General features: G+C 40.8%; 9 protein-coding genes across 14 annotated transcripts; 6 read left to right on the forward strand and 3 right to left on the reverse strand.

Annotated features, from left to right (window-relative positions):
• Window positions 1-645: 645 nt before the first annotated feature.
• Window positions 646-25,181, reverse strand: xirp1 (xin actin binding repeat containing 1). Of its 3 annotated transcripts, none has more exons than XR_008569630.1 (5): window positions 25,037-25,181; window positions 16,320-16,456; window positions 16,087-16,128; window positions 4,571-13,585; window positions 647-4,426 (listed from the first exon to the last, which is right to left on the reverse strand). XR_008569630.1 is itself a non-coding variant. In XM_054768688.1 (5 exons), the coding sequence occupies exons 3-5, from the start codon at window positions 16,087-16,089 to the stop codon at window positions 8,755-8,757; spliced, it is 4,419 nt and encodes a 1,472-aa protein (XP_054624663.1). In that variant the 5' UTR covers window positions 16,090-16,128; window positions 16,320-16,456; window positions 25,037-25,181; the 3' UTR covers window positions 8,610-8,754. The 3 variants fall into 3 exon arrangements, 2 of the variants coding, with proteins under 2 accessions (XP_054624662.1, XP_054624663.1); XM_054768688.1 differs by lacking the exon at window positions 647-4,426 and having other exon boundaries at window positions 8,610-8,757; window positions 9,173-13,585; XM_054768687.1 differs by having other exon boundaries at window positions 646-13,585.
• A 1,597-nt stretch (window positions 25,182-26,778) lies between these two features.
• LOC129177219 (uncharacterized) lies at window positions 26,779-31,001 on the reverse strand. Its single transcript, XM_054768101.1, has 5 exons — window positions 30,877-31,001; window positions 30,347-30,401; window positions 29,986-30,279; window positions 27,066-27,144; window positions 26,779-26,831 (listed from the first exon to the last, which is right to left on the reverse strand). Exons 1-5 carry the CDS (start codon window positions 30,999-31,001, stop codon window positions 26,779-26,781), a joined length of 606 nt encoding a protein of 201 aa, XP_054624076.1.
• An 18,730-nt stretch (window positions 31,002-49,731) lies between these two features.
• Window positions 49,732-64,987, forward strand: LOC129177716 (cysteine/serine-rich nuclear protein 1-like). 2 transcript variants are annotated; one of them, XM_054769120.1, is made up of 6 exons: window positions 49,732-49,805; window positions 53,962-54,079; window positions 58,864-59,045; window positions 62,226-62,482; window positions 62,555-62,818; window positions 63,637-64,987. In XM_054769120.1, the coding sequence occupies exons 3-6, from the start codon at window positions 58,874-58,876 to the stop codon at window positions 64,594-64,596; spliced, it is 1,653 nt and encodes a 550-aa protein (XP_054625095.1). In that variant the 5' UTR covers window positions 49,732-49,805; window positions 53,962-54,079; window positions 58,864-58,873; the 3' UTR covers window positions 64,597-64,987. The 2 variants fall into 2 exon arrangements, with proteins under 2 accessions (XP_054625095.1, XP_054625096.1); XM_054769121.1 differs by having other exon boundaries at window positions 62,558-62,818.
• Window positions 64,988-65,402: 415 nt separating this feature from the next.
• On the forward strand, window positions 65,403-80,858 carry LOC129177140 (Golgi reassembly-stacking protein 1-like). 2 transcript variants are annotated; one of them, XR_008569580.1, is made up of 10 exons: window positions 65,403-65,550; window positions 66,552-66,632; window positions 66,710-66,913; window positions 66,995-67,081; window positions 67,188-67,318; window positions 67,456-67,597; window positions 67,784-67,892; window positions 69,783-69,926; window positions 70,201-77,468; window positions 80,307-80,858. XR_008569580.1 is itself a non-coding variant. In XM_054767937.1 (9 exons), exons 1-9 carry the CDS (start codon window positions 65,488-65,490, stop codon window positions 70,596-70,598), a joined length of 1,359 nt encoding a protein of 452 aa, XP_054623912.1. In that variant the 5' UTR covers window positions 65,403-65,487; the 3' UTR covers window positions 70,599-77,861. The 2 variants fall into 2 exon arrangements, 1 of the variants encoding a protein (XP_054623912.1); XM_054767937.1 differs by lacking the exon at window positions 80,307-80,858 and having other exon boundaries at window positions 70,201-77,861.
• On the reverse strand, window positions 75,724-86,812 carry LOC129177139 (WD repeat-containing protein 48). Its single transcript, XM_054767936.1, has 18 exons — window positions 86,756-86,812; window positions 86,004-86,144; window positions 85,847-85,925; window positions 85,566-85,778; window positions 85,395-85,483; window positions 83,894-83,995; window positions 83,580-83,804; window positions 83,314-83,388; window positions 83,041-83,143; window positions 82,862-82,959; window positions 82,681-82,788; window positions 81,119-81,215; window positions 80,943-81,038; window positions 80,613-80,718; window positions 80,333-80,420; window positions 77,360-77,436; window positions 77,088-77,280; window positions 75,724-77,010 (listed from the first exon to the last, which is right to left on the reverse strand). Exons 1-18 carry the CDS (start codon window positions 86,801-86,803, stop codon window positions 76,915-76,917), a joined length of 2,034 nt encoding a protein of 677 aa, XP_054623911.1. The 5' UTR covers window positions 86,804-86,812; the 3' UTR covers window positions 75,724-76,914.
• Window positions 86,813-88,331: 1,519 nt separating this feature from the next.
• On the forward strand, window positions 88,332-156,089 carry LOC129172048 (sodium channel protein type 4 subunit alpha-like). The gene is made up of 27 exons (XM_054761388.1): window positions 88,332-88,700; window positions 96,972-97,278; window positions 100,808-100,925; window positions 102,855-102,945; window positions 103,707-103,835; window positions 106,043-106,134; window positions 106,212-106,454; window positions 106,540-106,603; window positions 115,280-115,421; window positions 118,234-118,431; window positions 118,494-118,676; window positions 120,607-120,978; window positions 121,048-121,177; window positions 121,264-121,502; window positions 123,279-123,452; window positions 123,569-123,925; window positions 129,873-130,280; window positions 137,360-137,477; window positions 137,590-137,744; window positions 140,505-140,678; window positions 144,570-144,692; window positions 145,959-146,231; window positions 146,310-146,363; window positions 146,447-146,588; window positions 147,836-147,936; window positions 150,540-150,810; window positions 150,890-156,089. Exons 2-27 carry the CDS (start codon window positions 97,012-97,014, stop codon window positions 152,119-152,121), a joined length of 5,850 nt encoding a protein of 1,949 aa, XP_054617363.1. The 5' UTR covers window positions 88,332-88,700; window positions 96,972-97,011; the 3' UTR covers window positions 152,122-156,089.
• A 6,039-nt stretch (window positions 156,090-162,128) lies between these two features.
• LOC129172041 (zinc finger protein ZFMSA12A-like) lies at window positions 162,129-164,874 on the forward strand. The gene is given in 2 exon segments (XM_054761376.1): window positions 162,129-163,205; window positions 163,207-164,874. Coding segments are annotated over 2 exon segments (1,401 nt in total). The 5' UTR covers window positions 162,129-162,138; the 3' UTR covers window positions 163,541-164,874.
• Window positions 164,875-165,559: 685 nt separating this feature from the next.
• On the forward strand, window positions 165,560-177,359 carry LOC129176567 (zinc finger protein 345-like). 2 transcript variants are annotated; one of them, XM_054766737.1, is made up of 7 exons: window positions 165,560-165,826; window positions 166,344-166,546; window positions 169,852-169,944; window positions 170,030-170,125; window positions 172,472-172,582; window positions 172,671-172,800; window positions 172,877-177,359. In XM_054766737.1, the coding sequence occupies exons 1-7, from the start codon at window positions 165,814-165,816 to the stop codon at window positions 174,748-174,750; spliced, it is 2,520 nt and encodes an 839-aa protein (XP_054622712.1). In that variant the 5' UTR covers window positions 165,560-165,813; the 3' UTR covers window positions 174,751-177,359. The 2 variants fall into 2 exon arrangements, with proteins under 2 accessions (XP_054622712.1, XP_054622713.1); XM_054766738.1 differs by lacking the exon at window positions 165,560-165,826 and adding an exon at window positions 168,208-168,332 and having other exon boundaries at window positions 166,403-166,546.
• Window positions 177,360-177,539: 180 nt separating this feature from the next.
• Window positions 177,540-222,366, forward strand: col6a1 (collagen, type VI, alpha 1). The gene is made up of 35 exons (XM_054766739.1): window positions 177,540-177,770; window positions 181,392-181,521; window positions 181,620-181,820; window positions 181,899-182,058; window positions 184,552-184,665; window positions 184,768-184,788; window positions 187,407-187,427; window positions 187,511-187,555; window positions 187,670-187,723; window positions 187,807-187,851; window positions 188,056-188,082; window positions 188,174-188,200; window positions 188,913-188,957; window positions 190,189-190,242; window positions 191,911-191,973; window positions 192,058-192,120; window positions 192,193-192,246; window positions 192,328-192,363; window positions 192,435-192,497; window positions 198,751-198,813; window positions 202,121-202,183; window positions 204,002-204,064; window positions 204,149-204,199; window positions 204,266-204,301; window positions 204,407-204,469; window positions 208,946-209,011; window positions 212,026-212,061; window positions 212,425-212,461; window positions 212,715-212,723; window positions 214,971-215,104; window positions 215,407-215,513; window positions 218,192-218,378; window positions 218,458-218,629; window positions 218,722-218,751; window positions 220,099-222,366. Exons 1-35 carry the CDS (start codon window positions 177,686-177,688, stop codon window positions 220,701-220,703), a joined length of 3,030 nt encoding a protein of 1,009 aa, XP_054622714.1. The 5' UTR covers window positions 177,540-177,685; the 3' UTR covers window positions 220,704-222,366.
• The last annotated feature ends 639 nt before the right edge of the window (window positions 222,367-223,005 follow it).

Consider the following 223,005-nt stretch of genomic DNA (forward strand, 5'->3'; position numbering starts at 1 on the left):
TTCTGATACTTTGTTGTAAAAGTCTGATCACCTCCTGGAGAATTTGGGTATATAATGTCCCACTGGATCAGTCAAATTCATTCATACATTCTGCAGAGCATAAAAATATCTTCAATGCATTTGACTTGCTGCACTCCAGCTGGTGCTGCTGCTGTGCGTACATACAGTATGACATTTCTGTGTATTTTCTTGTCCGATTAGCAAGAACAATGATGTCACATGATGTACATGAAAGACATTACACAGGCTGTAGAAAGTCATGGTGTGTATAATATAATAATATATAATAAAATAATAATATAATTGAACAAGAAAACAAAAAAATAAAGAAAAAAATGAAAAAAAAAACTTAAAACTTATGAAAAAGTAATATTTACATTTTTTTTCAAGTTTTACGTGAATAAACCTGTACGAATATAAGGAAAATAATGCCATTTTGTTAACATTGAGTTGAAATATTAAAGAAAAATATGATATTTTTTTTAAAGTCATAATTTATGCGAGATAAAACAAAATAAAGTTTGGCTGGTAAAATTTGGTTGAGAAAAAAGTTACAATATTATGGGAATACAATCAAAATATTAGGGGAACAAAGTCATAATATTACGAAAATAAAAATTTACAAAGATTATTTAAGACGAAAGTTTAAAACTTGTAAAATTTACAAAAAAAACCCCAGCAAAAATGGGGAAAAAAGAGCAAGGCCTGAAGTTCATACTAATAATCTAAGCTTTTCCACCTACAGTATACCACAAAGCTGAGATGCAGTTTCTTCTTGAAATATGTACTGTATAACTTCTTAGCATATCTACATGTGTGGCCCTTTTATCCTTCTATTTCTCAGTGTGTGGCCCTCGGTGGAAAAAGTTTGGACACCAATTTATAGTAAAGAAGAGGTTTTACGCAAACATTTCAAATCACAAGTTAAGGTCTTTATTTGTGAACCAGATACAATGAAGCAATATTGATGTACTTATTGGCTTCACCAACAGTGGCAACTAATTCTCAGTTACAGCCATCTTGTCCAGCAGATCATTATGTCATTTTGTGCAGTTACCACCAGTTGCCATCTTGTACCAACATTTTTTAGAAACTCTTAAAATAAAAAGTGCTTAATTGACGTAAACAGTTTCATGAAGGGATGGGCTTAAAATGCATTCATCATAAACATGGATTTGCACATTGACTCAGTTTCAGGCTGTTTCATTGATATCATGCAACATCAATCACAGCATCAATTAAAACAATAAACAACACACTTTTCCGTCTTTACTTTCCTTCATCGCTGCATAAGCTATCAGTCTATAGTGACACAATCTCTATTTTGCCATGGAAAGCATGTCCAAGACAAATACACTATACCATACCATAATGGTATTGAGCCAAAGTGTAAAATTATAATTGAATACAAAAAAACACAACAACATTTCCTTGTATTTGTCATTACTTGTATACTAATCATATTACTTTTTTATGGGTTTGTGGTAGCCTGTGGTAACCTGCCCATCACCTTACATCTTTTTATCCGAGCAAATCATCCATCCAGGTACTCTGTGTGTCAGTGTTTTCTGTTGCTTGCCCTTTACTGTTGTTGTCCGACTCTGTCAGACAGTCCAAAGGTGAGGATGCATTACTTAACTCAGCCTTTGGCAGCAACTCTGTTGCAAAAATGTCAAGAGAGAAAATATCTCCCTGAGCTGAAGTAGCTACAGAGGATGTTGCCTGTGAACCGTTCAGTGGACTAGCACTAAGAACATCTACACTAGTTGACATTTCACCAACTGCGAAGATATCACCGGGGAAAGTGGGTGGCTGGTTTGTGTGTAATAAACTGCTATTTGGGCTGAATATGTCAAAATCTGGCTCCTGCATGTCTGTCAAGCTGTTTGTAGTCTGACAACTTAGCAGGCTTTGATTATCAGCCTGGTTGACAAATTCTGGGGAGATCAGTTGGTCTGTCAAGCCAAGCCCATCATTTTGCATTGATGCTGGTTGAGGGTCAAGCAGGCTAAAACTTTCAGTAGCAACTGAAACCATCAAATCGACAGGGTTATCCCCAGAAAGCTCCTGAGAAACAATCTGGTCGATGGTGTTATCTTGCAGGGGCTCTTGGTTGAGATCAACCATTGTGTTTGGGTCAATATTTCTTTGTTTTGGCTTAGCTGCATCATCTGGCTCATCTTTATTGATAATAATGATGGGTGGATCAACCAGGACCTGAAAAACTTCACTTGTTTCAATTAACAGCTCATCGGTCGACTCTTGCAAGCCATGATCATCAGTAGAAGGAAAGTCTCCACAGTCAGCTATTCTAGAATCAGCTGATGCTATGCTAGTACTCTCACGGTTCTTATCATCAGTTTGATCTGTTTGAAGAGGTTCTGTTAGGATATGACTGGTAGATTCACTGTTCTTACCATCTGTTTGATCTGTTACAACGGGTTCTGTTAGGCTATAACAGGTAACCTCACTGTTCTTATCATTCATTTGATCTGTTTGAAGAGGTTTTATTAGGCTATCACTGGTAGATTCGCTGTTCTTATCATTCGTTTGATCTGTTTGAAGAGGTTCTGTTAGGCTATCACTGGTGGAGTTGCTGTTCTTATCATCCGTTTGATCTATTTGAACAGGGTCTGTTAGGCTATAACTGGTAACCTCACTGTTCTTATCATCAATTTGATCTGTTTGAACAGGTCTTATGAGGCTATCACTGGTAGATTCACTGTTCTTATCATCCGTTTGATCTGTTTGAAGAGGTCTTATTAGGCTATCACTGGTAGATTCACTGTTCTTATCATCCGTTTTATCTGTTCGCACAGGTTCTGTCAGGCTATCACTGGTACCCTCGTTGTTCTTGTCATCTGTTTGATCTGCTTGGGCAGGTTTTGTTAGGATATCAGTTGTTTCATTAGTTAATATGTGGTGCAGGACCAATGGGTCTGTGATCACAGCTTCCTCTTTGTTGTTCTGCAGTGAGTTTGGGTCAGAAGAAAGTGCCCTGTCTTGAATGTCATCCTCAACTTCCTGTTTGAGAGGTTTGACTTGAACTGCATCCCCCTCATTAATGTCCTCTCTATTCATTTTGTCATCTGCATGTATTTTGTCTTTAAGGTTCTCATGGGCTACCGGTTTTGTGGCGTCTTCATTCTTTTCCAAGGATTTCTGAAAGAGTCTTGCCATGAGTCCTCCGCCAGGCTTCTCATCTGCTTTCCTGACATTTTTCGCTTCAACCTTGTTTGTTTTCTCCGTCCCGCTTGCTGGGAAAAGCTTTGACAAAGGACTCTTTCCTTTGGACCAAGATCCCAGCCTGACTTTGGACCTGTCAGCCTGTTTTGCAAAACCCTTGAGGGAATTTGTTTTTGCAAGAACCTGTTCTTTTTCTTGTGGTGAATTTATCTCATCAGCCCTACATTTGTTGCTATCAGAGGTCATGTCAGGTTTCGTAGGAGGATGTACAATTTCTAACTTGATATCTCGTTTCTCTGACGGCTCTTGTCTCATAATAACTTGATTTGAATGGTCTTTGAGGAAACTGGAATTATCAGTAAGCGTGGCGTTGTCATCGGTTTGTAGGATTTCTTGCCTTTTCTCCATCTCAACACCAGATTGTGTAGTGCTTGTATCTCTTCTGGGTTTATGTTCAGGGTGCATTTTCTGATCTAAGTCGTTTTGTTCACATTTATCATTTGGATTATTGAATGCATTATCATCGAGTTTCTGCGTTTGGCCCACTGAAGACACCACCCGAGTGGGATCCACCTCTGTCGCACCTGAGGTCTGTTGAGGAGGCTGTACATCAACAATTGGTGCAAAATGTACAGACTTCCTTGTTTTTTTTGAACTAGCATTTTGTTTCTCAGAAGCTATATCCCAGTTTGTTTTCATGATGGGTACAACTGTTTCACTTTGTTGTCTCACTGTTGGAGATATGTTGACTTGGGAATGTTTAAATTTTGTAGGAGAATTTGTGGGTTTTGGCTTCTCTTGTGCGTTATGGTGTTTTGTCGGCGCTTTCTCCCTGACTTCGGAGACCATGGCATGTGTAAACTGTTTGACTTTATCAATTAGGTTCAAACCTGTTGAATTTACAGGCAGAAGTGACTTCTTCTTCTCTGGTGGCCATTTCACTTTCAGTTTGCCCCTGACGTCAGCATTACTGCCATGCCTCATCTCGGTCACATGCGACTTTGTGACGTATGCTTCAGTGGACAACTCTCTGGGGGCTGCAGGAGTGCTTAAGCTGCTTTTTGTCGATTTGGGGGTGGCCGTAGCGTCTGGTTCATCTGTTCCTTTATCTTTCCTAAGCCAGCGGTCTTTATGCTGCATGTGCCCAAATCCCTCATCATAATTTCCCTTTCTTTTGAAAAGCTGCTGGTAGTGAGACATGCAGTAGAACTCGCCATAAAGACAGGAGTAGTTGTGAATGCTGCAATAAAAAGGTAGTGTTTTTTTTAATCATAAGAAACGCAACATGATACATTGTTAGATTTGTTTTTTGATCGACACTTTTTAATCAATGGAGATAGATTTTGTTGAAACATAGTATCTAAATAGTCATCAAACATCTCACCTGAGCTTCTTTTGACAGTGTTTACAGCAGAAACACTTGCTGTGCAGGGTAAGTTTATTGGCCACCATTTTTTCCATTGGATACACCGGCGTCATACAGGCTGAACACATTTCCTTGACAGGTGACAAAAACTATAACAATAGAGACAAATGAATGTCACAAAGTAATAAACTGAAAATGTTTTTGTAATATACGGTATATTCTGTATGTACAGTCGTTCCACGCCACATCGTGGTTCGAATTTCACGGCTTCACTCTATCAAGGTTTTTCAAACATATATTAATCAATAAATCATGCTCTCTCCTGGTTGAATACGGCTTTAAAAAAAAAGCATATTGAAGCAAATTGTACGTATTTTTTGCCTAAATTAATCATTTTGAAGCGTAAAATTGGCTAAATAAACTAAAATACAAATATAAACCATTAAGAAAACAATTTAAATTGTTAATGTAGTATTCTATATGGCCACTAGGTTCAGAAATTGTTCGGTAAGATAAGCACCAGACCTGATCACCGGAACAAGAGACGTTTATTGCAGGTTTAAATGATCTCACAACAAGCACTATAGTAATAATAATGATAAAAAATATATTTTCTCTGATTATATATACTATATTAGGTAATACAAATGCACAGGTTACTATATGCTTGTTATTTCAAATCTAGAGAGCTCTAATAATGTTAAAAAACATATTTAGAAGCTTGTAAAGAGGTTTTCTATGCCATAATTACAGAAATATTCATTTATAAAAAAGGAATCCTACTTAGTGGAAATTCACTTATCACTGTGGAGTCTGGAACCACTGTATGTGAGTATCAAATTGAATCTCCTCTTGAGAAGCATTAAATAATAATTCTAAATAACCAAAATTTCCCCATGTTCACCCTTAAATTGCAGGCTACTAATTTGATTTAACATTACAAAAGAATTGCCCTATGAAAATAACTTAATTTAACAACAACTTCTGGTTTTTCAAAGCCTGAAGCAATGAATTGTTTTATCTCTGAGCTGGCCTAGGAACGCCTGGTCGAAGTAGCCAGGGAGAGGGAAGTATGGGCTTCCCTGTTTGGGCTGCTGCCCCTACGACCCGACCTCGGATAAGTGGAAGAAGATGAATGGAGCCCAGTAACACACCCCACAGTATGGGTAAGAGTTTTTTTTTTATTTTCGGTTATGTAAGCTATTTTTAATGTTATCAGATTTATCTGTATGATGTCAATTCCCATGCACGTCGGATAATTATCGTGCACTCCTAATTATTCATATTCATTGTCAGGTCATTTGTCAACAAAACTTGTGTGAATACCCATCCATACTGTGAATCCCATAGAACACATATTAAGAATATAGACTTTTTTTTCTTAAACTGTAATTTATTAAACAATTTACACAACACTTTACAGCTATTTTGTTTACTTAAAAGAATTTTACACTTTATATAATAGAGTACAGTATAAAATTTCTAGGACAAATGTTTCTTGAATAAAAACTTAACATTTTCATCCCTACATGACTTGAGATTTTTGAATGAACAAAACTTAACACAAATGCAGTATGTGGTTTCTTAAAGAAAAACTACACTTTTTTTTATTTTGCCCATCATCCGCAATCCTTATGTGAGACATGGACACATATGTTTTTCTCTTTTCTGTGCGTTCGAATGATGTGAAAACAGACAAAAAGACAGAGCTAAGAATGCCGGTAATGGGAAACACATATTCCGCCTATAATGCCTTCTGAAAAGAACTCACTACATACATAACTACATATAATGTGACATGCATATTACCCAAGCTACAGCAACATTATTATTATTATTATTAACGTTATTACCACAATCGAACTATATTACTGATGTATTGACACCTTGCCACGCCACACCTGCTAGCTACTAGCCAGCTAGCGACTAGCTTCACCACAAACACGCGCTCACCACGCCTCAGGCAACTACGAAAGGGTAACGCTACATAAAGGAGCTGCTGCTGTGTTTCTATTTTTGAGTTTGGAAAAGTTAACTAGGTGTAGGCGTTTGTTTCTATGTTGCTATATGAAATCAATGCGGCCAGGAAGGAAATTCAGGTAATGCTTAAAAGGACCAAAATACAACAAAATGCTGTAAGTATTACATGTTATCATGAATGTACCTGTTACTACATGGTTACATAGGTGTGTCCCATCAAGTGCAGTAATGACCTGTCTCTTTTTATCTGTTTTTATAGTTTTAGAATCACAGAAAAGAGAAAGACATGTGTGTTCATGTCTCACATAAGGACTGTGGACGATAGGCAATATTGCCCCCAAAATTGCAGTTTTCCTTTAAAGACTGCTAAGGAGATGGGTTTGTTCAGTGTTCTTCGTTGGGTGGTTGGCTAAATGTTACAAACATCTGTGTCTTGCCAGTCTTACGCAGCTTCTCATCCTCAGGGGCGAAACTAGATCTTTGTGGTAATGGGGATGTCATGACTTCGTATCTGCTTGGGCTCCCGACCACCTCAAACAGAGCAGCTGTTTGACTGTCAGACTGTGTGGTGACAAATGTAGACTTCACAGAGGAGACAAAACTGTTTCCAAAACCATCTGTCTCTTCGTAGGTTTCACTGACAGTCTTTGTACCAACGATTCCTGCAGGTTCCTTGGGAAGCGTTTGCACCTCAAGCACGCTGACCTTGCGCTTTGCTGGGCTGTTAGCAGACCCTTGGTCCAGATCACCTTGACAGTTCTGACCTTTCTCCTCCAGTGCTGGTTTAAATGTGGACATGATGGGCTTCTGTTGTTCAGCAGGCCTTCTGGCAGCGGAATGAATGGAGATAAAGGAAGGGGATGACTGGGAAGAGGACTGTCTAATGAGCTTGTTGTTGAATTGCCTGGGCGCTTCTTTATTTGGAGGACTTAAGTCGCTGGGGAGATTTGTTCCTTCTTTGCTTTGACCTGATTTGGCCTTGGTTGTCACAATGCTGATTTTCTTGATTTTGTTGGCAGGTTGAATATGGTGCTCCGATTTTAAGGATTCATCAAACAGTCCTGACAACCCTGCAATGTCTGCCTCAGATTTCAGGTTAGAGACCGAGTAGAGAGCCTTTTTAATCGCCTCCTCGATGTCAAGGAGCTTGGCTAAAGTCTGTTCCTTCAGATTCAAGATCTCCTTACTTGCCTTTTCCAAATCTTCAAACACAGTTTCAACTGAAGAAACACTCTCTAGGTCGTCATCCTGTGTTTCAACTTCAACTTTCTTCTCCATTTGTTTGCTTTGTTTTGGATTTTCACTTGGTGGCACCATCCAAGCGGGGACAGTATTATAAAATGTCTTCACTGAGCTCATGTCCACATTGCTGCTTTCTCCCTCTATCTCTTGCATCTGAGATAAGATTCCCTTGAGTTCCTCTCGCTTTCTCATGTTTTCAAAGATTTCCATGGCTGCCTTCACATTGCCCTTCATGATCTCGTCCTTGTGCACAGAGAGCCTCTGTCGTCGCTCATCCTCTGTCTCTTTAACCTTCTTCTCTCTTAAAACAACTTTATTTTTGTTGTCATCAGTCGTGTTTGTTGCTTGAATTTGGCATAGACTTGCTGGGTTACTTGTCTCTGATGCATCACTGTTGCTGAGTTGCTTTCCACCAACTGAGGGCTTTGGTCTGGAGTTTTGAGCGGAGTCTGTGTTTGGGGTCGGTTTCTTCACATCATCTTTAAGAATTTTCTTTGTGGGCAAGAAATTGGCTTTTTTATTCAGGGTCTCACTGCCCGTTCTTTCAAAGTTCTTTAAAGCAGCCTGCAAGCTCATGTTCATTTCATGCTTTGCATTGTCTTCGTAATCCCTCATGCACTTTTGTATCTCCTCTGCTGCATTAATTTTCTGTATGACATTTCTCTCCATCTCCAATTCAGTGGTGTTTGATTTTGTCACTTGGCAATCCGAATGCCTTGTGTCCTCAATTAACCCATTAGTGGGATGTTGTGCGTATTTTTTTGCATTCTGATGAGTCACTGAATTGTTTTTATTTGTTGGTGACATGTTCGGATCCTCTACAATCGCAGGTTTAGTCCATTGTGGCTTTGGTGGCAACGCTGGCTTCAGCTCTTGTGGTGTCTTTTGTAGGGGTAGCGGAGCGGTTCCAACCTCAGAACCATTTTTTACTGGGTGGCGTGTCGGTTTCTGTGCTGTGACGTATGGTTTCCCTTCACAGGTTACTGAAATTGAAGGAGACAATGTTGTGTCAGATGGAGGCAAAGGCACCACAACACTCCTCTCTGAACAAGCTCTTCCTGACTTCCTGTACAGCATTGCAGATTTAAAGTCTCCCTTGGAGACATTTACACTAGACCTCTCAAGCGATTGCAGTGCTAGGTGAATGTTACCCCCTACAATGTCTTCTTTATCTGGGAGCCTATGCTCTGTTGCTGCACTTTGCAGAGATCTAATGGCAGCCTTTATATCTCCTTTAATAACATCTTCTGGCTCATCATGTGTTGATGTCAGACCATTGCATTCATAGCTTAAAAAAGGTACACTATTACTGACTATAACTGCGCTGCACTGGGATATGTTTCCCTGTTGGCAGGCCTCTAAGGAAACATTTTCCAAATCTTTCACTGCATCACTGACCTTTGGATAAGTCTTGACCTGTTGGCTTCTGGAGGAAGACGATTGCGTAACCACTGAAGAGCTTCCTTCCTGTGCAGAGACTTCCAAGTTGTATATTTTCCCAGGAACAATGACTTCCCGCTCCAGATGCATGCTTTGCTGCTTTGCCAGTTCCAAGGACTTTTTAGCTGCCTTCACATCTCCACATATGATCACCTCTTTTTGGACTTGGACTTCTTCTGTTTCAGGACATTTACTGGACAAGTCCATATCATAAATAGTTCCGGGTGTAATGACCTCCCGGTCTACACACATGCTCTGTTGCTTTGCACGTTCTAAAGACTGCATTGTTGCCTTAACGTCACCAGCTACAATTTCCTCTTTTTCCACCATGACTGCTTGCTTTGCTGCAAGTTGTTGCTTGGCTATTGAAACATCGCCAGGAATGATTTCATCTCTAGGAATAGAGTTTTCAGCAATGAAGGCACATTCTGATGAAAATACCTTCTTGGTGTTCTTCACATCCCCTGGCAGAACATCAGAAATAGTTCGCTCCACCAGCTCCTTGTGCTGGCAAAGATTCCTCTTTGCTTCCCTCACATCGCCCTGTATGATTTCAATTTGCTCCTTGCTAAGAGTATTGTTATCAACTTCATCTTCTGATATCTCACTATGGAGACTTTTCAGGTAGTGCAGATCTCCTTTCTCAATGCAACTTTTGTACAGGTTCACATTCCCCTTTTCAATTTCATCGATTCTACATGATGCTGCTGTTTTTGTACTGTTGGCAGTGGCTAACAAATTTCCAATCGTAGACTTCACGTCTCCTCTTTCAATGGCAGGACTCTGAGCTTTAGTTTCATTGTGGCCAATGAGCGAATAGACAAACATCTCTGCTTGTCCCCCAGTAGTCTCTTGCATGAGGATCCCTTTCTTGAAGTTCTTATCTTGAACAAGCAGCTCATCGATCATATGAACGATGTTTTGTATTATTTGATCTCGCTCCAGGGTAATAGCTGTAGATGAATGATAGACTGGAAGTTCAACTATGGTGGTATTCACTTTACCTTTCTCCGCTTCTCGGAGAAGAGTAACTTCTGGGTTGGTTGGTTTGAGTAAGAGCTGTAGAATGATGTTCCTGAGGTTGCCCTCAACAACCTCCTCCTTCTGAATTTGGACTTCATGTGTGCTTCCAAGATGGAATTTTGCCATGGTAACGTTTCGACCTTCATTTGCTTCAATTATGATACCACCTGAGTGAACCAAACTCAGTTCACTTAAGTATACCACCGTGTCAGTGACACTACTGGATGTGATTTTGTCCAGTGGAGTTGTCTCAAAGAGCCAGGTTGTGCACTTCACATCAGCTTTTGGTATTGTCTCCTCTGTGGCTTGGAATGAAGTTTCTTCTTGCTGCTTGATTTTGTCTAGTGGCTGTGATTCAAACAACCAAGTACAACGTTTCACATCTCCTTTCTGGCTGTCTTCTCTGCAGACCGTTTTGACTGGACCTTGCTCTTGAGGTTCTCCCCCGAGACTGTCAATAGTTTGATTCTCAAAGAGCCAGGTGGAGGTCCTGACATCACCACGTTGAACGTCGGTGACACTAACCATCCTTACAAACTTGTTGGACTCCTCTGATTCAAACTTCTTTTTATTGAGCTGCACATTACAGCTCCCAAAGTCTTCAATGACCTTGACAGAAGGTTCCTCTCGGCAGGTAAGGGAGTCCAGTGGTTGTGTCTCAAACTTCCATCTGGCTGATTTGACATCTCCCTTCTCGACATCCTCTTGAGTGACAGCTCTGATCACGTAAACTTCGTTCTCTGCCTTGATGGCCTCAAGAGGCTTAGTCTCAAACATCCATCTGGCTCCTCTCACATCACCACTCAATATTTCTTCCTTTTTCACAGTTGTCACCTCATGGAACTGTCCCTCTTTGTCCCTAATGGCATACAGTGGCAGGGACTCGAACATCATGGTGCTAGACTTGACATCAATATCACTGATAGGCTCTTCCACACACACTGACTTCTGTTCAAGTGGTTGCTGGTGGATTTTGTCCAGTGAGGAGGTTTCAAAAATAAACTTTTTGTTCTTCACATCCCCACTCCCATCTTCGGTAACTCTCTGCGTGTTTGCATCATCGTCGTCCTTATTGATCATGCTCATGGAACAGTTCTCAAACAACCATGTGAATTTGTGTACTGATCCCTTTTGGATGGTATCATCATCATCCTGTTCATTGCATGCCATCTCTGATCCGATTTCATCAAGGGACTGGGATTCAAAAAGTTCTTTGACTCTTGAGACATCTCCTGACTGAAAGTTAACTTGACTCACACATCTTACATCTTGGTCTGAGTGTGTGTCATTTCTAACTCTGTCCACGGTCTCCGTTTCTATCAGATGTTTGACTGTTTGAACTCCCATCTCATATTTGACTGGATTCTGTATGGTGTCGCAGAGCCTTAGATTGTACTCCTCACCTTCTCTGATGGTGTCTAATGGCTGCGATTCAAAAAGCCATGTAATGGACTTGACATTGGCGTTGTTGATGGCCTCCGTGTCTTTAACTCTCTCTGATTTGTCATACAAAATGTCCATTGGTTGTGTCTCAAAAAGCCATTTGCATGTCTTGACATTGCCTTTACAAGACTCGGTTTCAAGAGAATAGTTTGGCTCCGTCTGGTTGAACTTGGAATGAATCCCATCTATTGTCTGGGTTTCGAAAAGCCACTTTGCCAACTTGACATCACCCATTGTGTCCTCCTGTCTAGTGATGCCTTTGAGTACCTCGACATTTTCTTTTCCTTTTGTTAGCTCATTTAAAGGCTTGGTCTCAAACATCCACTTGTAGTTCTGGACCTTGCCCTTGATTAATTCCTCACGGTTGACGGTTGTTATCTTGTGGAAGTTTCCAGAGCTGTCTTTTATGGCATACAACGGAGCATCCTCATGCGTTACATCTTCTGATGGGAGGTTTTCTTTCTCACAGTTCTCCTCATCAAAATGAGCAATCTTATTCAGAGGGATTGTTTCAAAAAGATGCTTGAATCCTCTAACATCACCCTTTTCAATCTCTTGTTCGTTTGTCGAGATGCTCGTTCCAGTGCTGCAGCTCTCGAAGATGATCTTTTTGTCTTTTACCGCTCCCTTTTCATCAGCTGAAAGGGTAACTTTTTTCAAACAGCCAACTTCATAGCTATCATTTAGAGTCTCCATTGGCTGAGTTTCAAACAGCCACATGGAGGTCTTTACATCTCCTCCAATTATGTTTTCTTTGTCCAAACTCTTTTCCTCTGCATTTCCTCTTAGCGTTGCCAAGGGTTGCATCTCAAAGAGCTTTGTCTTGTTGGTGACATCAACCTCTCCTGTGCACTCAGCCATTGTGCCCTTAAACTCGTCCACTGCAACCTCTTGTATGTCATCAAAGGACTGAGTTTCAAACATCCATCTTTTTCTCTCCGTTCCACCTCTGTGCCCCTCCTCCAGAGATATACCCCGAATTATTTTCACTCCATCAGTTCCCTTGTTAATCAGGTCCAAAGGCTGAGTTTCAAATAACCAACGGGCAGTGCTCGTGTTGCCATTTTTGATCTCCTCCCTGCAGATGGATTTAACTGAATGGATATTGCCACTATTGTCTCTGATGGCACAGCGAGGTTCTGCCTGGAACAGTTTCACAGTCTTCTGGACATCTCCTTTTTCTTCCTGGAGCTCTGACCTCAGTTTCAAAAAGTTATGGTCTTCTATTGAGTTGCAGCGTCCCAGGTCACTTAGGGGTTTAGTCTCAAAAAGCATTCGAGTCCCACTTACAACTCCTGGCTGGACGGCCTCTTTCAGCACGGCTTCAACCAGCTCACCGTCTTCTTTTTTATTAAGAGAATCTAAGGGCTGGGTTTCAAACAGCCAGGTAGACGTTCTCACGTCCCCTCTGACAGAGGTCTGCCTTTGTGCACATGTCTGCTGTCTGCTAGCACTCTGCTCAAACATGGAGGACGTCCCTCGGACATTTCCCCCGGTTACGTCCTGCTCATCCAGCAGCTTCTTGGTTGCATGAGGATCCCCAATACTATCCAGATTCCAGTTTTCAAATATCCACCTCATTGACTGAACTTCACCCTGGTTAGCTGCGTCTGCCAGCTCTGTGTCGTCTAGCTGCACCGCCTTCATGATGTCATCATCCACAGCATCACCAAGATCTCCCAGGATGTCTGGGTGGATGTGTTTGAAGAGTCTCTTCAGTTCAGTCTTCTGCCGTTGCTGGTAGTATGTGGAGAAGGTTTCTTTAGGTGGAGGCACGGGGAGGCTATTGGGCCCTTCATAGTGAAGGGGCCTGACTGACAAGGGAGGGGGAGGAGGTGGGAGAGGTAGGTCATCTTCATCCTGAGATGATTGCGAAACTGTGACTTTCCTGGCTGTCTCAGCCATCTTTAAATGGAAAAAACAGAACATGCAACAATGTCAGTAATCAGTCAGTAGAACCCAAATTAGCTTCCATGCATATGCTTAGATGGCATGCATTTAGTATGTATGTAAAGCCATACGTTACCTTTTTCTATGCTCACTTGATGTTTTTCACTGCAAACCATCCTCCGCCACACCAAGGTTAAGAAAAACACTACACACAGCTGTTAGTGGAGCATGGGTGTTCTTCAAAAGCGCCTTGTCGCATCATCATGAACGAATAGTATGCGTCTACTGCCATCCCCTAACTTACGGTATCTCACAAAAGTGAGGACACATTTCAGTAGATCTTCTCAAGGGACAATAATATAGAAATGAAGCTTGGATCTACCCTTCTACTGTCCACTAAAAAATGATTCAACACACAGCTATTCTTGGATAGATAGCCGACAACACAAGTTAGTACCAAGGTAATTGTGTCAAACGTGGTGGTAGTGTCAACGTCTTGGGGTGCACGAGTGCTGCTAGCAGGCCTGTCACGATAATCAATAAACCGATGAATCGCATTCTGCCGCCTTCGATATATTAGCATGCGTGTTTGTTGGCGCTAGCCAGGCGTCAGCAAGTGAAACAAACAGAGTGCTGCAAAATTCAGACAATAACAAAGCTGTTGGCAGCGGGGAGTTGCAGTTCACGAAGGTAAATATGAATACCAGCTTGTATTGTGACAATCTGAAGCAGAGCACAATCCCTTCCCTTGGGGAAAAAGCACCGCACGGCTGTTTTCCAACATGAGAACGAGTCGAAAAAAGTTCCTTGCTGATGAAGGTGAACGTGGCTAAATAGACCTGAACCCGACTGAGCACCTGTAAGGCATCATCAAGCGGAAGGTGGACAACTACAAGGTGTCTCTGTGATCATGGAGGAGCAGAAAGGGACTTTGTGCAGGTGGATTCCATGCCCAAGAGCATTAAGGCAGTGCTAGATAACAGTGGTGCTCCTTGGGCCAAATGAGTTCACTGTGTTGTGTTGCCAGCTTTTTAGACAATAATGGCTGTGTGTTGACTTATTTTCAAGCTATGGTTGCTGAAATGTGATGGGTGTTGTCACGTGCGATACAGTGGGTCAGGGCACATGTCACGTATCCCTTAGTTATATTACAACTTTGTCTATGCTACTCTTTTAGCTGTAAGATTTCTACTTCTTCACATCTCTGTACAGTCATTGCACAAAGATAATATATATATTACATAAATAATTAGTATTTTTAATCATTTTACACAAAGAACCTGAAATGACTAAACTATACCAGGTACAGTGGCACCTCGGTTAGCGTACATTTTCTGGTTGCCGTATTGTCGTGTTATGAATACATTGTGAGTCCAACGGTGTTCTGAATGTATTTTTTCACAAAACAAAGCAACCTATTAGCTTGCTAATACATGGAAAAGGGAATGGGAAGTCGGTTCCGTCGCTCGTCTATGATGTCATCAGCGGCTGACTCTGTAGTTCGTTGCAAACTTACACAGTTACGTCACAAGTCTTTGCTTTTGTTTTGATCACGGCTGCAAAATAACCCACAATGAAGCCAAAAGAACCATCATTTTGATACAGAAGGTGAGAGACGCTATTCATTTCAAGAATTAACTCGTGGCAAAACAGGAAGGTGGTGGTCGTGTTGATCTCGCTGTCACATCATGTCTTTGTCAACAATCACATCTTCAGTGAAGATAAAAGTAACCTGAAATGTTAATTTATCCCTTTCATTTGGCGTCTACAGCGGTGCCAAAAAGTGTTTGCCCCCTTCCTGATTTCTTATTTTTTTGTATGTTTGTCACACTTAAATGTTTCAGATCACCAAACAAATGTAAATATTAGCCAATGACAACACAACTGAACACATAATGCAGTTTTTAAATGAAACTTTTCTTATTAAGGGAGAACCTACATGGCCCTGTGCCAAAAAATAAGAAATCAGTAAGGGGGCAAACACTATTTGACACCAATGTATATGCATTTAGAATTACTTTATACATGTAAAACTATAAAGCTCATGTCTGGTTTCGGTTGCCATTTTGTAAGCGAGCTAATAGGATGCTAGCAAGGAAGGATGTTTTGTGATAAAACGAATACATTAAGAACACAGTTGGACTCACGCAGTGTATTAGCAACACAACTAGACGTGCGCCAGAGAATGCACGCAAACCAAGGCAAAACTGCGGCATACATTTTTGCAGTTAACTGAAAAATGGAGCAGATGCTAGCCGAGGTTCTAATGTGTTCTTTCAGTTAGAGTCAGACCGTCCGGAACAGAACATTTGGATGCCGCTGTCTACTTGCGTGATATTTCAAAATGCTGCCCACTTTAAGCATGATAGTCCTGTGATATTGATGTTTTTAATTGCTAATACTCTTATGTGGTATGCAACACGTGAAGTGAAATGCGTTTGTCATCGGGCAAGCAAAGAGTCAGTTACACTGCACACTCAAAAGCAAACAGAGATAGTAAATAAAAAGTACATTACCATATTGCGTTTAGTCCTTGTAACTGAAGTGCCAGTCACACCCTGTCAAACAACAAAGCGACATTTAGATTAGCTGCTAAATACACGCTTCATTTGTGTCTGTTTTGAAAAAGAATGTTGACTTGGTTTTCAAATGCCACGCAGCTCCCTTTGAAAGATAATAGCGGTCATTTCCTATTGAAGCCCCAGGACCCAAAGTGTGCTGAGGAATGAGAAGCATTTCAGGAACTTACTGGTTGTGTCCAACCTCCAATGGAGTCAGTGGACGCTGCTCTTGACAGATAGAGAGCTGACCTTTCTCTAACAGAGGAGCAAGTCAATTGTGTTGATAGGATAGCCCCCTTGGTCAGTGATGAGCGATACCTGACATCTGCAAAAAAAGAGAGAATAAAAAAAAAATGCAGTTAACACGCCAGACAGGAGGACCGCCGCTCTTCCTGTGGTCCAAAATAAACAAAGCAGGATGTGTCTGGAGCAGGCGTGCCCAGACCTTTTCCAGCGACGGCCACATAGTGAAAAACGAAAGGATGCGACTTTTAATTTCAACTTTCTACTTAAATAATCTTTGTAAATTGTGTCTCAGCACTTAAACTTTATTCTTGTTGAATTAGAGCAGTTTTTTTTTCATTTTTGCTGTTTTTTTGTTTGGTTTTTTTTACATTTTCCAACTGTTTTAACTTGATTATTTACATTTTCTTCTCGTAATTATGACTTTATTCCCATAATATTATGACTTTTTCCCCAACCTAACCTTCCAAAAAATGCAACTGTTGTTTGTTACTAATATTGTAATATATCATAATTAAAAATAAACTTAAAAAATGTTAATACAAATTTTAAAAATAATCTTTCTTTTTTAATATTTATGCTACATTACTTTTTTATCTTAATATTTTTTATTTTATTCTTGTAGAATTACATCTGTTTTTTCCATTTCTGCTGTTGTTTTTTTTTGTTTTCGAACTATTTCAACTTTCTTCTCGTAATTATGACTTTATTCCCATAATATTTTTACCTTATTCCCATAAAATTATAACTTTTCCCCAACCTAATTTTCCAAAAGTTACAACTTTATTTTGTTTTGTTTGTTTCTCATAATATTATGTCTTACATTTTTTTTTATATTTCAACTTTATGGCACTAAAAATACTTTTTTTTTTCTCATAATATTACAAGTGTATTCTTGTAAAATTGCAACTTTTTCTCCTTAAAAAATGTCTCCTAATATTTGGACTTTCTTCTTGTAGAATTACAGCTGTTTTTTCCATTTCTGCTGCTGTTGTTTTTTTAGATTTCCAACTATTTTAATTTCTTCTGTTCTCGTAATGATGACTTTATTCTCATAATATTTTGACTTTATTTTCGTAACATTATAACTTTTTTCCCCAACCTAATTTTCCAAAACTTAACACTTGATTTAGTTTTGTTTGTGTCTCATAATTTGTTTGTTTTAAAAACAAAGTTGTTTTTCTTTCATATAACTTTTTCTTTGACTTGTTGCTATTTTCTTCCTGACTATTGAAACTTTCTTCTTGTAAATGTCCATCTCCTAATCATGACTTTATTCCCATCAGATTTTGACATTATAACTTTTCCCGCAAGCTACATTTCCAAAAATGACAACTTGTTTTGCTTGCTTCTCAAAATACTACGACTTTTTTTTAAAGATAGTTTTTTTCCTCATAATATTACAAAATTACTATTTTTTCATGTTAGATTAGATTATTTTATTCTCTTCATATGGTGACTTTATTCTTATAAAAATTTCTGCTCATTTTTCCATTTGTGCTGTTGTTTTTTATGTTTTCTTCTTAAATTAGATTTTTAAAATGTGTTGCAGGCCAAATGAAAATAAATGGCCCCTGGCCCGCACTTTGGACACCCCACTTTTCTGGGTGTATTGATGGTGATGCCATAGCGCAGGCATCTGTGGAGACGTATGCTGCAGTCACGTGAGATGAGAGGGCGTCACTTCCATTGAGGTTTGAGAAGCTTTGTGCCAACCAGGATCGCTGCGTTTGTACCAGCTGACACGATGAAACGGCCCACACATGTCGGCCCGAGCGACAATCGACTGACGCCCGAGAAGGAGAAGAAAAAAACAAAAAACAGCAGCAACTGCTAGCTCAGCTGGGGTGACGCAGATTGTTTGCACATTGTTCATGTGAGCGCCCTGCCATTAAACCATCAACACCTGACTTGAAAGAATGCCACCACCTGACCTCATGAACAACTAAACGCTGAATTTAACCCTGCAACACTTGCGTGGATTGGGTATTAAAATTCATATCCAGATGCATATATAGCTGCAAAGTGGACACGATGTGCGGGGTCAACAGCTCTCGCTGTGATTTACAGCCTTTGCAGCTGTAAGTCACATTGGAACACACCTCCCCTTTTCACACAGTAAGCCCCGCCAGGACAATAGGGCCGAGCAGCAAGCTGGCGCCGCTCACTAGTCCGGACTTAAAACATTTTCATAGATGGGTGAGCAGACAGAATGAGGCACGGAGTGTAGCTGAGAGGTCAGCTTCGTCTCTTATTACGATTATACACCAAGGGTGTCCAAAGTGCAGCCCGGGGGCTTAAAAATAGAATAAAAAATATAATTTAACAAGAAAACTAAAAACAACACCAACAAAGGAAAAATCTGCAGTCATTTCTCAAAAGTAAAGACAAATATAAAAAGTGTGCTCTAACGGTGTGATGTTATGAGGAAAAATAATGTTGTTTTAGTAGCATTAAGTTGAAGTATTAGGGAAAAAATCAGTGTTCCCTCGTTTATTGCGGCGGATAGGTTCCCAAAATAGCCCGCAATAAGTGAAATCCGCGAAGTGGGCAACTTTATTTGGTTGCAGTTATTATGTCAGTTTTAAGGCTGTGAAACTCCATACACTTTATACACTTTTCTCACACGGGAGGTAACATTTGGTCACATTTTAAACACTCTCAAAGTTCAAATTTCGTTTGAATTTTAATGATCAATCTCCTAGGTTGGACACAAGAAATTATGAAGTGACTCGTGTGTATTTCACTCCTCCGACCGTGCCTCTTCATCTTGGCGCCGTTCGGCTGTAGCGTTTTTGTATCCTTGTGAAAACGTGTTCCTCCTGCCGTCGTCCTCCTCCTCGTCCTACCCCTTCAACCGAAGATTCATTTATCCGTTCAGCTTCTTCTTCTATTGTGTATTGGCGGTTAGCAGGTAGCTCACACAGTTTGCCAGCGACGGCACAGAGGAGATTGATTGACAATAGTCTACAGCCAATCAGGACGCAGAACACAATTGGGCGGGTTCTCCCTGAGCCAATAAGGACTGTTGTGGCTCTATAGTTAGCCGGCTATTGTCTACTGCGGGTTCCTAACACACTGAGACGAGGTGGAGCCGCACACGTCTTCAACCCTCTACTGCATACAATAACAGACACGTGCAACAGAGCACCGATAGATCGCTGTAAGACACCACAAGGATGCACAACACAATGCGTTCATATGCTGTTAAAAAAATGATAGTGTTATGACAGTCAAGTCAAAATATTATGAGTATTAAGTCATAACTATGAGATTGATGGAAAAGTTGATTAAAAAATAAACAAACAAACAAACACCAGGACAAGTAGAAAAAAACTGCTGGAATTTTACGAGAATAAAGTCAAAATATAATGAGGAAAAATAATGCCATTTTAGTCACACAGAGTTGAAATATTAAAGAAAAAATATATTATTTTTTTAAAAGTCATAATACTATGAGAAACGAACAAAATAAAATAAAGAAAAGTTATTATTATTATTTCCCATAATAAAATGTTGTAATATTATGGGAATAAAATCAGAATATTAGGAAAACAAAAATTAACAAAGAGAAGAAAAAACAAATGGAAAACAATTTTACGAGAAGAGAGTTGAAACATAAAAAACAAAGTGGCATTCTAACGAGAAAAAAAGTTGCAATTTTGAGTTAAAAAGTTGCAAAACTCGTAATATTATGAGGAAAAATAATGTCATTTTAGTAGCATGGAGCTGAAATATTTAAAAATATATGTATTATTATAATATTATGAGGAACAAACAACACCAAATAAAGTTTTAATTTGGGGAAAATTTGGTTGAGGAAAAATGTATAATATTATGGGACTAACATAAAAATATTATGGGAATAAAGTCATAAATCATAATATTACAGAAAGAAAATGTACAAAGATTATTTAAAAAGAAAGTTCAAATATTCTAAAAAAAACAACCCAACAGCAATAATGGCTGTAATTTTACGAGAATAAAGTAAAAATATTAAAAGAAAAAAGTAGCGTTCTAACAAACAAAAATAGTTATGATTTCACAAGAATAAATTCATAATATTATGAGGAAAAATCAGGTCATTTTAGAAGCATGGAGCTAAAATAGTAAAGAAAAAATGTTTTTTTTTTTAAAAGTCATAATATTATAAGAAACAAACAAAACAAAATAACCTTTTTGGGAAATTAGGCTCGGGGGGGGAAGTTATAATATTATGGGAGTAAAGTAGACATATTACGGGAATAAAGTGCTAATATTATGAAAACAATTACAAATACTTAAGAAGAATGTTGAAGTAGTAGGAAAATCTTCAAAAAACAACAGCAACAAAGAAGGAAAAGAGCAAAAAGAGTGATGTTGATATTAATAACAGGTGTTTCACCTACATCACAAAGCTGAGATGCTGTTTTTTTAATTTTATTTTACATAACTTCTTATCATATCTACGTGTTGCCATCCTTTGCTTTCTCACAGTTGGTTGTACGTGCGTATGAAGCGTGTTATGTTGCCATCGTGAGTTGTAGCGACAAGCTACGCAGGCGGTCCTATTATGATGCGAACAGGTAAAAAAGGTATCTGTGCCGGTCCAAATGTACTCTAGGCGGGCCACCACACGTAAATGAACTTGACTATGACGGATTGACGAAACACATTTATAAAACATGATCAAAAGTTCGAAAGAGACAAAAAAATAAGACAACCCTCTTGCTACTTGACCGAAATGTGAACGATCCATACATTCAGAGGCCTTTTCTTCAGACATCTCTTTGATCAGCGTTAATTCTCCAGGAATGAGGAGGCGCTATTAACGGTGCAGTAACGTGAGGGCGTTGTGGCCCACAAACAGCTGTACAAACGACGGTGAAATGCGCTTGGTATTTGCTCCGTGCCACCACGGCCGTCGCCGCCGCCTCCTCCTTCCCCAGCATCAGCTGTCGCTGATTGTTTCCACATTCACAGACTGTAATGAAAACCGCTTGGGACCCAACCCTAAAACAGAGTAGGCTACGCCAGACACCTGAAGGAACCTTTGGCGTGATTTGTTTTTGCACTCATTTTAGGGATGATGCAAACTGTCACTTCATAATCGCAACAGTTGTGGCGTTGTGTTACTCCAGTGGTACAAATTCATACTTTATAACATAGTAATGCTCTGTTTGCATTGATCGACACCCAGATATTCAGTTATTAATTGGTTAAGTGTGCAGTAGTACCACACTGCTTCCAATACAGTCAATCCCCAGATCGTCACAATTCACATGCCTGCAAATTTGTGGTCCAAAAATGATTTTTTTCCTCAGAAAATACACCTCATTCACTATCATAATAGTTTATAAATGTGTTAACACGGGTAAAATGTACAGCATGCGTGTACCACTGTTAGAAAGCCCCCAGTCTTTACATGTTTATGTCTTTATTCTTTGTTTGGCGGTCCTTGAACGCACCATAGTTGTGGAAAAGGCTTCTTGAGACGTCATCTGTACTTCTGTGTAGAAGGTGTCGGACGTTTCGCTCCTCATCCGAAGAGCTTCGTCAGCAAACTAATAAGTGCTGGTAGCTTAGGCCTTAAATACAGTAAGAGTGGGCGGAATTGGTGTGCCAACACCCTCCTCCTATTGGTTCGTTACACTAAGCCTGGGCGGAGCACTGAGCCTTATTGTATATAGTGTATATAGTGTATATAGTGTATATAGTGTAACGAACCAATAGGAGGAGGGTGTTGGCACACCAATTCCGCCCACTCTTACTGTATTTAAGGCCTAAGCTACCAGCACTTATTAGTTTGCTGACGAAGCTCTTCGGATGAGGAGCGAAACGTCCGACACCTTCTACACAGAAGTACAGATGACGTCTCAAGAAGCCTTTTCCTCGATGGACAACTCCTGTACGACTGAGAGCCTACACAGACGCACCATAGTTGTGTTTGGCTACGCAAGCACTACTAGCTTCGACAGTCAGTTGGGCCTCAAAACTGAGGTTAACACAAGTTAACTAATTCAACAGCAAAGATGTAGCTACAGTGTTCCCTCGTTTATCGCGGGGGGTAGGTCCCCGAAATAGCGCGCAATAAGTGAACTCCGTGAAGTAGCCAACTATATTTTTGTACAATGATTACATGTGTTGTCAGGCTGTAAAACCCCTCACAGGCATTAACGTTTTAACATTGTTCTCTTGTTTGAACACGATCAAAGTTCAAATTTCCTTTGAATTTTAATGATTAACTTACGAGATTGGACACAAGAAATTAAGTGACTCACGCATATTTCACTCTGACCGTGGCTTGTCCTGGCGCCGTTAGGCTGTAGCGTCTTCGTATCCTTGTTAAAAAACATTCCTCCTCCTCGTCCTCCGTGAACCGAAAATTCTTTTACAGTATTCCAGGCTTCTGCCGAACTTCTGCCTTTCCTCAGCATGTATGATTGCTAGCTGCTAGCGCAACAGGAAACAGGCAGTCCTGCACGAACGACATTGATTGACAATCGTCTCCAGCCAATCAGAACGCAGAAGACAATGAGCGGGTTCTCCATACTGAGACGAACTGGACACATCTTCAACTCTCACAGGAGTATGCAACACCTGCTACTGGTAGCAGTCGTAAATACAGTAACAGACGCTAATGTACCACAAGGACGCAGAACGATCCATGTTCACACTGTTAAAAAACAAAACACGCAAAATTGCACAAAAAAGAGCAAGTCCGCAAAATGTGAACCACGATGTAGCGAGGGAACGCTCAACAACGTATTTATACGTCTTTTACCTTTTTTTGCGCAAGAGGCTAAAAAATGCATTTCACTTCAGAGCAATTTTAAGCCATAAAAACGGCCACAAGGTGGCAGAAGTGCATTTGATAAGAGCTTGGCGGAGATCATGTGGATGGAACAATCACACATGACAGGAAGGAGGAAGCGGGACAGGTGGGAGGAGCGTAGTGTGCACACGCATGTACGTGCACACACACACAGTTCAGTTCCAAATGTGAAAATTGTAAATAGTTTATGGTGTTATATTTGTAAATAAATTATTTTTATGTAAAACAACCCCTTTTTGTGTTGTTTATGCTGGTGTAGTTGTTTAGATATTTGAGCTGTCACAAAAGTGTCAAAGTGAAAGTTCTGCTTGATCTGTATCTTTTCATAAAAAGCTGTTTTTGTAGTTGGGAACTGATATTTTCCTGAAACTCACCTAGGTTCTACTGCTGATTACTAAAGAACAGAAAAAGGTAGAAACAAACTTTTTTTTTCTGATGAAAGACGGGAGTCTAATCTTTCTTTTGGTAGGTTCTATGTTTATATAGCCATAGAACACATAGAACATTCTGTGTGCCTTGAACGATCAGTCAAAATCATCTACAATGGCCGGTGCGGAAGGGGTTGACTTCTGAAAAATGGCTGGGATTGAATGAGTTCATAAATGGAATATTTTTTGTCAGTTAGAGCATAGAAAACCTGTTTCTGACATTCTCCACGAGTTATAAGTTATAAGTCAACTGTAGTGTGGATTACATAAGAGAAGCGTCTTCTCTAGCCTGCTAGCCTCTAGTGCTAGCCTGACCACCAGGCTGAAGGCTACACCGTGACGCGATTCCGTCTGTTCATCAATCAGCCTACGTTATCATTTATTAGTGGTGAGTACTTGTATATTTTATACTTTAAATGTTTTTAATAAGTATGTGTGAGGCATATTTAGGGTTTAAACCCGAGCGAACGATGACATTAAAGAGAGAAGCTATGCTAGTATAATGAGAAAGGAAAAATAAGATGTTAAAATAAGATAATATTGAATTTAAATAATTATAAAAATGTAAACGTAATAACAAGAGTAAATAAAATTGAATAAATAGAATAAATAAAAATAGAAATAATAATAAATAGGAAATAAAAAATGTTATAATAAATAAGTTAGAATAAATCTGAAGTAAATAAAGACATGAAGGATAAATGAATAAATAAATAGATACTGGAGAAAAATGCATAAATATATGCTGGATTTAGATTAAGCAGTGACAGAAAAGTAAAAAAAAAAAGGTACACATTTGAACAGGAGTCCCCAAACTTTTTCCACAGAGAAATTCAAAGAATGCCGGGGGCCACTTTGATGTTTTATATTTTGTAAATCAACCCATGTCGATATGCTATGAAGATGAATATGTTTAGAGAAAAAGCAGCCTCCATCTGAAGCTTCAAATGGACTTTTTCTCCTCACAATACACTTTATTTCTCGCATTTCTGAATTTTTATTTTATTTTATTTTTTTTTTTTACAAATCTTTCAACTTTGTTCTTGTGAATCTTTTTTTTTTCTTGTAATATGATGACTTTATCCCAAAATATTTTGTTTTACGCTGGCAATGTTATTTTTTCCCAACCTAAGTGCACATCGATTCTTTGTTTTGTGTTTTTCTCATGATGTCGCAACCTTTGAAAAAAATACTGTCCACTTCATGCTTCGTAGATCATTTTTTTCCTCCTAATATTACGACTTTATTCTTGTAATATGATGACTTTTTTCCCCTCACAGGATTACCACTTTTATCTCTTATTATTCAAACTTGTAACATTTTCTTTCATATTCGCTATAATATCTGCTTTGGAAAAAATAAAAACAAAAAAATACTTTCGTGTTGTCAATATCATACAAATCATACAAAAAATACTCACTAAAGTTCTGTCCCGTGGTGGTTCTCTGTTGGAATTTGTGCTGTGTAGGTGCGCTTGCTCCGGAGGCCTCCGTGATACCGCCTGCCTCCTATCTGTCTTTCACTCCACTCTGACGCTCGGCACTCCACTGGCCTCGGCCCGTGACAGCTGATTTTTATCAGAGCCTCCGCCCCCTCACCCGTGTTAGAGGGGCTATTTTGGGAGGGTGGCTGGCGGCTGCTATTCGACTGAGTCAATCACCTCCGTTAGTCACTAAACGCCGGGGGCACCCCTCCTGCTCCCATTCCCACTGATACTTTGTCATCCTCTATAACAGTCAGTACGTGTGTGGCAGGAAATACAGGAAGTCACTTTGAACATTGGGTGGTAAAACGGTTCCAAGACAGCACAGCTTGCTAATGAATCGCTTTCGATCGGAGACGCAAACGCCTGATCAAAATGTTAAGACCAGTTGAAAAACTGCAATCATTTACATTTTGCACTGTTGGATCTTAAGGAGGTTCTAAGTAGAGCTTCAAAATGCAAAAAGTGGGCTAGAGAAAAAAATACAAATTTTGAGTAAACAAGCTGATCAAAACTTAAGACCATAGTTTAAAAAAAAAAGAAATAAAATGTAACGAGTAGCTGAGATATTGTTGTTAATCACCTCAAAATTGGGTTTGGGCATGCTTGATGCCAGTGTTTCCAGGAGGATCACGCAGGATGTGAGCTTATTCCTCTGGAAGAAGTCCTTTGTGAGGTGCAGCGTTGTCTTGTTGAAAAAGCCAGTCATTCCCACGCAGACGAGGGCCTTCAGTCATGAGGGATGCCCCCTGCAACATCTCCACATAGCAAGCTGCCGTTTGACGCCCCTGCACGATCTGAAGCTCGATTGTTCCATTGAAGGATCATGATGGCGCCCCCTCGACTGTGCCGTGTGGAAAACATCTCAGGAGGGATCTCCTTGTCATGCCGCTAACACTGGAAGCCATCAGGACCGTCAAGATTAATTTTTTTCTCATCAGAGAATAAAACTTTCTTCCACTTTTCAACGTCCCATGTTTAGTGCTCACCTGCAAATTCCAAAAGGGTCATTTTGTGGCGTTAAAGGAGACGAGGCCCTAGAAGACATTTTTTCTTTTTTAAACCCTTCTCTTGCACATGGCGTCTGATGGTTATTGGACTGCACTCGGCACCAGTAACAACCTTCATTCGGGCCGAGGATGGTCCTGTGTCTTGACGGACAGCCAATGGCATCCTCTGGCTCTTTTTTTGGACATCTACCACGAGGCTTTTTTCTTCCATAACCATCAGGATCTTTGAAGAAGTTTGAAAGGACCGTTTTACTGCTTCCAACCTCAGCAGCAATGGCGTGCTGCGAGAGGCCTTGCTTATGCAGCTCAACAATCCAACCGTGGTCAAAGAGAGAAAGCTTCATGACAGCGTGAATACCTGACAGAAAATCACGCTGAATACACATATTTGGCTTTTAAAGGCTTCTATGGTTTAAAAACGTTTGATCAGTTGATGAACAGCCTATTTCACTTGAATGCTTGTTTGCAATAAACTGCCTGCTTTTCTTTCTTTTTGCATTTTGAAGCTCTCCATCAGACCCAACAGTGCAAAATGCTTGCAGCTTTTCAACTGGTGTTGTGTGTGTTGGGGCTTCTGTTGTCGCCCAGACACAAGTCGTTGTTCAGTCTTTGTTTTGCTCGCTCAAAGCGTCAAAGCAACAAGAGTGCAATGATATCAGCTCCAGTGGGTCACAGGGCCACGGTGCGCGTCACAGTCACAACCGTCAGCGCCAGTGTCACTCCTATCTTAAGCAGGTGTGCCGTACGCATAGTTATGCGTTTACGCCGATGCATCCTGGTCTTTTTTTAGTCGGGCCAAGGGCGACACAACACTGCTGAGCCATTGGTGACGTGCACTTTCAACTTTGAGATGGATTTGTTGAATATAGAAACATCTGATACACCTTTGTGTCAGAGGACAGCTCGTGTCTGATGAGTGTGATGACAAATTTGTGTAACTATAAACCACAACTCACCATATGAGTATCTGGAAAGTCTGTTGGAAGACGCAGGGAGTCCATTCGAGGTCCTTCCCCCCTCCGCCTGGGTCACCCTCTGTCAGTGGAAGGGATAGTAACATGAGTAATAAGAAATAAGCCCTTTTCTTGTCTTAGAAACAGGATGATTAGATAACATGTCCTCGGTTTAGGATGTTCCGTCTTACGGTGTTTCGTCATTACAAACGCGCACCAATAAATTAATCAAAAACGTAATTTTGGTCCATAAACTCAAGAACTCATCACAGTACGCACGGCGGAAGAGTACAGTGTGTGCCGAGGATAACGTCCCTTATTAGTTCACTCTTTGCATTTCATGATGTCTCCCATGTGCGTCAAAGAAAAGGAAAGCCGTGACCATTAGTACATGATTACAACATTGCATTCAGTCGTCATACAACAAGGATCAGATTGATTAAAAATATTCAGAACACCTCTCAGTATTATGGTGACCAAACATCCTGTTTCCTGTTTTCACCTGTCCTGGTCGTCCTGGGTTTTTATTTTTTCTAAAGGTGATGAAAATGTCCTGGTTTTCATTGGGCCATTAAATTCAAATCTGGGGCTCTTTTTGCAGGATGGCTTTTTGAATTAGTTTTGCAAAAAAGCTAAAGAAGAAGCGAAAAGAAGAGTTCATCTTCTGACGATTGCCGAGTTGAAGACTCGTAAAACTGGGGATGTCATGCATGACAGAGGTTCAAATTCCGAAGTTCTTACGACTTGAGAGGGCACATTTTTCCTAAAAAAAAAATGCTCTTGATATTTTTTATTAATTTTCCAACTATTTCAATGTTCTTCTTGTACATTTTTTTCTCGTAGTTATGACTCTTCACCCGTAATGTTTTTACTTTATTTTGATTTTTTTCATAAATTAATTTTCCAAAAATGGCTTACTTTCAAAATACTTTGAAAAAGACTTAATTCACCCTTTATCAACTATGTTCTGCTATGTCTATTTCATACATTGGATTTATTATGATTGTCATAAGAAGTAGTTACTATTTTACCACATTATTACATTACCTTCTCATTTTCCGATGTATTCAGCCAGTAGAGAGTGCATTTCGAATACAGGACGTAAACAAACGTATTGCAGTTGTAAAACGGATGGGGGGTAGGATTAAGCTTTGCTTCTTCATGCTCGTTTTGGACATGCGGAACTGTGAATTGTAATATGTGGTGTGTTCCCATGTACCTTGTATGCATGTTCAAATCAATTCAACCATAACCAGAAATGTGTTTGGTTTGCTTCTCATATTATTGTTACGTTAAAAAAATAACATTGTTTCTTTAATATTTCTGCTCTATGTGACTAAAACGGCATTATTTTTGCTGATAATATTACAACGTTGAACCTCGGCTACAGGAGGTGCAATGTGGTTTTCATCCCGGTCACGGAACACTGGACCAGCTCTACACCCTTGCAAGGGTACTGGGGGGTACTTGGGAGTTTGCCCAACCGGTCTACATGTGCTTTGTGGATTTGGAAAAGGCATGACCGTGTCCCTCGCGGTGCCCTGTGGGGGGTGCTCCGTGAGTACGGGATTGGTGGCGCGCTACTACGTGCCAGTCGGTCCTTGTACAACCGGAGCAGGAGTCTGGTTCGCATTGCCAGCGGTAATTCCAGCCTGTTTCCGGTGAAGGTTGGCCTCCGCCAAGGCTGCCTTTTGTTACCGATTCTGTTCATAATTTTCATGGACGGAATTTCTAGGCGCAGACAAGGTGTCAAGGGAGTCCAGTTCGGGGGCCTTTGGATCTTGTCTCTGCTATTTGCGGATGATGTGGTCCTGATGGCATCATCGGGCTGTGACCTTCAGCGTTTACTGGGACTGGGATTGGGAATGAGGTCCTGCCCCAGGTGGAGGAGTTCAAGTATCTCGGGGTCTTGTTCACGAGTGAGGGAAGGTTGGAGTGTGAGGTCGATAGGCGGATCGGCGCAGCGTCTGCAGTAATGCGGTCGCTGTACCGGACCGTCGTGGTGAAGAGAGAGCTGAGCCGGAAGGCAAAGCTCTCAATTTACCGTCGATTGATATTCCCACCCTCACCTATGGTCATGAGCTTTGGGTCGTGACCGAAAGAACGAGATCGTGGATACAAGCGGCTGAAATGAGTTTTCTTCGTAGGGTGGCTGAGCTCACCCTAAGAGAGGGTGAGCAACTCAGTCACCCGGGAGGAGCTCAGAGTGGAGCCGCTGCTCCTTCACATCGAGAGGAGCCAGCTGAGGTGGCTCGGGTATCTAGTCCGGATGCCTTCCGGACACCTCCCTGGTGAAGTGTTTCGGGCATGCCCAGCCGGGAGAAGGCCCCGGGGAAGACCTAGGACACGCTGGAGGGATTATGTCTCACAGCTGGCCTGGGAACGCCTTGGTGTCCTCCCAGTGGAGCTGGAGGAGGTGGTCGGGGACCGGGAAGTCTGGACTTCCCTATTGAGACTGCTGCCTCCACGACCCGGACCTGGATAAGCGGAGGATGGATGGATGGATATTACAACGTTATTCTCGCAAAATGATGAGTTGCTCTCTTTAAAGTGCAACTTTTTTCTCGTAATATTTTGACTTTAGTTTTGTAAAATTATCGCTGATTTTGCAATTGTTGTTTATTTTTTTAGTTGTCTTGTCAATTTATATTTTTAGAATGTACCACGGGCCAATAAAAATACAGCTGCGGGCCAACAAATCTTTGTTGTAGCGTATCTGCAAAGATATGCGCGACCAACTACAAGAAAAGTCTGACCTCCACCGAGTACTGAGTCACATTGAGTACACACTGAGTCAATCGCTTATTTCACTCAATCGAATCAAATTAATGTCTAATCTTTATTTCAATTTTTATTTCTTTGTTGATATTCCGCCAGACTACCAAGGAGTGATTATTTTAGCAATGAACAGAACTGGCACAACCTGAGAGCTGGTGTCATGACTTCTCCCGTCCTGCAGAGGGCAGTCTCTTCCTCTCTTTGCATTGCTTGCAGACGCTGGTGATGAGCTGAGCAGGGCGCCGCTGCTGAGCTTCTGCTGCTTGCACTTGGACTCGAACAGTGCACACAGAGTCCTGGTTGCCGAGGTCTCCTTCTGAGGGAGGTAGTCCATGGAGTGACTTCTTGACAGGCTTAAGGCTCTTGAAAATCCCCCTAAGAACGCCTTTTCTCTGCCCTCGGGTCCTCTCCATCCTTCTTCTGAAAGTCTGTCTGATGTCTGAAAGGGAATCCACTGTAGCCTTCATCACATCAGTATTGATAATTCATGTTTAAATTTGTTATACCTGGAATTTATGCTCCTCTTTTTCCACACTCCTTAAGTCGCCACAGCTTTGGTAACTATTCAAAATTAATAGGAATGATCACATTTATGAATTGTGACATTGTTAATTTACAGAGCAGGTTTTTACAAACTATTTAGGTGTGACTGAAACCGCAGTGATTCTCAACTGGTGGGTCGGGACCCAAAGGTGGGTTGCAGGTCGCAAAAAAAAAATTCATGACCCGATGTCTGTGAATGCACCTCGCATTCTCGTCTGTGCTATTCGCTTTCTAGACCGCCGCGGGGTGCGTGCCAAGTTTATGGTCGACTTTGTTAAGCTTGACATGCCGTCCATCCGACACACAGCTGCAGAAATCTGCTGGAGAAGAGTTCACCATAAAACCAGGACAGCATCTCACTGCTGCAGCTGACGTTGTGCAGCAAACAAACCCTTGGAAAAAATCCGCAATTTGGGTCTCCGCTTGTCATAGAGGGTGATGCTGCGTCCCGCAGCCAAACCAGCAGAGAACCACTCACCTACTGGATACCTACTGTTGCACCAGCTGAGACACAGACTTTCTGTCCCAGTGTGTGGGACCTGGCGTGCCCCATGACCTTTCCTGAACCCAGGAGAGGCTCCTCAGGGACTGGGTCCTCCTTAGGCCGATCACTTCCATGACTTGAGCCTCCAGCTGCAGCTAGAATGAAGACAGTCATATGTCTGTGACGACAGTACCAAGTAGCAAGGATAAACTACAGCAGGGGTGTCCAAACCTTTTCCAACGAGGGCCATATAGTGAAAAATGAAAGGATGCAACATTGCCATTTTGATATTTTGTAAAGCAACACATGTAGATATGCATGATAGATAGAATTTCAAGAAAAAAGTTTGTGAAAAAGGTGAAAAAGAGTTATATTAGCATGAACTGCAATGTTTATTTTCCCATTTTTGCTGTTGTTTTTTTTTTTATTTTGTAAATATTTCATCTTTTTACTAATATAATCTTTGTAAAAAAATTTTTTTATAACATTCAGACTTTATTCCCATTTTACTTCTTACCCACCAAATTGTTTTGTTCTGTTTCTCATAATATTCCAACTTAAAAAACGTCTTTTTCTGTAATATTTCATCGTCTCTATGCGACTAAAATGACATTATTTTTCATGTTTTTTTCCATATTACAAGTTTATTCTTGTAAAATTGCAACTTTTTTCTTTTAATATTTTGACTTTATTCTCATAAAATGACACCTGTTTTTTCCATTTCTGCTGTTGTTGTTTTTTTTTGTATTTTCCAACTATTTCAACTTTTCTTCCTGTAAATGTTAAATAATTAATTTAGAATTGTAACATTACAACTTTTTTCGCTACCTAATTTTAAAATTTTTTTTTCATAATGTTACAACTGTAAACAACTTTATGCAACTAAAATCAAGCTATTTTTCCTCACAATATTACGACGTTATTCTCTTAAATAACAGCTTTTTCTTGTTAGATTACAACTTTTTCCTCTTCATGTTTTGACTTTTTACATTTTTTCTTATTTGACTTTATTTTATATAAAAAAGCAGCAGCGGGCCACAACTTGCCCCCGGGCCGCACTTTGGACATCCCTGAACTACAGTAGCAGTACAGGACATGGTTCTTTTCTCTCTTTTCTATCTATCAATACTATGAATATTGTGCAAATAATAGTGCTGCAATCAGCACAGGTTAATGATTATATACCAGGCTGTCACACTGACTGTCATGTGACTCTGTTAATGTTTGTAGTGCCTCCAAATACATCAAAAATATAAAAAAGTGAGGCATTATGTTACAACAAAGAGATGTTGCTAAGTAAATGAAAAGATATTTTGATATATTCAATATTTACATTTCAAACAGTAAAAGTTCTGTAAAAGTTCTGTAAAAGTTCTGTAAAATCACGGCAGTGACAAGCGGTTGCCAGACACCAAAGTGCAGCGAAGCACAATACACATGATAGGGATTTTACTAATAAGGTTACGCTATATATAGATAATAATAATAAACCACGTACCCAACGAGAAGACAAGGTCACCTGTGCATGGGTGTCTTGGAGGCAGACGTATGCTTCAAGAGCATCTCTCCCAAGATAGTCACGTTCTTGTGTCCAAAGTCCTCAAAAACCTTGTGATTCCAGGTGTCCGGAAATGACACCTGCCGTCGTAACATCACCTAATAAATCTCTGCAACAGTCCCATAAAACAAAAAAAACCCACCAAGCTACGTTCCGTATACCGGCTCACTTACGTGATTTCCCGTGTCTTCATGATGATTAAAAGCAGTGAAACCAGAGACGTGCGTGCGCCATGGCAGCTGCTCCAGTTGGACATCAGACTTCAAATTCCTGGCACGGCCCGCCGTGTTACTATATCGCACGACAAAACTCCATTTTATCTGCACTTCACATGCTCAGCATAGCTGTTTTAGGACGGCAGCAGCACCTCCGTTCATCCGCTGGATGCAAGGGGGGGTTCCTAAGCGTTCCTAGCCTAAATGGATGTTAATGTGGGTTAAATTGGCCGTGCTGCTAGTCAATCTGTCACATGCCACCCGGTCAAGAAAAGCTGACGCTGCGCATTTAATTTATGGTCATTGCATTCATCTGTTGCTGCTTAAAAGGTGGCATTTTTCTGGAAATGTAGAGGATGCTGGATAGCGGGGGTTGTCCACACTTTTCCCAGCCTGAACAATGAAAGGATGCGAGGGCCACTTTGATTTGTTGTAAAACAACACATGTAGTTATGCTAGGAAGTGACATGCGGTATATTTCAAGGTAAAACTGCATCTCACATTTGTGATAGACGTGAAAACGCATATTATTGGTGTCAACTTCGGTCTTTGCCCAATTTTTGTCATTTTTGCTGATTTTATAATTTTCCAAATATTTTAGATTTAGACTTAGACAGACTTTATTGATCCACAAGCGAAATTGCTTGGTTACAGTAGCTCAACTGCAGAAGAAGAAGAAAAACGCTCTTAAATAAAATGCAATGCAATATGAATAAAGTATAAGAAAATAAAAATAAAATAAAATAAAATAAACAAGATTAAACTTGTTTGAAACTTACACTTTATACAAAGGTAGGGCAATCAGTACAGCGCAACAATGTTGTGAATTATCTTTTGCGGAGAGGTGAGGTATAGTAGAGCTGGATGCCGTGTGGAATGAATGAAGTCCTGTAGCGTTCACTGTGGGAATGGAACTGGAGGAGTTTGTTGGAGAATGAGCTCCACGGCCTCTCTATTGTCCGATGGAGTGAGTGGGTGGGGTTGTCCATGCAGTTTGTCCAGTGTCCTCCTGTCTCTCGCTGTTACAAACACCTCCAACTGAGTGACGATGACTTGTTCGGCTTTCAGGATCACTTTTTCCGCCCTGTTTGTGTCCTTTTTGCAGTTCAGAGTACCCAGCCTTCTTGGGGTCCATCAGAGGTGTGCTGGAGAGAACCCAAACTGGTGACTCTGTCGTTCTACAGGGAGACTTCAACGCCCATGAAGGCAATGACAGTGTGACCTGGAGGGACGTGATTGGGAGGATCTGAACCCGCAGGTCTATGATCGACTTTGTAGTCGTGTCGGAGGAGGAAGAAGGTCGGAGGAAAATGGATGGATGGATGGATGGATGGATGGATGGATGGTATGAAAGTGAATGTGAATGGTTGTTTGTCTATATGTGTTCTGTGATTGGCTGAATGAATTTCTACTTTATGCTACTTAAATGACATTATTTTTCTTCATAATATTACGAGTTTATTCTCGTAATATTGCAGATTTTTTTCTAATAATATTTAATAATCTAATAATCTTAATCTTTTGATTTATTCTCATAAAAAATGTTTGCTGTGGATTTAAAAAAAAAAATTCAAACACTTTCAATTTTCGTTTTGTACATTTTATATTATATATAATATTATAAATTATTATACATTTTTTTCAACTATGATGTTATTCTCATAAAATTACTACTTTTGGTCATAAGAGTACAACTTTTTTCTTTTAATATTTTGACTAAATTTTTTGAAAATCATTTCTAATTTTTCCTTTTTTTTTTTGTTTTCTTGTTAAATTATATTTTTGGAATGTGAAGGGAGTTGACCCTTCCAGTTGCCAAGTGAAAGCCTAAAAACCATCAAGATTTGGAGTGTAAATTTTTTCCTGGATTTCCCAAAGTAGTAAGATTCATTCCTATACAGCAGGGGTGTCCAAAGTGTGGGATCATTTTCGGCCCACTGCTGTTTTTTCACTGGCCTGCGGAACATTGAAACAAATAATATTTTACAAGACAAATTTAAAAAACAACAGCAACAACGGAAAAAATCAGCAGTAATTTTACAAGACTAAAGTCAAAATATGAAGAGAAAATAGTCCTACTCTAACGAAAAAGAGTTGCAATTTTACGAGAATAACGTAATATTATGAGGAAAAATAATGTCGTTTTAGTTGCACAGAGTTGAAATATTGAAGATTAAAGATATGTTATTTTTTTTTTAAGTTTGTAATATTATGAGAAACAAACAAAACAAAATAAAGTCGTTTTGGGAAAATTACATTGCAGAAAAAGTTATAGTATTACGAGAATAAAGTCAAAATTTTATGGGCATAAAGTCATAACTACAAGAAGAAAATTTACAAGAAGAAAACTGAAGTAGTTGGAAAATTAAAAAAAACCCAACAGCAGCTGAAATGGAACAAAAACAGCTGGAATTTTATGAGAATAAAGTCAAAATATTAAGAAAAAAAGTTGTATTCTCAAGAGAAATAATTGTAATAAAAAAATTCACAAGAACACATTTGGAATATTATGAGGAAAAATAATGTCATTTTAGTAGCATAGAGTTGAAATGTTAAAGAAAAATAAATTTTTTACATTTTTAATATGAGAAACAGACAAACCAAAATAAAGTTGTCATTTTTGGAAAAAAAAATGGTTGTGGAACACGTTATAAAATCATGGGATCAAATTTAAATATTCTGGTAATAAAGTCATAATATTGCAAAAAGAAAATTTACAAAGATAATTTAACAAGAAAGTTGAAATATTTGGAAAATGTAAAAAAAAAAACTGCAAAAATGGGGAGTAATAAATAGGCTTTTTGACCTGTACGACAAAGCTGAGATGCATTTTTTTCTTGAAATACATACAACTTCTTAGCATATCTTAATGTGTTGATTTACAAAATATAAAAGTGTCCCTCGCACCCTTTCATTTCTCACTATGTGGCCATGGGTGGGAAAAAGGTTTTGACACCCCTGCACAAGATCATGAACATCTCTTCCTGTGTGATTCGGAGCTGAAACCTCACCTTTCCCGGAACCACGTTGACCTCTAGTGGAGAAAAGGGTGCGATGCTGAAGAGGCCCAGTCAGTCAGTACCATTTTACAACAGTAAAAGTATCATGTGTAAACGGTATCATCTCTTAGCCGGTCGATAACGCCAGAGAAAGATTTCTTTTCCATTTGTTTTATGAGCCTGTTCTTCATGATAAACTAGCAGGGTGTCTTTTATTTTCTTGCTTTTAAAAGCTCTCTGATAAATGTTCATTATGTCTCTTGAAAACACATTTTAACAGTAATAACAATGACTAGAAAAGCACTTAGAGAGTGCAGACCTCCCCCATCGCAGTAGTTCCCCCCATATTGTGATTTACAACATAAACATTACTGCTACATTTATTTTATCTACATATTTAGATTGCTAATGTTAAACACCTAGCATAATCGTGGTGTTTATTTAAGTGTCTAGCTATGAAAATTGATAAAAATGCTACTATGCTAACATATAGCACGATAGTGCTAAGTGTTTATATATGCGTCTAGCCATGAAAAATGCTACAATGCTAATGTTAACGTGTTAATGTTCGCATGCTAACACCTAGCATGATAATGCTAAGTCTTTATTGAAGTGTCTACCTATGAAAATGGTTAAAAATGCTAATGTTAATTAACATCCTGGCATTGCTAACATGTTAACATTAGCATGCTAACACCTAGCATGATAGTGCTAAGTCTTTATATAACCTACAAAAATGACTAAAAACGTTACTATGCTAATGCTAGCAACGCTAACAATGCTAATGATTAGTGCCATCCTTTCAGTTCAGCCTTTTGCAGTCACTGGTATGTTTTCCCAATATCGGCCACTTCTTCAATTTGTCGGTGGTCGCAGTCATCTTGTTTATGCATTTGTTACATACGACGTCAGAAAAAAATGTAAAAAAAAGTAAAAGTAAAAAAAAAAAAAAGTAAAGCCGAGCAATTTGTGAGGTCTGATTTTTTTCGAGGAGGCATTTTTGTCATCTTTACTTAAGAAACCCCAGCAACTAACCAGAACTACGTTTCTCATCACCGAAATCCGACCAGAACTGGGCTCACGGGACCAAGTGGGGGATGAGTCTACGTCTACGTCGCATCTCTTCCAGTGGTATTGCACCAGTGCCTAACAGGGCCTGGATCTTATTCTTTTACATTGTGTCTTGTCCCAAGTAGTTTGGTCTGTGCTTTTTTTTTGGTCTGCAGCAGGTTTCAAACTGCCAACCCTGTGGGGCCTGAGCCAAGCCCTTACAGACTGAGCTGCTTCTGCCCTGTACGGCCTAACCCTAATCCCAGAACCTTAACGGCGGACAAAATCAAGTCACAATATTCAGTGAAGTATGTCTGCAACATACAGCGGGCCCCAACACGTGGCACGTTCTGATCACATTGCAGTCCAGTGTGACGCTGGTACGGCGCTCAGCGTTAATGCTTGTTGAGCATAAGAAGCAGTGATGCACGTGTTTTGCCAGCTGCAGAGGAAGGAGTGAGAGTATCTGGAGGCACCGAGCCACAGAGCAGTCAGTGCTGATGTGAACAGCTGAGCAGGTTAAGTCCTCCTTCCTGCTGCCTGCGCCGACTCACATGGAGCCGCATGTGACAGCCGACACCAACAGCAGAAGACACTGGGCCGAAATTCCAAGAACACGCAAGCAAGCTGAGCTGACACAACGCACACATTTGCCAGTGTGTAATTGCCAACTTGAAATATGTCTCGTCTCTGCGACACATTTTACTACATTCTTTCAGTGAACACTCCTCTCGCACTACAGAAAGTGGAAAGCTTAGCTAGGTCAAGGTCAAAAGTGCTTATTTTTGACAAAAAATGCTGTTTTGCTACCAGTCCATGTTAGACTAATTGGCTTATCTCAAGTAATACAGACTGTCTGCTGAGATATATTACTTAAAATAAGCAAACCGCTACGCCGACAGAGCAAGTCAAGTGTTCTGTGACCACAGCGGCTCTTTTTTTTGTCTATGGGACAAAGTAAAAAAGCCACACAGCTGCTTTTCTGTTACACATGCAGCAACAGATAAGATCCCTTGTGTTGTAAACCGTGTCACCTACTTTACACCCTGCTGGGCTGCAGCTTGTCTCGCTTTCAGTCTGAGTGATGGATGATGTTGCGAAAGAAAACCAAAGTCAATGTTTCCCTTTGTCACAAGAAACGGTATGACAGATTTTGAAAAAAAAAATAAAATAAAATACGACAACAAAGGTGCGTCCTTCAGTGAGTAAATGCAGAATATGAAGTTCGGAAATTAGCTTTGCACATGCAATTTTGAGGTTAAACCTTTCTGGAATATTTACAGGATATCTAACTTTCTTCTTTCAGTTTTCGGTTTCGGTGGAGTTGACGGCAGTCAGCCGGTCCACTGAGATCCACTGTCATAAATAAATGTGGTACATATACTGTGTATTAATATGCATAAATACAGTTGGTTGTACAAAAGTAAAATACATGACATTTACAATAAGAAAGCTGATATGGATTTTTTGGGCCTTTGCCGATTCTGATATTAGGGAATAAAAAAAATTCTGATATAACGGTCGATTCAATTTTTACATTTTTAAATTTTAAAGAAAGAATAAATACCTGCTTTTAATGGCTTAGATAGTTCGAAAAACTTGTTACAAATATATAAATTGAAGAAAGAACATTTTACTATTTTCAAATACTTTTATGATCAGAAATTGTATTGAATTGTATTGAATTGTATTGAATAATCATGCAAAGTCTACACATGAATGAAGACATTTACCTTCACATGTCCCCCCCAGCCGGGGCGCCGCCAGGAATTCTGGGCCACATGAAAAAAAAGCAGGTCACATATTGACACCCTTTTTGTTTGACTTTCTTCTCTCACCTTTTTCACTCCCGGACGTTATTTTACTACGCACTGGCAGCAGAGTTTCACCCTGCTCTGCCACAACTGCCAACTGACAGGCAACACGCAACTAAGCTATGAAGCTGTGAAGCTATGAAGCTATGAAGCTATGAAGCTATGAAGCTACGAAGCTACGAAGCTATGAAGCTATGAAGCTATGAAGCTATGAAGCTACGAAGCTACAAAGCTACTAAGCTATGAAGCTATGAAGCTACGAAGCTATGAAGCTACAAAGCTACGAAGCTACGAAGCTATGAAGCTACTAAGCCATGAAGCTATGAAGCTATGAAGCTACTAAGCCATGAAGCTACGAAGCTATGAAGCTATGAAGCTATGAAGCTATGAAGCTATGAAGCTACGAAGCTACGAAGCTATGAAGCTATGAAGCTATGAAGCTATGAAGCTATGAAGCTACTAAGCCATGAAGCTACGAAGCTATGAAGCTACGAAGCTATGAAGCTATGAAGCTATGAAGCTATGAAGCTACGAAGCTACGAAGCTACGAAGCTATGAAGCTATGAAGCTACGAAGCTGTGAAGCTATGAAGCTATGAAGCTATGAAGCTACTAAGCCATGAAGCTACGAAGCTATGAAGCTATGAAGCTACGAAGCTATGAAGCTACTAAGCTATGGAGCTATAAAGGTACGAAGCTACGAAGCTATGAAGCTACGAAGCTATGAAGCTACGAAGCTACGAAGCTATGAAGCTACGAAGCTACGAAGCTATGAAGCTATGAAGCTATGAAGCTATGAAGCTATGAAGCTATGACGCTACTAAGCCATGAAGCTACGAAGCTATGAAGCTACAAAGTTATGAAGTTACGAAGCTATGAAGCTATGAAGCTATGAAGCTACGAAGCTACGAAGCTATGAAGCTACGAAGCTATGAAGCTACTAAGCTATGGAGCTATAAAGGTACGAAGCTACGAAGCTATGAAGCTACGAAGCTATGAAGCTACGAAGCTACGAAGCTATGAAGCTATGAAGCTACGAAGCTATGAAGCTATGAAGCTACGAAGCTATGAAGCTATGAAGCTACAAAGCTACGAAGCTATGAAGCTATGAAGCTACTAAGCTACGAAGCTATGAAGCTACTAAGCTATGGAGCTATAAAGGTACGAAGCTACGAAGCTATGAAGCTACGAAGCTATGAAGCTACGAAGCTACGAAGCTATGAAGCTACGAAGCTACGAAGCTATGAAGCTATGAAGCTATGAAGCTATGAAGCTATGAAGCTATGACGCTACTAAGCCATGAAGCTACGAAGCTATGAAGCTACAAAGTTATGAAGTTACGAAGCTATGAAGCTATGAAGCTATGAAGCTACGAAGCTACGAAGCTATGAAGCTACGAAGCTATGAAGCTACTAAGCTATGGAGCTATAAAGGTACGAAGCTACGAAGCTATGAAGCTACGAAGCTATGAAGCTACGAAGCTACGAAGCTATGAAGCTATGAAGCTACGAAGCTATGAAGCTATGAAGCTACGAAGCTATGAAGCTATGAAGCTACAAAGCTACGAAGCTATGAAGCTATGAAGCTACTAAGCTATGAAGCTATGAAGCTACGAAGCTACGAAGCTATGAAGCTACGAAGCTATGAAGCGATGAAGCTATGAAGCTATGAAGCTACTAAGCCATGAAGCTATGAAGTTACGAAGCTAAGAAGCTATGAAGCTACGAAGCTACGAAGCTACTAAGCTATGAAGCTATGAAGCTACGAAGCTGTGAAGCTATGAAGCTATGAAGCTATGAAGCTACGAAGCTATGAAGCTACGAAGCTATGAAGCTACTAAGCTATGAAGCTACTAAGCTATGGAGCTATAAAGGTACGAAGCTACGAAGCTATGAAGCTATGAAGCTACAAAGCTATGAAGCTACGAAGCTACGAAGCTATGAAGCTATGAAGCTATGAAGCTATGAAGCTACTAAGCCATGAAGCTACGAAGCTATGAAGCTACAAAGTTATGAAGCTACGAAGCTATGAAGCTATGAAGCTACGAAGTTATGAAGCTATGAAGCTATGAAGCTACGAAGCTACGAAGCTATGAAGCTATGACGCTACTAAGCCATGAAGCTACGAAGCTATGAAGCTACAAAGTTATGAAGTTACGAAGCTATGAAGCTATGAAGCTACGAAGCTATGAAGCTATGAAGCTACGAAGCTACGAAGCTATGAAGCTATGAAGCTACTAAGCTATGAAGCTATGAAGCTACGAAGCTATGAAGCTATGAAGCTACGAAGCTACGAAGCTATGAAGCTATGAAGCTACTAAGCTATGAAGCTACTAAGCTATGGAGCTATAAAGGTACGAAGCTACGAAGCTATGAAGCTACAAAGCTATGAAGCTACGAAGCTACGAAGCTATGAAGCTATGAAGCTATGAAGCTATGAAGCTACTAAGCCATGAAGCTACGAAGCTATGAAGCTACTAAGCTATGGAGCTATAAAAGTACGAAGCTACAAAGCTATGAAGCTACGAAGCTATGAAGCTACGAAGCTACGAAGCTATGAAGCTATGAAGCTATGAAGCTATGAAGCTATGACGCTACTAAGCCATGAAGCTACGAAGCTATGAAGCTACAAAGTTATGAAGTTACGAAGCTATGAAGCTATGAAGCTACGAAGCTATGAAGCTATGAAGCTACGAAGCTACGAAGCTATGAAGCTATGAAGCTACTAAGCTATGAAGCTATGAAGCTACGAAGCTATGAAGCTATGAAGCTACGAAGCTACGAAGCTATGAAGCTATGAAGCTACGAAGCTACGAAACCTATGAAGCTATGAAGCTACGAAGCTACGAAGCTATGAAGCTATGAAGCTACTAAGCTATGAAGCTACGAAGCTACGAAGCTATGAAGCTATGAAGCTACGAAGCTACGAAGCTATGATGCTATGAAGCTACGAAGCTACGAAGCTATGAAGCTACGAAGCTATGAAGCTATGAAGCTATGAAGCTATGAAGCTACTAAGCTATGAAGCTACTAAGCTATGAAGCTATAAAGGTACGAAGCTACGAAGCTACGAAGCTACGAAGCTATGAAGCTACGAAGCTACGAAGCTATGAAGCTATGAAGCTATGAAGCTATGAAGCTACTAAGCCATGAAGCTACGAAGCTATGAAGCTACAAAGTTATGAAGCTACGAAGCTATGAAGCTACGAAGCTACGAAGCTACGAAGCTATGAAGCTATGAAGCTACTAAGCCATGAAGCTACGAAGCTACGAAGCTATGAAGCTATGAAGCTACGAAGCTACGAAGCTATGAAGCTACGAAGCTATGAAGCGATGAAGCTATGAAGCTACTAAGCCATGAAGCTATGAAGTTACGAAGCTAAGAAGCTATGAAGCTACGAAGCTACGAAGCTACTAAGCTATGAAGTTACGAAGCTAAGAAGCTATGAAGCTACGAAGCTACGAAGCTACTAAGCTATGAAGCTATGAAGCTACGAAGCTGTGAAGCTATGAAGCTATGAAGCTATGAAGCTATGAAGCTACGAAGCTACGAAGCTATGAAGCTACGAAGCTATGAAGCTACTAAGCTATGGAGCTATAAAGGTACGAAGCTACGAAGCTATGAAGCTACGAAGCTATGAAGCTACGAAGCTACAAAGCTATGAAGCTATGAAGCTATGAAGCTATGAAGCTATGAAGCTATGACGCTACTAAGCCATGAAGCTACGAAGCTATGAAGCTACAAAGTTATGAAGTTACGAAGCTATGAAGCTATGAAGCTATGAAGCTACGAAGCTATGAAGCTACGAAGCTATGAAGCTACTAAGCTATGGAGCTATAAAGGTACGAAGCTACGAAGCTATGAAGCTACGAAGCTATGAAGCTACGAAGCTACGAAGCTATGAAGCTATGAAGCTACGAAGCTATGAAGCTATGAAGCTACAAAGCTCCGAAGCTATGAAGCTATGAAGCTACTAAGCTATGAAGCTATGAAGCTACGAAGCTACGAAGCTATGAAGCTACGAAGCTATGAAGCGATGAAGCTATGAAGCTATGAAGCTACTAAGCCATGAAGCTATGAAGTTACGAAGCTAAGAAGCTATGAAGCTACGAAGCTACGAAGCTACTAAGCTATGAAGCTATGAAGCTACGAAGCTGTGAAGCTATGAAGCTATGAAGCTATGAAGCTATGAAGCTACGAAGCTATGAAGCTACGAAGCTATGAAGCTACTAAGCTATGAAGCTACGAAGCTATGACGCTACTAAGCCATGAAGCTACGAAGCTATGAAGCTATGAAGCTACGAAGCTACGAAGCTATGAAGCTATGAAGCTACTAAGCTATGAAGCTATGAAGCTACGAAGCTATGAAGCTATGAAGCTACGAAGCTACGAAGCTATGAAGCTATGAAGCTACTAAGCTATGAAGCTACTAAGCTATGGAGCTATAAAGGTACGAAGCTACGAAGCTATGAAGCTACAAAGCTATGAAGCTACGAAGCTACGAAGCTATGAAGCTATGAAGCTATGAAGCTATGAAGCTACTAAGCCATGAAGCTACGAAGCTATGAAGCTACTAAGCTGTGGAGCTATAAAAGTACGAAGCTACAAAGCTATGAAGCTACGAAGCTATGAAGCTACGAAGCTACGAAGCTATGAAGCTATGAAGCTATGAAGCTATGACGCTACTAAGCCATGAAGCTACGAAGCTATGAAGCTACAAAGTTATGAAGTTACGAAGCTATGAAGCTATGAAGCTACGAAGCTATGAAGCTATGAAGCTACGAAGCTACGAAGCTATGAAGCTATGAAGCTACTAAGCTATGAAGCTATGAAGCTACGAAGCTATGAAGCTATGAAGCTACAAAGCTACGAAGCTATGAAGCTATGAAGCTACGAAGCTACGAAGCTATGAAGCTACGAAGCTATGAAGCTATGAAGCTATGAAGCTATGAAGCTACGAAACCTATGAAGCTATGAAGCTACGAAGCTACGAAGCTATGAAGCTACGAAGCTACGAAGCTACGAAGCTACGAAGCTATGAAGCTATGAAGCTACGAAGCTATGAAGCTATGAAGCTACGAAGCTACGAAGCTATGAAGCTATGAAGCTACGAAGCTACGAAGCTATGAAGCTACGAAGCTATGAAGCTATGAAGCTATGAAGCTATGAAGCTACGAAACCTATGAAGCTATGAAGCTACGAAGCTACGAAGCTATGAAGCTACGAAGCTACGAAGCTACGAAGCTACGAAGCTATGAAGCTACGAAGCTACGAAGCTACGAAGCTACGAAGCTACGAAGCTATGAAGCTACGAAGCTATGAAGCGATGAAGCTATGAAGCTACGAAGCTATGAAGCTATGAAGCTACGAAGCTACGAAGCTATGAAGCGATGAAGCTACGAAGCTACGAAGCTATGAAGCTACGAAGCTATGAAGCTATGAAGCTATGAAGCTATGAAGCTACGAAACCTATGAAGCTATGAAGCTACGAAGCTACGAAGCTATGAAGCTACGAAGCTACGAAGCTACGAAGCTACGAAGCTACGAAGCCACGAAGCTACGAAGCTACGAAGCTATGAAGCTACGAAGCTACGAAGCTATGAAGCTACGAAGCTATGAAGCGATGAAGCTATGAAGCTACTAAGCCATGAAGCTATGAAGTTACGAAGCTAAGAAGCTATGAAGCTACGAAGCTACGAAGCTACTAAGCTATGAAGCTATGAAGCTACGAAGCTGTGAAGCTATGAAGCTATGAAGCTATGAAGCTATGAAGCTATGAAGCTACGAAGCTACGAAGCTATGAAGCTACGAAGCTATGAAGCTACTAAGCTATGAAGCTACTAAGCTATGGAGCTATAAAGGTACGAAGCTACGAAGCTATGAAGCTACAAAGCTATGAAGCTACGAAGCTACGAAGCTATGAAGCTATGAAGCTATGAAGCTATGAAGCTACTAAGCCATGAAGCTACGAAGCTATGAAGCTACAAAGTTATGAAGTTACGAAGCTATGAAGCTATGAAGCTACGAAGCTATGAAGCTATGAAGCTATGAAGCTACGAAGCTACGAAGCTATGAAGCTATGAAGCTACTAAGCTATGAAGCTATGAAGCTACGAAGCTATGAAGCTATGAAGCTACGAAGCTACGAAGCTACGAAGCTATGAAGCTACGAAGCTACGAAGCTATGAAGCTACGAAGCTATGACGCTATGAAGCTATGAAGCTATGAAGCTCTGAAGCTACGAAGCTACGAAGCTATGAAGCTATGAAGCTATGAAGCTATGACGCTATGAAGCTACGAAGCTATGAAGCTATGAAGCTACGAAGCTACGAAGCTATGAAGCTACGAAGCTATGAAGCTACGAAGCTACGAAGCTATGAAGCTACGACGCTACGAAGCTATGAAGCTACGAAGCTATGAAGCTATGAAGTTATGAAGCTATGAAGCTACGAAACCTATGAAGCTATGAAGCTACGAAGCTACGAAGCTATGAAGCTATGAAGCTACGAAGCTACGAAGCTACGAAGCTATGAAGCTATGAAGCTACGAAGCTACGAAGCTATGAAGCTACGAAGCTATGAAGCTATGAAGCTATGAAGCTATGAAGCTCTGAAGCTACGAAGCTACGAAGCTATGAAGCTATGAAGCTACGAAGCTACGAAGCTATGAAGCTATGAAGCTATGAAGCTACGAAGCTACGAAGCTATGAAGCTACGAAGCTACGAAGCTATGAAGCTACCAAGCTACGAAGCTATGAAGCTATGAAGCTACGAAGCTATGAAGCTACGAAGCTATGAAGCTATGAAGCTATGAAGCTACGAAGCACGGTGAAGGTAGTAGTGAACCAAAACATATGTACATGTAGCTATGGGGGGTGGTCAGTCAATATGGATATTTAACTGTTACTGACAAATGCAACAGATTGTTTTCATAGTTTTCTGACTGTATTACTTGGTTTTTATCAGTGAAAAATAAGTGTTAACATCTGCGTCAATCGGCCAGCTTTATGCCGATTGCCCATTATTCTCTCATGGCTATAATCAGTGGCTTACATTGGTGGACCAGTTTACACTATACCGTTTTAACAGAATATTGATTAAGAAGTGTGTAATTTCTGTCAAAACATCAAAGTGCAACTTTTGGAAAAGAAGTCGTGTGCGTATCAGTGTGCATACTTGTTCACCGTTCCGTCTGGGCGCCTGTGTGTCACAGTCAAAACAACAATGGCAAAACACAACACTTTTGCTTCACTTTGACTTGCGCTTCTCCAGCAAAGTGTATGTTTACTAAAGCCAATGTGTCCACATTTTTGACCTGGCATATGCATTAGTAGCTGCATTTCATGAGCGAAAAATAAGTCTTATCATCTGCGTCAACTGGCCAACGTTTGTCCAATTGCGGTTACGTATTCTGTAATGGCTGTCATTGGCCGATTAATCACTCGGGCCCTATCGTTCATTTCTATGAGAAACAACATATTACCTGCATTTTATTAGTGAAAAATACGTGTTAACATCTGCGTCCATCGTTCCACTTTTGGCCAAGTACTGATTATTCTCTAGTGGCTATAATCAGTCGGGCCCTATCATTCATTTCTAAGAAACACCATATTACTTGCGTTTCATTATTCAAAACTAAGCGTTAACGGTGTCAATAGGCCAATTTTTGGCTGTTTACTCTCTAAAGGCTATAATTGGCCGATTAAATCAGATAATTTGCCTGTTCCACAGTATGCATTATACTGTTTTAACAGAATATTGACTAAGAAGTGTGTAATTTCTGTCAAAACAAGTATATTAGCTGCACTTTCAGTGAAAAATAAGTCACTCAACATTTGGCCAAGTACCAATTATTCTCTAATGGCTGTAATCGGCCAATTAATCGGTAGGGTTCTATCATTCATTTCTAAGAAAAACACAATATTATCTGCATTTTATTTGTGAAAAATAAGTGTTAACATCGGTGTCTCTCGGTGAACTTTTGGCCAATCACACATTGTTCTGTACTGGCTGTAATCGGCCGATTAAATCGTCGAATCAGCCGGGCCGTAGTACACACTGTACCATTTTATCAGAGTATTGTTTAAGAAGTGTGTAATTTCTGTCAAACCATGCAAGCTTTTAAAAACAACAGTGTTGTGTGCAAATTTATGTGCATACTTCTTCACTGTTCCGTCTGGGCGCCTGCGTCTCACAGCCAAAACAACAAGGTCAAAACATAACACTTTTGTTTCACTTTTACTTCTAAGACTTCTCCAGCAAAATGTATTTTCACATATGCTAACGTGTCCACATTTTGGACCTGACACATGTTACAGCGTTTCATCTACCTGTGGTCACACAGACAACAACACACCACTGATATTTCTTGCAATACTTCCAGGGTAAGAGACGAAGAGTGGCACATTCAAAGCAATCAATCCCTGATTGCAATTTGTGGGAAGAACTACATCAGGCTTTTCATGCCTGAAGCTTTGTCAGACTTCATCAAGATATCGCTGTATGTGGGCCATCAGCGGCGGAGCCTGACTGAGTCTGAAATGGGGCCACAAGAGCGAGCACCAGCAACCTGAGAGGCCACCAGAATGTAGGTTAACTATAAATTACATAACATGCTGAACTGAAACAACCCTCACTGTCTGCGACAGGAAGAGCAGGTACGACTGAAGAGCGCCTGTCCAGATGAATGATAACCTTGAGGCGTTCATTTGACACGTGAATGGAAATCAGGGTTGACTGTGACTGCGGTGAGAAGTGAGCAGTAACAATGACTGGAAACTTCACTGCCTCGTTCACTGTGTTGATTGCAGGCCGGGGATGGGGGATACTGCAAATTTTGATGTCGATCTGATACCAAGTAAATACAATACACACCATTGCTGATGCCTGTATCGATACCGAGAAATTTTACATGAATTTTTCCGAGCTGAGACACCAGGTTTGATACACAGCCTTGCATGTTCTCATGAAAACAAATAAAAAACAAACAAATGTGGGTTAGTCTGTATGCTCTGTCAGTGAAAGCGTCTTCCCCTCCAGCCAAAGTGGGTCAAGCAGAACACACACCCTTCTCTCAGCCAGTGCACTTGACCCAGCAGGTATTAGTGCTGTATTTTAGTGAGAATCATCAAATCAAAGTACCGCATCAACATGGAGTCAAAGCTCCAGCTCGAGGGTATTTTGTCTGCCTTTCCATCTGTTAATCTGCCACGCACTCTGAGCAATGAGCTTCATTTTCCTCCCAGTCAGGGACAGCGAGTCGCCTGTGATTATCTTTAAAAGCGGGACACTGGAATGTTTGCTAATCCAGTCTACATTTGACCACCAACCTATAAGTTACTTTAATTAAAAAAGAAAAATTCCAAAAACCGAATGGTTCATAGACTACTTCAAAACATTATTATGAAAATTATTTCAAAAAATATTATAAACATATTTGACTCATAAGAAAACAATGGAGATTTACAAGAGTAAGCAAACTAGCCAGATAGGCTTAAACCCCCCCCCAATAATAAATAAATGAGTTGGGTTTTTTGGGGGGGCATTTTTCTGTACAAAGTGACATAAGTGTGAGTTCTTTTTCACAACATTGATGCTGATATGAAAATAATGGAGATTTAAAAGAGGAAGTAAACCAGCCAAATGGGGTTCAAAAAAACAAAAAAACTAGTAAAAATAAATGATTTTTTTTCTGAATTTTTTTTCAAAGTGAAATAAGTATGAATTATTTTTAATTAATAATAAAAACATTAATACTGATAAGAAAATAATGGAGATTTACAAGAGTAAGTAAGCTAGCCAAACGGGCTGGAAAAATAAACATAAAACTAAATAAAAATAAAGTAGCTGTTGTTTTTGGCATTTTTTCTCACAAAGTGACACGAGTGTGAATTATTTTTCAAAACACTGGTAGTTGTAAAAAAAAATAAAATAAAAAAAGGAGATTTACAAGAGTATGTAAACTGGCCAAACAGGCTTGAACGAAACAAAAAAAAACTAATAAAAATAAATTTGTTGGGTTTTTTTGGCATTTTTTTCTTACAAGGCGACATGAGTGTGAATTATTTTTCAAAACACTGATACTGATAAGAAAATGATGGAGATTTACAAGCATAAATAAACTCGCCAAATGGGCTTGAAAGAAACAACAAATGAATACAAACAAATTTGTTGGGTTTTTTTTTGGTATTTTTTGACATGAGTGTGAATTCTTTTTCAAAACACTGCTACAAATAAGACATTAATGGAGATTGACAAGAGTATGTAAACTAGCCAGATAGGCTCGAAAAAAACCCAAAACAAAACAAAGCAATGAAATAAAGTAGTTGTTTTTTTACAGAGTGACAGGAGTGTGAATTATTTTTCAAAAACATTGATCTTGTTATGCAAAGCATACATTATTGGCTTAAAAAAATGTGAAAGCTCGTTAGATTGTGCAGGCATTCCTAATATTGTGTCCGTATAATGTTTATATTGCCTTCAGCGGGTCTACGTACATATAATCAATATCATGTTGAACAGCAATTTAAAAGACTGACTTTTGGATAGCAGAACATGTTATAACATTTGAGCACCTCATGTCAGTTGAGTTGAGTTGAGTGTGTTTAGTTAGATGATTCGGTTTGCACCGAAGCATCGGGAAGGTACCATAAAGTGCATGTTCAGCTGGAGGTTTAAAGTTTATTTAGCTCCCTGTTACGTCACTGTGCTGTGGCTGAGCACAACAGACAGAAATCGAAGAGCAACGGCGCTAATAGAAAAGCAAGATAGATCCCTTTGAGCGACGCTTGCTTTCCTTTGTCATACAGGTTATCTGCTGCTAAAGCGTGTAAAATGGAGGAGTTGGGGCTCACATAACTTTATTATTCGTGTGGTGGTTTTTTGGTCTGTTTTGTTTCTTAATTACAACAGTTGGCTTTTTAGACGAATTTAGACAGCCATGATAGCATTTAGCTAAGGTGACTTCTTTGTCATGAAATGCCTTGTGTACGACATGTATTATCATGTCTATGTGGCTGACTGTGTTGTAGTCAGCAGGTCGTGTCACATTTTTTCTTTTTTTTAATCACAGTAAAATATAAGAAAGGATAGCTAACCTGCTTTGCTAGCTTGTTATTGGTTTGCTAGCCGGAACTGAACTCGGAGCAGGGAGTTATCTCGCTGCTACGCGTATAGTCTTTGTTAGGTGCCAGCAGAGTCCTGAGGCGTTCAAGCAGCTACTACAGTGTAACATTAGCTCCTCACACGTACGCTGACTGCAGAGCCACAACTTCATCTTCATCAATATGCTGCTGCGGGAGCCGTGGTGAGTAATTTCACATGAACTGCAACACCCCGTGGTTTTGACATGCATTTTATCTGTTTACTTTTTGACCTTTTCGCCGTTATCGCTTCATTGGTGACGTCACTACCACTCCATAGCCAGTCCCGTGCAGTTTGGATTGTTGCACAGCTGTTAGAATATTCAGCGCTCATCCGTACTTGAGAGTGAATTGATTGCTGTGAGTGTTTATGTAGCACAGCAAGCGAGAACAGTGTTGTAATTGTAGCTGACATGTCTCTGCAAGGGGTGAAGAGGTCAGCAGCATAATGACTGTTATTATAGCAAAGCAGGAAAGGACTCCTTCAGTGAAAACTCATAGCGTTGCACAGTGGCGTTGTATGCATGCTGTCGTGGCCGCAGTTAGTTACCTTTAATAAACAAGTCTATCATTTCCAAGTGTGCTGCCTCCTCCAGCTCCACACGAGCTTGCCTGGGCTGAGACCTTTTAAATAAATGATGTGCACCCAGCGGAGAGCCACATGTAACATCTAGCTGAAGCCAGATGCAGCACTAAGAACATTGAATGCGATGTTTAGGGAATAGAGAGCCGCTGCCGGTTCGTGTATGTGCATGGTGGTCGACAGCAAACACAGGAATCGTCCAGAAACACCAGGAATGTCCAAACTTGTTCCACATACTGAAAAACGAAAAGATGCAATGGCCACTCTGATATTTTGTAAAGCATAAGAAGTTGTATATATTTCAAGAAAAATGTGCATCTCAGCTTTGTGATATACTGTAGATGAAAAACCATATTATTAGTATCAACTTTGATATTTGCTCCCCCCTCTCCCCCCATTTTTGCTATTTTTTTCAATTTTTAAAATTGTTAAACTTGGTTCTTAATCTTTGTAAAATTTTTTTTGTAATATTATGACTTCATTCCCATAATAGTATCGCTTTTTCCCCCAAAATTTGCAAAAATTACAAAAATTACGTGCTTTGTTTGTTTCTCATAATATTAGACCTTTTACAATTATTAATATTTAACCTCTATGCTACTAAAATGTCAATATTTTTCCTCAGAATATTACAAGTTTGTTTTTGCAAAATTGTGACTTTTTTTCTTGTTAGAAGACGCCTTTTTTCTCCTAATGTTTTTACTTTATTCTCATAAAATTGCAAGCGTTTTTTTTTTTTCCATTTTTGCTGTTTTTTCTCCCACCTATTTCCAGCTTTCTTCATGTAAATTGTCTTCTTGTAATTATGACTTTATTTATGCAATATTTTGACTTTATTCTTATGATGTTATGACTTTTATTTTATTTTTTATTCATTGTTTTGTTTGTTTCGCATAATACTACAGCTTTGATAAAATGAGGTCTTTTTTTTCTTTAACAATTCAAGTTCATGCTAAAAAAAAGATGTTATTCTCCCTCATAATATTACAACGTTATTCTCGTAAAATTACTGCTTTTTCTCGTTAGATTACAACTTTTGCTCTTAATATTTTGACTTTATTCATGTAAAATTACTGCAGATTTTTCCATTTTTGCTGGGTTTTTTCCCCCTTTTTTAGTTTTCTTGTTAAATTATATTTTACAATGTGCTGCGGGCAGATTTAATAAAAAAAACAACAAAAAAAACAGCCGTGGGCCTCCAATGGCCCCCGGGCCGCACTTTGTACACCCCTGCCATAAAACAACGGGGGGAAATGCTGCTGAAAATTAAAAATGCTGCAATTACATAAGCAAGGGGTGTCCAAACTTCTTCTATTCTCTTTACATTTTGACTTTTTTTAAACTATTTTTTCAATTTTTGCTGGGTTTTTTGGTTTCATTTTATTTCTACAGTGTGCCGCGGCCCGCAAATGGCCTGCGGCCCGTACTTTGGACACCCGTGACAAACGGTCCAGGATCAAAAACGTAAACGCAAAAGAAAAATGCTGCAAATTCCAAAAATGCACACAAAACCCCCAAAACAAACTGCATGAGTGAAATGCTGCAAGTTTCACTGAACCATTCTTCTGGGCATCTCCCTCATGCCTTCAAAGACGGATATCCCTCAGGTCTGGCGCCCCTGGTAGCTTGGCTAGCAGTTTTGTTCCGTGAAATTGCAGCATTTCTCTCATGCAGTTGTGGACGCATTAAGTTTTGATCCTGCAGCGTTTATTGGTTTGCAGCATTTTCCCGTTGCATGTGTTTTATGGCGTTTATGTGTTTTTGGTTTTGGATCGTTTGGGCATCGCTGCTGCCCCGTTGGCCACCATGTATGAGGTATCTGCATACCGGGGGTGTCCAGACCGAAAAACCAAAGGCTGCGTATTGAAAAAACACTTCGGCAAAGCTTTGTGTGACTATGAATTATTAGTATCAACATTTCAGCTTTTTCTCTTGACATTTTTTGCTCTATTTTTCCTCATTTTTGCTGGGTTTTTTTTGTTAGTTTTATGGAAAACAAACCGTATGCCGCAAATAGCCCTCAAGCCCCACTTTGGACACCCCTGGTCTAAACGGTGCCTCTTGTTGTATTGCATATTTGTTGCTGGGTGCACACGCACACGCACACGCACACGCACACACACACACACACACACACACACACACACACACACACACACCTTGAATATGGTTGTGTTAACTTAAGACAGTGCAGGAAAGCAACCTGTCAGTGCAGATCAACCAGAAGCGTTGCCACTGTTTACCTGCTGTATTTTATTGCTACTGGGGGGTTGAAGGCTTGCTTTGAGCCATACAGAAATGCAATCATTTCCACGTTGGGTTGTTTTACACCATTCCCACTATAAAGTCCAGAATTGTAATGATTAACTGGCTTGCTGTAAATGACTCAGCATGTGTTTTGACACGGATCATGTTCCTCGAGTGAATTTTTTATTAAATTTTTTTTACATTCTTTAACTAGCAGAAATGATCCTTTAATCTTGCTCGCCTTCACTCACGCCTTTCATCCAAAAGCACCGCTTGTGTAATAAACTGTGACAGATATCTCAAGATTAAGAGTCCACTTTCCTTGAAAGCCCTCCTGATATGGCTTTAACCCTCAGCGTTTGGATTCATCTTCCACGTTCACGTCCCAAAAATTGCTTCTTTAAGCCCTCCTCAGGCCTCACAGCCGTCACCAAAAACACGAGGAATCACTGGAATGTTAATTACCCTGCTGGGAGAAGAAAAAGCTGTTAATTTTTTCTTTTTTTTTTTGTTTTTTTGCTGAACTGACTCAAGTTGAGCACAAAAAAAGCATCAACGTTAAGGATACGTACTATCAATATGCAATTAGCTTAAACAAACTAGTTGCCAAAAACCGGCTTGGCCAGCACAGATGCAGCGCCTCGCTCTTTAATGCGATGCCTTCGAGCGTTAGGAAAGTTATGTAGATGCAGTATATGTTACTGTGCAATGTTCTATCACTATAATGCCACTCAGGCGATACAGTACTCCGCCAAGGCCTAACTGTGAGCAAAAATGGTGGAGAGATGTACTTTTTGTTTGTTTATCCGTCTTAAAGGGTCCCTGACATAATTCATCAACTTTGCTGAAATACCGTATTTTACGGACGGTAAATCGCTCCGGAGTGTAAGTCGCACCAGCCAAAAATGCACAATGTAGAAGACACAAACATATATAAGTTGCACTGGACTATAAGTCACATTTTTGGGGAGGAATTAATTTTATAAAACCAGCGACCAAGAACAGACGTTTCATCTTGAACGGCAAGTTATAGTATAAACAATAAAATGGAGACCAACAGGCTAAATGGTCGTCTGTTAACGTAACGTGAATAGGTGGTATGTTAGCCTAACTTATTAGCAGTTATTCAGATTTATATACTACAGCCTAAACAACATAACATAACTAGTTTACTTGCAGCTTGTATTCTGCCCAGTATCATTTTCTTTTTGGGGGCGTTTGTGTTCCGTCTTTCTCAGTTGTCAGTTGTACATTTTCAGTGGTACAGGATGATAGGGGTAACAGATACTGGCACGCAGGCCTAGAGCGCCCTCTCGCGGCTGTCAGTGTGGAAAAAAAAACATATAAGTCGCTCCGGAGTATAAGTCACAGGACCAGCCAAACCATGAAAAAAGTGCGACTAACGGTATGTTATATATTGTTAGTAATTATGTTTTACATTGTTCAATTTTTGCAAGCGAACGGTAAATTCACAAACATTACATTTATAGCACTTCCAGATGGCGCCACCCGTGACGAACTAGCGCTCGCAGTCCAGGCTCATTCCGGAAGTGATGTCATCGGGGTGACGCCTCTCAGCTAAAGCAGAGTAAACAAACGCTTCTCGAGGTAGATGGCTCAGTATATTTTCTATCAAAATAGTAGTCATGCCAAAATGTTGTGTTGCTGCTGCATGTTGACAGTTTCCGAGTAATGCTGTAGGTTTGTTTTCTTTTCCAAAAGAGGAAGGATTAAGATAAAAATGGACGAAGCAAGTGCAGAGAACGAGAGACAGATGGAAGCCCACCTCGAGTTCTTTTTTTTTTTTTGCAGTGTTCATTTCACTGATGACTACTTCAAAGGAACACCTTTACGAGAAGCATTTGACTTAGTACATTATACAAGTACATTATATAAACACATTTTGAAAAAGGATCCTAGTCTGCCCGTACACAAGACAAAAACAAGAACGACCACTACGTTAAAGTTGGCACAGAACAGAGTAACTTGTGTCTTGTTTACATAATGCATTGTAAACACTATTCCACGATAGCGACACGGCTGCGAAGCATAAAACATGTTATATAAAGATCTTTTCACAGCCATATGTTGACGGTGGGTAGCGGGGACAGCAGCGGTGGCTGCGAAGACGGCGAAATATACAATAAAAAGGGTTATAAAGACCTGTTTACGCTCATTAAGAAGCTGGTTTAAAACAATAATTGAAGGATAGGCAATTCCAGAGTGTGTCTTAAGTCTTAAGTCCATGTTCTGCAATTTGTCTATATTATCGGTAAATGTTTCTTCCTTCTTTTCTCCGCGAAAACTATGAACACATCGCTCAAATCTTTGCTATAATCACTGTAAACATCCTCTGTCTCGTAAACCGCTATGTTTGTTTGAGCGATAGTACTCGGATGGCGTCAGTTACGGAAATGAGACATGAGCTACAGTAGCTCGTCATGGCTGGCGCTGTGAACTATAAACGGAATTATTGCAAATTTACTGTTCGCTTTAAAATATCGAACAATGTAGAACATAATTACAAACAATATATAACATATTTAAGCAAAATTGATCAATCATGTCAGGAACCCTTTAAGCGTAGGTCACAGCAGGTCGTACGGGCTTCTACGACCAGTCTATGTTAAAAAAAAGCAAGAAACGCACGGAGGGCATGCGTGTGATGTGCTGATGTTCGAGCCACAGATCGGCCGCAGAGGTTCTTTGTCATGTCAAACAAACTCTACAGGCGCTTACATTTTTTTTCAGATTACAAGACAGATATACGCACTTTGTACGTCTTCGTGCATCGTCCGTACGGCCAACGAGTGTCTTTCGCATGTTTTGCTGGTGTCAGGTTTGGGCAAAATGTCAATTTTTTTTGTACATCACACTTGCAGACGTCGTACGTGTGTACATAATTAGACCAACGCACGTTCAGATATTTTGTACGTCCTCCATGAGTGTGTCGAGATCTTACTCCTTCATTGTCACCACAACTACGCTCTCCACGAACAGAAAAACGTAGGCGTTGTGACGTAGGCTTTAGTTAGCAAGCTACATCCTGTTTCTCCTCGCTTGGGTAGTTGCACTTTTACCCCACTCTCAACCTCTCTTGGTGTCCTGGCCTATTTCCTGGTGTCTCCTCCATACTCTTGACACTGTGCAAACTTTGTGGCCAGAGCGCGTATGGATTGGCTGCACCATCCGTTCGGCTTCGTTCTACTGGTAAAAATACAAAACTAGCCAGGAATCAGTCAGGAAGGACGAGAAGCGAGGCCAACGCCTGCTCATTTCTTTGCAAAACATCGGTAGAATTGAGATCACGGTCCTCTAGGACGATGTTTTTCAGGGCCAATCACGCTGTTTTACCATTATTATTAGCAAAATGGTTAGACTCTTCATTGTCTTGTTTAACTAATTATTATTTTCGTAGTCGATTAATCTGAAGTTTTGTTGTTTGGATTAATCGAGTGATCGGTTCGGCCCTAGTTGGGCCAAATCAATATGAACCAAACACAAACAGTTAGTGGTTTGGATGACTAAAGAACTTAAAAAATATTCACATTATTGAGGATATTTACATTTTCAAATAAAAAACCATGAATTGAATACCAAAGTCGTTGTCGATTAATCATCAGTTGCTTGTTGCAGCTCTAGTCTTGTTCTGCTTCCAGTGGCCGTTTTGGTCATTCTGCATGGGAGGTCCTGGAAGGAGAGCTGGCACGGGACGTTTTTTAAAATAGAAATGAAGACAAGGACTGAAAATAATCGATCAAGTCAAAAACATGGCACTCGACAGTAAATTCATGTGTATATTAGAGACAGGGCAAAAGAAAAGTCAATTCATTAACATGATCCAGGTTTCCTACACAAGTATGGAACTTGATACATTTTCTGAACATGGTGATTGCTCCTGCCGCCTCGCTGGCCGGGGCCGCGGGGCTAACTCGCCCTGGCCGGCGATGGGGAGTGAGTCGGGAGTGTCGGCCACCATGCCAACGACAGTGAGGTGTGAGTCCTTCAGTAAAATGGCAGCGTTTGTTTGTGATGCAGCGAGACCTGCAAAAATGAATCGATAAATCAATGATTCATCGATTATCCAATTATTCGACATCTATGTTGGTATTCCAATAATAGTTTTTTGATTAAAAAAATGTAAATATCCTCTGATTTCAGCCTCTCAAATGTGAATATTTTTGAATTTCGTAGTCATTCATGAAAGCAGACCTGTTATCTTCGCGCTTTAGACAAAGCAAGACATTCACACACGTCAGCTTTGACTTTGGAAAACAGTCATCAACGTTTTTGCCTCGTTCCTGATATGTTGTGGACCAAATCACTAACTGTGTGTGTTTGATTCATATTGTTTTGGTCCGTCAAGGGCAGGGACGTCAAACTGGTTTTCACCTTGAGCCACATCGCAGTTATGGTTACCCTGTAAAACTATATTAATGTATAATGGCCTCATGATAGTATGACACATTTGATTATTATTTGTCTTGTTTTAACAACAAACTTTCATTGAAAGAAGTCAAGGCAACAAGCGCAGGTATGAATGTGATTAAATGATTAAACTATAATTATTATTCTTGTGTTTTAATTATTATATCATTATTATAATATACAGTAATTCTAATCTTACTAATGTATTAATAATACATGATCATTAGTTATTGTAGTAATTATTCATTAATAAATACAAATAAAATCATTTAATTGTATTTGACAACAAAAGATAAGAACTTTTCTGTCAAAATTGACAACAAATACATTTAGCAAGAAAGATTATGTATCTTTTTGATTTTTTTTACTTAATATAATAATCAATATTTTTAAATACAAACATAAAAAAATCAATAATATTGAAATTAATAAGTAAAATGATAAAAATATAATTAACTATATTGAAAAAGTAAAAAAAATACAAATAAAAATATAGATTTTTAAAAAAATAAGATTAAAATAATAAAATAAAATAAGTGTCTTTTTGACATGCATTATTTCCAGGCTTTTGCGGGGCACATGAAATGATGCGGCCGGGCCTTGAGTTTGACACGTGTGGTCTCGGCAGGGGTCGGCAACCTTTACCATCACAAGAGCCATTTTCCCTCCTCTTCCTGTAAAAAAATAAAATAAATAGTCTGAAGCTGCAAAACATGACACGGGGTATAAACTTGTAAAAATTGTAATCTTTTTTAAAATGTTACCTGTTATAACCCCAAAATTCAACAAACAGAACAGCGCCTACATGCGTGGGCCTACTCTGAAATAAATTCAACACGTAACTCTGTAAGTCTTTCTGAGCGGTTCCCATATTTGTGTCAAATTAAAACAAAATGTTGCCAACTTTAACATTAAAAAGTCCGTGAGAGTTCACATATTTGCACATCAGTGTTGTTTGCTCAATACCGTTTACGCCCGCGCTGAATTCATTTTCGGAATAATTTCCAGTTTATTTTTTAATTGGGAGAATGGATGCTCTGGTATTTTTACAAACGATTCTTTCCTGTATTCTCCATCTGTGAATGGCTTCCCCCTCCTTCCCATCTCCGTATTGCACACTTGGCCATTTTCTCGCTGAATCTGGCGACTTTCCAAACCTTCTTGGTGATTTATTTTCTCGAAAGCGACTAGCGACAAATGTTGGGACTTTTCCTGACGTCGGTGTTTGGGGACGTAAAAGTGAAAGCACATGTTTTTCTGAGCGGTGAGCGCACAGTCGGCTCCCACGGCTCCTGAAGTCCCCACCTCGGAGATTATCGTTTGACGGGCTAGGAGCCCTTCTCGTTATATTGCTATGATCTCGATCCTGCGCAGTAAATTGCTTCAGGCTCATCTCAAAACGCCCTCACCTTTTTTTCCTCTCCTGCACGGTGAAACTCACTGCCTACCGCCCCCTCCCTTGCTCATTCAATCAGCACTCAGGACGCAGGCTAGATGCATTCACGGACTTGCGGCGAGTCGGATATTTCATATTCTTTTCAAAAATGTCCGTCGCCTACTTCAGTGTTTAAAAAAAAAAAAAAGCATCACGGTGCTCGGCGAAGGGAGCCGCAGGTTGCCTTACCAATTCATTGAAACTTCAGATGAATCAACAAAGAAAATAATTGTTATTTGCATCCCTGATGTCCAGGCCGGATATCAAGTATCTTATTCTATACGTTTCTGTGCACGGCCAGGGCTCGAACCAGGGTCCACCCAATGAGAGTCGAGAGCGCTATAGCCTTTGAGCTAAAAGCCCGAGCCGTCGACTCGATGTCCGGCGCGACGAGTAAGGCTTCAGGGAGTGAGGTTTACCTACGCACTTTTGCGTCCGTTACATGTATACATGCAGGAATGAGTGCTCCATGTTTGTAAATGTTGTCATGTGTACTTACTACGGTGAATGTTTTATTGTTTTCACGCAGAGTGACGACAATGGCAGGTGTCCTCAAAAGGAAGTTCGCTGAGGTAGAAGACAACGACTCTTCCTCTTCCCTGTCGTCCTCTTCGCCCACGTCCTCCGAGTGGGAGTCGGGCGGGGAGGGCAGTTCCTCTGACACGCAGGATTTTGCACCCCACAGCCCCCCCGCGCCCACCAGCTTACCCAGTGAGTCTCCAAGCCAACAACCAAGCTACCTTTTCTTTCAAATAATGCAAACCCGCTTCTTATCTGGCCACTTCCTATTAATGTTTTATAGGAGTGTCTCTTATCGCGCTGCAGCAGCCCTATTATGACTTACTGATATGAAAATGCTAACCTCAAGGCTGTTGTGATAATGCTCACCTCGTTACTGTCTGTCCGGTTGTGCAGAAGATCATTTGCCTGCGCAATAGGATGCTGTGGAGTCCATTTGAATGTCGAATGCTCCATTTTTATCGCGTTGGCTTCACCCGATGTGCGCGCATCGACAAGTTTGAACATAATTAATTTAGCAAGCCGGTGTGTTACTGTTTCAGGCCCGGCTGTTTTTTAAAGCTGTCACAACGGAGTCGTGATGCAAACAGAGGCGCAGTGTGGAGCATGCTTTTTAGACATGCAGACACAGGCTGAGATAAGCTTAGTCAGCTGGCTTCGCTTGTTTACTGTCTGTCGGGGCAAGAATTCATCCTCAGTGATGTGCGAAGGTCAGACAACCTTTTTTTTTGTTTAAACCAAACTGTTAAACTAAACAGTAACCTGGCGCGTTACCTCACTGCAAAAAGATTCCCAACATTGTTATTATTTTTCCCCTCTCTCTCTCTGCTCTTGCATTTGGTAGCAACACAGCTTTTCGCAGGAATTTTTTCTCCTCTTTTTCAACTTTCAAACCATATGGTGTTCATTTGGCCACCCAGAGACCGCCTGTCGCCTCCATTCACGACCTCAGAATTATTTATGACTTTTTCACTGGTGCTGTTGATATCGTACATATACTGTACAGTTGGACTCCAAATGATTTAAACCCTAGAGCAGGGGTGTCCAAAGTGCGGCCCGCTGCACATTCTAAAAATAGAGTTTAACAAGAACACTAGTATCTGTTAGGGGTGCTTCGTTATGCACGGTATTGATTTTAAACGCCGATCCCCTTCGCCGATCAACTCCGCCCCCGTTTGCTGCAGCCAGCCTATAGCGACCATCTCCCGCCCACTTTCCCTTCACAAAGCCAAAACAAGCATGTCTGCCGTGTGGGACTTGCTGTCGTTGTGAGAGTGACATAAGTGTTTAAGTGACATAAGGCTTTAGTTTGGTGCGGCACTTGGCAGGGTGTGGTGAGTTTTCACGCCTCGCGATGTGATCGTCGGCCGGGCGGCTGCTAATTAGAAAAAAAACGCGGGACACGCGCCCGTTATACCCAAACAGTGGTCGGATTCGTTGGACTGGATGGCCGGACGTCGCAGGGCAATGCAATAAAATAAGAATATAAAATAAGAACATGAAAGTTATCAATAAAAATAATAATCAGCAAATTCATATATTTTAAACAGTACCCCCTTTACCAAAAAAATAAATAAAATCTTTCCAAAAATAACATAAATCTCAGCACAAGAAACACAAATGTGTTGTTGTATAAAATATGTAATACATGAATTATCTACTCAGAGATGGGTGGAGTAGCCAACAAAACGACTTTAATCTTACTTTACAACAATTTTACTCAAGAAAAAGATATGTGATATCCACATATTGGTATCGGTTGATATCGGAATAGGAAATTGAGAGTTGGACAATATCGGTTATCGGCAAAAAAGCCAATATCAGGCATCCCTAGTTGAAATAGTTGGAAAAAAACGCAGAAATGGAAAAACAGTTGTAATTTTATCAAGTAAAAATATAAACAGAAAAAAAGTCATATTCTAGCTAGAAAAAAAGTCTCAGTTTTACAAAAATAAACGTGTAATATTATGAGGAAGAATAGTGTCATTTTAGTAGAATATAGTTGAAATATTAAAGAAAAAAATCTGTTTTTTTAAGTAATTGTAATCTGGGAAACAAAATAAATGCTGTAATTTTTGGAAGATTATGTTGGGGAAAAAGTTATAATACTGTGGAAATGAAGTGATAATATTATGGGGAAAAAAAAGATTCTTTAAGAAGAAAGTTGAAATATTTGGAAAATTGGAAATTGGAAAAACAGCAAAAATGGGGAAAAAAGCGCAAAGACCGAAGTTGATACTAATAATAGGCTTTTTCACTTACAGTATATGACAAAGCCGAGATGCAGTTTCTTGAAATATATATATAAATCTATATATATAACTTCTTAGCATATCTACATGTGTTGCTTTACAAAATATCAAAGTGGCAAAGTTGCATCCTAGTTCTTCCCTATGTGGCCCTCTCTGGAAAAAGTTTGGACACCCCTGCCCTCGAGTTTGTTTTTTTTCTCTAAATGCAATGCAAGGCTGCTGGATGTGGTAGAGTCTAGGTGAGGCTGTCCCACATCATGTATTCCCCAAAATACAACTGAGACCTGGCAGCGCTTCCCCTCACACAGTGTCGCTGGGAGTGTTTCTGGCTTCCCAGCATGCCTTGCGGCACTTGAGTTGTTAATATACGTGGTTAGAGTTAATTACAGCTGCAACAATTAATCGATGATTTTGGTGTTCAATGTATAGTTTTTTTTAATGTAAATATCCTCTGATTTCAGCCTTTCAAATGTCACTTTGACGTTGGAAAATAGTGACATTTTTGCCTCTTTTCTGATATTTTGCAGACCAAGCCACCAACTGTGTTTGGTTCATATTGATTTGGTCCATCTAAGGCACCGGTGTCGAAAAATACTTCCTTTAAAAGTCGTAATATTATGAGAAACAAACAAAATAAAGTTGTACTTTTTTGGAAAATTAGTTCGGGGAAAAGGTTATACAATATTATGGGAATAAATTCAAAATATTATGGGAATAAAGTCATAATATTCCGTAAATAAAATGTACGAAGACTATTTAAGATAAAGTTGAAATGTTTGGTAAATTTAAAGAAAGCCAACAGCAAAAAGGGGGACAAAAAGAGCAATGAGCAAAGGTCATACTAATAATATACCTTTTCACCTACACCACAAGTGTGTTGTTGATATATACCAGGGGTCACCTACCTGGTGCCCGCGGTGCCCCCCCCCCCAACTGATACAGTATATACTGTACATTTTTTTCGAACATAAACTGACAGACTATTTTGCAACAGGGAAAAAGTTGCTTGATAATCCTTGATGATTAATAAAGAATCGGGCTGTTCACGCCTCAGTAACCAATTCAAAAGTCATTTTTAAAAAGCAGATTAACTCTCACCCTCCCTCCCCCTTCTTCACAGCTGGCTCCATTGTGAAAAAGCCCAAGCTGGTAAAAAGGCAATGTCATGTGCGCTTCGACCAGGTGATGGTGTTCAGTTTCCCTCGCTGCCAGGGCTTCACCAGTGTGCCCAGCCGTGGAGGAGCCACTCTGGGTATGATGCGGCGGCACAGCGCCCTCCGCAGGTACACAGTGGCGGAGCATGAACTGGAGCGCCGGTGCAGGCAGAGGCACCTGCTCAGACTGAGACAGGAGGGATTTGATGCGCTGAAACACAAAGTTTGTGCACTTCATTTTATAAAGTGTTTAGTTCATTGGCTTTCTTCTTACTTCAGTCTTCTCCTCTTATAGCAGATCACCAATGAGGAAGGCCAGCTTCTAAATGAGGACGTCCACATCAGCGATGCTGAGCTGGAGGATGGGGGTTCCCTGCAGCCGCACTCCTCCAGGCAGCGGCAGGCTCTGCTTCTGGCAGCTGGGGTGAAGCGCATCGACAGGGAGGAGAAGAAGCAGCTTCACGCTCTGCGTCTGTCCAGAGAAGCTTGCGGATGCGACTGTCAGGGCTTTTGCGAGCCCGAGACATGTGCCTGCAGCTTGGCAGGTATCAAGTGCCAGGTAAGATGCGTAAGTGTACAATTTGTCATTACTAAGCAAATCAGTTAAAGGAAAACTGCACTATTTTTAAAAAATGTTGCACATCCTTCGTAATCCTTGAACGCACGTCTTTCTCTTTTCTGTGTGTTCTTAACAGAGAAAAGCTGCTAGCTCGAGGCAGCTAACAATGCATGTAATGGGATTCACCTAGTCCGCCAATAGAGCTCTCTGTTAAGACACCTCCAACAATGTTTTATCGTTTTACAGTGGTGTGAAAAGTGTTTGCCCTCATCCTGATTTCTTATTTTTGTGCATTTTTCAGATCATCGAACAAATTGAACTATTAGTCAATGACAACACAACTGAACACAAAATGCAGCTTTTAAATGAAACTATATTATTATTAAACTATTATTAATTAAAATTAAATAATTATTAATTAAACTGTATTATATTAGCAGTTGTTGCTGCTAAGGGTGGCCCAACCAGTTATTAGGTTTAGGGGACAATCACTTTTTCACACAGGGCCATGTAGCTTTGGATGTTCTTTCCGCCCATAATAATAAAGTTTCCTTTGAAAACTGCATTTTGTGTTCAGTTGTGTTGTCATTGACTAATATTTACATTTGTTTGATGATCTGAAACAATCAAGTGTGACAAACATGCAAAAAAAAAAGAAATCAGGAAGAGGGCAAGCACTTTTCCACACCACTGTATATACTGTATATAATTAGCTTTATTTGCCAAAAGATGAGATAATCCCAACAATGACGAGAAGCACAGAGAGAGACAATCCAGAGTGCCAACAGTCCTTAAAGTTTTCTCATCCTCCCCCCCAGGTGGACCGCTTCAACTTCCCATGCGGCTGCACTAAGGACAGCTGTGGAAACACAGAGGGACACGTGGAGTTTGACTCAAAGCGTGTGCACACACATTACATTCACACTGTCATGCGACTCGAATTAGAACGCCGACTGCAAGATGAAGCGATGAGCCGAGAGGACCCGCCAGGACTTTCAGAAGACCACGTAGGGTCTGAAAAGCCGAGTGAGGCCCGCGCGGTGACGAGTGAGCCGTACGACAGGTGCCCCTTTGGCTTCACCTTGGAAGAAGAAGACGACGTCGCTCTTACCATTCCCACCAGTCCTTCCTTTATTTTGCTCCCAGAGCGATCGGTGGTGGAAGAGAACAGCTGCAGCAGCGACACGACTGAGTCCTCTTTTTCTTCCTCCGATTGCGATGGCGGGCGTCTTCGCGCCAGTCATGAAGGAGCGCCTTGTACCCTCAGCATCTGTGACTCTGAAAATAACAACTACTCTATGTGTGACCAACTGAGACTCATGGCAGCACCACTGACCCCGGACAGAAGCAACTCTACAAGCACGACTCCCGACAGTGCGGGACCCCATCCAGCAAACACATTCACAGACAATCAAAGCACAACAGCGACGGATTATCAGGATGAAAATGCAAACCAAGCCAGGGACCCCTTTGAGGATGAGGATTCTCTCGAAGGCTTTCCAAACACCCCTTCCCCTACTCTGGACTATCCCTCCTCCAGGTATATGGACCCCAGCCTGTCCTCGGACTCCGACCTGGAGTTCTTTGACAGCGACTATCCTCCCGGGCCGCTCCACAGCTCGTTCAAAGAGCACAGACACTCAGACAGCTTTCACCATCTCCAGCTGATTAGCTCTGTTTATTTGCCTCCGTGTGAATCGAGCGCCTACCTCCTGGAATCTCTGATTGGCCTGACTGAACCGAGCGCAGAGCAGCCTTTTGATAATCAGCTTTTATAGCAAAATATTGGGGAAAAAAATTGTTTTTTATATGCCAAGAAATTGTTTTCAAGAATATTAAACAGAGAACTGCTGGTGATTTTGTGGTATCAAAATGTAATTAGTTCTCTTCTGCTTTTTAAATAATATGTTTCAGAGAACTGCCACTTGTTTATCTATTTCTAATCTATACCATGTTTGTATTTATAAACTTCTGTGCTAAGCTTTGATTTGTTATTTAATTTTATTCCTTGGCCACAAAAAAAGATTGGACTCCCAATAGATGTTACTTGCCTCACAAAATATCAACAAATATTGTATATATATATATTAATATTTTACTGTTGTGTCAGATTATAGGTTATTCATTGTCATTGCTAGTAATTTTTTGGATGCCTTCAAATATATTTATGTACTGTAATAATAAATTAAACGTTTTTATTTATTAAGTGACTGCTTCAAGTGTCTTCAGTGAGTTTAAATTGCATCCTAATAATAGCTTTATTATTTTTTATAGCTTTTATATCCCCTCTAGCTACAGGTGCAAACCACATTGGATTTCGTACATTAAATTCAGTTTAATGTACATTGCCTTCAGTCAAAGGCCACTAAATCCTATTAGTTTACAAAAAAAGACAGATATAAACAATTATATAAAGCCATGAATGATTAACAAAATAATACAATAATATAATTTTAACACCAAAAATATTTTAAAATAATTTTGTATTACTGGATTTATTTTTTAGTACTATGTACAGTATTTAAACGCCGGACAATGCACGGTTGATCGATAGCAGTACCGCTCGATTATTCTTGTCTGCAGACAAGATGGCGGCGGGCTGTCAGATGTAATCATCGCTGGGTTTATTATTTTCTGTTCATATTTATGTTAAGGAGCCCCTTCCTGAGATGGGTTTAACGCAGAGTTCGGATGTTTCCGAAGGCGGAACGTATGGATATCATGTCCATGGTGTAAGACTTGATTTATGTGGAGTTATTCAGTGTTCGGATTTGGCAACAGAACGACGGCTTATCTGCGCTAACAGCTAAGCAGTTTGTCCAGACACACCGGTCGAACATGTCGATGTGGCGCTTCTGAAGTGGTCGTATTTTATTATACCGTCATTTTAGAGGCTGTTCATTTTGTAGCTACGGAAACATAACGTTAGTTTGATGCGGGTAGATGCAATAGATGTTTATGGATGTTTATGCTTGTTTATCTTCGCGAAAGTACCAGTGCAAACTAGAACTGCAGTATAGCAATACATATACAGTTGTCCCTAGCCACTTCCCACTTCGTATTTTGCGGTTTCACTCTATCATTCTACTCTAAAATACGACTATTTTAGCAAATATTACGTATGTTTTTGTTTAAATTAAGCATTATCAGGCATAAAAATGGCTAAACGAACTGAAATACAAATATAAGGCATTCAAAGACAGTGTAAATTATGTAGTGTTCTGAACTGGTCACGAGGTGTTAGTAATGTTACCGTAATGTACGGTGAGACACTTATTACAGGTGTGAATGATCTTGCAACAGGCACAGTAATTCCTGATAAAAACACAGGCTTTTGTTGGGGCTGTTACACATGCAAAGCTGAAACTCAACTCCGAACCCCCGACGTCACTTCCCTCACTCAGGTCTCTGAGGGAACACATTTATATTAACACACATGAGCAAGAGGGTTATTTATGTCTTATTTTGTCTACTATATTGGGTAATGGGAGTGTAAATGTGACTATGGGGTGTTGCTCTAATGTTGTCAAAAATCGTATTTAGAAGGGTGTAAACAGGTTTTCTAGGCTGTAACTGTGAAACTATTCCATTTATAAATAAGGAACCAATTAACCGCGATAAACGAGGGCTTACTGTATTGTTAACTGCCGATTCAACGTAAAGAAGCGTCCACTGAGTGCACGATTGAACACATTTTATGTCGAGAAAAAGCTTTTTCTTTGGATTTTGACAGGTGCAACCAAATTCGCCTGCAGAAAAATGTGGACTGCAACCCTTCTTTGACTTCATTCTGTCGCTGGACCACAAACGACTTGTAAGTTTACTGACAGCATTATGACATAATATGAGACCGTGGCCGTAGGGAATGAGATTGTCATTGTTGTGTACCAGAATGAGGAAAATGATCAGCTGAAGGAGCTCTTGAAAGCCAACATGGAGAAAGCGGTGTGCATGGAGGTGTACAGCACCAAGAGCATGAAGGTTCGGGAGCTGGAGGTGGTGCCCAGCAATATGTGGGGAGGACAAGGCTTGCTGGGTGCGAGTGTTCGCTTCTGCAGCTACCAAGGAGCCAATGAGAATGTCTGGCACGTTCTGGTGAGGATGAGAACATGCTGCGGCGCCATTACAGTTTCAGCTTCTGTTTGTTTTTGTTAATATTGAGTTTATTCCCGTCAGGATGTGGAAGCCAGCTCACCCGCTGCCCTTGCAGGCCTCCATCCCCATACTGACTACATTGTTGGAGCGGATCAGGTGCTGCAAGATGTAAGAATTTTTGCACATCGTCATCACGCAAGATGCTAATTGATCATAAGCAGGTGAGCATCGCAGGAGTATTATGATGTGTTGACTCAAACTTGCCGATTTCCAGTCAGAAGACTTCTTCTCGCTGATTGAAACCCATGAAGGGAAGCAACTGAAACTGATGGTGTACAACACACAAATGGACGCCTGCAGAGAGGTGACAGTCACCCCAAATGGAGCTTGGGGAGGCGAGGGCAGGTATGGGTTTAACCTGCTGTTTTTCAGGTTATAAAGTTTTATTCATTATGTCTCCATGTCGGCGACGTTAGTTTTTTCTTCTTGATAAGGACTACATTAGAACTATCTTTGTTGCCGTGACCCATTCTCACATTTAGTTTAGGTTGCGGCATTGGGTATGGCTACCTGCACCGAATCCCCGCACCTCCTGATATGTCCATGCCAACGCCCGCCGTCGTCCCTCCTCCTCCTCCTGAGGAAAGACCACCTCCAGAGCTGACTAACCATGGATTCACCGAGGTACCTGGGGCATTTGTAACTGTAGATCCACCAACCAGCATCCTGCCCTCTGTTGACAATTTGATTGAGCCTGCATTCACTGACATGAGATGTTAAATTTAGTCCTGCGTAATACTCATAAAGCCGTAATATAAACAATTGTCTATTCCACTCAAGCTGATTCCTTAAATGCTACCCCGATTTCAGGCACCGTTGGTGGCACCTTCAAACCAAAGTGAGGATGTGTTAGACTTAGGGCAGGTCACCCTGCAGGATGCTTCTCCGCCTCCACCTATCCACAGTGTCACAGATCCTGGTGAGTTGAATCAAGACATTTGACTTCTGTCATCATCTCACCCTGTAAAGTAGGGGGGTTTACCATGGGTGTTCAAACGTTTTCCAGCAAGGGCCACTAGCTATGATAAGAAGTTAGACATATTTTTTCATATCAGCGTTGTGATTATAGATGAAAAAGCCTATTATTTGTATGAATTTCTCTCTTTGCTCTCTCTTCCCCATTTTTGCTTTTTTTTTTTTTTTTTTTTTTTTTTTTTTTTTTTTTTTAGATTTTCAAAATCTTTTAGGTTTCTTCTCAAACAATCTTCTGACTTTATTCCCCGACTTAATTTTCCAAAAGTGACAACTTTATTTTCTTAGTTAATATTCCCACGTAAGAATATTATTTTTAATAATAAATCATATTTGTTCTTTAATAGTTCAACTCTATCCTTCTAAAATGACATTATTTATATTTATATTAAGTGTATTCTCATAAATTTGCAACATTTTTTTCTTGTTAGAATATTACTTTTTTCTGTTAATATTTTGATTTTTTTTTTTAAACTTAAAGCTGTTTTTTTTATTTTCCAACTATTTCTTCTTATACATTTTCTTCTCATAGTTATGACTGTACTCCCACAATATTTTTACCTTATACTCATAACTTTTTTCCCCAATCTAATTTTCCAAAAATTACAACTTAATTTGTTTTGTTTGTTATTATAGTAAGACTTAAAAAAATGTTATCAGTATTCATAATATACTATTTTTCTTTAATATTTCCACTCAACCCTACTAAAATGACATTGTTTTGTTTTGTTTATTACAAATGAATTCTCATAAAATTGCAACATTTTTCTTCTTAAAGTACAACTCTTTACTCTTACTTTGACTTTTTTTTCATAAACTTTAAGTAGTTTTTTTTCCCCCATTTCTGCTTTTTTTTTGTTTTTAATTTTCCAACTATTTCAACTTTTTTCTTAGTAGTAGATATGAGTAGAGTAGATATGCTAACGAATTATACAGTATATATTTTAAAAACTGCATCATCATAGGTGAAAAAGCCTATTATTAGTATCAACTTTGCTCTTTTTGCTCTGTTGTTTTTTTAGAAATAAAATCCTGATATTTAAACTTCCTTCTTAAATATTGATAATTTTTTTTGTAATATTCTGACTCTATTTCCATAATATTTTGACTTTATTCTCATGATTATAATTTTTCCGCAACCTAATAACTTTTATTTGTAATATGACAACTTTAAAATATATTTATTTCAACAACTCAAAATATAATATTTCGACATTATGTTACGACGTTATTTTTTGTCGTAATATTCTGATGTTGTTGTCGTAAAATTTCTGCTGATTTTTAAATTTTTGATTTTTTTTTGTTTATTTATTTATTTATTTTTGTTGAATTACATTCTTACAATGTGCCACGGTCCAATAAAAAAAAAACAGCCATGGGCCGGATATGTCCCCGGGCCGCACTTTGGACACCCCTGACCTATAACATAAAGCTAAGATGTTGCATATTGGGAAAGCGAGGCCAAGTTTTTTATTTTTGCTGTAGACTGAAAACATTTGGGTTTGGCATTAAAAGACCAGAAAGCACCATCTAAACTTTTATTAGCAGATATTCACGACTGGATGGGAGGATGCACGAGTGATGTGTCACCAGGTGGGTTCTGTTGCACTGCGTATTCAATCAGTAAATAGCACTGAATGCCAATGCTCAGTTTCAGGTTGGGTAAGACAGGGTGTTGCTTATTCAGACTGCATTTAGAGGTCAAAACAACATGAAAACCAGAGAGGCGTCTGTAGGTGAATAGCGGGGATCCACTGTGTATTGACCTGCATTGGATTGACTTTAGCATTTTAATGTACAAAGACTGAACTGCACATGTCTACTGTTATCTTTACAGGCTTGTCTGACTCTGAAGTACTCGTGACAAGCCCAGATCCCGTCGATCCGTTGGACAGGCTGGACGCATCCGTGTCGTCGATCGACATGAACGACACCTCCCTCGCAATAAATGACGAGCGAGACAACGAGATCTCTGGCATCGGTAAGTTAGGTCGCAGTGCGTCTCGAGTGGAACGTGTTGGAACACGTTTAAAAATATTGAGTTGTGACTGAGTTCAAGTTAGTAATCCAAGGGTATCTCTGGAGCTATTTGGAAAATTTGAAGGGAAACCAGATGAGGAACGTCAAACGGAGACCCACAAAAAAAAAACATGGTTTTTATTTTCTTAGACAATGCATGCAAATTTTGTTGGAGGATGTCAGGTTGGATGCATTGTCATTATTTACAAGACTGTGTTTGACTTCCTGTTCTGCAGAGGAGCTTGATGGAAGTGAACTGCATCCTCCCAAACAGACTGACCCACAAGAGCTGAGCCCCTCGGCATCCATGGATCTCACCTCCACGATGAGTCAGCGATCCGATTCAGGTCACCTCCATTCTACGCACTTACAAGACTCTCTCTGCGAGTCGAGTTCTAGCCCCAGTCCACCTCTAGGTGCACCCTGTCCCTTTTTAGACCCACTGGAGCCCTCCAATCAACAACCTCCTCCGTGTTCACATGCTACTGATGATCTTCCACCCTGGCTACCAGGTGAGCCGCAGGTCGATGATTCGCCCTCTCAGGGAATTGAGGATGCTCAGCCCAAAGATGAGAGTCCTGCTCATCACTGTGAGCATGAGGACAATGAGGACGAACCGCAAGAGTCCGAATAAGACTGCATCAGGCCACATGGACAGAATGAAGAAGAAAATTTTAACCAGCTTCAAGTCGAAGGGTACTGTCTGTTCTTTTTTTAAAGGAAAACTGCACTTTTTAAAAATGTATTTTGCCCATCATCCACAATCCTCATGTGAAACATGAACAGATATTTCTTTTCCTTTTCTGTGCGTTCCAAAGAGAGAAAACGAGTTAGCATGAGGGAGCTAACAATGGAGGTCATGGGACCCACCTATTTCGACGATAAAGCCTTCTAAAACCCTCCCCAAAAACCAAACCCTAACAACATTTTATTGTTTTATATACATGCTGTGATCATGCATGAAAGGGTCACTGACATGATTTTTCAACTGTGCTTATTGCTTAAATATGTTCTGTATTGTTTGTAATTATGTTGTACGTTGTTTTGTTGTTTTTTTTTTAAGCGGACATTTTGGGTCTCAACTTCTTAGACAAGGAGCGTTTCCCAAGTGATGTCGGCGAAGGTGCAGCTCAACATATCGCTGTGAAAGTACGTTTTATAACACGTATGGTGGCGTAGTGTTTACTGTACTATATGATAATATATATGCAAATAAGACACGACTTACTGTGTTCTGTGGCAACTTTAACGCCTTTCCCCTCCTTTTGTCCTGTGTAGCATGGGAATACCATCCAAAATGCCTTTATACCGTCCTTTCAAGCCAAATGCTTCTTGTAAAGGTGTTTCTTCATAGCAGTCTTCAGTGAAATGAACGCGAGGCCGTGGCCCATATCACATACAACGAAATTAGTACTTGCTTTGTTCTCCTGACATCCATAGCTCCACCTGGGGCTGCTCACAGCATGTGTCCGCTTACAATGCACCGTCCTCGGCCACGGCGGGTGGCTCACTCCGCGCTATACTGTGGTTCTCCTGACATCCCCAGCTCCACCCGGGGCTGCTCACAGCATGTGTCCGCTTCCAACAATGCGCCTTCGTCGGCCACAGCGGGTGGTTATCGTACTTGCTTCGTTCAGACCTTTGTCTTTTGGAAAAGAAACCAAACTTACGGTATCACTCGGGACACTGAAAAGCCAGCGGGCAACACAAGGTTTTCGCATGGCAAGTATTTGATGAAAAATATACCGAACGACGTCGACGAGCTAACTCTAGTGTTTGTTTACCCTGCTTAAGATGAGAGCTGTCCCTACGCCGACGTCACTTGGGAAACGATGCTTTTCTGACAACTGCCGAACAACATTGTCGCCGGCACATACAAGAATGGCATTTTTACTAATTTAATGTTCGCTTTAAAAAAAAACAAAAAACAATGTGAAACATATTACAAACAATATAGAACATATTTAAGCAAAGTTGAAATACCATGTCAGTGACCCTTTAACAGGTGCATTCATGATAACATGTAATCCTTGCAGTATTTTGCTTTATTTTGATCATTTTAAACATCTTTCCTAGGCGCATTGATTTCACATAGCCAAGAGGCGCTAACGCTACTTCTGTCAGCGACAGCAGCATAGAAGGAGCGTGTCTTTGCTTTTACTAATCATGGCAGACTTCACAAGAGCCGCCGCCACTACTTTTGGACAAATGAGGAACCAGAAAATATCTTTTAAGCCTGACTATATGGAGGATGAGCTACAGGTTCAGGTAAGACGCCTCCTTACCCCCCCGTAGCGCTCTTGCTAAATGTGTCACGGATAACAGTATAATGAAAACAGTCACTTCCAAGTCCGCTCTCATTGAGTTGGTAAATGCAACATACTTGTAGTCCTCGGGTGAAACACGCTGACAGCAAACGAGCATCTTGTCGAGTCTTCGTAGCGAAGTTGAGAGCCAGTAGTATCCACTCTTCAGTCTGGGATGATATACTGTATAACGTAGGGTTACCTTTTCAAAACTCATAAACAAAACAGCAGCACCTGCAGCAGGTAGTGTAGCGCTCAGCACACCATCAGCAGCTTGTACAATAAAGATATCACTGTAGCTTGGTTAATATACAGGTCAGTTATGGAAATGAAACATTGTTGCTGTTTTTTTTAGGGCTTTATCGCCGAAATAGGTGGTTCTCATGACGCCCATTTTTAGTTCCCTCATGCCAACTCGTTTTCTCTCTTTAGAACGCACAGGAAAGGGAAAGAAAGTGTTCATGTGTCACATAAGGATTGTGGATGATGGGCAACATAAAAAAAAAAATGTTTTCCTTTTAATGTGAGGCGATGAAGTTATTTTAATTTATAAGCTATAAGGCCCGCTTCGATGTATTGTCACCTAATGCAAGAGGATGCAAGTCATGAAACCTGATTGTGAGACCCCAATTGTATAAGTCAGGGGGTGTCCATAGTGTGGCCCACGGCACATTCTAACAATCACATTTAACAAGAAAGCCTTAAAAAAAAAACAAAAAAAAAACAGCAAAAATGGAAAAATCTGCAGTAATTTTACAAAAATGAAGTCAAAATATTAAGACAATAAAGTTCCGATCTTATAGGAAAAAGTCGTAATTTTACGAGAATAGTGTAATTTGATGAGGAAAAATAACATCATTTTAGTAGCATAAAGTTTAAATATTAAAAGAAAAACTTTTTTTTTTAAATCTTATATATTTTGAGAGACAAACAAAACAACAAAATTGGAATTTTTGGAAAATTACATTACAAGAATAAAGTCTAAATATTATGGGAATAAAGTAATAATTACAGAAGAAAATTTACAAGAAGAAAGTAAAAAAAAACCCCAGCAGAAATGGAAAAAAAAGCTTTAATTTTCATGAGGAAAAAAAAGTTGTATTATAATTTCAAGAAATGCCACAATTTTCCAAGAATAAACGTGTGATACTATGCAGAAAGATTATGTCATTTTAGTAGCACGGAGTTGAAATATTAAAGAAAAATTGTTTTTTTTGTTTGTTTTTTTTTTAAAGTCATAATATGAAAAACAAGAAATATACTTGCAATTTTTGGAAAATTAGGTTGGGCAATACGCTATAATGTTATGGGAATAAAGTCATAACATTACGAGAAGAAGATTTACAAAGATTATTTTAGAAGCAAGTTGAAGTACCGGTACTTAAAAAAAAAAATAAAATAAAATAAATTTAGAAACAGTAAAAATGGGGGGGGAAATAGAACAAAGTTGATACTAATAATAGTCTTTTTCACCTATATCATAAAGCTGAGATGCAGTTTTTTATATTTATGTACCGTATATATATAATAATAATAATAATAAATGTATATAACTTTTTTTTGCATAACTACGTATATGTGTTGCTTGACAAAATATCAAAGTGGCCCTTGCATACTTTCATTTTTCAGTATGTGGCCCTCGCTGGAAAAGGTTTGGACACCCCTGGTGATGCTGCACAACAGCACAAAGCATCACAGTGGATCCCCGCACATTCGCCATTCTGCATTCATGCCGCTGCAAATTTTTGGTGGAAAAAAATAATTTTAAAACGTTTTTTTTTTCCTCTCCAAAAATAAGCATTTATTTCCCGGCGTGTGTAATAATAAAACATATAATAATAAAAAATCTGTAAAAATATAAAAAATATATGCTAATACAGGTCAAATGTACAGCGCGTTAGAAAGCCCACAATTGTCACACGTTTGTCTTTATGCTTCACTGTTTTTTTTCCATCTGGTGTTGAAATGTCACACTTCGTTCGTCGGTCCTTGAACACACCATAGCTGTGTGCTCTTGACTGGCTACAACGTGACTCCAATTCATCCATTAGTGGTGATTACCTACACATTTTATACTTTAAATGCGTCTCATAAGTGTGTGATGCTTACACCTGGATTGTTTGTTTAGCTTGTTAGCTTTTTGTCTGGAGCCGAATCTAAACTAATAACAGTCACTTGTATTGGAAATGTTTTTCCGAAAACAGAGATCAATTACTTGCGGATTTTTGCCATTCACTGCTAGGCGTGGGGATCTACTGTCTACTATCACTTGATTGAACTGTTAGTCGGGCTTTATCTCTTTGATGCAACAGCGTATTACCCCATTCTACTGCAATTTTGTCATCTATGCAACATTAGACAACAATTGTCCCATATACTGGAACTGACACTTTTTCATGTGTAATTACATTAGATAGTCATGGTGCTGTTTAGTAATTGTATTTTTAAGGGGGAGTATTTATCATTCTAAATAGCTGCTTTTAGTAAAAGGGAGTATTTTTGCAGATATTCATTCAATGAATTGTATGTTGTTTTTTTTAATGAGGAATGACTCTAATGGGCTAACTGTCAAATGGGGTGAGAATTTTGATAGTAAAACAACTGGAACACTAAAACTTGTTTGTTGTTTCAAACTTAAAATGGAGAACACTTTCAATTCAAGGCATATCCTAGCATAATTTGTGGGGGTGTCACGAGACAAGACGATACTACGAGAATGCGACGGGATTTTAACATTACTTTTAAGAAAAGTACAATAAAAATAAAAAAAAAAACATATTGCAATCTACTAATATAATTTCTACGTTATACTGTTCTGTACTCTGTGTGTATGTTGGCGGCCCCGCCTCCACCCACTGAGACAGAGACTGTACGACTGACAAAAAGGGTTCACTCCATTCAGGCTGTTGTTCTGTGGAACAAACGCGTTAAGATGCTGAAATCCATGCACAGAGAGAACCCTCTTCATGCCCGTTTGGAGGCGAGAGACTAGGAAAACAGACACGCATTGCGTGCACATGGCAATATATTCAACCAGAAAAATGATCCAGTTCATGTTGGGCATTTCTGCGTGGAGTTTTCATGTTCTCCCTGTGCGTGCGTGGGTTTTCTCTGGGTACTCCGGTTTCCTCCCACATTCCACAAACATCCATGTTAGGTTAATTGGAGACTCTAAATTGTCCATAGGTATGAATGTGAGTGTGAATGGTTGTTTGTCTATATGTGCCCTGCAATTGGCTGGCGATCAGTCCAGGGTGTACGCCGTCTCTCACCCGAAGTCAGCTGAGATAGGCTCCAGCATACCCCCGCAACCCTAATGAGGAAAAGCAGCATAGAAGATGGATGGATGGATGGATGGATGTTCATTTAGTGTGTGATTGATGTATTTATTCTTGCACCAGGCCTCGTGTGGCTCACGACAGGAGAAATCTTCACGTTTTAATCTCGCGAGATCTTGTGACACCCCTAATAATTTCCATAAATGTGTCATTGTTAAACCATTCCAATTTATTTCTTTGGAAGCCTAAAATATACATATTTCACAAATTATTACAACAGTGGAAATTACAGTTTCATGACTAATTGGGGTGCCCTGTTTCGGCCAACTGGAGCTCACTTGGCTTGTTCCCACTACATGAACACCATCACTTATAGAATAAAAATATGGCCTGCTTGGTGACACACCAAGACAGAAACAAACAAACATACCAGTTTGCTTTGGTGAATAATTATATATTACTATTCATGTTTTATTAAGCTATTTAAATGAAATATACATTAGGAACAGCCCTCACTTGGACCATTGCTAATAATGACCCAAGCATAAAGCGAGCTTTATAGATTTTTATCATTTCAAATTGCTTAGATGATTTAAACAACTACACACATTCTTAAGACTAAACTGCAATTTCAAGGTTGTAGTGAATACAACAAATGCCATTTGTGTCATCCATGTCAAGTTAGCGCCATGAATGTGTTGTAAGGAATTGGAAAAATAACCGTTTGGTATTAACTGTACAACAAAACGCGTGCGCGCGCACTCCTCCCCCCCACCCCAAAAAGTCACTTAAATCCAAATTGTTGTACATATATTTACAAGAAAACAGAACATTCAGTCGACTTGATAACAGCACAGCTAGAAGACAAAGATGAGTGAAGTGATGGCGTTCAGGTTTGTCGTAAGAAGTTGAGGGTATGTTCAAGTGAGGATGGGCGATGCCTCCCAGAGAGCGGGTGTCGTCCTTAACTGGAGATACTGTTGACACGGTGCAGTGTTTGTAGAACAAGAGCAGGTCTGGAATGTACTAGAACATTCTGCACACGCACTCACACAAACATGTACAGCACTTCATAAGAAACAAACATAGCAGTCAAAGATGTAAAAAAAAAAAAAAAAAAAGAAAACATTTTAGTCCTGCAGAATAAATTGGAGTTAATTCTTCAAACAGTTGGGGGGTGGGTGATCCATTTTGTCTGTTGGCTGCTCCGCCCTGGGAAATGCTCCCTATGACGCAACCCTGGAAAAATCTTACTGGATTCTCGTTGACACTACAACCATTGACCGTGAATGGAGTTCAGGGTACTACATGTCAGAAGAGAGGCGATTGGCAAATGAAGAGTTCTTGCTTTCCAAAAATCGAACTTTCACGTTGACTTCTGCCTATAGTGAAGCGTCAAATCCCCGCCGCTCTTCCAGATAAAATGTTTAACTGTTCGCAGGTCCATGTTGGGATCCAGAACCTAGTGGTGAGATGAGAGGACGATACGGTTCTTAGCATGAAGCACAAGTGAGGATGTAGAGGAGGGGTACACTGTACCTGGTCTTGACACATGAGTTCTATCTTCTCCTCAGCTAGCATGGCCATGTCCTCCTCCTTTTCCTGCTCCCCAGGCTTATCATTGGCAGAGGAACTTGTGGTCTGAGACTCGTTGTCCAGGTTGATGATCTTCTCGTACACGTGCTCCATCACCTTCCTCACCTGGAGCATGTCACTAGCTGAAAGACGGTCCCTGTGTAGCATAAAAAAAAAGCTGTGGCAGTTGACCGTTCTATGCAACCCAGGTAAACCGGAGGGGGGGTAAAACTCACTTCTTCAGCGTTTTTGCACCAGAGGATGAATGAGGCTGGAGGTAGAATGGGATTTTGTTGAACTTGGGCATATTTTTCTGGCCAAACGAAAGAGAAGGTGATAACATACGTAAGTAAAACGCTATAACTTCACACACACTTAAAGGGATAGTTCGGGTTTTTTGACATGAATTTGCATGACATCCCCATCAGCAGTGTAGTACATCAATAGCGACTTACCCCCCACTTGGTCCCCTAAGTCCAGCTCAGGTCGGATTTCTGTGATGAATAACGTAGTAGTCGTCATCGTTGGGGTTACAAGAGTTTGGCTTCTTAAAACAAGAGGCGCTCAAAAGAGTAATACATTTGCATCACAAAAATGTCTCTTGTTTTACGTGTGTGTTCCACAGGGGAAGAAGATGTGAGCGTCTTCATCACACACACAAGAAAGGACAGGCAACAGTGCGCAGGGATACGGCGGGAGACAAATATATCACCGAGCGAGCTGTGGTCTGTTTTTTTTTTTTTTGAGGAGGCATTTTTGTGATGCAAATGTATGACTCTTTTGAACGCATATTGTTTTGAGAAGTCAGGCTCCTTACTTGTCTAACCCCAGCGAATACCTGGAACCATGTTCTTCCGTCACCGAAATCCCACCAGAGCTGGGCTTAGGGGACCAAGTGGGGGTAAGTCCCTGTTGATGGACTACACTGCTGCTTGCTGGGGAAGTCATACAACTTCATGTCAAAAAATGCAAACCAAACCCTTTAAAGATGATGACAGATATATTTTGCCACAAACTATGGTAAAAATACATCAATATATTTCGATTGCTCTACCGTGTTATTTACTAATACTAATCATGTCATTATGTTGAGAGACAATCTTTGGCAACCAAATACATGTACAGTATCTGACAAAACTCAGCAACCATTGTATTATGTTCTCAAGGAACAATGCTACAGGATTAAGTAGTCAGTGTGCAGCTTCTGTACCAATATAGATCTTTTCTCAAAATAACTCAGCACACAGCCATTATTGTCTAAATAGCTGGCAACATGACTGCATACACCTGTCCAAGCTGTGCACAAGGTGTCTATATTTAGTGTGAGTGCCATTGTCTAGCACTCCCTGGGATGGAATTCACCAGAACCGTTGTGTTACTGGAATCCTCTTCCATGAGGACACCTCCACAGGTGCTCAATTGGGTTCCAGGCTGGAGACCACAGGTGTCATCTTAGAAGAGGGTTTTTACGGTCATTATGACGTTGGAAAACATCGTACTTTGCTTCAGAATGTCACAGGACCTGTTGGAATTCACGCTTTAGCATTGACCCGCATCTACAAATTGCAGGCAGCACTCATGCAGTCCCAGATCATGACGCGACCAGCCTGCTTGACTCGAGGGAAGACCCAATTACCATGTAGCTATCCAAGCTGCACACATACTACTCTAAAGTACGGCCAAGTTTACTTAATACAAAGTATCGTCCCTTAACATATGCGGGAATAAAAATGGTTGCTGAAAGGTGAAGGGTGACCTAATTGGTCACAGAGTACAGTCGTGTGTGTTTTGTCACACAGTTTCTCCTGTTTGTCACACTTAAAATGTTTCAGATCATCAAATAAATTTAAATATTACTCAATGACAACACAACTCAACGCAGAATGCAGTTTTTAAATGAAACTTTTGATTATTAAGGGAGAAAAAAATCTAAACCTACATGGCCCTATGTGAAAAAGTGATGCCCCCCCCCCCCAAAAAAACCAACAGATTAATTGAGATCTATCATTCTGTAAAAGGTTATCAAGTCATTTCTAAAGCTTTGGGACTCCAGCGAACCACAGTGAGAGCCATTATCCAGAAATAGCCGAAACATGGAACAGCAAACCTTCCCAGGAGTGCCCGGCCGACCAAAATGAACCCAAGAGTGCAGCAACGACTCATCCAAGAGGTCACAAAAAAAAAAAAAACACAACATCCAAAGAACTGCAGGCCTCTCCTCCCTCAGTTAAGGTCAGTGTTCATGACTCCACCATAAGAAAGACACTGGGCAAAAACGGCCTTCATGGCCTAGAGTTCCAAGACCAAAACCACTGCTGACCAAAAAGAACATTAAGGCTCGTCTCAATTTTGCCAGAAAACATCTTGATGATCCCCAAGACCTTTAGGAAAATACTCTGGTCTGAGGAGACAAAATTTGAACTTTTTGTAAGGTGTGTGTCCCATTACATCTGGTGTAAAAGTAACACTATATTTCAGAAAAAGAACATCATAGCAACAGTAAAATATGGTGATGGTAGTGTGATGGTCTGGGGCTGTTTTGCTGATTCGGGACCTGGAAGACTTGCTGTGATAAACGGAACCATGAACCAAAAATCCTGAAGGAGAATGTCCGGACATCCGTTCTGAAAACCAACTTGGGTTCTGCAGCAGGACAATGATCCAAAACACACCAGCGAGTCCACCTCTGAATGGCCAAAGAAAAACAGAATAAAGACTTTGGAGTGGCCTAGTCAAAGTCCTGACCTGCATCCTATTGAGATGCTGTGGTATGACCTTCAAAAGGCGTTTCATGCTGGAAAAGCCTGTAATGTGGCTGAATGACAACAATTCTGCAAAATTCCTCCACAGCGCTGTAAGAGACTCATTGCAACGCTTGATTGCAGTTGTTGCTGCTAAGGGTGGCCCAACCAGTTTTTAGGTTTAGGTGGTAATCGCTTTTTCACACAGGGTTTTGTAGGTTTGGATTGTTTTTCTCCCTTAATTATATAAAGTTTCATTTAAAAACTGCATTTTGTGTTCAGTTGTGTTGTCATTGACTCATATTTAAATTTGTTTGATGATCTGAAACATTTCAGTGTGACAAAAATAAGAAATCGGCAAGGGGGCAGACACTTTTTCACACTACTGTATGTACACATATGCTCTGTGAAGTTACATTTCAATGTTTATGACCTTATTCAGCAGGTGAAAATGAGCACCATACTCACATCTACAGTTATATCAATGACCCACTGAGGAACAGTCTCATTCAGCAACATAGACTCCGTCTCTCCCCCTGAGTCTCGACATAGCAACCTGCCGCATAACCACACAGGACATCAATGAAATGCACTCAAACTATTCCACTTTTATACGGTATGTACTATATGTACAGGTTCTATTACACTACATCTGGGTGTGTACAGGATTACACACGCTGTATATCTTTGGGCCCTTTATTATATTTACTGTAAGTCAGACAATTGTCAAACCTCAAAAACAACATACCTGAAAAGAGTTCTGCCACCTGCTTCCCCAAAGATAACCGGCGTGTGTGGCGGCACCTGGAAGTATCCGTTTCCTTTCTGGACACGGTTTTCCGGCTCTCCATTCACTGTGGGTAGGTATTCATCTTAAATATTTACACAATTAATTTCTTCTTCACAAGAACGTTCATGACAGCAGCAAAATTATACCCAGGAGCCTCTCCGGCACAATTTATGAGAGATCAAAGTTTGCATGATGTAAAGTCAGATAAACTTATGACAATTAATTTAACACATTCACAATGACAAAGTCATAATTAATGACTTGAAACAAATTTCCCCAGCGCCTCACCATGATTCACTTCGTTCTCTTCCTCATCCATGGGATTAATGCGAGTTCTGGGCCAGAACTCCAGCAGAGCCTGAAGCAGCAGTCCGCCCAGGTTTACTGCAGAGACAAAAATGTATTTTTCATAAATATCAGCTACTTTTACTGCAGCTCAAATGGCTTTTGGTCAGGTATCCTACATTTGGGGTCAGATCCATCGGAGCTTGAAAAACCCGCATCCTTTGCAGACACCCATGCAGCGAAGCAGTCGCTCTCGTCCAGCGTGATGGTGAGCATCTATTGAGCAGCGCATCACAGAGAGACAACACTTTTTTTCCCACTCATACAAAGCCTTCAGTTCTCATCCTGATTCAATATATGACTCTTGGGGGGAAAAAAAAAAAAAAAAAAAGTGTGATGACTGTATGGTGTTAAAAGAGACATACACATTTTGCATAGATTGTAAGTGTCTAGCTGTCTGGGACATGCTTCGGATGAAGAATTACAGCACCTTAAAGGAAAACTGCACTTTTTAAAAAAATGTTGCCCATCAACCGCAATCCTTATGTAAGACATGAGCTCAAGTCTCTTTTCTGTGCGTTGTAAAGATATAAAAACAGAGGCTGAACTAGAAAAGCCGCTATTAAAACACCTCCAAAAACTTCCAACAAGGTTTTCTGGTTTTATATACATACTGTGACCATGTAGTAACAGGTATATTCATGATATCATGTAATACTTACAGTATTTTGCCGTACGTTTTGTGTACTTTGCACACCTAGGGTTAACTTTTCCAAAGTCAAAAACACAGCAGCGGTAGCAGTAGCGCTACCTTTTGGTAGTGGCCTGAGGCACTGTGAGCACGGCGCTGACACGCTGCGGGTGAGTGTGTGGTGAAAGTATTCGCTAGCCGGGGTGTGGCGTGGCGACGTGTCAATGTGCCAGTAACGTACAGTAGTTCTTCTGCATAGCAACAACGACAATGTCGCTGTAGCTTGGTTAATATGCACGTCACATTACATGTAAATGGGGCGTTGTTGCCGCTTTTGGGAGGTTTTTTCAGAAGGCTTTATAAACCGAATAGGTGCTTCCCCATTACGTGCATTCTTAGGTGCGTCTTTTCAGCTGTTTTTAGATCTTTAGAACGCACAAAAAAAGAGAGACATGTTCATGTCTCACTTAAGGATTGTGGATGATTGACAAAATTCCAACAAAAGTGCAGTTTTCAACTGGGGGGGGGCAGTTCCTGTCTTACGCAAATGAGCCACTGCTCACTTTGCCGAGCAGCTTGGCGCATATCACATGTTGCAATCAACGTTTCACCAACAAAAAGACAAGAGTCTGTGCACTCTTATTTCTACACTGCAAGAGAATAAGTTGATTAGCAGACTTCATCTTGGGAGCAGCAGACAAAGCTCCCTCCAACCATGGTCTGGAGGTCTGATGTAGTTTTATGTGACAGTCTGTGCATTCACCAACACTGAAGCTCCTCTTTGCTTTTGGTTTAGACATGGTAGTGACTTCCCATAATTTGTTTGAGAAAAAAGACAAATGGTAGATTCCCCACCCAAGGAGCTTCCAAGGCATGGGTGTCACTTGAAGGGTTGGGCAGGAACTCCGCAAACCCAAGCATGTGTGTACACAAGCAATTGAAAAGTCACTTTCTCATCAATCAATATTACTTTCCATGCACAACCTTGGTTCTTATACTAAATGTTAATGCTAACACAAATGAAATGCTTTCTCACTGTTGAGGACTCACCCCAGTTTTCAAATCAACCGAGAACCAGTTTGGCACGTAAACCATCTTGAACCGCTTTTTAATCTCTTCGTCAAACTCCACTTTGCCAAGGTCTTCACCCTTGCAAGCCTGAAGATCACAAAAGGATGGATTTTTAACACATTACTGCATGGATTTATCACTATTTTCTACCATCGGTTACCTTCAGGACATCCCAGAAAGCCACGTTGTTGTTGGTATCTTTGGTGAGTATGTGTCTCTTGTCGTTCAAAATGTGGCACTGTATAATACTGGCACCGCCTGCAAAGGCCATGCGGAATTTTCAGCCACAAATGGAGAAAGAGAGCTTTAGAAAATATCTAGTTTCACATAAATGTTTACCTTTAATAACTTGTTCTGGCTGTGTACACAGTGGCGTTAAAGGGGTGCTGCAGTCGTTGTCGTACTCCCCTGACGATCTGAAGTTGTGCATTCCCTTTAGAGACTGGACAGAAACAAATAGAAACAATCAAACCAAGAGGGCACTCCCTGCGTATGAGGTTACTGAATACATTGTCACAAAAGGCAGTTTATCACATCCTTTACACTGTGTTCTCGTGTCATTATGCTCACATCAGCCAGTGATCTCATAGGTGTGATATCACGCATGCCTACCCATTTATTAACAGATGACTTGGTGGTGGAGACCCAAATAGCAGGAGGTGGGTCAGCAGATCTGTCCAGTTCCATCTGCGCAAGGCAGAGACACAGAGTACAATGAAAGCAGGCATACAGACATTTTTTTTACTTAAAAAAAAAAAAAAAAAAAAATCAGCAAGATGTTCAAAAGACCATAAAACCAAAAACAATAATGTGTTTATTTAAACCAAATGACATGATGCACAGAATGTATTTGAAGTTTGAGTGTATGGGCGTCTTACTTTCAACACCGGGGCCTTCTCCTCACAGATGAGGACTCGGATGTCTGGGTTGCGCAGGTCTGTGCAATAAATCTTTTTGTCTCGCCCGCCAGAATAGACGTGTGTGAAAGCCTCGTTGACCTGCAGGGCCCAAACGCCTTCGTCGTGCACGCGGTATGTGGCAATGCACCTCTGCTGACCGAGGGACCACAGGCGGATCGTTCCATCTGAACTGCCTGACAGACACTGGCAGGGGGAAGGACGGCACATTATGGTAATAAAAAAATGACAATTCTCTACAGTACCAGCCGATGAACATGAACATCTGAACTCACTTGAGTACCGTCGCGATTCAAAAGCAGCGACTTGACGTTGTCCGTGTGGCCTTTTAGCTTCATCAGCTTTGCGCACGTTCGTGGATCCCACACTCTCAGCACCTGGACAAAAATGAGGGAAGTAAGGAATAACCTAAAACGTTTCCCCGAATAGCCACGAAACCTTGTCAGCCTCCTTACGAAACCTCGTCAGCCTCCTTGTTGTGGCTCCCTTCCCAGTGCTCAATTTTTTTAAATTTTTTTTTTAAACACCCAAGCGGGAAAAATGCACATTTTTGAAAAGAGTTCAAAAATATCTGACTTTAAGGCCGTAAATACATCCTGGCTGAGTTCTGACTGGTACTAGGATGAGCGTGAAAAGGAGGGGGAGCCTTTTCCCTATGCGATAAGCTACCCATGAATGACCCCCCCCGCACCGACAGATTCCTTTGTCTTCTCTGCCAACGATGCTGGCTTACCTGTGCACTCAATATGTGCTGAAAAGTTAGCCAACAACAAAAAGCATTTTCAAAACAAGCAGTGAAAATTTGTATACCCTTTGCAGTCCCTTCATATCTGAACAATTACTTCATGAATTATGCCCCTCCCCAAATGTTACAACATGAACTTAAAGCACTATTCCACATAGAGTGGAACCTCGCTAAGCCAGGTTTTTCATAAACTGCAAAAATGTATGCCACCGTTTTGCGGCCCGTGTCTTGTCACGTTGCTAACACACCGCGTGAGTCCATCTGTATTTACAGTGGTGTCACGAGACACCCGACTTTAACATTACCTTAAGAAAGGTACAATGAAAAAATATGATTGGACAAACAAACTTTTATTCAACTGTGTCACAAAACACTGCAGGTGCGTTTTGAAATGTTTATTGTCCCACAAATTAATGCTAAATGATATTGTCGTCGCCATTTTTGAAGACCAAATAAACCACTAATGTTATAATATATAATAATGCACTATTTCCTTTGACATGTCATCTTTCACTGTTGTAAAGTTGTGGACTTGCCATTTGTGACATGTATTTCCTCACACGCAATTCTTACTGTAACATTTTCAGCATTTCTTGAAACGCTGGCTTTTCAACTGTATTAAAGAGCAGCATTTCTTTTGCAATGACTTTCTGTGAACACACACAATTTTGTGCTGTTCCGTTTGTATTTATATTGTAAACCATACGTCTCAGTGAGTGTTGACCATTGGGACGAAAGCTCTGCATCTTGATGGGTACTTTTTTCCCCCAGATGGGAAAACTGGGTCGGGTGGATGTGTTTGAGGTGGCCAAGTTCGTTTTCATTTATTATTATTTATTATATGATTACTATTTGATTATTTAGCAGAAAAGCCGTCAGACTTAACAGAGCATTTGACTTCACAGGTCAGACATTACAAGTGGTATGAGGGGGTAAACTATTTTGAGAAAAACACTGCACATTCTATACCTGTAAATCACTTTTGCATGGTGCATTCAACCACACAGGGTGTCAATGACGCAACGCCTCACCTTTTCTGTCGATCCAGACACGATCACTGTGCCCATCTGGTTCATAGCCAGGCTGTAGATTGAATCCTTGTTACCACTGAGTGACGACGCTGTTGCACAAGGAATGTATTTAGTCATGCCACGTAGAGGCAAAGATGAAAAATTAAATCCAACGGTAAAAGCGTGACTTACTGGTGACAGTGTTGTTGGAAGCAGTGAGTGCCGTCAGTGTGTTCACGTCCCAGAGAAATATCTGACGGTCAAGACCCGCTGAAGCGACCAGCTCCTTGTCCTTAGCGTAGGCTAAAGCTTTCACATAGTCTTTGTGTGTTCGTAACGTCGACATGCAGAACCCTTTGTGTGCATTCCATACTTTCACTGTCGTATCCGAGGAAGCAGATATTACTGCAGAAAAACAACAAAAGAAAATTAGACCAATCTGGCCGTGTTGAAGTGAAAACGTTCAAACTTACGAGTTTTCCCATTGCAGCAAAGAACTATGTCATTGACCCAGTCCGTATGATGCTCCATTGAAGCGATATATGGGTCTTGCTGCAACAATACAGGGGACAAGTTACGGCATGAATGATGTCAGCTTTCACAAGATCAGAGCATCCTTTACAATCCTACTTTATGCTGGTAGACACTCCATATCCGGATGATAGAGTCCCTTCCAGCAGTGAAGAGGCGGTTCAATGCAGGGTCCAACTGGAGAGCATTCACCCCATTTCTGTTGTACTTCTCCACCTCATCTCTAATGACGTAAGACACCTGAAGCAAGGAGGGAGGTGACCATTGAGATCAGGCTGTTAGCTTGGACACCTCTGATTTTCCAACACCACCTTATTATATACAGCAGCCTTCACATCACCCGCCTACACTTAGCACAGAAAAATGTCGGTTATTTGAACGACGTATAAAATGGCAAATAATGATTTTTCAATTTATGATCTGTACCACACTTTGACTTGATGCAACTATGCTAGTATACTGACCGACTTCATGGACATCAGCCCAGCCTACGTCCGTTCTCCCAGCAATTAGACCGAGCCCATTAGCAATGACGCTAAACTGTTAAAGCCATGCAAAACCGCGCACCCATCGCAGCGGATAGTTGACAAAGGCTCGTGTGTATTCACGCGCACACTCGACACCCGCCTGATAAAGGCATGTGAGCGAAAGAAAGCATTTACCGTTTTCGCGCCGACGTTAGCACAAATTGCTGAGTACTAAGCTAAGCTAGCTCAATTAGCCGGCTGGAGTCCGAACAGTAACGTTTCTCACTCGTGTCCGTCCACTGTCCGCAAAGCACCCATTTCAACTGACAACCGCAGTGTCGCCGCTGCCAAGTGCTAAGTAACAAAGCAACTATTACAATTTACCTGCACTTTTCTCCGCCCAGCTGCATTTTGCCTGTGATGCGTGGCCATCTTGCATGTTGACAGTCAATTCATGTGATGCTACATCCGGGACACAAAAAAAGAAAACACGTGCAGCTAAGAACTATGGGTAATGTGTCCGGTCCACTACCACGCTATTGCGTGACCGTTGACGTCAAAATGACTTAATCAAACATTTGACTCCTTTACTACAACGTATGCAGTACGTTGTACAAAATATAGCTCACTGATAAGCACAACATAAGCACAACATGTTTACCTTGAACGTCAAATTTGAAATAAAATCATAATATTTGTTTTAATGAATAGTATGGTAATTGTGTGATACTTGACGATCACTTTTTGCTGCAGTTTTCAATACTGCCACTAGAGAGCGCATCAAGTCTGCATCATGCATTGCTGACCGGGATGAGCGATACTGCAAATTTTGGTGTCAATGCCAGATACAGACAGGTGCAGTAATGCCGATACCGATCCTTTTTACTTGAAAATTTTCAAGCTCATTGAATTATTTGGGGATTTTTCCTTTAAGTTCTTGATCATTGTTATAATCAGGACAAAAAATATTTTTATTAAAAGTTGTATTTGTGAGTAATTTAACAATACAGTATAGTGTATAAATACAACAATATAAAACATTTTTCCCTTCATGCTCGACTTTTCCCTTTGCCACAGCAAGTCTCATTGTAAAACAGCACAACAATAGCGACAAAATAACTCAATTATTCCCTTATTCTATCTTGTTGCATACAGTAGATAAGCAAAATTAAGATGGAATCTGAGATTTTGAGAATAAAGTTGTAAATTTACAATAAAAAAGTTGTAATATTACAATAATACTACTACAAATAATAATAATTTTGAGAGTAAAGTCCAACTTCCAACTTTGTTCTTGTAACATTGTGACTTTTTTTCCTCATAAATTTACTTTTTATTTTATTCTCGAAATCTCAGATTCTTATTTTTTCCTCAATGTGTCCCTAATACTCTGTCGTACGAAATAAAGTCAAGATGGCAAAAATAACTAAACTGCTGTTGGCGCTCATTCAATTTCTGTCTGTGTAAACAACATATCAATACAGCAAATAAATACAGCAATATGTGACAATGTGCGCAACTAAACAAGAAAAAACAGATATTTATGAAAATAGAACTGAAAAATATTGCTGGTATCGATCCGATACTGATGCCCCCTTTGTATTGTATCATCGATATTTGGATCGATTGTCTCCCCCCTTAATGCTGACAGTTTTGGTAATCACTGTGCTTTTAGGGTTCACTTAAGTACAACCGTGATATTTTTTATGACGTCACTGGGAACTATTCCTCTGGCGTCTTAATATCATCTGAAGTCTCACTCAAGTTCCCACAAAGCGATGCCACGTTTGAGCCAAGTTGAGCGGACTTGACCGCGTCTCGAACGTCTTTGTCCGTCGAGTCCGAGTTGAGCCACAGGCCACATACTGTACATGCACTAATCCTCTGTGGCCCCCCAGCAGCAGCATCCTCCCCTCCCTCTCGCGCTGTTGCTCAAGGGCAGCTGCTGAAAGACAGACAGAGGTGCATCCTCGCCACGTACGTCGCGTGGGAAAACACACCTGCTGCTCAACTGTGATGATACTCCAGAAGGAGCACTGGAAAAGGAAGACAACATGACATCTCGTGCACTGCAGGCGTGGCCTGTTTCAATATGTCCATCATAAGGTGATTAGTGCACTGGCAAGTCTGGAAGTCACTTTTCACCGCCAAACTGTGGATTCAACACGCACTCGTGTCCCGTTTCTCTGGAGGTTTGCATCATCATGAAGCGGGAATAAGCCCTGAAAAAGGAGACATGGCTTTCCCACGGAGGGTTTGGCAGCCACTTCTTCTGAAAACGCAAGAATTCAACTCTGGAAAAGATGCTTTAAACCTCGGAGTTTCATTGGTAAGTCACGTGGTTTGCATGTTTGCCTCTGTGCTGTGGGATAATTAGATATAACGGATAATAAAAATATACATTGTATAATTAATATTTTTTTAAAATTTAGTGTAAAAGTGTAAAAAAATGCAAAATGGCATCCTTTCCTACTCTAAAATCAGGGATTTATCTATAAGAATAAGTTAATCACATCTTAAACCTTTGACACTCCTTTGCAGTGTTGTAGAATATTGTTACATTGATGCCGATCTCAAACAGCAGTCAGTATTTCTCTAATAACTCCCATTTTGCCCCCATTAGTCTTGATTTTAAATATGGTCTGTCCATATCTGCTGTAATTACATAGATTTATTTTTTATTTTTGGTAAAAGAAGTAGGTCATCCCTTGGTTTGTTGCGGTATGTAAGTTCCGAGAGGGCAATAAGGCTCAGTAGAGGATGTGTACACTTGTTTTCAGATGTTTTAATTCCATCTGTGGTCATGACCAGTTCAGCTTCTCTCATCAACAGCATTGGTCATTATTATTATTATTATTGTTATTATTATTATTATTATTATTATTATTACATGTGCCCTGAGATTGACTGGCAACCAGTCCAGGGTGTACCCTGCCTCTCGCCCAAGGTCAGCTGGGATAGGCCCCAGCATACCCCTGCAACCCTAGTGAGGATAAGCGGCATAGAAAATGGATGGATGGATTTTAATATTATATTCAATATTTTTACCAAAAAAAAAGTCAAATGTATTTATATGTCACCTTTTACAGAGCAGGAGTCACAGTGCTTGACAGTTAAAATATAGAATACATACTGTATACTGGTGTACAATGTTTAAAATAATGGATGCAATAATGTATGTCAAAATATACAACTCTTGTCCTGCTGGTCTAAAATATGGGTGTCCAAACATTTTCCACTGAGGCCTGCATACTGAAAAGCTAAGGATGTGTATTTTTTATATCGTAAAAAGGCTTAAAAAAAACAGTGGTGTGGAAAAGTGTTTGCCCCCTTCCTGATTTATTCTTTATTTGCATGTTTGTCACACTTAAATGATTCAAGTCATCAAACAAATTAAAATCCCTAAACCTACATGGCCCTGTGTGAAAAAGTGATCGCCCCCTTGTTAAAACATAATTTAACTGAGATTAATTGAGATCTATCAGTCTGGAAAAGGTTATAAAACCATTTCTAAAGCTTTGGGACTCCAGCATACCACAGTAAGAGCCATTATTCACAAATGGCGAAAACATACAACGGTGGTGAACCTTCCCAGGAGTGATTGGCCAACCAAAATGGCCCCAAGAGCGCAGCAACAACTTATCCAAGAGGTCACAAAAGACCCCACAACATCCAAAAAACTGCAGGCCTCACTAGTCTCAGTTAAGGTCAGAGTTCATGACTCCACCATAAGAAAGACACTGGGCAAAAACAGCCTGCATGGCAGAGTTCCAAGACCAAAACCACTGCTGAACAAAAAGAACATTAAGGCTAATCTCACTTTTGCCAAAAAACATCTTGATGATCTCCAAGATCTTTGGGAAAATACTCTGTGGTCCGAGGAGACCCTTTGGACACCCCTGGCCTAAAATAACCTGCATATCTTGCTACAAATAAGCCCCTTGAGCCACGGGAGACCGACTCATTAAGTTCACAAATGAGAGTGCAATTGTTTCCACAGTAACTTTAATGTATTGTTTCTTTGCTTGGTTATATCAGGGGTGTCCAAACCTTTTCCACCTGGGGTCGCAAGCAGAAAAATTAAAGGATATTTTTTTCAATTTGATAAAAAAGCCCTAAAAAAACAAATTTACATATCTTCAAAGCCAAAGCTTTGTGTTATTAATTATTAGTATCAACATGTTAGCATTTTTCTTGACATTGTGTCTTTTGGCTCTCTTGTTCCCATTTTTGATGGGGTTTTTTTTAGTGTTGAATTTTGTCGTGGGGCACACTTTGGACACCCCTGGGTGGTATAGCTTAAACAACACGAGACTGGAGATATTTAGGACCCGAAAGCTTGTTTTTTTTAACGGTAACGTCAATATATGGTTGAAAATGTGGCTGATATTTGCCATTCTGGGCACACACACCAAAAAATCATCACAAAAAGAGGATGATGATCACGGGATAAATGGAGTGAATGCGATCAGACCTGATTACGGTGGCCAGCAGGGGCAGCAACATTCCAAGATATTTCAACTTTCTTACGTCATCTTCGTAAATGTCCTTCTCTTATATTTTGACTTTATTCCCATAGCATTATAACTTATTCCCCAAAAATTACAACTTTATTTGGTTTTGTTTGTTTCTCATAACACCATGACTTTTTCTTGAACATTTTCAACTATATGCTACTAAAATGATATAATTTTTCCTCCTAACATTACGAGTTTATTCTCATAAAATTGAGACTTTTCGTCTTGTTAGAATGCGCCTTTTTTCTCTTAATATTTGGACTTAATTCTTGTAAAATTACGGCTGTTTTTTTCATTTCTCCAGATTTTTGTTTTCATTTTCTAAAGTTTCATTTTCTCTCTACTAAATTATGCAAGAGTTGCAACTTTCTTCTTGTCATTTCCTTCTCATAATTATGACTTTATTCCCATAACATTTTGACTTTATTCTTGTCACATAATATTTCCTGCAAACCTAATTTCCCAAAAATTACAACTTTATTTGTTGTTTTGTTTGTTACGATTAAAAAAAAAAACTTGAATATTTCAACTTTATGCTACTAAAATGACCTTATTTTTCCTAATAATGTTAACTCTAATAAAACAGAGACTTTTCTTCTCATTCATATTTTCTCTTAATATTTTGACTTTATTTTGGTAAAATTACAGCTTTTTTTTCACTTTTTTCCATTTCTGCTCTTGTTGTTTTTTTAATTTTCCAACTATTTCACCTTTCTTCTCATATTTCGGACTGCATTCCCATAATATTTGGACTTGTATTTGTATTCTTCCAGTGACAGTGTGAACAATTTCAAGCCTCAAAAGCAAAAACTAAACAAACAAAAAAAACAACGTTTTTTTTAAAATAATTGATTGACGTAGTACGGTGCGACACGAGTCAAAACATTTGCATCCGTTGCTGAAAAGCTTCCAAAAATATTTTTATAGCTCGCGGAACTATTTTCAGACGGCTAATGCAGTGCAAATTTAAATAGAGCGACTTTACGTAACTGTTAAGACTTGGCAATCTATTTATTTGTTTATTTTTGGAGTCCCAGAAGCTGCACGGAGGTGAAATAGGCCACATACCGTCGCTCTAACCTAAAGCCCTTCAAAGATTATATTCAATTTATGCCCCCAGATGACCTCATAACTTCCTAATACGTGCATATATGGTGTTTTAAAATCATCATAACTCACTTAAACGCCAAAATACATCAGACATTACTTTTAGCTTTCAAACGTGACATCGTGCATGCATTAACAATCTCTGGAAATCAAAATGTAAGCGTATTTCACCATCATCAGTCGGCGTTACTTAACAACTTATAAAACATCTGCACAGCACATGCAGGCGACCATGCGTGTCTTTGTCCGAGCAAAGTTCCTGTCCACGGTTCTGCTCTACTGTGAATCCAATTATCCTAATTATTTGTAATGATGATGAGCATATCACAGCTGGCTGTTATGGGAATTTAATTTCATTCATGTTCCCCCACCGCCCCCCCCTGCAATGTTTAATACTTGATTGCCCGCGTTTAAGCTGGCATGCAATTAGAGTCAGCTCTCCCCAGCAAATATCCTCTACGCCTTTTAATGTCGATTAGTAACGTTCATATACGTTCGTGCGTGAGGCCGCCCTCGTTACGTCATGACGGCGACGTCACAAACCTCGAACCTGCTTATGGTGTTTGTCGCGCTGCAAGTGGAACTTATATTAAACCTATTTATCGGGATGGGACATGTGAAAGCGCTGGATTCGCCACGTATGAGACGCGCTGATCTGAGCTCAACCTGGGCCAAAATAAGCAGATCAAGTGAAAGCAGATAACTAGCGTCTGGCTCGACGTTAAAGGGATCAATGCATTTCAGGACAGAAGGAGATGGGAAAACTCTCGGAGCTTAGTCAGCGTGAACAGGAAACAATAGTATTGGAGAGCTTTTACTGCTGTTAGAAGCTGGAGGTGGAATTGTGCAACCTTGCTAGTTGCTACATAAAGCAAAATGGCTAAAACCGACTTTTGTGTATGCCAAACAAATGTTGCACCAGGTTTTTGCATGTTGATTGATGCGATTTTAAGTAGGGATGCTGCCGATTCCGATACCAATCATCCGGGACTGAAATGGGCCGATACTGATACAGATCACATGGATGCCCGGACTGCCTTGTCATTTTGCAGGGAGCTCGCACGCAGTGGCAGAGCTGCATGCCCCACTGGGCATTTAGACATCTCAGGTATCAACTTATTGCCACCCCTATGTGAGTAATGGTCTCACCTTCGCCACCCCGATGAAACATTTCTGGCTCTGCCACTGCTTGCACGGGAAGTGCGAGCTTCCGTTATTTTGAACACAGACAAACAAACAGATGAACGGTGGCAAAACCCTGAAAAAATTACAGCAGTTACTAACAGTTATTTTTTATAAAAACAAATAGCAGCAAAACTAACATCATTTTAGTACATACGAGTTAATTGGAGACTCTAAATTATGCATAGGTGGGATATGTGCCCTGCGATTGGCTGGCGACCAGTCCAGGGTCAGTCAGCTCAGATAGGCTCCAGCATACCCCCGTGACTCTGGTGAGGACAGGCGGTATAGCTTTTCCCAACGAGGGCTGCATCCCGTAAAATCAAACGGGCAACGTTGATGTTTTACATTTTGTAATCCAACCCATGTAGATATGCTAACAAGTTATATACCGTCATTTCCGGACTACAGAGCGCACCGATTTGTACGCCGCACCTTCTAAATTTAAAGAGAAAAAAGATTTGTACATATATATGTCCTCCTCCTCCTCCTCCTCCTGGGAACTCACACTACTCAAGTCATCACAATCGAGCGGCCTCATAATTCCTTCATCACACACGTTGTCAGTCTCTCTCTCTCTCGCTCTCTTTCATTGTCGCTCTTTGTTGTCTCGAGGCAAATTAGTCATTTAACTTAAGCTGTCCTCTTCATTCCGTCCAGCCTTTCGAAACCATGGGTGATAGTGGACGTTTGGCGGTCCGAGTAGTCCAAACAGAAGCCGTGGTAATTCTACACTTGACCAAACTTACTTAAGATTTTTCAGAGATTGCCGCATAAGACTTCGAAACATGATGGTAGCTTCCACTTCACTCTTCCACGTCACTGCTTCCTGAAGCTGCACTCTAAGCTTAAAAAAATTACGGTATGTTTAAAAAAAAACAGCCTGCATCTCAGCTTTGTGTGAAAGCTGAGATCACTAAGCCTGATTGCCATCCACTACCGCACATGGAAGATTGCGTTGACCTGGTAGGCTGGTCTGTTTTTAGCACTAAAAACTGACCTCCTTAAAGGCTACTGGCAGGTACCTTTAACCCCACGTGCTACAGAAATTAGTGCATTCATTACACCGGACTCACAGTTGTGCTCTTTGGCGTTCGAAATGCTCCCGCGACATTTCAGCGGCTAGTTAACCGCGTTTTGGGGAGCTGCCGGGGTGCGACGCATATCTTGATGATGTCATAGTGTACTCCAAGACATGGGACGAGCACATTAGTCAGTTAGGACAGGTTTTCCGGTATTTGGCTGACGCAAACTTACCGATTAAACGAGCAAAAAGCGACTTAGCTAAAGCTACAGTGACTTACCCGGGTAAGGTCGCGGGCAGTGGCACAGTGAAGCTAGCAAAAGCTAAAATTGAGGCGATCCGGGCGTCGCAAGTTGCAGCGATTTTTGGGAATGGCGGGTCATTGCCGTTCTTTTTGTAAGAACTTCTCTACTGTGGCAGCCTCACTCACTGACCTTTTAAGCCCCAAAAATGCCTTTAAATGGTGACCCAAATGCCAGCAAAGCTTCTTGGCGATTAAGTCCCTCCTCATGCGTCCACCTATTTAATTTAATTTAATTTTTATTTGTCGGTGAAACACATAACGGGTAGGGGCAATGACTTGGCGGAAGCCGTGTCGCGTGCTTACTAGCGATGGCGAGCCGCTTTATCCCGCAGTTCACCATTTGGGGGTGGGGGTGTTACGTGCCGTGTGCCCCGTCCTCTTGTTTGCAACCTTTAATTGTATGGAGGTCCAGATTGGCCGGTCAGGGGCGGAGCCTGAGGATAAAACAACGTCTTAATAACGACAACAGGATGCGGTGTGCTCTGCCTTCATGATTTTATGAACAGGGTTTCAGTGTATTTTCCAGCATACTTAAATGTAGCAAAGTGTACTTTTTTTTTACTAAGAGTTAAGAGTTATGAAGTGAGTGCTACGAATATCCACTTCATGTTTTTCTTTATCTTCCTGTTTATTTACGCACACACGCACACACGCACACACGCATTATAAAGCCGTTTTTGTGATGTTCGGAGTGTCCCTGAATGCATCTCGCGTTCTTGTAGTGAGAATGAGGAGTCGTTCCCAGGGTGAACAGGCTAGAGATGCGTGTGCGTTGGAGATACACACAGGATACGGTGTTGGAATTGCACTGCTGTGGATGACTTCAGGTCAGAATCAAGTTAGAAAAGAGCGTCCGTCTAATTACACTTAATTAATTACATACCTAATTACACATAAAAATGTAATGCAATTCATGAAATAAATTAGCTGCTGCTGTTAACGCGTTATTTTTAATAATTACATATTTAGGAGAGCCTCCTTTAGCAAAAATAGGCAAAGTTTATTTATAGAGAACAATTCATACACAAGGTCATTCAAAGTGCTTTACAGAAAAGAAAGGTAAAATCACTTCATAAAATCATTCCATAAAATTCCATGAATCATTCCATAAAGCAAAAACAAAAAGTTAAAAATGAAGAGTGCAGATGAACTACTATCAGTTGTCATGCGCACAGTTGAATAGACGTGTTTTCAGCCTGGATTTGAACATTGACAAAGTTGAGGATTGTCGCACATCTTCTGGAAGACCGTTCCAGATTTTGGCAGCATAAAACTCAAACGCAGCCCCACCGTGTTTAGTCCTGACTCTGGGTGCCCGCAGGAGACCACTCCCTGAGCTTCTCAGAGCCCGACATGGTTCATGTGGCTCTAACATGTCAGGGATGTGCTTTAGTGCATGAGCATGAAAAGACATGCAGAGCTGTTGCAAAGTCTATTCTCTGAGCGACAGGAAGCCAGCGCAGAGCCCTGAGTACTGGACTGATAAGGTCATACTTCCTGGTTCTAGTCAGGACTCGAGCAGCAGCATTGTGGATGTAGTACAGTGTTTTTACAGCTCGTTTAGAGAGACCGGTGAGAAAAATAACACCTTCTAGATGCTTCCTATCGCCTCTAATTGCAGAACAATGCACGGTAACACCATCTGCAGAAAGTTGAGGTCGTAGTTCTTTTTGTGGTCTGTCGGTTGTCTTTGACATTCTTTGTGTGATATTTTTCTTGGCCTACCACTTCTGCCCTTAACAATAACTGTGCTTGTGGTCTTCCATTTCCTCATGATGTTCCTCACAGTGGAAAGTGATTGCTGGAACCTCTGTGATAGCTTTTTGTGGCCTTCCTGGTAACCACGGTGTTGAACAACCTTCATTTTGAGGTCATTTGAAAGCTGTTTTTCAGGACCCCATCTTCACGGGCGATTCAAAGAGAAAAACAAGGCCTAATGAGCTCACCAAAGCCATTTGGTGTTCCAAACAACCAGTGCAAGTCTGATAGAGCTACAAAATGAGAGGGGTGCCCACATTTCTGCACCTGTCTAATTTTGTTTTCATGTACATTGCACATCTTGCGCTAGTCCAGTAAACCTCATTTCACTCCTGAATACCACTCTGTCCATCAGTTATGTGATGAATCAAAATGAAATAGCAGCTCCAAACACCCACTGTTTTATTAATCAAAATGATATAAATTGTCAGGGGTGCCCAAACTTTAGCATACGACTGCTTTTTTCCTCTTCATGACCCCTTTTTTGAATGAATGCGACTTATAATACGGATACAGGTGGACTTATGTGAGCTATAGGGATAATAATATTATAGTACATTGACTGAACGTGGATGTATGAAATAGTCTGGATTATTTAATACTGTACTTAAGAAAACACATTCACATAACAGGTATTTTTGTATAGATCCTTTTCATTTCTCGATCGAGTCAGTTATTATCTCACCTTTCATTCTCTTTGCCCTCTAGCTGTAAGTCAATTCTAGTACCGGAGAATCAGGATGAAAAGATGGCAGCCATGCTGTTACCACCGGGTCCTGATGGCTTGCGGCCGTTCACTCGTGAATCCTTGGCTGCCTTGGAGCAGCGGATTGCTGAGGAGCAGGCCAGGAATGCCAAGGATTGCAAGGAGGCTCAGAAGAACGTGGAGCCCCCCAGACCTAGGCTCGACCTGGAGGCGGGCAAGCAGCTGCCGCGCATCTTTGGTGACATCCCTTCAGAACTTATTGGGGTGCCACTGGAAGACATCGACCCGTTTTACTTCAAGAACCAGAGGGTGAGAGCTTGTGTGTGTGAGATTCATGGTTTTTGTATCCCACTGTACGCTTTTCCATGAAGTCATTGATTCCTGCAGAAATCGGGTTTTTGATTGACCGTGTTAGCAGATGTAAACCGTTAATGGGCTGCTCGAAAAAGGACATGGCAGCCATTCTCAGGGTCTCTTTGTTGTGGCATGTGATGTGCTGCTGGATGGAAGGATTATCCACAGATGACAAAATATTGAAATAAATGCCACATCTGTTGCTGCTTCGGAGGAGCCTCCATTATCTCAGCTGCTCATGTGTGGTGCTTTCCTGGAAGCAGAAGTGCTTATGAATTCCTCCACTCTGCATCGTTTAAGTAAACATGGACTGTTTGTCAACATGGTATAGAGCCAGGGGGTGTCCAAATTGCGGCCCCGGGGGTCATTTGCGGCCATAAGTACAATTTAATAAGAACTCTAAAAGAACAGCAAAAACGAGAAGCGATTTTGCAAGAATGAAGTCAAAATATGAAGGGAAAAAAGTTGTACTCTAACAAGAAAAAGTCGTAATTTTACGAGAATAACGTGATATTATGAGAAAAAATAACTCCATTTTAGTAGCATAAAGTTGAAATCTTGAAGAAAAAAGCTTGTAATAGAAGAAAAAGTTGTAATATTGTGAGACAGGAACAAAACAACGGATAAAGTTGTCATTTTCGGAAAATTAGGTTGGGGAAAATGTTACAATGTTACGAGAATGAAGTGAAAATATGATGGGGATAACGTTAATAATGACGAGAAGAGAATTTACAAGAAGAAAGTTGAAAAAAAGCCACAGCAAAAATCTGAAAAGAACAGCTTTAATTGCACAAGAATAAAGTCAAAATAGTAAAGGAAAAAAATCCTACTTTAACGAGGGAAGAAAACGCTGCAATTTTATGAGAATAAACTAAAAATAATGTCATTTTAGTAGCATAAAGCTGAAATATTAATAATATTAACAATTTTTTTTAACTTCATTTTTTTCAAGTTTATTATGAGAAACAAACAGAACAAAATAAAGTTGTAATTTTTGGAACATTTTGTTCCAGAAAAAGTTATAACTTTACAGGAATTAAGTCAAAATATTATAGAAATAAAGTCAGAATTATGAGAGGAAAATTTACAAGAAGAAAGAGAGGGAGAGAAAGAGAGAGAGAGAGAGAGAAGGTTGTGCAAATTGTGCAATCACCCGTCCATACAAATACAACATACCATCCAATACGACGGGGGGGAGACAGGACCAGATGACTGGGTGGTAAAAGGGGGAAAGGAAAGGAGATGGGGGGGTGGGTGTGTGTAGCATATGTGTATGTGTGTCCTTGGATGCGTGTGTGTGTAGGCCTGTGGAAGTAGCGCACAGTCCCGAAGCTCAGTCCGCAGGATGGCATTGCTATGACCGGACAGAGTCAACAATCAACAAGTGTCTGTGAAGAGGGCTGAAGGTTCCAGAGCGTCTCGGGGGTGGGAGTGGGGTGGGGCGCATCCAAATTAGATTGTTTGGTTTAGTGCGAGTAGCCGCATTCCAATAGAACTCTGTTTGTCCATTCTGGTCCCTCAATCGATCAATCAATCATGACTGACAGCTGCTGGGCACGTTGGACTGCTGTCTCCGTCTTCTGCATTTTGTGATACATCAGGGCGGTGCCTGATCCCCATCAGCAATTGTCCTGTTGTCATGGTTGATCGATGGGTCGATGTCGTTGATGTAGTCAATGGAAAGAATTGCCAGCCACATGACCGTCTACTTCCCCCGTCTGTCCACCGGGTAACCGCCGGTGAACTTCCCGTTCCCCCGAACCCGAGCTTCTCAATGAGAAATTTTTGTCAATTGGGCGACGAGACCAGTTGATCAATTGCATGATTTAGATTTGGGGAGCAATGCGGAGATGCTCATGGACGTATGACACAGGACAGAACGGGACGTGAGAAGCAAAGCAGGGAAGATAAGGGAGAGCAGAAGGAAAAGATGCCTTAGTTGACGGTTGAAGTAATTGAAAATTAGGGCTGTCGAAAAATTTAAAATTAATAATAAGATTAAAAATTCTAACCAAATTAATTCGTTTTCAAATTAATTAACCATGATTAATCACCATTTGCAGGTATGTGTGAAATATGCCCATTTTGGCTGTATTTGATGAACAAAGCAATAAATAAACAAAAAGAGAAATGACAGGACACAATTTTATATATATAACTAAAGGTAAAAGATAGCACACATGTCTCTTTAGTAGAAGAACAACATTTGATACACACTTTTACCGTGTTTTTACGAGCCATTAGGAGTTGCGTTCAAAGACGCCAAGTAAAAAAATAACTCAATTTTAGTAGCATACTGTAAGGTTGGAATCGTAAAGAAAAACATTTTATTTTTATTTTTTAGAAGTCGTAATACTGTATTATGACAAACAAACAAAATAAAGTTGTAATTTTTGGAAAATTAGGTTGCGGAAAAAGTTGATAGTTTATGAGAATAAATTAAACATTTTCTGGGAATAAAGTCATAATTCTGAGAAGAAAATTTACAAGAAGAAATCAGGAATAGCAGCAACAACAGAAATGGAAAAACAGTTGAGTAAAGTTAAAATATTAAGAGAAAAAGGTACTGTTTTAACCAGAAAAAAGTCCCAATTTTACAAGAATAATCTCGTAATATTACAAGGAAAAATAAGTAACATAAGGTTAAAATATTAGTCGTAATATTATGAGAAACAAACCAATCAAAAGAAAGTTGTCATTTTTAGAAAATTAGGTTGGGGAAAAAGTTGTAATGTGGCGAGAATAACGTGAAAATATTGTGGGAATAAAGTCAAAATTGCGACAGGAAAATTTACAAGAAGAAAGTTGAAACAATTGAACATTGAAAAAAAAAACAGCAGAAATGTAAAACATTGCTGTAATTCTGTAAGAATAAAGTTAAAATATTAAGAGAAAAAGTCCAAGTTAACGAGAAAAAAAGTCGCAGTCTTATGAGAATAAACTCGTAAATAATGTCATTTTAGCAGCAGAAAGCTGAAATATTAATAATATTAATCATAAAAATGTTACGGAAAAGTTGTAATATTAGAAGAAACAAACAAACCAAAATAAAGTTGTAATTTTTGGAAAATTAGGTTGGGGAAAAAGTTCCAATATTATGGGAATAAAGTCAAAATATCATGAAACGAAAATGCACAAAGAATATTTAGGAAGAAAGTTAACATTTTTTGGAAAATGTAAAAAAACAACAGCAAAATTGGGGGGGGGAAAAAGAGCAAAGACCAAGGCTCCTACTAATAAGGCTTTTTCACCTACATGGCAAAGCTGGGATGCATTTTTCTTGTAATATATGTAACGTCTTAGCATATCTCCATGTGTTGCTTTACAAAATATTAACGTGGCCCTTGCATCCTTTCATTGTTCACTGCGTGGCCCCCGGTGGGAAAAGTGTGGACACCCCTGGTATATAGTGTATAGAAGTTTAATTTCTGCCTTTTAAAGAATGTGATTAACAACTAACGATATGTGTCTGTTTGTTTTTCAGACTTTTATAGTACTTAACAAAGGAAAGGCCATCTTCAGATTCAGTGCCACATCTGCTCTTTACATTTTAACCCCGTTCCACTTCCTCAGATCTATTGCCATCAAAGTTTTAGTCCATTCATATCCTTTCTGAATTGCGTCTGTACACACTCACAATCTTTGGATTTTCCGTCAGTTTAGTATGTGTTAGTTTTAACGGTTAAGGGGTTTAAAAAAACGACGGGGAGGAGTTTCCACTTAAATATGAATCGCTACAATGTCAAGAAGCCCCGCCTCCCATTTTATCAGGCTGGATAAGCCAATTCTTAATATTTACATATTTTCTGTGAATGTTACTGATGGCTTTTTCCATAGTCCTATTTTTGATACAGCTTTGTAATAGTCCTCTGGCATCACAAACCAAATCCCCCCTGAGATCCCTCTTTTAATCTCAGATATGAAATAAGAGCAACCTTTTACATCATATGACAGCTGCCTATTATTTATCAGGCAGGAAATAGTACTTCACAAAGGGGAGGCTTCCTTTTTATGCAATAAATTCCTAAATTAAATACCGATACTTCGATTTTGCATTCCTTAGTGGGACCATCTAGTCATGGGCCATTCCACTGAATCACGCTGGCATTTGCTGCAACTCCCTGCAGTTCTGTGTTTTTTCAACTCTAAATCTGATAATACGCGTACTGAACGACTCATAATGTGTATAAGTCTACTGAGCCAAGATGACTCATTGAAGTAACAGGACCGAAAGTAACAGGAGTGACTTTTTAGGCATAGATTTAGCAAGTACATGGCATTCATGCCAATAGCAGGTTGACACAAAGCACGTTATTATTTATTTGAAAAATAAATAACATGTTGTAGAACAACATGCATACAAGTTACCGTGATTTCCAGTGTATAAACTTTGAAACCTGCAGCTTATACAGCGGTGCAGCTCATTCATGACCATATTCTAATCTCTCGATATCGCCTATTCTTCACAAATACTGCTAATTGCTGGAATGCTGTGCTGCTTGCGAGTCTGCCAGAGTCAGCCCTGGTGGCCCTGGTGGCCCCGGTGGCCCCGGTGGCCCTGGTGGCCATTGGCCAATGAACTGCTCTGCTGGGAATCATGCATTATGAGAAGAAGTTAAAATAGTTGTTTTTGTATTTAAAACTCGTATTGGTGCTTGTATTATATTTTTCTTAGCTACCTTCTGAAAGTTAAGTTGCTGTTGTAGTCACAGTAAATAAATTCTATAACAGTCCTGATAAATAATAGTAAATCTAATAAATATATAATAATAATAATATCCCATGGCCCACAGATGGTCTGAATGATGCAACTTCCTGTGGACCATGTGACTTGCAAAATATTCAAACATCTTGCGAGGGGCAACAAAACAGAGTGAAAACCCCAGGGACGTGACAAAAGTGTGAATTTTAACAAAATTGTTGTTTTTTTTTAAAAGAAAATACTCTTAAAGTATAGTTGGGATACAAAGAACACAAACATGTGAAAAAATAACATTTAAAGTCTAATTTTAGGAATAAGCGACAAGCAAGAAATGCCTATTTTTCAAGGCAGTTAACATGAATCTTTTCAGCTGTTTTTAAAAATATATATATTTTACAGTTTCAGTGTCTTCAGTATTCAGTGTAATGGCCCCCCTGTGTATTTTACTCGGCTTGTACCGTACTGGTCTGGGTCCAGCATTGAACACCTCACCAGGGAGGCGTCCAGGATGTGTCCACCTATACTGGCTCCACTCAGTGAGCAGGAGCTGTGGTTCGGAGTGCGTCCGGAACGGTCCTTCCAGTTAGCACTAAGAGCTTGTGACTGCAGGTGAGGGCAGGAACGTAGAACTACCAGTAAACGCTCCCCCAGTCTGGTTTGTCAGCGTGCTGAGCTTTTAAAAAGTGTTTTTTATTGCTTCATTTATCCGCAAGAGGAAAATGGGGTCATCCTAATGGATATATTTTATGGGATTATGAAGTTGGTTCTCCTTTTTTTGGTGAAAGAGTGAAATTCAAATTCCAATGTACACTTTCCTTGACCACTTCCACATTATTCAGCCTGTTCATCATGTTCACCATTCTGACCAACTGCTTCTTCATGGCCATGTCAGACCCGGCACCATGGACCAAGTACCTGGAGTAAGTGCTTATACAGTACTATAATATTTTGATGTCCTTCTGCTAAACGAGAACGTGAAACTCAGCTACATGTCGTATGTTCTGTTGTGGAGCCTTCCAGAATCAAACACTCGCGTGAGTATACAGTATGACGCATGCTATGTTTGCTGTCACGTTGTCGTATGGATTGAATATGGATCGATTTCCTCTCTGAGCAACGCTTGGTGCAGTGGGTGCAGCTAAGCATGTTTTGCATGCAGCATTGTCCGCCTTTACATTTACATTCCATTATGTTGAGCGATGCCCTAGCGGAGATTCAAACCAAGGCCTTCCCGATCTCCTGGCTGTGTGGCCAACATGCTAACCACTGGGCCACCCTGCAGCAAACTTAAACGCATATGTAAAAATATCAACGTGTCCCCCAGCATCGTTTGATTTTTCAGTGTGTGGCCCTCTGTGGAAAGTGCGGACGCCCCCGGTCGAATAAATACTGTCCATGGTGCCCCTCGGCAGTAAAGGCCGAAGAGGGTTTTAATCGGGGGTTTAATAGGTTTAAAATCAACATGATTTCTTTAAATAGAACATAGAAATTCAAATTAAGTTTGTTTTATTCATTTATGTCACATAAAAGAAGTTAATTTGGTGTTCACATATTTCCTCATTCATCTTAAATGAATATTGATTTCTATTTTTTTCATAAATGTGTTTCAGTCTGTGTGTGTTTTAAAAAAGTGCGCGAATGCATGGAATTCGCTCATCTTCTTTTCTATTTTCCTCTTCAGGTACACTTTCACTGCCATTTACACTTTTGAATCAGCAATAAAGATATTTGCACGAGGATTCTGTATAGTTCCCTTCACCTTTTTGAGGGACCCATGGAACTGGCTGGACTTCAGCGTCATTGTCATGGCGTGAGTAGCAATATCATTTCATGACGATACCATTCCATTCATTTCCAGTGGCAGCCTGCATTCTAACAGATGCCATGAATGACCTGCGACGCAAGTCGCAAATATGACCTTTCGAAAATACAGTTTTTCAATTCCGTTGTCAGTTGGTCAGTTTTTAATTTCAATGATAGCGCCAGCAAAATGCCTGTGAATGTTCTCATTCATCCAGGGCATTGAATCAATCACAGCTGGACTGTTCAGGTTGTCTTAGAAGACATTTCGCTTCTCATCCGAGCAGGCGTCATCGGGTCATGTGAAAAAAACACTAGGTGGGGCACACACCAGTCAGATCTTGATGCGAGATCCAATCTATTTATCCTGAAAAGGCGGAGGCATGTCTGTCAAGTTCTTGGGGACATAAGCCAGCCTGCACGTGACAAATTCAACAATACAATGTCAGGACAGGAATGGTTTGGCTCTTTAGTGGTGTCAGATAACCATTGTTAGGATACAATGGAGTGGGGCCTCTCCCCACCAATGATGGTCAACAGTGAGGAAAGCAAGCAGCCACTGAGCAGGCCCGTCACAACACAGACGGGCCAACTCTTCAGCTCATGACTCGGTGGTCCACCTGCACCTTACAGGGAGAGAACACTCTTTTGAGGCCAAAAATGTGCCTATTTTAGACAGAGAAGACAGATGGTTTGAAAGAGGAGCGAGGGAAGTGTTTTTTTAGATGCGAGCCATCTCTCGGCTGATTTTTGCGCTTTGAACTGCGAGCTAAAATTTGGGTACGAGCTGCTATTTACTGGCAGGCATAGCCGAGGACAGCGATTTGGGGGATTGTGTCAACGTGACCGTGGCTGTAGTCGAGAATGGATGTAAATAGCATTAGCGGCGTGAGCATCAGCAGTGTTAGTATAGCAGCGCTAGCATTAGCAGCGCACTAGTTCGTCACCGGGAAAGATTTTCAACACATCGGCAAAACATACGTAATAAAAGGTAATAAAATAATGGCCCTTATTTCCAAAAATGATATCCCTTTACATAATTATTGTTGTAGTTGCATACCAAATTGTTTACCACAAAGAGATTTACGTCCCTTCTTACTATAGATAAAAATGTATTTCTATCTTCGATTAAGTGTGATTAATTATGAGTTAACTATGGACATTATGTGACTAATCGCAATTAAACATTTTAATTGACAGCCCTAATTAAAATACTGTAGTTCAATTTAATTAAAACTGTAATTAAATTAGTAAATTAGCATTTATTGGCACATGAACACACACAAAAGTACAGAAAATTGGTATCGTTGGTACCGATTTCCAGGTACGGTGTATTGGTGCTGTACATTTAAATGTGAAAGGTGCCCATCCGTAGTTTTAGGGATGTCCCAATCAGCATTTTTGGCCTCCGATCCCAGCTAATTTTTTGGGATCAGATCTGATCCTATTTCGAGTCTCGAGCCGATACTTTGCAAAAATGATATTTATAGTTCATGGCGCTGTGAAAAGAAGTTAAAATAACATGTATAATGCTTTACAGCCTTGTCGCTATCATGGAATAGTGTTTAGAAGACATTATGTAAACAAGACATGACTTACTCCGTTCTGTGGCAACTTTGACGTCGTTCTTCTTGTCTTTTTTTTCCGGCGTACTGGTGGAATAGCATCCTTTTTCAAAATGCGTTTATACCATACTCGTACTTTCAAGCCAAATGCTTCTTATAAAAGGTTTCCTTCATAACAGTCATCAGTGAAATGATAACTGCAAAGAACGGAACTCTAGGTGAGCGTCCAGCTATCGCTTGTTCTCTGCACTTGCTTCACCCATTTTTGTCTTAAACCTTCCTCTTTTGGAAAAGAAAACAAATACAGTGATACTATGAACATCCAGCAGCAACACAACGTTTTGGTATGACTACTATTTTGATGAAAAATATGCCGAACCACGTCGACCATCTACCTCGATAAGCGTTTGTTTGCTCCGCTTTAGCTGAGAAGTGTCACCCGATGACGTCACTTCCCGAATGAGGCTGAAATATAAATGTACTTTTTGAGAATTTAGCGTTTGCTTTCAAAAATCGAACAATGTAGAACACAATTACACGTCAGGGACCCTTTAAAGAAATCTATGAAAAACTGCTGCTTATATTCCACATGTTGGTGTTATGCGCTGAACAGGAAGTCACCTTTTTCTTTGCTCTTGTCATCAAATTGCAGATATTTAACAGAATTTGTCGACCTCGGAAACGTCTCTGCACTCAGAACCTTCAGAGTGCTACGTGCCCTGAAAACCATCTCCGTTATTCCAGGTAAAACACATCTTTTCATTCCCGCCATGCACAAATCCAGCCAAATATCCGTATGTTGATTCCTCCCATCCACGCAGGCCTGAAGACCATTGTCGGAGCGCTCATCCAGTCTGTGAAGAAGCTAGCAGACGTGATGATCCTGACTGTCTTTTGTCTCAGCGTGTTCGCCCTCATCGGCCTGCAGCTTTTCATGGGGCTGCTGCGACAAAAGTGTGTTCGCAGCCTCATGCACTGCATCAACTCCTCCTATAGTCCTAATGCATCTTTCATCTGCAACAACAGAACCTGGAGCTCCAGGGCAGACTTTCTCACCAGTGAAGGTTCGACAGTCGTTACGCTGGGAGATCAATTTTGGAAAGTGATGAAAATTCAACAGCCTGTTCGTCTTGTTTCCGTTTCTTGTAGATAATTTTTACAAAATTGAAGGAGCAAAGGATGCCTTAATATGTGGATATGGCAGCGATGCAGGGTAAGTGAGTGTTGCCACTTGTAACTCATCTCTTATATAATTGTAAAATGTCTAATGGCTTTTCATGGCACGCATGTCATGTTTACGGTCCACAGGCTCGGGCTAAATAGACTTTTCACAACGAGCACAAAGACTGGATAATGTGGCTCCATATTTCAGTCCATGACATAATGTATAGAGGAGTGATGCCCTCAGAGGGCGGGGGTGTTGTAGCGTGAGAGAGGCTGTACACAAGACGACATGCAGTGTGGATTATCACCATAGCGCCACTGGCACCCTGCACTGAGAGACGCGGAGTTGCCAGCTGGAGAGAGGGGGGTCTTTGGAGATTTCATCATCTCAAAAGCTCCACGAAATGATGAGGTTGAATCAGAGTGGACTGGATCACTGGATCACCGGATTGATTGATACTCCCCCGCTATCGGTGTGTTGTAGTTTGTTCCGTCTATTTGAAAAGAAATAAATATTAATCCCCAATGAGATAGATTAATAAAAAATTCTAATCCCAAAGGGGAAAATTATATGGGTCAATTAATATCAACATGTAGCGACATCACGCTTGCAGTGAAGGACTTTGTTTCCAGTGACAGGCACTGTGTGACACCGGCCAAATATTGCTACTCAGCCTACATACGGAATAATCCTATAAATCTGCAAATGCTTTTGAAATAAGCACAACAGGATGACTCTGCCCATGCCAGGCCCAGTTCAGGGGTTATAGTGAACTAAATACCCATCTGTGTCAATCTGAATGCCTGCCGCTTTAAGAAATGCCTTCTGTGACTGTTGGCGCTTGTGTTAATGATGCGACTAGAAGATATGAATGACCAGCAAATAATTAAAAGTCTTTTTTTGCAGGGAAGCTTTGAGCAGGTACACTCTGCTCACATGGGGGCTGTTAAGCATATTGTATGTCCGCTTCGTAGAGTTCATTCCACAGAATATACACCAAGGACGTCACAAGACACTACGTTCACGAGACGAGACAATGCACGAGACTGGGTCTCTCAGAACGAGGGGTACTGGACCACCTAATTCCGGTGGTGTCAGAGCTTAGTCAGCAATAAGTTTCCAGTGAGGGTTGGACTCTGCCAGACTGCCCTTTGTCACCGATTCTGTTAATTGCTTTTATGGGCAGAATTTCTAGGCGCAGCCAGGGTGTTGAGGGGTTCCGGTTTGGTGGGTGCAGGATTGGGTCTCTGCTTTTTGCGGATGATGTGGTCCTTCTGGTTTCATCAGGCCGTGCTCTTCAACTCTCACTGGATCGGTTCGCAGCCGAGTGTGAAACATCCGGGGTGAGAATCAGCACCTCCAAGTCCAAGTCCATGGTTCTCGCCCTGGAAATGGTGGAGTGTCATCTCCGGGTCGGGGATGAGATCCTGCCCCAAGCGGAGGAGTTTAAGTACCTCGGGGTCTTGTTCATAAGTGAGGGAAGGATGGAACGTGAGATTGACAGGCGTCTGTGGTGATGCGGACTCTGCACTGATCTCTTGTGGTGAAGAGGGAGCTGAGCTGAAAGGCAAAGCTCTCAGTTAACCGGTCCGTCTACGTTCCCACCCTCACCTATGGTCATCAGCTTTGGGTACTGACCGAAAGGACAAAATCATGGGTACAAGCGACCAAAATGAGTTTCCTCCATAGGGTGGCTGGGCTCTCCCTTAGACATAAGGTCACAAGCACCGTCATCCGGGAGAAACTCGGAGTAGAACCGCTGCTTGTCCGCATTGAGAGGAGCCAGATGAGGTGGTTTGGGCATCTGGTCAGGATGCCTCCTGTCTCTCGCTCTCGCGTTCTCAGCGCACACAAAATACATTCCAACCTGAACTGTAGATGAAATAAACACATAACAATTTATTCTGTACCATTTTGCATTGCAACTCAGTGATTGGCAGGGAACAACAAGCTGCTTTATGAAACCAAAGCAGCAAGCGAGTTTTCGGCGTGAAAAGTGTGCAGTGAATTTCAAGTAAAGTTCTAGGATAAAATAGTGCCACAACAGGCTGCTTTAAAACAGAAAGTCAAATAAGGAAATTAAAGTTTACCTAATTAATAGGGCTGTCAAATGATACTTAAAAAAAAAATCAGATTAAGATAAGATAAAATATGCCTTTATTAGTCCCACAAGGGGAAATTCCATGTTTACAGCAGCAAAAGTAGAAGAGCACACAAAAGCAGATACCAAAGCACACAAGAGCAGAAAAAGTGCAAAATTAAGAAGTTATCCACACTATTTACAGCTGTGTACGTGTTGATCCAGCCACGGGTTTATTGCATGGTTATTGTGCGGTTTATTGCACAGTTTTTGCACGGTACAGGATTTTTTTGAGCAGTTTTTGTTATGGAGTCTGACAGCTGTTGGAAGGAAAGACCTGTGATAGCTCTGCTTCACACACTTTGGATGTATCTGTCACTAATGGAGCTCCTTAGTGCAGTGAGTGTGTGTTGGAGGGGGTGTTAATCACAGTTAATCGCAATTAATTAATTAAGATTAATCACTATTAGCAACTATGTCTGAAATATGACATTTTTTACAGAAAGAACAGAAAGATAAAGGACAGAACAGGATTATATCTATTTGTATGTATTAACAGCTCCAAATGAATTGAATATGTCAACAAAGGCTGGGCCATATGGACTAAAAGTTTTTTTTATTTATTTAGGCTGAATATCGATATACGATATATATCCCGATATTTTATCTTATAGAAAAATAGCCGCTGAATTAAAGTAGTCCATTCTCTTTTTGGAGTCGATTTTGAAAAAGTGAAATATAATCTTCAATTTTATTTTCTTCAACCGGCTGCACTCACGCTAGCCCCTCTGCAGCTGGGTTAGCGCCGTTAGCTCTTCCATCTTGTTGGGGAGAGATCTCAGGTTCCCCATGATGACAGACGGTAAACATGGTTTATACTGTCTTTTCCGCTGTCGGCGCTTCACTCCCGCTACACAGCCTCTCCTCCTCCGTGTCTCCGCGGGGACCTCTGGTGGCTCGGCTTAGCAAAGGCGTGTGTGGCTCAAAGCTGACAGCTGCTCCCGAGTGGAAACAATGGAGCCATGAATGAATGAAGCAAGAGGCAAGCTACAAACATAACAAGAGGAACATCCATAGCTGCACACTGGCTTAAGGGGTCGGTATGGTACAAAAAAACAACTGGAAAGTAGGGATAAAGCACTTTTAACCACTAAAAACGCAAGTACAGAGCTGCAGTAACTAGCTGCCACTCGGCCGACGCCATCTTGAAACATGAGATTGCGTTCAAAGACATCACGCAATATAAAGCAAACTTACTTGTTTTCAATGTATTTTCCAGCATACTTAAATGTAGCAAATTACAAAGTGAGTGATAAAACTATCCACTTTGTTTTTCTTTATTCAAATGCATTTATTTATTAAGAAAACTAAATTTACCGGCGTATGACATCATCCAACGTAAATATTTAGATGGGGGCAGGATGGGACGGAGACTTTAATAAGTCAAGATGGATGGATGGATGGACAGACATGACAGATAGATAGATAGATAGATAGATGGGTGGGGCAGAGCAGTGATTCTCAGCTGGTCGCGGAGCCGTATTCGGTGGGTTGTGGGGTCTTTGCCAAAAAAATAATGTAATGACCTGATGTCCCTACTACGCCACCACGAAGTGCGTGCTATGTTTATAGGCGACTTGGTGAAGCTTGAGGGGAGGGGAAGGACATCGAGTGTGGACTTAACGTGCCGTCCATCCGACACACAGCTAGATATTTGGATGTCTGCTGGTAGAGCGCGGCATAAAGCGAAAGCTCACGTTGGGTTGCGTGCTTGAACTTCACTGACAAAGAAGACTATCAGGTACTGGGAGGCGTTTCACGCCCAAAATAGTAGTCATGCCAAAGCATTGTGTTGCTGCTGGATGTTGATAGTATCTGAGTGATACTGTAGGTTTGTTTTCTTTTCCGAAAGAGGAAGGTTCAAAGCAACAATGGATGAAGCAAGTACAGAGAACGAGAGACAGATGGACACCCTTTCCTTCTTCTGCCTTTATTCTCTACCTTTGCAGATGTGCTAAAATAAAGCATAAAAATGAATTAAAATTTCACTTACCCTTCATTTTGATGACAAGTAATAACTATAGTGACAAAGGTAATCGCTCACCTTAACACTAAACACATGCCGACTTTCCATTCTTTAATTATTGTCTCTTTAGCCATATTGTGCTGAGCAGCCAGGACAGGGGTGCGTAAGATGAGAGCCTCTGGAATTTTGTATGACTGTCAGGGGCTTTCAAATTCTATTAGGTCCTTGTTAAAACCCGTTTAAAAGTCAACTGAGAGCTGATGTAGACAACAATACAGCTGTTTGAATGAATTCTTACTTAAGTTAGGGGGTTAGCGAGCCTTGAATGTCATCGTTTTTAATCTCCCTCCCTCACCTACACTCCAAAAAAGCACAGGGACTTAATCTCCTAAGAAGTAAAATCTGACTCAGTGACTTGTGTTCATTTCAGAGAGAAAAGCAGATACGCTTAAGGGCATTAAGAGGAAAATTGCATCATTTTAGGTCAGTAAGATCAGACCTATCCAGCTGTTCCACAGTTTACCTACAAGTTAGCGCTGTGCTCTTCTTCTTCTTCTTGTTTGCGACCCCGCCTTTTCCTGACGTGCATATAGACTGTGTGGAAAATAATAACCGTACAAGGAGGATTTGTGCATGCATTTGCATTCATTTGAAAAGAAAAACAACGCAAACATGCGCTTTGGGGCAGGGTTGTCAGGGTTTCCATAGCCTACACTGTGCATTTGAAGGAAAAATAACATCGGCCTGTTGACGGTTTTGATAGAACTTTTTGAGGCTGGCTGTGGAGACAGGCAAGATATTAAGCAGGTCAGGATGGAGGACGTAAAACATAGAGGATGCTTAATCTTTTGAGTGTATTCCAACAAGTAATCCCTGAGTAGATTTCCAAATTAAAGCTTTGGATAGGGTATGATGACACAAACACACGCAGACAAGCCTGCACAGACACCACTCAGCCCAGCCCACATGTGCACAGACACACATGTATATATTTGTCATGCATTTGTTGTCGTTCGCGCTTAATGCTTATTGGGTTACTTGTATTATTTATTATTTCTTTAGTTGTTTGCGATGCTCATGTTTGCAATGTCGTGATAAATCAGCTCTGATAAGGAATGATAATTTGATGCAAATGGGTTAGCCCGACAACACAGGGATGCCAGACGCTGTTTGTGCAGAGGCAGATCGAATCCCATAAGATGTGTGCATTACACAGGCGTACGCGAAAACGAAATATATATGTTTGGTCTCCAGGGTAGTTACAGTTGAACATCAGGTGGCGTTTATGGCAGCATTTCACTGCAGGACGAGAGACTGCAGGATCAGTATATGTTTTGTCATGGGATACATTAGTCCAGGGGTGTCCAAAGCGCGGCCCGTGGCACATTCTACAAATATAATTTAACAAGAAAAAAAAACAAACATATATTAAGACCAAATCTAATGAGAACAATTTTTAATTTCATGAGAATAACATTGTAATATGATGAGGAAAGATAACATAATTTTAATAGCATAAAGTTGAAATCTTAAAGAAAAAAGACGTCATCATAATATGATGAGAAACAAACAAAACTGTGAATAAAGTCATCGTTTTTGGACAATTAGGTTGCAGATAAAGTTGTAATGTTATGAGAATAAAGGCAAAATATTTGGGAAATGAAGTCATAATTAAGATAAGAAAACAAAAAGTAAGCTGTCATTTTACGAGAATAAAGTCAACATATCAAGAGGAAAAAAAAAGTCGTATTCTAAGGAGATAAAAAGTTGCAGTTTTACAAGAATAAATGAGTAATATTATGAGGAAAAATAATGTTAGCGTCATAGAATTGAAACACAGTGGTGTGAAAAAGTGTTTGCCCCCTTCCTGATTTCTTTTTTTTGTATGTTTGTCACACTTAAATGTTTTGGATCATCACACAATTTTAAATATTAGTTAATAGCAACACAACTGAACACAAAATGCAGTTTTTAAATGAAACCTTTTATTATAAAGGGAGAAATCCCAATTTACAAGGCCCTGTGTGAAAAAGCGATTGCCCCCCTGTTAAAACATAACTTAACCAAGATTAATTGAGATGTTTCAGTGTGGAAAAGGTTATAAAACCATTTCTAAAGCTTTGGGACTCCAGCATACCACAGTGAGAGCCACGATCCGCAAATGGCCTAAACATGGAACAGTGGTGAACCTTCCCAGGAGTGGCCGGCCAACCAAAATGACACCAAGAGCGCAGCAACGACTCATCCAAGATGTCACAAAAGACCCCACAACAACATCCAAAGAACTGCAGGCCTCACTTGCCTCAGTTAAGATCAGTGTTCATGACTCCACCATAAGAAAGACACTGGGCAAAAACAGCCTGCATGGCAGAGTTCCAAGACCAAAACCACTGCTGAACAAAAAGACCATTAAGACTCATCTCAATTTTGCCAGAAAACATCTTGATGATCCCTGAGACCTTTGGGAAAATACTCTGTCGTCTGACAAGACAAAAGTTGAACATTTTGTAAGGTGTGTGTCCCATTACATCTGGCGTAAAAGTTAACACCGCATTTCAGAAAAAGAGCATCATACCAACAGTAAAATATGCTGGTGGTAGTGTGATGGTCTGGGGCTGTTTTGCTGCTTCAGGACCTGGAAGACTAAAAAAAAGACAAAAAAATCAATCATTTTCTATGCCGACAATGATCCAAAACACACCAGCAAGTCCACCTCTGAATGGCTGAAGAAAAACAAAACGAAGACTTTGGAGTGGCCTAGTCCAAGTCCTGACCTGAATCCTATTGAGATGCTGTGGCATGACCTTAAAAAGGCGCTTCATGCTGGAAAAGCCTCCAATGTGGCTGAATGACAACAATTCTGCAAAGATGAGTGGGCCAAAATTCCTCCCCAGCGCTGTAAGAGACTCATTGCAAGTTATCACAAACGCTTGATTGCAGTTGTTGCTGCTAAGGGTGGCCCAACCAGTTATTAGCTTTAGGGGGCAATCACTTTTTCACACAGGGACATGTAGGTTTGGATTTTTTTTCTCCCTTAATTGTTTGATGATCTGAAACATTTAAGTGTCACAAACTAAGAAATTGAGACGGCAAACGGCAAACACTTTTTCACACCACTGTATTTGTATAACATAATAATATTATGCTAAACAAACAAAACAAAATAATGTTGTCATTTTTGGGGATTTAAATATGGCTTTTAGACTCCTCTAGACATTAAATAACACCCCTATAGTCGCCTCTACACTTGAATTACCCAATATAGTTGACATAATAACAGACAATAATCTATCTAAGACATAAATAAGACTCCTGCTCATGTGTGAACAGTAGCTCATGTTTTTATTAGGGATTATTGCGCCTGTTGTGAGATAATGCAGAGCTGCAACAAAAGCCTCTTGTTCTGGCAATCAAGTCTGGTGCTTGTGTGTCTCAGCGAACATTACAGCAGCATAACTGACGCCTAGTGACAAGTGTAGAATACCACATGTCATTCACGGTGTCTTTGAATGCGCTTTCCGAATGCCTTATATTTATATTTTAGTTCATTTTGCCATTTTATGCTTGAAATGCTTAATTTAGTCAAATCAAATTTGCTTCAATATGTGTTTTCATTACTAATAATAACCACAGAAGAGCATGAGTCGTGCTTTAATCAATATATTTTTGAAAAACTGATAGAGTGAAGCCGCAAAATTCAAAGCGCAAAGTAGCGAGGGATGACTGTGCTACACTACTGCAACTTCACAAAAAAATCCTGTTAAATTAATGCAACTTTTGACTGCTACTGTAATTGGTAATTGGACAGGTACAGTATGTCCTAAAAAATGAGGGTGATTATCCTATCGTTAAGTGCATGGTAGGGTTTCCTGTTTATTGATCCTGTGCCATACGTTGTAAACCTTTCGTGGGAAGTGTAACTTGTGCTTGGGCCGTTTTCCCACACTGGGTCAAAGGTTAGCCGGGTGGAAGAAAGAGGACGGTGCGGTGGCTGTCTCGTGAAGCCTCCTCCGTCCTCGCTGCTGGATATTAGCGAGCATCCCAGCCCAGCTGGCTGCTTGCTGGGATGTCCAGCTGTTCTCACAGCAGCGCTCTCCGCCCAGCTGTTGAGCAGCCATTATGAAATTATTCTGCACTCAGATTGACATGACAGCCCGGCTTGTTCTCAGCTGCCAGACCTAAATATTTGCTGTAATGCCACCGCGTTGACAATGAAGATCAGAAATGGAGGCAGCGAACTGAAAAAATGTTTGAACCTCAATTTGATATCCATCTGGCTTGGCATATAATCTCTTTTGCTCCGGTGCCGTTTTAGTGCAGGCAGAGTGGGATGAATTTCAAGTGCCCTCTTCAGTTGAAATAATGGTGATGATAGCACTGATGTGGACTTACTGACTCACCCGCCTCTCTCGCCTGCTGAGTCAAAGGCCACCAGGCTGAATGTAGATACGAGAGATGTTTTTAACCCTGTTACAGCAGCAGCAGCAGCACCGCACGCTATCGCAACCGTATCTGTACCCAGATGCTGTTGACTGGCGTGTGCGCTGCCTTTTGTTTATCCGGCATTTCCTCTCCAAAAAAATCTGAGCGCTGTATTTACACGGTTTGTGCATTACAGGAAGTGTCCAGACGGGTTTGACTGCCTAAAGGTTGGAAGAAATCCAAACTACGGCTACACCAGCTTTGATACCTTCGGCTGGGCTTTTCTGGCCCTTTTTCGTCTCATGACCCAGGACTACTGGGAAAAGCTGTTTCACCAGGTACAGTTTCACTCTTCACTGTTTCATACGCACGGTATGTCGCAAAAGTGAGCACACAGTGAGTTCTTTGCCATGAAGTGCCATGTTGAACTTCCAGTGACCCGTACGAGAGCGTGACACAAAATTTAACACACCTGCTTCCCATTCACACCTGAGACCTTGCAACACTAACCGGTCACATGACCCCGGGGAGAAAAAAATGACTAATTGGGCCCAGTTAGTACAGTTTAACACAGGGGTGTACTCACTTTTGTTGCCTTCAGTTTAGACATTAATGGTTGTGTATCGAGACAGGAAATTTACATTGACATTCAAGCTGGACACTGACTACTTTAATTGTTGTGTTGTTTCTTACCATAAAATATTTGCAGAAATGTTTGGGGTATACTCACATAAGAATTTTAGTCCAGTTTGAGGGTGTCGCTTGGAAACTTGAAGTTTCACAGCCACAACCGGGGACAGCCGTGTCTGGGGGGGTCCCTCTGGTGGCCCGGCAGCCAACCGTTGGCCAATGAACTGCTCTCCTGGGAACAATGCATTATGGGAAGAAGTTAAAATAGCTGTTTTTTGTTATTTTAAACTCGTATTGGTACTTGTCTTGTATATTTCCTAGCTAACTTTTGAGTGTTAAGTTGCTGTCTGATGATTTTAGCGTTCTTAGTAAGATGACACAGTGAGTCAGACTGTTATATTCGGTAACGACCTCTTGCGATTTCCTCGTGATTAGCTCGTCATTGATTGGCTCCTGCTGACGAAAGAGCTGCCGTTTTCCTCACTGACTTGCGAGCGGCACAGTACTGAAACGATTAGTAGTAGTTCTGAAGTACTGGAGATGTCAGGAGATTAGAAAATGGTCATAAATCAGCCACATGGCTGTATAAGCCGCAGGGTTTCAAGTTTAAGAAAAAAGTAGCTGCTTATACACCGGAAATTACGGTAATTACATTTTTTTTAAATTTTGTTAAATTTTAATATTTCAATATACAGTATTTTCACACAGTTAGAAGGTACTACAGTACTTTGATTTTAAAAAAAAGAGCACTCCTCCATAATATTTGTACCCATATAAAGGCATTATGATGATCTGCATATATCGTATCACGTCACGTCACGTCACGTCACGTCACGTCACGTCACGTCACGTCACGTCACGTCACGTCTTATCATATCATCCATTTTCTATGCCGCTTCGCGGGGGTATGCTGGAGCCTATCCCAGCTGACTTTGGGCGAGAGGCGGGGTACACCCTGCACTGGTCGCCAGCCAATCGCAGGGCACATATAGACAAACAACCATTCACACTCACATTCATACCTATGGACAATTTAGAGTCTCCAATTAACCTCACCTGCATGTTTTTGGAATGTGGGAGGAACCCGGAGTACCCGGAGAAAACCCACGCGCACACGGGGAGAACATGCAAACTCCACACAGAGATTCATATCATATCATATTACAGTATATTATATTAGAATTATTTCTTTAATTATTTCTTTTTAAAATGTTATTGAATTTAAATATTTCAATATACAGTATTTTTGACACAGTTATAAGGTACTACAGTACTCTGATTAAAAAAACAGTACTCCTCTATATAGGTATTATGATGGCTTGCATATTGATTAATGATACATTCAAAAACCTGTCTTAGCGGCCACCTGTATAGAACGGCCACCTGCCTATAGCGGCCACTGAAAAATCCCCCGCAGAAAATGTACATGTTATAGACCCTGTGTATAGCGGTCACCTGTCGCGGCCAGCGGCCACCCATTTTGTATCCCTTGGCCAATATCTGACCGCATATAGCGGCCAAAATGCCGACTCAAGCAGAAGCTTCATGCACGTAAAAGTTTCGTTTTTTAAGCAATGAAGTCGTCGTGTGTAGACTTTAATTACTGAGTCCTAGTTCGACATAAAAAAGCCGTCTTCTTACTTTGCAATGCCACCCTGAAAAGATTCAATGATGGCCAAAAAGGTAATCTTCCCACTTTGCAATGCCGTGAATAGATTCTAAAATAGCCAAAACACCTGAATAAAACATCTAAAATATCACTTAATTGCCAACTAATTAGAGATTAGAAGCCCATTCAATAAGAAAGGAGCGATGGTATTGTTAGTTTACGACAATCTTCGCACCTCCTCCGCACTCAATTGTTCACGCACACACCCATTCATGACTGCTTCACGCGTATCCTGTACATATATCCTCAGGCTCGTTCACTAAAAGTTTTATTTCTTGCTTTTAAAATCGTGTTTTAAAAAAAATCTAAGATGGAAATTTGTGACGTTCTGCAGGACAGGAGCGAGCATCCCCTGTCCTGTGCTCTTATTTGGCGGGCTGTGCCTTCTCCGGGGAAGCAGAGGAAGCCGCTTCATGCCTGGTGGCCGCACAGCTGCGGTCAATTAACATTTGTGGCGGATAAAAGGCCAGCGCCGTCGAATGTGCGGCGCTGGTTCATTGTTGTTATTGATATTACTAGTTTCCTCACCTGGAGCTGTTAGCTAGATTTACCTAACTGTTTATGTGTCAACAGAGCCTTTTCCCCTACATCTCTTGGTTTTGCTCCAGTCTTTTTGTGAATACATGTTAATATGTGTGCGCACAAATTCAAAATGGCCGCCAACCTGTCTATAGCGGCCACCTGTCTATAGCGGCCACTTTTGCCGTTTCCCTTCAGTGGCCGCTATAGACAGGTTTGACTGTACATCCGTTAACACTGTATAAAGACTTAATACATTGAAATTGTAGTACCTTAATTGTAAACAATCGACTGACTTCCATTCTAATGCATTTGTGTCTTATGTCTTCAAGACACTGCGCTCAGCCGGCAAGACCTACATGGTGTTCTTTGTGCTGGTTATCTTCCTGGGCTCCTTCTACCTGGTCAATCTGATCCTGGCTGTTGTAGCCATGGCCTACGAGGAGCAGAATCAGGCGACCATCGCCGAGGCCTGGCAGAAGGAGAGAGAGTTTCAAATGGCCATGGAGCACCTCCGTCGAGAGCAAAGAGTATGTCAGCGTGGATCAGCGGATGATGAACATCTATTAACGTCGTTCCTTTCTGTGTGAAGTTGGCAGCAAAGAGACAAGCACAAGAGACCGACTCCATCTTGTCCCCAGAGTTGTCTCCGTTCTGTGTGAAGACAGGAAGCATGAGGAGAAGCAGCACTAGAAGGAGACGATCTCACAGGACGTTATCGGAAGAAACTGCAGAGGAAGCTGAAGACACGATTGACCCACTAGATGAGCTGAAGGTACATCACACCATACAGTGACTTTTTTATCGGGAAAACATTGTTGGGGTGCCAATCACTTAGTTACACTACAAAGGAAAAACTACAGCGATTGCTTTTCCTGTCTGTCTTAGCTGCCTAGTTGCGTACATATCAACAGAATTGCTTATATTCTTTTTCCACTTCACAATGTTGCATGGCAATTTGCAATTTATGGCAAACAAGCATTAAAGTGAAATAGGCTGTTCATCAGTGGATCAAAAGTAAAAAAAAAAAACAGAACTCCCTCCCCCCCAAAAGTAGAAATAAAATGTTCACTAAAGGACTTACTAATGAGTAGCTGTGCCATTCTTGTTAATCACCTCAAAAATTGGCTTAGGCATGCTTGATGCCAGAGTTTCCAGGAGGATCGTGGGAATGTTGCTCCAGGTGGGGAAGATGGCTTCACGGAGGGCATCCACTGTCTGGAACTGATGTCCGTTTTTGTAAACTTCCCTTGCCATCCATCCTCAAATGTTGTCCATTGGATTTAGACCACGGAAACACGCAGGATGGTCCAAAAAAGTTAGGTTATTCTTCTGGAAGAAGTCCTTTGTGAAGTGCACCGTTGTCCTGTTGAAAAAGTTACACAGACAAGGGCCTTCAGTCATGAGGGATGCCCCTGCAACATCTCCACATAGCCAACTTCCGTTTGACGCCCCTGCACAACCTGAAGTCTATTATTCCATTGAAGGATCATGATGGTGCACCTTCCACTGTGTCGTGTGGAAAACTTCTCAGGTAGGATCTCCTTGTCACGTCAGTAACGTTGGAAGCCATCAGGACCATCAAGGTTAAATTTTTTCGCGTCAGAGAATAAAACTTTCTTTCACCCTTCAGTGTTCCATATTTGGTGCTCTTGTGCAAATTCTAAACAAGCAATTTCATATTGTTGAGGGAGACAAGGCCTTTGAAGACGTTTTTTGTTCTTCAAACCCTTCTCTGATGGTTATTGGACTGCACTCGGCACCAGTAACAACCTTCATTTGGGCCGAGGATGGTCCCGTGTCTTGACGGACAGCTATTGGGATCCTCCGGCACAGGGCCAGTGACATATTTTGGGTCGACCACTTGACTTTTTTTGTTCCATAAGCCTCAGGATCTTTGAAGAAGTTCCAAAAGACTGTCTTACTGCCTCAGCAGCAATGGCGCGCTGCAAGAGGCCTTGCTTATGCAGCCTTCAGAGAGAGAAAGCTTTTTTGTCTTTGCCAGCAAGAGATCATGACAGTGTGAATACCTGACAGAAAATGACATTTTTGCCAAACGCTCTGATCTTAAACTTTTGATCAGCTGGTGAACAGCCGATTTCACTTTAATGCTTGTTCGCAATAAATTGCCTACCCATTTTTTTTGTCTCTCCCATTTCTTCTGTTTGCATTTTGAAGCTCTGCTTAGAACCTCCTTAAGATCCAACAGTGCAAAATGTAAATTCTTGCAATTTTTCAACTGGTCTTAACATTTTGATGAGGAGTATGTTTGAGACGCTTGGCGTGCGATTTAGTCCACCTCATACAATATTAAGAATGACATTTGTGTTGTAATTAACCTGGGGGCTACGGCCCAACGGTGAACTCATACTCGGTTTGGTTTCATCCACTACATGTGAGCAGTATGCGTACCTCTGTGTTTGTAGTGATTGTGATATTATGTCATCATTTTCACTTGATATCCATCCAGACCACTATTTCCTTAAGACAGAGGGTTCTGTTGCCCCAAAGATCAAAGAAAAGACTTGGAGAGACGGCAGGAATAGTCAGATATACTAAAAAAAATACTCAAAAACCAGCAAGGGTTTAGAGCCTTTTTCCTCGGCTGGGTCAAAATCTCCACTGCAGCCTTTCCTGCATTTCCTGCATATTGTTTGTGTTCATTCAAAGCTATCAGAACTAATGTGTCCTCTTTTTTTCTGTAGCCTCCTCTGTCTCCCCTGCCAGCCCACCCTCTGCTGGCCACGCTCTCCTCTCACCCGCTCAGCACCAGGCGAGCAAGCCAGATCAGCATCTTCAGCGCATTTCGGGTACGCAACAACTCTGAGGCTGACTTCGGGGATGATGAGTACAGCATCCATGGGGACGCTTTTCGAAGCCGCACCAGTTCAACTGCGACGCACTGGAAGAGGAGGACAGGCAGTGTGAGGAGCCATTGCTCCCAGGTCTTCACCCCCAGCCTCACGGTGAACGGACGACTCAATGTTTCCCTCGACCACAACGGGGTCACTACAGTGGGACCCCACACCCCAAGCTCCTTGCCGGCTTACAGCATGGAGAGAATCAAGGAGGACACGGTAAGTGTTTAAAGAGTGTTCATTTATTTGGCAGCAGCATTTGAAAATTCTGTGGCATATGTCCCCCAGAAACCAACCAGTGCAGAAGACAGTGTCCAAAAAGTTCTCCTTCAGCCATCCCCCACAGTGACAGAGGGTCCTCCTGTGCACAGAAAAAGGGGACTCAGCTCTGTCAGCTTCTTCAGTGATGCCATGGACGGTGAGTCTTTAGAATGATTCAAATATCTCCTTTAACGTCCAGTTCAGTAAAAAGGTTAGCGTTTTTGTGTGGCTCTTTCTCTACAGAGTTGGAAGAGTCGAGACAAAAGTGCCACCCCTGCTGGTACACGTTTGCCAAGAAGTACCTGATATGGGACTGCTGCTCCTGGTGGCTGAAACTGAAGGAATGGGTAAAGCTGATGGTGATGGATCCTTTCTTGGACTTGGGTATCACCATATGTATCGTGCTGAACACCCTCTTCATGGCCCTGGAGCACTACCCCATGACTGAGGAGTTCAACACCATGCTCTCGGTGGGGAATCTGGTGAGAACCTTTATATACCGTAATTTCCGGTATATTAGACACATCCACAAAATTTAAACAGAAAAAAAGATTTGTTCATATATAGTGCACACCTGCCTATGAGCGGCCGGTGTCCACGTCGTAACATGGGATATTTAGTACACCAAAATCATTTTTTGTTTTAATAAATGCTTTTTTCCAAACATCCGCAAACAGTGCGTGTAACATGGCTAGTTAAAAAGTCCCTGACACGATTCATCAACTTTGCTTAAATATGCAGAATATTGTTTGTAATTATGTTCTTTGAAAGCGAATGGTAAATTAGCAAAAATGACATTTATAGTTCACGGCGCAAGCCATGACAAGCTAGCTCGCAGCTCAGCGTCATTTCCGGAAGTGAAATCCTCAGGCATCGCTCAGGTAAACAAACATGGCCGTGTACGAGACAAAGGATGTTTTTGTAGCGAAGATGTGAGCAATAGTTTTGGAGGAGAAAAGAAGAGAGAAACATTTGGAGATGAAAAAGGCAAACATTGTAACTTTATTCTTTGTTTTGTTTGTTTCTCATATTACGACTTTTTCCCCATAAATTTGTCAACTTTTTTCTCTTAACATTATGACTTAACTCTTTTGATATTTATTGTTTATGCATGTAACATTACTGCTCTTTTTTTTCAATTTTTGCTGTTTTTTTGTTTTTACTTTTGTACATGTTTTTCTCATAATATTATGACTTTATTCTTATAATATTTGGACTTTATTATTGTAATATTATAACCTTTAACCATTTATCAGAAATTGCAACTTTATTTATTTATTTATTTTTTTGGTGCTCATATTACAACTTTTTTCCTTAATTAAAAAAAACCTTTTTTCTCTTAATATTATGACTTTATTTTTTAATACTTTTTTTATGCTTGTAAAATGACTGCTCTTTTCCCCATTTTTTTCTTTTTTCTTGCGTTGTATTTGCAGAATGTGCCGAGGGCCAATACAAAACAGCCACGTGCTGTAAATGGCCCCCGGGCCGCACTTTGTTTTTTATAAACCCGAACGCCTGATCCCAACAACATATTTACATGTCTTTTACATTTTTTTTGCACAAGAATCAGAAAGAGGTGATGATGCAACTCTCCACGAATGCATTTCACTTCAGAGCAGTTGTAAGCCATGCAAACGGCCACGAGGTGGCAGAAGTGCCTTTGATAAGAGCTCGGCAGGGATCATGTGAACGGAAGAATCACACATGACAGGGAGGAGGAAGTGAGAGAGCGTGCAGAAGTTTACGCACTGAAGGGAATTTTTAACACATGCGCACACGCGCACACGCGTGCACACACATGCACACACATAGTTCAGTTCGAAATGTGACAATTGTAAATGGTTCATGGTGTTATATTTGTAAATAAATTGTTATTTTGACGTAAAACAACCCCTTTTTTGTGTTGTTTGTGTCGGTATAGTTGTTTAAATATTTGAGCTGTCACAAAAGCAAAAAATAGTTCTGTCAAAGTGAAAGTTTTCTTCCGTTTTTTTAGTCAAGAACTGGTATTTTCCTGAAACTTACCAGTGTTCTATTGCTGATTACTAATGAACGGAAAAAGGTAGAAACAAGCTTTTTTTTTCTAGTGAAAGACGGGAGTCTTTTGGTAGGTTCCATGTTTATATCGCCATAAAACACAATATTCTGTGTACCTTGAAAGATCAGTCAAAATCGTCTAAAATGGCCGGTACTGAAGGGGTTGTCTTTTGAAAAATGGCTGGGATTGAATGAGTTCAGAATGTCGTTTCTTGCAGGTTTTCACTGGGATCTTTACTGCTGAGATGGTACTGAAGCTGATCGCCATGGACCCTTACTACTACTTCCAACAGGGCTGGAATATCTTTGACGGAATCATCGTTTGCCTCAGTCTGATGGAGCTCGGTCTGTCCAATGTTGAGGGGCTATCTGTTCTGCGCTCCTTCAGACTGGTAACTCTTTCAGCACTGTACCCCGAAGAACATTTATGACAATGATATCAACCCTCTGGATATGTTATATTTGCCGTCATGCTAATATCATTCTTGTCCTGGTCTCTCCACCTCAGTTACGTGTCTTCAAACTGGCAAAGTCTTGGCCCACGCTCAACACTCTCATTAAAATCATTGGCAACTCAGTCGGCGCGCTGGGAAACCTGACGCTCGTGTTGGCCATCATCGTCTTCATCTTCGCCGTGGTGGGCATGCAGCTGTTTGGCAAGAACTACCAGGACTGTGTGTGCAAGATCTCTCATAACTGTCAGCTTCCACGCTGGCACATGAAGGACTTCTTTCACTCCTTCCTGATTGTGTTCAGAGTGCTGTGTGGCGAGTGGATTGAAACCATGTGGGATTGTATGGAAGTAGCCGGGCAGCCTCTCTGTATCCTGGTGTTCATGCTGGTCATGGTCATTGGGAACTTGGTGGTGAGTGCATGAGCTATCATTCAGTCATTTCATTATTTAGCCTTTTTATTGGTGAGGAAGAAGTGCAAGTCCCGCTGTCCTGTGCCAGACTAAACTAGTTTTTTAATCGTACCAAAATCTTTCATTTTTCTAGATATCTAGAGGTTAAATGTAAAGATTAAAGCTGCTGAATGCAGAGTCTAGAGCAGGGCTGTCCAACCTTTTTCCAGTGAAAAAGAAATGGTTTTAAATGCAATTTAGGTGCCAAGATAATTGTGTTGTATTGAAACAATAGGGTCATGTGCAGGCTTTCATTACATTTGATATTTGCAATTTAAGGCAAAATAAGGTTCGGACCTTCACCATGAACAAAACTGAAGACAGTTTCGAGTCCATTTGCAATCGAAGGAGTTGCAACCGTCATATCTCGCCCTCTTCCTGGTCTGACCGTATAAGGTGCGCCCCACAAGCACGCAACAAAAGGAGGACGATATGCTCCAAAAGCAGTGTTTGGAAAAGCGTATGATTTCATTCAAGATTCAAGAGTTTTATTGTCATATGCATAGTAAAACAGGCAGTTATACTATGCAATGATATTCTTATTCTGTTCATTCTCCCAAGAAAAGAAAGAAAACACAAGAAAAAGAATAAGAACATAAGAAACATATGAACCAATAAATTAAGCAGCAACAACAGAAGAGACATTAATACAAATAAATAATACAAATAAAGTAAATAAATTCACCCCTTTTAACAGGAATATAGCAACTATTATAACCAGTTGTAATTTCGAGTCTATGACTTTGGACTTGACTCAACCAATCTTGTCTTGACTTGAGACTGGACTTAGGCTTGCACGTCTTTACTGACTCGAGACTTGGGATGAAAGACTTGAGACTGGCAAAACACTGACCACTATCGGTAACATAGATTAGCCGTTGTAGTCAAATCCAATGATGACATCACATCAAGTAATCAGGGATTAGACTGCACCAATGAAGAGGCTCATTCTATGTGACGAGACAGGGACCTTCCTTAACAGTGAATGCAGAGTCATCAAAAACTCTTATCTGCGGATTATTTTATCACAGACATATTCCCTTCAGTGTTTCACAGACTGGTGGTCATTGTTTGACAGATTAGCATTAGCAAACTTCAAAACAGATCATGTCTGGATGACAAATAAACCATCTGTTGTCCTCTTTGAGTCATATAATGTACCTGTACAGTATAAGTAGTATCTGCACATTTCATGCCACAACAAACACAGCACAGTTGAATGTTTCATCCACTGAAAATGAAGTCCCATGTGTGAAGTTGTGATCTGTACCGTAAAAAGGATCATCCAAGGCCACATAGAGATTTTGCTGTCATTTCAGCCTCTATAGCAGGTATTGAGTGTCACACGGTGAGAAATGTACTGTGCAAATGTAGTTTGCTGTGCTGGTGAAAGAATATGTACACTCCTGATCAAAATGTTAAGACCAGTGGAAAAATTGCACTGTTGGATCTTAAGGAGGTTCTAAGTAGAGCAAAAATAAGAAATGGGAGTGAGACAACATTTGAGTAAGCATTTTATTGCAAACAAGCGTTAAAGTGAAATAGGCTGCCATCTCTTGATGGCAAAGTCAAAAAAGTGTTCTCTCTTTGAATGTGATCGGATTGTTGAACTGCATAAGTGCAGTCCAACAGCCATCAGACGGCATCTGTGAGAGAAGGCTTTTGAGAAGAAAAAATGTCTTCAAAGGCCTCGTCTCCTTCAATGCCACAAAATTGCCTGTTTGGAATGTGCAGGAGAGCACTAAACATGGGACACTGAAAAATGAAAGAAAGTTTTATTCTTCCTTGATGGTCCAGATGGCTTCCAACGTTACTGGCATGACAAGGAGCTTCCACCTGAGATGTTTTCCACACCATTATCATCTGGGGTGCTTTTTCCTTCAATGGAACAATGGATTTCAGGTTGTGCAGGGGCGTGAAACGGCGCTAGCCTCCTGGAAACACTGGCGACAAGCATGTACAAACCAATTTTTCAGCTGATCGCAAAACATTTTATTTCTATTTTAGGGAGGGTTTCGAGGTTTTTTGAACTATGGTCTTAAACTTGTGATGAGAGGATGAACAGCCTATTTCACTTTACTGCTTGTTTGCAATAAATTGCTTACTCAGAATGTTTTTTTTTTTTGGTCTCACCCCCATTTTTTTTTTTTTTTCCCTTTGAATCGCTACTCAGAACCTTCTTACGATCCAGCGGTGCAACATGTAAACTCTTGCAATTTTTCAACTGGTCTGAAAATGTTGATCAGGAGTGTATTATGTTTGTTTGGCAATTAAAACCGATACAAATAAATCTGCCTGCCGCCAGTAATACATTTTGCTAATATTTATTATTATTATTATTATTATATTTTTGTATTATTATTTTTCGTTTAGTTGACTTCTCACCATTTTTTGTGAAATAGGCATTATGTACAGTAAGCCCAATTGGGTGGATCCTAATATATTAAAACTCATCGTCCAAAATTCATCTTTAATATCAATATAATATATCTGCTATGTCTTCCATAACTTTAATATCAAAGTTACACCAGTTGCAGCTCTTCGCTCTGTATGTATGGAAAAAGCAGCGAGTGCAGACTTGTGGTCCTTGTGTGCACCTGGTGGACCGTACCACGGATTCTATTTCCTTGTTCGGGCAAAGATGACAACAGTGTTCCTTGTATAGTGAACAGAAACTTCTTCTGCACATGAATCGTGGGAAAGCTGTTTATCCAAGGGATTATCCAGGGTGCTTAAGGGGCGATAAGGTCAAAGGGCATTCATCACTAATCAACTGCTCATGCTCCCCATCTCTGACTAGCTCAGTGGCTAAAGATGATCCTTGTGCACCAACTGTGCACGTCACACATGCACACAGGCACATGTACGTACATACAGTGCTGTGTGTGCTTCCTGCGGCTGCTCTCTAAGCTTGTAGACAGATTACTTGGAAGTCGGATGCTTGGAAACTTGACTTCAGAATCGCTGAAAGGACCAGAAGTCATATGTGTCACAGTCGGTTGGTGTGTACGATCATGCAGGGTCAAGAAAGATACAGATGGCTAAGACTTAAAGTAAAAATGTCAATGACTAAAGGACTTTGCCATCACCCGATTTCAAAGCAGTTACAACACATTCGACAGCCCATACTTTTTTGTTCATGTATAATCTTACAACACGGGCAAATAATCATAGAATTATTTCCCCCCATTTGTATCTACAGTATAAATAGTATACAAAGAAGAAAGTTGTTTGTCATTCACCTTTTTTGTCTGCTTGGTAAATACACAAATAAACGGTGGTAGGGGAGAAGCAAGAGGGACTTAAAGGTGAGCCGTGGGGTACACCACCACACCAGTATCTTTTTGAAATCTGACCCACTAAGTGTTAAAAAAGCAGAGGCGGAAGCAAGTCGGTGTTTTGCAAGTCTCAAGTCTTTAATCCCAAGTCTCCAGTCGAGTCTCAAGTATAGACGTGCAAGTCCAAGTCATGGCAATGGTAATGGTAATGGTTTACTTTATTTGAACATGCATACAACATACATTGGAATACAACACACATTAAATTTCACAGTTACGCAGGTCCAAAAGGATACTCTTAAAGCGTATTTAATCCGACCCCCCATCCGTTTTACATCAATTGGACTGAATTTGTTCACTTCACGTATTCCAAATGCACTCTTCTCTTTGAATACATTGGAAAATGATAAGGTAATGTAATAATGTGGTAAAATAGTAGTCCAATTCTGCTTCATATGACAATCATAAATAATATGTATGAGATAGACAGAACAGAACAGATTGTTTATAATGGGTGAATACACAATGACAGTGAACTCACAGAAATAAAGAGTTAGTGATAAGCACTGACAAATAAAATAGAACAGAACACACAGCAGTTGGATAAAGGGTGAGTACTGGCAATGCACTCACATAAGAACGAAGAGTAATAAGTGCCAAGAAGGAAGAGTTAGTAGTGAGTGTAGTGTTGTTTAGACATGGCATTGCATGCACACGGTGTTTCACGACTCCCCTTCCTTGCACTTTGCAAACATCATCTGCTTGCATTGTTTCTTGAAATGGCTCATCTTAGTGCTCTGTTTGAGTTCCTCGCTCAATTCGTTCCATAATTTCATTCCACATACTGAAATGCTGAAGGTTTTTAGCCTTATTCTCGCGTATAAATGTTTTAAGTTTCATTTTTTTCTGAGGTCATCTTTCTCCTCTCTTGTTGAGAAGAACTGTATGACTTTTTTGTGTAGCAGATTATTGTTTCCTTTATGCATAATTTTAGCTGTTTGAAAATTAACTAGATCATCAAACTTTAACAATTGTGATTTTAGAACTAGAGCATTTGTATGTTCTCCGCATTATGGATTATCCTAACTGAGCTTTTTTGCAAGTGAAATGTACTTTTACAGTTATTTCCCCATATCTCCACACAATAAGCTAGATATGGTAATACCAGAGAGCAACAGAGAGCATGGAGTGATTTATTGAAGTATTTCTTGCCACATTATGTTGTATATTTTTAATGTGAGATTTTCAGCTCATCTTTTCATTCATAATGACCCCCAGAAATGTATTTTCATTCACCCTTTCAATGTCCACTCCATCAATTTGTAATCAATTATTACCAAATAGCATTATGTTAGTTTTACTTAGGTTCAGGGATAATCTGTTTTTATCAAACCTTTTTAGAATAGTCATTTCATCTGTGACTTTTTTTTTATTAGCGCTTGTGTACTTTGTCCAGAACAGAAGGCGCTAGTATTGTCTGCAAATAGTACTAGCTTTCGGTCTTTGGTGACTTTACAGATGTCATTTATGTATCGGTTGAACAGTTCTGGTCCCAGTATTGACCCCTGGGGTACGCCGCACGATAAGCATGCTGAAGTATATTCTCCTAGCTTCACATATTGCTTTCTGTTAGCTGGACAGCTTTGAACCCAATTCAACACTACCCCTCTGATTCCATGCCTTTCTAATTTTGTAATTAGGAAGTTGTGATTAATTGTATCGAAATCTTTTGTCAAATCCATAAATACTGCAGCTGCGCTCTTTCTGCCGTCTATAGCGTTGGTAATTTCCTCTGTAATTTCGATCAGTGCCATGGAAGTTGAAATGTTAGCTCTGTATCCGTATTGGCTGTCCGCGAGTCATTTATTTTTATTTATAAATTTGTCCAACCTATTGTTGAATAACTTTTCAATAATTTTGGAAAATTGTGGTAATAAAAACAAGTCAAGTCTCAAGTCAAGACAGGTCGAGTCAGGTCCAAAGCCATAGGCTTGACATTTTTGAGTGCTAACAAGTCATAAGCACTGTTTAGTGTCTCCCAAATAAAATGCCGTTTTAACAATGTAACAGTCTATTAAATATGTAATTAATGCATTTTGAATTGTTTTATTTTCTAAATAAGATAAGACCCGTGTGACAAGACCTAAAGAAAAAGGGTGCTGACATAGCATTCGGGATTTATGTAATCCACACATTTGTTGTTTGTTCTTAAACCTGATTGGATGTTAAAAGATGCATTCAATGAGGCCGGGGAATATTAGTGATGTGCGATACAACTGATTTAGTTTCCGACCCGATACTGAGTGAAACTCAGGCTAGTATCGGCGACACCGATCCAATACTGGTACTTTCTGCAAATTCACCTAATTTGTCTGGTAAAAAGGTAGTGTAACAATAATTAGCAGTAACAATTTCATTTAAAGCACGGCTCTAGTCCAAGTTGCGCGACTCGAGTCCACACCTCTGGTTAAAAGCAAACATTCTTGCATGGTCCTCAATATTTTTTTCATATTCAGTGGTCTCAAGAGATGACCTCATATAAAAGACCACTTAATGTTTCTGTGATGAAGAGATTCGCTGTCGGTAATGAAGCTTCAGATGACATTCACGTCATTCTTGTCTGCCAACAGGTGTTGAATCTCTTCCTGGCCTTGCTGCTTAGCTCGTTCAGCTCTGACAACCTTTCAGCTCCAGATGAGGACGGCGATTTGAATAACATCCAGATCGCTATCGCTCGCATCCACTCTGGTGTCTCTTGGCTTAGCGGAGGCATCGTAGACCTTTTCAACCACACTTTGAAATGCAGGCAAAAGAAAACCAAAGAAACCTGTAAAGCCGTCAAGATGGCTGGCAATCATCTGGACAGCAATGGTGGAATTTATGGACGTTATGGAGAGAAGTACATCATACCAGAAGAGGACAGCTACATGACCAACCCCAACCTGACCGTTATTGTTCCGATTGCGCCTGGAGAGTCTGACGTGGAGTTTATAGAGGAGGAGGAGATTTCCGAGTCATCAGAGGATGAAGACAACAAAGTAAGTTTGGCATCTTTTGTATCCTGGCTGAGAACGCACGGCTGCGCATGTGATTAACACGACACAATGAAAGGGGCCCTAGAGAGAGCAAGAGAGAGACAGACAATGGCCTTTATTTGTCACTTACACAGGGAATTGTGCCATCACCTGTCCATACATACTGTATACAACATACCATACGATACGACAAGGGTGTAGACAGGGGTAGACTATGGGGGAGTACAGTGTGGGACAAGAAAAAAAAAGTGCACCAATAAGTACACTTTACAACATAAGAACTTGAAGACTAGCACCAGGGCCGATGTCCTCAACGGAAAGAATCGCCAGGGCACATGACCCTCCATCTCTCCCAACTGTCCATCACGTAACGTTCCATCACGACAGACAGGTTCCCCCGAACCCGAGCTTCAATTTTGTCAATTTCACGGAGAGACCAGTTGATCAATTCCATGATTTAGATTTGGAGAGCAATGCGGAGAGAGGCTCTTAAAAGTGTGAGACGGGGCTAAAGGAGACGTGAGAAGCAAAGCAGGGAAGATAAGGCAGAGGGGAGGGAAAAGATGCAACCGCCTTCGTTGAGAGCCAGCAGTAGAAGTCTACATTTCCGACTTTACAGACTGAAATGTCTGAAATGTTGTACTCTTGTTCTACATGATCTACTTCTACATGGAAGTGTCATATCATGAGGTTGCTGTGTTTCTCAATTATCCCTGCTTGAATTTTTATTCACAAGATTTCCACAAGATCTTCTAAATTCCTCACATCACAACTTTAGGAAGTCCAAATATGACAACTTGTTCATCACCCTTTGTTGCTTTTTCTTGAAAATGGGAGCCAGAAAGTGTTTTTTTCGGATGCGGCAAGTCAATTCAATTTATTTATGTGGCGCTAATTCAGCAGGACCAGCTGAACCTCACATGAGCAAGCACTTGGCAACGGAGGCAAGTGGGAAGAAACCGCAAATAGAACCCAGGCAGTGTGGGGTGGCCGTCTGTCTCGACCAGGTGGGTTGAGATAGTGAGACAGAGTAGAGCGACAGAGGCTAGATAGAGAGAGAAAATAGGACAGAGGGGTTTAGCGACCGGGGGAAGGGTGGAGAGGACAACAGACAGTCGCATCAACAACAGTAATCGTCCCATGATGACCGCAACGATCCTCTTCCATCGCCAATAACGAGTAGATAAATGTGAAAGGACAATGGTTCCCTTGTGGGCCACATCTCCGGGGGTAAGGAGCACCGACCGCAAGGGAGAGAGAAAGACAAAGATAGGGAGGGGCGTTATTAACACACTCCGTGGATGGGACAAACGTTTTGGTGTTTATTAGGGAACCTACTTAGGGGTTTGATGGAGGTAAGGGCCGGGAAGAGCCAGGCAGTGACACCCTGACCTGGGTTCATCGACTGCCCCACCAGATGCTCAACTTCCACCTCCCCCTACACAAGTGAGGGCAGACAGGGAAGGCGCTAACCGAGGTATTAAGGAGCAAAGCCTACTAGTAATTTCAATTTAACAAGCACTTTTATAAGCCATAATGAAAAGGTCAAGCGAGTATAGGGCCCTAAGGAATCTGTTTTATTTTTCTGTTTACATTTTTTAGAATTCCGTTTTTTACGTTTTACACTAATTTTACCAGCATAGACTGTGTACTTGTGTGACAGTAAATACAATGTCCTTGCTAGAAAATCTTCAACAAACTGCAACGCCCGTGCTTGTGGTTAAGGAAGACATAGTCCTCGGTGCAATTCCAACTGCATTATTAATGTAAGATATTTTTTATGACAACCTTATTTTGTTTACACAATTAGACAGCATGTGGTGAACAGCGTTCTTATTCCGAAGTCCGGAAGTGTATTGTGTGTGTTGCGAATGTCTGTTGGCGGTTAAGACAATCTGGGTGCAAGAATAAACATGCCTCTTGTTCTTATTTCACTAAAAATTTGCCCGACGCCAGTGGGCATCCTACATTAACAAGCGGTAAAACACAACACGGTGTCAACACACACACACACACACACACCGCCGCACTAGCATGCGCCGCTAAACTAAGCTAGCTCGCTAGCTTCTATTCTATTCTATTCTCCGTAAGAGGAGTTTTTGACGTTGTTTCAGGTCACCGGTTTGATATGTTGAGTTCGGGGAGGTGGCGGGTTAGTGTTTGTGATGAGATTCCGCCACAATCGAGCGGTCCGTCAGGGAAATACGTCCCCAAATACTTGACCCCTGACCAATTGCAGAAGAGTAGGCTACTCAAGGCTATTCAAGTGTTTCAGCCAAGAGGAGAAGAATGCAGACTTTCTCTGTGCACAACCTTGAGATTTATTGAATTTTTTATTAAAAGAAACCTACTATAGTGCCCCACTGGGATCCAATATCATTTGAAAAGCCCCTAAAATTTGCAGAATAGGACCTTTTTAAGAACTTGCGTGTGAGATTGCCCGTGTTGTTCACTGGCCAAACTGTTATACTTAGATACACTAGCATCTAAATAACTGTAACATTATTTCTGGTTTTATGAAGACAGTTGACTCTCTGAGGAAGGCTTCCTTTGCTGTCCGTTCTGGACACGCGTCAAATCCGAGATAACAATATTTTCGTCAAATAAAGGGGTTTGAACCCACAACCTGATCATTTTATGTAAGGAAAATACAAGAAATATATATACAGTATATTGAATTTGTTTGTGGTGAGGGGTGCTCTTATCGGAATGCATTGTTGAGTGTCTAATCAGCAGAACTACAAGCATGCTGTATATAATCATTTTTCTTCACCTTCTTCTAGGCCTGGGCGATAAACCGAAAATGTACTGTTACCGAAATTTAGAAGCGATCACTACACCACCAGGGGTGACTTTATTCAAGCAGTGATCTCTCAATATCATTGAGGAGTCCGATACAGTGTGAGTTGGACAGACAAGGCGGAGGGATGGGGAGGAAATAGCATGTGGCAGCTCTGGGAAACATAATCTGTTAATCTGTAGAGCAGACAAGGTGAATTCTGATGGAGATTTCTGTGCTGTAGAGAAAATCCAGATGTTTTATTTTCTTCATTTTTGTCTGTTGTAATATCTACGATATACAGAGAGCTGAGCATCAAATCAACTGGACCTCACGTTAATCTTTTTGTGACATTCATAATCATTTTAAATTGGATCACGTACAAGAGTTCAATCTGAAGTCATTTTAACAAAAGTGCAATGAAAAAATGTGACTGGACAAACTTTTTTTACTTAACCCAGTCACAAAACAATGCAGGTGCGTTTTGAGATGTTTATTATTCCACAAATTGACACTCAACCACTGTTGTGATAATATGTGATAATAAGAAATAATAATATATCATATAAATGCAATATTTCCTTTAATATGTCATCTTTCACACAAAATCGCAAAATTGGCGTTTGTGACATGTATTTTGTCACAGGAAATTCGTACTGTCTGTCAAACGCTTGCAGCATTTCCTGAAATGCTGGCTTCTCAGCTGTATTAAAGAGCAGCATTTCTTTTGCCATTACTTTATGTGAACACACACCATTTTGCACTGTTCTGTTTGTATTTACTTTGCCTACCAAACGTGTCAGTGAGTGTTGACTGTCGGAACCAAGGCTCTGCATCTCGATGTGTAGTTTTTTTCCCAGATGGGAAAACTGGGTCGGGTGGAGATGTTTGAAGTGGGCAAGTTTATTTTAATTCCTTTTATTGTTGCTACCACTTTCAAGCAAATTCAGCATACTGGCTCGTTCATGTTGATGCTCATTATCAACATTCTCACACAGGGGCTGTGGCATTTGGCTTTGCAAGCATCTTTTTCCCTCCTAAGTTTTACTACGTTACCTTGCCATGCTCCTCACGAAGTTCCTCTCCTTTGCTGTGTGCGTATGCTCGCAGCCCCGCCTCCCCCCACAGAGACAAAGCGACTGTATGACTGACAAGAGGTCTCTCTCTGTTCGCCACTGATCTATGAAGCGTCTAGGCACACAGAATGAACTTTATTCCTGGCTGTTTGTCAGCAAAAGACGAGGAAAAAAAGGCACGTATGCACGTGGCAATATATGGAGCCCGGCAAAATGATCAAGTTCATTTTCATATAATGTGTGATTAATTTATTTACCTGACCAGACCAGGGTGTACCCTGCCTCTCGCACAAAGTCAGCTGGGATAGGCTCCAGCATACGACCCGACTGAGGACAAGCAGCATAGAAAATGGATGTATGGATATTGCGAGACCGTTTTTTTCTGAACGAGAAATCTTGCCACGTTTTAATCTTGCGACACCCAATTAGGTGTATTGTGGAGTCAAGGTGGACAATTATTGTCAGCCCTCTTTAGGATAATCCATGCACATAGTTTACGCAGCTTTATAGAGCTTTATTTATCCAGGCAAAAACGTCCACATTTTCAGATTGAAATGAAAGTCAGACATTGGCAAACTACAGCCTGTGGGCCATAAGCAGCCAATTATTTTTTTAAACCTTTTAGATCAAAGCTGTAGCCGGCGATAGGATTTACAATGATTTTTTAAAATGAGTCTTGAACTATATAAATTATTCCAGTGGTTTCCGAAGCAAGAGCTTTCTAGTTATATAACGGTCATTACGGTAATCATAGGGACAGCAGCTCCAGGGAGGCGAGGCTTTCATAGAAAGGGTGGGTAGGGGTCTGTGCACAGAGCAGCTTGGAGAGGGTCAGGGAAGCAAGCTTTCTTTAAAAAAGTTCTGCAAAAAAGTGATATTTTATATTTTATGGGTGTTTTTTAAAGTATTTTGCTGTGGTATTTGTTTCTTTTTTTGCTTTGTTTTGTTTGATTGCAAAACATGTCGAGGAGGCTGTACAAGGACGTTGTTGACATGGTGCCTGGACACATCCCAGTGTGTATAAATGTGTCAAAAGGCCGTATTTTAACACCAAAACTTGGTTTCACACATTGAATTAAAATAAAATGAAAATCATATAGTATGTGTGTATTTAGTTAGCCAGTGGCTGACACAGCAGCTACAATCTCCAAGCTAGAAATAATTCGTGCCCTAATTAAACATCATTGCTGTCTAAAATCTGAAATTTCACAATCCACACAAGTATCATATCATTCTAGTTGCACATAACTTACAGACACATAGTCTCCAAAGCGTTTTAGAAAATATTCCGGAACCGAAAGCGGCCGGGATGCTCTGCGCGGTCCATTTGTGTGCCAAACTGCATCACAGGCTATAAAAAAAAATAATTATTTACATGTAACTGTATCATATGTCTGCAGACCATTTTTTCGTATATTCATGCGATAATCCTGTCACAAGATTAAGGTGGATGCTCGATTCAAACCTTTGCATAGGCTGGAGGCTGACATCTGTCTCACAAATGATGTTAAATATGTTGTTTTTACAGCATAGTCAAATTTGATCAAAAGTGTATTAAGTTTTAAAGGAGATTGAAAGGTCACGCATGTCAGTGAGCGAGCTACAATGAAAATGGGCAGTAAATCCTGCAGCTGCTCTAACTGGGACAAAACATTACAACGTTTTGCCTATTATGAAAAAAAACCTGCCGAATGATGGGTCACTGTACAATTAAACAAGGTCCAACACAGGAGCGCTACTATATTAAAGACTCTCTTTAATATAGTTCTAGACATTCTTTCTTATAGTTTGGCTGTGTGAAAGGGAAAAAATACAATTATCATCAGCTAAAATAAAAAGTGAACTGACTTGGTGAAGGCCGGATTTTAGATACTGCTCTTGTATTGGATTGGTACTATGTGGGAATGCATAAAGGTGAGTTTTGATGTGTGTGCGCGTGCATGTGTACTTGTGCATGCGTAAAAATTTCCCTACAATGCATAACCTTCTGCACGCTACACTCCTCCACGCTCTCCCACTTCCTCCTTCCTGTCATGTGTGATTGTTCCAGTACAGTATTTACGATGAGTGCTATTGGCCACGGGCGCCGTATAGGGGGGGATATGGTAGGACAATTCCTAGGGCCCCTTCCTGGGTGCACCCCTGCTATTGGCTACATGAACCAAAAAAAAGGAACCATAAAACCACCTTAATTTCGATGTGAACATATTTGGATATACAGGTACACATCACTTGTGAAACTTACAGAGGATGAGACACCTTATTTATTGAGACTTTAGATGTGAGAGTACATTGTCTGATGGCACTCTAGCAGGATTTCCAGTTAGTAGGTAGCGGCGCTCCAAGTGAGAGAGCAGTTGGCGGAACACGTTGTCTTCCACCGCTGAGAAAAGCTGCTCATCTAGGCCGACGAATTCAGTTATTATTTGGGGTTATTTGCTTAGCCCTCTGACTTGCACTCACCATACTCGGTTAAGTGTTTGCCCTATCCAATTAAAGCTTGTTCAAATTAACATGTTACCCCCGCAAGTTTGTTGCAAGATGCAAATAGAATAAAAATAGACTAGAATATAGTGTTCAGAGAACTCCAAACCTCTACACTAAAGTATCATCTGGAGCAGTTCTCAATCAATATTTATCTAAAAACATGACAAAAACATAAAACCTTTAAATAAAATACAGCAACTCACCAGAGATGTCAGCTTCCCCTCCTCAGTCAGCCATTGTGGGCGTAACTTGGCTTGGCGAACAGTTTTGCTCTGATCAACCAATCAGAGGACAGTAAAATGTTGGCATCACTGCCCTGTTAGGCGTATCTGAAATCTGATTGGTTTAAAAAAAAAACAAAAAACGGCCCCATTACTAATAGTGTTTAACTGACATGGTCCAGCACTCCTTATTCCAAAGGCCCTGGAAGATTACATTGATACGGCAACAGGCAGAAGCTGAAATCTGATTGGACTAAAACAATCTAACACATATACGCCTACTGGAAGCAGTGCAGCCAATATGCACGCTACCAATGAAGATAATAGACTGTTGAGAATAAATTAATACAATTTCATGGAAGAAATACATGAATTTTAAGTTGTCAATGTAAGTCGATGGTTCTGATAGTGGTTAGGCCAGCAGAGAAGGCGTTGCTGGCCCTGACTGCACACCACTGCTTTAAATAGTGCATTCATACGCATGCTGCAGGTTGGTAACGTGTCTTTTCTGTCGCTCAGGAGAAGATCAGTCTGTCAGAAGGCAGCACGGTGGATCTGAGGAAGCCTGGCGAGGAGATGGACAATTTATCCGAGCTGGCTGAAGAGTGTATGGAGCCAGAGGAATGCTTCCCAGAATGTGTGTATACTAATTTCAATTGAATCCGACGGATGTGAATTGTACAGTTCGTCATGCTGATGTTTACATTCTATTACAAAATCAATGCTCCTTTGCTCACAACTCTTCTCAGTTTGTTTGAGGCATTGCCGGTGCTGTGACATAGACATCAGCCAAGGTCTGGGCCAGGCCTGGTGGAGACTGAGGAAGACCTGCTACCAGATTGTGGAACACAGCTGGTTTGAGACCTTCATCATATTCATGATCCTGCTCAGCAGTGGCGCTCTGGTACAGCATCTTGCCTCTTTTGGGGTTTTTTTCCGCCATCAGTATGTGCCAGTGTGATACAAGCTGGGACTGATGTTCTGTTCAAGGTGGTGTTGGAATCGAATGTTTTTGCTGTTTTATTGCATACGCAATCCATGTTCATCAGAAATATAGAGATGAACGTTTTCAAAGTTCACAGATCTTAAACACAAGCGGAGCTTGACAGTAGTCAATAATGATGGTGTTTTTTTCGTCAAGCGCTGTGATTTTGCACTTTGTTCACCGGTCCCTGAACACACCATCGTTGCTGTGAGATGAAGATCGCCATTGTTCACCTCATCTGCATTATCATGTATTTATAAGTTATTACCGACTGTGGGTGAGTGAGGTGTGTTTTCAACGGAGGAAAACTGCCTATTTTTGGGACAAATAAAAAAATAATTAAAATTTTGGAGAAAAAAAATAATTTTTGCCCAAAAATTGTGAATTTTATGTCAATCCTGAAAGTGCAGTACTCGCAATTCCAATTTAAACCGTATTATAGTGTACTGATCATATTTTATTCTGGTTTTGTGGTATGGAAACTGGTACAAATGATTTGCATCTAATTATGATACTGGAGGATGTCCAGCAATGTTCCCTCTAATTTTTCAAGTGTCTGAGCATAACACACACACGTCCTGAGCATTCCTTGGACCTCTGTGACATTGTAGTATCACAACTGTCCAAAACCTGAGAACTTGAACTTGAGGTAGTCCAACTTCCATTCTATGTTATTTTGTATAAATGAGTGGGCGTATTTCACAATGTAGCTTTTTGGTAGGTGCAAATTGGAAGCCACGTTTCCGTCAGACGACCCCAGAGCAGCTGTGGCTACAGATGTAGATTGCCACCAGCAGTGTGTGACTGAGGAGCGAATGAATAATGGGTTCACTTAATTGTGAGGCGCTTTGGGAGCCTTGAAAAACACGATAAAAGCCTAATTCATTATTATTATTTCCTTTCTGTTTTGCAGCAGCCTGTACGGGCACTATTTCATTCTGGAAATATACTTGAAATGGATGCCGCGTATGCCGTATATGCCGTGTATGTTTAATTTTTTCTCAATAAAAAATGTAAATAAAAAAAAAATCTCAACCGAAAAAAACAACCACCTTTGGCATCACTCGGACAAACTCGGCGTAACACTTCCTGTATTTGGTAAGTCCGGCCATTCAAATAAAAGCATGCCCGTACCACATGCACGACATCATATATCAACTTTGCTTAAATATTTATATATTGTTTGTATTTATATTCTACTTTGTTCGATTTTTTAAAGTGATCGGTAAATTTGAGAAAAATTACATTTATAGCTCATGGCGTCACCCATGGCTAACTAGCTCTCGCAGTTCAGTCTCATTCCATAAGTGACGTCATCAGGGTGACACATCCCAGCTAAAGCAGAGTAAAGAAACGCTTTTCGAGGTAGATTGCAGAGTTGGTTTAGTATATTTTTCATCAAAATAGTAGTCATGCCAAAACGTTATCTTGCTGCTGGATGTTCATAGTGACTGAGTGATACTGTGAGTTTGTTTTCTTTTCCAAAAGTCGAAGGTTTAAGACTACAATGGATGATGCAAGTGCAGAGAACGACAGACAGATGGACGCCCGCCTCAAGTTCTGTTCTTTGCAGTGATCATTTCACAGATGACTGCTATGAAGGAACACCTTTACAAGAAGCATTTGGCTTGAAAGTACAGTATAAACACATTTTGAAAAAGGATGCTATAAAAAAGGCAAGAAGAACGACGGTAAAGTTGCTACAGAATAGAGTAAATCATGTCTTGTTGGCATAATGGCTTCTAAAGACTATTCCATGATAGCGACAAGGCTGGAAAGCATTATATTGTACATGTTATAAAAACATATTTTCACAGCGGTATCTATGTTTGCTGTGGGGCATGGGGGCGGCAGCTGCGACGGCGACAAAATGTAAAATAAATCAGGCTGTAAAGCCCCCTTTACGCTCATTAAGAAGCAGATTTAAAACAATAAGGCTTAAGTCCAGTTTCTGCAAGTTCTCTATTTCATTTCCAAATGTTTCTCCCTTTGTTTCTCTTCGAAAACTATTGACACAACACTCAAATCTTCGCCATAATCACTGTAAACATCCTCTGTCTCGTACACCGCTATGTTTGTGTAGCTGAGAGGTGTTACTCCGCTCCGAAATGATGCCTTGCTGTGACGAGTTCGTCATACAAATGTCATTTTTGAGAATTTACTGTTGGCTTTCAAAAAACAAACAATGTCGAACATAATTACAAACGATACATAACGTATTTAAGCATGTCAGTGACCCGCTGCACCAGTAGCTATACGCTATAACCTGTGCTAAACAGCAGCATGAATTGGCAATGAATTGATTGGCTGCGTATGTAAATACGGCTGGACAGTGTTCGTCATGTGCTGTTACCGCTTGTCGTCGCCTGTCACCCACGGTTTTGCATTGCAAAATGGTAGAGAATAAATTGTGAGGTGTTTATTTTATTTACAGTTCAGGTTGGATTTTATTTTGTTGCTGTGCACTGAGAACACAAGATCAGTGCGCGATTGTGCACGCGCGCAGCTTAGAGGGACCGTTGGTGTCCAGCGGTATCCATTATGTTCATCTAGTTGTCGTGTTTGCATCGTCCTGATAGCTGCTTCGAATATTCTATCATTTTCATTCAGCCAAAAAGTAGGATATTGCTTGACATTGGACCTTTTGCAGGTCGTCACATGGCTGTCTCTCTCCTGCAGGCGTTCGAGGATATCTACATTGAGAAGAGAAAAGTCATAAAAGTCATGTTGGAGTATTCAGACAAAGTCTTCTCCTACATCTTTGTCCTGGAGATGTTCCTCAAATGGATTGCGTATGGCTTCAAGAAGTATTTCACTAACTACTGGTGCTGGCTTGACTTTCTCATTGTGGATGTAAGTACGCAAAGAATGCTGTTTATTGCAGTCCTGTTCAGCTACTTTGCTAAGAACATTTTTTGCAGCAGATTCCTAAAACCAGCAGAGCGCTCTTGTCATACACTATAGAAGGTATCTGATTGGCATTTTTGCAGTAGGACCTTAAAAACAGCAGAGTACTCCTGCTATATAAAGGATCTTTGACTGGTGTTTTTGCAGTAGGTCCTTAAAAACAGCAGAGCAATCCTGTCTTTTAGAACAGGGGTCCCCAACCACTGGGCCGCGGGGCCGAACCGGACCATGGGAAGCTTTCAGATGCAATGATAAATAAAAAAAAAAATACACTTGTAAATAACTACATCAATTTTTATGTGAATGCATATCAATTTCGGTAGGTCCTTGCAGTAGGTCCTTAAAAACAGCAGATCAATCCTGTCTTTTAGAGCAGGGGCCCCCAACCACTGGGCCGCGGGGCCGAACCGGACCATGGGAAGCTTTCAGGTGCAATAATAAATAAAAAAAATATACACTTGTAAATAACTACATCAATTTTTATGTGAATGCATATCAATTTCGGAAATAAGGGCCATTATTTTATTTAAAAAATAATATACAGTTACAAATCCCATAGTTCTGGCATTTATATGTTGTTTGTTGCAAGCGGCGACCCGTCCCACTTTGTTCGACGGTCCCTGAACGCACCATCATGCGTGTGCTAACTTTCTCTCATGCCGCACAGATAGACTACTATACTGTATTTTTACAGTTTTCTTTCACCTCATACTGTATCGAGGAAAAGGCTTCTTGAGACGTCATCTGTACTTCAAGTACAGATGACGTCTCAAGAAGCCTTTTCCTCGATGGACAACTCCTGTACGACTGAGAGCCTACACAGACACCTCATACTGTATTTGATCTCAAATGTTGATACTATGTGGGAATGCATAAAGGTGAGTTTTGATGACTTATTGAGTGCTAATGTGCACATTTGTCCCAAGTTCATTCATGCTAGCATCCTGCCTTTCACGACACACGTCAAACAGCGACGTAATAATCTCTCTGAAAAACAAACTCCAGGCTTGTACTGGTGGATGGTGGGTCTGCATTCATTTTGTGCTTCTAATTTGATGTTGTTCATGTCTTAGTTTTACACAATACGTAATAAATAAGATAAATTAGATCGCTATAATGTACAAATTCTCCCCTGGTCCACAGGAGATGGGGGATGTGGGAATACAAGCCAGTCCGTGGGTCAAAAAAGGTTGGGGACCACTGTTTTAGAGGATCTTTGACAAGCTTTTTTGCCGTGTGTCCTTATAAATAGCAGCGTGCTCCTGTCATTTAGAGGATCTTTGACTGATGTTTTTGCTGGCCAGTCTTTAAAAACAGCAGAGCACTTCTGTCATAGTGAGGATCTTTTTTGCAGGAGGTACTTAAGAACAGCAGAGCATTCCTGTTTTATAGAGGATCTTTGACAAGCATTTTTGCTGTGGGTCCTTAAAAACAGCAGATCTCCCGTCAAAGAGGATCTTTGACTCACATCACCATAGTGCATCTGTTTTGATTTATGATTTTCTGACTTTAAATACAGTGGTATATACAGACCGTCAAACAAGTTAAAATATTAGTCAATGACAACACAGCTGAACACAAAATGCAGTTTTTAAATTAAACTTTTTCTTATTAAGGGAGAAAGAAAATCCAAACCTACATGGTCCTGTGTGAAAAAGTGATTGCCCCCTAAACCTTATAACTGGTTGGGCCACCCTTAGCAACAACAACTGCAATCAAGCGTTTGTGATAACTTGCAATGAGTCTCTTACAGCGCTGGGGAGGAATTTTGGCCCACTCATCTTTGCAGAATTGTTGTAATTCAGACACATTGGAGGGTTTTTTAGCACAGATCACCTTTTTAAGGCCATGCCACAGCATCTCAATAGGATTCAGGTCAGGACTTTGACTAGGCCACTCCAAATTCCTGAAGCAGCAAAACAGCCACAGCCCATCACACTACCACCACCATATTTTATTGTCGGTATGATCTTCTTTTTCTGAAATGCGGAGTTACTTTTACGCCAGATGTAATGGGACGCACATCCTCCAAAAAGTTCCACGTTTGTCTCGTCAGACCACAGAGTATTTTCCAAAAGGTATTGGGGATCATCAAGATGTTTTTCAATCATTTCAATCATTGCAATCATTTTTTCACACAGGGCCATGTACGTTTGCATTTATTTTCTCCCTTAATAATAAAAGGTTTCATTTAAAAACTACATTTTGTGTTCAGTTGTGTTGTCATTGACTAATATTTAAATTAGTTTGATGATCTGAAATATTTAAGTATGACAAACATGCAAAAAAACAATAAATCAGGAAGGGGGCAAACACTTTTTCACACCACTGTACGACTATAAAAAGCCATTTGCTGAAGCGAAAGTGTAAAGTCAATGTGTTGTAAACAAAGGAAAATTTCGGCCCCTGGTACATAGTTTTCTGAAAATGTGGCCCCCTGAACAAATTAGTTGGTTTAGTGACTTATTTTCAGGGTCTCTCAGGCCAAAATGGATTTCTGCAGTTTTACAGTGTTTGCTCTTCTCGCAGAATTTGGCCAGAAATTGGAATATTGCTCCAAATGTGCTGCATTAATTTGAGACGTCATCTCTGTGTGCACTGTGGGTTTAAAAAGAAAGAAAGAAGGAAAGAAAGAAAGAAAGAAAGAAAGAAAGAAAGAAAGAAAGCATGTAGCCAGCCAAATTGCCCGAGGCGTGCAGCCCGTGGCCTGACTTGACTTCCTCTGATTTCACCTGCTGTTACACAGATTGCTACAGACCGCTCTATTGTTAGGGTAAGTTGTAGATAGCAGGTCCCAGGTGAGTATGAGCTCTGGGAATGAAACCTGCATTCGCATCACAAATGTGTTTCTTCTTCACAATTTGTTGTGATATCAAAAGCCACTGTCTTGCATCGGGCTCTTCTGTGTAATGCCTCTTATGAGCATTGGACGACGCTTAAAGACTTTGGTTTTTATATCAAGAACAAATGCAGTGCCACATGCTTTAAGGTTTATCTACAGAAGATCTAACCTAATCAGTTCATATTATTAATCCTGGTAAACATTATTAGTGTTGAGATTGCACAATGACTGTTTCTGTAACGTGTCTGATTTGAATCTTTGCAAACTTCCCCTTTTGCTCTCTAAAAAGTTGAAAATGTCCTTCAATTTGTTCTTTGATGTTGTTATTTTTGCAGTCAAAGACTCCCTTTGCGTTGTTTAGCCAGTTAACTTGGAGTATCTTCTTTAGATATGTTGGCCCAACACATCTGTAAATAGACTTTTATAAAGAAATTCACACTATTGGGACTGCAAAATTATTTTACAGGACCGATTGGCTGGAATTTGTGACAAAATTTGGCAGATTTTTTTAAACCTTCTTTATAAAACTCACTCTATTTGATATATATACATATGTCATATGCATATATAGCTGAGTATGCATGCATGGACACATGGTGTGCATGTGTGCATACTTGTCTGTGTTTTGTCATGAGTGTGTCATTGGCATCCTTCCATTTCCATTGACAGCTTTCACCCAAGGGTCATTCGACAGCGGAATGTCATTTTGTTTTGTTTTGTCTGTTTTGGATGTAGAATAGAGTGGAAGTCTAAAAGTTCTAAAAGATTATAAACAACCAAACCAAATCTAAACTTGTTTTCCTAACTGTGGAATGTCCCAATTCATAGCAAATTTAAATTCTTGTTCTTGTCATGTTTTTCTATGATGTTGCTAGTAATTGCTTAATCCCGATATACATGTCTTTGACTGAGACCTCTAAGGAAATGAGTACTTTCTCCAGTGGCCTTCACTTTATGAGCCTCACAGTGCAAATGTCTTTCAATTTCCATTCTAGGTGTCTCTGATAAGTCTGGTGGCAAACTCTCTGGGATATTCCGACTTTGCTGCAATCAAGTCCCTGAGGACCCTCCGCGCTTTGCGGCCTCTCAGAGCGCTGTCCAGATTTGAGGGCATGCGGGTGAGAACGAAACCAATAGAATAGTCATCGAATGTGCTCGTTCCTCCTGCCATTTATTAACAACTTAACTTCTTAAACCCCTGGACCTGAGAGGCTCACTAGAAGAAGACATATCCAACATAAACATCATTTTCTCTGCATCTAAGGTCAACATCAGGGGTGTCAAAGTCAGTAGCACAGGGGGCCAAAAGTCAAAGCATGCTTTAGGTTGTGGGCCGAACTGGACATTCCCCCCCCACACCACCGTCCAACTTTGTATCTTTCTTATTATTTATTCTGCATATTGAAAGTATTAAAAACGTTAAAACCTTCTTGTCCTTTTAACCAACATAATTGGTGAACAAAACGAACGAAACATTGGTGCGACGGGAGATCTCACAGCGTCTCCGTTGCGGCCCACAGAGGCTTTTCATGCAGAAGCCAGTTCTCGCCATCTGTTCAGGATGTAGCAAGCGTTGGTGACCTCAGAGCCCAGGTAAACAAGCAAGGAGACGAACTTGATGGACTTGGAACTAAAGTCAATAGGGATCAGGACTGCCGCTAACATGCATGAGAACAAGATCATGCCGATTTTGACTGCACAGAAGTGGGCGGACACTGTCGTCATGAGATACAGTTGAGCAAGTCTGGTGCAGCCACATAGCACTTGGCTGCGCTGAACACTGGGTCGACAGTCCGGGCTTTTGGCCCCACGATCAGCTCTCTCGACTCCCATTCCAAAGGTCTTGTGTTTGATCCCAGCATGGGGTTGGCTGAAACAGGCGGTTTACATTGGTGCCGTGACCCGGATGGGTTTGAGTTTTGAGGGGTGAGTGTAAGGGATGACACCCAGTGTGGCTGCGCAGGTGTATGTTGGTAAAACCTCACTCCCTCTGCCTTAAGAGCTGCGCTGAACGCTGGGTCGACAGTCCGGGCTTTTGGCCCCACGATCAGCTCTCTCGACTCACATTCCGAAGGTCCTGTTCTTTGAGCCCAGCGCAGGGCTGGCTGAAACGGGCGGGTTACAGTAACACAGACACAGCTCTCAGCGCCATCATGTGATCAGCTTTGGTGGGACGATGAGGATGAAGGATCTTCCACAGCGTAGCTCGGTCGTCCGTTATGAAAGTGGTGAATAGGTGGCGGTCATTGCGGAACTCCCTGAACTTCTCGATGAGAGGATTGCTCCTCCCACCATCTATTCATGCCTGCCACCTTGTACAATAGAAATAAACAGAACAACTTCCTGTATCTGTATCTTACTATTTTCCCTGCGTCATTCACCAGGTGGTAGTGAACGCTCTCATTGGAGCCATCCCCTCCATCATGAATGTGCTCCTGGTGTGTCTCATCTTCTGGCTCATCTTCAGCATCATGGGAGTCAACCTGTTTGCGGGCAAGTTCGGGAAGTGCGTGAACAGAACGGGCTTCATCCACAGTTTCTTAGTCGTCAACAACAAATCAGACTGTCTGGCCATGAATGACACCCAGTACTACTGGACAAAGGTGAAGGTCAACTTTGACAACGTGGGACTGGGCTACCTTTCCCTTCTACAAGTGGTAGGTTTCTTCTGCTTCCGTGATGTTGTCATTATGTGGCATTCTCCGGGCTCAACTCTTAATGATGTTGTATTACAGGCAACATTTAAAGGCTGGATGGAAATAATGCACGCAGCTGTTGATTCAAGAGGAGTAAGTATGTCGTTGGACCTCCACAGTCGACATCATGAACACGGTGCAGCAACCATTTGACCCATTTTATTTGTGGTTCTCAGGTGGAGGAGCAACCCATCAGAGAAATCAACCTCTACATGTACCTTTACTTTGTTGTCTTCATCATCTTCGGCTCCTTCTTCACCCTCAACCTCTTCATCGGAGTCATTATTGACAATTTCAATCAGCAGAAAAGAAAGATGAGTATAAATGTGATTCACGGGGTGTTTGAAAATAATTGTCACAAATCGCATATTTTATTCATTACTATGCTCCGGTGGGCTGGTGTTAAACTAAGCTTCCCTCATTTCCAGTGTATAAGCCACTACTTTTTTCTCACGCGTTGAACCTTGCGGCTTATACAGTGATGCGGAGAATTCATGGCTGAAAGAACTACAGTTCCATGATGCTCGGAGTGCAGGAAGTAGTGAATTGGACGAGTGAAGTGGACGCTAATATCACGTTTTGAAGTCTTATGCAGCGATCGTGTTTTGATCTGACAAATCTTAAGTAAATTTGATCAAGTGTAGAATTACTACTGCTTCTGTTTGGACTGCTTGGACCGCGGTAGATGTTGAACTCTTCATCGTAGCTAACAAGTGACGCAGGGAACATCGAGTGGAGGTAGGATTGCAACGTGTCTTTCTTTATAGTGTGTCAAAAAATCCTCAATCAATGGGTTTTGAAAGGCTGGACTACTGCGTGATGAATTGGACAGTTCAAGCTAAAGGGCTAATTGGAGACGAAGGTGACACCGAGAGCGACACCGAGAAAAAGAGAGAGAGAGACTTACGACGTGTATGACAAAAGTAATTTTGCAGCTGTTCAATTCTGACAGTAAAGAAGACGACTTTAGTGGTTTTAGTTCTTAGGAGGAGGCTACTGTTTAACTAGCTGTGTTACTCGCACTGTTGAAAAAAGTTTAAAAAATCTTTCTGTGTAACATCTTTCTATCTACTAAATATCCCATATTGCATCTGTGGCTTATAGACCGGTGTGGCCTACAGTATATGTGCACAAATCTTTCTTTCTCTTTAAATTTAGTGGGTGCAGCTTACAGTATATAGTAGTCCAGAAATTACACTAATTGTCTGGTTTGGAAGTACTGTACAGTAGAACCTCTAAGGTCCACCACAATCTGTTTTGGGACACAAGTAAACCTTTTACCATTATTGGCTTAGCCATAGTGCACTGAGCAACCAGGATAGAGACGCACATGCTGCATTACTACACCAAAAGAAACCAAAGAGAAGAACAGAAACACAAAGTGACGTCATGCACAACTGCGATTCAAACTCTGTGCTTTCGTGTGACTTTTGTGGCATATTTTTGATTGAACAACTTATATGAGTAAATATGAGTATTCATATTTAGAGGTACTACTGTATATTTATTATTTTAAATGTTCAAGGTTCTGCAAAATAATGTCAGGTATTTTTGATTATACTTAGGTGGACAGGATATTTTCATGACTGAAGAGCAGAAGAAATATTACAACGCCATGAAGAAGCTAGGAAGTAAAAAGCCTCAAAAGCCGATACCAAGACCTGCGGTAACCAGTCACTTTTTAACATGTTCTTTCTTTGTTTGTGTTGAATTTTAATGTTCCTGCCAGAGCAGGGGTGTCCAAAGTGTGGCCCGGGGGCCATTTGCAGCCAGCGGCTGTTTAGTCATCGGCCTGCAGCACATTCAAAAAATAGAATTTAACAAGGAATATGGAATTAAAATTGTTCTCAAGCCTAATCCATTGGTGAGGAGTTGCATCAACACCTCCTTTAGCCTCTCGCGCAAAAAAGATATACAAATATGTTGTTGGGATGGGGCGTTTGGGTTTGTAAAAATGTATAACTATGTCTTTGGTATTGAATAAGTTACTGTAATAGGAACAAAAAATAATGTCATTTTAGTGGCATGATGTTGAAATATTAAGAAAAAAGACATTTTTTAAGTGATAGTATTATGACAAAAAACAAAACAATAACTAAAGTTGTAATTTGGAAAATTAGTTGTTACAGGGATAAAATGTAAATATTATGGGAATAAAGTCATAATTACAGGATAAAAATGGACAAGAAGAAAGTTTAAATAGTTGGAAAAAAAAAACTGAAATGGAAAAAACAGCTGTAATTTTATAAAGTCAAAAGAAAAATTAAAAATATTAACAGAAAAAAGTCTGATTCTAACCAGAAAAAACGTCACAATTTTCCAGGAATATTGTTGGAAATATTATGAGGAAAAGTAATGTAATTTTAGTAGCAAAGAATTTGACTATTAAAGAAATAATTATAATTAAATTATTATATTACAATAAGAATTACATATAATTTTTTTAAAAGTTTTTTTAAACAATATTAGATTGGGAAAAGTTCTAATATTATGGGAATAAAGTCATAATATTACATTAAAACATTTACAAAGAAAAAGAAAGTTTAAATATTTGGAAATTTAAAAAAAAAAGAGAGAGATAGAAAAAAAATACTAAAAAAAAATCATACTAATAATATTCTTTTCCACAGCATTGTTTACAAAAAAATCTAAGTTTCATTTTCCAGTATGTGACCCGTGGTGTAGAAAGTTTGGGCATCCCTGTTCTAGTCATTTTTCAGTATAAGATATAAGATGTGTATGCTTTTACAGAGTTTTGATGGACAATTTAACAACATGTGGAGTGATTCACAAACTGGTGTACATGTACTCAAAAGAATAGGTATGCAATAAAATACATTTTAGCTAAAAAAGATTAAATTGAATATACAAATAAACCAATGTTTTATATTATGCCAGAGTTACCCTTCATGACCATCGTTTTTTAGAAGCGATTTTATATTTTCAGGGTCGCTTTTTCAATGTCAACTTCCTGGTTTTGGCTTACAATTATATTTTTTTCTTGTTGCGGCCGTATTCAAGGGGAGGGGCCAGGAGCACATGACCAGGCTTCAAGGCTTTGACAAACGAGGAATAGAGCGGCCTCTGCTGGCTGCCGCCATTATTGCAGCCTAACAAAGTATAAAGTTAATTTTAAAGCTACACGATTCCACCTGGGAACGCTAAAAAAAAAAAATCCCTGTTGCCCATTTTGTCTTGCGTCCCTGGAACATCTACATTTTAACATCATGCTGATGAGGCTGCAGAAGGATGGGGCGACCAGCTGGTACCCAAAAAAACCAACATCCATCCATCTGTTAGGGGAACCAACCATGTAACCACCACGCAATGTTCAAAAAAACGTAACAAAAACTTTCCACTGCAACCAAGGGGCAACCAACATATGCTTAAAACCAAACAAAAAATCGGTTCTGCAGCAAAAATGCAAAGTTTTCGTAACGTTTTGGAAACGTTTAGGGAACCTAAAATGGCTCCCTGTGGTGCTAGTTCACTAAACACCTTCAGTGTCCTCACGTTTTACATAATATACATACATAATACAACATCCAGATTATGATAAGTGGTGAAATGTTGAGCTATTATTATTATATTATTTTAACATAGTAAAAGAGTTCATCTAACTAAAGCCACCGTGGAATGCAAGGAGGGCCGCTTTATACAATATTTGGTTGAAAGGTGTATTGTGCAAACATTTATGACATTTACCTCAATGTTTGTGCGTCTAGGCGGTGGGGACACACACAACATGATCACCTTGTCCTGACTAGAAGGTGCATTAGAAAAATAGTTGTTAAGTTGTAGCAGATGTTCAATCTTTATTGAAAGTGAAAACCAGGAAGTTGGCATTGAAAGAGAAGTTGGCATTGTTTCGACTCTTATCCAAACGGGAAATCTTGGCACGCTTTAATCTTGTCAGCCCTAGTCACCCCTCACGTCTACTATATTGGGCAATACGTGTGTAAAGTTGACCACAGGGGTGTTATTTCATGTCTAGAGGGCTCTAATAATGTTAAAAAACGTATTTAGAGTGTCGTTTAGAAGGTTTTCTCTCGTCTAACTACACAAATGTTCCATTTATAAATAAGGAATCCTACTTTGTAGAAATTCTCTTATCAAGATGGGGTCTGGAGCTAATTCCGCACAATAAAGGAGGAATTGAATGTGTATGCCAACTACCATATAACCACAATACTAAACACAGAGTTCTGTTGAATAATACTTCTCTGCCGGTGTCAATAAAAGCTGAGCACGATTATCTCTGCACCCTAGAACATTCTCCAATCCTTCTTCTTCGACCTGGTGTCCAAGCAAGCCTTTGACATCATCATCATGATGCTGATCATAGTCAACATGCTGACGATGATGGTGGAGACGGACGAGCAGTCGGAGCGCATGGAGTCCATCCTCAACAAGATCAACCTGGTCTTCATCGTCATCTTCACAACCGAATGCCTCATCAAGATCTTTGCCCTCCGCTGTTACTTCTTCACAGTTGCGTGGAACATCTTTGACTTTGTTGTGATCATCCTCTCCATTGTGGGTAGGTAGACGTGATGTCAAAAAACACGAGCATGTTGCATTGGAGACAAACCTTCCTGTACGGCCACCTCTCGTTTCAGGGATCGTTCTTGCTGACATCATTGAAAAGTATTTTGTATCTCCAACCCTGTTTCGAGTCATCCGCCTGGCAAGGATAGGACGTGTGCTTCGACTTATACGTGCAGCCAAAGGAATAAGGACTTTACTGTTTGCCTTAATGATGTCCATGCCAGCACTCTTCAACATCGGCCTCTTGCTTTTCCTCGTCATGTTCATCTACGCTATCTTTGGCATGGCAAACTTTGCCTACGTGAAAAAACAAGACGGGATTGATGACATGTTTAACTTTGAGACCTTCGGGAATAGTATGATCTGCCTTTTCCAGATCAGTACCTCAGCAGGCTGGGACAACCTCTTGAGTCCAATAATGTCCAGCTCCCCAGACGAGTGTGACATAAATTTCATCAACACTGGCACAAACACTCGAGGCAACTGTGGCAGCCCCTCCGTGGGCATCGCTTTCTTTGTAAGCTACATAATCATCTCGTTCCTCATCGTGGTCAACATGTACATAGCCATCATTCTGGAGAACTTCAGCGTCGCCACGGAGGAGAGTACAGATCCACTGAGCGAGGATGACTTTGAGATGTTTTACGAGGTTTGGGAGAAGTTTGATTCCGAGGCCACGCAGTTCATCGAGTTCTCCATGCTGTCGAACTTTGCTGACACCCTGTCGGAGCCTCTGCGCATAGCCAAGCCCAACAAGATCAAACTGATCTCCATGGACCTCCCCATGGTCAGCGGAGACAGAATCCACTGCCTGGATATCTTGTTTGCCTTCACGAAGCGGGTCCTGGGCGAGTCGGGTGAGATGGACGCCCTCAAGCAGCAAATGGAGGAGAAGTTCATGACGACCAACCCCTCCAAGATTTCCCATGAGCCCATCACGTCCACGCTGCGACACAAGCTGGAGGAGGTGTCGGCTGTCATCATTCAGAGGTGTTACAGGAGGCACCTGGTCCGCCGGCAGATGAAGCAGGCCTCCTACCTTTACAGGCAAATCAACTATGAGACTGTCGTGGATGTGGAGAACGCACCGGAGACGGAGGGGCTCATAGCATCCATGATACATCACTACGGGCCTGTGGGGGAAGAATTTCTGGAGACAGCAGAGGCCACGCTAATGTCCTCACCACCTTCTTATGACAGTGTGACCAGGGCAGCCAATGACCTCTCAGAGTTCATTAGGTTGATATCCAGAGACTCTGAACTCGGGGATCCTCATGAAAACTACGAGGAAACCTTCCTTTGAGATTGCGTGGAGTGTGTTTGTTTCTCTTTATATGCTTAAAGCAAGTCATGGTCAAAGAGATTTAGCTTTTTAAATAAAAAAAATGCATACACGCACAAATGCAGCACCCGTGCTGATGAGGAGGGCTTTGCATCAGCTTAAAAATGAACACAATTCAAAGTCAGTACAACGCTAATACAAGAGACAATGCAGAACTGCAGTGCGTCATACTGCAGGGCCCGTTCATAGACACACACTCCTGATCAAAATGTTAAGACCAGTTGATAAATTGCAAGAATTTACATTTTGCATTGTTGGAACTCAAGGAGCTTCAAAAAGCTAAAAGAAGAAATGAGAGTGACAAAAAAAATTGAGTAAGCAATTTATTGCAAACAAGCATAAAAGTGAAATAGGCTGTTCATCAGCTGATCAAAGGTTTTAGCTAAAAAATACCTGAAACCCCCCTAAAATATAAATAAAATGTTCCAAAAAGGACTGAGTAGCTGCACCATTCTTGTTAATCACCTCAGAAATTGGTCAAAATGCCCCCTGCAACATCTTCACATAGCCAGATGCCGTTTGACGCCCCTGCACAACCCGAAGCTCCATTGTTCCATCCAGGATCATGATGGCGCCCTCTCCGCTGTGCAGCGTGGAGAACATCTCAGGTGGGATCCTCAATGTGGGTTGGAAGCCATCAGGACCGTCAAGGTTACCGGGCCGGTGACATTTTTGTGGGGGTCGACCACTTGACTTTTCTTTTCAGTAACCCTCAGGATGTTTGAAGAAGTTTCAAATGACTGTCTTACGGCGTCCAACCTCAGCAGCAATGGCGAGAGGCCTTGCTTATGCAGCTCAACAATCCCACCGCATTCAAACAGAGAAAGCTTTTTTGCCTTTGCCATCAAGAGATCATGACAGACAGATGACGACTTGACAGAAAATTACATTCAATCCACATTTTTGCCAAGATTTTGGCTTTTAAAGGCCATAGGTCCTAAACGTTTGATCAGCTGATGAACAGCCTGTTTCACTTTAATGCCCGTTTGCAATAAATTGCTTGCTCACAATTTTTTTTGTGCGACTCCCCTTTCATATTTTTGAATTTTGAAGCTCTACGTAGAACCTCCTTAAGATCCAACAGTGCAAAATGTAAATTATTGCAATTTTTCAACTGGACTTAACATTTTGAGCAGGAGTTTACATACAAAAATGTTCCTAAGCCCCTCCAAAATTATATAATTTTATATATTTGTTTTCTTTTTTTTTAGCTAAAAAATTTGTTCAGGCATGTGCTTAACAAAAAACAGCGGAAATTTGAGTGGAATGTGTGTAAACAAATAATAACACAAGTTGTGATCATTTGTTTAAAATAGTGGTAGAGGTGGACTTTAGGACCCAGCTGTCGTGTGTGGGTTATTGTTAAACCAGACTGCAGGTGGTCCTCAGGTTACAAAGGCGTTCCGATCCTAGACTGTGATATAAGTCAAGTTTTAGTCAAGTTTGAACTTATACTTGACACTGTACACACTGTACACAGAACACATGAATGACATACACAGCCGTCACTCACAATATTGCCAGAAATGACTGAATTAGTAAATGATGGTTGTTTCCTGGTAGACTATGGTCTATTATTGGTCTATTATTAGTCAAAACATACTGAAATACAAGTGATATGTAGTATTCTGGTCACTAGGTGGCAGTAATGACACAAAACATTGAAACATTACCTTACATGACATTACCTTAACACTGCATGAAGTCATGAAGTTCAGCCATGGCATGTCCAACATGACAGTGTGGGAAAAAAAAGTGTGTGGAAGTGGTTTTTGGCTTCTTAAGTTTAAAAGAAATACATTCGAGGCAAACTGGTTAGCTTCTTAGCGAGCGAGCTCACGGCTGTCTCGAGTCGCAGTAGCGTAAGAGTTGTGCAATGTGATGTAAACAATGAATAAGGAGTGCCAAGGTGACTATAGGGGTGTTACTTCATGTCTACAGGGCTCTAATAATGTTAAAACGCGTATTTAGGAAGTCATAAACAGGTTTTCTATCCTCTAACTACAAAAATATTCCATTTATTAACATTGAACTCTAAATCACGTAAATTCATTTATGGCGGTCGGGTCTGCAACCAATTAACCGCTATCAACAAGGGACGAGTGTAATAAGAGAACAACTCCTTACTTTTATCCCGGTGGTTGTCCTTAAAATAATCTCCCAGGCTAGTCTGGAAGGATAACCTCCTCTTCTCCTCTCAGATCTCCTTGTAACACCGCACAGAATCCACAACCCTTTTGGCACTCATTAGCATTCAGTCTTCAATCTTTATCCTTCACCCTTTAAAGGCCAGTTTGTTTTCACAATGCCGCTGTTTTTTTATTGAAAAAAACTAAACAATAACGTTTTTTTTTTTACATATAATTACAATTACATCAGTAAAGGCATCATTTCAAGAGCAAGGCCCGCTTGCAGAAAAGGTTGAGAAATGTTTACTAGGGGTGTCACAAGATCTCACGAGATTAAAACGTGACAAGACTTCTCGTTCAGAAAAAAACTGTCCCGTGGGCACTCGGCCTGGGACGATAATGAATTAATCAATCGCACGTTAAATTCAAATGAACTGGATCATTTTGCCGGCCTCAATATATTGCCATGTGCACACGTGTCTGCTCTCCTGGTCTCCCGACTCCAAACAGGCAGGAAGAGAGTTCACTCTGTGCATTGCTTCCAGCACCTTAGCGCGTTTGTTCCGTAGAACAACGGCATGAACGGTGTGAGCCCTTTTGTCACGGTGGGTGCAGGCGAGGCCGCTAGCATACACACAGAGTGCAGAAGAGTGTAACATAGTAGACATTATACACTATAAGTAGATTGCAATATATTTAGATTTTTTTTAAAACATTTTTTAGTGTACTTTTCTTAAACATAATGTCTCAATCTTGTCTCGTCTCGTTCTCATAGACCCAATCTCATGTATCGTCTCGTCTCATGAACTGAGTGTCTCGTGACCAAAAAAGCAGCCAATATCTCTCTGAGCTTTTATGATGTTCACTTTTACTCCACGGTGATGGCTTTCCTTTTCCTTGGCGCACTGCCACTTGGGAGACATCATGAAGTGCAGAAGGTTAACTAAGAAGCAATTCTTCGACCGTTCTCGAGCCAGTCTCTTGCTTCCAGACCAAAATTAAGTTCTGACTTCATTCATAGTAACCACAGAACATCACAAAAAGGAACGTCGCAAACTGAGGACCACCTGTATTTTTTTTTTTTTTTTACATAATTTCTGTGTACAGTACACACAAATCTTGTATTGCTTTGGAATGCGGGCTCATGCGTAGAAACACATTGCAGATGAACATGCACAGCTGCAGGGACAGTAGTGAGCAACACAATCTGGCACGAGAAGCGAATTTAAGTGAATAACTGTTGCTTGTTTTTGACTGCGGTGAAAATCACAACCGTTCAGAATCAAACAGAACAACTGGTGTGTAACTAAACGTCATTAATAATAATCAAATTTTCATGTGGGTGTGAATAAGCATTGCACAGGGAGCCTATTCCTCAAGTCAATGTCAGCGCTTTATGCTGTGACTGATGGCTTATGTAACACAAATTCATGTTTATTTTTTTCTAGCAATGCACATCGCAAGGTTGTGATCATGTGCGATTGCAAATTAGAGCGGTGCGTACTAATAATTCTTGAATGATGTGCCTGATTGTCGCTGTTGTCTGCACGGTTCTCTCAATCTCTTTAGACCATGTCACTTGACTGATGGATGCAGGTTTGGAGGAGCATATAGGCGCAAAAGAGCACATTTTTGTAATTAATGCACCAAAACATAGCAGTTGTATAGATGTAAAACACATTTTTATGATTTTTGTAATGTATATTTGTATGTATTTATAAAGAAAGACATGCATGACAGCCATACGAGAAGCTGAAATGAAATACATATACTGTGTTCACTTTTCTATAAATATATATATATATATATACATATAAATATATATATAAATATATATATATATATATATATATATATATATACATATATATGTATATATATATATGTATATATATATATATATATATATATAAAGACTTTCCTTGAGAACCTGACTGTCTCTAAATGTAATAAAATAAATATCTTTTCCATTTTTGTGAGTTTTCCAGCTCTCACTACGGGGGAAGGAGCTGAGTGAAACATTTCTTTAAACTCAGACCATGGCGGAAACAATTTACATGAAAATGCTGTTTTCCTCCTCCGATTTTCTCAGTTATTGTATTTGACCTCATTAGGAGGCTGGCAAACCTGAGAGCAAAAAAACAAAAACAAAAAAAAAACAAGCCAGATGTGCACAAGCCTCTGCTGAATCCATGGCGTTCGGTCCGTGTGAGTGTATTGCCCTTTAAAGCTTGAATTAGTTTATTATATAATTTCTAATGTAGTACTATTGCCTCTCAGTGCCATTGCGGAAAGGGATCTGTGATTATTATAGGGAATAGATACTGTATGTTAAACACCAATGTGCAGTATGCATATAGGCTAAAATAGTAACAGAAGATGTGGAAGTACTAATAATGATAAAAAAAACAAACAAACTGGATTTACATCTGGAGGATGTGTCAGTGTTTGTGAACGATGGTGAGCAGATAGCGCCAAATCTAAATGTAAAAAAAAAAAGTTAACGCCAAATCTCTCTGTGGTCTGTGGTCCTGGAACAAAACTACCAGGTCACTGGTGGACCGCCACAAAAAGATTTGGCGCTATTTTATTTATTTATTTATTATTTTAGATTTGGCGCAAAAAAAAAGATAGCGCCAAATCATTATTTGCTGGTCTGTAAGATTTGGCGCTATCTTTTTTTAAATGTAGATTTGGCTCTGTCTGCTCGCAATTGTTCATGAAAATGTATAATAAGAATTACAACAAAACAACAGAAAGCAGAAACAAAAATAACAAAAAGGAGATAGCACCAAATCTAAAAAAAAGTGAGCAATAGCGCCAAATTTACATTATTTTTTTAAATATAGCGCCAAATAAAAAAAAATAAAAAATAAAAATCTTTCTGTTATTTGTTTTTGTACTTTCTTTAGTTTTGTTCCAGCACCGCCACAGAGAGATTCGGCGCAAACTTTTTTTCAAAGATTTGGCGCTATCTGCTCTTTGTTGTTTGCGTTTCTGCTTTCTGTGGTTTTGTTCTAATTATTATTATACATTATTATGAACAACTGCAAGCAGATAGCGCCAAATTTAAATTTCAGAAAATATAGTGCCAAATCTTTCTGTGGCGGTCTGGTAACAAAACGACCAGGTCCCTGGTAGACCGCCGCAGAAAGATTTGACACTATCTTTTTTTAAATTTAGATTTGGATTTTAGATTTTTTTTCTGCTTTTTGTTATTTGTTTTTTTGCTTTTGTATAGTTTTGTTCCCGGACCGCCACAAAGACATTTGGCGCTATCTGCTTTTTGTTTTTTGCTTTTCTGCTTTATGTCGTTTTGTTATAATTATTGTTATACATTATTATGAACAATTCCAAGCAGATAGCACCAAATCTAAATTTAGCAAAAGATAGTGCCACATTTTTCAGACCGCCACATAAATATTTGGCGCTATCTTTTGTTTTTTTTTTAGATATCTGCTATCTGGGGTGCTATCTGCTCGCCATTGTTCACAAACCCGTTATAATAATGTATCATAATTTGAGATGCGTGATATTTGTTTTTCAAACGGATACCAATAGCTTTCTGATTGATATGATACCGATAACCTTTTTATATCTCCTTTTTTAATTTAGATTTTTAACTGTAGTTTGTGCACACCTAGATGTGAGAAGGACTCAAACAAATTTGGATTTGACCGGTGATTTGTCCAAATCAAACATCATGACATGACATTACTGCAAGGTGCACTGTATTCGGGCACATGCTCCGAGCAGCCGGTGTAATGCCACGGAGGTCTTTGGTGAACCTTTTGCACTTTTCAAATACACACGAACACTGAGTTCATGGCCAGTTATGCAAATCAGATGCAACCCAACGCCACACATACATTGCAGTCCTGTTGGGCAACAGTTTGTGTGTGCGTACAGTATTTCATCTCTTAAGTAAGGAAGATAGTAATGCAACCATGATTTGAAATGCTTATGTTTACGTCTTGTGTCTAAATTACCTACACGCCCACACAATTTTTGATTTGAAAAAAAAAGTAACCTCACCAAGGGTGCCAATTTGGATTTAGCCTCAAAGAGATTTCCTCTCTCCGGTTGTCGGAGTGGTCAAATCCAACTCTGACCAGCTGGGATGGAGGGATAATCTGTGTGTAAAAAAAAAAAAAACACTTTTTTAATTACACACTCGCATGCACACAAATGCAAACACTCTCTCTTTCTCATGTCTCTTTTGCACTGAATTACAGACATACTCAACGGTACTCTACTATACTTTACTACTGTGCCATTTATCCTCATCCAGATGCTTGCTTTCATTTGGTTTGTATGCGGAGTGCTGGAAAACTTGTGCTGGAATGAAGGTAACTTGGTAATTGATCTGTGTTTGAGCCATTTTAGGCATGTGGTAGAGATTAAAGCTTCCCAGAGGGAAACGTTTTTTTTTTTCTAGAAGATTAAAAATGCACTATGTCTAATTACAAACTGCATCATCACGCAGTTCTAGACATCAATGTCAATTTTGATATAAACCTTGATATTTTATGCTGAGAAGTTATATATATTTCAAGAAAAAAATCTATTTTTGATTTAGGTGAAAAAGCAATTTATTTTATTATTTTTTGGCTGTTGTTTTTTAAAAAAAATAATCTTCATAAATTTTCTTCTCGGAATATTATGACTTTATTCCTGTAATATTTAAAGCTTATATTTATAAAATTGCAATTGTTTTTTCTTGTTAGAATATGACTTTTTTCTGTTCATATTTTGACTTCAGTCTGGTAAAATTACAGCAGGGTTTTTTCTGCTGTATTTTTATTTTTTTTTCAAAATATTTCAACCTTCTTCTTAAATGAACTTTGTACATTTTCGTCTCGTAATATTATGACTTTATTCCCGTAATATTTAGACTTTATTCCTATAATAAATATTCTAACGTTTTTCCCATCCTAATTTTCCAAAAATAATGACTTTATTTTTTCCAAATATTTCAATCTTCTTCTTAAGTCATCTTTTTTCTCGTCATATTATGACTTTATTCCCATAATAAATATTCAAGCTTTTTGCCCATCCTAATTTTCCAAAAATTATGACTTTTTTTTCTTTATTTATTATTTTTTCCAAATATTTCAATCTTCTTCTTACATAATCTTTTTTTTCGTAATATTATGATTTTATTCCCATAATATTCTAACTTTTTCCGCAACCTAAATTTCCAAAAGTTACGGCTTTTTTTTGTTGTTTGTTTGTCGTAATATGACAATTTTAAATAAATAACAGTACAATTATATTTCTTTAAGATTTCAACTCTATGCTACAAAAATGACATTATTTTTCCTCATAACATTATGAATTTATTATCATAAAATTGCAATTTTTTTCTCTTAATATTTTTGACTTTATAGTAGTAAAATTACAGCAGTTTTTTTTTCATTTTTGTTGTTTTTATTTTCAATATTTTCTTGTTCATTTTCTTCTTTTAATATTATGACTTTATTCCCGTAATATTTTGACTTTATTCTCGTAACATTATAATTCCCCCCCACCCCCAAAATTGCAATTTTGTTTAACGTTTTGTTTGTTTTTCATAATATTACGACATAAAAAAATAACGTCCTTGTTTCATATTTCCACTTTATGCTACTCAAATGATGACTGATTACGACCTTATTCTCATAAAATTACTCACTACTTTTTATTTTAATATTTTCACTTTATTCTTGTTTTTTCTTTTTTTTTGAATATGTTGCGGGCCAATAAAAAAACAGCCAGGGGCAGCAAATGGCCCCGGCCCGCACTTTGGACATCCATGATTTAATACATTTCATATCATCTGCATTCAATGTGCATAGTGTTTTCTACAGTACAGAAACGCTTCCATATATATATATATAAATAACATAAGGAAAAATGAATTGACTTAATGCCGCCATGCTAGATTTACATTACCTTAATGAACACAGCTAAGAAGAAGTGACTTTCACACAGAACGCCATAATGTTTTGTTGTCAAAGTGTACGCTGAAAGATTTTGTTTTACATATGATATTTACCAGTTTAGTTTTATAGCTATTCGTTCTGTAGATTAAAAAGAACCATTTAAATTTCACAGAAAATGCAACACTGACGAAATATCCGAGTATCTTTGAACGCACATCGTGACGTCATACATGTGGGTCGTACTCGTGATCAATGGCAGCGCCGCGCTCCGCACTCCTAGTGAGTGATCTTAGTTTTGTTGTCTACGAGTCTACTTTGTTTTTGCAACAAAAAATATAACAGAAAGGGAGACGAGAAATAGAGACGATCGGAAGTATTGTTTTTCAAATGGGTAAAGTTGTGATGGCGTAATATCAGTTTATTTTTGTATTTACATGCTAGGTTAACTTAACAGTGATAACAGACACGAATGGAATGAGTCACTCACGCGTATTTCCCTCCGGTGATTGTGCCTTTTCGTCCTGGTGCCGTCCCGCTGTATGGTGGCGTTTGTGTATCCTTGTTAAAACATATTGCTGCTAATGAATCGTAGATTAGTTTACAAGCTAGCAAGCTAGCGATGACACAGGAGACATGTTAGGACCCCACAAAGAGGATTGATTGACAGTGGTCTACAGCCAATCAGGGCGCAGAAAACAATGGGAACATTCATACTGTGTAATTTAAAAAAAAAAAAAAAAAAGACAAGACAAGACACCGCACTGCACGAAAGGGTCGCTGCGCGCTGCAGTAGGGCTAGCCACGGGTGTGACAGGTTGCTGGATTTGATGCGTGGGTGTGGAAAATTGTGTGCTGTGCCTTTAAGGGCGGTAGATTCAGCATTGTTGGAATAAGTTTCACCTCCGTTTTTTGGGTCATTTACGGGGATGGAGGCAAATGGTTTTCTTACCGCGCACCGCATGTCTTTTTTTTGGTTGATGTGTAGCTAGCTCATTTTTGTGGTTTCATCCCGGTAAACCAGTGGAATTGGCACTCAAGGAGGATTTTTTTTATTTTTTTTGCACAATTGGACTTCCTGTGGATCGGAACTGCACGTGGGCCAGCACTGTGGAGCTGTGGCGTAAAAGGACAGCGGCCGAGTAAAACCAAAGCTTCAATTGCAACCTCTATAACTGGTATATAAAAATTAGCGCCCAATTCTACTCCTGAGTTTTGAGCAGAGTTGGTAAGTTTTTAAATCGTACAACCTTTAGGGCTGAGGTTCTCAAGTGGGCTCAACCTGGGACCGACATTTTTCAGAGGTTCGCGACCCCACTTTTATTGAAGTAATTTTTACTTTTTTGATTTGTATTACTTTATATTTTTATATTTGTATACAAGCGGCCGAAATGACTCCATCGGGTGGCTGGGCTCTCCCTTAGAGATGAGGTGAGAAGCACTGTCATCACTCAGAGTAGAACCGCTGCTCCTCCTCATTGAGGGGAGCCAGATGAGGTGGCTCGGGCATCTGGTCAGGATGCCTCCAGGACGCCTCCCTGGGGAGGTGTTCAGGGCACGTCCAACCAGTAGGAGGTCTCGGGGAAGACCCAGGACACGTTGGAGAGACTTTGTCTCTGAACTGGCCTGGGAACGCCTCGGGATCCGCCGGGAGGAGCTGGACGAAGTAGCCGGGGAGAGGGGAGTCTGGGCTTCCCTGCTTAGGCTGCTGCCCCACGAACCTGCCTCGGATAATCGGAAGAAGATGGATGGATGAACTATTTGTATTATTTTTTACACTTTTTGTATATATTTTTACACTAATTGAAGTCATTTTAATGTATTGTTGTTAGGTTTTTATTTAAGTGTGGAGCACCAAATGGTTGTATCAATCTGTCACCTAAATAATCTTTGATAAACAAAAATGTTAACAGACAAGGTCAATTAAAATGTTTGTCCTTTTGTTGAATGTCTCTTCACTAGCAGACATGTCCACCTCAGAGCGACGGGTCCTCTCATCACTATCTGTCCCTCTCTCAACGTGGGAGACAAACCCGTTCTCGAAGACAGTGAATGAGAGACAACAGCACTGCCCTACGGGCACGGACGAGGTTGAAGAAAGCGCCGGAAGGTCTGCAGTGTTTGTAACCCAAGATGAACGGGATATCTTCTCTCAAGAAGAAACTGCTCTGACTCTGAATAACAGCGAGGAAGAAGAAAGAACAGCTCGGCAAAGCAGCGACTGCAGTTCTCCTTTGGGCGTCCAGGCGTTGGAGACCTCCGAAGCTTTTTCCACATCTGGTCATAGTCCTGCACCCTCCAGTTCAACGCAAAAAGTTGTGTACGTTTGTGCTCACTGCAATGAGTGCTTTATTTCCCGTTATGAACTCCTGGAGCATCAGGAGATCCACACTGAGGAGACCCCTTACAAGTGCTCTCAATGCGGAAAGACCTTTGGGAGGAGCTCAGAGCTGTCCAGTCACAAACAGGCACACGATGTCTGCATCGCATGTGGTGATAAATTTCTGTCACTACAGGACACATTTAAACACCGGTGTGCTCACACACCCAGTGACCAGAAGGTTGCCTGTTCCGACTGTGGCAAAAGCTTTAAGAAAACGTACCTAAAAAAGCACGAGCTGATTCACACCAAGAAGCCGGTCTTCACGTGCAAAGAGTGTGGGGACAAGTTCTCCGCCATGGGCGAACTGAGATCTCATCAGAAAGTCCATCCTCTGAAGCTGTCCTATCAGTGCGTGCAATGTGGGAAATGTTTCGGTTCCTCGTCATCCCTGACAGCCCATGAATTACGCCACAGCCAGCCGAGGACGGAGGCTTGCGCGCTTTGTGACAAAGCCTTTAAGAACAAACAAGACCTCAAGAGTCACATGCGCACTCACACAGGTGAGAGGCTGTTTCCGTGCACGTGCTGTGGGAAAGGAAACCTTAACGTACATATACGCCGGAACCACACAGGAGAGAAACCGTTCCTGTGCTCTTACTGCGGCAAAGCCTTTGCAAATACACAGACGCACCCACACCGGGGAAAGGCCCTACAAATGCACCGTGTGCGATAAAGCATTCACCACGGCGAAGCGACTGAAGGATCACACGCGCATTCACACCGGGGAGCGGCCTTACGGCTGTTCCGAGTGCGGGAAGCGTTTTGCCACAGGCCGCCAGTTGAAAAGCCACGCCATGAACCACACAGGAGACCGGCCCTTCGCTTGTCAGCTGTGTGATAAAACCTACATGTGTGTCAATCACCTCAAGAGACACTTGAAATCTCACAGTGTCCAAGCACAATCTATCTGCTCATGCTCAAATGACCTGTTCTTGCCTTTACAGTAATCCCTCACCACTTTGTGCTTCGAATTTCACAGCTTCACGCTGTCGTGGTTTTTCAAAAACATATACAAATATATTAATTCAAAAATATGCATATTTGAGCAAATTATACATATTTTATTGCCTAAAAAGCATTTTCAAGTATAAAAATGTCTAAATGTTGTAAAATACAAATATAAGGCATTCAGAAGACTCATTCTAAGATGGGATATGTGGTATTCTACACTGGTCACTAGGTGTCGGTAATGTTACATGCAGGAAGTACCGTACAGAACAGGAAGTAGAAAAAGAACAACAAAGAACCCAATTCTGACCTGTGTGAGTATATATTATTTTATCTTATTTTCTCGTATTATCTCTACCCTGTTGGGTAATAGGAGTGTAAAGGTGACTACAGTGGAACCTTGGTTAGCGTCATTACTTTGTTCCAGAAGGTTTGACGTTAACCATCAGAAATTCCGAGTATTGTCATTAATCCATTCCAGAAAGGCGAAAATGTTAAAAGAAAACGTGCTTTTATAGTTTTACATGCAGAAAACAATGTAAACTGCATATAAATGATAAATGAAAGAGATAAATGAAAAATTAAGGTTACTTTGACCTAAATTGAAGATGTGATTTGTGACTGAAAACAGGAAGGTGGTGGTGGTTGATCTCACTGCCCCCATTGTGTCTTTGAGAAGTCATGTCTTCAGTGAAGGTAAATGTTCATTTATCCCTTTCAGTCGGCATTGTTATGCATTTAAAATTGTTTTTTTGCATGTAAAACTATAATTGTAACAATACAAGGACGTGTTTTGTGTGAACATTTTGGAGTCAACCGCTGATGACCTCATAGACGGGCGACGTAACTTCCTGTTTCGGTTGCCATTTTGTTAAGCTTCCTAATAGGATGCGAACAAGGAGGGACGTTTTCAGATTGGAAAAAAATACATTAAGAACACTGTTGAATACGCAAAATGTATTAATAACGTGACAAAATGTGCACCATATTGTACGTGAATTGAGGTAAAATTGTGGCGTAAATTTTTTACATTAACTGGAAAACACGCTAACGGAGGTGGACGCCAACTATTTTTAGAAGGTCATAAACAGTTTTTACTGTTTACTACTTCTTGGAAATTCACTTATCACGGTCGGGTCTGGAAACGAGGGATTACTGTACTTGTAGCGCTGTTGGGATACTTGGAACACTTCTCTTTTGTTCCATAAAGACTTACTCTGATTTAATGGCTGTTTTGTTCAACAGTTTGTGAGATCTGCTATAGGTAGTATAGTACGTCAGCCATAAGTGCCTGTGCCGGTTTGGGGGGGATTGCACACAGGCTGAATTCTTATTACATATTACCTATCTGCAGCTGGAAAATAGGGCTTTATCCAGGGATCCCTCACCCAGTTCCCAGTAACCCATGGCCCTTAGTCGCATTAGTGTTGAGTACCTAAAACAGAACTTTTTGTGAGCATACTACAGTAATTACTTAAATTTTTTGCCATACGCTGGGCGTAACCCCTGTGAAAAGAGGGGATCTACTGTATAGAAAATGCATGGATGGATGAGCCTTCTTTTCACAAAATGTACATGCACGTAGACTAGTGTGACAAAATAAAAGACCAAAAAAAAATCCCCAATGAGCAAGTAACAAAAATAATTTTAGATTAAACAGCAAATAAATATATTTGAGCAAAACATGCACTGATTACAAAGTGAGAGCTCCTACTGTATACATTGTATACTTGGTTTAAATGATGTGTACTATGCACATAAAGATTCAGGTACATTAAAATTATGTATATTATGTACATTAAAAAAAATTCGGCTATTCCATTTTGTTTCTTTTCTAAGTGTGAATTATTGCCGGACAATGTGTGCAAGTTTGTAACTGCTAAATACACTTCAATAAAAATAAGGCACAATAATAATTTTAAGTATGTATTTCTTTTAGGAGTCTGGATACGATTTGTTTTTCGTTGATGTCAGTTCCTATGCACTGTAACGGAAGAAGAACCGGAATTCGCACAACAGTACGGCACTTGAAACTGCTCATGTGGGCGGTTATAGTGATTCCAGGCACGGTCTAAATCGGGCTGCCACGGTAAACAAAACGAACGCCGCCATACAAACGCAGACGGAAACAACGGATCCAGTATGAAGAGCGTGTTTCAGGAAGAAGTTGGCGCCCTTGCGCTGTAAACTATTAGCTTGCAGGCTAACTGGAGAATATGAAAATTCGTCTCTGTAGAATTTTTTCCTTCCGTTGGTTTTGAAGAGCCGAACAATGAGCGACATGGGTATGTATTCGACCGAGAATAATCGACGAAATGTATAATTTCCTCCCATAGCCTTCTTGCAAAAGCAAACGATGATATTGACCTAAACAGGCCTCGACTAATCTCTGGAACGAGACTTGGCTACATTAGCAGCTTTAGCGCTAGCATAGCTTGTTAGCTTAAGCTAACAAACACCGACGATGTCAATATACATATTTGTTATGCCAGTGCAACTGGTGAAGTTATTATGTTGCATTTGTGAATATTTGGACCAGATTATTGGTATGTATTTAGCACGCTAATTTGAAATACATCCGCGCTACTGAAGAATCGAAGCTATTTATAAGCTATTTACGCTTAATGCAGGTTTGTTGCCAGGTTGGCTCGCTGTGGGCAAGGTTATGGAGTCATGATTTCAATTGGATTTAGTTAAAATAAACATTAATAAAATAGCATAGGTGCACACGCAAATTGTAACGCTCGAGGTGGCCATTTTTTGTTTCAAGTTTGGCTTGAGCACTGCTCTGTATGTTTGAAGAATTCAGCGTTCCCCTGTCGTCACTGGCCCTCCTGGTCCCACCATTGAGGCTGATGTCAGCAGTGATGTGGGAAGTGGTTCGCCAGAGGAACATAAAGCACTATGGGAAGCTGGAAGAGTTCGTATCCATGGTTACAGATGCAGTTCCTGATCTCATGAGTAAAAGAGAGGGGAGACTGTTGTCGCTCGGCCTGAGGGCCAGGGTAAGTACAAAGAAAACCTAATAGGACCACAGTTTGTCAAAATGTCTAAGGAAATTTCTAGCACTCATTACTAAATGTAGGCTGATTTTTATTGCCAGGTGTGGTTCATTTCTGAGGAGCACCTAGTATTACAGACCTGCTCTGTAGAGTTGCAAAATGTTAGGAACCGTTGAAAAATTGCAAGAATTTACATTTTGCATTGTTGGATGTTAAGTAGGGCCTAGGGGTGTAACGATTCATTCACTACATCGATGTGTGTTTGGCAAGTTTCCATTCTGGTCCACATATATTCATCTAAAATCGTTTAAAAAGGTAATCAATTGATGGAATCGATACCAGGAAATAAAGTATCAAATTTAAGCGCGGCAGACTTTAATTGGATGTGTGTTGGGTTTTTTTTAAGCAAAAATAGAATCTCAGTCTGCCTGTGACGTCATCGTCTTCCGCGTATGTGGTGGTCATGGGAGTTGTCGTGGACCTGTGATTCGCTTTTTCTTCTTTTGGTCAGTTAATTTGCTTAATTCAGTATTGATATTTAACTCATATGTCTCTATTTGAAACTCCTTTTAAGTGACATTTATGGGGACAATATACAAGGTAAGGACGTTGGTAGTTTACGGTCCAGTAGCGGTGACGCTTGGTGACGCCATCATCCAGCGCAGTGTGTCCAGGTCAAAACAGGTGCTTACGTACGCGGAAGCAATAAATGGCGCACACTTGCTTGAGAACGGAGAAGGCCGGGAAGCCGTAATTTTTGTTTCTTTTTGTCACACATTTACGCTCAAGTTTCTTATGTATTCTTCTTTTGCATTGCCAAGCTTCCTGACACTGCTGCACACCATCTGCCATCACTTCACATGCAAAGTATCTTTTTGCTCTCCCAGTTTGGTCTCATGAGAATCAAAGCTTATTATAATAAACCCACCACGCCACGGTATCCTGTTAAGTGTCATCAAGATGGAGTACCCATCCCGACCCTCTCAATGGCAAAGGGTGCCATCGGCCCGTACAGGTTAGAAAGCTTCAACACCTAATTGAGGACACTATACCACATTCATTTGCTGAGAAATTTGCATAATGTCCCTCACCTGAGAGTGCAAAGTGCAGGTTCGGATTGCACTATTTAAAGTAAATAATTCACCCTCGTTCATCCCAATTTTGTACTTCATTTTTAACTCTTTTTTTTTTTGTGGTCATTGGTCATTTATTCTTAAGTATGTCAGCATTATTAGTAACTTATACCTGATTCCCTTCCAAAAAAGCACATGAATATAGGAAACTTCACCTGCACTGTCCAGTATCCAGGTATTTATTTCACAATCACACTGGTTGACTTTTCGGCTGAAAAGTTACTGAATCTTTTCGGATCGTATCGTTCAAAATCAGTGGTCTCAAACTCGTGGCCCGTGGGCCATTTGCGGCCCGTGACTTGTCTTCAAAGATTACTGTAATACGGCCTGCGACAAGCCAATGTTACTCGTAGGATGCACACGTAAGCCTACACTGAACTAAGAGCGAGTGAGTAAAAAGTTCCACCCATTTTCTATACCACTTGTCTTCATTAGGGTCACAGGTAAGCTGGAGCCTATCCCAGGTGAATGCAGCAAAATATAAACTCTGAAATTATTTATTGCTCTGATTCACCCTATTATTGTATCCAGATGTAATTGTTATCGTGAGCCACGTATCGCGTGTCGTATCGTGAGGTACCCCGAGATTCCCAGCCCTACTCCCAATACTTGATGCGGCCCAGCCTCACTCAGACTCTACCTCCAGCGGCCCCCAGGTAAATTTTGTTTGAGACCCCTGTTCTAAATGAACCAAAATCGTTCTTGAATGTTATCTGCAATTACGAATCGAATCGTTACTATGAAATCAGTTTTATTTTTTCCCAAATTCCGTTTTTTCTGTTTTTATTTTTTTAGAATTCTGTTTTGTTTAATTTTTATCTTTCATTTTATCAGCATAGAGTGCGTGCTTCTTGGGTTAATGAATACAATGTCCATTAATTAAACTCAAAAATCCTTCAATTCATTGATGTAATACATGGTTGGCCAATTTTGCCTAGTAATTGACTGGCTAACTTTCCTAATGGGATGTCAGCCTCTGCATGCATTGTTACATCATCAACAAACTGTAATGCCCTTGCTTGGGATTAACAAAGATGTAGTCACCGTTGTAATTCCAATTGCATTATTAATGTAAGATATTTTTATGACACCCTTATTTTGTTTACACAATTAGACAAGATGTGGCAAACAGTGCTTGTATTTTGAAAGTCGGAAGTGTGTTGTGTTTGTGTGTGTGTGTTTGTGTGTGTGTGTGTGTGTGTGTCTTCACAGGTAAGACGAGCTAGGTGGAAGAATAAACGTGCCTCTCATTTTTTTAACTGCACTCATCAGCGGGTGTTGTAAAACGCTGGCTCTCATTACAGCGGTAAAACACGACGCGGCCTAAGTACTCATCCAGCTTGAGTCGCACACACAGACGGCCGCACCAGCATGCTCTGCCAAACTAAGCTAACCCCACTAGCTTCCATTCACGCTCCGTAAGAGTTTCCGACTTTTTTTGCTGCAGTTTATGACATGTTTAGTTCGGGAGGGGGCGGGTTAGTGTTAGTGTGATGGGATTCCGCCATGGTTAAGCGGTCCTCCGGTCCTCACGCTGACATAATTTCATTCACATCGTCACTTTCCGCAGGATTTTGTGATTTAACAGTAAATTCCATTTTTATTGGCCAATTCCAGGATTTTAATGTGGAAATTATAGGGCCCTACTTTAAAATTTAAGTGAGCAATTTATTGCAAGCATAAGCTGTTCCTCATCTGATCTGAGTCCTTTTTTTGAACATTTTATTTGTATGTTAGGGTTTTATTTTTATTTTTTAGCTATGTTCGTAAACTTTGGACTTTAATGCTTGTTTGCAATAAATTGCGTGCTCAGAAAATGTATTTATTGCCCCAATCTCATTTTATCTTTTTGCATTATCATGCTCTACTTAGAACCTCCTTAAGATCCAACAGTGCAAAATGTAAATTCTTGCAATTTTTCAACTGGTCCTAAAATTTTGACCAGAAGTGTATGTGTCCTGTTATTCACTGGTGACCAGCTCGGGGTGTACACCGCCTCTCACCCGAAGTCAGCTAGGATAGGCTCCAGCTGACTTATGACTCTATTGGAGCTAACCGGTATTAAAAAAAATAATGAAAAATGTTTAAACAACTAAGCATAAGCAAGAAGCTGTGTTCAGCATGACTTATTCAGCTTAATATTAATTTTCAAAATGCCACTTCTATTTCCACCAGACCACTCTGGAATTGTTGCGTTCTGAGCATCCTGAAGATCTGAAAGCTGTCGAGACTCATCTTAACAGGATTCGATCCTCCTGCATTGAGGAGGTGAGTCATGCTGGTGATTTATTTTTTTTCTTTTATAGAGTCGATTACACCATGACTGACTGGCATTCTTTGTTCTGGCATCTAGACAAATGATCCTGTGATTGAAGCACCAGAGGCCAACTTTATGAAGCTCGTACAAGGCCTCATTGAGGACACTGATGGCAGAGAACATTTCCTCAAGGTTAGATTGAGCAATATTAAGTTACATGTACGTTTTTGGGAAGTGAGTTTTCAATAATAATTAGGCCAGACATTAGAGGAGAACAGGACAAAAATGTTGACCTACATCATCACAAGAACAGGCCCTGATAGTTGACCTATACAGGATTCCCTCAAAACCTGACCACAAACTCTTTCAAAAAAAATTTCCCCATGAAAAAGTACTGGACATAGAACTTCCACGGGTCAAAATATCACCTTATATCAAAAATATCACACCGTGCAGACAATATTTTAAGTAACATTTAACATTTTTAATGGTCATTGTGAAAGCGAACAAAAGGCAACAAAATATAAAAGCAAGGTAGTGAGAGTGTTCCGCTGGTGCACAACAAAAACTGAAATCTGAGCAAGGTTATACGTATGAAATCAAGGTTTAGAAAAAGTTTTTAGTTGGACCAATTTTCTCATCCTTATTCTTTTAATATATATTAAAATCTCAGATATTTTGCTTAAAAAAGTACAGTAAATTTGAAAAATAAAATAAATTAAAAAGCAAAATAATCTGCCAACAGGGCAAGAAAATATGCCTTGCCAAAATGATTTGCTTATTTTAGACCAATTTTCTCATTATCCTTACTTTAGGGAGCGATCATTGAACTGCCATATTGCGAGAGACGACTGTATACCGTAATTTCCAGACTATGGAGCACTTCGGGGGGGCCGCACAGTGGCTGAGTGGTTAGCATGTTGGCCCTACAATCAGGAGATCGGGAAGACCTGGGTTTGAATCTCCGCTTGGGCATCTGTGTGGAGTTTGCATGTTCTCGCCGTGCGTACGCGGGTTTTCTCCAGGTACTACGGTTTCCTCCCACATTTCAAAAACATGCATGTTAGGTTAATTGGCGACTCTAAATTGTCCATAGATGTGAGCGTGAATGATTGTTTGTGATTTATATGTGCCCTGTGATTGGCTGGCGACCAGTCAAGGGTGTACCCCGCCTCTCACTCGAAGTCAGCTGGGATAGGCTCCAGCATACCCCCGCGACCCTAATTAGGATAAGCGGCATAGAAAATGAATGGATGGAGCGCAATGGTGTATAAGCTGCACCCACGAAATTTATAGAGAAACAAAGATTTGTACATATATTGGCCATATCTGTCTGTAAGCTGCAGGTGTCCACGTTGTAACATGGGATATTTAGTACACAGAAAGCATGCATTTTTCCGAACAGTGCGTGTAGTATGACTAGTTTAACAGTAGCCTAGCAGAAAAGTCATTCATTGCTGTCCTCGTCCTCCTCCTGGGACCTAAAACAACTAAAGTTGTCTTTTTCAGCGTCACAATTGAACAGCCGCGTAATTCTTTCATCACACACTTTGTCAGTCTCTCTCTCTTTTGACGTTTGTCTCTGACTCATTTTTGTCTCGATGCGATTTAGCCCTTTAGCTTGAGCTGTCCTTTTCATCGCACAGTAGTCCAGCCTTTCGAAACCGATTAGTGATGGTGGGCGGACGGTTGACGGTCCGAGCAGTCCAGGCAGAAGCTGTAGTAACTCCACACTTGATCAAACTTACTTTAAGATGTGTCAGATCAAAACACGATCACTGCATGAAGCTTCAAAAACGTGACATTAGCGTCCACGTCACCACTTCCTGAAGCTGCACTCTGGGCATCATGGGAAATGTTGTTTTTTAGCCGCATCACTGTACAAGCCGCAGGGTTCAAATTGTGAGAAAAAAGTAGAGGCTTACAAATTAGGGTACATGAAAAATAACCATCTTTGACTTTGATTGTAATGCTTTGATTTCAGTTTTTGCAGTGTGCCGAGTCTAGTCTTCAGCTTCCAGATTCAGTTTGGACAAAATTTTACTTGAACTTGGTAGGTCAAAGTAGGTTGACCGCAGAACCGTTCTGAATGTCCGTTTAATTGGCTACGCAAATTAGGGATGTGCTGTTCTGGTCACCTTATTCACATATACAGTATTTGATCCTGCTGATTTTCACAAGTTTAACCCCTTACAAAGCTATGTAGAGTCTATATTCAGTTTATTTTTCTGTCAGGTTATTTTAACGTAGACAGACTTAGCAAAAAAAATCAGAAAAAAACATGAAGTAAGGTAGAAATGTGTTACTCCATAGTGCCACAGTGACTCGGACTATGTTAATAAATTCCCGTATTAGCCCATTTATCCAGATCCTTACCAGAATGCAATGGATTCTTTCTTGCCACCTCTAGAAATAGGTTATATATTTTTAGGATAATGTTACTAATTGTGTCTGTACTTTTGCATTTACGATTTTATTGTGCCAAAACGATTGCATCATAGTCCATGGTGCAAACATTTCATCCTTTGTATGCAACAGAACGTGTTTCCAGTGGAATACGGCCCTGACTTTGACACAGCGCTGGAGACATTAGTTTCTGAATTCTTTACTCGACTGGAGGAGCTGCTGCCAATACCAGATTTCAAGCAGGTACAGAATATTTTAAAAAACTGGAAGATGGAAGCAATAGCTATAAGGAGTTTGAAAAGAAAATGCATTTTTCTATGCCCTTTTATAGACTGCATCTTGGTTCAGTGCTGCCCCCTCTGTCCTTGAGGAGTACATGCAGTGTGTGTCAAACGGAGATGACCTCAAATTTCTACTCCAGAGCAAGCAGTGTCATGGAAAATTGGCAAAAAATAGCATTGGTAGGTTCAGTTTGTCAGTGAAAGATGTAAGAGTGTAGCTTCATGTTCTAATTACTGTTTTTTTTCCCCCACTCAGCTCCATTTCATTCAGATGATCTTCTCATCCCCTCCCTGTCTCTGCCCCCCTCACTGGAGGTGGCCATTGCGTCCCATCCGAGTGCTTGTGACGATGACAACAGCGTTCCTCAGATAGTCATGTTTGACGAAGAACTGTCAACAAACCCTTCCACGTCAACTGACTTTCCTGATTCTCCAAAAAGACCTGACCTGTCCTCCTCTCCTTGTCGCAGACAGCAGTCACATAAGTGTCCCGAGTGCGGCAAATTCTTCAAGCATCACTCTGTCCTGGTGGAGCACCAACGAGTCCACAGTGGTCAGCAGCCTTACAACTGCTCGGAGTGTGGGAGGGCGTTCAGGACGGCCACGCTGCTGGCCGGCCACAGGCTCCGCAAATGCAAAAATGCTGCTTACCTTTGCATAAAATGCGGGAACAGCTTTCCCACTTCTCTGGACAAATTCCGACACCACTGTCCCAAACGGGGCCGCAACTACGATTGTGAGCACTGCGGGAAGACGTTCCAAAAGTCCAGCAGCCTAAAGGAACACCTCCTCACTCATGTCCAGAGCCGTCTTTTCAAGTGCAGCCATTGTGGCGAAGGTTTTTCGGGCATTGGCGAGCTGAAGTATCATCAGCAGGTCGATCACGACAAGCCCTATCAGTGCAAGAAATGTAGAAAGAGCTTCATCTCCGCCAAGTGTCTGGCGAAACATCAACAACGCCACGATGAGATCGGTGAAATGGAGGCAGCCAAATTACTAAGCGGAGGTAAACACAGGAAAAGTGGCAGCCGTCATCGTGTTTCCTCTTTGTCGCTGTCAGGTTCCTCAAGGAAACTGACTATCAAATCCGCTTATTCCCGAGGACGAGTCACTCACAACTGTCCACTGTGCGGAAGGAGCTTCAAGTACCGGTTTGAGTTTCTGGAGCACCAGAGGTTCCACACGGCCGTGAAGCCGTACAAATGCTCCCAGTGTGGCAAAGCCTTCCGCACAGAGTCTCACCTGTCGGGCCACAGGAAGAGAAAGTGCAAGAACGCCGCCCACATTTGCACCAAGTGTGGCTGTCAGTTTAGGTCGTTACACGAGCGTGTCAGGCACCAGTGTGTGCAGCTGCTCACCAAATACGAATGCTCTCACTGCGGGAAGACCTTCAAGATGGCACACCTGCTGAGGAACCATCAGATGACTGAGCATCAGCTTCCCTACAGCCCCAACCATCGCTTCAGGTGCAGATACTGCGACGAGACGTTCCCTGGCATCAGCGAACTCAAGTATCATCAGCGGGTCGACCACGAGAAGCCGTACCAGTGCCAGGAGTGCGGCAAGTGCTTCCTGTCTGAAAAGTGCTTGTCCAACCACGAGCTGCGCCATAACGATGACAGGCCAGAGAGCTGCCTCGTCTGTGGCCGTGGCTTCAGAAACCGCTACGACTTGAAGCAGCACATGCGTACCCACACGGGGGAGCGTCCCTACCAGTGCACGCACTGCGCACAGTGCTTCTCCACAGCAGGGGGCCTGCGGAGCCACACCCGGGTTCACACCGGCGAGAAGCCACACATCTGCCCAGATTGCGGGAAGGCTTTCTCGCAGATGGGTGCGATGCGCACCCACAGGCTCACCCACACCGGCGAGAGGCCGTTCAAGTGCACAGTGTGCGGGAAGGGCTTTACCATGGCACACAAGGTAACCGTGCACATGCGTGTGCACACCGGAGAGCGGCCCTACGTGTGCTCTCAGTGTGGGAAAGCCTTCTCTGACGGGAGTGTGCTCAAGCAGCACATGCTCAACCACTCAGGGGTGAGACCCTTCCACTGCCAGATCTGTCCCAAGACGTACACGTGTCTCAACCACCTGAGGAGGCACCTCAAAAGTCACTCCAGCATGAACTGACTCTGAAAAGCACTGCTGTCCCAAACGACCTTTTTCCCCTCCCCCCGAACATCCAAAAGACTGCAGCTTTTTTTTCTTCTCCAAACATGTTTATTATTTCTGTGAGATGCTAATAGGTCACGCACGCTAATCAGACCTGCCAACATGTACGCATTTTTCATACTCGGACATGAATGCGCTTCGCTGCTCTCAGGTACGCATTTTGTTACATTTCGGCGGTTTCGAGTTCAGTCTCTGAAGCCTGATTTATGCTCATGTGTCAAGGCACCACTGGCTCGCTCCTCCCTTGCTCTTGCGTAGCATGGCGTGCGACTCCAAAAAAAGTATACAGTATATGACCTCACGCTACGGTGACCGCAAAGGCTGTGATCGGGGGGCTTGTAGTACATTATTTCCTGTGTCTATACAATTCGTTCAGAGGGCAGCTCACCTCCGCAAACGCCTTCTCATCTGATTTCAGATCAACATTTGCAATTAGAATGACAGTTGTAAAGAGTTGATTAGTTCCAGCCGCAGTGACACTCCCCTTCGCTTTAATTACCATGGTTCACTCATGATACAAGAAGCTAACAAGCTAAGTAGTCGACAAGGGTTGTGGCTCTCATTGCACACTCAACCCTGACAGAGAGCTATAAAAGCAGGGGTGTCCAAAGGGGCCCAGGGGCCATTTGTGGCCTTTTTTATTGGAGCTCAGCTTATTGTGGAAATACAACTTAAACAAAAAAAAACCAGCAAAAATGGGGAAAAAATACAGCAAAAAAGCATAATGTTACGAGAAAAGGGAGAGCACTCATAAAATGTTTTCAGAGTTGGCAGGTCTGCAATCAAACCAAAAGTATATACAGTATTGTGAAGGACATTTATCGGCAAATCTCAGCCGTTGTCGTGTGAAAACTGAATTCAAAATCCGTTCTTTTATATGCCAATTATGGTTTGCTGACTGAGATTTAAATTAAATGACCTTGGTTCCACTTTTTGTGTGACTTTGCTTTCTTCCAGGGAACCGTAAGCTGTTTTTTTCCATCTCCACACTAGAGGGCAGTAGCTACATTCAGACACTTGTTAGGTAATATCAGCTGGAATTAGGAGGATGACTTTGTTTATCCTTGAATGACTTTGCTCCTGTGTTATCTTCACAAACAGACTCCATAGCTCAGACATCTTCATCTGGCTCATTTCCTGCCATTATCTTCATTTGGCTTGGTTTGGAATCTTGATTGGCCTGCAATTTCCCGAACTTGCACTCTGTGACATCTGTAAACTGTAAGGAAGAGCAATCTTTTTTCTTTTTTTTTTTTTAGAGTGGCGGAACTATTCTGATTAGTTTGTGCAATGTCTCGCGAGACAATGAAGCCTTCACTCCCGATTGCAAGCGACTCGTGATTCATCTCTTCCATCTGTGTTGGCTTTCATTGGGAGAAAAGAAAAATGATCTCAGTTTTTTTCCCCTTACTTGTTTGATGCATATGTTCCACAGCCCAGTAGTTGCTTTTGAATCATTATTTCATCATTTTCTAACCTAATCCCCATTTATTATAAAAGTGGCTCTGTGTTCTTAGCCCGTTACACTCGTTTTTTTTCCTCCCCTTCTGACTCAAATTTGCTACTAGTTCTGTCTACTTAGCGTCAAGATCCTGTGGAAACTGACTTTGTGTGCCAGAGACGCCGGCCAGAAACGTCCTTCAGGGGTTTCAGCATGTTGGCCCACATGTGTTGAGGTCTTATCTTGGCTTTCAAGGGTACGTATGTTCTCAGTTCTCTCAGGGTGATGTTTTAACGCGAGTGAGCTCATTGAGTGATGTTAAAACTGTCTTGTAAAGAAGCACAAAGCAAGAACGCAGTCACTTACGTAACGTCAAACAATGCCAATTTTTCAATTAAACCCTTGGGGAGAATGTAGAGAAGAGAGCGTCTGTATGGAGACATCCCAAAACACACAATTTATACACGCTGCCATAAAGTTGCACTGATTTATTACCAGGCCTGGCTCCTAAACACAGATCATTACCAGATGTCCCACTCCCCCCACCCCACCACACCCCACCCCACATGCTCTCTTCCTCGCATCTGCACTCTTTGAGCAGCTTTGTCGCTCCAAGAAAAGTGAGCTCAGTGGAAAGACTGAGTCCAGGACAGTTTCCCCCACATACACACGGAGCACATGTATGTCCACAGCAACCATGAAACGACCGCACCTGGCCAAGCGAGCCACACCTCTTCTCTGGGAGTGTTTTTTCCCCCTTGAACGGTTGCAGCCACAAAGTGCACTAGATGGCACTGTGTCTCTTCCTCGCTCATTGAATATTCAAGCCAAGAATGCCCTCTTCCCTTTTTCCTCAGATGAACCAGATGTGTTCCTACAAGAATGTTATTGCACAGATTGAATTCAAAATGTTTCCACTACATACACGATGCTCTTTTTGTGGTACAGAACATACAGCATCCGTGTAGTGGTGCACTACATTGATGTTTTCAAAGCTGCATTGGGGTATAAAATGTTTTATATGAGTTTTAAAATCAAACACGTTGTGGTGCATGCGCGCTGCTGCAAACAGACGTAGTTGCATGCTTGTGCTTCCTTTCCGGTGCCCATAATTCCCGTTGGAGACCTTTTAAGGAAGCATGCATATCTCTGATTTTGTGTAAACTTTTAGCCCTTGCGCGTTCTCGCCTGTTGCAACTCCTCACGCACAGGAAAAAGCGCGAGCACTCCTCTCCCGCTCCCTCCTCCTCCTCCTCCTCCTCCTCCTCCTCCGCAGTGCGCGCCCGTCCTCCTCTGCGCGCTCCTGGCTCTTGCCTGGACTGAACTGCGGCGGGGCGGTGGAACTCAAAAAAGTTTGCCCAATTTAGGCGTACAGGAACCGGCTTTGGGGTTCCGAGAGGCTCTGCGTTTGATTCTTTTGGGGAGTTATTCTTTGCATTTCGCAGTTCAGCCATGGAGGCTTTGAGAGGTCTCCTTGTGCTGCTGTGCGTCCTCCTGGCCAGAGCGCAAACGCAGATCCAAAGATCCAGGACCGCGGGTAAGTCGAAATTGTTTTTTAACAGGATGCTCTCATCTATATCGGTAAAGTTATGTTGCACTCTTTATCTTTAAATGCAAAGTGATGCATGCTAATGTGACAGTTGCTGCAAGCGATGGTCCAGATGTGCACTTTTGGACGCTGAAGAAACCTCGCAAATTAGCAGTGAAGTAAAAGAAGAGGATGATAGTCACATTGAGGAAAAATATTTAGACCTTGTCTTAATATAAATATAAAATTGTATATATACATTTTTAAAATGCAGGTTGTTGAACTGTGGGTGTGATCAGAGGCAAGGCAGGCTAATGCTTGACACTCCAGGCCAGAAGGGGGCCCCCGAGCGCTACACAAATTTCAATTGCAGATTTTAATGGCTATAGTTTTTTCTTTTTTTTTTTCTTTTTTTTACTTATGTGCACTTCTGTTATGCTTTTTAATGAGGGACGGGAGACTTGACCTGTTTGGGAACGCGGTTTAATTACTGAATATGTACTGGTGAGTACAGTTTGGCTCATACCGGACGGCAGGTCACATTAGCATCGTGGCTAATTAGCTAAACAAATAAGCGGTCACTGGGCAGCTATGGTAACTAGACATGTGTGAGTCATGAACGAGCCCTTCAAAAATGTCGTGTTTTTTTTTTTTTTTTTACTGAACGGGACTCGCGGGTACCCTTAACTAAATTAATTCTCCGCTTACCCTCACTAGGGTCGTGGGGGTATGCTGGAGCCTATCCCAGCTGACCTCGGGCGAGAGGCGGGGTACACCCTGGACGCGTCGCCAGTCAATTGCAGGGCACACTAAATTAAGTGTTATTTATTTTAAAAATGTATTAAACAAGATTTTTAAAAAGTAATTAATTTAAAAAGGAAGCCAGGTAACATGTCACTAATGGTGCAAATGTTACTCTAAGTCAGAGTTATCCAAAGTGCGGCTCGGGGGGCATGTGTGGCACATTCTAAAAATATAATTTAACAAGAAATGTACAGTAGTTTTACAAAAATTTTGTCAAAATATCACAAGGAAAAAATAATTTTAGAATAATATAATAATATTTTATAATAATTTCATTTTAGTAGCATAAAGTTCAAATATGAAACGATTTTTGTTTTAAAGTTGTAATATTATGTGAAACAAACAAAACACAGAATAAAGTTGTAATTAAAAAAAATTAGTTTGGCAAAAAAGTTTTAATGTTTCGAGAATAAAGTGATAAATACGAGAAGAAAATGTACAAGAAGATATTTGGAAACTTAAAAACAACAAAAATGGAAAAAACAGCTGTAATTCTACGAGAATAAAGTACTATTTTAACGAGGAAAAAAAGGCGCAATTTTACGAGAATAAACTCGTAAAATTACGAGGAAAAATTATTATGATTATTAAAATTATGATTTAAATTATTATAAAATTATTTTAGTAGCATAGAGTTAAAATATTAAATGAATAAATGTTTTGTTTTTTTTTTTAAAGCTGTAATGTTATGAGAAACAAACAAAATAAAATAAAATTGTCATTTTTGGAAAATTAGGTTGGTGAAAAGTTATAATATTATGGGAATAAAGTAATAATATTATCATATATACATATAATTTTACAAGAAGAAAATTTAGGAAGATTATTTAAGAGGAAAATTTAAATACGGTATTTAGAAAAAAAAATAGTAAAAATGGGGAAAAAAGAGGGGAGATGATACTAATAATGTACTTTTTAACCTATATCACAAAGCTGAGATGCAGTTTTTCCTTGAACTATGCACAGTATGTAACTTCCTAGCAAGTCTACCTGTGTTGCTTTACATAATATCAAAGTAGCCCTTGCATCCTTTCATTTTTCACTATGTGGCCCCCGCTGCACTATGTTTCCTGTATTAGCCCTGTGGAAAAAGCAACAATCAGTCAGTCCGCTTCACTGACTCACGGGTGCCTGAACAAAAGACTCAAGTTTCATCTTCAGGAGCTTGTTGCGAGTGTGCGATATTCCCCGTATGCGCTTTGTGACGAGTGACTCAAGAGAATCCGGTACCCTATTCTCCCAAACAGGTGGAATCACCTACGTATCACAATAAACTTGTTACATTAGATGAGTATAACAAGGGTGACGAAGACTGGTTGCCGGGGCCGAGGCCTTTATTGAGCTAAGAAACATATTTGGACATGTTTCCATAGTAATGTGCTACGGAATCACTGCTCTAGCATCTCCTATGGATGTGATGCCCAAAAGCTTATGATCGATTGAGCAGATAGAAGATGTCTGTGTTAGTGCTAATACAGACAGCAACATGGAGGCCTTCAGCAGTCTGTTAGCAAGCTGCCATGACACCCAGTGACGCCACATCTTGCTTTTCCTTTTCCGCTTTCTGGTGCATAAAATGTCAGCTATTGTCATCTACAGTGATGTGAAAAAGTGTTTGCATGTTTGTAACACTTAAAAGTTTCAGATCATCAAAGAAATTTAAATATTAGTCAATGACAACACAACTGAACACAGAATGCAGTTTTTAAATGAAACTTTTTATTATTAAGGGAGAAAAATTTCCAAACCTACATGGTCCTGTGTGGAAAAGTGATTGCCCCCTAAACATAATAACTGGTTGGGCCCCCCTTAGCAGCAACAACTGCAATCAAGCGTTTGTGATAACTTGCAATGAGTCTCTTACAGCGCTGGGGAGGAATTTTGGCCCAATCTTTGCAGAATTGTTGTCATTCAGCCACATTGGAGGGTTTTCCAGCATGAACACCTTTTTAAGGTCATGCCACAGCATCTCAATAGGATTCAGGTCAGGACTTTGACTAGGCCACTCCAAAGTCTTCATTTTGTTTTTCTTCCGCCATTCAGAGGTGGACTTGCTGGTGTGTTTTGGATCATTGTCCTGCTGCAGAACCCAAGTTGGTTTTAGCTTGAGGTCACCAACAGATGGCCGGACATTCTCCTTCAGGATTTTTTGGTAGACAACAGAATTCATGGTTCCATTTATCACAGCAAGTCTTCCAGGTCCTGAAGCAGCAAAACAGCCCCAGACCATCACACTACCACCACCTTGTTTTACTGTTGGTATGATGTTCTTTGGTCCTGGAACTCTTCCATGCTGGCTGTTTTTGCCCAGTGTCTTTCTTATGGTGGAGTCATGAACACTGACCTTAACTGAGGCAAGTGAGGCCTGCAGTTCTTTGGATGTTGTTGTGGGGTCTTTTGTGACCTCTTGGATGAGTCGTCCCTGAGCTCTTGGGGTCATTTTGGTTGGCCGGCCACTCCTGGGAATGTTCACCACTGTTCCATGTTCTCGCCATTTGTGGATAATGGCTCTCAGTGTGGTCCAAAAGCTTTAGAAATGGCTTCATAACCTTTTCCACACTGATAGATCTCCGTTAATGTTGTTTTAACAGGGGGGCAATCACTTTTTCACACAGGGCCACGTAGGTTTGGATTTTTTTCCTCCCTTTAATAATAAAATGTTTCATTTGAAAACTGCATTTTGTGTTCAGTTGTGTTGTCATTGACTAATATTTCAATTTGTTTGACGATCTGAAACATTTAAGTGTGACAAACATGCAAAAAAATAAGACATCAGGAAAGGGGCAAACACTTTTTCACACCACTGTATGTTTGTCGTGTGAACAGAGTGTCCCGTTGACCTTTTCTTCGTGCTGGATACATCCGAAAGTGTGGCCCTCAGACAGAAACCTCCCAACTTTTACATTGACCAGATCAAGGAATTCACCAAGCGCTTCATCGATGAACTGAGAGACATGTAAGAACCATCACATTCACTTCTAATGATGACGTATTATATTCTAATCAGTGGCGTCATTTGAAGTGCTGTCGTCTTTCTTTTTTTTGTTCATCCAGGCGCCACCAATGTGACCGCTACCTGACATGGAACTCCGGAGCTCTGCACTACAGTGATGACGTCATCCTGGTGCGAGAGCTGAGTGACATGAGCACCGATCGCCAGGCCCTGAAGAACGACATCGACACCATCAAATACATCGGCAAAGGAACCTACACCGACTGCGCCATCAAGAGGGGCCTTGCTGAGCTGCTCATCGCGTAATAATACTCATTTACGCTTCCACAGATGACCCTGTCGTTTCTGTGTGGGTTTTTTATACGTGTTTGTGGCCGTAGGGGTTCACACTACCATGAGAACAAGTACATTGTGGTGGTGACTGACGGCCATCCCATTACTGGGTACAAGGAGCCGTGTGGAGGCGTGCAGGAAGCTGCAAACGAGGCCAGGCTGCACGGGGTGAAGGTGTTCGCCGTCGCCATCTCGCCCGATCAGGAGGTACGTGCTCTTCTTGTTTAATTCTGTATGTGGGAATCGCCTCATTTGCATAATAAATCCTAATGAAATTACCCTTCGTTTTTGTTTTTACAAAAATGACTTTGTAAGTGCCACGCCCGAAGTCAGCGGGATCGGCTCCAGCATACCCCCGCGACCCGAATTAGGATAAGCAGCATAGAAAACAGATGGTCTTCGTAAGCGGAAGCACACTTTGGCGTAACCTTCCGGGACCATCAGTGAAGGTCAAGAAACCTCAAGTAATTGATACGGCCATAAAAATGTCTACTATGGACACACGGCTTGCTGATTTCAGATCAGCATTTGCAATTAAAGTGATTGTTGGAATTATTATATTAGATTCAGCTCCAGAACCCTCCCCGTTGTTGTTCACTCATGGCTAGGATTGTGCATTGTTTGAATTTGAACGATTCAATTCCGACTCCTCAGTTTGATTCAGGTTCCTAACGATTCTCTATTCTGCTGCTTTTAAAACTGGAGTCCTTTTTGGATGAAATGTCTGAACTTCCCCATGAATTTTTTAATGATATGAACTAGGGATGTCCCAATCCACCAGCTTTGAGGCGCATTACCACACCTACCGTGTTGGAGTGTGGCCCAGAGTTCTGAACGTGATACAGCAACCGGATCGGCCCGATCTCGTGGCAGAAGCCAATTTTTATCCGCTCTTCAAAATACAGCAGATCGGCAGCTGATCCCGATCCTGAAGATCGGATCGGGACATCCCTAATATAAACTTTTTATCAACTTTACTATGAATTTCTCACAGGGCTATTTTCAACCAGTACATAAATATCAAAGCATTCAACTTGAATATGAATGTGTTTATATTTATGTGCATATATTTTAAAAGTTTCTTTTTCCAAAAGTACACTTTGACAAAAGATGTTTACTTTTGAAAAGCAGTGTACTTTGTTTGCTGCCTCAATGTTGGTGTAAGCAATTTTTTTATGAAACCCTTATTTGGTGAACACAGGTAAACAGGATATAGCCGAAAGTGCTCTTATTTTGGCCGGAAGTGTGTTGTGTGAGTTGATAAGGTCCTTTGGCGGCTGCTAACAGAGACTTACTGTGCAAATGATAAACTTGCCTAGCCGTAGCCGTAGCGCCCCTACTTTATTTACACAAAACTTCCACATCAGTTAGCATCCTGAAACACCTCGGTTACCCTGCGAAAACGCAATCGGTTCTGCGCATGCGCGAGACCCGCGTCAATCCTCCTTTCGCAATTTTTTTACGACAGCATTTCTGCGATGTCACATGCAGCGGTAGTTATTATTTTTTAAATGTATGAACATAAATGGTCAATAAGCCTACTTCATCTATGTAATATATTATTTTATTAGTGACACTTTGACTTTGTTAGCGAGCAGATGTTTCTGCCGTCTTTATTCACCAAGCTACGTAAAAAGTTTTGCAATGCGCTGCAGACGTAAACGTCATAACCGTTTACGTATCAATACAAGAATACATGTATATGAATAAATACAATAAAACAACATATAAAATGCAGTGATATTTGAATGTAAATCACCATAAGCACAGTGCAATGATGGATTAATCTAGATTAATCTAGAAGAAGATTAATAAAAAAAAATTCAGCGGTGAAAAAAACTAAATAATTTCTGGAATCAAGAAAAGAGGGCTTATAATGTCTCCACTTGCACCATGGACATGATATAAGGCAGTCTGTGACTGCCGTAAAATAGATTGTAGATTCCACATGCCGAGCACGTAACTGCCGAAAAATAGGCCGACTGGATGTAGACGCGTTCTGCACACGCGTCGAACCGATAGCGTTTCCGGTATAGATTTGCGTAATGACGGTTACATTGGAATGAGACCGACGTCATTTATTCGTTGACTACACTGATTCTGATTGCTTTAGAGCCGCATCAATTAATCGATGGTTAAGCGATTACCCAATTAATCGACAACTGTTTTGGTCATCGATAAATCGTTTATTGACTTACATATGTAAATATCCTCTGATTTCAGCCTTTCAAATGTGAATACTTTTTAATTTCTGGAGCTGGGGAAATCAAGTCATCTTCTTCCGCTTATCTGAGGTCAGGTCGTGGGGGCAGCATTCTATTCAGGGGAGCCTAGACTTCCCTCTCCCCGGCTACTTCATCCAGCTCCAGCTCCGGGAGGCGTTTGATGGGGTTGAGATCAGGGCTCTTAAGTTCTTCTATGACCGAAGTCACGCAAGCATGCCTTCATGGGCCTTGCTGTGTGCACTGGGCTCCTGGTTCACGCTGGAACTGAAAACCGGGGAAACCAGCCTCTGAGTGACTAATGAAGAGTTTGGTCCGTCTACTGTCGTGTCTGAACGTGCAATTTGACAACTAACTTGAGTTAACTTTGAACCTGAATGAAAAACAATAACCAAACTTGAACATGCAGCAGATAAGGAAAACACAAGCAAGCTTTGGGTGACGTTTTCAAAAAATAAATCTTTGTGTTTTATATTAGGATACCAGACTTTCCATCATTGCTACTGACCAGAACTACAGGCAGAACTTCACTGCTGCAGACGACTCCAGAGCCACCAAGATGGGAACCATTCGAACCATCATAGACATGATTGTACGTGTTCCTCTTCTCTCTTCTTCTCATTTTGCCTCTTTGCCTGCATTCCCAGAATTGAACGCTTGGGTCTAATTTGCTCTTTCTCGTCTTCTCTTTCAGACAAATGAGACCAAGGACGTGGTATGTCTGATCACATCCATCTGCAGATCTGTTCACAAGTTGACATACACTCATTATGTGCTTGAATGTCTCATTCACCCAGTGTTTCCCACAGGACTGCAATCTATATGTGGTAGTGGATTGAAGGTTGAGGGGTTCTCGATATGTGCTTTCATTTTAGAGTTTGTAAAAGTGTGCGATAAGACCAGAAAAAATCACTAAATTTGTTGTGCGACGCTTATTTGAAAATAATACAAGAGTCTGAATACTTGCTAAATATGAGATAAAGTTACTGAATTATCTGTTTTTTGTCTAATTTTCTGGAGCATGAGTTGTGACGCGGTTACAATGCCGTCTACTGTAAGGTGCAACGACAAGCTACATCACGTGCAGTCCCGTTATAATGTGTTTATTAGCGAGGGCCAGCAGGTAGCACCACATCTAGTTGTTGCGGTCCAAATTCAATTGTGGCGGGCGACCACAAATAAATGAATGTATGGGGAAACACTGTCATTTCGGGCTCTTAATGATTTATTTGAACGGTTCTTTTTCCAGGATGCAATGATAATACAACTTAGATCTTCAGTGATTTTGGAAAACAGTGATACCGAAGTATCGATACTTCCGATACCAGCTCCACATGCGCTAAAATCGATCCTCAAGTCAAAATATCGATACTTTTGATGCTTCAGTCATTTCAGGTAATGTTTGCCTGAAACGTTTGCCCGTCGAAACGATGACCGATCATAAACGCGGCCATGTGTGAATTGTGAATAAAGTTTTCATTCTTAAAGTATTTCTTAATAATTAATCATTTATTTTAATCCTTTTATTATTTCACCTGTTTTCTTTCTTTATTCTTTAAAATACTATTTTTACATATTTTATATGATTTTATCCACTGCTTTTTCTGTTTTTGTATATTAGCTTGGCACCATTGTAAATCACCCCGCTATGCTATGATATGGCATACACTACTTTTTCAAATTTACCACACACATTAAGTGAATTCGCGCAAACTATCGGTACCGGATCGGTATCACCGATACCAGCCTGAATTTTGCTCGGTATTGGATCGGATACAAAATCCGTTGGGTGCACAATTTAGAATTTACTTTTCAAATGTATACAGGGTCATAATTATATCCAGTATATGAAGGCTCAAATAAACATACAGTCACCTAAATGTCATTGGAAGTGGTGAAGAAGGTTCCAGAAGGCGTTTTAACTTCATAAACCCTATTAAGTTGTCATTGGCGATGATTGACTGCAGCTGGTAGCGTCTTTTTGGCAGCGTAAAATGATTTGTTTGACAGCACCCGTTGGATCGACCAATACTCAGAACAAGGGGAAAGCCCAACGACCTCAGTGAGAAGGAGAGTTGTAGATTTACACAAGCTGGGAAAGTAGTTTGGAGTCAACCGCAGGTCATCGGTTCAAACAACTGGCAACATTTACATTTCAAAATAAGGAAAATTTTCTGGAAAAAAGGGGAAATTTTACAGCGGAATTTATATAACTAACTTAGTTTGGGTTTGTCTTATGTCTTAGTTTCTCTTATTATGTCTACTTTATTGGCTAATACAAGTGTTAAGGTGACTGTAGGGGTGGTACCTCATGTTTAGATATCTCTAAAATGTTAAAAAAAACGAATTTAGAAGGTCGTAAACAGGTTTTCTATGCTCTAACTATGAAAATATTTGATTTATAATTTCCTGCTGTTTGGAAATTCATTTGTTCTGTTATGACGGCAGACGGAAGAACAATAGCGTCCCCACACAGAGGCTGACGCTCTCTTATAACTTTATTCGATTCCAACACCATATACGTATGTATCTCCAGCTCACAAACACGTCTCTAGTCCCTTCGTCATCGGAACGACACTTCCTCATTATCACGAGACGACCACAAGAACGTATTCAGGGACACTCCGAACATCACAACGACGTCCTTATTATACGTGTGTCGTGTAAATGAACAGAAAGTGGATATCGCTCACTGACGCGATTCTTACTGCGGAAGTACAATTTGGTGCATTTAAGAACGCTCGGAAATCCCACAAAATACACTTACCGTACACTGAAAACACGCAAATTCAACTTAAGTTGTGTGTTGTCGTCGAACGCAACCCCTCGTGGCTCGGAATATTGCGGTTAAAGTGCTTTGACCCTGTGTTAATTTAAAAAATTTGAACTGGGGTGCTCCGATCGATCGGCCACCGATTAGCATCGGACGATTTCCGTAAGAAACATGTGGCATTCATCGACATTTGCCTTGCAAAGCCGATCACAAAACCGGCTGCCGTGTGGTGGCGACATGACAGTGTCTTGCGGGACATGTCTTGACAACACAAACATGCGTTGGGTTGCCAGCCGATCGCACCCATTGATGATCGGTATCGGAATCGGCAGCATAAAACCCATAAAATCCCTAATTTTAAATTAATTGATGGATGGATGGATGGGTTTTTTAAAAATATAATCAGTCCACCCAACAAAAGGAAAAGTTATTCCCATGATGAGTCTATGGAAACATCTAACTTGCTGTATATGACAGCTAGATATGTCAACAATGCTAACAATATCTTGCAGCGTGACGTTACGTAACATAACATAATATCTCTTGTTTCTTCTTCTCAGTGCTGCTCCTTCGACTGCAATGTAAGTAGCCAATTTTTCACTCTCAAAATCTTTGGGTTTCATGTTCTATGAGCATTTTCATCACCTGTTGTTGTTTGCTGCAGGCTCCAGGAGGCCCTAGAGGACCAGACGGATCCACCGGTGGCAAGGTATGCTGATGCTACACGATGCCGTTCGAATGTATTTAATCATCATACGCAATAACAAATACAACAACTCTTTTCTTACCGATATCCACCTTTTTTTCTATTTCCTCTTTACAGGGAGAAACTGGCCGACCTGGAATGCCGGGAGAGAAAGGAGATATTGGTGATATTGTAGGTGGCCTTCAGTCTCTGACTTGGAATATGATAATAATCCTCAACACAGCCTTCTAACCATCACTGTGTCCGTGTTACAGGGCAGCGTTGGAGATCCTGGTCCCGTTGGGTACAGCGGAATGAAGGTTAAAAAAAAGAAAAAAACATTGTGCAGTTTACCCTTCATTGGTTCTATCAGTGACGGACTTTAATGCACTGTCTAACAGTGTAGTCACACTAAACACTTGACGCTTTTTTGTCATTTTTTTCTGTTTTTTGCATGTTGTGTTTGTTAACATATACGTATATATTAAAAAAATGATCATTCTGACCTGTTTTTCCGTTTGCAGGGAGACCGAGGCGGTAGAGGCGAGAAGGTATAATCCCATTACTGTACATGAGTGTGTGCTAAAATGAGTGCACCGCATAACTGTTGGGCGCAATGGACTCATCAAATGTTCTTCTCAGGGTGAAAGAGGACACAAAGGCTACAAGGTGAGCTTGATTTTTACTACTTTAACTTCTAAATCAGGGGTAGGGCGCCTATGGCTTGGGAGCCAGATGACCGCATCTGCCTCTCAGACATGTCTTAGCACGATAACATTGATTTATAATTGTTTTTTTCGCTGACATTTTAAAGTAAAAACATTACAGAAATGACAGTGTTCAAAATATCAAACTTTCATATGCATTTTCATCCATCCGTCCATTTTCTACCACAACGTGGGCGGCCAGAGCCAATGCCAGCTGTCCTTCCGATATTTTCATTTTCCGGGTCGGACACCAAAAATTGATTATTGCTGGATAATGTGGTGGCCTGCCTGGATCGTTGAGGGGTCAAGAAGTAAAGCTCCCTCTTTTAATCAAATAGTCAGCTAGCTAAATCTGCAGAGCCAACCCTTTTGACGAAGAAGATGGTGACATTAATGGTAAGAAGTATTTTATTTTTTTATCGGATAGCTTCAGTGTAATAAAAAGAATACATTTGGAGACTTATTTTATTCTAAAATTGTTGGTCTTGGTTAAAAATGCATGTATTTAGGTGTATTACTTTGCTATATTCAGCGTTTAAAAAATATTCCATTTAATAATATGTGGCTTTCATGGCTCTCAAAAAGGTTCCCGACCCCTGTTCTAAATCAAACACACTAGTATTCATTAAGCGTCACTTTGCGTGGCTCACTTCACTTTCTCTTCTGTGTCTTAGGGGGATAAAGGTCTACGGGGAAACGATGGAGTTGATGGACGCAAGGTAGGTGGACAAATTGGTGTTTTGGCACAAGAAAAAATAACCCCCCAAAAGTATACCTCAAATATATACAAACATGTACCAACGCGAGTTTAAAATGAAAAAAAAAACATAGAGGGTTTTCCATAAGGCATTCATTGGGGCGCTGCAATGACGTCAGCCTCCCTCTGGGCTCTGTGCGCCGGGCTTCTCTGGCTCCCTCTGGCGGACAGAGGCAGCATTGCAGTGTCATCCATCTATGTTGCTTGTCCTCCAATGGACTGCTCTTCTGGCAGTAACGCATTATGGGTAGATGTTAAAATAGCTGCTGTTTCTTATTTTCAACTCGCATTGGTACTTGTAATGTACCTTTTGAGTGTTAAGTTGCTGTGCGATGAGTTTAATGTTGTTTGTAAGATGAAACCGTGAGTCAGACTGTTATATTGAGTAATTTCCAATGGGTTGGCAAGCTCGTTGTGAGTTTTTTTCAAAGCTCATGATTGGCTCCTGTAATATAAGGAGCCTCCTGGTCCTCACGTGCGGCTTATACACCGTGCGACTTCTATATGAACAAATCTGCTTTTTCCTCTATATTTAGTGGGTGCAGCTTATGCACCGGAATTTATGGTATATATTTTTTTAATCATGTTTTGACAATAAAAAAAGATATCATATTTCTTAGCTACTTGATAATTGGCTTCATTGATCGCGATCATTATCTCAAAAATGGCCTCCTCTGTTGCTTGCTAACTTGCCTAACCTTTAAGGCTTTAATGCATGGCTTTAATGGACTTATTGCGTGATGTTAATCAAATATTCCAAACCAAAATGCCATCTGCTAGGTTAACTACGTTGGTTATTTTTAGATTCTGCAATTTTTACCCGCTCACATTTCCCGAAAAGCTTCTAAAGTATACTTTTACAGAGCAGCGAGAGGAGCTACGACAGCGCTTCCCATGCATTTTCTCTTTTAAACATTTATAGACTATGAAAATATGAGACTTAATGACTTAATGAACAACCCCCCCCCCCCATAGTTATGAACATGACGGCCGGCCGTCATGCAAAGAACCCTTCAAGAAACGCACGGAGGGCGCAGAGGTTCTTTGTCAGGTCAAAAAACTCCACGGGCGCTTACGTTTTTTTCAGGTTGCAAGACAAACGTATGCGCTTCGTACGTCTTCATTTTATTTTTGTTGATGTCATCAAGTCGCTGACATTTTCAGTGACATTCTCCGTTGTTCTTTCCAATCAGGGTGAAGCTGGTTTCCCTGGTCTTCCTGGCTGTAAAGGTTCTCCTGGATCAGATGTGAGTGAATCAGTGGGGTAGTGTGGTTTGACAGCACCGGGGCTGAGACACCCCCAGACCCAGGGGTGGGCAAACTGCGGCCCGCGGGTCACATCAGCCTTAATCTGGCCCACCGGGCGTTTCCAAATTCCTTTTTTTTTTTTTAAACCTTTAACATCGAAGCGGTATCCGTAAACATGACTTGCGGTGCTATCGTGCCACGCTCGAGTTGTACAGGAAATAGTCAGACGCAATCTGTAGATGGTGCAAAAAGGCGATCCAAACAACACAACACGCCAACACACACGACGCACAACGTAACCTACCTGCTGCACCATGTGTGCATACAAATAAATGTCTAAGCAAAATCCTCAAGCCAAATTTACACCCACATACCGTAGTCCTGCCGCAAGGCATGCTGGGTAGCTTGTGGTACACTCTCTCCCGACAGTTTGCTGATTGCAAAATATATTGAGGTTGTCAGCGACGTAAACAAGGAGGGCCGTAAACATACTCTTGATATCCAATGTTTTATTGTTCATAGCTCACATTGTTGTTGCCGCTGGACTACCCAGCATGCCTTGGGGCACGTATAAATAACATACCCAAATTCAATATGTCATTAAAAATGTTTAAAAAATTGTCAAAACGTTCAGTACAGATTGTCACAAGGGTACACTACGGTGTACTATTTTTGACACATCGCTCTCTGATTTTGGATCAAGATTTGCAATAAAAGTGTTAGAATTATCAGATTTGATTCAGCTCCAGAATCCTCTCCTTCTCTTTTCAATTGCCATTGTTTACCCAATCCGAAATACCCCTCACACACTTATTAAACCCATTTAAAGTATAAAATGTATAGCTACACACCGCACATGAATCATAGTGTAAGATGATCCATGAACCGATAGAATCGGAGTCACGGCGTGGCCTTTAGCCTGGTCGTTAGGCTAGCGCTACAGGCTAACAGGCTAGAGACTAACAGGCTTGCCCCCGTATTACTGATTTCTATGATGATATACTAACTTGTGTTCACCTCGCTGCAAGTTTTGAGGGCGGGTCGACTGTCGACGCTAGTGCTTCCGTAGCCAAGCACAACGATGGTGCGTTCAAGGACCGCCGAACAAAGTGCGAAATCTCAGCACTTGACGGAAAACATGATCAGTGAAGGATAAAGACGTAAGCATGTCAAATGGTAGGCTTTCCAGCAGTGGTACATGCATGCTGTACATTTTACCTGTGTTGTCACGTATTTAGACATTTTTACCGATTTATGGTGAATGAAATGTGTTTTTTGCAGAAAAAGGAGGACACTTTTTTTTTTTTTTTTTTTGCCCAAAAATATGAACGTTTGAATATGTGGGGATCCACTGTGATATGATCAGAATTAAGACAAAAAGAGATGCCAGATCTATCCATATTAACCGTGCCGAACCACAGATTACAGATTAGCCATTAGCTCCAGTTGTATGTTTAGCAATGTCATCAGACCTGGAACCTGGAGGGGCCCCTGGCTCTTTAATCACGGCTAGGAGGTTTACATTCTTTGCTGTCAGATTGTTTAAATGAAACCATATAGTCGTACTGCACACAAACACACACGTGTGTGCGTGCGTGCTCAGCGGCCTCCACGATTGAGTGTTGTGGCTTCACTTGTCCAATCTTGTTTGTGTTTTTGGCTTGCAGGGCCTTCAGGGTGAACCTGGGCCAAAGGGAGACCCTGGTCCTTATGGACCAAAAGGAGCCAAAGTAAGATGTCATGATAATACTGGGATGGATTACTGGTTTTAAATAAATGTCATTGTGTTTTAAGTCACCTGGTGTTTATTCCAGGGAGATTCTGGAGGAGACGGAGAACCAGGAAGGCCTGGAAACTACGGGCCTTTGGGACCTCAGGTGAACTACCAGATAGAGGGGGAGAAAGGGGGGATTTTAGAAGTAAAGTTCTGACGTCGTCATGTGTAACAGGGTGAGCGTGGCCCCCGTGGAGCTAATGGGGACAAGGGCGAGCGTGGCGATGATGTAAGTAATGAACAACGTGGTGGAAGCCGTGTTATGTATCACACGTAACACCATAGTTCTCATTCCACTTGTGTGTTTCAGGGCGCACCAGGACCAGATGGACCTCGTGGCGAAATAGTAAATCACGCTAACTTTATTTTATTTATGTGCCGGCGAAGAATCTGAGCATGTCTGATCACCTCCTGCAGGGATCAGTCGGAGAGAAGGGGGAGCAGGGTACCCGTGGAAACCGAGGACCGAGAGGAGAGCCAGTAAGTGACGATGCGGAAGGGGAAGAAGAGGGACATTTTATTAGTCCCCTTTTGCGCTCTTTGCAGTGTTGCACTGAACAGGATTCATACACTTAGGCCAGAAGTACACAGCTGCACGGACACGCGCCGTAAAACAAGATATCAGTGTGGGAAACAGACCCAACAACGAGGACTTTAATGCCTTGCTTAAGGGCCAGGAAGTGACTCCAGCAACGAGTCCCAATGATATTGTTTCAGAGCCGCTGAGCATTCAAACGTCAAAACAGCCCGTGAATTCTATTATAGTGCAGTGGTTCCCAATTGGTGGGTCGGGACCCAAAAAGTGGGTCGCGGATCAGCAAGTCAAATATGACATTAAAATGTGAAATGTGTTTGTTAAACTTTGAACTCTGCGGCTTATACTGCCGTGCAGCTAATTTATGGCTAACTTCTAATCTGGCGGCATCTCCTTTACTTCAGAATTACCGCTGGTTGTTTAAATACTGTGCCGCTCGCAAGTCAGTGAGGAAGTGCGCTCACAACAAGCTTGTCAACACACTGGTTGTCCGTGGAGGTCATTAGATACACACCCAATATAAGAACACAACAGTCTGACTCACGGTGTCATCTTCTCACACCACTTAACCAACGGCACTAAATTCAGCACACGACAACTTCATACTCAGAAGGTGTGTATCCAAATATTGGCACATGTTACCATGTGACTTTAAAATAAAGAAAAAGTCAACATTGTAAAGGTTTTCCCCTGATGCATCGCATCCGAGCAACGCATTCACTGGGCCGCTGCAATGACGTCACCTTCCCTCCGTCAGCGTTTCCCTGTCTTTTGGTCCTCTGGCTGCCTCTGGTGGACAGAAGCAGCAATGCAGCCATTTTCTCCAAGCATGCTTTGCGTGCTTATTATGGGAACACTTTAAAATGTTGTTTTTTTTTCATATCAAACTTGTATTGATGCATGTTTCTATATTTCTGAGGTGTAACGTTTGCATGTTAAGTCGCTGTGTGGTGAGTTTAATGTTGTTTGTAAGCTGAAACCGTAAATCAGACTGTTATATCGAGTAATGACCTCCTGAGATTTCCAATAGGTTGACAAGCGAGTCGTGAGTTTATTCTTAGCTCATGATTGGCTTCTGTCAAATAAAGAGCTGCGTGGTCCTCACGGGCCCCTGCGTGCCACAATATGCCACTTTATAACGTGCACACGTGCACACGTGTCGCTTATACACCGGAAATTCCGGTAATATAAAACAATGTCTGACTTATTTTGAAGTAAAATTGAGCAATATTTTAGTCATCTTCCTCCTCGGCATGTGTACATTGTAGCGATGTCCCGATCAGGTTTTTTTGCCTCCGAGTTTATTTGATTTTGAGTATCGGCCGATTCCGATACCGATCCAATGCTTTTATAGTGCATTAAAAAAATTAAGAAGCGCGAAGAAACAGACTCAGGATGTCCCTTATTTTTTATTTGATCACCTTACTCTGTAGCACCGCATAACTATAACTAAGTATAGAATAGAATTCGGACCAACAATCACATCTCTCCAGAATTTACTTTACAAAGAGGTACTAGGCAAGGGTGTCCACTCTCTCCCTCACTATTTGCTATCTTTATCGAACCTCTTGCAGCTGCAATTCGACAACATATAAATATTAAAGGGATCCACACCACAAATGTTCATCATAAGATAAGCCTTTATGCTGATGATGTATTACTCTTCCTGGATAATTCACATTCTTCACTTCACGAATCGATCTCACTCATTAACAATTATAGCACCTTCTCAGATTACTCCATTAACTGGTCTAAATCCACAGTACTGCCCATTAACTTTGGTTTCCAGAGCACCCCCTCTATACCACTGTGTTCAGGGAACATTAAGTATTTGGGTATTAACATTTCCTCCAACCTGTCAGACCTGATCCGCTTGAATTATACTCCACTATTGAAGTCAATAGAGGATGATCTTGCACGTTGGAGAACCTTGCCCATCTCACTTACAGGCAGAGTATCCACCGTGAAAATGATGATTTTACCAAAGGTTAATTATCTATTTTCCATGATCCCCACTAAACCATCTATAATTTGGTTCAAGTCATTAGACTCATATATAAATAAATTTCTTTGGAAAAATAAGCCAGCACGAATAAGTCTCAAAACATTACAAAAATCTAAAGAATATGGGGGCTTAGAACTCCCAAACTTCTCCAACTACTTCCTTGCAAACAGGTTACAGTATATCTTAAAATGGATCAACCCTAACCCATTGGATTATTTATGGCTAGACATAGAACAATCACTTAGCCACGAAATCCCAATTTGTAACCTGCCCTTCATTAGCCAAATCCTCCGAAAAAATAATTGTTTTAAAAGTATAAATATAAGCACCACTCTGACAGCTTGGTGGGAATTTTTAAAAATAACAAAATTCTCGCTCACTCCTTGCCAATACACTCCCGTCTGGAATAATCCTGACATCTTGCTTAAAAAGAAACCATTAAATTTCCCAACATGGCACGAAAAAGGAATAAGTTGTATGAAAAATATAATTATAGGAAACAACTTTATCTCATTTAACGACCTTGTTACACAGTATGGAATAAATCATAACAAATTTCTTGAATACATACAAATTAAATCCATAATTAAAGCAAGTTTCAGGACCATATCATGGGAAAGCAATACCACTATTGACCAATTTTTAAAAATATCTGCCCCTAAAACATTATCTAAATTATATATTCTACTTTCAAAAAATGACAACACAATTGGAGTACCAATCTCCAAATGGAGCTCAGATTTATCTACAAGCTGTGACCCTGAATTTTGGAAGCAAATATGTCTTAATGCTTCCCGGTTAATCAATAATCCCAACCTACAGCTGATTCAGTTTAAAATCCTTCATAGAGTACACTACACAGGACATAGAATGTTTAGAATGGGCTTAACTGACTCTAACATCTGTACACACTGCTCAGACCATAGAATAGATGACTACTTACACTCCATGTGGACCTGTGCTCCCATTACAAATTTTTGGCACGGAGTGTGTGAGTACCTATCTTTGGCACTTGGGTTCTCCATTCCTACCTCTCCTTTACTATGCCTGCTGGGCGATCTCTCCACAATTGATGTAGAAACAAATCAAACACAGCTTCTCATCACTGCATTAAGCATCGCCAAGAAAACCATTCTCATCAATTGGAAATCAAGGAAGAAACTGAACATAGCTCTTTACAAAAATCTTTTGTTAGATCATATAGCTATGGAGAGAATGTCTGCTGAATCTAAAGAACAAATGTTAGAATTTCAGTCTATATGGGCACCAATAATTAATTCCCTGACCTGACTCTCAGGGGGGTGAGGGCATCTGTCTCTGCCCCTGGGGGTCTCGTTCATCTGGCGTGGGGTGTGGTCCTGGTCGCTGGGTGGGCCTGGTACCTCGGGGGCGGGCGGTGGCGGGCTTGGTGTCCCGGGTCTTCTTTGCTGGGCTGCCTGCCTGGGGGGGCTGGTGGGTGGGGGTGGGGAGGGGTCCGGGTCGGGTGATGGGGCGGGGTCGGGGGTGTCGCCCAGGGGGCGGCGTTGGTTGGCCTCCGGGGTGGTGGGTGGATGGGGTGCTGCATCCTGCGGGTGCCGGGCGCCTACTGCTGCTGGGGGGGCCCGTGCGCGGCTGGTGGCGCTGGCTCTCCCTCGCCTCCTTTGCCTCTGGGGGTGGGGCGGGGACTGCCCTGGGCCCTCCTGCTCGGCTGCCGCGTGGGGCCGTCCGGTGTGGGGTGTGGGGGCCGGCCTCTCCCCCTGGTGGGGGCGCGGGTGCCTGAGCCCAGCTGCCCCCGCGGAGCCATCTCCCCTGGGTGGGAGGGTGGTTTGGGTTGCCCCTTTTTATTTATTTATTTTTATTTTATTTTTTTTAAATTATTTTATTTTATTTTATTAAAAAAAAAAAAAAAAAACTAAGTATAGAATAGATATACAAGTACATGTATATATCCGAGTCCTGATCGGGAGATAACGTCCTATTGCGATCAAGTCTGAAACCACGTGATAGATCAGAACATCCCAAGCACATTGGGCAGTTATCAGTGAAATATCAGATTTTGTGGTCTTTCTGATATTGAATTAGACTTTATGCTTTATTTATACAGTATGGATGCGGTTCTTCCTCATCTCCTGGACAAAATGCCGATTCACGTTTCAGAAGATGACAGGCGATTAAAAACAAAACAACAAAAAACCAAATGCGTTTGCTTGGCTTCACTTAAATAAAACTCTACAAAATATAAAAAAAATAAACAAATGAGGGCATAACTAAATGAATATAAAATAAAAATGACTTCAACTTGACTAAAAGTGTCAAAGAATAATAAGAAATAAATGGTAATAAAAATGACTGTAAAAAAAGAAAGGAAAACTGCACTTTTGGGGGGAAATTTTGTCCATCATCCACAATCTTTATGTGAGACACAAACACGCGTCTGTCTCTGTGCTTTCTAAAGATATGAAAACAGCTAAAAAGAGTCAGCTAAGAATGCACGCAACAGGTCACGCCTACTCTAAAAACCTTCAAAAAGCGCCAACAATTAGCATAACGTGACGTGCATGCTAACCAAGCTACAGCAACATTGTTGTTGTTATTATTATTATTATTATTATTATTATAAACATTGGTACGCCAATCGAACTGCAATACTGGAGTCGAGACACCTCGCCACACCACACCGGCTAGCTACTAGCAAACTAGGGACTGGGTTCACCACACACTCGCCCGCAGCGTGTCAGCGTCGTGCTCACATTGCCTCAGGCCACTCCCGAAATGTAACGCTACATATTGAAGCTGCCGCCACTGCTGCTGTGTTTTCATTTTTGAGTCTGGAAGTTAACCCCTCTCTATGTTGCTATGTGAAAGCAATGCGCCCAGGAAGGAAGTTCCGCTAACGCTTAAAATGGCCAAAATACAGCAAACTACTGTAAGTATTACATGTTATCATGAATGTACCTGTTACTACACGGTTACAGCGTGTATATAAAACCATAAAACCTTGTTGGAGGTGTTTTAATAGCGGCCTTTGTAGGCGGAATAGGTGTGTCCCATTATGTGCATTCATTACCTGCCTCTTTTTAGCTGTTTTTATATCTTTAGAACACACAGGAACGTGAAAGACGTGTGTTCATGTCTCACATAAGGGTTGTGGATGATGGGTAAAATTCCCCCCCAAAAAGTGCAGTTTTTAAAAACTTTTAAAAAATTATAAAAAATAATATAAATGACATGAAATAAATAAATGAATAAAATAAAAGCGTAAAAAATAATAAAAATTTAAAATGACTGAAATAAAGGTAAAAAAATAATACAAATAAATAAAAATGGCTTAAATAAAAGTATTTAAAAATTATACAAACTAATAAAAATAAAAATAACAAAAGTGTGTTGCAACTTGAAAATGTGGGTCCCAGGTTGAGACCATTTGAGAACCTCGTTACAGTGGAACCTCCAAAAACGTTGTTTGGATTTAGAATCATTTTTTCCAAAAGGAAATATTGATATTGAATGATTCGCCATAACAAAAACATGAACTGTAATTCCAGCTCGATGAACTGACATGCAGCTTTGACGCGATGAGGAGCCGAAGCAACAGATTACTGCTCGTGCTTGACAAGTGACTCTCGTGACGTTAAGACGAGATGCAGGAAGCGAGACAGGAAGTGGACACGCTTTTGAAATGACAAAATGTCAACACCTCACCTGTCAGCCCTGCCGTTTTCCCCTGGGAAACTCACATACTTTGTCGTCTTTCCCGTCGCTTGGTTTCCCTCATTTTAACGTTCTCACCAGGCAACTCGTAACAATGTGTCATGCCTTTATTAATGTAATCACTCACTCAGAGCTCAGCAACAGCACATGACAGCACAGTAAACCCTCGGCACGTTCATATTTCGCTGCTTCGCTCTGTCGCGGTTTGTCAAAAATATATGAATCAATAAATCATGGCAGTTTCGTGGTTGAATACTATGGAAGCCCGTTTAAGTCAGAATAATGAGGAAATAAATGTCGAAATTAGGAGATATGAGATAAAAAGTCACCATTATGAGATAGGAAAGTCATGAAAGTCACGTATTTTTGTTTGAATTTACACGTCCGATGTCCGCCACTGTACAACGGATCAAATGCTGCTTGAAGCTTGGCTCCATCTGCCTCATTGTCTATTGTGCCGATGCCTGCATGTGGTGTTTTACATGAGTTTTTTTCCTTGCCAGGGGGAGCCAGGACCTCGTGGAGAGCAAGGGAGAGAGGGCTCAACTGGCCCCAACGGAGACCCTGTGAGACATGCCCACACTCAAATATAATCATGCACGCACACAGAAGCTATACAGCCATCCACTGTTTTGCAGCTTGTTGTTTAATCCATACGCCATAAAACACCCACTTTTCACTTCAACAGCTTTATATTCCCAGTTAGCGAGGGACCGAGTGCGCATGTACGTCCAAGTTTCACACTGAGAAGGGAGTGCATGGGGATGGGAACAGTGTTGAACCTGGCTGTAGCCCCAGAGTGCATCCCGCTCATGCATACGCTTTCTCCTCCCAATTCCAAGTCTTCAACCCCTCCCGGGAACATCCACACTCACTCTTTCCTTTCTGACTCAGTCCTTCTCTCCGTCTCCTGCAGCCAAAGCCTCAGTATGGTTCCTTCTTAACAAGGCACCAGGCAGTGTATCAAAAATAACGCACTACACGGCTTACTTGCGGTAGCCTCCGTGATGTCAGAACTTTCAATGTCTCCTTTGTGCTGCTCTCCCCCCCCCCGCCCCATCAGAAGAGTAAAGTTAAAAGGAGAGCGAACATGGAATAACTGACAAGCTGGGCCACCCTTGTGTTCTCCTATTTTAAGGAAGTACACTCTAAAGAACTCAAGTACTGTGCAGAAGGACGTCATTAGATTTGTTGGGAAAAGGATCATCTTTGCTAGTTTCTCCTGCACACGGGAGTCCAAACCTTCTCCAGCGAGGGCCACTTAGTGAAAAATGAAAGGATGCAAGGGCCACTTTGATGTTTTGCAACGCAACACGTGTAGATATGCTAAAAAGTGACATATATTTCAGGAAATAAACAGCACCTCAGCTTTGTGATGCAGGTGAAAAGCATATTATTAATGAACTTAGGCCTGTTTTTTTTTTTTGTCTCTCTGCAACTTTGTTTTGTTTTGTTTGTTTCTCATAAAAGTACGACTTACTTAAAGTTTTAATATTTAACATTTGAACTCTATGTGACTAAAATGACTAAAAATTATTTTTCCTTATAATATTACCAGTTTATTCTCATAACATTTTTTCTCATTCGAATAGGATTTTTTTCTTTTTTCTTGTTTTTTTACTTTTCTGCCCTTTCTGCTGTTTTTTTTAAAGACGTTTTCTAGTATTCCAGCTTTCTTCTTGTAAATTTCTCATAATTATGACTTTATTCCCATAATATTTTGACTTTATTCCCATAACATTCAAACTTTTTCCTAAACCTAATTTTCCAAAAATTACAACTTTATTTTGTTTTGTTTCTCATAATATTACGACTTAAAAATGAAGGGTTTTTTTCCTTAATATTTCAGCCCTATGCTACAAAAATTCTTTTTGATCATATTAGGAGCTTATTCTTGTAAAACTGATTTTGATTTTTTTTTTCTCTTCATATTTTGACTTTGTTCTCGTAAAATTACAGCAGTTTTTTCCCTTTCTGCTGTTTTTTTTTTTTTTTTTTTTAGAATTTTCCTAGTATTTCAACTTGTGACTTTATGAACCCATAATGGTTTGACTTTATTCTCATGACATTAGAACTTTTTCCGCAACCCAATTTTCCCCAAAATTACAACTTTTTTTATTGTTTTGTTTGTTTCTCATAATTTTATGACTTTAAATTATGTTTATGTTTATTTTTAATTTTTATGTTTTCTTGTTGAATTATGTTTTTAGATTGTACAGTGGGCCACAAATGGCCCCCGGCCCGCACTTTGGACACCCCTGCCCTCGTAGAATATTGTCAGAAAATACACAAAAAACTAAAAATGTTACAATTTACAAGATGACCAGAGAATGGTGGAAAATCGCAAATAATTGAGAAGACATCAAACGATAAACCCTCCTGCAACCTTGACTTTCATCTTCTCCTCCAGTTTCAGATCAGCATTTGCAATAACGGCGACCGTTGTAATTGCTTGATTAGTTTCGGCTCCAAAACCCTCCCCTTCTCTCTTGAGTTGCCATTCTTCACTCACAACACAACCCAGGTTCAAACCCTAAACCCTAAATGCACACAAGGTATAAAATGTATAGCTGCTCACCACTAATGAATGGTCACGTAAGACGATGGATGAACAAATGGAATCGGAGCCTCACAGCAACAATGTTGTGTTCAAGGACCGCCGAGCAAAGTGCGAAATCTCACCGCTTGATGAAAAAACATTAACAGTGACACGTGACACGTTTTTAACACCGGTACATGTATACTGTACATTCGACTTGTATTATCACGTATTTATGAATTATTACAGACTTTGGTTGAATGAGATGTGTATTCTGCAGATTAACGACCTATTTTTGGAGAATAAAAAAACAAACTTCCCAACCAAACAGGGTATGCGAATGCTAAATCATGAGCATGTGGGGATCCGCTGTATATTTCTTTGCAGTTGTTGAACATGCTGCCGCCTTTTGTGCAAATGTCGCGGGTTCAATTCCTGGCCGGTGCCCCAACACCGCTCCTAAGCTCGGATAAATGGGAGGGTTGCGTCAGGCGTAAAAAATAAACCCAACAAATCACTACCCCTCATGGGAGCGGCCAAAAGACAGCTACTACTGTACGATGACTACTGCATACAGAAAAGGAATGAAATGTACCTCAGAACCATTCATCTGCAAAAAAAACAACACAATGACCCAAATACTTGCACATTAGTGTATTTTAGTGACAATTCAACGTGTTTTTTCCCATGTTAGACAGAAGAAATGTAATTTACACTTGATTTACAGACACTACAGTATGAGCATTAGCGTCTGGTCATCACCGCCCTTACAGGTTTAACCACTGCCTCCACTCATTTGGGAATTTTCTATGACTAGGAATAAATTATGACAAAAATTAGTCACAGTGTGGACCGAATCCTCCACTCCGTGCAGAGGCTGGACCCAGCTGTCCTTGACATTGCTCCAAAGGCAATAAATAAACGGACGGCCTTGGAATCTTTTTTTTTTTTTTTTTTTTTTTGCCAGATAGTCATGGCACAAGACTCCATCAATTATATTTGTCTATTTGAATAACTCCTGTTTGATACACTCACAGATTATAATGTACCGCATATGTTCTTTGAACCCTTTTTCTGGAGGCCTCTGGAAGAAAATACACTCGACAGCAATTTGCATTTTCACAAATAATACACAATTAATCCATATTATAAACAAAAAACATGAACTAAAGACAAAGTCTGTGTTTTTTGTTGCAGTGAGTGCTTTTACTTGCATTTAGATTAAAACATTGCCACAGGACGACACAAATTCGCCCACACAGCTCTCTAAAAAGGAAACATGTGACTGCTTGTGTTAAGTAGAGGTTGTAATAGAGGTTGCTGATGTTCTGCAGGGCGAGCCTGGCAGGGCCGGTTCCGCTGGATACAGAGGAGATGAAGGCCCACCTGGGCCAGAGGTCAGTATCCCAGCACACGGACAAATTCCTGGCATGCATTTATCTATCTACATCATTGATTTTGTCTTAGCAGTTTCCACGACCCTTCTAGAAAGTGGATGGAATATATATATGTAAATATCTATGTATAAGAACGCAATATTTTCCCTGTGATTTGAACAAGGGGCTTGTTGATAGCAGAGGGAAAATATTCCATTCTTAACGAAGGTGAAAGTTACGTTTGTGTAGATGTGAAAGTTAAGCTTGCGTATTGCGTTTCTCTTTTTTTTTTTCCATCAGTCGTATGTAAGTGTTGTGCAACTCTAGTTGCGCTATGTGTGTGGTGGCGTTACGGAAGCCTTCCGATGGAAAGCGATTGGACTGAAATACGCTATCCTATGAGCTGAACCTACAAGTCTAATAATAATATCTAACGTGATTTATTATTCACAAATGACAGCTATCATAAGTCTTTTGAAACCTGACATTTAAAAGAGCGAATAACACCATCATGAGGGGACAAATGAGGCGTTTGTTTGTGTTGAAAATTCCAAAGATGCTACAACCAGTCCAGTATGGGAAGAAGTTATATATATATTTCCCAAAAAAGCAGCCTGTGTGTCAGCATTATGTCACGCATCAACATTTCAACGTCTTTTTTGTTACGTTTTTTTTTTTTTTTTTTAAGTAATTTATGTTAAAAATGTGTTGTGGGCCAATTAAAAAATTAGCACCGTGGACACCACTGATGTATTAGAAAGCCATTCCGTGGTCTGGAATTGGATTTTTAAAAAAACATTTTTAGACAGTTGAAACCAAGATGAACTTGTATCAGAATTATGGGAATTGAAAGGAACGGCTATGATCCAAAGTATACCACATCGTATGTCATACATGGTGGAAGTCATGCGGGGTATCAACGGGTAAAGCTCTAAATTGAACTGGTGTTGGTGTTTATTGATGGGTGCGGCATATAGGGCTATAGTGCTCATTTTATTGTTGTATTTATTATATAAAAAATAATATGATTTTGATCCATTTTCAATCACATTTTGTGATTTTTGCCATTAATTTTTAATCATAATTATCATCAGAATAAAATTTTAACCAATCGTGCTACTTTCAGTCCGATTCTGATACTCCCCTTGGTGAAAGAATCCACGTACGTCAAACTACAAACGTTTGCGCCATCACCCGTCGTGCTGACAGCAACATCCTGACCTGTCTCCCCCAAAGACTGTCTCATTCCACGGGAAGCGTGCAGGCGAACGACCCATTGTTATGCGGGACGGTCGTTCACCAGCCGCGCCATTGTGACCACACCCACTAGAGACAAAAAGAGGGAGACTCCACGCCTGAAATTGTACAACTGAAGAAGCCTTTTGGCCAAAAGACGTCTTTTAACAAACAAGAAGAGTCCAGTTTCCTTGATTTAACGGATTTGCGGATTACCTTTGATATTGATACTACTGATATTTGGATCTCTTAAGACAAATACTACAGGACTGATAGGATGACGCCTCACAGTGTCGTTAATGACCAGGAGCATTTTTTGTAAAGCTTCTCAGCTGACAGTCTACACGGATTATTTCAAATCCATGATGGTGTTTTACAAAGGAAAATAAATGACTCAAAATACGTCGGGACCTCAGTGTACATTATTGTGGTATTCATATATTCTAATGTGTCAGTTATACGAGGCCGCTATTGTAGTGTCTAGTTCATAGATGCTCTCACACACGCTCACAGAAACATCACTGGAACATCCAAATGTTTTCAATAAGCACATCCCTTCATATTTCATGTGTTTCCAATCTGGGCTTTCCTTGTGTCTCACAGGGACCCAAAGGGCCGAGAGGAATCAAAGGGGCTGCCGGAGACAGAGGCCCGATCGGACCCCGGGTGAGAGACACAGATGTGCTTCAAGATTTCTATATGTGAATCTCATTAAATATCTCCTTTTTTTTTTTTTTAAATCATCTTTAGGGAGTAGACGGTGTCGCAGGAAATGGTACTGCAGGTTGTCCAGGCTTCCAGGTGTGTCATGGAAATCATTTGTGGCGTAGCCGAATGTATGTTTTATGCACATTATTGTGTTTTTAGGGCTATCCTGGGCCCCGTGGAGACTCTGGCGAGCCTGTAAGTTTCAACACAAATGACACAGCATAAATACGAGCTAACCTGGCGATGGAGTTCAGCCCCCGTTGTGTGTCCTCACGTGCGACATTTTCACCTGGCTTTCAGGGTGGCAAGGGAACCCCTGGACCCAAAGGAGATGACGGAGATCCCGGTGACCCGGGCCCTGACGTGAGTCTCATTTGCTAGTTGTCGTTTCATTTTCACCCCAGTCTCCTCTGAGTGCGCTAACACAGGATGTGAGTCACACGATGACTTCCATATGGCGCATTTATACATTTCATCATTTATAGGTCAATTATTATTTATAGAATCACACTTAATGTCCTTTCATTCCCATCTTTCATGTGCTTCAACTGGAGCACAAAAGATCTTGTGTTTCTTTGTCCATCCATCTTGTTCGCACACTCTCCTTCTGGCCTACAGCTGGAAATAATTTATTATGTAGATCTGAACACTTTCTGTGTGTGTGTGTGTGTGTGTGTCGTTTGGGAAGAGAACTTTGAGCTGATGCAGCTGTGTATATGTCGTTGTCAAGGTTACCAGGAAATGAGCATGGAGGATGAAGGGACAACATTGCTCTTTGTATGTATGCGTGCGTGTGCGCGCGTGTGCGTGTGTGACACAATTTAACCTCCAGTTCAACTTTCTTGTGTTTACATTGAAATTACTGCATCTCCAAGGTTGGTGTTTTATGATGTAAACATTTCTGCACATTGTAACTTTTCTCTCAGCTGTACATCAGAGCTCCCTGTTCCCTTGTCCTTAAGACAGGTCACACACACACACACACACACACACACACCATATTTGGATATTACGGTATGCTTAGGATGAGTTAAATATCATATTGAGATCTGGCACGTGTGTCGTTAACATGGAGCCAGATGAGATAAGTTGATTCATTGTCTTAGATGATATCATCATATTTAATTATCCACCCATTGGCGTGGGTTCCTCCTTCAAGGCAGACTTTCTTAGTGAGGTCTAAACATACATTAAAAAAAACACCATAAATAAATCAGTTATTAAACATCTGGGTTGGCAGGAGTGCAATCCATGCATCATCGTTTATTTTTATTTTTTTTAAGGATGTCGTGTACTTTTGGTGTACTGTAATGTCATTTAACTGAACTTTAATACACTGCGTTTCATTGTAATGAATACAATCTAAAACTTGGTTAGCTTTTGTCAGCTTAAATACTGGAAGAAAGTGGTTGGTTGGCCTTAAAATTGCTGTTGAACAGTTGATGAATATCAAGTAAGCATTAATGTTGAATGAATTGCTCCGGTGTGGCATAAAAACAACACTACCTTCCCGTTTCAATGACGTTCTTAACTACATAGTGGATGGAGACTTGGTAATCCTTGTACATGTTCTTACATATTGATTATACTGCAAAGCTTGACAACGCTTCGGCTCTCATCTGTCAGTCTATAATGAGGTCATTTGTCAAAATACAGAATGCTAGTTTGTGTCTCACTCAGATTCAAAATAGATGTCTAACATTCCACTAGTAACCAAGGCTACCAGATCTCTGAATCCGTGACTTAAATATCAGCCAGCCATCATTTCTAGCTGAAACAGTACCACAGGGGACAGGACAGGATAGACTGAGGTGTGTCAAAGACCATTAAGGTGGAGCCATACTGAGAACTTTCCTACCCTTTAAACATTTTTACTGAACAGTCAATGGAAAAAGGATATGTTCCCTGAGCTAAGAAACAACACTCCCATCTGGCTTTGTTACGTCCGATATGACGCCTTGAAGTAAGTCAGGATGTGATGATGTAGTTCATGCTCTACACATCACGGTTAGAGAATGTGAAGCAACTGGAAGCTTGTGTGCACAACATTCATGTGTACATTCGCTGGACTATTCTTATGTGTTGTTTTAGTTTGCAGAAGTGAAGATGCACCGAGAAGGTTTGGTTACCTTATTCAGCTCCATGAGAGAATAAAGAAAACATATGAATAAATAAAGATGAATTATAATAATAATGAAATAAAACATTTTCTCAAAGTAATGAAGCAAGTTGTTTTAGACGTTTCGTACAGCTCTAGTTGTGTTAATGCGCAGGACTAGATAGGACAGCTCTAGTCATGTTGATGCCCAAAGTAGATAAGACAGCTACAGCCATGCTCATGCCCAAGACTAGAAAGGACAGCTCTTGTCGTGTCCATGCTCAAACTAGGTAGGACAGCTCAGTCAGGTTCATGCTCAAGTCTAGATAGGGCAGATCTGTCCATGCTCATGCTCAAGACTAGAAAGGACAGCTCTTCTCATGTTCAAGACCAGATAGGACAGCTCTATCCATGCTCAGGACTAGAAAAGACAGCTCTTGTCATGTTCATGCCCAAACTAGATAGGACAGCTCAGTCAGGTTCATGCTCAAGACTAGATCGGACAGCTCTGTCCATGCTCATGCTCAAGACTAGAAAGGACAGCTCTTGTCGTCATTCTCTTGTTCAAGACTTGATGGGACAGCTCTATCCATGCTCATGCGCAGGACTAGACAGGACAGCTCTTGTCATGTTCATGCCCAAACTAGATCGGACAGCTATAGCCATGCTCATGCCAATACTAGATAGGACAGCTCAGACATGTTTATGCTCAAGACTAAATAGGATAGCTCTGTCCGTGCTCATGCCCAAGACTAGAAAGGACAGCTCTTGTTGTTGTCATGCTCAAACTAGATAGGACATCTCAGTCATTTCAACACATCTCAGTCAAAGACTAGATAGGACAGCTGTAGTCATTCTCATGCTCAAAACTACATAGGATAGCTCTTGCCATGTTCAAGCTCAAGACCAAATAGGACAGCTCTATCCCTGCTCAAGACTAGAAAGGACAGCTCTTGTCGTTTTCATGCTCAAGACTAGATAGGACAGCTCCAGCCATGCTCAGGACTAGACAGGACAGCTGTAATACTGTTCATGGTCAAGACTAGGTAGGACAGTTCCTGCCATGTCTATCACAGACCAGGGCTGTCCTATCTAGTCAATGAGCATGAACTGATGAAGCCTGCTCAGATGAGAGGTAAAACATTTTTTAAAGTCATGTGGTTGGCGTTATCTTCTCCATGGTCTCCATCATGTGTCCGCACCGCAGATACAGTACAGTGTACAGTCTAGAAGCTGTTCATGTGGATTTAGTCACAGTGCTGCTTTCCAAATTGCTTCCAAGGTATAAAAAAGCAGATCTGATTTAGTGGGATGATTTGCAACTAGACAGTGCCAGCGCTGCATTTCTTTTCTGTCTGACGTGGGTCTGCTATTAAGTACTTATGATCTGAAAGAATGTGGAGCTGCACCTCACAGCCGTGTAGCTCCTCCCTTTTCTGCATTTCTTATTAGCAAATCAAGCAGTCAAAACTCTCAAATCCCTTTTGAAGTGTGCAATAGAATCTGTGGGAACATCAGCGTCTTTTTAAATTGATTTACGGTAAGCTCCCTAGTCTTCAAACTTCCTCACCCTTGGCCGTCATCTGAGTGAAAGCAGCATTTGCACAGACTGTCTTTATCTGCAGCTGCACTGTTAGGACAGATGCTTGGCCCCAGGCCGCCAGACCTGACCTCGGCTTTCGGGGGGGAAAAGTGACATCACCTGTTGAAAAGTTGTCATATAATATCAGCTGTCGGGAAAATGTGGCATATGACGTTATAGGCATCATGTCTTGGATGAGCCCAGGTATAAAAAGTAACCACATAAAGGCAATAGCAAGTAATGCAGGGATTTTCCACCATGAGCATCGCCTCCTTTATCTTAGCAATGCTCCCAAATAAAAGTGCATCTTGGTTTGCTGGTACTGATGGCCCAATATGAAGTGACTGTTCATGACAAGTGGTCATGTGTCAGTGAAGAATGTCAATATGGCAAAAACCTAGTTGCATGCTGCATGGCGTTCATAAGTGGACAAGCATCAACAGGGCCGACTTCTGCGCACAGAATTCACCTGCAGCAACACAATCCAAGACCTTGACTCGAGTTCTGCTGCAACACACCCAGGAAACATGGTGGACTTTCCACTGGCATCCAACACTGAAATTCCCACTATTTCAAAGCGGCGCGGGCATAATATTGTCTTCATGTTAGTTTATTTTATGAATAGAACCACAAGGCCTGTTGAAGTAAGGCGTAATCCTGCCTAACAGGGTTAGGGCTGCACACTGGACACCTCAAGGCTTCATATCAGGGAAGCTTAACATTTTCTGCTAAGGTTTGGCCATATACGATGCAGATGTGATTAAGATGATTAAAATAAGATACACAACATTTTTATACTCAAGATTTAAAAAAAAGATACCGAAATTTGTCTCAGATTCAGCTTTATTTTTTCAGCGTATTGATAAATAAAGCTAAATGCTGCTTCAGATCATTCAAGCGAAGGTTTAGGATTCACCATTTAAGCTCAGGCCTGGAGAGAATATCAACAAGTACGAACATGAGAGCCGGGTTGTACCGTGTTGTCAAATGGACGCGTGCAAATTTGCTCCTTCTTGTCAGGAAAATGACTACACGTTTACACCCACACCCTGATTAGTCTTGACATCAACACACTTGACACTCCAGCAAACATCCTTGGTGTATATATCTTTATCTTCCAGCCTATAAAAGCTCATTTCTGTTTTTTGTTGTTTTGCAGAACAATCAGCCCGGGCCTCCAGGATCAAAAGGAGCCAAAGGTCACCGAGGACCTGAGGGAAGATCGGTAAGAATGCCAAAGAGCCACCATTCATGTGTGTGCATGTTGAGGCATTGGACGGCCTGCTGTCCACGTAGGTACTGTAGGCTCCTTCCCACGCTGTTACCCATTCTCACCCTCAAGCAGGAAGAACTCCTTCTTTGTGCAAAATAAAAGCAAAAGGCACACAGTGTACCTGTGTTTATACACAGTATAATACAGTACATGAGCCTGCGTCAACAAACCTAGCACAAATGTGACAGTTTGTTACGGGCGCCCTATTGCACGCTAACCGAGCGGGTCAACACAAACCAAGGCAACATTTGAGCAAAAATTTGGGATGTTAACCGAAAAACACGATAACCGGGGTGGATGTTAACCAAGGAACCACTGTATTTTAAGAAATAAACATCACAAAAGTAATTTAGGTAACAGGACTGTGCTGAGATTTTAACCCCCACAGTCATAGTTGAAATCTCACTGAATATACAGAAAAATAAATTTGTGAAATAACTTTTGTGGCTAAAATAAAGGGTCCCTGACATGATTCATCAACTTTGCTTAATTATGTTATATATTGGTTGTGGTTATGTTCTACATTGTTCGATTTTTTGAAAGCGAATGGGAAATTCGCAAAAATGATAGGTCATGGCGCAACCCATGACGAGCTAGCGCTCGCTGTTCCGAGTCATTTCCGGAAGTGACGCCATCAGACTACTGTTCCAAAAGAGGAAGGTTTAAGACAAAATGGATGAAGCAAGTGCAAAGAACGAGAGACAGATGGACGCCCACCTCGAGTTCTGTTCTTTACAGTGATCATTTCACTGATGGCTTCTTTGAAGAAACACCTTCACAAGAAGCATTTGGCTTGAAAGTTCGGTATAAACGCATTTTGAAAAGGGGCGTTTCTTCCTCCTCTAAAACCATGGACACATCGCTCAAATCTTGGCTATAATCACTGCAAACATCCTCTGTCTCGTACACCGCTATGTTTGTTTACCTGAGTGATAGTATCACTCAGATACTATAAACATCCAGCAGCAACACAACATTTTGGCATGACTACTATTTTGATGAAAAATATACTGAACCAAGTCTGCGATCTACCTGGAGAAACGTTTGTTTGAGGTTTCATCCTGATGACATCACTTCCAGAATGAGCCTGAACTGGTTTGTCATGGGTGGTGCCATGAACTATAAATATCATTTTTGTGAATTTACTGTTTTTTACAAAAATTGAACAATGTAGAATATAATTACAAAATAGCCCGCAATAAGTGAAATCCGTGAAGTAGCCAACCTCATTTTTTTTTAAGGCTGGAAAATCAATCACCACACACATTATACACATTTCTCAGACAGGCAATAACATTTTGTCATATTTCTCTCTTGTTTAAACACAAGTTCCAACTTTCGTTTGAATTTTAATGATCAACCTACAGGTCGGACACAAGAAATTATTAAGTCGCTCACACTTATTTCACTCCTTTGACTGTGCCTTTCGTCCTGGCGCCGTTACGCTGTACTATAGCGTTTTTGTATCCTTTTTAAAACATACTGCTGCAGTACACCTCCTGTTGTGGTCTTCCTCTTTCGAACCGAAGATTCATTTACAAGCTAGCAAGCAAGCTAGCGATGACACAGGAGACACGGCAGGGTGGCAGGTCTGCAGCCAATCAGGACGCAGAAAACAATGGGCGGTGCAGACAGACGAGAGAGGGAAGCTAGAGACACTCAACTTCCCACAATGCAATTCTTCTTAAAGGGCCAGGCTCGGCCTGTAACATACGTTCATAAAAATCTGCGAAAGATGAACGACGATGGAACACAGTGGAACATATTTAAGTAAAGTAAAGGCAACAAATGCTATTTTTCCAGTGTTCAAGTTAGTTTAAATCAATCACACATTGTGCAGGACACTTTGCGTGATAAAAACATGTATAGATTTAATTCTAGTGTGCAGTTATCCATTTTAAATGGCTCCGATTCGATGGAATGGCCCATATGTAATATGTAAAATATTCATGCAAACATTTTCACTCAGGGACGTCCAAAGACGGTTGAAATCTTGAACTCATTAGCGTAGCACCAAAGCATACTTGAATGTCTGTAAACAACTGCCATTGCATTTTGCCAGATGATTTTGCTCTGCAGGCAGGAAACGCTTAAGCCTGGTTCTACTTTGTTGTCGGAGAGCCTGTTTGATTTGTGCGGTGAGGCCTCTGTCTGTCGCAGCACCCCAGCTTTGCTGCTAGACCCCTAAAAGAAAATGCTTTTGTAGCTCCAATAAAGGTCCACTAATAATGTTTTAAGTGTGTATTACGGTGTGTTTGCTGCCTTGCTGCTGATCCCATTGACGGGCCGTGACTAAGCGACACACAGCTACTCCTGACCACTCAACATAACATAAAACCGCATGCAAATACACATAAAAACATAACCACTTGAGTTTGGCTTATTTTAAGTTGGAAAAACTGTGCAATCCCCGCCTTTTTTTCCCCAAAAAGAACAATGTGAAAACCCAAGGAATGTGTCTAAATATAACCATATGTTTGGATGCGTGTTCCGCAAATAAAACCATCATCTGCCCGACTCTAGCTGTTACTTTCCACACTCCGCTCCACCCCCGCCGCCCATCTCGGACTTGTGTGTGTTCAGCATATCTCTCTCTGCATCACGTCTGCATTCACGGACCATCGTGGTGTCTCTCGTATGTCTGTCTGCGTTGCTGCGAGCACACATGCAAGCGAGCAAGCAACGCTGGAGAGAAGAAAAAAAAAAAAGCTCTTAAACTGGAGTTTAATGTCTGTTTTAAACAAAACAGATGTTGTCTTCCTTCCCATGTGAGAGAATAAAGCACTGCGGTGATGACCGATTGGAGGAGTCACATGTCGGAAAAAAGTTGTGGGAGTATGTCAGTTGATTGGGACTGGTTTTCTGAAGAAGCGGCACTTGAGAGTAGAAAATATCACTATGACTCGCATCTACCAGGCAAAGTACTGTCTCCTTATCCCTTTTATAACTCCTTATCTCTCTTTTAGGGACCTCCTGGCCCTCCTGGACCTCCAGGAACTGATGTAAGTATAAAAACGGAAGAATCAGTCCGTTTAATCCGATCTCTCACCCATATATTATCCACGAGACAGGAGGCTTAGGCGTAATTCCCCATTGAGGCTGTGCGAGATTGGACTTAGAATGTGATACTCTATGTTCCGTCCAAAGGCACACATCCAATTTCCTGAACACCAAATCCCACAGCCTTTCACCCAACAGTCTGCTCAGTAAAATATCAACATCATGTTTTCCTTTGTACTTTTTTTCCTCCACTTTTTTGTTATTTTTTTTGTTGTTGTTGAAAGCCGCCCTTTTTGCGATAGAAAAAGTTATATAATGTGATTTAGGAGTGTGTTGCCATACAGTAACTCCGCCTCTCTCCTTAGGAATGTGAAATTCTGGATATCATCATGAAGCTCTGCTGTGGGTTTTGTTACACTAACACACACACACACACACACACATACTGTATATACACATATATATATACTTGACATACAAAGGCAACCCTTTCTATCCCTTTTGCCCTTTTCAATTTGCTAATCAGTCTCTGATTATCCAAACGTGCAATCGAACCCTGAAGAATGTTAAGGTGTTGCAGGCATTTTGCACAGTCAGCTTGATTAACTTTGTTCTGATTTGTGTGTTTTTCTATGAATTCCGGACCGAATCACAGCTTGTTGTGGTAAGTTTCAATGAATGGAAACAGTCACAGTGGAACCTCCAAAGTCAAAGCCCCAAATGTCGTACAATTTGTCGTTTAGCCCAAATGTACCCATACCCATATTGTAGGGTTGTGAATGATAACCTGATGCGACCAGATAACTGCTTTGACAAGCGAGCAACACGGCCGCATCATTAGCAGCCTCCTGAATGGATAAGAATCAGCCGTAAATCCTTTGATTAATCGATTGTAAAGACGTGCACCTGGTATGGCAAGACTAGCAACCGGTTGACAGTTCGTCTTTTAAACAACGCAGGACCCTAGGCTGCTGGTCAGAGGATTTTCGTTCATACTCTGCCATTTACCAGGACTGAAGATGATCATGGATGTACTATATCCAGTAGTAGCGGTGCGTACATTTATCTTATTGTCTTATTTATGATGTATTGTGTACAACTAAGACAGGAACAACATCAAATTAAAAAGCACTAAATGAATACAGAGCCACCAACCACCAGTACGAGCCTGGACTTTAGCACTCAGTAACGTCATCCAATCTTACCTTTATGCATTCCCACATAGTATCAGCATTTGGGACCAAATATGAAATGAAAGAAAAACGGGAAAAATGCAGCATAGTAGTCTATCTGTACGGGGAGAAAGTTACATGGAGCGTTCAAGGACCGTCAAAATTGTGGGATTTCGAACTGTATATTATTTTTTTAAATAAAATAATGGCCCATATTTCCAAAATTGATATCCATTTGGGGACCCCTGCCTTACAGCTTGCTTGGGGATATGTGACGTGCTCTTTTACACATTTGAAAATTCCACTTATGCAATTGGCTTCTTTATTTTGTAACCTAAGATTAATGCCTACATCAACAAATATAACCATGAAATCGTATTGAATCAAATCATATCGAATTGTATAGTTTGTACACTGTATCGCATCGTATCTAATCATTCTGTTCTTAAAATATATCATTTTTTAATCGTATCGTAACTCGTTTATCTAGATGCGTATCAAATCGTCTCCCACAAAGATATTTACAACCCCACCGTGTAGGCAGCCGCTCTTTCCTCAAACGAGTGCCACTTTATGCCTCTTTTAATGTGACGCCACCGGATGCATTCCACAACTAAGCACTGTTTGTGCAAAATACTGCAATATGCAGTGTAAGTTATGGAAAAAGTTTATTTTAAACATTTGGTCTCAACAAAAGAACATGTTCTACTACCATCAGCAGCTATCACAACACTGATGAATTTCATCAATACCTATAAACCGCTGCTGGGTGGCAGTATTGCTCTGTAAACACCCTCTGGTTTCTTCGTTTGTGTGGTATTTTTACTGTACTTTAAAACTGACAGTTTTAAAAATAAATGTTTTATTAACTCATTCAATACCAAAGATGTAATTATACGTTTTCTTACACCAGAAAGCCCGATCACAGCAACGTATTAATACGTCTTTTACGTTTTTTGTTGCGTGAGAAGCCAAAAGAGGGGATGACGCAACTCCACACTAACGCATTTCGCTTCCAAGCAATTTTAAGCCATAAAAACGGCCACAAGGTGGCAGAAGAGCTCGGCAGGGGTCAATGGGATGGTAAAAACACTCGAGGTAGGAGGAAGTGAGAGAGCATGGAGGAGTGTAGCGTGCAGAAGGGTATGCATTGTAGGGCAATTTTAACATATGCACACACATAGTTCGGTTCCAAATGTGCAAATTGCAAATAGTTCATGGCCTTATATTTGTAAATAAATTGAGTAAATTATAATTTTGATGTAAAACAACACCTTTTTCGTGTTTTTTGTGTAGTTGTTTAGATATCTGAGCTGTCACAAAAAGCTGTTTTTCTCCCTTTTTTAGTCAGGAGCTGATATTTTCCTGAAATGTACCTATGTTCTACTGCTGATTATTAAAGAACGGAAAAAGGTAGAAACAAACTTTTTTTTGCTGATGAAAGACGGGAGTCTAATTTTTGATCATGTTTATATAGCCGTAGAACACAATATTCATCTAAATATTCTTGAAAGATCCGTCAAAATCTTGAATCTTGAATCTTGAATCTTGAATCTTGAATCTAAAATGGCCAGTACTGAAGGGGTTGTCTTTTGAAAAATGGCTGATGTGCTGTTGTGGAATAAATTCTTTTGAAATTCCAACAACTTTGTCTGAGAAGGTTCCACTGCCGCTGTGTCGTTTCTAGTCCTGCGACGTGGCTGCAGATGTTTTGTGTTGATTCTGTCGTGTGTCGTCAGAGTGTAAATGTGCAACTCTGGACTTGGCGTTCATTGTGGACAGCTCGGAGAGCATCGGTTCTACCAACTTTGCCCTTGCCAAGGACTTTATCATCTCCGTTGTGGACAGGTTGATTAAAGACCAGCAGGTCAAGGTAATGTTATTTATTTCACCGTCATCGCATGCCTAATTACTCAGTGACCATCTGTTTACATTGGATCGTTTGCAATGTTGTGGAAAAAAATGCTTCCTCAGAGATGTGAGGGAATAACTTCATGAGAAAAAAAATTGCGTCTTGGGTTTTTAAGCTGGCTCTTATTCGTCTCTCCCGACTCCCCCCCCCTTCCTGTTTAGATGTAATTAGCCAGGAAGGGAGGGGATGCAGAGATGCTGACAGAAGAAAACATGCCGATAGACATAACAAACAGATAAAACCGGTGCGTGTTTCCTCTCCAGTTTGCAGGTAATGAGTCCAGAGTGAGTGTTGTGCAGTACAGCGGCTCAAAAGCCCAAGAGGTCGTCCAACTGGGAAGCAACGTTGCTACACTCACGGAGTTTAAACAGTGAGTTGTCAAGCAAACACACAGACACACACACACTCAGCCTTCATTTTTTCCTTTTGTCATCACTCTTTGACTGTGTTGTTAGTTTAGTGTCACAACCACACAGAGCATTTGTTTTCAGACACATTTGTCAATGAAACCATAACATTACTCCTGCTCATAGATTGTAGCACATTGTTTGCTAAGTATAGCAATATACTGTAGTAGTTGTCGCTGCCCAATTATACATAAAAAGAGTGGAACCCTTAAGGCCAACCACAATTTGTTCCTGGTCACTGGCTGACCTCCGGTTGGTTCAGGTTTCAAAACAATTTTCCCTCAGCAAACCATGGAAATGGATATAATCTGTTCCAATGTTCCACAGTCACCATCATAAAACCTCCCTACAAGTCATGTTTTAAGGTGCAGTCACATTCACTTGTGACCTTTTGGTAGAAATCTTAGGAGAACGTTCAGTAATAGAGGATTTCCTCAATTGGTGCATATTTGTATTTAGATTCTTCTGTTTTCTTATGATATTTTATACTCTTATCTAACAGAGATGCTGCGTTCATTTTGTTTTCACTTGACTACGACGACAATAAAGCATTAACATTAACATTAGGTAACTTAAAATACATAAATAAAATGGGTGCATTTTGTTGGTTGCTGTGGTAGACACTGCCTCGCTTACTTTGCACTGAACAGGAAGTCACTGTGTGCACATTTTAATGCTGTGTAACGAGACAGTAGTTATGTCGCTGTTGTCGTTTCATAGTCGTTTCATTGTCGTTTCTTAGCGATAACGAGGAAGGTGACAATCCTACAACACGTCGACATAAGCAGACCGATTTTTTTTCATAAAAATGACCAAATTTAATATCAACGTAAGCGAACCACCATATGTGTCGACTTAAGCGGGTTCCACTGTACTCTAGCAGGGGTTCTCAACTGGTCTCAAACTGGGACCCACATTTTCCAACGGTCATTTAGTTGCGACCCACTTTTATTTACTTAAGTCATTTTCATTTTTATTTGTTTTTAATGATGTTTTACACTTTTATTTAAGTCATTTTTATTTTTAATTATTTTAAACAGTTTTTATTTTATAAAATTTATTTTTATTTTTTATTTTTTTAGTTTATATTTATTTATTTATGCTTTAAGTCAAACCAAGCAAATGTATTTATTTCTTTTAAAATCGCCAGTGTCGTCTTTTGAAACATTGGGACGCATATTTACACGTCCAAAGTGCATTTTAGAGGATTTTATTAAGGCATTTTGCCAAGAAAATGAGGAAGAACATAACCGCATGCATACAAATAATGCATAAATTCAAATTAAGTATCAAAATTGCACTAAATAAGACCACATAATCACATATTTTACTTCTAACGGTGCAATGAATATATATAACATACAGGAAGATGACTTAATATTGCTCAATTTTATGTTTGAAATTTAAAAAATAATAAGTCAGACATCTGAAACATTAGTAGTATAGTACACATTCTGCGACCCACCCAGAATGGATCCACGACCAACAGTTTTACAACCGCTGCTCTATCATGAAGTGCGGATATTGATACTTCCGATTCCAGCTCTTCATGCTCTGAAGTCGACAGTCAAATCAAAATATCGATACTTTCCATACTTCAGTCATTTGAGGTCATGTTTGTCTGTTGAAACGATGACCGTACGTAAACGGAGCCACGTGTGAAAAATTGTGAATAAAGTTTTCATTCTTAGGCTTAGACAGACTTTACTGATCCACAATAAAGTCTATAAAGTCTATCATAAAAAGAAAGAATAGATCAAGATAAACAAGATTTGCATATTTACAAATAGTGTGTAAAAATATAAGTAAATTTACACTTTATACAAGGGAGGGCAGTACAGTACAGCGCAATACTGTTCTGAATGATCTTTTACAGACAGGTGAGGTACCGTAGAGCTGGATGGTGCGTGGAATGATTGAAGTCCTGTAGCGTTCACTGTGGGAATGGAACTGGGGGAGTCTGTGGGAAAATGAGCTCATGCATGAGCTCTTTTGTCCGATGGAGTATATTAGTTCTCAGTAATTCATCATTTATTTTTTTATTATTATTAAAAAATACCATTTTCACATATTTAATATGATTTTCTCCTCTGTTTTTTCTTTTGTTGTATATTGGCTTGGCTCGATTGTAAATCCCCCCCGCTACCGCAATATACTTGGGGGTTTAAACTAAATTACTTTAATCAATTAAAATATTTATTTATTTAAATGATATTTAAATAAACAATTTATTTGAATTAATGAATTAATTAAATGTCTTGTATTCTTTATGCTATGATATGAAATACACTACTTTTTAAAATTAACCAGGCACACTAGGTGAATTTGCATGACGTGTCGGTATCGGGCCGGTATTGCCGATAAGAGCACGAATTTCCCTCAGTATCGAATCGGAAGCAAAATCGGTGGTATCGCACATCAATACTGTAGTACTGTACCTTAAGTCAACGCTTGTGTGCATTTGCAAAAGCCAAAGAAAAAGCAAAACATGCACAGATGAATCCTTTCTTGTGTGACATCATGCTAGTGACGCTTTGTGAACATTTTGGCTGAATGTTCATCTTTCGACTGTATGTGAGGAAATTGCATTTACTTTCCCATATGGGGTTGAGGTCAAGGTTCTGTGTGTGCGTGCCTGCAGGGCTGTGAAAGACCTCAACTGGTTGGCCGAGGCCACTTACACTGGCGAGGCTCTTAACTTCGCTCTGGAGAACACCATCAAGCTCATGAGGCAGGAGAACCGAGTCGTTCTTGTTCTCACCGACGGACGCTCCGACATTCTCAGGGATAGGGTTCCTCTCAACGTTCTCTGTGGTAAAAACATCCGGGTAAGCTGCGCAGACTGAGGTACGCCCCTGGTAATCTCACGCTCCATCAAACCTAAGAACTTCTCTGGCGGGCCCCCAGGTGGGAGGCTTGGGCGTGAAGGACTACTCCGGCCGTCAGCCCAACCAGGAGCAGCTTGGAGATCTGGTGTGCAAAAGTGATCCTAAGCCAGGATTTTCCTTTGTCCTGGACAACTTTGCCGAGCTGCTGGATGACACCTTCCTGCAGAACCTCACATCCAAAATCTGTCAAGGTACCACAGCCGGAAAGAACACAAACAACACACGATGCCATGCTTTTCAAGTTAAAGTAAACTGACATCGAATTTGTTGTTCTCACGTCCAGATAAGAAGTGCCCGGACTACAAGTGCCCAAGTAAGTCTGGTTTTTTTTGTAAGTACAGCATTGGAATGGCTGAGAAGCCTTTGGGTTTTGGGTATTTTAAGTACATTCTTGTTCATTGGTTATACTCAATGTACCGCGAATTTTCAGCTGTGAAGTACAAGGGGTGTAACAATTTCTGAGTTCCGATTTAGGGCAAGGCGATGCAGCCCGGTAGTAATATCCTGGTATTTTTTCGCTGAATGGTGATACTGTAGTCGTCCCTCGTTTATGGCGGTTAACTGGTTCCCAACCCGACCGCAATAAATGTCAATAAATTGAATATTTTCGTAGTTAAAGCATAGAAAACCTGTTTATGACTTTCTAAGTAAGTTTTTGACATTATTTGAGTCACCTTTACACTCCTATTATTCATTGTTTGCATCACATTGCACAACTCTTAACGTACTTGGAAGTACTGTAAGTGTGGAAGTGCTCCAGTTGAAACGCAGCCAGTGTTTCCGTCCCTGTTAGAAAAAAATAGGCAGCCGCACACCGGATGTAAATGGAAAGTTGAATCAAGTAAATAGTCCTAATCTCTTGGTCTAGTCTTTAGTATTTCCAGCAACAACACAGTGATGGAGTCCAATTACGGGACAAAGATAACAACGTAACACTTAACGACTGGCGCGGTAGACATTCAGAGGTTAGGCTAGACTTTTTATTTTGAAACAAGCCTGTAAAAAAATGTAAATTTTTGGAACACGACTCGCTCCGCTCCCTACAAACCCTCCTGCTCGCTTGACACTGATGTTCTCCTCCAATTTCGGATCAGCATTTGCAATAAAAGTGACTACTGTAATTATTTGATAAGATTCACTTCCTGAACCCTCCCTTCCCTTCTCGCTTCCTCACGCACGGATGAAACACGTTTCAGGTATAAAATGTCTGAAATGGCAGGATCGATGGTCGAAAGCCACACAGGGCAAACATATGGTGCGTTGAAGGACCGCCAAACAAAGTGCAAAATCTCAACGCTTGGTGGAAAAGCGTTATGAGCGAAGCATAAAAAAAGAAGTGGTCTTTTTAAACGTGTATGGTGTACATTTGACGAGTATTATCATGTACTCACAAATCATATCCGACCCTTGGAGAATGAGATGTGTTTTCTGATGAAAAAATTGCCTATTTTTTGGGGGGGGGGGAATGTAAAACTAATTTTTCCGTCCAAAAATCTGCCAAATCATCAACGTGTGGTGAACCACAGGGGAAAACTTGCCAGTCGTATTGTAAAAATGTTAGAAATCAATTGATGAACAGGTGAAACTTTACTCCCCTACTTCGTATGCAGTTTATTTCTTCTCGATTCGACTGTTGATTTGTTCATCGTGTGTGTTGCAGTCTCCTTCTCTCAGAATAACGACATCCTGGTGATGATGGACAGCTCAGCGAGCGTGGGCCAGAAGAACTTTGACTTAAGTAAGACCTTCGTGCAGCGCTTGGCCGAGCGCTTCCTCAACGCGGAGAAGCAGAGAGGCGCCAACGTGCGAGTGGCTCTCGGCCAGTACAGCCGCAGCGCCCGCATGGAGCAAGCCCTGACGACGAACATGACCCTGCTGTCTTATTATATCAACGAGATGGCTTTCCAAAATGACGGCACCAACGTGCTGGAGGCCATGGACTTTGCCATCAAGAACCTACCGAGCCGCGGGGACGCGGCAGGAAACAAGAGGAAGGTGGTGTTGTTCTCCGACGGCAGGTCCCAGGCCGTCACCGAGGCCGTTCTGGAAAAACGCGTTCGCGAGCTGGCGGACGCCGGATTGGAGCTCTTTGTCATCGCGGTGGGCAGCCAGGTCAACGAGGTCAACCTGCGCGTGCTGGTGAGCAGGGGGCAGCGCGATAACATCAACTACGCCCAGCGCCACCTGTTCCGTGTGGCAGACTACCCCTCCCTGCTTCGCGGGGTCTTCCACCAAACCGTCTCCAGAAGGGTGTCCATGCCCTGAAGAACAGGAACAACTCCTTAGATTTTTAGTCCCATTATGAATAGTCACGCATTTACCATACACTGTTTTTTTCAAAACAACCGTTTGTGCAGCAGAAATTGATCTTTTTTATTTTTCATAGACCACCAAGCGGCTGTGAGGGTCAGCTCATTAGAGCGTAACGGTAATGATAACCTAAACCATGTTTGGATTGTAAACCAAGGAAAATTGCTGCCTTTGAGATCTTAATCAGGATAAAGTTCTCCCCAATGGCAAAAGATTGGCTACGATCCATTTTTTTGTGTTCATTGTGTAACCCGACTAGTCTGCCCCTGCACATGCCCAGGGATCGCACCAGGGTCCGCAGATGAGAGCAGAGACTATCTGATGAGCTAAAGGCCCGAGCTGTTCGCTCGTCATCCAGCGCTGCTCTACTCTCCTGGTTCGATCCACAGATGAGAGTAGAGCAGCGCTAGCTAACGACTTAAAAGCCCGAGCAGTCAACTCATCGTCCGGCTTTTATCGGACGAGCTCAAACCCTGAGCTGTCAACTTGTCCAGTGCTGCTCTACTCTCATCTGTGGACCCTGGTAAGATCCCGGGCATGTGCGCAGCACTAGCCAATGAGCTACAAGCCCCAAAAAGCAGCTCATCGTCCGGCTTTTAGCCAACGAGATAAAACCCTGAGCTGTCTATTTGTTGTCCAGCTCTGGGGTGTGTGCAGCCTAGCCGACGAGCTAAACCCCAGAGCCTCCAGTGTGGCTCTGCTCTCATCTGTGGACCCTGGTTGGAACCCCGTGCATGTGCAGGGGTGGAACAGTCGGGTCACATTGGTGCCGTGACCTGTGTGAAACTGAGGTTTGGGGGCGGTGAGTGTAAGAGATGCCAGCAGGGATGGCTGTGCGACACCCTAAAGAGCCGCGCTGGATGACGAGTTGACAGCTCGGGCTTTTAGCTCGTTGGCTAGCGCTGCTCTACTCTCACGTATAGACAAGATTTGAACTACAATGGTAATGAATTTGATCCGCTAGTGGGCCCCTACACCCTCGAAATGACTTCACTAGTCCGCCATGTCAACATGAGCTTGAGACGTATTCCTGAGCTGAAACATGACGTGAAGTCTGTATTAAATGACCAACGTGAGGAGGAGGATGTGACATCATGTGACCTCCTAAACAAATCCCATCAGCACCTCACCTGTTACTGATGAGAGCAGCTGGGCTCCACATGTGCCATCATACCTACGTGTGCCTCATTGTGTCTATGATTTACATGTGTGCGGCGGTGCCTTCGATACGCTCCTCGGGTGATTGTTCCATAAACAATTCTGCTGGGCCCGGCGGTTGGGATGACAGAGCGACACAAACCTGCTGTGTAATTTCTGCGCGGTTTGAGAAGACTCTGTCAAACACACACACGCATAAACACTCCTTCGTATTTCATTAGCGAGTTCGGAAAACATCTGTCATGGTTGAAGGCTGGAAAAGAACCTAGCAGGACTTCCCTCACAAAGCCACCCACCTCGTAGAACCCAACCGAGCATCCAAGGTTCCACACCTTGTGTGCCATCACCGAGTGGAGGCTGTGCAGTCGTCATTACCTGTGGTGCTACTAGTCCAGTGTATCAGCCGTTAGCCATGTAAAGAAGGAGGACTGTTGAAAGTGATTCTTCAATAAAGGTTGCTACACCAAATTGGCTTTTCTCGCACTTATTTACACGCTATTTTAGTCAAACATTTCATTTCCTAATCGGATTACATCGTGTTTTTTTGTTATTGTACGCACACTGTAAAGCCTCATTTTGTTGATCTTATTTAAAGATAATTCTATCCTCGCCTAAAAAAAACTACTAGAGGTTTTTTGTGAATCGGTACACACGGGTACCCGTCTCGTTGAACTCGTTCATTTACACGCAGCTTGTCACCGCTCGCTAAACTACCAAAAGGAAACCGGGTAGCGTGTCACTAATGGTGCAACTGTTACTCTAACTGCATTTGTAGAAATCAGGGATGTCCAAAGTGCGGCCCAGGGGCCATTTGAGGCCCGCTGGTGTTTTTTTTTTTTTTATTGGCTCGCAGCACATTCTAAAAATACAATTTAACAAGAAAACTAAAAAAAAAAATTTAAAAAAGCAACAATGGAAAAATTTGCAGTAATTTTACAAAAATAAAGGCAGCATATTACAAGAAAAATGTTGTACTCTTAACGAGAAAAAGTCGTAATTTTATGTGAATAACATCGTAATATTATGAGGCAGCAAAGCTTTATTAGTTGCATAGAGTTGAAATAATTTTCAAAATATACGTTATTTAGAAGATTATTGA

Source organism: Dunckerocampus dactyliophorus, chromosome 2, assembly GCF_027744805.1.
Source record: "Dunckerocampus dactyliophorus isolate RoL2022-P2 chromosome 2, RoL_Ddac_1.1, whole genome shotgun sequence".
NCBI classification, from domain to species: domain Eukaryota; kingdom Metazoa; phylum Chordata; class Actinopteri; order Syngnathiformes; family Syngnathidae; genus Dunckerocampus; species Dunckerocampus dactyliophorus.

Bases quoted from the DNA above. Each gene is read 5' to 3' on its own strand.
- LOC129177716 (XM_054769120.1), top strand. From the start codon at position 58,874: ATGGCAGGTGTCCTCAAAAGGAAGTTCGCTGAGGTAGAAGACAACGAC. The intron at 62,483-62,554 runs GTTTGTGCACTT...CTCCTCTTATAG, and splicing joins TTGATGCGCTGAAACACAAA to CAGATCACCAATGAGGAAGG. The intron at 62,819-63,636 runs GTAAGATGCGTA...CCTCCCCCCCAG, and splicing joins TGGCAGGTATCAAGTGCCAG to GTGGACCGCTTCAACTTCCC.
- LOC129177139 (XM_054767936.1), bottom strand. From the start codon at position 86,803: ATGGCCACGCATCACAGGCAAAATGCAGCTGGGCGGAGAAAAGTGCAG. The intron at 82,789-82,861 runs GTAACCGATGGT...TGTGATCTTCAG, and splicing joins CTTTCTGGGATGTCCTGAAG to GCTTGCAAGGGTGAAGACCT. The intron at 77,011-77,087 runs GTACAGTGTACC...TCTCACCACTAG, and splicing joins AACTCATGTGTCAAGACCAG to GTTCTGGATCCCAACATGGA.
- col6a1 (XM_054766739.1), top strand. From the start codon at position 177,686: ATGGAGGCTTTGAGAGGTCTCCTTGTGCTGCTGTGCGTCCTCCTGGCC. The intron at 190,243-191,910 runs GTGAGTGAATCA...TTTGGCTTGCAG, and splicing joins AAGGTTCTCCTGGATCAGAT to GGCCTTCAGGGTGAACCTGG. The intron at 204,302-204,406 runs GTAAGTTTCAAC...CCTGGCTTTCAG, and splicing joins GTGGAGACTCTGGCGAGCCT to GGTGGCAAGGGAACCCCTGG.
- LOC129177140 (XM_054767937.1), top strand. From the start codon at position 65,488: ATGGGTTTAACGCAGAGTTCGGATGTTTCCGAAGGCGGAACGTATGGA. The intron at 67,319-67,455 runs GTATGGGTTTAA...TCTCACATTTAG, and splicing joins GCTTGGGGAGGCGAGGGCAG to TTTAGGTTGCGGCATTGGGT. The intron at 67,893-69,782 runs GTGAGTTGAATC...TTATCTTTACAG, and splicing joins CCACAGTGTCACAGATCCTG to GCTTGTCTGACTCTGAAGTA.
- LOC129172048 (XM_054761388.1), top strand. From the start codon at position 97,012: ATGGCAGCCATGCTGTTACCACCGGGTCCTGATGGCTTGCGGCCGTTC. The intron at 103,836-106,042 runs GTGAGTAGCAAT...ATCAAATTGCAG, and splicing joins TTCAGCGTCATTGTCATGGC to ATATTTAACAGAATTTGTCG. The intron at 118,677-120,606 runs GTACATCACACC...TTTTTTCTGTAG, and splicing joins ACCCACTAGATGAGCTGAAG to CCTCCTCTGTCTCCCCTGCC.
- LOC129176567 (XM_054766737.1), top strand. The intron at 170,126-172,471 runs GTTAGATTGAGC...TGTATGCAACAG, and splicing joins GCAGAGAACATTTCCTCAAG to AACGTGTTTCCAGTGGAATA. The intron at 172,801-172,876 runs GTAGGTTCAGTT...TCCCCCACTCAG, and splicing joins ATTGGCAAAAAATAGCATTG to CTCCATTTCATTCAGATGAT.
- LOC129177219 (XM_054768101.1), bottom strand. From the start codon at position 31,001: ATGGAAGTGATCGGCCTAAGGAGGACCCAGTCCCTGAGGAGCCTCTCC. The intron at 27,145-29,985 runs GTTGTGCCAGTT...TTCCACTGACAG, and splicing joins GTCATGACACCAGCTCTCAG to AGGGTGACCCAGGCGGAGGG. The intron at 26,832-27,065 runs GTGAGTTGTGGT...TGCTTAAGATAG, and splicing joins ACTTTCCAGATACTCATATG to GAGTGACACTGGCGCTGACG.